General features: G+C 38.1%; 1 protein-coding gene across 7 annotated transcripts; it reads right to left on the bottom strand.

Annotated features, from left to right (window-relative positions):
* MPDZ (multiple PDZ domain crumbs cell polarity complex component) lies at window positions 65773–245761 on the bottom strand. Of its 7 annotated transcripts, none has more exons than XM_018051960.1 (48): window positions 245454–245761; window positions 217901–217979; window positions 215577–215743; window positions 189713–189925; window positions 189161–189300; window positions 188090–188303; window positions 187051–187179; window positions 184884–185093; window positions 180079–180193; window positions 179631–179719; window positions 169513–169693; window positions 168596–168685; window positions 165048–165145; window positions 162648–162794; window positions 161650–161814; window positions 160074–160259; window positions 158730–158939; window positions 156363–156479; window positions 154417–154584; window positions 147718–148002; window positions 147341–147464; window positions 136782–136980; window positions 129817–129921; window positions 125609–125701; window positions 118990–119167; window positions 116094–116204; window positions 110849–110947; window positions 110047–110118; window positions 104507–104669; window positions 102604–102800; window positions 101186–101277; window positions 100883–100973; window positions 98242–98322; window positions 95118–95210; window positions 94953–95027; window positions 86301–86475; window positions 83714–83859; window positions 82896–82979; window positions 82522–82715; window positions 80392–80539; window positions 77526–77612; window positions 76658–76748; window positions 75706–75749; window positions 74788–74910; window positions 73443–73547; window positions 72795–72907; window positions 71878–72001; window positions 65773–70024 (listed from the first exon to the last, which is right to left on the bottom strand). In XM_018051960.1, exons 2-48 carry the CDS (start codon window positions 217914–217916, stop codon window positions 69878–69880), a joined length of 6294 nt encoding a protein of 2097 aa, XP_017907449.1. In that variant the 5' UTR covers window positions 217917–217979; window positions 245454–245761; the 3' UTR covers window positions 65773–69877. The 7 variants fall into 7 exon arrangements, with proteins under 7 accessions (XP_017907449.1, XP_017907450.1, XP_017907451.1 ...); XM_018051961.1 differs by having other exon boundaries at window positions 69720–70024; window positions 168614–168685; XM_018051962.1 differs by lacking the exon at window positions 110047–110118 and having other exon boundaries at window positions 69720–70024.

The following is a 288358-nucleotide window of genomic DNA, read 5'->3' as shown; positions in this document are numbered from 1 at the left end:
TGCATTGATCGCTGAGAAAGGCTTTCTTATCACTTCTTGCTATTCTTTAGAACTCTGCATTCAGATGCTTATATCTTTCCTTTTCTCCTTTGCTTTTCACTTCTCTTCTTTTCACAGCTATTTGTAAGGCCTCCCCAGACAGCCATTTTGATTTTTTGCATTTCTTTTCCATGGGGATGGTCTTGATCAGTGTCTTCTGTACAATGTCATGAACCTCATTCCATAGTTCATCAGGCACTCTATCTATCAGATCTAGACCCTTAAATCTATTTCTCACTTCCACTGTATAATCATAAGGGATTTGATTTAGGTCATACCTGAATGGTCTAGCGGTTTTCCCTACTTTCTTCAATTTAAGTCTGAATTTGGCAATAAGGAGCTCATGATCTGAGCCACAGTCAGCTCCCAGTCTTGTTTTTATTGACTGTATAGAGCCTCTCCATCTTTGGCTGCAAAGAATATAATCAATCTGATTTCCATGTTGACCATCTGGTGATGTCCATGTGTAGAGTCTTCTCTTGTGTTGTTGGAAGAGGGTGTTTGCTATGACCAGTGCATTGTCTTGGCAAAACTCTATTAGTCTTTGCCCTGCTTCATTCCACATTCCAAGGCCAAATTTGCCTGTTACTCCAGGTGTTTCTTGACTTCCTACTTTTGCATTCCAGTCCCCTATAATGAAAAGGACATCTTTTGGGGGTGTTAGTTCTAGAAGATCTTGTAGGTCTTCATAAAACCGTTCAACTTCAGTTTCTTCAGCGTTACTGGTTGGGGCATAGACTTGGATAACTGTGATATTGAATGGTTTGCCTTGGAGACGAACAGAGATCATTCTGTCGTTTTTGAGATTGCATCCAAGTACTGCATTTCCGACTCTTTTGTTGACCATGATGGCTACTCCATTTCTTCTGAGGGATTCCTGCCCGCAGTAGTAGATGTAATGGTCATCTGAGTTAAATTCACGTATTCCAGTCCATTTTAGTTCGCTGATTCCTAGAATGTCGACATTCACCCTTGCCATCGCCTGTTTGACCACTTCCAATTTGCCTTGATTCGTGGACCTGACATTCCAGGTTCCTATGCAATATTGCTCTTTACAGCATCGGATCTTGCTTTTATCACCAGTCACATCCACAACTGGGTATTGTTTTTGCTTTGGCTCCATCCCTTCATTCTTTCTGGAGTTATTTCTCCACTCATCTCCAGTAGCATATTGGGCACCTAATGACTTGGGGAGTTCCTCTTTTGGTATCCTATCATATTGCCTTTTCCTACTGCTCATTGGGTTCTCATGGCAAGAATATTGAAGTGGCTTGCCATTCCCTTCTCCAGTGGACCACATTCTGTCAGGCCTCTCCACCATGTCCTGCCCATCTTGGGTTGCCCCACAGGCATGCCTTGGTTTCATTGAGTTAGACAAGGCTGTGGTCCTAGTGTGATTAGATTGACTAGTTTCCTGTGAGTATGGTTTCAGTGTGTCTGCCCTCTGATGCCCTCTTGCAACACTTACCATCTTACTTGGGTTTCTCTTACCTTGGCGTGGGGTATCTCTTCACGGCTGCTCCAGCAAATCACAGCTGCTGTTCTTTACCTTGGATGAGGGGTATCTCCTTACTGCCACCGTTCCTGACCTTCAACGTGGGATAGCTCCTCTAGGCACTCCTGTGCCCGCGCAGCCACCACTCCTCGGGTTGCTCCTCTGGCCGGCCGTCGGCCCTGGCCTTGGGCATGGGTGGCTCCTCCCAGCTGCCGCCCCTGGCCTCGGGCGCGAGGTGGCTTCTTCTGGCTGCCCCTGACCTCGGACGCGGGGTGTCTCCTCCGGGCCGCCACCCCTGATCAGACGCGAGGTAGCTCCTCCCAGTTGCCGCCACTGACCTCAGATGCAGGGTAGCTCCTCTCCGCTGTTCCTGCGCCATCGCAGCCTGGCACTCAAAGGAAAAAATGTTGGAATGAAATAAATTCAAGTTAAATAGAATATAGCACTATAACATCTCTGAAAAAAAAACTGTATGTATCTAGCATATGTGTATGTTTACTGATGCATTTAGCTAACACCAGATTTGAGGAAAAGAAATTATTTCAGGTCACATCTCTGACCTTTGCGAGGTTACTGAGTCCAGCAACAGGTTTCTCAACTGTGCAGGTGAGAGACATCCATAGTTAGCTCATTCCAAAAGGATAAGGCTTAAAGAAGAATACCAATGAGACTTCCAACCAAATGTATTCACTTAAAATGGGGAAAAAATCATAAGCAATCAGTTAATTGATCAGCTGTACACAGCACCCATCCCGCAATATAAGAGAGCTGAAAATAAGTGTAAGAAGTTCCTTGGAGGTTGTAGGACTTAAGAAAAAAGGAGTTTTGAATGGTCTATATAGTCTGTCACCTGCCCAGAAATGTATGGAGTGAGACACAATCTTCAATAGGATCTGAATAGGTTCTTTTGACTTAATTACCATGATGGAGTAAACTAACAATTTCCTTTATCTTCTCATCATTATTATGACTTGGCGTAGTTTCTATCTGTGAATACTTGGCATACTGATGAGCTCCTTTTTGCATTTTTAAAGGCCTCCAAGTCAAACGTAAGATTCAGATTCTTCTCAACCTAAATGAATTGCCTTGATAGTTTTGTAGTTTAGTTGGGGGGGGGGGGGGGCAGTGGTTCCTGCACATCAAGCACCATGTCAAGCAAAATTTCCCCCTAAAGAGCAGCTTTGTGGGGCTGATGGATAGAATATACAGGTGTGTATAAATTGCAAAACTAATTGACAGATGACAAATGCTTCACTGCTCTGCCCTGGAGTCAAAGAATAGCAGGTAATTTATCTTTGCTGTTTCGTTGTTCCCCTTCTCAATATTTTCTTTGCCAATAGTGAAATCTCATTATTCCCTATGCATTTATAGTTTGGTATTTTAAAATTTTCTCTTATTCATTTCCAAAACCTCTTAAAATTTGTCACTTTTATTTCAACCTGTTACAAATACTGGCTCATGGTTGCAGCTTTATATAAAATAGTAACTGGTTTTCAACACAGGTGAAGACAGTAAGTACATAAACATCAGTCCTAAGTAGAAATATTTCTTTACTGACAGCCAAGAGCATACATGCATTATCAGGCCAGACCATAATCAGGTGAAGAATGAAGGTTAAAACTTTTTCAGTATATCTTTCTAATTAATCAGCAGCAGCATTTACTATAGCAGGCGTTAATTTTAGCAATTCCAGAAGAGAAACACAATTCCTACTTTAAAGAAGGAAATGGCAACTCACTCCAGTAATCTTGCCTGCAAAATTCCACGGACGGAGGAGCCTGGTGGGCTACAGTCCATGGTGTTACAAAGAGTTGGACATGACTGAGGGACTAAACAACAACAAAACCTTCAAGATGGTCATTAATTCTTTGGAAAGACAAAATATTCACATATGAAAAAGTGAACAATGTGAAAGTTAGTCTGTTTAAAAACCAGAAGAATAGCTGCCTGCAGGTATTATGCATGAATATGATACATACAATAAATGTTATGGAATTCAGAAGAATTCAGGGAGGCAACTCAGAGAATGTTTCATTGCTCGTCAGACTTGAAAGATAGGTAGGACTCACAAAAAACAGAGGACAAGGGTGGATGCCTGGATGGGTGAAGATCAAGTAAATGGTGTGAACAGCTATGTTGGCAAAAAGCATGCTGTATTAGAAGAGTGACTTTATCAGTCTGAATAGATATGGCAGTCAAAGATAGAATGCTCTCTTTCATGTCTTACAGAACATTTGAACACTTCTTTTGTGTTCTTGGGGGCTGTTTTAACAGCTTTACAACAAAGCGTATTCTATTGCTCGAAGTTTGTTGTAGAGGTTTGCTCTTCAGCTCATCTGAGACCTCTGAGACAGAAGCTGCATTCTTTCTCTGCTACCATGAGCATCTAGTAAACACCTGGTACACGGAAGTCATTTACTAGAATTTAGGTACATGAAAGAAAGCACAATAAATACCGAGAAATGTTTCTTTTAGTAAAGATCATCGTGCGTGTGTGCATTCTCAGTTGTGTCTGACTCTTTGCAACCCTGTGGACCATAGCCTGCCAGGCTCCTCTGTCCATGGAATTTTCCAGTGAAGATCATTTTTCATTAATTACTGGAGTTTTAATTCTCAGTAAGAAAGGCATAAGATATTCTAAGGGTTTCTAGTTTCCAATGAAATTTTATCTAGCTTTCCACTAAAAATGGGATCAACTGAAAAACGTATTTGAAAATGTTGATTTAGACCCCACTAAACAGGTTTATTTTTATGTATTCATTCACAAATATTTATTGAGTACCTACTATTTACAGGTCACTGTTCTATGTGAAAAAAAAGGAGCTAAAAAAGAAATAGATTAAAAAACAAAAACCCTGCCTTTAAGGAGCTTATATTCTAGTAAAGAAAAACAAAAAATTTAAAGTTCCAACAGGTATAGTAGTTTACAAAAGGACCCTGAATTGCTCACCTCTTGCAATAGCCACGTTTTCTTGGTATGTATTTTTTAAATTTTATTTGTTTTATAATGGGTCCTTGCTGTTTATCTGTTTTAAATATAGCAGTGTGTATGTGTCAATTCCAAACTACCAATCTATCCCTCTCTCAACCCTGCCCTCACCAACCAAAAATTCATTCTCTAAGTCTGTGGGTCTATTTCTGTTTTGTAAATAAGTTCATTTGTATCATTTTTTTAGATTCCCCAGTGATATGATATGATATTTGTCTTTCTCTGTCTGACTTACTTCACTTAGTTTAAGGCTTTGCAGCACTGAGTTCCTGCCTGCTCTGAGCTTGTGTCTAGCCTGGTGACCTGCTTTGGCCAATAGGACATTAGCAAACTGATACAAGCTCATAGAAAGGCTTGCTGGGTCTTGCGTCTCTCTGTCCAGAGACTAGTCCTCTGCTAGTTGAGGAGTCAAGGCTGAGAGGCACCTGCAACAGAGGTAAGATGCTCCCCTCATCTCACTGAGGCCCCCTAGAATACCTAGCATCCTGGAGACCCACAGACAGTGACTGTGCCTAACCCAGTGACAGACCTGGTGACTGTGCCTAACCCATTTCAACAGAGTTGCCAGAGAGTGACAGAGAGACATGGGAGATGGAGATGGGAAAGTAAAGGGAGTAGGTCAGACCCAATTTTGCAGAGCTCTAAAGGCCATAGCTCGCAGAGAGTCAGCCATGACTGGACTGAGCACACACACAAGCACAGGGATTCTCGAAGCCTTAATATGCTAATAAGTCTTCTGCGTTTCCAAACAGGAGACTTAGAATTCTGCAATTCCTCAAATGGATCTGGTAACCCAACACATTTTCTCTTTTTCTCACAGAGCATCTCAAAGCTCTGCCAAATTTGTCAGTGGGTGGTTTTCATCTTTAGGTCCCAGGCTAGGCTGAGATGGAATGGTTGGAGACATGCTGAAACTAGCACCCTGACAACATTCCAGAAGATCCAAACACTTAGGCGGAGTCAGCTCCAAATCATGCCTCTCCCGGCTATGTAATTTGACATGCAGCAGATATACTGGCTTTTTTCATTAGAAAAGTTTCATATGTAGCATATTACATCATCGCATAAAGGTTCCAAATGAAATAAAGTTCTACCAAGAAAAAAATCAGATGGTATGTTAAAATACACAGAAGTTATAAATCACTAAGCCTTATAAGCTTTCCATTAATTAAAAAAAAGAAAAAAAGGTTAGGTTCTCCAGATGTTCCTAATTCACAACACTTGGATGAAAACCCAATACCTTAACCTGTCTCAGCAAAGAACATCTTATTTCTACATAAAAAAATGGAATTGCTGTGATAATGTTAAAGATGGATTAACATTCGAATGACTTACATATAAATGCACATGACTGTTGATTTGTTACAGGAAGTACTGTCTCAACCCAAGACCGTGATGCCGGGGAGGTTTTGCTCTCTCTGCTACATTTAAGGCCATGTATGTATACACTGGACAAGAATTTTCATTCATGCTGTATTATTTGATCCCAAACTCTGCTCTTTCCCTAACTTGTTCATTATACCTTTTCACTCCAACTCCTTCCAATTACAGCTACTTTTTATAAAGAATGTAAATATTAAAGGTGAGAATGTATAGCATCTCCACCCAAACAGTATCCCTTGCATATACTATATCTAAATTGAAAAGCTCTTGGGCATTACAAAACTATTTGATCAGTTATATTTTGCATATTTTCCCTCTGTCATATTGTATGTGAAAGGATGTATGCAAAATAATATACATTAAGCACTTTAAGGAAATGGATTCTCAAAACAACATATCACACACACTTTTTAAAAATTGTTGTTTAATGGCAAACTTCCTTTCTGTAAACTGAGAAGAGGCACCTTCTTTCTTTGCTCCCCTGAAAGGTCCATATTCCCTCTCTCTCTGACTGATCACACTCTGTCAGTTCCTGTTCTGTAGGCCGGAAGGGAGACTCCTCCCCGCCCCCACCGCCCCATTGCTTCTGTTCCATGTTGCTAATGGCAGGGGAGACATCAAACACATGGAATTGCCAGAAAACACATACAGGAGAACCCAAAGCAAGTTCCTAAGGGTCTCCTGCTGTAGAAACTCTGTTTCCTTCCCACCATAGGATATACTTCCTGCTAAGATGGAGTCCTTCCAGTGAATCCACATATGAGCATGGCACCACATCCTTCAAGGGGATAGAAAAGAAATATCTACTCAATCAAGAAACATGTATTCATTACTTACCCGAGAAGCCATGCATTGGGTATTTTGGAGACATCCACTGTATAACACCAATCCTGGCCACAAGGCAAATTCCCTATTGTTGGGGGAATAAGGTAGCATTTTCTCTGTAAAAAGAAATATTAACTGTTCAAAATGTATTGACTTATTCAGAGAATAACATTACAGAGTTCAGTAGAAGAGATACTGTTTGGGATGAGTTTGGTCATCAGGAAGGAGAAACTTTTATTTCAGTCATATAACATAAGCCTCAATTCAGTTAGGTAGGTAGAGAAATAAGGAGATGGACACAAGCAAGGCTTTTGGTGGGAACATATATTTCCTCCAGGGGGAAAAAAAAAAAAAAAACTTCATTAAGTGTACCAGGCAATATTCCAGGTGGAGAGATAGTAACACCAGGCAAGGCTGGTTCCCTTGGCCCTTACATGCTAGAGCAAAAGATAAATGAACAAGTGACCAGCGGTAAGCACCATCACATCAAATCATGACAAACACCGTGAAGGAAACAAAACCGGAGGATGGCACGGGGAGGGATCACAACTTCCACCAAGATGGTCAGGGAAGGCCGCTCTGAGGTGTCCTTGGACCTGGGCAATGAAAGGAGCAAAGGATGGGGGTTAGGGGGTAGGATTTCCTAAACTCTAGGTCAGAGAACTCTGGGAAATACCAAAGAATAACTGAGGAAAACAAAAACAATCCCTTTCCATAGAGATTCTTTTTGAAGTTTCATAATACACATGGGAACACTGAAGCCATCTGAAAGTCCTTGAGGAAAAAGAACCTATTGATATTTGCCCCAGCGCTTCCCCAGTACACTACAGAAAGCAGTGATCCTTTCTTTCTTGGTGGTGGTGTCTGCATTGCAGGGGGTGGGAGAGTGGAGGGTGGTTCTAATACAATAATATTTTTAGTATTGGCTCTCAGAACACTGCTTAATGCTAAACTAAGAAGTCTGCAGACTCCGGTAGAATAAAAACCCTGAATAGGGTTCCCTGGAGTTATGCCATATGGAGACCTGTTTGGAATTTGATTCATAATAAATAGGAAGGCCTTCTAACTTTTGAACAGAGAATTGATAAGCTAAAAGTGCGTGTTTTGATGCTGTCACCCCAATACTGATAATGCTGAGTGGGTTTAATAAAGGAGAATATAGAACAAGGTAGATTATCTAGGAAACATTTTTCTAGCCTAAGTGAGAATGCTTGACCCAAGATTTAAAGTGGATGAAGGGGAAGGGAGAGAGATGAAACATTAGGAGAGAAGAGGTGGCCAAACAAGTGGACATCTCTCTAGAACTTGGGAGAGACAAGACACCCAGTAGTGAGTTGGAGGCAGTGGGTTGGATGGTGGATCAAACACAACAAAATCAAATTGATTAACATTTCACAAGCAAACAAAGGATATGCAAAGACAGAAGATGAAAAGGCAATAAGGAAGGAAACAAGGATGAGGTTATGATATGAACAACCTACAGTGGAATGTTGAGGAGTTTACTATGCACTTTATCGGCAAACTACTAGGAATTTCTCAGCAAGAATGATTTGAAGTATGTTTTAGTTAAGTTCCACTGAGTACAGTGTGTAGGATTCCCTGGAGAAGAGAGAATGAAGATAGAGCCACTCAAGGTCAATTTCAAAAGTCCAGGTGAAAGATAAGCAGTTGCCTAGGAGAGCATGGAGCCTGCGGATGGGGACGAGGAAAGAGATGCTAAAGGCATCTCACAGGTAGAACATGGGAACTGGCGGAGACCACGTGTGAGTGAAGCATCACTGATGGGGATGGAAGAGATGATGGCATTTTCATCACAACTGAGAAGGTGAGTCAGCCAATTGAAGTCAAAGGTGGAGGCAGCAGGTACATGGGAGCAGATCCTCCATCCCATCTGGAATGTGCTGAATTTGATGATCCTGTGGGCCGACTGGGAAGAGATATTCTGCAACCCAATCTGAAGATGAAGGAGGAGTTCAGCCTACAGACAGGGATTGTAGGGAGGATCCATTCAGCAGGAAGAGCAGGTGACAAGACTCTGTCCTAACTCCACCACCTCCTCTCGTGATGACTCTGGATGTTACTCCTCCTATCTTTGACTCAATTTTCTCCTCCATAAAATGGGAATGATAATAATACCAACCTTACAACACTGTCATAAGGGTTAAATAAGTCAGTATATGTGAGTTGCCTAAAACGGTATCTAGCACACAGTGTGACCACAGTAGTGTTATTATTTTATTGCAGTTATTGTTATTTTATTGTGTTATTAATAACAGTTGAGGAACTTTTAAAGCAATAAACGGGAGCAATAATCTTTAAAATAACTTTCTGCTCTCAGTGTCCAGTTATACAAACTTTTTTCCTTCATGAGAATGAGTAAATAATGCTATTTCTATGCAGTTGATATTTTGATTTTCAAATTCAGGCTCAGAAAGATAGCCTCATGAAAGCATAATACACTATACCATTCACTGTCTTGTGTACAAAGCTATTACTTTCTTTGTACTCTTTGATTAATTAGACCCTTATAGTAACATAGAGACTAGACCTACATTTCAAAGGGATTTTGAAGACAATTCAAGACTCTGTAAGACTGGGATAGACTTGGAGGTTCAGGGGGATGAGTTGAGAAAGTGTGACTTTATTCCTGAAGATTCTATATCAACTGTTTACAGTATTGATGACCTTCATCAGACACCTCAGGTACCTTAGGGTTAGGCTGAGGGAAATTTTAAAGAAATAAGTTCTCTAAAAATGTATGACCATGAGAACACTAATCGTTTTCAATAGAAAAGTCTATTTATTTGCTGTTAGAATATCACTAGTTACTGTTACAATAAAACTGCAAAGACTATAAATATAGTTTGATGAAGCTGGCTATGAACCACCACTTTAACAATGCATGCCTGTTAATCTGTCTCTCCCAGCAGCCCTTCACAAAGGAAAGGATTATCTCATCAGTGCACTCTGTTGTGTTGTGCAGTGAGGACACTTCATTGGTTCAACCAAGATGGTTTTCAGGAAGCAGTTAATATCCTGCTGGGAGGCATGCTGGGATAAGAACAGCACAATTTCTCTTCACAATGGTAAAACAGTTCATTCATTTGTCTTAAATGCAAAAAGTGAGTAAAGTGAAGTCGCTCAGTCATGTCCGACTCTTTGAGACCCCATGGACTGTAGCCTACAAGGCTCCTCTGTCCATGGGATCTTCCAGGCGAGAGTACTGGAGTGGGTTGCCATTTCCTTCTCCAGAGGATCTTCCCGACCCAGGGATCGAACCCAAATCTCCCGCATTGTCTTAAACGCAAAGACCTCAAAGATAAAATTGCAAGGCATGCTTTCAGGTGACTTTTTAAGGTCTGAAAAATATTTAAAATATGCATTTAAAAATGAAGATTCAGTTATCTTATTGGACTTATTTAATAGTTACCAGTAAAGAATTTGCTTGCCATCACAGGAGACTCAAGAAATGCGGGTTTGATCCCTGGGTCAGGAAGATCTTCTGGAGGAGGGCATGGCAACCCACTACAGTATTCTTGCCTGAAAAATTCCACTGACAGAGAGCCTGGTGGGCTACAGTCCATAAGGACACAAACAGTCAGATTGAGTGAGCAACTGAGCACAGCACACAATAATGTTTAAAATTCTGATGAAACATCTAGGTTGCTTCCATGTCCTGGCTAGGGTTCAGGAGTGGGAACTTATGTACACCCGTGGCGGATTCATGTTGATGTATGGCAAAACCAATACAGTATTGTAAAGTAAAAAAATTAAATAAAATATTTAAAAAATTCTGATGAAACATAACTGTTCTTATGTATAAGCATATAGAGATCAGATTTATGTCCTTAAAGGTTAGAGTCAGAGATACACAGGAGAATTTTCTAATATTTCAGTTTAGTTATCAAAAGTAAGTAGACAGTACCTTTTTTAGCAACTGCAACCAATGTAAATATACAGAGATTTAGGCAAAGGATATTTTCCATTGTTGATCACAAGTTATTTTTTCAAAGATTTTCTTTTTTTCCTCTCAGATGGTAGTGTGAATCCAAAGATATTTTCCTTGAAATTCATAGAGTGTAAGGTTGGTTTGGTGTTTAATGTCGAAACCCCTGGAACTATAAGAAAGTTGCCAAAGCATGGAATTTTCAATTGTATTTTATATGAAATAACACATAGTTTATATTTAGCTTCAGATTTAAAAAAAAAATCCCTCTAGAAATTTAAATAGAAGATTCTTTCCAAAGAAGCCAAACAGGAAGCTGAAAAGACTTACAGGAAGGAGGTACTGCGTGAGTGCTAAGTCAAGTAAGTTGTGTCCATTCTGTGCAACCCCGTGGACTGTAGCCCGTTAGGCTTCTCTGTCTAAGGAATTCTCCAGGCAAGCATACTGGAGTGAGTTGCCATGTCCTCCTCCAAGGGATCTTCTCGACCTAGGAACCAAACTTGGGTCTCTTGTGTCTCCTGCATTGTAGGCGGGTTCTTTACCACTAGCGCCATCTGGGAAGCCCCAAGAAAGCTGTGGCCCTGGGCTGTTTAATTTGGTGGGAAGGGTAGTTCAGTTTGAAGAGGAAACCCTGGGCTTCCTGGCCCTTACCTCTAGTGAGTTCCGTATGATTATTTCAATCTTCTTTCATGTCATGTCACTAGAAGAGTTTCCCTTCCCTGCTCTGGCTCCCAAAGCTGGAGCAAATGGAAAGACAGCCTACTCTGTGTGTGACCAAGGGGCTGAAGCTGTGGTCCTCTCCCTGATAGCCGTGAGCACAGGGGCTGGGTGTGTACTCAGAATGCTGCCAGCTTCCTACAATTTGCTATTTGGATCATAAAATTCTGAGACTGTTCATGTTTATTACATGCGTGACCCTAAAGCAGCTGGGAGAAACTGAGAGTAAACCTGACAGATGAAGCATTTAATAGAACCAAGATAGAAGTCTTGCCCCAAATTCTGACTTCGCAGCTTAACTAATAAATTAAACCCTTCTGAGCAATAGGAAGTGAAATCAATTTCCCAGAACCCCTAAGAAGGAAGTCTTGATTTAACAGCTTAAATCAAAAATTTTAAAATCAAGCAGTTTGACTTAAAAATCTCAAACTAACTTGAAACAGTTTAGAATAATTGTTCACAAGCTAATATTGGGGAATGGATAACATGGGTGGGAAAGAGAAAATAAAAACAAAAAACTGGCTAAAAGTAAGAAAATAGCGTATATATTTATATATATATATGACATATAAATTTTTTAATAGTTCACTCCCCACACATAAGCTTAAAAAAAAAAAGAAATATTCCCTGTTTTTCCCCTTTGTATTTGCATCTCCCAGCACCTAACAACAGTGCCGGGTATATAGTAGAATCTCAAAAAATAATTATTGAATCAAACAATATATCAATCAATAATTATAGCTAGATTTTATAAGGCTTATGGGAAAATGACACAAGCAATAGGATCAGCACAGGCTTTTCAGGGAATAAGAGTATAACACCAAATATGGCGGGGGGTTGGGGGTATAACACATCACGTCTGGCAAATATTAAAGGCTTCCATTTGGCTCCTTTCAAAGGCACTGTCCCTCTCAGTCCTGCATTAGAGCATTTGTATGGTGGCTCTAATATTTTTATCACAGGTCTGTCTGCCCCATAAGACCTTGATGCCTGCTTTCCTCCTGCTTAGTACAGTGTCTGGCACAGAGTGTTTAATAAATGTTCCATGAATGAAGGAGCAAATAACAGATAACCAGATAGCAAACACGATTCCAGATGTGTTATTAAGTTAGATGCCAAGAATTCCTTCAGGTTTTAAATGGAAAAGAATTATAGGGTGATATTCCTCTCAAGGTTTTTCAGACTCTTGGGACGACTTGGATTTTTTATTCCACTCTTCAAAGGTATTGAGGAAAGAATGCTTTTCGTCCTCTGAAATTCCACTGATGACCACATGATGGCGCTGGCACTGCACCATAAATACAGAAGCAGCTGAGCAATGCGGATTCCCTCCAGGGGCCTCCCTGTCTTTCTCCTGCCCCCACGTTTCTGCTGCGTTTCCCCTCAGGTCCTCTTTCCATCCAGTCGCACTTGATACATATAATACTTGCCAAGAAGCTGTCAGACCGGAACTGGATACTGCCCACCTGAAGCTGGTATGTTCTTTGTTCTCAGACAGGCCAAATTCTGTCTGTTCCTCCCATCTGCAAATTGCCTTGGAACACTTTGAAGGTAATTTAAAGCTGTGCATTCTTACTTTGCAGTACAGGTCTTTTTATTTTGCATTTGACTGGCCCTTGAAAGTGACCTATTCCTTCCTAACAAAATAGCTAACATAGCAAATTATGTCCTGACAAATTATTGGAATCCTCTCAATTAAGGAGATTGAAATCTAAGGTTTTGCCAACATTCACAGAAGTGGACTCTGACAGATGTTTGTATATTCAAGGTATGCTGGATAACTTAGAAAAGAGAAAGTAAATTACTTGATAATACAGCTTTTAAAAACAGAACAGGGATAAACATTTTCATAAAATTAAATGATTTTCTCTTTTTAAATTGAGGGAAATATCATATGTGGTGAAATGCTCCAAGATTTATGTTTCTTTATAACATATTCGTTGAGATACGGAAGTGGTGGAATTTGCTCAGTTGTCTCTCTTTGCGACCCCATGGACTAATACAGTCCGTGGAATTCTCCAGGCCAGAATACTAGAGTGGGTTGCCTTTCCCTTCTTCAGGGGATCTTCCTAACCCAGGGATTGAACCCAGATCTCCCGCATTGCAGGCAGATTCTTTACCAGCTGAGTCACAAGGGAAGTTGAGATATAATTTACATTTAATAAAATGAATCTACTTAAGTACATAGCTCAGTGGGTTCTGATAAATGTTATATCAAATGTTATACACTAACATAACACCATGTGTCCACAATGGAGATACAGAACTTTCCCAATACCTAAGATAGTTCCTTCAGGCCCTCTCAGGTCAACCGCCTCCCATACTGGTCTGATTTTAATTGATTGAAAATAATTTTGCTTGACCTTGCCCTTCATATAAATGGACTTATATAAATACTCTTTTTATTTCTGGCTTCTTTTACTATCTTGTCTGGTTTGGTTTTTTGATGTTCAACCATGCTATAGACTTTATTCTTTTTTTTTTATTGCTGAATAGTGTTTATTTTACATATTTGACTTGTTTCCAGTTTTGGCTATAACAATTAAAGCCACTATCAATCATTTTAGTTCACTCAGTCGTGTCCGACTCTTTGTGACCCCATGAACCACTGCACGCCAGGCCTCCCTGTCCATCACCAACTCCCAGAGTCCACCCAAACCCGTTTCTGTTGATTGATGCCATCCAACCATCTCATCCTCTGTAGTCCCCTTCTCCTCCTGCCCTCAATCTTTCCCAGCATCAGGGTCTTTTCCAATGAGTCAGCTCTTCGTATCAGGTGGCCAAAGTACTGGAGTTTCAGCTTCAACATCAGTCCTTCCAATGAATATTCAGGACTGATCTCCTTTAGGATGGACTGGGTGGACCTCCTTGCAGTCCAAGGGACTCTCAAGAGTCTTCTCCAACACCACAGTCCAAAAGCATCAATTCTTCGGCGCTCAGCTTTCTTTATAGTCCAGCTCTCACATCCATACATGAGCACTATCAATATTCTCATACAAATATTTTTGCACACAAACACTTTCATGTCTTTGTGGTTAAACACTAAGAAATGGTCTTGCTGAGTCATAAGATAGGTCTCCCCAAGTGGTGAGAGCGGTAAAGAACCCGCCTGCCAATATAGGAGACATAAGAGATTCAGGTTTGATCCCTGGGTCGGGAAGATCCCCTGGAGAAGGGCATGGCAACCCACTCCAGCATTCTTGCCTGGAGAATCCCATGGACAGAGGAGCCTGGCCGGCTACAGTCCATGGGGTCGCAGAGTCAGACACAGCTGAGGGACTAACACTTCACTTCGAGGTAGATATATATGCGTGTAAGGTTATCGCTTGTTTCTAAGGTGGTTGTATTCATTTACTATGAGTGCCCTGACAAAGTACCACACACTGGGTAGATGAAAACAGCAGAAATGCATTGTCTCAGAGTTCAGGAATCCAGAACTCCTGAAATCAGGCAGTGTGATATCAGCGTGCTACCACAGACAGACTCCCTCCAAAGGCTCTGGGGCAGAATCTCTACTTGCTTCTTCTAGCTTCTGGCGGTTGCTGGCAATTCCTGGCACTCCTTGCCTGTGTCAGCGTGACTCGTCTCTACCTAGTCTGGACACGACCTTCTTCCCTGTGTGTCTCCTCTGTTTACTTCTTACAGAAACACCAGTTATTCAGTTTAGGATCCATCCAGTTCCACGATGGGCACTCCAGGTGCTCTGCATCCATGCCAGTCCTGGGTATGGCCAGGTCTTAGAGTTCAGGTCATTCGAGTGTGTGCATAGCAGCATCTAATTTTGGCTTTGTTTTGTAGTTCCTTGATGCCTCCTGATGCTGAGCATCATTTCACATACTTACTGGTCAGTTAGGAATCTTCCTTGGTAAAGTTCTTTAAGCTATTCCCCGATTTAAAAGTTAGGTCATCCTTTTCTTTTTTTTTTTTCTGATTTGTAGGAATTAGTTACATAATCTGAATATAAATCATTGGTCCGATATATATTATGCAAATATCTTCTCCCTGTCTGCAGCTTTGCTTTTTATTCTCTACAGTGGTTTTCAATGAATGGAAGTTTAATTCTGATATAGTGCCCCCTCTAAGAAACTCCCCGAACACAAGGTTCTGAAGATGTTATATATTTTCCAGGAGCTTTGTGACTTTAGCTTTTTTGTTTAGTTCTATGATTCATGCTGAATTAATTTCTACATACTGTGAAGTAAAAAAAAGTAAATGTTCATTTACCCCCATGTTTATTTAATAAGCCTGACTACATTATTGAGAAGACTCTTGTTATTCCATTATAAAGCTTTGCCTGAAAATTAACTATTTTATGTTGGTACATGGTTGGTTCCAAGGATCTCTGCCTATTCTTGCCACATTAATTTAACTATGATAGTTTTATTGTGAAGTCTTAAAATAAGGTAGTTCAAGTCTTTCAGCTTTGTTCTTTTTCAGGATAATTTTGGTTACTCTAGGTATATTTCTTTTTCATATAAATTTCAGGGTTGGTGTTTCAATTTCCATCAAAAAACCTGTTTTGATTTTATTGGTTTAAATTGAATATATAGTAACTAGGCTTTTAAATGGAGAAGGCAGTGGCAATCCACTCCAGTACTCTTGCCTGGAAAATCCCATGGATCGAGGAGCCTGGTAGGCTGCAGTCCATGGAGTCGCTAAGAGTTGGACACAACTGAGTGACTTCACTTTCACTTTTCACTTTCCTTTCTGCATTGGAGAAGGAAATGGCAACCCACTCCAGTGTTCTTGCCTGGAGAATCCCAGGGACTGGGGAGCCTGGTGGGCTGCCGTCTTTGGGGTCGCACTGGAGCAACTTAGCAGCAGCAGCAGCAGCAGCAGGCTTTTAAGCAGTTATTTTGTTAAGTCCATTTCTTGCTAAGAAAACCTCATTTTCTAAACTTTTTTATTTTTACCAAATTGCCCTGTCTTTGAAAAATATGCGTTAACAGTCTTAAGCTAGATCAGAACATATTTTTAAAAATCTTGGAAATTATCCAATCCATTTTAAGCTACTTTTCCTTGAAAATAAAATAAAAACTTCTCAATAATTCAAGTCTGGGAAAGAATTTTTCTGACATTAGAAAAAAATGTACCTATTTATGATAAGTAAAAACCATAACTCCCCAAATGTTTTAGAAGCGTTATTTAAACACACACACACACAAACACACACACACATTAATTTCCATTTCATTTAACTGTGGCATCTAAATACATCTCCAGACTAGATTTGATAGAAAAGTGTGTTGTCTAGTTATTTTAATTCAGTATATTCAAATCATGGGAAGTTAAACACAAAGTTACTTTTCTTCACATATCTCTCCTATTTCTCATTCCACTTTAATTATATATTTCACAATACAAGGGTATAGAACGTTTGAGAAATCCACCACACAGAAGAAAACACCTGGCATACTTTACTTTGCAAATGTTTTCAGCCTCAGGTTATTCTTGGTCTTGTTTGTGTTTCTTTGCACATGAAATATTTCAATGTTCAGAGAGTAAAAACTCAAAAACAAAGGCTTAATTATGACTGCCCCACCTTCCCAGGTGGCTCAGTGGTAAAGAATTCATCTGCCAATGCAGGAGAATGGGGTTTGATCCCTGACTCAGGGAAGATCCTCTGGAGACGGTCATGGCAGCCCACTCCAGTATTCTTGCCTGGAAAATCCCATGGACAGAGGAACCTAGCAGATTACAGTCCATGGGGTCAGAAAAGAGTCAGACACAAATTGGTGACTAAACAACAATAGCAAACATACCTGCTGCTGCTGCTAAGTTACTTCAGTTGTGCCCGACTCTGTGTGTGACCCCATAGACAACAGCCCGCCAGGCTCTTCCATCCCTGGGATTCTCCAGGCAAGAATACTGGAGTGGGCTGCCATGCCCATCTCCAGGGGATCTTCCCTGAGTGGATTGCCATTTCCTTCTCCAATGCACGCATGCATGCTAAGTTGCTTCAGTCGTGTCCAACTCTAGCAAACATACTTAATGAAGACTTAAAATTGTTTTTCATAAGCAAACTTTTAAGTTTTGACTTGAATTATTTTATTTTTCCTATAAACTCATAAATACTTTCCATAAAAGTGTAATCTCTGCCTGGGATCATTGTAAGGGCTTTACCTTCAGTTAATTTTTACAATGCTATGAATTTTGTAATTTTTAGCTTTTTTTGATGAGGAAACAGATGCTCAGAGTCATTAATTTTCCCACTGTCACGTGGGAAATAAAGTCAGAGATAGTATTGGAACTCAGGTCTGATTCATTCTGAACCAGGAAATACTAATGCCTTAGTTTGGGCTTAAATGATACATGTATTTCATTATCTTTATTTTCCCGTTAATATTAACATGCAGTATTAACAATAATTTTATTTTTCACTAGACATTTTCAAATATCTTTAATAACTATTAAGCATTCATTATATGATGCTTCATAATTCATTCAATTAGCTTCTTTATCAGTGATCCCCAGGGCATTCCCCGAACAGATCTAGTCTTACAAGCTTTGTTGTATTGGTTTAACTTCAATAAAGTCAGTTATGTTTTTCTCTAATTGAGGGATGTTCCTCCTTACTCTGGTTAAATTTTAACGGAGATTTTCCAGTGCATTTTAATTTTAGGAAATATTATACTGAGGGGATACTACATCTCATGATGGAAGAAAAACAGGAAGCACTCCTGTTTCAATCAGTGAGGGAAATGAGCAGCAGTTCTGTGCTTCCTGACCCGCCCAGCAGACGGCGCCTTCACCGTGGATATTTAAATTGCACCCTGGGGAGAGCTGCAGTTTTCATTGAATCATTGTTAATTCTGTAGACAGAAAAATTCCTTACTTTTGCAGCGCTTGTCACTTTTAATTTGGAAAGATAAAGGACAGCATGTTAGAATCCAGATATTTCATGCACTGAAAGTTGAAGTGAGGTTGGGATAAAGTGCTTAGAGATGTCTGGGAGAGGGTAGCAGTTGGATTCCTTTCTTCAAAATGCCTTCAAAAGGCATTGTAAAGAAGGTATGAAGGAGCATTATAATGTTAAACCCTATACTGTGGCAGTTAGGAAATGTAGAATGTATCAGTTTTAACAATATGTAACTGTTCATGAGTTCCTTATTGCAAAATTCAGGCTTAAATTGAAGAAAGTAGGGAAAAGCACTAGGCCATTCAGGTATGACCTAAATCAAATCCTTTATGATTATATAATGGAGATGACAAATAGATCCAAGGGATAGATCTGGTACACAGAGTTCCTAAGAAACATGGACCAAAGTTTGTAACCCTACAGGAGGTAGTGACCAAGACATCCCAAAGAAAAACAAATGCAAGACGGCAGAGTGATTGTTTGAGGAAGTTTTACAAATAGCTGAGGAAAGAAGAGAAGTGAAAGGCAAGGTAGAAAGGGGAAGATGTAATTAACTGAATGCAGAGCTCCAGAAAAGATTAAGGAGAGGTAAGAAGGGCTTCTTAAATAAACAAAGCAAAAAAAAAAAAAAAAAGAAGGAAGAAAAAGAATAGGAAAAACGAGAGATCTGTTGCAGAAAACTGGAGATATCAAGGGAACATTTCATGCAAGGGTGGACGTGATAAAGGACAGAAATGGTAAAGATCTAACAGAAGCAGAAGAGATTAAGAAGAGGTGGCAAGAATACAAAGAACTATACAAAAAAGGTCTTAATGACCCAGATAATGAATGCAGCCACTCATCTAGAGCTGGACATTCTGGAATGTGAAGTCAAGCGGGCCTTAAGAAACATGACTATAACAAAGCTAGTGGAGGTAATGGAATTCCATCTGAGCTATTTCAAATCCTGAAAGATGACGCTGTGAAAGTGCTGCACTCAATATGCCAGCAAATTTGGAAAATTCAGCAGTGGCCAAAGGATTGGAAAAGGTCAGTTTTCATTCCAGTCCCAAAGAAGGACAATGCCAAAGAATGTTCAAAGTACTGTGCAAGTGTGCTGCTGATGCTAAATCACGTCAGCCATGTCCAACTCTGTGTGACCCCATGGACTGCAGCCCACCAGGCTCCTCTGTCCATGGGATTTTTCAGGCAAGAGTACCGGAGTGGGTTGCCATTGCCTTCTCTGCATTTTACATGCTAGCAAGATTATACTCAAAATCTTTCAAGCTACGCTTCAGCAGTACATGAACCGATGTACCAGCTAGGTTTAGAAAAGGCAGAGGAACCAGAGATCAAATTCATTGAGTTTGAGGAACCAGAGCCAATATTCACTGGATCATGGAGAAAGCAAGGGAATTCAGAAAAACATCCAGTTGTACTTCACTGACTACACTAAAGCCTTTGACTGTGTGGATCACAATCAACTGTGGAAAATTCTTAAAGAAATGGGAGTACCAGAACACCTTACTTGTCTCCTGAGAAACCTGTATGCAGGTCAAGAAGCAACAGTTAGAACTGGACAGGGAACAACAGATAGGTTCCAAATTGGGAAAGGAGTACGTTGAGGCTGCATACTGTTGCCCTGTTTATTTAACTTTTATGCATAGTACATCATGCGAAATGCTGGACTGGATGAATCACAGACTGGAATTGAGGCTGCCATGAGAAATATCAACAATCTCAAATATGCAGATGACACCACTCTAAAGTAAAGAGGAACTAAAGAGCCTCTTAATGAGGATAAATGAGGAGAGTGAAAAAACTGTAAGGATGTGACGGTTGGACTATAAAGAAAGCTGAGCGCCGAAGAATTGATGCTTTTGAACTGTGGTGTTGGAGAAGACTCTTGAGAGTCCCTTGGACTCCAAAGAGATCCAACCAGTCCATCCTAAAGGAGATCAGTCCTGGGTGTTCATTGGAAAGACTGATATTGAAGCTGAAACTCTAATACTTTGGCCACCTGATGTAAAGAGCTGACTCTTTTGAAAAGACTGATGCTGGGAAAGATTGAGGGCAGGAAGAGAAGGGGACGACAGAGGATAAGATGGTTGCATGGCATCACAGACTCAATGGACATGAGTTTGGGTAAACTCTGGGTGTTGGTGATGGACAGGGAGGCCTGGCGTGCTCCGGTTCATGGGGTCACAAAGAGTCAGACGTGACTGAGTCATTCAACTGAACAAGGTTTGTTATAGCTATTTTCCAAGCAGCAAGCATCTTTTAATTTTGTGGCTGCAGTGATTTTTCCAGGAGTCCTGTACAGATGTGAGAGTTGGACCATAAAGAAGGCTGAGCATCGAAGAATTGAAGCTTTCAAACTGTAGTACTGGAGAAGACTCTTGAGAGTCCCTTGGACTGCAAGGAGATCAAACCAGTCAATCCTAAAGGAAACCAATCCTGAATATTCACTGGAAGGACTGGTACTGAAGCTGAGGCCTCAATACTTCAGTACCTGACATGAAGAGCCAACTCATTGGAAGGTTCCCTGATACTGGAAAAGACTGAAGGCAAAAGAAGAAGGCATCAGAGGATGAGATGGTGAGATATCACCGATTCAATGGACATGAATTTGAGCAAATTCTGGGAGATAGTAGGGGACAGAAGAGCCTGATGTGCTTCAGTCCATGGGGTCACAAAAAGCCTTACAGCACTTAGCTACTGAACAACTGTTCACATATATTGCAGTTGTACAACTTCTACTAATATAAAAGTCTATTAAACTTACATATGAGGAAGGAATATAATGATGTGATTTCAGATATTTAAAACTACTCTGATGAGGGAATTGCCTTCTTGCAATGAAGATTATATTTTAATATTTCTATCTTCTTGGTACCAGACATTAGTCTATGCAGCAGGTATGAATTTGCAACCTCATATTTAGGTAACAGAAACAGCACCCTTTATTTTCTTTAATTCACTTAAATTCAACTCTGAGCACCATCCCAACAACAGGCTGTCAAGAAATCCAGTCTCAATCAGTATGGGGATCTGCTCCAAAGTCAAATACTGCAGCAAAGCTTGAGAGTTTTGTTTGGCAAGGGGTACGGGGTGAGAGTAAATACTAGTCTTCTGGAAAAATAATGACAGCTGCTGAGATGCAGAATCCAGGCTCTCACGGTCATCACTGCCTCCATGTCATTCTCAGGGCATGTGAATTTGTGCCTTGCATGGGAACCTGAAGGCCGGGAAGACACGCTCCCCTTCAAGCCTCTCTCTCATATCTTGCTGTCACAACCCTTCAGGCTAGAAGGAGTTGGCCTTGGGCTTCCAACATCCTTTACATAATTTTTATCCCACTTGGGCATAAGATCAAATTTTATGTTTTAATCAGGGAATGATAGAAGAACAGAGATACTTTTTTCTATCCTTTGTCAATCCTGACTATCCATTGCCTGGATAAGATGTCCAAACTTTCTTACTGAAGGACAGAAACTTAATATTAACTCTTTTATATATTACTACAATGAAATTCTTAAATCTTTTCTAGTCCACTCATCCCAACACTCACACCTCCCTCGGGTCACTATGGAAATCACATATACAGAAAAGAGTCTACCTACCAATGCAGGGACATAGGTTAAATGCCTGGTCCAAGAAGATCCCACCTGTGGCAGAGCAATTAAGCTCATGTGCCCCAACCACTAGGCCTTACGAGCTACAACTACTAAGTTGGTGTCCCTAGAGCCTGTGCTCTGAAACAAGAGAAGCCACCACAATGAGAACTCTGCGCGCCACAGTGAAGAGCAGCCTCCACTTGACACAATTACAGTGTGTCCGAATGCGGCAATGAAGACCCAGCGCAGCCAATAAATGAATAAACACATCAATAAATGAAAAGCAAAGAGGAGCAGAACACTTATCTTCCTGACCACTGGCCCATCCGTTATGACCTTCCTCCTACTACCTCTGCTAGGACCAGTTACATAATTTGCAGGGTCAAGTGCAAAATGCTGGGTCCTTTTATTGAAAATCATTAAAAGTTTCAAGACAATGACAACAGAGCATGAAAGCTAGCCCCGGACCTTTCTAAGTGGGGGACCATTCTTATGTGACTGCACAGGTCACCTGACCTTGAAGCTTGTTCCAACCTCTGTTTATTTCAGCCCTTCACCATCTTCAACAACCTCCTAACTGATATTCTTCAGACTTACTCCCTTGAGAATCATCCTGTACACATTCTCCATATAAAATGCTAGACATCTGGTTCTGTCACATCCTGTTTAAATCCTTCAATAACCCCCTGAAAGGGGGGTGTCCATGCTATAAATGTGAACTGCAGCGCACTCCTCCATCTGGCCTCTGACTGACTGGTCGTCTCCTATCTCTTTCCGCTTTCTGCTTCACACGCAGTGTTCCAAATAGAAGTCAAAATTCAGATTCCATCCAAACCACCTGAGAAAGATGGTGAATCAACTTGGGATTATGCTATATACATGCCTTTGTTTCATGTTGATAGCAGTCTGTCCTTCTGGAAGAAACAGCTTCCAAAGATGTTGTTTTGTCAGCACAAGAAAGCTCAGGAACCATAAAATTAAATGCTATTTTAAACATAATTGAGATTTACAGACACTATCAATGTTATTATTTCTAATCCTGCTAGAGTACAAATTCTCAAAGAGATTTCACCATTCATGTATCTTTTTTTTTTTTTTTTGATCTTTTGAGCAAATATGTATTATACAATTGCTATGTCCCAGGCTCTTTGCTAGGTCCTGAGGCCAGATTGATGAATGAGAAGAAATAAGATATAATCCCTTTTTCCATGGAGGTCATTGTTTAGGCAAGATAAGGAAGACAGTTAACAAAGCAATTAGAATGTAATCTATTTTGGCTGTTATATGTTGAGCCCTTACTGAACTGAACTGAACTACAAGTATAGCATGGTGTATTTCATACATGCTATTGTTAATCCTCATAAAAATTAAGTAGTCTTATTCCTTTTTGACAAATGAGAAAACTAGGTTTCCAAGAGTATAAATAATATGCTATGTAGGTTATAAATGAGGACTTAAGTTCGATTCCAAAGCCCCCTTCTTTCTAGTATGTTACAATGCTGTATCTCATATTCATTAAGAATGGTACTCTAAAAGCCGGTCTGCAGAGACGTGACCAGCAAACCCAGCCCAGGTTTATCTATAATAACAAGCTAAAGAGAAAAGGATAAGAAGTGACTGGTCTGTGGACAAGAGTAAAGAATGGCATACAAAGGAAGTACACATTGCCCGGCACAAAAGAGTGTCATCTTCTAGCAACTGCAAGCAGTCTGGAAGGAAAGGATCATGTATGAAGTGAGGACACATGGACCCAAAAAGTCAGGCAAAGGGCCCTATCGTAAGTGCTCGGCAGGCCACCGAAAGAGCTCGGGCTTTGTTCATTAGGTGCGGGGGGTTCCTGGAGAAGACTTCAGTGGGAAATGATACATTAGATATGAATTTTAGAAAAACATACTGTTAGCAATTTGGGGAACATATCAAAGGAACAGGAGACCGCAGGCGGAAAGACTGTTCAGCAGGTCACTGAAGTCTAGACAAAAATGGAGACAGTCTGAACAAAGTCAGTGTGGAGAATAATAAGAGGAAGCCCATTTTATGACACAGATAACAAGAAGAGGGATTTGGTGATCAGTTAAATCAGGACTTTGTGATAAATATGAAAAAGAAACCTACATAAATTGAAGGGTTTTAATTTAAATACTGGAGTGAATGGTTCTTAACCCAATTGCTCACCCAGATCTACAACCCCAAGCAGCAGACGTGTGAAGTGTTATCTTCTGTCATAACTTTCCATTTAAGAAACCATTACAGCCTTTATCTTCTTCATAATTGAAGCACATTTCATTTCCACTTTCTTGAATCACACAACCTTGTTGTTGTGTCTCTTCTCAATAGAAGAGTCTGTGATTACTTAGGGATGTTGCCTTTCGTCTCAATTATTTTCTAAGAAGCTGTTAACTGTTCCAGGATAAAATGTTCCACAGCTTGTGTACTGGGAAATCTTTACCCTGTTATAGCTTTCTACACTATACACTGCATTTTCATGAAAAGTTTCTGTTTGAATTCCCTCTGAGATGGGAAGGAACTGAGTTTCCTATTTTCAAATATGGAAAAGGAAACTTCCAGAGAATCTGTGTCATTCCTGTTCAAACAGGGAACAGAACCCAGGTCAGGCTGGTTTTCTGAAAAGGCGGGCATTCATCGCCATGACTCCTGCCTCTAGCAGCCATGTCTGAACTTTACTGACCAGCAGCAAAGTCACTAGCATGTGCCCTGTAATTAAACATGAAATTTTATTTTTTCAAATGTATAAGGAACCAACAACTGTCAAGGGGAAGCTAAGGCTTCCAACAACTGTCAACTGATTTTGGGAAGCTAAGGCTCAAGCCAGTTGCTGTTAAGTAAGTATTCATCTGGTCCCTTGAATTTCCTCCCCACCCTCCTGAGACATTATGCGTGATTGGATCCAGGCAGTTTGCACAATGCAGTGCATCAGCTAATTGCTCCTCTGCTTACGATAAGTACAATTGGCTACACTGGTTGGAAACCCAACCCAGGGAATAGGCTATGAAATTGGTATTGAAGCTTTGGCAGTGGACTGGCTGATCAGGATACTGAATGAAAAGCTGAAACACAAAGCACAGCTTGTTTTGTTTGGTTCGGTTTTTTTAACAGTAATTTCTAGTGGCGGAGACAGATGTTTCTTGAAGTGGCAAGAGATTTGCTAAGCAGAACGTTATAGCACTTACTGTAATTGCTTTATTAATATTGTATGTGTTTATGGCTTCTATCTGTTGGCTTGTGGCACCTCTTATTTCAAATGACTTTAGGTTTCCTGATGACTGGCAGTTAATCTTTACTCCAGAGATCCTTTGAGTCCCATATTCAGCTTTGTTCCTGCATAGTGAATTATTTCATATGAAGTCACATTTTCGTTTGCTTTTATTATACTTAGAAGCCCTCAGGGGGCACTGGAACACCATCAGAGATGGCAGTCCAGTATCTGCCAAGGAACCTCTAGTCTGCAGAGATATAAACGCCCAGATGCAAGCCCGTCCTTGTGAAAGAAATGACCTAGGACATCCTTAGCCAAGTCTCAGAGCTTAACATCAGCTACCATATCAGGTGAAGGGCCTAAGAAACTTTAGTCCAGGGTATTGAAAATACTGGATTCATTTGGGAGGGTCAAGTTTGTAACAGGCATATTCTAAATAACCTCTTTTTTGGTGCATGGTTTACTCTGCTTGGAAAAGCAGGGACAGTATATTGATTCTCTTTTAGTGTGTGACCAAAAAAAAAAAAAAAAAAAAAAAGGGAAGAAGGAATTGATAAGGACCAACAAATGCAAGTTAAATTTGGAGGTGATGTTTTCAGAGAAGGTTGGTTGTTTTGCTCCATAGCTATTGTATTTCCTCTCTTCCCAGGCCCACCTGAGTGGCTCTGAGTGGGTCCTTCATCTTCTCTCAGCAGGCTTCTGCTGTTTTCTGTGCTTGCTCCCTAGGCTTTCCTGGGTGAGGAGGGGAAAGGGGAATCCTTTGGGGTGTTTTCCTCTGAGTTTCATGGCTGACATCATTATTGTTGCAATTTGATTTAGAATTGCCCCTAATGGATCTGGGGGTTCAGTGTGGGCCCCACTCAAACAAAGGCCATAAAGGGCGCAAGGAAAGAGCAGCAGAGTTACAGAAAGATTCAGATTATCAAGTCCTTTCCAAGGGCTGCTAGGACCTGCTTATAACACCAGCCTGCGTGGAGGACGGAGCGGGGCATGGTGTCCCCCGCGTAACACCAGCCTACGTGGAGGACGGAGCGGGGCATGGTGTCCCCCGCGTAACACCAGCCTACGTGGAGGACGGAGCGGGGCATGGTGTCCCCGGCGTAACACCAACCTGCGCGGAGGACGGAGCGGGACATGATGTCCCCCGCCTAACACCAACCTGCGTGGAGGACGGAGCGGGGCATGGTGTCCTCTGCGTAACACTAACCTGCGTGGAGGATGGAGCCGGGCATGGTGTCCTCCGCGTAACACCAGCCTGCGTGGAGGACGGAGCGGGCATGGTGTCCTCTGCGTAACACCAACCTGCGTGGAGGACGGAGCCGGGCATGGTGTCCTCCGCGTTCGGTGCCATGTTGTGACAGTCAGTCCTTTGTGAGTCCTTCTGCAAAGGCTCACAACAGGAAGCTTCCAGATTCACTGGTGAAAAAGAAGCATCTTTCTTTGATTCATGTCTCTAGGAAGAAGCCTGCTCAATATTTAATTTTAATCTAACATGTCACACTTTTTCCATGCCAAGAACTAACCCTCCAGTTATGCATAATTCAGCGTAGTGGACAAGACTGACAACAGTGCTCCTGCAGCGGATGCTGTTGAGAGGGGGTGTGTGGTAGCCAGCACTGTCACCTTCCCGCAGACTTTCAGGAGGCATTTTTAAAACCAATCAACATATACAGAAATTATTCGATGCAGAGAAGAAAACACGAAAATGGAGTAAAAACATGTAGTGTTTTTTTTAATACACTCTGCAGGAAGCATAAATAAGTGCAGCTTAGAGCTAACCACTGCTCAGAGCTAAGCCTTCCGTGCTTTAGTTTCTCCATCTGTCCCAATGGCCCTTCTTTAAATAATGTGTGTGAGACAGATTTTAGAATAACTCGAGACAAAGAAACAGGACAGCAGATATACTTCCATGATGCTCCATTATTGTTGCCTTTCAGTTGTAACTAGTAAGAAATTGAGTCAGCCTTCTCATGGTGAAAAAATATAAAATGATAAGAATTAACCGGAGCCAACATTCAACCCTCACAACTACAGTCACAGTTGTTTTTATCTTCAACAATCATCATTCCTCGCCTCCAAATCTAATTATTCTCCTTAAAAAAAGACATTAATGCTACTTCGTTAATACAAATAAAGAGTCAAATAAGGATACATATCTATACAAGTGACATTTCTGTATGTAAGCTAATACCATCTTGCAGGTAAACAAAGACGATTTATAAAGGCCAGGTTACCACATAATATTATTAAAATACTGCCATTCCCTCAAGCTGTTCCACAGCACAACCAATCTGACGCATTAACATACTGCATAGTGAAAAGGCTGCACTTGCAAAATCCCCAGATTTTGTTTCCTTTAAAATATTGTGTACAAAAAAAAAAGTCATATTCAAGACATTGCTTATCCACAACATCCCTGAAGTGCTTTGACAGCTATGAGACTCTTTTAAAGTAACGGAGCCATGTATACATGCATTTGTTCCTCCTTAATGCTTATTCTTTTTGTATCACTTACCAGCATTTAATTTCACTTTTCCTTATGGTTAGTTCTTAACATTGTACATTTTTTTTTCTGTGTGGTAACAAACTTTCCAAATGGATGCTTCTGAGAGGAAGCTACTTTATCTTATCTGTATATTACATCTGATGCCTTCCTGGTGCACAGTTCAGTTCAGTTCAGTCGCTCAGTCGTGTCCGACTCTTTGCGACCCCATGAATTGCAGCACGCCCAGGCCTCCCTGTCCATCACCAACTCCCGGAGTTCACTCAGACTCACATCCATCGAGTCAGTGATGCCATCCAGCCATCTCATCCTCTGTCGTCCCCTTTTCCTCCTGCCCCTAATCCCTCCCAGCATCAGAGTCTTTTCCAATGAGTCAACTCTTCGCATGAGGTGGCCAAAGTACTGACAGTGTCTTAAATTGCTTCCTTAAAAAAAAAAAAAAGAACAAGAAGCATCAGTTAGATGACCTAGAGGGGTGGGCTTGAGTAAACTCTAGGAGTTGGAGGCCTGGTGTGTTGCAGTCCACAGGGTGCCAAAGAGTTGGACACGACTAAGAGGGGTGGGATGTAGGATGCATGGGAGGGAGGCTCACGAGAGAGGGTATACATGTATACTTGCAGCTGATTCATGCTGTTGTGCAGCAGAAATTAACACAACATTGTAAAGCAATTATACTCCAATTAAAAAAAAAGAAAAAGAGAAAGAACGAGTGGAGGGTAGTAAAGAAAGGAAGGAAGGAAGGAGAGAGAGAAAGAACCTCATGGATATTTTCCCTCCAATTTCTCATTTTCTTCAAATCCAAGATGTGCAGTTCTCAAGAACATTATGTTCCCTGGGCTGATCAGTATTCTCTTTCAATAACACTACAGGACATAGCTGTTGGGCACAGAAACTAAATGTCATGAATTCAGTTCCTGCTACTTGGCAGGAAACTCTGGCTGCACGCTTTTTATGTAATGTTTTTTTCACCTTCACTCCTTCATTGTGCTTTTTTTCAACAAAAGTTAGACAGCAATAACGAGCACATTTACACACCGCAGTTAATGATTATAATAATATAAAGTAAGAGGATAAATACTTATTAACACAAAAAAATACAGTATAACCCTGCAATGAATAGAAAAAATTATTTCAGCAGTTAATGAAAACATGGATACATTTGACAGAATTACTTAGGGGAAGAAAATCGCTTACATGCCTCCTGGGGTCAAATTAACTGGGTGTGTATGTGTTTAATCCTTTCAGGACTATAAAATATAATTGTTGTAAACTGCCACCCTCCTTGCCTCCTATCCAAGTCTGAGTAGGCACCCCCTCCCCCGCCCCCCCCCCCCCCCGTTCTATTTTACCTTTCAGAAGCTAATCTGAGTTTCTCTTCCCAGGAAGCACCACAATGTCTGCAGGAAAGGAGGCTAATAATGCCTTCCTGGGAAATCCTATATTCTGTTCCCTGGGGTTAATTGTTGATCGAATAACAGACAATCAGAGCAGTAGCCACTTGGGTGAAGAAGGAGGAAGGAGGGGAGCCATAGATAGAACAGGGGAAAAAAAGGATACTTTCAGAAACATTCCCAAAATTATCAAAGTTAATTTTTCTTTATTAATTAGCATTTTTACATCTTTTGATACTGCACTCTGTTAACTTGATGGCCCAGACTAATAAAATTAAATACATATTAATTAATGGTCTTTCTACAATCACCTCATTCTTTGTTAATCTAGGCATTAGCAAATAGCTTTCCTCAGTATATATGGAATATATATCCCCAAGGAGAAGGCACTCATCACATATATAGAGCCAGTCTATGAAGCCTTAGATAAGTAAAATAATCTTAAAGACATTAGCAAGTAATTGAATAAAATTAGTAAAGGAGCAGTCTAGGGTTAGGATCAATCCTTTCTGATCAGAAATGTCATGAAAGTAAAGAAATTCTCTTGAGACAATTCACTTATGATGGAAACTTTTTCCATAATTTTTGCAAGTTGAGATGAATCACTTAATTACTCTGGCTCTCAACTAAATCATAGCATCTATAAAAGAGCACGGCTGGGCAAGGTGGCTACAACTCTAGAGTTACTTGATTTATATAATGTTAAAAATTTGTGGTTATAACTAAAAGATGTACATATATATATATATACACTTCAATGTTCTCTGTAGCACTATTTATAATAGCTAGGACATGGAAGCAACCTAGATATCAACAGATGAGTAGATAAGGAAGTTGTGGTACATATACACAATGGAATATTACTCAGCTATAAAAAAGAATGCATTTGAGTCAGTTCTATTGAGGAGGATGAACCTAGAGCCTATTATACAGTGTGAACTAAGTCAGAAAAAGACAGATATTATATATTAACACACGTGTATGGCATCTAGAAAGATAGTACTGGTTATCCTATGAGCAGGGCAGCAAAGGAGAAACAGAAATAGAGAATGAACTTTTGGACATGGTAAGGGAAGGAGAGTGTGGGATGATTTGAGAGAATAGCATTGAAACACATATATTACTGTATGTAAAACAGGTGGTCAGTGGGAGTTTGCTGTATGACACTGGAAACCCAAAGCCAGCACTCTGTGACAACCTGGGGAAAGAGGTGGGAGGGGGCTACAAGAGGAAGGGGGCATATGTATATACCTATGTCTGACTCATGTTAAAGTAAGGCAAAAACCATCACAATATTATAATTATCCTATAATTAAAATATAAATAATAAAAAAGAAAAAGAAAATATTTGTAGTTATTAGCCAAAAGGGAAGATTTCAGAATATGAGGACATGAATAGATCATCTTAGATTTCTTGATAACATAAACCTTAGCGATGTAGATTTCAGTAAGTTGTGTGCAGAAATATGTGGGATTTTACTGCCAGAGAATCTAAAAACATCCCTAAGAAAGGATGGGAGACACCAAATATTTCAAGCAATCACAGAGCAGAATAAAAGGGAAACAACTCAAGGAACTGTGTCTCTTGGAAGCAGACATGAAAAGGGAATTTGGGGACAAGATGTTTAACAAGGAAGAAGGGGGGATGATGTCCATCAGGGACTGGAAGGAGCAGGAAGCAGGTGTGGGTAAGGAAAGGCATCAGGTGATAGTGCTGACCTGACCCTTGCGGAAGGAAAGCGGGGAGGGGGCAGGATGGGGCAAAGTTGCTGGAGGCAAATTCTCCACCAGCCCAAACAGGAACTACAGACTGATTAACCATGTCCTGCCAAAATGGTCAGGTTCTAGTATCCCCCCGCCACCACATGCTCAGACACTGGCTGGGGACTTCCGGGAAAGTTTGAAGTCTTGATCCAAAGCAGAGGTGATGATGTCTCACTGTGGATTTGATTTGCATTTCCCTGATGATCAATGATGCTGAGCACCTTTTTATGTACCTGTTGGCCGTTTGTATGTCTGTTTTGGAGAAGGATGGCTATTATCAAAAAACTCAAAAGACAACAAGCATTAGTGAGGATGTGGAGAAAAGAAAACAGTTGCACTCTGTTGGTAGGAACAGAAAGTGGTGTAGCTACTATGGAAGACAGTGTGAGGATCCTCAAACAATTACAAACAGAATTACTTCTGGGTATATATTCAAGGGGATTGAAGTCAGGATCTAGAAGAGATATATTCCCATGTTTGTTATAAATTATTCACAATAGCCATGGAAACAACCTAACTATCCATCACTGCACAGTGCAAATTACTTTTCAATTTAATGCCATTTCAGTCTTTCATTTTTCTCTATTGTATCTTATTAAATATTGAATTATACTGTATTGAGGTATGAGTGCATCTTTTCAAGTATCAGATATAAGCACATGTCTTGTTATTGCCACTGAATTTAATTCAATTTTTTTCTACACACCAGTGCAATATTGTAACGTGTTATTTGACTATCTTAAGAAAACACCACAGATTATTATGATATCTACATAATTTTAATTGATAATTAAATTGAAATGAATGATTTTACAATATTATCAACTTATTTGCATGGGAAACATCATTTAAAATAAAGAGTTGAAATGGTAAAATTAGTATTGTAACTGAAGCAATAAAGAAAAAAGAAAAGAATATTTGCCACAAATACACTAAATGCAAAGTGAAATCTGTTGGGGCAAAAAGAAGAGCTGTTTGTTGTATAAAATTTTTACAAATAAGATACCTGACTCTATGCCTTTGCTAAAACCTATTCAGAGTGGATGTTTCTGTGAGGGTACTTTTCCATAAGATTAACATTTAAATCAGTTCACTTGCATAAAGCACACATTCTCCCATAATGTGGGTGGCCCTCATTCAATCAGTTAAAGGCCTGAATAAAATGAGACTGACCTCCCCTGAGCAAAAAGGAATTTTCCAGCAGATGGCCTTCAGACTTGAACTACAACATCTGCTCTACCCTGGGTCTCCAGCCTGCCAGGCCACCCTGTGGATCTCAGACTTGCCAGTCTCCATAACTACATGAGCCAATTCCTTAAACAAATCTTTTATATACACATCCTATTGGTTCTGTTTCTCTGGATAACCCTGACTAGGGTACACTGCAACTCATACCACCACTGAGTAGGCAAGCCCCATTGCCCAGCTCTATCATACTTTTAGTCCCATGTCTGACCAGAGCAGGAATCTAAGAACCTTAATTTCCTTCCCTTAGACTTCTTTCCTGATGGCTCTATTTCTGAGAATGACTAACTCTAATAACTGACATCCTCAGAGACTGTCAACCTGGGTCCCCACAGAAAGACAGGTCAAGGTTAACCCTTGGGAAGCACAGAGTTGAAGGGGCAGAAACGCACCTGTTAAGTGTTCCATCTCCCGGTCACTGATCCTCTTCCTGGCCTTGTGGTGATGCCGAAAGACCAAAAATGAAGGAGAGCTGGGAACTTCATGTCACTCCCCTCTATCTAGGCAAGATGAAGATATTCATCCATCACAAATAAATGCTTCTCTGGGTTGAATTCATTAGAAGCATTCATTACAATCCATTTCCCACTTCTGTCATTCATTTAATTTAAAGTGGATAAAATAGGACTTCCCTGGTGGCCCAGTGACTGAGATTCTATGCTCCCAGCAGAGGGGACCCAGGTTTGATCCCTGATCAGGGAGCTAGATCCCACATGCAGCAACTAAGACCTGGCACAGTCAAATAAATCAAGTGGGTGGAATAATTTTTCATTGTTTCTTCTCTGGAACACTCAAACAACAAAGGTTTCCTCAATTTGAGGCCTTCAGTTGACATGTCCTTGGCTGAAGAACGCACAGATCCTGAGAAACATCTGTGCCTTGTTCAGTGGGATTCTGTTCCCCACTGCCCTTCAGGTCAGCCCTCACACAGGAAGAAGATTATCCCAGAGACAGCTGAGGCAGAAGGCAGCTGATGAACTATGTAGAGAAATATCACCTTGGGTGTTCTGAAATACCTTAGAAAGACAAATTATCACCACTGATTAACGGTGTTTGGGATTTTCCCTGGAAATTCTACCACACCTGGGAAGATGGTCAGTGAATTTTGCATGGGAGTCTCCAGCTCCACTCTGATCTCTTTCCTGCCCAACGTTTCCCCCTAGGAGGATGGTGTCGAATTACTTTCTGAGAGTTTTCCTTCAAGTGTCTTCCGGCTCCTGGGAGCTGTTCCAAATTAAAGGAGACTAAAGAAACATTGTAAGTAAAGGATCCAAAATATGTCATCCTTAATTGTATTTTGAACTGGAGGGAAAACATGCTGCAAAGGTCATTGCTGGGTGGGTGAACTGATAATACTGAAATAAAGGTGGCAGATAAGACAGAACAAATAGGACAAATTATAAACAATAAGTCAGAGAAGACAATGGCACCCCAGTCCAATACTCTTGCCTGGAAAATCCCATGGATGGAGGAGCCTGGTAGGCTGCAGTCCATGGGGTCACAAAGAGTCAGGCATGACTGAGCAACTTCACTTTCGCTTTTCACTTTCATGCATTGGAGAAGGAAATGGCAACCCACTCCAGTGTTCTTGCCTGGAGAATCCCAGGGACAGTGGGCTCCTGTCTATGGGGTCGCACAGAGTGGGACACGACTGAAGTGACTTAGCAGCAGCAGCATAAACAATAAGTGGATCTGGGTCCTGTCTTTACTAGCCTTGTAAATTTCTATAAGTTTCAAACTGACTCCTAATGAATGGTGTTAAGAAATGATCTACTGATCATTCCTGCTGAGTTTTAACAATGTGTGTGTGAGACAGACACACTGATGCCCACAGCTGTCACTACCACATCCGACTCCTCAAAGTGAGAAATTCAAACTTTTTGAAAAAATTCTTTATTTATTTTTGGCGGTGCTGGGTATTCATTGCTGCGTGCGGGCTTTCTCTAGTTGCGACCAGTGAGGACTACCCTCTAGTGTGGTGCATGGGCTTCTCATTGCTGCGGCTTCTCTCGATGCAGAGCTTGGCCTCTATAGAGTTCAGGTTTCAGTGGTTGTGGTACCCTGGCTTAGATGCCCTGCAGCCTGTGGAATCTTCCCTAAAGAGGGGTGGAATCCATATCCTTGTACTGGCAGGCAGATTCTTAACCGCTGGACTACCAGGGAAGTCCAGAGATTGCAACTTTAAAGGAGTTTTATTAGATTCTGACTCAGACAAAAACACCAAGACATGATTACAACTATGGTTCTAACATTTTCAACAGGGATAAAAATTACTGGAAAATGCAAATAAAAGAAAAATACATACATGTAAACGTACAAAAAATAAAAGAATCATGTTAATATGATTTTAAACCTTTGCCCTGTAACATACCTGCAGTGTGGCCTGGGAAAAGTCATTTAACTGCTTTCTCACTCAGTTCCTTTATCTGGAAAATAGAGATAAAAATCCTTTGTCACAGAAATAGACTTATGATTAAGAATACTAACAGAACCAATAGAAGATTTTCTGGACCTAAAATGCCTCTATTCAGAAGATTCCAATTTTTCTAAATGCACCTGGCGCAGTTCCTAGTCCAATAGTACACAGGACACAGTCCTACAAGCCAATAGATTGATTCTCCTCAACAAGATAAAGTGCTCCGTTCTCATATTTTTGCATGTTGATATCACTACCTTGTAATGCTGGTCTACTGAGGACCAACTCCAGGCAAACGTCCCCCACTTTTATCCTCCTGAGAGTTCTTTCCCCTCAGCCTTTCTCTTCCACTAAAACCCACTATTGGGTTAGCAGATTTCACTTCATTTCTATATCTCTTCAAAGTGTTTCTACATTGGGATAAAGCTGCCACATGTTCACTTTACCATGCCTCCTGTGACTTATGGAACACCTCCCTTTTAATCTATAGTTGTCATTTTCTACCAACAGCAACATTTTGTTTCCAGCCTCTTACAGAAGAGAAATAAATATTCAGGTATAGGTATCCATGGCTGTGCCCTCTGTGCATCACTGTATGTATCTAAAAAGAAATCTACCTCTAGAAAAAAGTCTATAATTGCATGGAGAGTAGGAACTGTTATTTGAAAACTGCAGCCTGCCAAACCTGAGGATGAAGGGTGTGTTTCACTAAATTCTTGAAATTCCCAATTTGAAAGCTTAAACCAATGAAACAGAGGGCTTTATCATGTATTCCAATGCAAAATATTATTAAACAATTTTTATTAAAAAGGAAAGAATACAAAAGTTTTGGCACTTTTGCTTATATAGTTTCAAATGCATACTAAAATATTGACATTTTTAAGATAAGTTTCTTTTAAAGTAATTTTTTGCCTCGAACCCGATGTTTTTCCCAGGTGTTGCTTTGAAGAAATCCTATGGAGACAGCATTTCAGGGTTTCATATAATAAAATCACATTTGAGAAACAAGAAAAACTGCAAGTCATTCATGGCCTAACTGATGATAAAATGATAACCAATATTTCTGCTCTCTGCCTATGTTCCCCCAAAGAGAAAATAGTTACCTTTATTTCTAGGGAGTCAGACAAGGGACTTCTGGAATGAAACATATGGATTACAAAAATGTACATTAGACTTAGGAAAGGATCTATGGGGTGAATCAGATTAAGGATTTAATATAATACAGAACTGAGTCCTAAAGGGGGTTTGTCCATGGCTCCTCAGTTAGCAACGGCACCTCCACAGCTACTGTGGTCGCCGTGCTCCCTGCCTTGTCCTATTTCACGGCCCTGCACATCCTACCAGCCCTATAGTCCTATCTCCAACATCCCTCCCCTTTAACAAGGCCCCCTAAGGCCTCCCTAGACAGGATGCTTCAGAATAACATCTTTAAAAGTCCTTATTTCCACCCTAGTTGCTTCTCTTCTGTAATATTAAGCCTCTCTTCGATTCTAACAGAAATACCCCATTTTTTTGCTCACTGAAATGCAATTTGATAGCCTTCACATCACTTCCTTTTTTCTTTTACCTCCTTTTATCCAACATTATTCAACTACTGCTGAATGAGAGGAACCTTGACAGATGTGGAGGATGTAAAGTTAGACCAAGTTCCTGCCAGAAAGAACCCCCAGTGTTCTTTGAGTTATTTCTGCTGTCATTATTGAGGCTGTCTACCAATTTGCAATTCTCTTGTTTCTTCCTGATTTTTTTCTATTTGACATGAACACTGGGTGACATTTGTTTACATGAGTACTAATATTGCCTGCTCATCTATCCATCAGTTCATTCTTCTACCTGTCCATCCATCTATTTATCCCATCAGCTAAAGATACCGTTCTGTTGCCGAGGGCACCAACCTGCCTGATTTATTAGTTGGCCTAGCATAGGCATGTTGAATTATATCACCTACTTCTCATAATGAATGGGCTTTTGTCCATAGGGGAAATAGTTTGGAGTTATGTAAGATGAAAATCTGTAATACAGTGGTTTTTACTCTTGTCCCCTCAGGATGATCATTTTGTTAAGGTTCTTCCTCTGTCATTTTTTAAGCTATAAAATGACATTTAAAAATAGTACCATATAATCAAAACTTCTCAAAATATCAGAAAAGAATCAGTAAACCTCTGGAAACCTGAGTCTTCATGTTCTTAATGGTTAGTCTCTTAATTAACAGCTTAGAGATCCCACCTGCTGTCAAAATAATCGTGCCATCTTTTCAGTTAATTTTTATATGACCTCAAAAGCCTCCCATTTTTTTCCTTCTTGGAGATTAACTTTAGTTTTTCATACTACTTTTCTCATGAAGTGTTTCAATACACATTCTAACTCAAAGGAAAACTGGAGAAAAAAAAGAAAAAAGAGTGTTTTCTTTGTTAAAATACAAGAGCCTTCTTGACAGGGAGGGGCTCTGAAATAAAGAGGACAGCCTTGTTAAAACTTTGAGCTGTGCTTGAACACATCCTACAATGTTTAAATTGTCTGTTCCGGGAATAAATTATAAGCTTGGTAGTTTAAAGCCAACTCCCATTGACTAATAAAATGGAAAATACTGGAGTAGGCCAGATACTAGTTTTCAGTGAACAGCTTCTCCATGAATTGCAATGAGAAATGTTCCGTACAAGTGACAGTAAACAAAAGTTAGATTTAAAAAATGCCTGGAGGATATGTGATTCATGAGAATTACAGAATTTGTTTCTGCTTCCCAATAAAGACGATTAATAAATTATAAGCACATCAAATGTAGCTGCTGATACAATAATAAATATTGATATAAAACAAAACTCAGAATCTTCTTTTGCCGCCTGAATCTTGCAGTCCAGTCTGGCAGCTCTATGTTACTCAGACTTTACTGAGGGAAATCTTTCCTTTTTTTTTCTTCAGATTAAACAGCAATAATAGAAAGCATTGTGTCTATCTAACAAGGCACTGCAGTTCACATGAGAGTAATAGTAGTCTCCGGCAGATAAGATCTTATATAATGCTAAGTCCCCAAAGGTCAATTAATTGATACCTCTAAAAGAAGCAATCATATCACAATAGCAATAAAATAAGGTGAGCTCATATGCTCTCATTCTTGGTGTTTCATGTAAACCACAAAATTTAAGAACCTATTTCCACTTTTCTTCACAAAACAATAATATCTGATCTTTAATTTTCAACTGGTTATTCCTACTCTTTGCTTTCCTCCTCAAAGTTCTTCCATTCTGAAAACTCCATGAAAAATATTTTGTGTGTGTGCTTGGCTTTGAATGTCACTATACACTAAAATCTGGAAAGTGATATGTAAGAGGACCCCCAGTCTGGAAATTGGAAAATCTCCACTCTGGTTCAACACTTGCCTTGCATTAGCTGTGAGGCCAAGGGAAATTCACTTCTCATCTCTGTACTTCTGTTTCCACTTCCGACATGGGATAATTGGCCTGGAGGGCTGATACAATTCCTCCCAACTATAAATTGTGACTTAGGGAGCTCAGCTTCGCATATCCAAAAAAATGGACAAATCTGAATCCATCCTATCTTTGACTTTTTTAAAGCTTACATTAGTTTCAGAGTGACTTCCCAGAGAAAACTAAAAATGGAGTGAGACATGTTCTGGCTTTTTGGACTAGGTCTTCAGCCCATCTTCCTGACTGAGCCTGGTACAAAAGAGGATGTTTTTGAATCAGCTTTGCAAACCGCAGTTACTCTTTCTTCCATCCATCCTCAATTATGCCAGGCCATTTTCTTTAACACAGTTCTCTTTTATCATTCTTCTATATCCAGTCTTTGCATACTCCCTGGTTGCTATCACTTCAAATCTAAGTATTCTCATCCACCCGAGGGACCTTCACTGTCAACATCTACCACCCTCCTCACACACCTTTTATCACAGGTTCCCACTGCTCTCAGCAGCTAATCACTTCTCCCCACAGCCACTGATGCCACGCCTTCATTCATATTATTATGCACTTCTTCATTCATCCAGTTCACATTCCGATAGCATTTGTGGCAAAGATGGAAATGTTCTGTGCTGTCCAATTAGGTAACCACCAGGCGCAAATGATTATTGAGTACATGAAGTGTGGTGAGTCAACTGTGAACCTGACTTTTATTTCTTTTTAATTAATTTCTAATGGTCACGTGGCTAGTAGTGAACATATTGGCTAGCACAGCTCTAGATGATACTATGATGTGACATCTAGCTCCAATCCCACTTCTTGCAGGATAGGGCTCATTAAACTTACCTCTGAAACATGAAAAAGAATTCTCTAAACTCCATCCATTAGATTCTCTAATCTAATGGATCTTGGGTGTGATCTGGCCATGAATATTTTTGAAGGCTTCCAGACCATGCCAGGGGGGCATCAAGTTTGGCCACTGCTGCTCGGTGAAACTCACTCAGGCTTCCCTATTGCTGGATGTCTCTTAAACTCTGCACAATAGTCTGAATCATTCAAGTTAGCTTTTTACTGCCACTTTCAGTTTTCTTTAATTGGAAGCATCTTTCTCCTGTTTTGTCCACTGAATGTGCTGCCACTCATGACAGGTTCCGAATACATTTTTGATTATTGAACACTTTTTACCTAGTACACATAGCCTTGAAATGAGAAATATTTATAGTTATTGGGTTTAATAAACCCTAAATGAGGGTTTCTATCCTGCCTGAAAATCATTATCATGTACATGTACTGAGTCTATTAATGAGACTTGTGTGCTAGATGGTACGCTCCATGAGAGCAGAGGCCACAGCCCTTCAGCAGTGCACCTCTAACACCTAGTGCCTAGTCGGACACACAGGGGCACTGAATAAGGCATTGCTGAATGAGTCATTTAATGAAGTACTTGAATGAATGCTTTTAGCATCAGTATATTGTCTTATTCATGGAAAGTGAGCATAGTCATCTGTACGTTGAGGTGGTGTGTGTGTATGTGTGTGCACATGAGTGTATAAAGCATGTGTACACACATGCATGAATGTATGTACTTGCAGGCATGCGCTATATTATGTGGTGTGTGTGTGTGTGTGTTTTAGATGCACAATCACTGTGAGCATCCATAAGGGGATCGAAAGTTGCTGAGTATTCCAAAGGATCCCTTAGCACCTCTTGATTCTGCACAGCTGGTAGCTCTGCTCTCCATAGCTCCCGTCCTGGGAAATATGGTATTAATACTGAATGAACAGATGGTGCAGGGTGTGTTACTTAAGACAGTTTTGCCAGGAGGTAAATTTATGCTTTATAAATGTACTTCAAAACTATGCTATTTGATTTAATCACTTAATGCAAAGACAGCTGCATACTATATTTGCCTTAACTGCAGTTATATGGGTTATCTGCCAATCTGTTAATTATAGTATTTTGAAAGGCTTCAGAAAAAAAAAAAAAACCAGTAATTACACAGATTGAGAAAGGGGGAGGAACATTTTTGAAGCCTAAATTCAGACATTCATTCCCAGTGAACACAAACTTATTGAAGATTTAGAAAACCTGTTAAGAAAGTGGGAGTAGATGTGATGGCTTTCCTTCGAAAGGGGCTTCTGTGCCTGTTCTCACTCTGCATTAGCCACTGTGGGTAACTGCCTGGGAGATGGGAACTGTGTGATGTTCCAACTGGGCAAAGCCCCAGCCCATTTGCCAAGGTCTTGGAATCACTGCTCGATTCTCTGAAATTAAAAAGAGGAGGATGGTGATGAGGAGGAAGACCAGGATTAGGAGGAAAAGAGGGAGTAAGACGGGGAGGGGGAGAAGAGAGGGAAGAGGAAAAGGAGGAGGAGGACAAGGATGGGGAGGAGGCTCAACTTTAATTGTAAACATGATTCTGTCCTTGCTGTTCTCATACTTTTCCACAATCTGCTTGCTCCCTGATTTCTCTGTGCCTAAATCTTCTCTGCTAAACAGTTGCACAAATGATTAAGCAGATTTAATTAATACTGTATCAGTGAAGAGGAATATTTCAAGTTTTAGTCTGACAACTTTCTTTTCTTGCCAAGGACTAAATGGCACATACTTGAAGGAGAAGTCTGGCCCATTTCTCCTACCCTCTGGGGATTCATGTTCAATGAATTTCATTGTCATTTTAAGAACACGATTTCCTTTCTGTGGGCAATTGTACCAGGATGAAAGGACTGAATGGGATCCAGGCTGTAAATCAAAAAATTGGGGAAAGAGTATTACAGGTTATCTGGTCCACTTCTCTATTTTCACAGATGAGGAAACCAAAGGCCCTTTAAACTGATTCAGTTTCCAGATTAGTTAAGGAATAATGGGGCGTTGACCATGAACCCTCTTCTATCACTTTAAGCTCTTTTCATATACTCAGACTCTCTATAAATTATAAAGTAACAGGAAGTAAACAGAAAGAGCAGAGAATTAATTTTCCTGTATTAGTCCATAGGCTGAACTGGCTGGAACTGTCTTTGGGCAAAATTTAAAAGCGGCAATAATAACAGTCACCATAACTGCTTGCCTAGGACCTCCATGTTCCGCAGCTACCGGCACCATTCCCACCTGGAACACTGCCCCGTGGGCAATGCAGCCTGAGTGCAGCCTACTTTGTGCTAGGTATTTTCCAAACATCATCTCAATTAAAACTGCCCAAAACTGACAATGCAAATGTCTCCTGCACTTCACAGACAGTGCTCTCAGAGCCTGAGTAACTTGTTTAAGACACACAACTGATTTCTAGTAGAGTCTTATATTCAGACTTGGATTTACTGAATCAAAAAATACTATATTGACCATCCCAAGAAAATGTGCTTGTTTCTTGGCAACCTCCTTTCAAATATTCCCATTAGTTCTCTGAGGCCCTTTACTATATCTGTTCTCCCTAGCCTAGAGCCATTTTGTGGCTTGCTACTCCTAGGGGTACCCTCTGCACCACAGTTCAACAGACGGACATCTCACTTGCATACCCAGGCTATATGCAATATTCAACAAGCCTCAAGTGATGAACTGATACATGCTTAGACAAGGGCACCAAAGCACACATTGAGAACTCACCTCCTTTTTTTGTTGTAAGTATACATTTCCATACAATCTTATCAATGCTGATACCTAGGTGTCCATCTGACCTACTGGAGTAGAATTACTTAAACTTCTTGTGTTAGGCAGAAGGAGAGGATAATACCAGGACTGGCAGGTAAAGAGGAGTTAGAGGGGGCAGGCCTGGCTTTTTGTACTTCTCAAATAATATTTAAATGAATATTGTACCTAATCTATGAAGAAGCTAGAAGGTAGTTATTTCTTTAGTGGTCTCTATTATTTCCACTTCCTTGAGGTAAAAATTATGGACAATGCAATCTCTCTGAGCCTTTACATCTCTGCTTTGAACCCATACCATATATTAAAAATAAGTGTTTCACTGAAATTTTAAATGTATGCCTACAACCACAATCTTCATATTTTAGGGCAATATAATTATCAATATTCTCTGGCTGCTCTGTTTATTTTTGTAATATCTCAAATTTTTCAAAGAAATATTAATCATCTTTGAATGAAGCAACTTTATCATCTACCAGTTAAAAAAGTGGTTTGATTTCTGGTGTATTATAAATATTGATATTTTATCAACAGTTTTTTCTATAGCTTTTGAGATTATCATGTTTCCCTTTATTCCAAGGGTGAGCAAAATTTTCTAGAAAGGACCATACAGTATATATTTTTGGTTTTGTGAGCTATATTATCCTTGTTGCAACCAATCAATTCTGCTATTGTGGAATGGAAGCAATTACAGACCATGGGTAAATGAGTGGGCATAACTGTTTCCCAATAAAACTTTATTAACAAAAAAAGAAAGTTCATGGATGAGAGACTAGCATTCCAAAATACGAAAAATTCTTTCTGGTTGATATTGAAGTACTTTATGCAACAGAGTTGAGTGTGAGAGAGACAGTGTGTGTCTGTGTGCTTCTTTATAGTATAAAATTGCTTTCAGGAAAGTTGTGCAACAAGCCCAATTACCAATTTCTGTTCTTCCAAAGAAGGAATTACTCCTAGGAAGTATATTGACTCTGGGGAATTCCAGCTGGTTAGATTCACAGCCCCACATAGAAAACCTAGGTGCCTCCTGGCATCCTTGTTTAACCAGCACAACTTCTCCCAATCCTTCTTCTGGATACTGTGATTTAGAGTTTAAAAAAATCTCCACCAGTTAGCAAAGATAAAATCTGTGTCTGCCATTATCCTTATTGCTTTGGAGTGATTACTGAAACAAAGGATCAAAATTACCTTTATTCAATCATCTAACAAATGGAAGCCTTCTCTTTATAGATAATTTGTGTTTTTCTTAATTATATTTCATTTTATTATTTAAAATGTAGAAAAAAACACCAGGTCCACTCAAATACAGTCATTTGCTTTGTCACCAAAAAAGCAAATTAATAGAAAAAAGATAAGTCTTTTCAACAAACGATGCTGGAACAATTGGCCATTCATATTGAAAACTATGAATTTAGACACAGATTTTATACTCCTCACAAAAAATAACTCAAAACGGATCATATTCCTAAATGTAAGATGCAAAACTACAAACCTGCTAGAAGATAACACAGTAGTACCTCTAGGGGACCTTGGGTCTGACAATGGGTTTGTAGATACAACACCAAAAATATAAGAAAATATGGTAATTCATAAAAATTAAAAATTTTTGCTCTGTGAAAGAGAATGACCAAGTAAAAGCACTCTAGACCAACTCATGCATGCTAAGTCACTTCAGTTGTGTCCAGCTCTTTGTGATCCTATGGACTGAAGCCCGCCAGGCTCCCCTGTCCATGGGATTCTCCAGGCAAGAATACTGGAGTGCACTGCCATACCCTCCTTCAGGGGATCTTCCTGACCCAGTGATTGGACCCAAGTCTCTATGTCTCCTGCATTTGCAGGTTGGTCTTTACCACTAGCACCACCTGGGACTGCTTAAGCCCAGGATTGCTTAAGACCAAGACTGCTTAAAACCAGGACTCTAAAAGTTCAAGCTGATGTGCTAATTGATAAGTAACTATCTGTCAGAACCAAGCTCACCACTATCTTAAGAAAAACAACAAAATCAAACATTCAATTCCATATAAACATGATCCATGTGAAAACTACAATGTTGAGTGTCCAATATACAGTAAAATAATTACTAAAGATGCCAAAGAACAAAACAATATAGACTCATTAAGAGGACAGCAACCTTAAATATTCTAATAATATGACTTCAAAATACATGAAGCAAAAACTGATAAAACTATAAAGAGACAAAGCCATATTTCAGTAAGAAATTGCAATAGCCTTCTCTCAAAATTAAAAGAACATATAAATAGATCATCATCACTATAGTTACAGAGGATCTTACACACTGTCAACCAACTTGACCTATCAGCATTATAGACCACTCAACCCTATGAGAATGGAATGTGTATTAACATTGGTTCACAGCCCAGCCAATCCACAAAGAAAACTCCAGGCCCAGATCACTTCACTGATAATTTCAACCAAATACTTAAGGAAGAAATATTTTCATTAAACATAAACTCTTTCAAAAAACTGAAAAGGAAATATATTCCCCAATTTATTTTATGAGAACCACATTACTCTGATATCAAAATACAAAGACATTAATAAGAAAACTAGATGCTAATATCCCTCATGAATGCAGATGTAAAAATTCTAAACAAAATTTTAGCAAGTTGAGTCAAATAAAATATTAAAACTATAATATATTACAACCAAATTTGTTTTTTTCTAGAAAGTCAGGGTTGGTTGAACATTTGGAAATAAAAATAAATGTATTTTAACATATTAATAAACTCATCAAAAATACCAATTTAAGGGAAACAAAGAAGACACTGAACAAAATCTAACATACCTGGTATATATTCCTAGAAAACTAGAAAAAAAGGAATTTACTCAACTGGATAAAAGGCATAAACAAAATTGCACACTACATAGTGAAAACCTAAACACTTTGAAATAAGACAAAGATTTCTAGTCAATATTATACTGGAGGTTCTAGCTAATGAAATAAATCATGAAAAATAAACTGAAACCATTCAGATTGGAAAGGAAAAATAAAACTCTTTCATTCATAGATGACATGATTTTCTAGATGTAAAAGCTAACAGAATCTGCAAAGAATGCTGTCATCACTAATAAGTGGTTCAGTAAGTTTGCAGAACACAAGAACAATAAAACCAATATATAACAGAAGCAAAAAAACAGAATTTGAAATTTAAAAAAATACCGATTACAATAATAACAAGAATTTAAGAGCGATAAATCTAATAAAAGAGGCACAAGACTTGTACCCTGAAAACTGCAAAAGATTGGTTAGAGAAACTAAAGAAATCTAAATAAAGAAGAAATAGACTTTGCTCATGGTTCAAAAGACTCAGTGAGGTTAAGGGATCACTTCACCCCAAATTGATTTACATATTCAACATAATCCCATTCAAAATCTTCAAAGACTTGTTTTTCAGAAATTAAATATCTGATTCTAAAACTCTTATGGAAATGAAAAATTCCCAGAAGAGCCAAAAAGCATTTTGAAAATTAAAATCAGATTTGGAGGATTAACACTAAGTTTAAAGCTTAATATAAAGCTAGAACAATAAAGACAGTGTGATATAAATGTAAAGACAGCAAAATAGATCAACAGAACATAAATAAGGTCACATGTAAGTGAACAACTGATTTTCCAAAAAGTGCAAAGATAATTCAGTGGAGAAAGGCCAGTCTTTTTAACAAAGGTGCTGAATCAACTGAATATACACACACCAAAAAAAAAAAAAAAAGATAACTCATATTCATACCCCATCCAAAATATAAAAATTAACTGACAATAAATCACTGACCATAATATAAACATATATAATAAGCATTTAGCAAATTAGAAAAAAATCTTTGTGACTTTGAGTTAGGCAAAGATTTTTAGATCACAGAAAAATGGATGACCCATAAAAGAACAAATTAATAATTAGACTGCATCAAAATTAAAATTCTGCTTTTTGAAAGACATTGGGAAGAGAAGGAAAGGACAAATCTAAACTGGGAGGGAAATTACATATAAAATAAAGGATTTCTTAAAACTCATTAATTAGAAAAATAAACATGCCATTTAAAAATGTGCATAAGAGATATGGAGAGACACATCTAAGGAGACATACAAATAGAAATAAAATAGAAAATAAACACATGAAAAGTTGTCCAAATTGTTATTCATTAGGGAGATGTAAATTAAAACCACAATATAACATCACCACATGCCATTTAAATGATTACAATTAAAAAAGACTGATCATATCAAATTTTGGTGAGAATATCAACTAAAACTCAAACCCATGCTTTGATGGAGGGAATACAAATATTTCCCTTATGACCCAACAATTCTATATAGGCCTTACCAAAGAGAAATAAAAGTGTTATATGGACACAAAAACTTTTTTAAGACTCTTCTTAGTATCTTTATTATTATAATAGTTGAAAGGCTGAAACAAATGTCTATCCTAGTGGTATGAGTAAGCAAACTGGACATCTCAACAACGCACTACTACTCAGAAATGAACCACAAAAACATACAGCATATATCTCACCGATGGGCTGAGCAAAAGAAGTCAATACAAAGATAACACATACTTCATGTAATTTTACTCATGAAATTCTAATACAGAAAAATTAATTGGCTGCACAGAGAGCAAGTCAGTGGTCATCTGTGACCAGGAGTGGGAACTTGCAAATGTGGAATTTGGCTGAAAAGTGACACAACTGAGCTTTTGGGGATATTGGAAATGACTGGCATGAAGATTTATCAAACATATTAAAGTCTACAGCTAAATCTGGTACATTTCACTGAATATAAATTATACCTTACTAAAGGTGACTTCAGCTACAGTTCATCTTATCTCCACGAAACATCCTGACCAGAATACCCATTCGATAGTGAACGGTGAATCTACATAATTTTCTGTACTTAATGTAATTGAATTCATCTTTATTTCAAAAAAAGAATGGGCATCAAAGGAAAGTTTGAAAATAACCTTCTAGAGATGTACCAGCTTGTTTTCAAAACAATCATTTATATAACTGAGATTAAAATGTAACTGGCTGTTTCAGCTAAAGCAGATAAAAATCTGAGTTGCTGAAACTTGTTTAGCTGCTCTATAAAATAGCTGCAGTATCATTGGCACTTATTAGGCATGAATCGTGATGCAACCTTCCTGTTTAAAGACATTAGCAGAACAGCTGCATCCCGAGTTATATGATGTGTTTGAGGGCAGCGTAAAGTCTGTAAGTCCAAGAAGGCTATGGGGGTTCATGCAATGGTTCCCATTAATAGCAATGACTCTTAACTTGGCTTGTGCTTTCAAACCCTGATTTAGTCCAGTTCATACCATTTTTCCTCCTTGGCATGAAACTACAGCTACAGTTTTGGAGAAAGCAAAATGGAAGTTGACATCAAAAGATGTGGCTTTGATTCTCACTCTTGCCCTTTAAACTGTGTGACCTTAGATTGATAATTGATTTATCTGTTTTTTTTTTTTTTATTTTCTTCATCTGCAAAATGCAGATCACTGTTCCCATCACATGACTGTTTTAAACATTCAATTCTGTAATGTAATGAGGGAATTAGTAATCATAAGCTCTGAGTAAACAATGGTTGGATAGGAAATCAGAGTCTGGTGTAAAAAGCTAAAATGTGGGAGGCCACTCAGAAATGATGCTACAGATACCAGGGGATGAGCGAACTACGAGCCTAGAAGAGGATTAACTGAAGGTTGCTCTCCAGGGCAGGCTGGCTCTCAAGTCCAACAGAGGAAATATTAGCAAAGTGGTAGTCTAGGTTGCAGAAAGTGAAGAGGAACTAAAAAGCGTCTTGATGGAAGTGAAAGTGGAGAGGGAAAAAGTTGGCTTAAAGCTCAACATTCAGAAAATAAAGATCATGGCATCTGGTCCCATCACTTCATGGCAAATAGATGGGGAAACAGTGGAAACAGTGTCAGACTTTACTTTTTTGGGCTCCAAAATCACTGCAGATGGTGACTGCAGCCATGAAATTAAAAGACGCTTACTCCTTGGAAGGGAAGTTATGACCAACCTAGATAGCATATTGAAAAGCAGAGACGTTACTTTGCCAACAAAGGTCCATCTAGTCAAGGCTATGGTTTTTCCTGTGGTCATGTATGGATGTGAGAGTTGGACTGTGAAGAAGGCTGAGCTCCGAAGAATTGATGCTTTTGAACTGTGGTGTTGGAGAAGACTCTTGAGAGTTCCTTGGACTGCAAGGAGATCCAACCAGTCCATTCTGAAGATTGGCCCTGGGATTTCTTTGGAGGGAAGGATGCTGAAGCTGAAACTCCAGTACTTTGGCCACCTCATGCGAAGTGTTAACTCATTGGAAAAGACTCTGATGCTGGGAGGGATTTGGTGCAGGAGGAGCAGGGGACGACAGAGGATGAGATGGCTGGATGGCATCACCGACTCGATGGACGCGAGTCTGAGTGAACTCCGGGAGTTGGTGATGGACAGGGAGGCCTGGTGCTGCGATTCATGGGGTCGCAAAGAGTCGGACACGACTGAGCGACTGAACTGACTGAGTCTAGGTTGCAGTGTTAGCTGAACTGGATTAAATACTGGGTTAATTCAGGTTACCCTCCTTCCAGCTTAATCTGATCAAGTATCTAACTGTAATCCAATCCACAGAGAGGAAGAAAAGGACCTCTCCCCACCCTCATAAAAAACCTTCCTCAGGAATAATTGCCAAATAAGAATGTCTTATTTAAACTGGGCAATTTTATGAGATAGACAGCACCTCTGACAGGCTTCCACTTTCGGAAAAGTCACTTGACAAATGCAGGTCTTCATACCTGAAATACCAACGTTCTGCTTTAGGGTCTGAGGATTTCTATACCACTCTGAGGAGAACAAAGTCGCATATTTGAGGTTAACTTGGATTTTTTTTTTTTTTTTAAGAAGGAAGTGTTAGAATCCATGGTGGCTGCCTCCCAAGAAATCTCGATAAAAATAAGACTGGATTCTTTTGATAAGTGTGCACTGCTTCGTTAATATCATGTCCTCCTAGTTCCCTAAGAAAGGCCAATGTAAACTGACCACTGCATGAGTAATAGACTTACACACCAAAGAGAAACTTAACCTGAACCAGGATGATTTTTGTCTACAAAGCTCTTAGTGCAAAGCCTTTCCAGGAAGTTGCCTATCAAGCCCTAAGGCCACATCCAGAACTAAATCTTTTGCAAATTTACAAAGTGAATTTGTGCATGAGGGGCAAAGTACCAAAACTATGTATGGGAGTTACCAAAATAAAAAAAATAAAAAATAAAAAAAAAATCCTGCTGACAACACGCAGGGAATTTGGAGAGAATTTATCACTTAGGCCAGTAATTGACAACACTGTCTTTGAGACACTGCAGTTTGCTTGCAATAATAGTTTTAAAGTTTGTTTTACAATGCTCTGCCACAATAACCCAATTCACTTTCACTGGAAAAAAATACTTATCATAGAGCACTTTTATGAGGAGATTGGGAAACTTTAACAAAAATTAACAAATACCAGTTTTTAAATGTATCCTAGAGTTAGCAATATTGAACATTTATAACTCTAGAAACTATTAACTTCCATAAGGAAGGGCTAAGAGTTCCCAGCATGTTTGGAATTTAGATACAACCAACAGATGCTAATTTTTCTTGAACAAATTGAGTATCTGCTCTATGCCCAGTACTGTGTAGGGGAATAAATAGTTGTTCAAGAATATAGGCGAAGGTTTAACCATACTTAATCAAATTTTCTAAGGAAAGCTCATATTTCTCAAAAAATATTTCTCTATAGAATTCCACTCTTAACTACCAGTTCTGTAACTATGTTCATAGGAAAATTTAAATTTAAATTAAAAATTTAAGTATTTCTACTGCAAAGATCCTAGCTAAGTTTACTTTATTTTTTCCCCTGCAGAGGAAATTTTATGCACAAAATGTTGACAAATGCAGTGATGATCACTGATAGAAGTGGAAGCAGAAACCAGAGAAATGATTTTAACTTATCAGTGATGTATTAAAACATAATCTTTCTTTATTGGATAAAACACAAAGTACTCACACAATCAGTTTCAACTTAAGTCAAAGAACGATTTCGACCAAATCTTTTGTTTTGCCAAAGATAAAAGGTTTTGTTAGAAGAGAGAAAGATAAAGAAAATTGAAAAATAAATTTGAAAAAGCCTTCTTTCTCTTCCAAATTCTAGCAATTATATGCTATGATAACATCAATGAAAATCTAGGCTTCTAAGTTTCAAGTATTTTATGTGGCTATTATTTTATGTTCTTCATACAGAGTTTCATATTAAGAATACAAAGAGCTTGGCTTTATCACTTTTATATTTTCTCACTTTAAGTTAGCTTTTCAGGAATGGAAGATTTCTTAAGAACTGACTTAAGAATTAACTAATTTAGTATTTTACATTTAATTTTTTCAACAGCTACAGAAAAGCCTGTGGATATGCTCCCTCCTTTTTTTGCTCCAAGTATTTACTTAAAAATAGGGCTAATTTTAATAGAAACAAAAAGAATATAATCACACCCTTAAATCTGGAAAAAGATGTATCTCATATTCTACTTGTATCTCAGATGTTTCTAGAAAATGTTATGCTCCAGTATTTTAGAAAGAAGAAACAGCCCCCTTTCTGAAAATACATTTATCTATTCAGAAAGAGAAAGATGGGCTGAAGACAGAGTGAGGAAGGGGCTCTGGGGAAGGGGGCAGGTAGTGGGGATCAAAGTCAGAGTAGCATGGACTCTCCTGCCCTCTAGTGGCTGGATTCTGGGGAAAAAATTAAACTGTTCCATGGATTTCTTTTCTTCTCATGGGTTTTATTTTCTCTTTGAAAATTTAAACTAAATATAAGGTGTTTAGCAATTGGCAACATTTTTTGGAGTATTAGGAACAGTCTGGTTTTATTCCGTCAGGCATATTTATGGTCTGGTCTGTATATTTTCCGTCATTGAGGTAGCATTCCAAACACAAAGTCAGCACTTTGTAAAAGGCACCGGTGGAAAGTCGTCCCCAGTTGTCCCCCAAATTCAATAGCATGGTTTCATAATCATCTACACGTTTTACTCAGTTATCTCCATTTCTCCTAAACATCTACCTTTTTTTAATACCTTGAAGCTTAAGGAGTAAGATAAGTCTGGCCCAGTGGTGTCACCGTTGCACCGTTATGTACATACATGAACCAGCGATGGTTGTCAAAACCAAAATATCTGATGTTCACGTCGTGAGCCTCATATTTAGGTGCGGGTGTAAGGTTAGTTCATCTGTTACATTTATTGTTGTATCTCTAAAAGTTGTACGCTAATCCTCGATGTATTTATCCTTAAATTTTCCCTTTAAATGGGACTCTACTTTCAAAAACTTACACTGAGATATCTTAATAGTGTTCATTGCTAATCTCAACCTGTCAATTTGTAATGCATTTCCATATATAGAATGAGCTTTATAATCACATGTGATTCCAACTGACTATACATGCACAAATGCTTTAAAACTTCTCAAAATATTAATTTACCACAAAATGGGTTTGTTCTATAACTTAATATTAAATCACTATCAAAAAAACACAGACATTGAATCAAGCTTATGCAGGACTCCTGGCTCGGTAGTAAACGGAGTAATAATCAAAATATAATGTTGTTAGGACTTCCCTGGTGGTGCAGTGGCACGGGTCTTGAGTTTGATCTCTGGCAGGGAACTAGATCCCACGTGCCACAACTAAGGGTCTGCATGCTGCAACGAAGATCAAAGATCCTGTGTGTTGCAACTAAGACTCGGTGCAAATAAAATATGCATATGCATGCATGCACGCTAAGTCACTTCGGTTGTGTCCAACTCTGCAATTTCATGGACTGTAGCCCAACAGGCTCCTCTGTCCACGGGGATTCTACAGGTAAGAATACTAGAGTGGGTTACCATGCTCTCTTCCAGAGGATCTTTCTGACCCAGAGATTGAACCCTCGTCTCTTATGTCTCCTGCATTGGTAGGCGGATTCTTAACCAGCAGCACCACCTGGGAAGCCATATATTATACATATGTGTGTATATACATATATATGTAATATTGCTTATTTTTGTTTTCTCTGTCACAAAACTTAGTGGCTGGAATGATAGTATACTGATGGGAGGTTTGCCTTATATTTTCATGGAGAATGTAGATGAAAATAAATTAACACCAACTCACAGACACAATCTGCGAGACAATAAACTTCAACAGCAACTGAAAACGTTGTTCATCTGCAGCCTACTCCTGTCAAAGAAAGAGCCGCATCTGAACGGTCTTCAGAGAGCATTCTACTAGAAATTTCTACGTAGTGATGATGATGGACTCTCCTGGTTTAATATCTGAACTTTTGAAAGTGCAGCTCAATAAGTTAATGACAATAATCAGCTATTATCCATTCATCTTCTTGGCTCCAATTTCAAATGTACAAGATTAATACTTGGCTAATTCCCCTCAATGAAATTAATATGGGAAGATACTATTACTATAAATCATTTAAGTACTGAATTCTTTTAAAAAGAATTCAAATCACATTTAAATACTTGTGTTCAATGAAAAGAGTCACTCATTGTCAGGAAACCTGAGTTTTAGTCCCAGTTTAACCACAGATTGCTGGTAATTTTGAAGATGGTTCCTCTATAATATCAGTGGATTAGATTCTTCTATAATTTAAAATTTTTAATCTTATGGAAAGTCAAGGATTTTCAGGCCTCTTATTTAGTATTCACTTTAGAATGACCCCATGCCAGATCCATAATATGTGATCAAGGTTTTGGTCAAATTTAATAACCTAGAAAGATGTAGATATTGGAATACTAAAATATACCCATACATAAGAACTCACCAAGGAAGAGTAGCCAACTTGGAAACATATTTGACTGTAAAAGGACTGGCTTGTACTCTACAACCTAATCTTCTGATATCAGCTAAATTACTTTGTTGTAACTTTGTGGGCATGCCAAAAGCTGATCCAGTATTTCCCTGTCCAGCTCCATGCTCTCTGTGTGCAAGACAGGCACAGAGGGTTTCCTTTTTACCACTCACAACTCAATTAATTTCTTAAACATAATAAATACATGCTCTCTAACTTCCTTGTTTTTAACTCCTTTCCAGTTCCTTTAGGAAAAAAAAATCTTTCTCTCTCAAAAAGAAAATGTAATATGGCCTGCTATATGATACATGTACTATTTCATGGGGGAAAAAAATTTGATTCTGGCTGTACTGGTCCAGCCAGAAGCTTAAAATTTATTGGGAAAGAGAATATATAGCCAAATGACTTTATTAGATCAAAGTCTGGTGGAGTAGTGATGTGCTTCCTTAAAATGTATTCCTTGGAACTTCAGTCTCACCAGATATTTTTGGTCAGTTCGGTTTGGAAAATGGTATCCCACACTCAGTGAAGATTTACAATATATTGCTGTATTTGACATTCTGAGAAGCCTGACATAAAACAAATCTCTTTAACTGAGTTTAACCAATGATCCAACAGATTATTTTTAGACCATACACGATTTTTTTTTAGTAGCTAATATGTAACACTCAAAAAATTCTATGCCGGAGATAATTTTTAAGTTTTACCTGTTTATTGCTACCAACCCCTCTCCATGGAGAATTCCATGGACAGAAGAGTGTGGTGGGTTACAGTTCAAGGGGTCACAAAGAGTTGGACACAACTGAGCGACTAACACCTTCACCATCACCCTCTACCCCTCATCCCCTGCATGCATGTGGCTCAGTCATGTAATCCCATGGACTCCTGCCCGCCAGGCTCTTCTCTCCATGGACTTTCCCAGGCAAGAAAAATGGAGTGGGTTGCCATTTCCTTCTCCACAGAGATGAAATTTTATGAGCATAAGAAAAAAGATGAGTTCTGATTAACAATAATCAGTGTTCTAAGTACTTGCCATGGGAAGCACTTTAACACATGCTAGCTCATTAAAGAGATAACTTGATGAAGAATAAATGATTTGAGCTAGGTCTTGAAGAATGAATCCAGGGACAGGCTAAAGAAAAGGTCATTTCAGAAAAAGGTAAGTGTTAATAGAATCATGGAGGCCAGGATATACCAATCATGTTTTGAAAATTATAAACAGAGTGACAGGACTAGCACTTCTCTGAAACAGAACTGGAGAATCAGATTGGAAAACTCAGGGCCAAGTTGTAGACTAAGCAAAGTATGGACATGTTTCTACACAGCAGAACACCTGAGACACATCTGAGTAGAGTGGCAGGATTGTACAACTAGTCCAAATGAGTAGTGTCAGTGACACAAATGGGTCAAAAAACTTAAAAACACAGAAGCCTTACTCTTGGAAGCAAAATCAGGACTCACAAAGAACCAGCGCATTTCACTTCCAGAGTTCTTGAGCACATCCAGGGTTTTCTTTGATCTCCACAAAAGTGTTTGACTTAGCTTCCTCCTCTAACAAAGTCTGAAAGTGAAAGTTGCTCAGTCATGTCTGACTCTTTGAGACCCCATGGACTATACAGTCCATGGAATTCTCCAGGCCAAAATACTGGAGTGGGTAGCCTTTCCCTTCTCCAGGGATCTTCCCAACTCAGGGATAAAACCCAGGTCTCCCTCACTGCAGGATTCTTTACCAGCTGAGCCACAGGGGAAGCCCCTTCAAACATCGGTATTTAGCACATACCAAACACTAGTTTTTCTATGTCAATTGTTTAAAAATTTAACAGAATACGACATAAGTAGACAATCTAGGGGCTTTCCTGGTAGCTCAGATGGTAAAGAACCCGCCTGGCAATGTGGGAGATCTGGGTTTGATCTCTGGCTTGGGAAGATCCCCATGAGGAGAGGCATAGCAACCCACTCCAGCATTCTTGCCTGGAGAATCCCCATGGAGAGAGGAGCCCGGTGGGCTACAGTCCATGGGGTTGGAAAGAATTGGACATGGGTGAGCAACTCAGAACAGCACAGTCTAGACCAAGGACAAAGACAAGAACAATAAAAGGTCTTCCTAGGAGACAGGAAATGTGAAGTGGGGCTTGGAATCAAGGTCACGCTAGGAGCCAATATAACCATTTTGACTGCTGATTGCAGAATGAAAGGAAACTCTTCCCCTTCTGGTCTCTGCTCAGGACACACCCTGACAAACCAGGGATAGACACCCTCAGTGATCACAAAGCACTGCCCTGGGGGAGGACAGTGCTACTAGGTTATATTTGAAGTTCAAGTAAAGGAAGTTTCTCCCCTAACTAACCAGTCTGTGCCCAGGCTAACCATTAGCTAGAGCAGTGGTAAACCACGTTCCAAATGCTATTCTCAACCACCATCCTCTTCGTCTCCAGTTATTCTCCTTCCACAAAATTTTGAAACGCTAGCCACTCAGGAGTTAGAGATACCCTCTGTATGGGGACTTCAATGTCTGCTTGTGAGAAACAGAAGTGCCATGGTCCTTGCTCCTCTCTTACAGAACTTTGTAACTGATAATGATATGCACTCTCCCTAACCAGGGAGGAAGACTTTTCCCTCATGTCACCAAACCTACCCAAGTCCTTCAGTGCCTCTTCCTCCAGTTCCACGACCTGGAGTGTTTGTCAGCATCAGGGCACTGCTGCTGGATTCAAGCAAACTGTCAACGGGAGACATTCACTCAAGGACAAGAGGGTGCCATGTGCCTTCCCCGCAGCTTCTGGGTCCTTACATCAGGCGGTTCTTTCCCCTGCATCCCACTTTAAGGCCTTGAATTCCTTCTGTTCCTTCTTCCTCAGCAGCCATATTCTGATATTGTTTTGGGGAATTAAAACACTGTGTATTAAGAACTCAAACTTTTTCCTCTAATACTTTTGCCAGCAGCTACTTTGAGAGTTTGCTTATATTTTACTGTGGGCTGGGGAGGGGGGAAATTTTTTTTTTTTTTTTTAGGAGAGGGATAGAAAGACAGACAGGTGAGGGGCAGAAGGAGTGGAGTGAGAGCTATGCAGTGCATAGAAAAACAGGTATTCCACAGTTCCAGATACAATCTCACTACATATTTGTGCTATATTCACATAAGTCCACCTAACCTTCCCTATACATTCTTCCAAGACAGATTTCTTTTCTTTCTTCTTTTTATCTTTTTGCTTGGCATCATTTATGTATGTGTTGAAACCAGGTAATGAGATGATTTTGCCAAGTGATCAGAGTTAGAGATCCAATTCATTTCCTATGGGCCACTCTGCATTTCCCTCCATGACACTCGAGGAGTTTATGTAGAGTTTCTAGGTTAGCCAGGAGTCCTGGGTGAACCTGCCCTGCTTGCCAGACATGTGTGGCCATTCTAGACTGAAGATGGAGCAAAGAAACTGCGCAGCACGTAGTATGGGAAAAGGACCGAGAAAGGAGCAGGTGAGGGGATGGAATTTGCAATCCCTTCTTGAGAGTGAAGATTGGAGTAAGACAGAGATCAGTCAAAAGATTTTTAAGAAAGTTTAATGAGCATAAACCTAAAGCTCCGTAAATGAAATAAATACTTCAGTCTCCTTTCAGTTACATATTTTAGTTGCCAGTCTGTGCTTCTTTGAATACAGCCCATTTATCATTAATTACAGTTCATCCACTGGTCATGTTATGAAAATCAGCTTCAGACTTCAAGTCTACCATGTAATATGTACTGGGAATCTGAAGAGGGCTGACAGGAAAGCGAAAGTGATTGGGAAGTTGATAAATAAGCTACGGACAGAAAAGACTGAGTTATCAGGGATGGTGCATTTTGCTATCAGAGAGTAAAGACAATGAGACTTCACGACACTGTCTGATTCCTTAACTTCCACAAGCTTCATTTCCTTCATTTGTCAAAAAGGTATTGAGAGCACTTCTTCTAGATGAAGTCTGACAACAATTCTGAGAATGAGCTGTGGTTCTTCAGTCCTTGTAGTAAAACAATGGGTTGGAGCTGGGGTTCTCCCTGACAGTCACAGTCAGATGGCCTTTCCCTTCAGTTTACCTCAGCAATGTGCTCTCTTAGTCTCACTAACTAGAGTCCTTAAGGTTATGACACTTCTCGAGGAAATGTCTGCAGTCACTGCTCCTTCTTCTTCTTCTTATTTTTAATCCAAGGCAAAGATTAAAAGATTTGTAGGAATTAGCTCTTATCTATTTCTTTAAGAGAGGCATCAAATCATCTTTGACAGTTGTGAACAACACTGAAAAAAAATCACAAGGACAGAAACAGTGTTGGTATTGCAAGGCAACTGCTCCAATGAGCATAAATATTTTCACTAAAAGGAGGGCGTTGTTTGGTGGAGGGAGAAGGGAAGACTGGGGAAGATCCTACAGAGGCTGTCCTGACAGTCACTGAACCTTTAATCAATCATCTATTTCCAGGAAACATTCACTGTCTAAAGAGTTCATGCAGAACACAGGTGAAAAAAAAAAATATTGGGCCAAATAGTACTCTGGTTATCAACTCTTACCTCATTTATCAAACATTACAACTCTAGGTGTTGAGTATTTTGTTAATACTTTGATTATACTTCAAGCCCAATCTACACTCTATAAAACTAAAATATCTAGATTATGGCTTTACTTCACTTCTTCATCATGCCACCTCTAAGGATGCTTCTCAGAGGACTTCAGATGGTTCACAGACTAAAGTACAGAGGAAATATTCTCTGCAGGGTATCAACTAGTACCACTGGAATAGACTATTCTGATTATCATTAGTACTACCTAAGGTAGAAGTCAAAGAGATAAACAAGGCCTTAGTACTAATATTTATGAAGATTTACCGTTTGTCCAGTAGATGTTGTACTCAGGTTTATATATTGTGGAAAGTGGGCTTGATTAAATAAGATATATATACTATATTCTATTTTATAATAAAGACTATCTTGGGGAGTAACTTCAATTGAGCAAGAAGTAACTTTTCTTCAAGGACATTCTGGAAAGGTTAAAACCATTCTGCCAGCTTCTAGCTAGATACCAAGCATTCCTATGGACACTATCCACTGGCCCTAAGTTTCAGCAATGTCTGCAGGAACAAACAGCAGCAGCATTCTGCCCTTCAACCCCTTGAAACGTTGTGTAATTTTCCTACTTCCTCATAGAGTGAAAAATATCCATGATTTATCACCATTCTATTCAGTTCAGCTCAGTTCAGTCGCTCAGTCATGTCCAAGTCTTTGTGCCCCATGAATCGCAGCACGCCAGGGCTCCCCGTCCATCACTAACTCCCAGAGTTTACCCAAACTCATGTCCATCGATCCAGTGATGCCATCCAGCCTTCTCACCCTCTGTCGTCCCCTTCTCCTCCTTCCCCCAATCCCTCCCAGCATCAGGGTTTTTTCCAATGAGTCAATACTTTGTATGAGGTGGCCAAAGTATTGGAGTTTCAGCGTCAGCATTAGTCCTTCCAAGAAACACCAAGGACTGATCTCCTTTAGGAGAGACTGGTTGGATCTCCTTTCAGTCCAAGGGACTCTCAAGAGTCTTCTCCAACACCACAGTTCAAAAGCATCAATTCTTCAGCACTCAGTTTTCTTCACAGTCCAACTCTCGCATCCATACACGACCACTGGAAAAACCATAGCCTTCACTAGATGGACCTTTGTTGGCAAAGTCAAAGTTAAATAAAAAGTTTGAAAAGAAGGAAAAGAGAAAAAAGTTGCAGAAGATGCAAACTAGCATTGAGCCCACTGGCATTACTTTTGGTTTCATTTACCTTGATCTGGTCAAGTCTGTTCCAAAATTATTCTATCATTCATTTATTTGTAGTTACTAAGTACTTATAAAGGTCTTATTATTTATTTATATGTAATATGTGAGATTTTGTAAATCCTGCTTTTCCCAAAGTGTAATTGACCTTGTCCTTTTGTTTTCCATTGACTCTGAGGAAGAAAATATTTAACTTTCATATTCAATAGTAGAAATTTTATAATAATCTTGGGGCTAAAGATCTTCTCCTTTTCTCTAAATCAACTTTTTCTTTCTTCCTGCCTTCCTTCTTTCCCTCCCTCACCTCTCTCTACATTGCTGAGTAACACTCCTGAGCTAATATTATTTCCCTCACCTCTGCATGGGATAACACTTCTAAGAGGGGACTACAGAAAAGATATTGTATGACAATCCTAGAAAGCATTCATCATAGTCCTCCTTTCAGCAATGAGGACACTGAAGTTCAGAGAAGTCACCTTCTGGCACAAGGTCACATGGCAACTAAAGAGCCTCTTGATAAAGGTGAAAGAGGAGAGTGAAAAACTGACTTAGAACTCAACATTCAGAAAATGAAGATCATGGCATCTGGTTCCATCACTTCATGGCAAATAGATGGGGAAACAGTGGAAACAGTGACAGACTTTATTTTCTTGGGCTACAAAATCACTACAGATGGTTACTGAAGCCATGAAATTAAAAGACGCTCACTCCTTGGAACAAAAGCTGTGACAAACCTAGACAGCATATTAAAAAGCAGAGACGTTACAATACCAACAAAGGCTGGTCTAGTCAAAACTATGGTTTTTCCAGTAGTCATGTATTGACGTGAGAGTTGGACCATAAAGAAGGCTGAGCACTGAAGAACTGATGCTTTTGAACTATGGTGTTAGAGAAGACTCTTGAGAGTCCCTTGGACAACAAGGAGATCAAACCACTCAATCCTAAAGGAAATCAGTCCTGAATATTCACTGGAAGGACTGATGTTGAAGCTGAAGTTCCAATACTTTGGCCACCTGATGCGAAGAAGTGACTCACTGGAAAAGACCCTGATGCTGGGAAAGACTGAAGGCGGGAGAAGGGGACAACAAAGGATGAGATGGATGGATGACATCACCGACTCAATGGACATAAGTTTGAGCAAGCTCCAGGAATTGGGATGGACAGGGAGGCCTGGAGTGCTACAGTCCATGGGATCACAAAGAGTCAGACATGACTGAGCTACTTAACTGAACTGAGTAAAGCTCATAAGGTACAAAATTTAAAGCAACATGATGTAACTATCTGCTGTAAATGGTTATGTTCAAGACACATTAATAGTGGAAAAAACATGCTTGGGAGTGAGTATGGGTTTGTGCTTTAATGGATTTATCATTATTAACAAATTTTAAATACATACACCACCTAATACTTTTAGAAAAGAGTGGCATATATAAATGCTTCATTCATTAATAAAGCATTGTATGAGTAGGAACATTTCTAGAGCTATTTAACAGGAAAATGACAAAACATATTATTTTGACAGGACTGGTCAATTTGATAACTTTTAATCAAAAAAGTCATAAATGTGTGGCTTAGCTAATATATAATAACAATGATCTATGCTTTGATATATTTCAAATCCTAAAAGATGATGCTGTGAAAGTGCTGCACTCAATATGTCAGCAAATTTGGAAAACTCAGCAGTTGCCACAGGACTGGAAAATGCCAGTTTCATTCCAATCTCTAAGAAAAGAAATGCCAAAGATTGCTCAAACTACCAAACAATTGCACTCATCTCACACGCTAGTAAACTAATGCTCAAAATTCTCCAAGCTAGGCTTTAGCAATACGTGAACCGTGAACTTCCAGATGTTCAAGCTGGTTTTAGAAAAGGCAGAGGAACCAGAGATCAAATTGCCAACATCTGCTGGATCATCAAAAAAGCAAGAGTTCCAGAAAAACATCTATTTCTGCTTTATTGATTACACCAAAGCCTTTTGACTGTGTGGATCACAATAAACTGTGGAAAATTCTGAAAGAGATGGGAATACCAGACCACCTGACCTGCCTCTTGAGAAATCTGTATGCAGGTCAGGAAGCAACAGTTAGAACTGGACATGGAACAACAGACTGGTTCCAAATAGGAAAAGGAGTATGTCAAGGCTGTATGTTGTCACCCTGCTTATTTAACTTATATGCAGAGTACATCATGAGAAACGCTGGACTGGAAGAAACATAAGCTGGAATCAAGATTGCCAGGAGAAATATCAATAACCTCAGATATGCAGATGACACTACCCTTATGGCAGAAAGTGAAGAAGACCTAAAGAGCTTCTTGATGAATGTGAAAGAGGAGAGTGAAAAAGTTGGCTTGAAGCTCAACATTCAGAAAACGAAGATCATGGCATCCGGTCCCATCACTTCATGGCAAATAGATGGGGAAACAGTGAAAACAGTGGCTAACTTTATTTTCTGAGGCTCCAAAATCGCTGCAGATGGTGATTGCTGCCATGAAATTAAAAGATGCTTACTCCTTAGAAGGAAAGTTATGACCAACCTAGATAGCGTATTAAAAAGCAGAGATATTACTTTGCCAACAAAGGTCTGTCTAGTCAAGGCTATGGTTTTTCCAGTAGTCAAATACGGATGTGAGAGTTGGACTGTGAAGAAAGCTGAGCACCGAAGAATTGACACTTTTGAACTGTGGTGTTGGAGAAGACTCTGGAGAGTCCCTTGGACTGCAAGGAGATCCAACCAGTCCCTCCTAAAGGAGATCAGTCCTGGGTGTTCACTGGAAGGACTGATGTTGAAGCTGAAACTCCAGTACTTCGGCCACCTGATGTAAAGAGCTGACACATTTGAAAAGACCCTGATGCTGGGAAAGACTGAGGCCAAGGGGAGAAGGGGACGACAGAGGATGAGAGGGTTGGATGGCATCACCAACTCGATGGACAAGTTTGGGTAAACTCCAGCAGTTGGTGATGGACACGGAGGCCTGGCATGCTGCAGTTCACAGGGTTGCAAAAAGTTGGACATGACTGAGCGACTGAACTGATGCTTTGAGATTGAAAACTTTCACATCTATTACCTATTTCAACTTTAAAAACCTTAGTTGGAAGATATTATCCCCATTAAGAAATATATTTGGCAATACTAAGTATCTGGCCTTAATAAAGGAAAGACTTATGGCTCTAATTTTATTTTTTTCTCCTTCAAGTAGGGAACATTTTCCACAATCCCATTCAAATTCTTTAGCAGCTAAACTATCTTCTCTAGTATTTAGAATCCCTGTATGGAAAGTTAAAGCTACTTCAATAATTTTTTTCTTGTTTTCACTTGAAAAATAGTTAAGCTTTCTAAGTAATAACATCACCACAAGTGAAAGTTGCTCAGTTGTGTCTGACTCTGTGACACTATGGACTATACAGTCCATGGAATTCTGCAGGCCAGAATACTGAAGTGGGTAGCCTTTCCCTTCTCCAGGGGACCTTCCCAACCCAGGGATCAAAACCAGATCTCCCACATTGCAAGCAGGTTCTTTACCAGCTGAGCTACAGGGAAAGCCCAACATCATCACAAATTATCAAGGAATATGTGATCGATGGTCATCAGGGAAAACCTACCAACATTCTTCCACTTTAGGACTTCCATTTCCAACTTTCTCAGGAGCTCATCTACCTGCAAAGGATCACTTCTGCACAGCTGGTATAAACATATACATTCATTGGGATTTCAGTGCCTTAAAAAGGTTTAAGATGATTCTTGGCTCTTAACTGACTTCCAATATTTAGGTAATTGAAAAGCATGATTTCTTTTGTAAATACCCATAAACCATTTTATTAACAAGTGGGGACTGAGAATGCTTTATAGGCTTACCCCTCCCAATGTCCAAACCTAGAAATCAGGCTTACATGTATGAGTCATCTGCTCTCTAGTATGGAAAAACATCACCCTTCATCACACCTAAAGAAAAGCATGCTGCAGGATCCAAACAGAGGCCCTCACCTCAATCTTTAACATTATGAACCATCAAGAGGCAGATCATACACCTTGAAGCTGATTTTATAATCAACTGTGATTGTCACTTGGGAGTAGTCCTCTTTAAAACCTAATAATGTTTCCTTAAATCCTTCGGGTGGGGGGAGGGGAGGTGGAAGGGAAGGGACTGAAGCATTTAATCACTAGTAGTGCATACAATTGCCACCTTACATTTCCCCAACTTGTTCAGTATCAATCCCTTGATAAAATATCTGAGAAAGGAGGATGTGACAGTCTGACCTCACCAACTTCCTTCTAGATGACTGTTTAGTCTACCAAGCTCATTTCTTCATTCCCTCCCTTCTGAGAAGACTGTACCTAAAAAGGAAGATGAAAATAAAGTTTACTTTTCCTATTAATTGAACACAGAGGACTAGGAGAGATTATGGGGTGATGAATATTGAACAACTTCCCATCTACTTTCAAAATTAGAAACTCTGCTTATTATGCAAGAGATGGGGCTCAGATTGTTGATAAAGCCTCTCACTAGGCTTAAATAACTCCCATACCAAAATATCTTATTTAAAATGTTAAGGAGTGACACATTTGCTTCATCAACCAATGAGATTATATTGTTCTCAGCTCTTCTGGAGTCATTTCTGACTTTGCTTTCCATTCTAAGAGAAAGTATGAGGACATTTCTAGGATGAGAAACTAAGAGGACACTTGACAAGTTTATTTTAAAATTGGGATAAAATTTAAGACTAGTGACAGCACATTCTACTCCAGATGACCCCCCCAATTTCACTACAGGTATCATAGCAGTTCTGAAGTTACACTAACTGAAGAAATACTAAAAATATGTCTAACAATTTACTTAGTGCCACCATGAGCAGATACATCATCTCATTTGACACTAATGAAGCTGTGAGGAAGATGCTATCATTTCCCTTTTACAGTCAAGGAGGCAGAGACTCCAAGAGGTCAACTGCCCTTCAGTCTGGGACCAAGCCAGGAAATGAATCCAGGGCCTTGAGACCCAGAGGCCCACGATGGATTTCAGAGAAATCTAGAGCTCCTTCAGTGTAAGACATTCATCAGCTCTGACTTACATTCATTCAAGGCAGTCAAAGTAAGTGTTGAGACTTGATGACTTTGTTACATGAATACCTGTAACATACAGAAAGGAAAAGCTATAAAAAAAACTAACTACTGAATAGGACTAATAGGTACTTAACAATAAATGTAGATGACTGAGTTGAACCTAATTTCCATTTTTTTATCCAAATGCCAAGAAACATTACAAATGTATATTTTAAAATGTATAATTCCTTTATTCATTAGCCCTAAGATTAAAGAACGAAAGAAGAAATTATATGCTCCCTAGCCCTGAATTTTTTTTTTAATGAGCCAGCATCCTTTATCATAAAATGAACATCTGGCATTAGATCTATTTTGATAAAAACTGTGTCTGAAGAAGAATATTTTACTTGCCATTTTTAAAAATGTAGGTTATATAAATGGACTTTCCAGGCGGCACTAGTAGTAAACCTGCCTGCCAATACTGGAGTTGTAAGAGACAAGGGTTCAATCCCTAGGTCAAGAAGACAGCCTGCAGGAGGGCATGGCTACCACTCCAATATTCTTGCCTGGAGAAATTGACAGAGGAGCCTGGTGGGCTACAGTCTATAAGTTCGGAGAGTTGGACACAACTAAAGTGACTTAGCATGCACACAGGTTACAGACATACATCTAATTATAAGAAAAATAAGGGATGTATATAAGAAGTATCATAAAAGCATTTAAAAAATCATTCTGAAGCTAAAACTTGGGAAGTTGCACTTTTAAATGCATAGGTATCCAACTGCAACAAAACAAAGCCAGAATTCACATTCCTTGAAGGAAGGAAATACCTAGTAAGTTTTATAAAGTTCAGTGACGTCTCTGAAATACCGGTAGTAAAAAAAAAAAATTATCTAATTATTAGACATGTTTTCTAGAGTAGCTACTTCTTAAACAATTGAACAAATTTATACATATCTGCGTGATATCTGGCCAGTCTAATTTGTACCTAGGGTAAGAAATCAAATCAACTGATTTAGGATTCTATTGTAAGTTTATCTTTATAACTAATGCATAGGAAGTAAAAATGTAAAATTAAACTACTTCCTAGCTAGTTTGAGAAAATCTTTTCCTAATGGAACTGACGTATATTCTAATATACACAGAAAGGACAAAGACTATGACTCTAAGAATGATTTAAAAACCAAGCAAATATGTAATTATTTAACTTACAGAATTGCATGTTTTCCTCAAAAAATATATGTTAGGCTGTTTTTTATGTATTATGCTTGTTGTCTTACTCAAATGTGTCTGGAGCCATTGAATGAACATATTTTATACTCAGCTGAGAGATTTTTATCAGTACACTTAAAGGCAGCAGGGTGCATAATTAGGTATGCCTACCATCTGCATCGCCCTCCAGGTGCAGGAGACATTAGCTTTATTTAATATTATCACAACATTAATTTTACTCCATTAATTTATGTCATTTGTCCTTTATTTAAAACTCATATTGCCAATACTAAAGCATTGGAGGTGATGACCCAATTCTGGTTTCAGTTAAAGTCTTATAAACAAAATCTTAACCTCATTAATTAATACTCTTAAAATAGGAATTGAATGGCTTCCTTTTACATTTTAAAAAGGAATCTACAAACAAAACCATTCAGAGTTTTTTCCAAACAGTATATTGAGAGATCTTTTTTTTTGTAGGGCATAATGACAAGGCACTCGAAAACTTTTAATCACATTATGAACAAGCTATTTTTCTTTCAGTTCTTTTAAGTCCAGAAGCGTCTCCATTGAGTCATTAACACCATTCTAGTATTTGTAACTCTCCTTCACAGAATGTAGACTTCAAGCTTTCACCCTTGGTAGGCAATGGTATTTTGACAATAACATTGCTTTTGCTCATAGTTACCCTAAAATTTACGGCAAATAACATGGTTTTCCACTTAAAGTAGTGAGATACAACTCTGCTTTGAAGCACACTTAAGTTAAATGGGAGTCTATTTTAATGATAAACATTTAGTAATTAATAGCAAAGTTTTATGAGGATATGGTAAAGATTCTATGCAAAACAAGTCAATTTTTTTTGTTGTTTAGTCGCTAAGTTATGTCCGACTCTTTGCGACCCCATGGACTGAGTGAGCCAGGTTTTCCCTGTCCTTCACTATCATCTGGGGTTTGCTCAAACTCATGTCCATTGAATTGGTGATGTTATTCTGCATCCAACTTCAGGAGAAAAAAGACATAGTTACACAAAAATGAAAACATATCTATTTAAGGAAAGCTTCTGAATTTACATTACTCTATGTCTTTCAGGATATAACACTACAATAATCATCACATTCCTTGACAGCTTATCATATGCATGGTTTAAATAGTTATCTAATTTTCCAAAGCAAGTTTAAATCTGTTAAGTTTTCCTGAATGCATAAGGACCTTTAGGGAAATGAAATTTAGAGAGTGGAATTTTGAATGCCAAATACTTCAGGGTAGACTCACGTGAAAAATCACAACTTCTAATACATCAATAAGAAAATAGGAGAAAAAGTAGGTTTTCCAAGGATAATTGTTTATTTCAGAAAATACACATGCGAGGAGGGGAAGGATGTCAGAAGGAGGGATAAAGGATCACAAAGAGTCAGCAAATGACACAACTTTCTGGAAAATATCGTTTATTAAATGAACAAGTTAAAGCACCCTCTTAGAAGTTGCCTTTTTGATGATGGTTGTAATTTTTTTGAAACATCAAGAAACATTTTCCGTGAGAGAATTCTGAGGTCACTACCATTCGTCTGTCACTGTCTTGAAAGAATTCCTTTGTAGGGCCTATGACTGAACTTACCAGTACTTGAATGATAAATAAAATTCCTAGAAAAATGATATAATTTTTTTCTAATTTACATAAAATGGAGTAACTGTATTTTGAAGGCAAAAAGCTGCAAGGTCAATTATACAAAAATCATAGTAACCACATTTGCTTTCCTAGTCTCCACACTCTTCATTTAGAAATGTTCCTGCCACCAACATTTTTTCCTTCCTTGAGGTAACAGAGTCCAATCCTGCCATAAAAATAAAATAACTCCCTTTAGGAAGAGTCAAAGTTAAACATTACTTTTTGGTAGACAAAGTTGAGGAACATCTTTGCACAAATCAAATGCATTCCAGAATACTTGTCACTGACACGAAACAACACACCAGGGCTGCTGAAAGCAGGTGATGATAGTTCTGACATCGCCACACCTAGACCTCAAAAGCTTATTGATTCTTGTCTCCCTGCAGGCATCCTTTCAACTTCTCCACTCACCATGATGGAGATCTGAAGAAAGGCACTAAATCACTGTCTGGCATTCTCAGACAGTAAGCTAGATGACCAGATCTAAGGCAGCTTGGCACAGTAATCTCAGAGCAGGGAAGAGCTTCCTTTGCTTCTTTGAATCAATCAAAACCTGCTTTATCAAGAGCCTTAAAATAGAAAAAAAATTCTTTTTCTTGTCTTTCATGAATTTTAATCTTTCATGTTTCCAATTCCATCACTATTCTGATAAATGGGTTCTACTGACCTGCTACACCACACTGCAACATCAGCTGCTATGTATCAGCAGATGTTGAAATTAAACACATCATCATTTTCACTATCATCATCTTTCAGAAGATGTCACAAATAAACCAGAAATGTCTGGCATTCATCGATGTGATTTAATCACAAAAGCAAATATACTGGACCTATTACGGGCAAGCCACAATCATGAGTTGTACATGGTCTTGAGTTGCATTTGGCATTAATACTATAATGTTCAAGTCTTCAAACTCTTTGCTCAAATACTTTCTTCCTTCCGCACAGAGAAATCTTATGTTTCCAAGAAGGAATAATATAAGAAGCATAAGCCTCTGTCATTCTCTAATGCTGATGCATCTGTATTCCTTGCCTCTCAAATCTTCTTTTCCTTCCTTTCTTCCCTCCTTCTCTTCTCATCCACATGCTTCGACTTTGTTAATTAACAGTTCAGGAGGGACGCTTTCCCCTAGTGTTTCACACCCCTAAGTGGCATTCCCACTGCTTTGTTTTGAATTCAATATAAAGGCCATAGCTAGCTTAACTAAAACATGGTAATACCATGAAATTAACCACAACTTATAATTCAATCATCTGCATACTGAATAAAAATGTATACAGTCTCTCCTATTTGCCAGGCACAGCAATGGTAGCTAAGAATATAAAAACATCCAAGATATTCTATTAAGTGTGTCCTAGGGCTTCCATTGCAAAGTACTACACATGAGGTGGTTTACAAGAGCAGACATTTATTCTCAGTGTTCTGGAGGCCAGATGTCTGAAATTAAGGGACAAGGTGTCTCCGAAGACTCCAGGGAAAAATTCTTCCTAGTCTCGTCAAGCTTCTGGTGGCCGCAGATATTTTTTTGTTTGTTTTTTGTTCCCTATCTTTACATGGTCTTCTATGTCTTTCTGTCTCTGCCTGGCTTTCTCTTAAGGATTTTGGGCCTACTGAAATCCAGCATGATTTCATTTTAACTGAACTGACTACATCTACAAATACCCTGTTTCTAAACAAGGTCACATTCTGAGGTTCCTGGGAGACATAATTTTGGGGGCAATGCTACACAGAATAGTTCAGTTACCTATTGGGCTGATGTCACTGTAGTACTCTCACACACATACTCAAGCCAACATTCATTGGTTAACTTGCCTTCCTAGGGCATGCCATAGAGTGGCCTCCATAAGACCTTTGCTAGTTAAAAGATAAAAGTGGGTGGCTCAGCTTCCAGCAGCCAACCATGAGAGGATCCTGACATGCCTTCATGATGAAGGGCCATTCCTTGGAGACTAAGAAGTTGACTGTGTCACTGGGATCCTGAAATTCATTTTGCAGCATCAGGTATCTCAGCTTATAAGAGTTAGTTGGGAAGGACATCTCCTGAATTCTTGCAACGTGTAGCTCTATCCATTCATTTTGTATATCTAAGAATCACAGAATTTTTATATTTTAGAACTTGACAACAAGATTTGGGATAAAATAACCTATCACTTCACACAGGAGATAAATCAGAGGGAATGAATATGTTCATCAGCTAATTAGGGAAAGAACTGGCAGAACAAAGGTTCTCCAATTCCTTGCTCAGGGTTCAAATCATATTTCTCATCTTATTAAAAATAATTTTCATTATGACTTTTTCTATCTGAACATGCTTTAGCTCTTGACCCCTCTAAAGAACAACTCAAAACACTGCTTCACTCAGCATTTCAGAAAGCACATACAGGCACAACACCTCTCTTTCTTCAATACTGTTTTCTTCCTCCACTCTATGCAGAGTTTATGAATCTTTAGCATAAAAAACATTGAGCTTTTCATAATGCAGTTGTCCAAAGTTCCTCTAACTGTAACTATGGACACCATATGTTCAGTTAGACATGATAAAAACCAATTTTAAATTGCAAATTTTGAACAATAAAGCTCTTTCCCAGTGAAAAGAACAAAAAATAATATGCCTGCCTTTTTTTTTTTTTTTGGTGCACCATGAAACTTTTTATTCACTTCAATTCTGCATTTACACAAAAGTGCTGTAATAAAATATCTGTACACTACTTTTGTTACAAATATAGATAATATTCAAAATGACTTTATATATTCTAATGTAGGAGTTTCACGCTCTAAAATGGGAATGAACACATGATAATTCCTCACCAGTTGTCTCAATAAACAGCTCCATCTGTTTCCCTTAGTCTTAAACTATTGTATTATAAGATGTTAATATAAGGCAATGAAATGAAGTTATGTTAATCCCCTTAATTTTTCTATCAATTTACTAATGGCATACAACCAAAATAATTACCAACACACTGCTTTTTTCTCTGTCATTAAGATTAATACTAACTGAAAACCAATTGCACAGCACACAGACATATTTTCAGCAAAGCATCCCTTAATACCAGAACTAACAATTCAGAGAAACTTCCACGCTCCTTCATGGTTAGCATGGAGGCTTTCTAGAGAAACCATAGTCAATACAGGATAAAGCCATCATTTTACTTATAGAAAGGTGAAATATTTTATGTCAAAAATGAAAATGAACCTCAAGATGTGCAATAAATGGTTTCTTTACAAACTCAGGGACATTGATTCCTATTGCTGCTATTTTACTTGATCATGAAGCCCATTTTTGGAGAAAACTATATATGTATATATTAGAGCTAGGAGATGCAATGTTTAATAAGTAATATTTAAAATAATTAAATACTGAAAGAATTTTTAAAGACTTTCAGTATAACTTTCCTTAGAAGTGGGGAGAGAAGGTAGATTAACAAAATACATTTTTATAAAACTCGAGATTTTCTTCCTTATACTTTCATTTTTCACCTTAATTTCATGAAGCCACTTCTCCTTGGTTAGCTTTTGAGTGACTTTTTCTTTCTCTACTAAACACTGATCATACATTAAAATTTGCCCACCTGATTATAAAATGTCAGGTATCTTCAGGAAGAAAGACCAGCTTTATCTATGCAAACAAAGAGCCCTTCTCTTTGAGTTTACATCACAAAATATAAAGAGAATGGGAAAGTGATGCTAGAGTGTCAGTAAGAAAATCATTTCCATATGACAAAACAAACTTAAATGTTATTTTTTTTTTTCCTACAGGACTGAAGAGCCCAGTGAACACAGCCTGGGAAGAATATGCAGGATCACTCTCTTTATAGTGTGGGATGTGAGGGAGAAGTTGAAGTGGCTCAATTCTGGCAGCAAATTCAGGAGAGAACCATCAAAGTGATAGTGCCTTTTGTCCGCTTAAGGATGGCAACAGCTTCTTCGTGGGTTACCCCTTCCAGACTCTGCCCATTGACAGCAATGATCTGATCACCCCTCTTTAGACGGCCATCTTCGGAGGCTGCTCCCTGCAATTATAAAGTGGGCTTATTTACTTCTCAAAAAAAAAAAAAATGCTGCCTCACAGCTACACAACAGAAAAAGATCCAAACAAGAATGTAAATTGCTCTGCGTGTACACACACATTGCTCTCAGTGCTCCACGGGTGCTCCACAGCCATTAAGCAATGATGAACAGACACAAAGGAAGCCTTTCTCCTAAATGGCTTTAGCACTGAGATTCCAATTTGAGAGAGAATTTAGCAGTCAGTAGATTAGTTGGATGGTTTTTTGGCTGTTCGGCACAGCAGTTGGTGGGAACTCAAATTAATAAAGAATATTTGGGAATATGCCTAGTAGGAATGATTTCATAGAATCCAAGATTTTTTATCCTGTAAAGAAGACCTACAGAAAGAAAACAAAGGATTAGCAGTTTTGTAGGACAAAAGCGGTTTTATAGGACAAGGACATGAGGGCCACCGAACCCAAAGTTCTGCAGAAGCACAAAAGCCCACATGTATGTTGACAAGCACAGGATGAAGCCCAAGTCATGCAAACTCTAATCCTAATTCTTTCTGTAGCTTCGAAAAGGAAGCTTAAGCTGCTTGATTCTTTACTTCCCAAGCGTAGATGGAGTCTTCATATTCCTTATGGGCCCTAAATGATTAAGACTAAACACAGACACTGCTGTTTGTAGAAGAACCCTATCGTAAGACATACTTACAGTAAGCAATTATGCAATTAAATATAAGATAAAAAATATGGAAAAGTTAATGAGGAATCCATAATGATGAAATTCTTAAAATATGCTCTAACTAGCATGCCTTAAATAAACTGTTCTGAGGCTGAGAAAAAGGACTGCATGACTCTTTTATTTACTGGCAAGTGCTATTTGTGTTTTTAGACATACCAATGGCTTAAAAAAAACTCACAAAATAGGCTCATTGTTAGATTGCTATAGATATAGCACTTTATATTGGTTGAAAAATAATAATAGAATGAAACCTCCATAGGTAAGTACTCAAAAGAATGATAATACTAATTTAAAGCCCCCAAATGAAATCTTTTAGTAGGTTAAACATAATTGTTTCTTTGTGCTGCAAAATTTTGAGAATCTGAATTTTCTCCTGTAGGAAATTTCATCTAATTTTATAGTTCCTAAAAATTGTCTTCACAACAAATTACCAAATAATAATTATATGGGTTTAAATTAACAGGCTCACTAATGTTTTAATAACTTGTATCCTAAACATTCTTACCATCCAACAGGATGCTATATGATTACAACTATATATAATGGTTTTCTTTTCTTCACTGAATCCCTTAACTACACATAGCTCATTTGTGGTAGGTGACAGGGCTGCTGGATACACAAAAATTTTAGCAGTTATTTTTCTATTCCATTTAATGAAATGAAACTTGCAAAATAAACACATCTTAGCTATTCTGCATATGTATTATATGTACTCTTCCGTGCCTATTTTATATTTCACAACAAAAAATGCAAAGAAAAAGAAATGCCAGAGCTCTTTAACATACACATATTTAAAATGTCCTATTTTCAAAAGACATTCAACTATATGCATCTTGTTTGTAAAGGAAAACAACCAGGCCTGACTGTCTAACTCAAGTTCATGAATTTTATGTATATGGTTGAGAGCACCCATGGAACTTCAATTTGAGCCTATATTCCTTTAAACATAACTAAACCTCAAATTGGACAAAAATACTTAATGACCTGTTCCTGTAGGGAGTTGTGCAAGAAAATAATCAAATGTTGACCATTTGGCATTACCTGAGGCCATAAACTAATAAGCCAGCTGCTGACCACTATTAGTGAACATTTTGTGGGGGGAAAGGGTAGTTAAAATTTGAAAGCTTACCTTCGCAAACACTGTTTTAACGTAAATGGGTAAGTCTCCATGAGGACTGCCATATCCTCCTACTATACTGAAGCCTAAGCCATCTGGTCCTCGGTCTAGTGTAATTGACTTACACTGAGGAGGCCTACAGTAAAGGGAAGAAAACAAGAGCTATTAGATCTCATATGTATATCAATGGGTTATCCGACACCCACCTAAAGCTGTTATAATTCTCTGTGTCACCAACAGTGGAAAACCATGGGTATTCAGGGATGCTTCAATTGTCAGTGTCTGCTGTGCTACAAATGTTAAATTTACATAATCTAATAAAGCCCTACTTAACTCCCTAATTCTATTACCCATGTATACTACCCTTAACCTAACATATTCATGGTAACTTCTCATTGTACATTGTAGCAGCTCTTTCTTTTTCCAGTTCATTTAAAGTGAGAGGAAGAAGCACTGAAGACTAAGATGGAATAAATCATAAACATCAGTATTCCCAAGCTCAGAGACAAAAACAGATAAACAAAATAAAACCTGCATCAGATAATTTAAAAATTCTAACATGCTCCTCTCTTCTCCTCTCTCTATATTCTAATACTTTTGTACTCAAGTTTGGTAATTGTGAAGTTTTTTTACTCAAAAGTATGATCTATTAAATGATTAGGCAATGTAGAAAATTTTAAAAGGATAGACTGACCCCAAGACTAAAATGTTCCTTCAAACAACTCAAGAGATGAAAATGTAGGAAGAGCAGTAGCACACATACATGCCTGTCTGTCATCTTCCTACCTGCCTGCCTACCTGTCTTTGATAAATCCATGCCAAACTTAAAGAGCTTAGCCATACATGGTTTTCATATTTTATACTTCATCGCCCATCATTTCACCTCTATGAGCTCATAGGGACATACAAACGATAGTATGTGAGCTCACCCTAAGTCATCTTGAAATATACTACTTGACGTCAGCCCAGTGAGAGAAAGACTAGAACTGGCAGGCTCCTGTTGATGACCTGTGACCACACTCACGTCTCCGCCAGCAACCACCTGAACACAGAAGAAATATAAATAGAAAAACACGCTCATGTGGCTAGGAAGACATCAGTAATTCTTCAAAAAGAGCACTGGGATTAAAAATGTGTATTTCATCATTCACTTAATCATTTCTGTTAAAATAAATTTCATAAGGTCCAGAGGTATCTTTGACACTAAGGATATTCTACTAATTCAATTCTATCAAGTTCCTGATGCTTTCAAACATGGTATCACATGTAACTGTTTTCTAAAGATCTTTAGAATACAAGCCACTCAATCACACCACTGAAAATTTCAGCAATTAATCATATCCTGCCAAGACTGAGAATTTTCCCCCTTAGATATAAAAAGTATAAAATAACATACATTAAGAAAAAAATGTGACAGAATGTATTTCCTATGTACTTTCTTGGAACTCTCAATGTAATTATTTACGTTCAAGGGAAACAGGAAATAAAAGCAGGAAATTTCACTTTATAGTTTTAACATCAAAGCTCATGTGTCTTCAAGATACCCACAATCGGAAAAGTCGGGATAAAAATCTTACCTGCATTTCAATGGAGCCAGGGGCATTTTTCAGTAAGTTAACTGCCTGGGTGTGAGTCATCCCCTCAGTGGATGTGCCACAGATACTGACAATCCTATCCCCAACCTGCAATGGAGAGAAATAGCCATCTGCTACAACGCCATGGAGAGGGGGACCATTTGCTTCCCCACCCTCCACGCCACACATATACTGCTGATCAGCACCAGAAATATAACCAAGGAAACCTCCGACTCCTAGCAGCAGCAACCACAGAGAGAAGCTGCACATAGTGGCCATGTTCCATCATCTTTGGGAGCAGGGGCAGGGAACCACACTTCCCTTCTCTGCACTTCTCCCAAAGAACACTGCATCTGTTATCATCTGTGAACAAGAATTCCTCTGGATACTATTATTATATACATTATCTGTGACTATAAGTTAAGGGTTGGCAAACTACGGCTGATAGGCCAGGACTGGTCCATCGCTTATTTCGGTAAGTAAAATCTGGTTATAAGACAGACACAGTTATTCGGCTGCATTCACACAGTAGAGTTCATTAACTGCAATACAGACACATAAGCCCTGCAAAGTCTGAAATATTCATCTTCAGCAAAAAGTCCTTTAGAGAGAAGTTTTCTAACCCCTGTGTTATGTGTACAACTAGTTTTAAAGTGCTAGTCAGAAATTCACATATCAAAGGGAGATTGAACCATTACTGATTTACACAGCATTTCTAAACAGTGGTCATTGTTTGAGACAGTTTTAAGGCATGAGGCCATACAGATTTTACTGTGTAGAGACTGAGTTACTAATGGAATATTCACATGATTTCAGAACTGGGCAGTTAGCATAAATTCTGTCATAGTGCTCTACATATGCAAAATCCCTCAATTTTGAAGCAAGTTTTGTAGTTTCACGTTATAAATCACATTTACATCAAACTTCCACAAAACAGATAAATAAATGCAACACAGATGATAATTTTCCATTTAATAAAGTACCAAAAAGACATGTAAATAAAACATTTCACTTCAAAAAAATAATTTCACTTCATTCTGCCAATACTTTCTGAGAATACCTTCTGCTTTCTTTTAACTTCTTCCACAGGACTTCAAGCAAATAAAAATATTAAGAAACAACTGCAAATTATCCCATTTCATTTACTGACAAATTGCTTACAACAGGAAACTCTTCTTTTAAAATTTCTCCATTTTTTATTCAAAGAAACCCCTGTTGCAGCTATATTAGCTGATTTAAAAGCTGATAGAGACATTTCAAACTGCTTGCAACAGTTGGCCAGATGCAAAGGGTTTATAAAACCTACTGGCAGATTTGCTAAGGCTACCAGGGACTTTGTAGAACTTACTCTGAGTTTCTGCGTCTGAGCTGCAACTCCATTCGGGTGCATCATTGCAATAAATATAGGAACATCACCCAGTGGACTGCCCACTCCTCCAGCAATGCTGATACCCAATGAGTCAGTGGGCCCCTGCCACGGGACAGACAGAATACTTTGGTCAAACTGTTATCTTTCATTGGCTTTTGTTCTCTTTGGTGCAACATTCTATAGTTAATTCTGATCTTCTAGACTTGAGGGAGGAAAAGGATGCCCAAGAAAACTGCATTAATTTATCTGATACAAGTTCTTAATGTGACTTAGAAAACTAAGCATCTGTTCGGGAGGTAAAAGAAACCACAACAGGCTAAATAAAAATCATGTTACAGGGAATGAGGACAACAGGGACCTGCATTCAAAGCCAGAAACCCACACCAACAAATGCTGGGACCTGGAACAAGTCCACTGCTTTCAATGAATCTCTAGCTCTTCATGGACAAAATGGAAATAACCGGGCCTCTTACAAAGAGCCGCAGTGACTACTGAATGAAATGGCGATGGTATGAAGTGTCCACAAGTGTGCTCAGCACTTAAATTTGCTTTTCTTTTCTCTGTTGTACATAGCTGTCAGAAGAATCTGTTTCAGAAGAATGGGAAACTTCTTCTGAAAGTCTGAAGAAGGCAAAGGTTTACTGATCCATAAAAGAAGTCAGAGAGGCCTGCATATTTTGTGTGGGGCTGGGTTGATACCATTTTGGGCAAAAAAGCGTATACCAAAAATGATTTTTCAAACAAGGAAATTCAGCAGAGTCTACATTGTGCTATTTTCACTGCATGTAATACATATTTTATCAGATGGTACCATAAAGCAGTAAGGCAGCTAACAGGAAAATATGCAGACGACCTTGGAGCCATCAGCGGGTATACTATTTTCTCTCTCCCCATTACCTTTTTAATTTCAACAGTTCTTAATCCCTGTATTTCAGATGCCACTGTAAATGAAAAAAAAAAAGAGAAAAATATGATTATTAACACATTTTTAATGTTAGTAATAGTTTAAATTTTAGTTGATTCTAAAACTAAATGGGACTAAGTACCTAAGTGAGGTACCTCAATGTTTTTGGAAACAGGGTATTCAAAGTTACTAGCACACATGATTACATCTGTCTTACAGAGGGGCTCCCAACTGAAAAAATGGCACACCATCCCATATCTTCCTTCTTATTTCAAGCACTGCTTATAAAACTGCATAATCCACTCTGAATGAGGCAAGGACAGGATGTGTTTTGGGCAGAGAGACACATGTGCACAGCTGAGAGGAATAAAGTCATGGAAACATTAAAAAGAATCCATGGACTTAAGTGCCTAAATTTCTAGAATATTAGTCACATTGCACACAGAGACTGCCATATGGTTAGTTTCTTCAATTTGAACAACTTTCAACCAATGCTCCAAGCCAAAAAGCCCTCTGCATCATGATTTCATGTAATTAAAACACAGGAGGATCATATTAATTTTCTCAATCGACATTTTTGCAATCTTAAGAAAAATAGATGGCTTCAACTAATGGCATCTTCTGATTTATTACTATTATATTAAATAGAGAACAGGAATAAAAATCAAACACACCAATTTTCTTTGTAAGAAAAACATGACAGAATACTGATTCTAATGTTAGCAGATCTCCCAGGGAAAACATCAAATGGGAAATGCTGCCACAGGCATTGCTTCATGCTGTTCTCAGCTTTTGCAGGCACTCATTTTTGCACCTATATTAGAGTTTAGGATGATTTAGAGGGAAGAAAGCTTCAGAGGTAAAGTAAAACAGGGGAAAAAAATCAGTGTTGATGGCCAAAATTCAATCCAGTAAATCATGCTTAACGTTTCAATCCAATCTTACGTGCATTCTTCTTTGAACTACTTTCCAGTAACTCAGATGTACCGGATCCCGAAAGTGGAAAAGTGAATGAGGACAGGCTGGCTTCACTCATCTACAAAGACATAATAGTTGTCTTAGAGAGCTTGGGAAGTAATAATACCCCTTAAGTACGACTTATTTCATAATTACTTTAATGCACTTAGAAATACTTGTTAAGCAATAATGGCATTTGATAACTAGAAAGGTAATCAATATAAACAGTTTCCACTGAGTTTTGTTTTCTTTTTAAGGAAGAATGTGCCCAGTGACATAACTAATTAAAGGTAAAAGAATTTGATTCCAACATAATCTCACCCAAGCTAATCTTCTCTAAATTTAATCTAGTTGCACACAGATGCGAACTTAACTGCAGAAATAGGGCCAGGGACAGGAAATGAATGGTAATCATTTAGGGGTGACTGTAAGGTCTTTAAGGACAAACTATCACTGTGTTTTATATGTAGTGGTGAGCTTGTACAGTTCACCTACACAGGGTTCTTTTCAGTTGAATGCTGGCTGATAAATGTTTGCTATAAAAATAGTTTAAACATATGCTATGTTGGTAGGCTTTATAATGTATTAATTGGTTCGTTTTTGAGATTATGCAAAAAGAATCATGTCAGAAAAGAAGAATGGTTTGGATTAAGTTTCTCAGAATGACTCACAAACTACTTAAGAGCTTCACCTTGCCTGCCTGTCCATTCCCATCTCTCAAACTCTGTACCCTAGCTGCTCTGCCATGCTGCCAGGCCTGCATACAGGACCCTGGACAGACTGACAGGAAAGGCCATCTTTGAGCTCCTTTCAGCCTGTGAACTGCATCATCTTGATGAATTCCACAGCTACGCACCTGGCTGCTTTGAGAAGGTCTCCTCTCCGAATGGAATGGACCAGTTTTGACTCTTCCAACTTCCAAGGTTACTGTGCCTAGGGAACACTAGGGGGAGGTTGTTTGACAGAAACATTTAAATAGAATGCTATAGTCAGCTTTAGGATTACACTGTATTCTTTACGGCTGGGTTTTTGAAAGTCATGTTTCCTTTGGAATTTCTATAGGCAAGGATATCTCTCCCATCCTTTGCGGAAAGAGGTTTTTCTCAAACATTAAAAGCAGTAAAAACTGTAACAACAAATCAGTAGTAGCCACACCAAGTGTCTGTCTTACTAGCTCATAATTTACATGGAGAGGGTGTCTGTCCAGGCAAAGAGAAATGGAGAATCGACCAGTTCTCTCATGCAACACACCAATGTAGAGCCAAATGAGCCAAGGAATTTGGATTTTAAAAAACAAAACAAAAGCAATAAAAAACCACTATTGCAACAAGTTGCTTTGCTTTCAACAGCAGAGGTACTCAGATAATATAAGCTCTCTACTGCCACACTGCACCTGAATAGATCTATTATGCAATCTTTAAGCCATACTGCTATAAACATCAAATGAGAATTGAGGAAAATTTCCCTGTTGCCCTTTACAAATAAATCACAGGCATGCAAGAAATGCTGTACAGTCTAATGTGAAAGCAGCAAAACGAGGTGGGTGAGAACCGGCATTTTGGAGTCAGATACACTAGTTTAAATCCAGTCTGTGCGAACTTAACAGATGTCTACCTTGATAAGTCTTTTACTCTGCATTTAAAAAAACAGAGATCATTATAGGCTGCTGTGATAGAATAATCCATGTACAATGCTCATCAAAATGTCAAACACATGCAGTATTGTCAACTGTGTTGCTTCCAGGTTTTCCATTATAACAAACAGCACTGCAGTGAACTTCACCTATGTAAAATTTTTTGTGTACTGAGGATTACTGATGCAAGACTTTAAAATGAAGAATTACTAAGTCAAAACAACAAAATGCAGCAGCAGTTACAAATAGCAAAGCTACAGGGATATTTAAGGCTCTCATTATATACTGGCAAACTGGTTTTTAAATGAGGATTTAACTGGTTCTAAAATTATCTATGTTACATTATGGATGCCTCCTTCTCTATCTTTGAGAGGTTTTTGTCTCACAGAATTAACTATCATTTTAAATTTATCTCCTGAAGGAAGAGACTTCTCCTTAAAGAACTCTAATTACTTTATTTTCTGAAAATAACTGCAAGAAGAAATGATAGTTTAAGTGTGCATTAGTAACTAAATTTATATGTACATACCAGGTCCTCTGCAAACCAGAGGTTAACAACAAAAATGCCCACTTGAAATTGCTCTGTGAAGCTAAGCTTAACGACTGAAGAGGTTCTGACTAGAATCTGAGACCTCTGACATTATCCACTGCTGTTTAATAATGTCATGAAGTTATATGCTAGTGTTACCGAACATGTACCACATGACATGGACTCTGATGGCAACAGGTGCCTAGTCAACTTTGAACTATACTTCGGGTCATAAAAACACATGTTAGGTAAAGGAAAACAATGAGATAAGAATTGAGAGGAAATACATCTAAATTTCCAAGAACTGTATTTTTAGGTGACCATCCTATATTTTATAACTCATTTTTAAAATTAGACTGGTGCTGCCTTTCCAATCAGCAAATGATTCTTCATGGAATTTACTTTGGAGGAAAGAGATTTCACAGTGTAAAACGTATTTAAGCTTAGCAATGATACCTTGGGATGGAGGCCTTATAATTACTGAATTAACAACAGTGGTAACTGTTGAAGGAACTGTCAGGTAAATCGGCAAACACTCTTCCACATTCTTCATCTCTGGGGAAATACTGGGTTGGCAAAAAAGTTCATCTGGGTTTTTCTGTAAGATGGTGCAAAAAAACCTGAATGAACCTTTTGGCCAACTCAATATAAGGATGTCCAACGTAGTGTGCCCAGTAAAGGGTTAGGGCGGGGCAGGGCAGTCCAGAAAGCATGACTCTCAGAGGTACCCCGTTTGTCCCTCTGATCTCCTGCCTTTCTGTGGGAGCATCCCTGCCAGGATGAGATTCTCCCCTTATGCCAGAGGTCGTAAGAATACATCCAGATATAAATATGGAGGGGGGGTGAATTGACATGAAGACATTTTATTCTCTTTTGTGGCCTGAAGTGCTTTTCTTTCAAGAAAAGAGCCACATAACAATCACTTTATGATAAAACATCTGCTAAGATCACAGATATTCAGTTCATAATTCTTACTGTGTGTGCTCCCTCACTCAGTCATGTCTGACTCTTTGCAACCCCACAGACTGCAGCCCACCAGGCTCCACTGTCCATGAGATCTGCCAGGCAAGAATACTGGAGTGGTTTGCCATTTCCTTCTCCAGGGGATAATACTGCTACTGCTAAGCTGCTTTAGTCGTGTCCGACTCTGTGAGACCCCACAGATGGCAGCCCACCAGGCTCCCCCGTACCTGGGATTCTCCAGGCAAGAACACTGGAGTGGGTTCCCGTTTCCTTCTCCAATGCATGAGAGTGAAAAGTGAAAAGTGAAAGTGAGTTGCTCAGCAGTGTCCGACTCTTAGTGACTCCACGGACTGCAGCCCACCAGGCTCCTCCGTCCGTGTGATTTTCCAGGCAAGAGTACTGGAGTGCGGTGCCATTGCCTTCTCCAGAACTACATAACCATATAATAGAGCTGATCATAAGATTTACCACTGAAGTATGTTGTCTAACATATAAATATGTCTTATTTGAGAGAACATATTAAATAAATACTTGTTGCATATGTCTCCTCCTCCTCCTATGTGTTACACATAACCATTTATGGCACTGGACTTCTACCTTCAGCAGAGCCGCAACCGCTTCCTGCGTTGCATGGCGGACGTCTTCTCCATTCACCATCAGTATCTGGTCTCCCTGTAGCAGTCGCCCATCAGCATCTGCAATGCCTCCTTTGACAACATCGGACACAAACACTCCAGTATCATTTCTGCAAGTGTGATTTTAAATATCACCATTATTACTTTTTCCCAAATGGAATGCAATGCTTATTTAATGAAAGGCTAACATTTTAGAATCGAAAATTTTACTTCTATTTTTATCACTTTAAAAGTCTTATTGCTTTATCAACACTGGTGAAACTGAGAATTTTATATAATAATAGTATCTTATGTCTTTATAATATTTTATAGATTATACATCTTTCATAAGCATATTTATTCAACACTTATAAACTGTGAGTAGAAGTGGTTATTATACACATTTTATAGGTCACATAGCTACTAAATGGCAAAAATGGGACTTAAGAGTCAGTCACTGGGAGAAAAACCTATTGTTCTTTCTACACCATAATTAAGCCCTGAATGGATATTGACCTGTGCCTATATAAATATGTTGCTATTATCAACAATATCATTAACATTACTTAAAAGAAACAACGGATGTGTCTCAAACTAAAACCAGTTGTGTTACTCAAAATTACATACCTTTGCTGTGATGTCTCATTTAAATTATTACAGGTCTAACTTTCATACAAGATAGGTTTATGCAAAATGAACAAATATTAAGCTTATTCCAACCTTCTTTTCATAAAAGTAAAAATAACTCATAACTTCCTGTTGAAATATAAAGATAACCATGTAGAAACATTTAGTAAGGTTTAATTGCATCACTTCTTCTTGCCAAGGTCTTGACCTCAAACAAGTCATTTCATCATTTGATACAGTTTTACCATCTTTAGAATAACTGTGGTGGAATTTACTAGATTGAATATTTTTTAACATTACCTATATATACATATTTAAATAAATTAGGTATTCAATTTATGTAAATTCACCGACCTACTACCCCAGGCTTCTGAATTTACACCGTCTGTTTCCTTCAGGTGGCGTTCTTGTCATGCTCATCCTTCTCTCTAGAATATCCTCCTTCCCCTTTTGTTAGATCACCTCTCACATATTACACTTTAAGCTTCATCTCAGGCACTTTTATAAAGCAGTTTTCCAAACCTACTTTCCTTAAATAAGGTTACACGATCCCTTTCTCCTTTGCTTCCATGGATTCCTCACAATATGTTTCTCTCTCATTAATAGATTCCTTTGTTGCAATAATATATTTAATTCTTGTTTACCAAACTGAGTTTTCAGATGTTAGCATTCATGCCTCTTTTAACTTTATTTTCCAGAACCTAATAGATCTCTTGGCACCCAGCAGGTACTCAAAATTACCAAATGCCTTTTTGTCTTGTTGCTATTGTTCGGTTGCTAAGTCATGTCCTACTCATTGCAACTCCATGAATTGCAACATGCCAGACTCCTCTGTCTTCCACTATTTCTCAGAGTTTGCTCAAATTTATGTCCACTGAGTTGGTGATGCTATCTAAACATCTCATCCTCTGTTGCACCCGTTTCCATTTGCCTTCAATCTTTCCCAGCATCAGGGTCTTTTTCAGTGAGTTGGCTCTTCACATCAGGTGGCCAAAGTATGGGAGCTTTAGCTTCAGCAACAGTCCTTCCAGTGAATATTCTGGCTTGATTTTCTTTAGGATCGACTGATTTGATCTCTTTGCAATCCAAGGGACTCCCAAGAGTCTTCTCCAGCAACACAATTCATCAAATCTTTGGCAATTAGCCTTCTTTCAGTCTTCTTTATGGTCCAACTCTCACATCTATTCACGACTACAGGAAAAACCACAACTTTGACTATACAGACCTTTATCAGCAAAGTGATGCCTCTTTTTAATATACTGCCTAGGTTGGTCATAGCTTTCCTTCCGGGAAGCAAGCATCTTTTAATACTGACTAAAAAAGTCTAAATTAGTATCTTCTGATGTTCCACTGCTGCATGGGCTGACAATAGCTACCTACAGAATACAAGCAGTTGATAAAGATTCTAGTACTACTAGTATTCTTCAAAGAAATTTAAGTTCAATCATTTCCAAGAAATCACTGCCTTTGCCCTGATTAGTCATACCTTTTACCAACAATACTCAACCCCAGGCCTTTCCCTGGCTTCTTCTGCAGCTCTACGGTGAGGGTGTCATACACGTCCTCCTCTTTGTATGGGGCCTCATCTCTGTACAGCGTCAGGAGCACCCTTTGTGGTGTTTGTCTTAGGACATTTATTGCTTCATCATGTGTGGCCTTCCTCAAGTCAATTCCATTTACCTGTACATAAGAGGGACACAGATGGTGAGGAAGTAGATGAGCTGGGTAAAGAGAAGAAAGATGGAAAAAGGAAGTAGTGGGGAGAGAGAGGAAAGGGAGGGGCAGGGGAAGAAACAAACACTACCCTCCCCACAGTTGCCTTTTCTTTGAGGTGAAGGTCAAATGCACAGCATTCTGTACCTCTAAAATCTGATCTCCAGCCCAGAGTCTTCCATCTTTACATGCTGCTCCTTCTTCATAAACTTCATGGATAATAATGGCACCCTAAGGGCACAAACAAAACAAACCATGCTTTACCCCATCCTCCCTAGGAATGGTGAACAGAAACGCAGTCAAGGCACACTGTACTCTCATAGGCATTGATAAGGGTTATACATTGACTACATCCGTATGTGAGTCATGCATCAAAATTCAGAGAAAAGCATAACAAGACAAGTTGCTGTAAGTCTTAAAGACATTTGTATTTCTTTCAAATGACAGGGAATTTTAAAGGAGAAATTTATAAAATACATAAATCACCCACACACTCATTTATAATAGACACACATCACCTTTCCTATCCACAAATGAAATTAACAGATATGCCTCACCTTTCCTATCTACAAGTGGAATGAATGGCTTTTAAATGCATTTTTTGACAATTAGAAATTTTTGTCTATAAATTATCCAATTTATCTAATGTTTTCTCAGTATGGGTCTAACCCAATGATATCCAGTCAGTAAAAAGAAAATTAAAATATGGCAGGAACTGGTAAACTAACACAAATATTTTGAACCTAAAGGGCATACTCACAAGTATAAAGGAATATTACTAAGTCAGTGTTGACTTACTCAAAGTAAATGAGTATTTGCCCCACAAATTAAAATAACAAGAAATGATACACTTTTCTAAATCTTTGTATTTCATTTCATACAGCTGATGGACATTTCCCTGCAGTGACCTCTCAGGGATCACTGAAGAGGATGCATATTTGGAGCATCTCTGACTACATCCTCACCAGCAGTGTGTCGGACCCCCCAACAATGCTCAGGCCCAGTCCTGTCCGCCCTTTGGAAATCTCAATTGTTGTTTCACAGCCTGGGATGATGGGGCAGGTTGCAGGATCAGAAGCGAAGATTGCTGGTGTTGACGACCTGCTTGTACCTAAAAGTACGTTTAAAATGAAATACAAAAAAAAACTGATCAGAAGGAATATATATCAAACTCACCACACTGGTTGCCTTGGGGGATGGAGCAGAAACATGGGCCCAAGTTTGGGGACAAAGAAGACTTCAATTCCACCTTAATCTTTTAGCTGTGTTTAAAACCATCCAACAAAGGATTACATCGTCATTGTTACCTTAGTGTGGTGGGTACAAAATTACCTGTAAATTATTTTATGCACTATTCCATATTTTTCTTTAATTACTGGAGATAATAGGTAAAAGGAATGAGAACAGAGTTGAACTTAACTGCTAGTTTCACTCTGATATTCTATGTTTCATGGGAGCCAAACAAACGTCTTAAAAAACTATGATTCACAAAACTCAGAACTGAGATATGCAGTGGAAACCTAACTCACATTCAGTGAAGACAAAACATAAAGAACATTAGTAATTCTGGTCATGGTGCATGCCACTCATGGCTTTTTAGGTTTCTGATTTGGTTTTACTTTTCATCCTGCCCTAGAGCATCTCTCCTTATGTAATCAAATCTGTAATCAAATCATACATGCAACCGGATTTAATATCTGAGTTTATAACACATTAAGTGAGCCCCACCTGAAGTTTGTTTCTTAATGTCTCAATGGTTTATAAACTTGAATATTAAATACTGGTGCATGTATGCTCAAAATTAAATAAATAAGATTAGATTATGAGAAAATAAGGAGAATATAATCTCGTACTCTGTTGTATGAGAGTCTTCATATCATGTTTGGTAATATACCAAAAAGCATATAGCAAATAGCATATTCAGAGAAAGTTGGTATACTTGATAGATTAGCTTTAGAGAAATGTTCTTTTCAGGAATCAGAGTCAGACTAGTTTCTGCCTCTGGTAAGAGGTAAGAACGGTAAGAACAGGTGCAAGATATTTTCCTTTATGCTATGCTTCCATTTTGTATCTTATATGTTTATAGACAATGCTATTTAGGGATCAATTTGATATTGAAAAATTAGAAAATTACATTACATAAAAAATAAAATTATATTTTTTAACATTTTAGAGAATTATTCAGTCTTTCTAAATACAGGATTACTTCCATTAGATGTTTTTTACTTAAAGATTTTTAAGCAATAAGGTCCAACTGTATAGTACAGGTCCAACTGTATAGTACATCTATATTCAATGTACTGCTGCTGCTGCTAAGTCGCTTCAGTCGTGTCCAACTCTGTGTGACCCCATAGATGCCAGTCCCCCAGGCTCCCCCGTCCCTGGGATTCTCCAGGCAAGGACACTGGAGTGGGTTGCCATTTCCTTCTCCAATGCATGAAAGTGAAAAGTGAAAGTGGAGTCGCTCAGTCCTGTCCGACTCCTAGCAACCCCATGGACTGCAGCCTACCAGGCTCTTCCGTCCATGGGATTTGCCAGGCAAGAGTACTGGAGTGGGGTGCCACTGCCTTCTCCGATTCAATGTACTAGGATAAACTATAATGGAAAGAATGTTAAAAGAATGTGTGTGTATATATATACACACATATATACAACTGAGTCAGTAGAAAGTAACACAACATCATAAATCAACTATACTTCAGTTTAAAAACAGACTTTTAAACCAACTATATTACAAGTGCTTTAAACTGCTGTTTCGTTAAAAACCTCTCAAAAGAACTGAATGTTTCAGTTTGGAAACCAAAAGAGCTTTTTTCTCCAAATGCAGAAAAAGTAAATGACTTTTTTAAAATGCCACAAAGCTTGAAATGTATTCTTTTACTGAAAATCAGTGTGATTTTTCTGAAAAAGAACCTCAAAGGAATAATTTGCCTCAATGTAGGAGACTGGCATTTTAATGACATGTGAAATCGTCAGCCTAAGCTACACATCCAACTATTTCATCTACTTCGTCCTCTTCAATAGTATCTGCTGTTTACACCCAAAGGAAGAACTCAGACCCACTGTGTACATGTGGCAATGAGTAACATTTCAGGAGTCTGATATAGTGCCAGGCAAAGTTGATTCTACCAACGAAGTGGTATCATTGTATCCATATTAAAAATGAGAATACTGATGTTCCAAGAAGTTACATTACTTACTCAGCAGTATAAACAAGGAATGTACAAAATGAGATATCTCATGTATTAGTAAGATACCTGGAGTCACAGATACTCTTAGCAAAAGATCCTTGGAAAGCAAAGAGTATCACTCCTTTGTCTTAGAGTTGGGCGAGCAGAGGCTCGGAGTGGCTGGCTGGATTTCCCAAGGTTCTATGGCTGGTTAATGCACAGCACCAGATCCCTTCTCTGTATACCATCCTTTCACCAGAAGGCTGTAGGACCACAGCCTATCAAGCAGTGGACTACATACAGGCAGATGGCTCCCCAGCAGGGACTTGATACCAAGTCTGAACACGCCACGAGTGGGAACTAGCAGGAGACCAGCCCTTACTTCGCGTGGGCTCTGGTTCCGGAGAGCTAGGCAGTGGGACCACTGGAGACTGGGGGCTGCTCTTCCTTTCTCCATTGGCTGTATCAGTTCCTGAAGTAGTAGCCTGGGAGTCTGGATTCTCAGCGCGGATCGTCAATTTCACTTTTGTCTTTGCAGTTTTCAGAAGGTTAATAAACTGGCAGGGTGTTGGTGTGGAGGAGAAATAAAATTAAAGGCAAGTTAGTAGACTTACACACAAAAAAGCCGCTATGATAGCTGTAATTGGAAAAATCTATGATTGAGAGAAGAGTCGGAGGCAAACTTTCTCCAGGCCAGGACTCGAGAGGTCAAGAAAGAATGGCTGCAGTTTCTAGTTTTTTTAATTTCCTGATACTGATTAAGGCCCAAAAGTCTACTTCAGACTATATTCTTCATTATTTAAGAAAGGGCTTTCACTTGTAACATTTCTAATTAAATACTGTTCATTTCTCTGGCTCCTCACAACTCCAGAAGAATATGGGGTGCTTTACCCACTTCTGGTCATAGCAAACACCCTCTTTCAACGACACAAGAAAAGACACTACACATGGACATCACCAGATGGGCAATACTGAAATCAGATTGATTATATTCTTTGCAGCCAAAGATGCAGAAGCTCTATACAGTCAGCAAAAACACGAACAGATGTGGCTCCGATCATGAACTCCTTATTGCCAAATTCAGATTTAAATTGAAGAAAGTAGGGAAAATCACTAGAATATTCAGGTAAGACCTAAATCAAATCTCTTAAAATTATACAGTAGAAGTGACAGATAGATTTAAGGGATTAGATCTGATAGAAAGAGTGCCTGAAGAACAATGGACAGAGGTTCTTTCCTGACATTGTACTGGAGGCAGTGATCAAGACCATCCCCAAGAAAAGAAATGGAAAAATGGTTGTAAAGAGCAATATTGCATAGGAACCTGGAATGTCAGGTCCACGAATCAAGGCAAATTGGAAGTGGTCAAACAAGAGACGGCAAGGGTGAACGTCAACATTCTAGGAATCAGCGAACTAAAATGGACTGGAACGGGTGAATTTAACTCAGATGACCATGATATCTACTACTGCGGGCAGGAATGCCTCGGAAGAAATGGAGTAGACATCATGGCCAAAAAAAGAGTCTGAAATGTAGTACTTGGATGCAATCTCAAAAATGACAGAATGATCTCTGTTCATCTCCAAGGCAAACCATTCAATATCACAGTTATCCAAGTCTATGCCCCAACCAGTAACACTGAAGAAACTGAAGTTGAACGGTTTTATGAAGACCTATAAGATCTTTTAGAACTAACACCCAAAAAAGATGTCCTTTTCTTTCTTTTTTTAATTTTTAAATTTTAAAATCTTTAATTCTTACATGCGTTCCCAAACATGAACCCCCCTCCCACCTCCCTCCCCATAACATCTCTCTGGGTCATCCCCATGCACCAGCCCCAAGCATGCTGCATCCTGCGTCAGACATAGACTGGCGATTCAATTCTTGCATGATAGTATACATGTTAGAATGTCATTCTCCCAAATCATCCCACCCTCTCCCTCTCCCTTATTTCTCCATCTGTTAGTGTCCTCTTTGATTATAGGGGACTGAATGCAAAAGTAGGAAGTCAAGAAACACCTGGAGTAGCAGGTTATACACATCTGTGTCTCTTTCCCTGTCTTGCATACAGGGTCGTCATTGCCATCTTCCTAAATTCCATATATATGTGCTAGTATACTGTATTGGTGTTTTTCTTTCTGGCTTACTTCACTCTGTATAATCGGCTCCAGTTTCATCCATCTCATCAGAACTGATTCAAATGAATTCTTTTTTTACGGCTGAGTAATACTCCATTGTGTATATGTACCACAGCTTTCTTATCCATTCATCTGCTGATGGACATCTAGGTTGTTTCCATGTCCTGGCTATTATAAACAGTGCTGCAATGAACATTGGGGTACATGTGTCTCTTTCAATTCTGGTTTCCTCGGTGTGTATGCCCAGCAGTGGGATTGCTGGGTCATAAGGTAGTTCTATTTGCAATTTTTTAAGGAATCTCCACACTGTTCTCCATAGTGGCTGTACTAGTTTGCATTCCCACCAACAGTGTAGGAGGGTTCCCTTTTCTCCACACCCTCTCCAGCATTTATTGCTTGCAGATTTTTGGATCGCAGCCATTCTGACTGGTGTGAAGTGGTACCTCATTGTGGTTTTGATTTGCATTTCTCTAATAATGAGTGATGTTGAGCATCTTTTCATGTGTTTGTTAGCCATCCGTATGTCTTCTTTGGAGAAATGTCTATTTAGTTCTTTGGCCCATTTTTTGATTGGGTCGTTTATTTTTCTGGAATTGAGCTGCATAAGTTGCTTGTATATTTTTGAGATTAGTTGTTTGTCAGTTGCTTCATTTGCTATTATTTTCTCCCATTCAGAAGGCTGTCTTTTCACCTTGCTTATATTTTCCTTTGTTGTGCAGAAGCTTTTAATTTTAATTAGATCCCATTTGTTTATATTTGCTTTTATTTCCAGAATTCTGGGAGGTGGATCAAAGAGGATCCTGCTGTGATTTATGTCTGAGAGTGTTTTGCCTATGTTCTCCTCTAGGAGTTTTATAGTTTCTGATCTTACATTTAGATCTTTAATCCATTTTGAGTTTATTTTTGTGTGCGGTGTTAGAAAGTGATCTAGTTTCATTCTTTTACAAGTGGTTGACCAGTTTTCCCAGCACCACTTGTTAAAGAGATTGTCTTTACTCCACTGTATATTCTTGCCTCCTTTGTCAAAGATAAGGTGTCCATATGTGTGTGGATTTATCTCTGGGCTTTCTATTTTGTTCCATTGATCTATATGTCTGTCTTTGTGCCAGTACCATACTGTCTTGATGACTGTGGCTTTGTAGTAGAGCCTGAAGTCAGGCAAGTTGATTCCTCCAGTTCCATTCTTCTTTCTCAAGATTGCTTTGGCTATTCGAGGTTTTTTGTATTTCCATACAAATCTTGAAATTATTTGTTCTAGTTCTGTGAAAAATGTGGCTGGTAGCTTGATAGGGATTGCATTGAATTTGTAAATTGCTTTGGGTAGTATACTCATTTTCACTATATTGATTCTTCCGATCCATGAACATGGTATATTTCTCCATCTATTAGTGTCCTCTTTGATTATAGGGGACTGAATGCAAAAGTAGGAAGTCAAGAAACACCTGGAGTAGCAGGCAAATTTGGCCTTGGAATGTGGAATGAAGCAGGGCAAAGACTAAGAGAGTTTTGCCAAGAAAATGCACTGGTCATAGCAAACACCCTCTTCCAACAACACAAGAGAAGACTCAACACATGGACATCACCAGATGGTCAACATGGAAATCAGACTGATTATATTCTTTGCAGCCAAAGATGGAGAAGCTCTATACAGTCAATAAAAACAAGACCAGGAGGTGACTGTGGCTCAGATCAAGAACTCCTTATTACCAAATTCAGACTCAAATGGAAGAAAGTAGGGAAAACCGCTAGACTATTCAGGTATGACCTAAATCAAATCCCTTATGATTATACAGTGGAAGTGAGAAATAGATTTAAGGGACTAGATCTGATAGATAGAGTGCCTGATGAACTATGGAATGAGGTTCGTGACACTGTAGAGGAGACAGGGATCAAGACCATCACCATGGAAAAGAAATGCAAAAAAGCAAAATGGCTGTCTGGGGAGGCCTTACAAATGGCTGTGAAAAGAAGAGAGGTGAAAATGCAAAGGAGAAAAGCAAAGATATAAGCATCTGAATGCAGAGTTCCAAAGAACAGCAAGGAGAGATAGGAAAGCATTCCTCAGCGATCAATGCAAAGAAATGGAGGAAAACAACAGAATGGGAAAGACTAGAGATCTCTTCAAGAAAATTAGAGATACCAAGGGAACATTTCATGCAAAGATGGGCCCAATAACGGAAAGAAATGGTATGGACCTAACAGAAGCAGAAGACATTAAGAAGAGGTGGCAAGAATACACGGAAGAACTGTACAAAAAAGATCTTCATGACCCAGATAATCATGATGATGTGATCACTAATGTAGAGCCAGACATCTTGGAATGTGAAGTCAAGTGGGCCTTAGAAAGCATCACTACGAACAAAGCTAGTGGAGGTGATGGAATTCCAGTTGAGCTGTTTCAAATCCTGAAAGAGGATGCTATGAAAGTGCTGCACTCAATATGCCAGCTAATTTGGAAAACTCACCAATGGCCAAGGGCTGGAAAAGGTCAGTTTTCATTCCAATCCCAAAGAAAGGCAATGCCAGAGACTGTTTAAACTACCACACAACTGCACTCATCTCACATGCTAGCAAAGAAATGCTCAAAATTATCTAAGCCAGGCTTCAACAATATGTGAACCACGAACTTCAGATGTTCAAGCTGGACTTAGAAAAGGCAAAGAAACCAGAAATCAAATTGCCAACATCTGCTGGATCATCAAAAAAGTGAGAGTTTCAGAAAAATATCTACTTCTGCTTTACTGACTGTGCCAAATCCTTGGCTGTGTAGATCACAACAAACTGTGGAAAATTCTGAAAGAGATGGAAACACCAGACCACCTGACCTGCCTCCTGAGAAATCTGTATGCAGGTCAAAAAGCAACAGTTAGAACTGGACATGGAACAACAAACTGGTTCCAAATAGGAAAAGGAGTACATCAAGGCTGTATATTGTCACCCTGCTTATTTAACTTATATGCAGATATATTATGTGAAATGTCGGGCTGGATGAATCACAAGCTGGAATCAAGATTGCCGATGACCTCAGATATGCATATGACACCACCCTTATGGCAGAAAGCAAAGAAGAATTAAATAGGCTTTTAATGAAGGTAAAAGAGGAGAGTGAAAAAGTTGGCTTAAAGCTCAACATTCAGAAAACTAAGATCATGACATCTGGTCCCATCACTTCATGGAAAATCGATGGGGAAATAATGGGAACAGTGACAGACTTTATTCCTTTGGGCTCCAAAATCACTGCAGATGGTGACTGCAGCCATGGAATTAGAAGATTCTTTCTCCTTGGAAGAAAAGCTATGACCAACCTAGACAGCATATTAAAAAGCAGAGACATTACATTGCCAACAAATGTCTGTCTAGTCAAAGCTATGGTTTTTTCAATAGTCATGTATGGATATGAGAGCTGGACTATAAAGAAAGCTGAATGCTGAAGAATTGATGCTTTTGAACTGTAGTTTTGGAGAAGACTCCTGAGAGTCCCTTGGACTGCAAGGAGATCCAACCAGTCTATCCTAAAGGAAATCAGTCCTGAATATTCATTGGAAGGACTGATTCTGAAGCTGAAACTCCAATACTTTGGTCCCCTGGCATGAAGGACTGACTCACCTAAAAAGACCCCGATTTTTGGAAAGATTGAAGGCAGGAGGAGAAGGAGACGAGCATGAGATGGTTGGATGGCATCACCGACTGGATGGACTGAGTTTGAGCAAGCTCCAGGATTTGGTGATGTACAGGGAAGCCTGGTGTGCTGTAGTCCATGGGGTCACAAAGAGTTGGACATGACCAAGCGATTGAACTGAACTACTTCTGTTTCTATAGACAACCTGAAGCAGCTTACATAAACATTTTTAATAAAATGGGAACATTTATGCTGAAAGCAAGATAAAGAAAACTATGCAAGAGAAGAATCAAGCCAAATGGAATGTTAAAAACATACACATGTGGGTTAAAGAATAAAACCTATACAATTATTAAAAGTGGTGCTGGAAAGACTGGACAGCTACGTGTGAAAGAATGAGAACATTTTCTAACATCACGCACAAAAATAAACTCAAAATGCATTAGAGACTTAAATGTAAGGTCAGAAACTATAAAGCTCTTAAGAGGAAAATAGGCAGTGCACACTTTGACATAAATCACTGCAAGATCCTCTTTGACCCACCTCCTAGAGTACTGGAAACAGAGAGAAAAATAAACAAATGGGACCTAATTAAACTTAAAAGCTTTTGTACAGCAAATGAAACTATTAATGATATAAAAAGACAAACCTCAGAATGGGAGGAAAAATTGCAAGTGAAACAACTGACAAAGGATTAATGCCAAAATACACAAGCAGCTCATACAGTTCAATAATAGAAAAACAAAAATAGTCCAATCACACACTGGGCAGAAGACCTAAAGAAGACATCTTCTTTTCCAAAGAAGATATATAAGAAGATGACGAATAAATACATAAAAAGACGATCAACATAGCTCATTATTAGAGAAAAGAAAATCAAAACTACAGTGAGGTATCAACTCACACCAATCAGAATTGCCATTATTAAAAAACAAAAAACAAAAAACAAAAACAAAAGAAACCACAAGCAAAAATGCTGGAGAATATGTGGAGAAAAGGAACCCTCTTGCACTGTCGGTGGACATGTAAATTGGTACAGCCCCTATGGAGAACAGTATGGAGAGTCCTTACGAAACCAGGAATAAAACTACCAGATAAAAACCCAGCAATAAAACCCAACAATCACACTACTGGGTTTATACCCTGAGAAAACCACAATTCAAAAAGACACATGTACCCCAATGTTCAATGCAGCACTATTTACAACAGCTAGGACATGGAAGCAATCTAGATATCCACTGACAGATGAATGGATAAAGAAATTGCACTGTACCACACACACACACACACACACACACACACACACACACACACACACAGAGGAATATTACTTCGTCAGAAAAAGGAACAGATTTGAGTCAGTTGTAGTGAGGGGGATGAACCTGGAGTCTGTTATACACAGTGATATAAGTCAGGAAAACAAATAGCATATATTAACACATATATACGGGATCTAGAAAAGTAGTACTGATGAAGTTATTTAGAGGAAAGAAGTAAAGATGCAAACACAGAGAACAGACTTGTGGACAAGAAGGTAAGGAGAGGCTAGGAGAAACTGAGAAAGCAGCACTGCCATATTTACACTATTCTGTATAAAACAGATAGCTAACAGGAAGCTGCTCTATGACACAGGGAGCCCCAGCTGGCACTCTGTGATGACCTGGAGGGGTGGAATTGGTGGGGGGAGGCTCAAGATGGAGGAAACACATATATAGTTATGACTGACTCACACTGATGTATGGCAGAGACCACCACAACACTGTAAAGCAATTTTCTTCCAAAATAACGCAAACTGAATTTTTAAAGGATTTAAGCATCTTGCTGGCCAATGCATAAATGGACACAGTGGCACACCAAATCTCAAAGAAACAGACTTTGTTTTTTTTCTAGCACTTATGAAAGGCTCAAGTGAAACTCCCAGTAAGTACAGTATTAAAATCACTTTTGAGAAGAAAGAAACTCAGGCATAAACAACTATTTACCAACAATAAAAGTTATAAATGTAATGTCTGAGTCTTAAAATCTGTTTACAAAGCAATATACATAGTGGATATTTATAGGAGCAAATTCATAGACAGTATATTAAAAAGCAGAGACATCACTTTGCCAAAAAAGGTTCTTATAGTCAAAGCTATGGTTTTTCCAGTAGTCATGTACGGATGTGAGAATTGGACCATAAGGGAGGCTGAGTGTTAAAGAACTGATGCTTTCGAACTGCAGTGCTAGAGAAGACTCTTGAGAGTCCCTCAAACAAGCAGATCAAGCCAGTCAATCCTAAAGGAAATCAACCCTGAATATTCACTGGAAGGACTGATGCTGAAGCTGAAGTTCCAATACTTTGGCCATTAGATGTGAAGAGCCGACGCATCTGAATAGACCCTGACAATGGGAAAGACTGAGGGCAGGAGGTGAATGTTTTGCCCAGAGTCCGAGTCCCCAAAACTGAGAGAACAAGAAGCCCATGGCAATGCAAAAGCATGAAGGGGTTTTATTTCTAGCTCGAGCCAGGGCCCCCCGCCACATCCAACACAGTGGAGTGCAGCAAAAGCCCTGAGCCCAGATTTACAGCAGTATTTATAAGTTTAGAACAAAGACAGGGAGTTGGCAAGGGTTGATTGGCTGCAGGGGTTTCCTGGTATTTACTGATTGTCCAGTTATCATCCCTCTGATTGGCCAGAGTTATCGTCCCCGGAAGCCCCGGAAGCATGACTCAGGGATTATTTTTGGCCTAGTGCACCTCTCTGAGCCTGTCATGGCTCTGGTGAGGTTGTAACAGTGAAGAGGGCGACAGTGCATAAGATGATTGGATGGTATCACCGACTCAATGGACATGAGTTTGAGCAAATACAGGGAGATACTGAAGGATAGAGAATCCTGGCGTGCTGTAGTTCACGGAGTCACAAAGAGACAGACACGACTTAGTTCCTGAACAAAAACAACATAGGAGCAAATATTCATTAAACATATTCCTTTGGTTTTAATACTAAGTTGACATTTGTTTAGAAGTTTGAAGTTTTCCTACAGGAAAACTGAAATGATATTTATCAAAAATGCCCACTGAATACTGAATTTATCAGGTAACAGGAAAAATACTTAACATCATCTTAATTAGAAAACAGAAAATAGAAATTAAGTACTTTTCAAATCTCCTCTCTTCCTTGCAGATATCTAATACAGCTACACAGTTTTGATTCCCATGACTGACCCCCACCCCCACATACTTAGCCATTTACAAGGATGAGTTCACAGTACCATTTGCTTTCTTTTGGATAAGTACCTTTTCAACAGGATAGCCAACAACAACTTCATCATCGACAGCCAAGATCTGATCTCCAACTTTCAGCCGTCCATCCTAGATGGAAACATGGAAACTTTTGAGTGATTTTACAGACAGAATTCCCTTCCTCACCAGTTTCTGACTGTAAGAAGGGGGAGGCCTCACCTTGGCTGCTGCCCCATGCTCTGTTAGACTCTTTATGATGACCCCACTGAGTGTATCTTCTTCACTTATGGCAATGCCCAAACCCCCCTGATCCTACAGAAGCAAAAACAGAAATACTTAGGAAATGTGAAACATGAAATTTATCCAAACAGAGAGGTATGTGACCGAAACTTCTGAACATCATCTTACTCAAAGGCTAGAAAAGCAATTAAAGGTGTTCTAAAATCCACTCTTTGAAATCCCCTTTTCTTAAGCAAACTTTGAATTACTTTAGTGGGATTAAATTTCTCCTCCATCAAATATTCAAATGTTCTCATTCCTTCCCTATGTCTAGTATCTCTAGTACTCAGCTGTGTCCGACTCTTTGTGAACCCACGGACTGCAGCAAGCCAGCCTTCCTTGTCCATCACCAACTCCCGGACCTTGGTCAAACTCAGGTCCATCGAGTTGGTGATGCCATCCAACCATCTTATCCTCTGTCATCCCTTTCTCCTCCTGCCTTCAATCTTTCCCAAAGTCAGGGTCTTTCCTTTTCAGCACGTATACCAAGTAACATATCTCTAGTCACTTTATCAGCAGATTCAGAAAATAAAAACGTATTCAACAACTTAATGAATGTACGTTTGAGAATTCAGTTCTGTATAATTGATTAAGTGACTCAAAACCAAAGCACACTCCTGCCTCCTTTTTCTGGCTTAGACGTAACCACTAATACCGGTCCTTGCACGCCTGTTCCTACCCCTTATCCTGCAGCAGACAGGGTGCCCTGACACACGCTCTGTGCTTTCTGGGGCTGAAAAGCCAGACTGGTTACTTCAAAGACTCGGGTTTTGATTTGATACAGAACGAAAATGCTCTCAACTCATGAGTCCAAAGACTTACCCTGAAAACCTGCCAAGGCTAGAAGAGCTACACCTACTTTGGCTACATTTTCCATACTTTCTTTTATCAAAACCAGGTGTTCCATAATGCTGGCTTTTACCTCTTAACATTTATATGAATAAAATTTGCCATAGGGTAGTGAATATTTTCATTCTGGTTAGAGCAACTTCCCTCATTAGAGTTTCCATCCAGGGAGACAGAAAGCAAGAGACAAAGGAGCTTACATGAGAGCCTCCCTTGCCCCTGGACTTTCAGGATCCTGGCATTGAGGTAAAGCTTCATCATCACTTTAAAGATCACGAACACTGCTGCTTTGCTGACAGAGATGACTAATGCCTGATGACATTCCAGACTGTCACTGCTCATCCCCCCTACCACCACTCTTTTCGTGTGCAGAGACAATTACAGAGACAATTACACAGGTTTACAGTAAGCAGAACTCAGCTATAATATACTTGCCGGCTAGATTTGGAAATCTGGATATGTTACTTAACATCTCTAAATCTCTATTTTCTTATCTCCAAAAAGCCTGAATAATAGTTGCCAACTAAAAGCTTGCTGTGAGGATCAAGTGTAGTAAAGAAAAGGCTTCAAAGCCTGATACTCTATACAAAAGTGTTGTTATCATACGTAAGTTTCTTCTACCTGTAACTCTACAGGATATAATCAAATTAACTTCACATAAAGTGTCAAAAATTGCCAGAATTTTGAAACCCCAAACCTTGCTTTAGTGGTCAAAGAATCAAGCATGATGAACAGGAAGTTGAACGTGTTATCACACTGAAAAAATTCCAAGCTCAAAGCCAAGTAAATAACTGAGCTACCCTCTATTTCGGATATTGCACACAATATTCTTTCCTAGTACCATAAAGAAATATTTCACTTGTATTAATATAAGTAATACTCTGTAATCTACCATGACTATAGGTACTCAATTCTGATATTTCATTCTATTATAGTCTATTTACTGAACTGTGGACAGAAAAGTATTTTACTAAGTACAGAGGGCATTTGCTGGCTGTTTACCTATAGACATTCAAAGATTTGCATTAAAATATCCTGTCCCCTCTCCCCTGCTGTCTCAAAGGACTCTCTGTGACATGGCAACAGAATGAGGGATGCTGGAATGGACAAGCACGGACTTTTTGACAGAAGAAAGCTTTAATGACTTCTGTTCTTTTCCCTTTACCCACAACACAAACTGCCATGACAACTTTTCTTAAATGTATATGATAAGATCAGAGCAATCCATTTTTGTACAGGGTTATTTATTTAAAAAAAATAAACCAAGAAGAATCAGTATTTTTTTCCACTAAGTGCTTAGCAAACTCTGACCACATATCAGGCATTATGCCCACCAGTTTATAAACAACTCATTTAACCTTTATAATTACAATATCAAAGGTAAGGCTATCATCTCCAATTTACAGGTAAGAAAAATGGAGGTAAAGCAAGATCACAAAATGTGTTAAGTCTGTAACTGATGAAATAGGATTCAACCCAGTCAGACGGCCTTTGGTGCCCTGCCTTGGAGCTGGGGAATCTCGGAGGAAAGCACTCCTTTCTGCTGTAGCATTACACATAAAATTCCTCTGTCCCCCCATTCCACCTCCTCCCTTCCTCTCCTCTTCCCTGAGCATGTCACTGCTCTTTCTGTTTAGTCTGTTCATCCACTGTCCACCTGCATTCCAGCATGAACCTGCAGTACCTAAAAGCATTATAGGATTCTGTTCAACAAACCACCTCTTTCAAGTGGTCACTTGAATCCAAGGTTCAGATCTTTGCAAAAGCAAATACCTCAACGATGCCTATCAGTGAGACTTCTAGGCATTTGGGCTTTCGGTCTGACAAAGGACAAAGCCTATAACTTGTTTAATTTTTTATTTCGTCCATAGCAAGTCCTTGTAAATAAACCAAACATGAGATCACTAAATGTCATACCTTGGGATAATAATAAAGGCAGGAGAAGCTGGGCCCCTGCTCAAGTATCAACTAGCACAATGGTTATCAAACGTCAGTGCACACTGTCATCATGGAGAAGGCTTATTAAAACGTCAGCTGAGGCCACACCCCAGAGCTGCTCCTCCGGGAGATCAGGGTGGGCCAAGCGCCTGCAGTTCTAACAAGCTCTCAGGTGATGCTGATGCTGCCTGTCTGTGGAGACTAGTTTTGGGAACCAGTGAATCAGAACACCAGCGTGAAGGTCCTCACATCATTTCAGTCCAATTCTAAGCAGATTTACCTTAGGAAGTTCTAGATGTTGCACGTTTGTCAATGAACTGAGGTCAACAACTGCGTCAGAAGTAATACCACTCGGTTCAGCCTGGCAGAGGGAAAAAAGCGACAAAAGAGGCAAATGTTATGTAGTTTTGCTTGACTAAATAGTTGTTTATTGTTGTTGTCTAGTCACTAAGTTGCGACCCCATGGACTGTAGCCTGCTAGGCTCCTATGCATGGGATTTTGTAGGTAAGGATACTGGAGTGGGCTGCCATTTCCTAACCTGGGGGATCTTCTTGATCCAGGGACTGAACCCATGTCCCCTGCATTGGCAGGTAGATTATTTACTGCTGAACCACCAGGGAAGCCTCAAAGGGTACACTTAATTAACATTATTTCATATGCTATATTCCATCATTACAATTTTAATACTTAATGACATTTATGAACATTATATCTTAAAGATATGAATGAGGTGTGATTAGCCAGCAATTATTTTGGAGCACAGAAACATAACATGCTTCACAAGACTGCATGGATTTACTCTATAATGATGCCTAATAGTAACCCAGCTCCGAACAGTGCAAGCACTGACATACAGAATGCCAGCAGAGGCACTACTCACTATGTTTTGCTGTGCTAGACATCAAGTGGATGTAGGAGCTATTAAATGTTTTACCTGAAAGTTATTAAAATCCATTTTCTTGATGGACATTTTTGGTACAACTCATATGAAAATAAAATTTTCTCCTTTACAGTCTTGAAAAAGCACTTGATTCACTCAGTTCCCCATTATGATTAGTGAGTCAGTTCACCAGCATGAGACAATGATTTGTGCATCTTGTGTACAGAAAAGCCTAACGTTTAGATATTAATTTAGGGAAGAGTTGGCACCCCACAGCAGTGCTCTTGCCTGGGAAATCCCATGGACGGAGGAGCCTGGTGGGCTGCGGTCCATGGGGTCGCTAGGAGTTGACACAACTGAGCAACTTCACTTTCATTTTTCACTTTCATGCATTGGAGAAGAAAATGGTAACCCACTCCAGTGTTCTTGCCTGGAGAATCCCAGGGACAGGGGAGCCTGGTGGGCTGCCTTCTATGGGGTCACACAGAGTCAGACACGACTGAAGTGACTTAGTAGCAGCAGGGAAGAGTGTTTCCAATTCTACACCTTTTCCACCAATAGTATCATACTTCCTCTAATTTTAAGTTTTCATTCTCTATCTCCTTTTACTCACTCTAAACAAAGTAAACACAAAACTTTCACCAAAACTCTCTTAAATTTGTGTCATCCTCTGGCCATTTCCTTTTCTTTCCTAAATTTCTTATCCACCATTTGCTTTATCAAAATCACCAATAATCTTCTAGTTGGCAAATACAATGAACCCTCTTTATTCACCTTCTCACTTGAGTTCCCCGCAGCATTCAAAGCTGTGCTACATATACACCCTTCCTCAATGGGGCCCTCCTCAGCTGCTGTGCGACCCACCCACCTGGTTCTTTTTTTGGACCTGTCAATTCTCCTTACAACTGACATCACACAATTCTGACCTCGGCTCTCATCTTTTCTAAACGTCCTCCACAGACAGAGCCTGGGCCCCCCTGGCTCCCAAGCTGGCATCTATGGGGACTCATCTCTAAACTTCAGACCAGACATCCCCGTGAACACTTCTACCAGGCTTTCCCACAGACACCTCGTTCTTAAGCTGCCTCAGAGAGAAAGTTCTCTATTTTTAAATAAATACCTGCTTCTCTTTTTTTACTTTTTCTATTCTGATAAAAGTTAACCATCTATTAAATCACCAAATCAGACATCTGGAAGCCTGGTACATCTCGTCTGTTTCATTCTGTTTCCTATGCATTCTCAGCCCTCAAATCGTACCTGGTATAAGTGAATATATCTGTTGGATGAATACATTCTCAATCAGTCGTTTTTCCTCACTGAATATATTTAGTTAGGGAATGAAGTGATATCTATTTGGGTTCTAAAGACCTGACACAACCATTTCTTCTTTCTCTCTCTTTTATTTTTGGGCATCAGTTCAGGTCCTCCATATCTATCCCATGAATTATTTTAATTCTCTTACTCTCTTCAACTTAACTTCTCTGTCCTGAAACCTGCGATTTTTCTCTGTACCATTTCCAGAGTTCTTAAAAATAATCTTCATTCTCTGAGTCTGCAAAGATATAGCCTAAAAGACAAGGTCTGCATGGTGATCTTCATGATCCAACCCTACCTGTTCCCTGCCTCCCACTGTTCAGCAGGGCTCTGCAGTTATCAATTCTCTGCATTTTCCAGAGCCTCCAGCCCATCCCTCAATCCATGTCCTCTGCTTGCAATGTTTATGGCCCCCAAGACATCTACTTTCAATGTACACCTCATGTGCGACCTCCCCTATGTTCGCATTCTCTCCCCAGAGGTAACACTGTCAACTGCTGTTCTACCTCCATTATTCCCTTGACAGGCTCTACTACTAGGCTTCATGCAAGCAGTGCTTATTTACATGAGTGCTCCATAAACTAGGCTATAAACATATTGGGGATCAACAGGATCAAGAAATTTACTTCTCTCGTATATCCCTGAAAGGGCTCTATAACTGTCAGCTAAATTAATAAGTGAGGCATAAACTAAAGCTTCCCAGAGAAACAAATATAAGCTACAAACCTCCTTATTTTGAAGATTCTCCGATGTAGCCGGCGAGGGTTCCACTGTATGCCCAGGACATACAGCCATCTGACTCACTGCATCTTTATTTCTAAAGGAAAAAAGCACTAACCTGTAATACGACCATTCATACTATTTTCATTCTTTAGCTTGAAGACTCAGATTATTAGACAAAATTCTGTAGCCACAAAGACTTGGACCTATAACACTTACACTATCATATATGTTTCATTTTTATTCAAAAGAATCAGAATTGAATGGCTAAGGAAAAATATTTATAAACAAGGAAAAGAAAATGCTCACCTGATAAAAATTATTTTTACTTTAGAAGGGGCACATTTGATGATTGATGAAGCATTCTGATGACTTCTTCCATATAAAATTTGACCATTGATCTATGAGAAATAAATATCACTAATTGAGCCCAGAGTTTTAATTTCACAAATTTTTATCTTCTTTCTAATGAAAATGACTTCGCTGGTGGTGCAGTAGTAAAGAATATGCCTGCCAATGTTTGATCTTCTGGGTTGGGAAGATTCCCCCGAGAAGGAAATGGCAACCCATTCCAGTATTCTTGCCTGAACAATCTCATGGACAGAGGAGCCCGGTAGGCTACAGTCCAAGGGCTCACAAGAGTGAGATAGGACTTGGCAACTAAACAACAACAATCTAATGAAAAGCATATTTTTTTTTCTTCCTTTAAAATAGTACATACATTTTCTTTCCCAGAACATGAACCTGACTTCGATGCTGAGTTAAGAAAATGCTCATGTTGAAAACTAACATTAAAATTCCATGCACGTAGTCTGATCTCCATGGACTAACGAGGCATCACTTGGACTGACTACAGGAGAGTATCCTGGCAGGCAACAAGCTTCTAGAGTACTCTGTACAAGCAAGGGCTCTGCAGAGGCATCTGTGATCAGCACAGATCATCCTGGGAAGGCCTGACTATTCACAGTTACTATCAGAACTCAAGGCCTGGGGGTAGGCCACTGGGAGAAGCAGTGCTGGTATATTCAGGCTTCAGGCAGTGGAAGGTGCTTAGGCAGCACAATGCCTAGTGGAAACTGCCAGTCATCCTGTCAGTTAGCCCCTGCTGACTGAGCCTTCCCAGCGAAGAGGGAAACACAGGAGGCATGGGAAAGTGCGCTAAAGCAGTGTAAAGACACGTGGATCCCAGCCTATAGGAGGCAAGGACGAAAAATGAAGCAAACACAATTCTAAACACTATAAAAGTAGAGTCCGCAAGTTTATTTTGCTTGGTGGGCTGAATGACTGTTAATGTTTTTTAGCCTTAAATTCAACCCCACAACAATCCACCCCCATCAAGTCTACCATGAGGGATTCAACTTCTAGAAGGTCCAGGGATCAGTCTCATTACAGGGGCATGACTGGTCATTTGGTTTTTCAAAAGCTCCTAATAAAAATGCAGCACACACAAAACACTGTTTTTGAAGTGTGATCTTTATTACTGTCTTGGGGCAAAAATTTTTTCTGGTGCTACACGGTCACAACCTTTAATGGAAGTTAATGGGAGCATGGGTGGTACTTAGTAGAGATTTGGTCTCAAGCCAAATTTGCTGCAAAGCATCTTTGTTATTAGGTGAGTGATAGTTTTCTCAGTCGCCATATGAGACCCAGGTGGGTTTTCTGGAAACTGATGGCTCCGTCACACCAATTCAGCAGGAGTAAATGCAGCGTTTGCCATAAGAACTTACCTCTAGAAGCTCATCTGCAATCTGCAGTTGACCATCTTTCCCAGCTGCTCCGTTTGGATCAATCCCCACTATAAAAACACTCATCCTTGATCGGTCTTTGTTCCCAGCAAGACTCAGACCCAAACCACTACGACCTTTCTCTAGTTCGATCATGTGGAGCTCGCCTGTGAGGGTTCCGTAACGTTCTCTGATATTTTCTGCATACAACAAGAACAAAAAATCCACAGGGAGTAAGAGAGAATTCACAGCCAAATGCTTTACTCTGGACAGTTATTGAGAATGGCATTATAAGGCCATGACTGTACCAAAATATAATTCTTAGCGGTTAAGGAAAGCTAAACAGACTGGCCTCCTGGGTGTCAAGACTGGTTTCCTAGAGCACCCAAATTTTGAGTAGCTTTTCTCCCCCTACAATGCAGAGAATACGGTGCCTGACTAATCAGTTCACCTGAGGTGAGCAGATCCAAAGAAGTAATCCATGTGATCATGTGAATAAGCTCTCCAAAGACTGTGATTAAAACAGAAAGTTACTTTATCATTTGCAGAGAACAGAACATCCAGAGGATTTGTCTTCCCTGGTCAGGGGAAACTTTTCTCCCACAGCAACACAGACACTGCACATTGCATCATGCTGGGTGGTGCTTGGTACACAGATCCAGATTAGATGGAATGGGTTTTCTTATTGCACAGAGCCATCCAACCAAGACACATGGACATACTTGTTCTCATTAAATGAGACCTTTCATATTTCCCATCTCCCATGTTCAAAAGGTAGAGTTTATTCTGTAATCTGGTAGGTGTCCCAGGCCCAGATGAACAACCAGCCAGTGGCTAACACTTACCACCAGGCACGTGAGGGAGCTAATAACCTGCTTTCTTGAGCCATTAAGTTTTGGAGTGTTTGGGAATATGATAATAGGTAACTGACACATTCCATTTCATGTTTTCCTCAGAGTACATTCTGGCCAGTTTGATGGATTAGCAAAATATTCTAATTTCATTAGAAATAAGACTAAGAAAACTGCAAACTTCACAAATCATCCCTTAGAAAATCTTACTAAAGGGTTAATGTCATGCATTCTGTATTAATTCTTAATTGCATCAATTTCATAAACTGCCATTTCCTGATTCCTTCCAGAATCTAGCAGTACAAATTTTATACTTTGTACTTCCCCAAAGCACATACCACAGTGTTCTTAAGGAAAACAATTACACTTTTTTAAATGAAACTTTTTAAAGCACTGACACAGAACTTTGGTCTAATCTCTGTAAAATGGCTTATTTCGTTAGGAAACAGAGACACTCCCATGATTCTATCAATAATTGCCTTCAAATGATTCCTGTGTGTCAGGCATTGTGCTCAGACATTATCTAATTAACCCTTAGCAACCTGAGGCAGAAAGTGCATTTTAAAATGCGCTGCAACTTAGAGGTCATTAAACAACTTGCCAAATGCCCCAAGTTTTTCATCTCAACACTTACACTATGTTACCGTGTTAGTACAGAAATACTTAAATTCCAGGTTGTTTAAACAGCAACAACAAATACATTTTATAATGAGGAATCTGAGGCCTAAAAGGGGTGATGCTCTGTTGGAGACCATGAGAGGGCGGTCCAGGACAGCTGCTGAGAGTGCCTTGACCACCTCAACTTGCAGAAAAATGCAAAGCGGGCTTGAACGGGGTTGCAGATTTACAAAACAGAAGAATGTGATTTCATGCCTCAGGAATGTGTGTTATACTCAAGTACAACAAACATTAGTTTTTTTCCTACACAAAACTGCATTATGTGTAACTGAAGATGAAATGTATTTACCCATCTGGGGCATAAGCCTTGAGAGAACCAGAGCTATGAACAATTTGAAACCTCTTACAAGTCAATGCATTTAAAACAGACAACTTACTCCAGCTGTAACCAAACTCATCCTCTTCATCCACATCTTCTGAGGTTTCATTTGCAGATGACAGAGCGTGATCGCCACTCATTTCTGCCAACACTGGAGGCAGGGGTGGAGGCGAGTGGCACAGAGGAGGCTTTTCTGGCTCTGATTCTGACTGACTGGGCACCTGTGGGGACAAGAAGAATGCAGTGGGTATGTGCAGTCTAAGGAAGGAAAACTCAAGGGAAAGAAGACTGCAACATCAAAAACCAAACTACTAGCTTTAAAATATCTAACATATTAAATAACGGGAAAATACACATATATAAAAATGGCAGACAGGATTCAGGTAAAGCTTAAATATACTAAACAAATCAGTATGTTCAGAGCACGATCCATTAAACGATTACATGCTATTTTAAGGTGAAGAATTACTCAATTTGCAGGCTTAAATAACTGAAGATAGAAAAGTTGTACAAATTTCATGTTTTAGGTAAAAAAAATCTCATTCAAAATTCATCTAGACAAGATTGTGGAAGTCTAAAAAAGTCTTCCAAGAAATTGGAAACAAACTAACAATGTTAATCATGTAATCGAACAAAGCAGTTCAAAGCTTGTTAGAGAGATTATATATAAATATTTTTATTGCTACCTGAATCCTCTCTCCACATGACTCAACAAATTCATGAAATAAGCACTGCACATGCAGGATCCTCTACCAGGGTGACTGCTTGTTAGCAAAGAGCACACAGATTCAGATCTGAGGGGCTGGTTTTAAGGGACAAAACCACCATCCGCTTGCCAAGGTAGCCCTAAACATAAATGGAAAAACAGGGTTGAATACTTCATAAAAAGCCAAAGCTTGGTTGGTATGTTTGCTGTCATTTAAGTTTACGAGTCTTAATTTTTTTTTTTTTTTTAAAGGGATTTGATATCATCACGTTCTTTCCTTTTCTTAACTGAAACATAGTGGGTCAGGTTTCATATTATAGATTCTCAAGCAGATTAGGGCTAGAAACATCTTTATGTCACTGAGTCCATTTTATTCATTTACAGATTAAAGGCCAAGGCCATGAGAAGCAAAAGATTTTGTTCAGAATAACCTAGTGAAACTAGACTTCTCTTTGCTTAATTTCTAACCGAACTCAATGCACTTTCCACTGTATCATGTTTTCTCCTCCAGTTTCTACAGTAAGCCACAGAGTGCCTAAATCAAGGGTCACAGACACCCAGCTAAAGTTCTAACCCGTTGTCAGGCTGTCCCTAATGCCCTGAGCCTACATTTATCCTTCTTTGTCTATTTTACTGTTTTTTTTCCCTATACAAAAGTCCCTCTGATATGTCTCGTTTTATTCTACATGTGTATATCTGGAAAAAATGTGATTAAAAGTACTTCTTACAGAATACACTAAATGAAAGGAATGTACAAATATTTAGAAATTATTCAATGGTGTTAAGAGTCAAAATACATCTAAAAATAAAACCACAGGGTGCTGAATATGATCTTTCTTTGATGATGCAGACACTACTTCAGGACTCTAAGCTGCCCCAAAAATGGTCTGGGTAAACATGAATTACTATTTTTCTGGCAAAGCACAGGAGAACTGACTGACAGCCACTAATGGATGGGCAACAGATTTTCAAGTCACAGAATCTGCTGTATTTAAAATGCTTGGTCATAAGGTAGTTCTATTTGCAATTTTTTAAGGAATCTCCACACTGTTCTCCATAGTGGCTGTACTAGTTTGCATTCCCACCAACAGTGTAGGAGGGTTCCCTTTTCTCCACACCCTCTCCAGCATTTATTGCTTGCAGATTTTTGGATCGCAGCCATTCTGACTGGTGTGAAGTGGTACCTCATTGTGGTTTTGATTTGCATTTCTCTAATAATGAGTGATGTTGAGCATCTTTTCATGTGTTTGTTAGCCATCCGTATGTCTTCTTTGGAGAAATGTCTATTTAGTTCTTTGGCCCATTTTTTGATTGGGTCGTTTATTTTTCTGGAATTGAGCTGCAGAAGTTGCTTGTATATTTTTGAGATTAGTTGTTTGTCAGTTGTTTCATTTGCTATTATTTTCTCCCATTCAGAAGGCTGTCTTTTCACCTTGCTTATATTTTCCTTTGTTGTACAGAAGCTTTTAATTTTAATTAGATCCCATTTGTTTATTTTTGCTTTTATTTCCAGAATTCTGGGAGGTGGATCATAGAGGATCCTGCTGTGATTTATGTCTGAGAGTGTTTTGCCTATGTTCTCCTCTAGGAGTTTTATAGTTTCTGATCTTACATTTAGATCTTTAATCCATTTTGAGTTTATTTTTGTGTACGGTGTTAGAAAGTGATCTAGTTTCATTCTTTTACAAGTGGTTGACCAGTTTTCCCAGCACCACTTGTTAAAGAGATTGTCTTTACTCCATTGTATATTCTTGCCTCCTTTGTCAAAGATAAGGTGTCCATATGTGTGTGGATTTATCTCTGGGCTTTCTATTTTGTTCCATTGATCTATATGTCTGTCTTTGTGCCAGTACCATACTGTCTTGATGACTGTGGCTTTGTAGTAGAGCCTGAAGTCAGGCAAGTTGATTCCTCCAGTTCCATTCTTCTTTCTCAAGATTGCTTTGGCTATTCGAGGTTTTTTGTGTTTCCATACAAATCTTGAAATTATTTGTTCTAGTTCTGTGAAAAATGTGGCTGGTAGCTTGACAGGGATTGCATTAAATTTGTAAATTGCTTTGGGTAGTATACTCATTTTCACTATATTGATTCTTCCGATCCATGAACATGGTATATTTCTCCATCTATTAGTGTCCTCTTTGATTTCTTTCATCAGTGTTTTATAGTTTTCTATATATAGGTCTTTAGTTTCTTTAGGTAGATATATTCCTAAGTATTTTATTCTTTTCGTTGCAATGGTGAATGGAATTGTTTCCTTAATTTCTTTTTCTACTTTCTCATTATTCGTGTATAGGAATGCAAGGGATTTCTGTGTGTTGATTTTATATCCTGCAACTTTACTATATTCATTGATTAGGTCTAGTAATTTTCTGGTGGAGTCTTTAGGGTTTTCCATGTAGAGGATCATGTCATCTGCAAACAGTGAGAGTTTTACTTCTTCTTTTCCAATTTGGATTCCTTTTATTTCTTTTTCTGCTCTGATTGCTGTGGCCAAAACTTCCAGAACTATGTTGAATAGTAGCGGTGAAAGTGGACACCCTTGTCTTGTTCCTGACTTTAGGGGGAATGCTTTCAATTTTTCACCATTGAGGATAATGTTTGCTGTGGGTTTGTCATATATTGCTTTTATTATGTTGAGGTATGTTCCTTCTATTCCTGCTTTCTGGAGAGTTTTTATCATAAATGGATGTTGAATTTTGTCAAAGGCTTTCTCTGCATCTATTGAGATAATCATATGGTTTTTATTTTTCAATTTGTTAATGTGGTGAATTACATTGATTGATTTGCGGATATTGAAGAATCCTTGCATCCCTGGGATAAAGCCCACTTGGTCATGGTGTATGATCTTTTTAATGTGTTGTTGGATTCTGATTGCTAGAATTTTGTTGAGGATTTTTGCATCTATGTTCATCAGTGATATTGGCCTGTAGTTTTCCTTTTTTGTGACATCTTTGTCAGGTTTTGGTATTAGGGTGATGGTGGCCTCATAGAATGAGTTTGGAAGTTTACCTTCCTCTGCAATTTTCTGGAAGAGTTTGAGGAGGATAGGTGTTAGCTCTTCTCGAAATTTTTGGTAGAATTCAGCTGTGAAGCCGTCTGGACCTGGGCTTTTGTTTGCTGGAAGATTTCTGATTACCCAGCAATCCCACTTCTGGGCATACACACGGAGGAAACCAGAATTGAAAGAGACACATGTACCCCAATGTTCATCGCAGCACTGTTTATAATAGCCAGGACATGGAAACAACCTAGATGTCCATCAGCAGATGAATGGATAAGAAAGCTGTGGTACATATACACAATGGAGTATTACTCAGCCGTTAAAAAGAATTCATTTGAATCAGTTCTGATGAGATGGATGAAACTGGAGCCAATTATACAGAGTGAAGTAAGCCAGAAAGAAAAACACCAATACAGTATACTAACACATATATATGGAATTTAGGAAGATGGCAATGACGACCCTGTATGCAAGACAGGAAAAAAGACACAGATGTGTATAACGGACTTTTGGACTCAGAGGGAGAGGGAGAGGGTGGGACGATTTGGGAGAATGGGAATTCTAACATGTATACTGTCATGTAAGAATTGAATCGCCAGTCCATGTCTGACGTAGGGTGCAGCTTGCTTGGGGCAGGTGCATGGGGATGACCCAGAGAGATGTTGTGGGGAGGGAGGTGGGAGGGGGGTTCATGTTTGGGAACGCATGTAAGAATTTAAGATTTTAAAATTAAAAAAAAATAAATAAATAAAAAAAAAAAAAAAAAAAAAGAATACAATAATAGGGGCAAGGGTCAAAGTGTATTTTGCATTTAAGTATGATGCAAGGTCAAAAAGTCCAATTTTGAAAATGTCTTGCCCAACAAAATTTGTTCATTGTAGCAACAGTACAGTTAGATACTGCAATTCATGCCATATACACAGTTTCTAAAGTGCTAGGAAGAGAGAAAAGGAGAAAGAAAGAGGAAGGAAGGAGGGGAGAGAAGATAAAAGGAAGGAGAATGAGAACAAGAAAGGAGGAAATTAGGGAGGGAAAGAGGATAAAAGAAAAAGGAAGAGAAAAAAAAAAAAAAAAAAAAAAAAAAAAAAAAAAAAAATAAAATGCTTGGTTTACATATCATTGGTCAAACAGACAAAAATTATTAGTGCCAACAGAATCCTGTTATCTTCCCAAGTGTTGTGCCATAAAACTTTCAAAAAAGCATATACAAATACATAAGAACAAACAAATAAAAAACTTCAATTGATCCAGAAGGGTCAGTAATGATACTAAGGTAGGGAGAAACATGTAATTTAGAATTTTTCTCATTAAAATTCTTTTAAAAATTTACTAACAATGGAAAATTTGAGAAGCATGAATTAAGCCCATTTCATTTTCAAAAAGTAGAATCAAGTCTAACTTAAAATTGTCATAATTTTAATAAATTTACAGATGCAAATTTTATAGATCTTACTCTTTGCATGACTTTCCTGAGCTGTTATTTTCCTTAAAAACAAATGAACAAACAAAACTTCCTTGCCTTAAAACTATTCAGGATCTTACTTAGGCAGAATATTTTCATATTGTGAATAAACTCAAATGCTGCCCTAACATAGCTGGTTAATCATAAAGCCAATATTATCCTGCATTTACTAAAAAGGAAAAGTGTTCTGTTTTGTTATGCCTGATATTCTCATTCTTACTTAGACTGTGGAATTTAGCTTGCTGTTGACACTTCTAAAAATTTATCCACAAAAACACAATTCTTTAACGCAGACCATTTAGCCCTCGCTGGCAAAAATGCAGTGTACTTGAAATCACTCCATGCCACGTATGCACACAAGTATAATGTACACGCATAGCACACTGTAGCACACTCACTGACTCATGAGAATTTCACACTAAGACAAACCTTAAATGGTGTGGGAGCAAAAGGATTAGTTGGGGAACAACGGAAGAGAACTCTACTTGATTTCTGTAATGCCTACAGTAACAGAAAACATATTCCTTCAGATACAGCATCTTTGATTATCTGTATTACAATAACATGAAAATCCAATGAATATTCATAAAATGCTTCCTGAAAAAAACTGTTAACAGCTTTTCTCCTTTCACAATCAAATTATAGTATACAAATTCTCGTAAGTTTTTGTTTCATTTTTGGATTTATAATTTCATCAGAATATGACAAATCCAAGTATAGATTTACAAATGTTGAAACAGTTCCCTGCTTCCTGATCAGGCATTTACATGGACATCCTTTATGAATATTCAACAAATTCTTGTACATACACAATTATGTGTGGGCTGATTAACTAAGGAAGAGCTTTTAGGACCACCTTGTATAAGTCTAAGAAGGACTTAAATCAATACAAGGTTTCTAGAGAAATTATGTATAAAAGTAGCTTATATGCTTTGCAACTAACAAAAATTTATATATCTGAAAATTCAATTCACACCAAAATATAAGAAGGGTAGTAGACTCACGATTTTCCCTTACTCTTCAGAAGGGCCATCTAATTTCAGCTATAAAAATGAATAGGTTCTGGCAAGAAAATGTGCTTAAGAAAGGATTTGCATGCCCACTCCAAACACACAGTTGTTTTTTTTCCTTGCCCAAATTCAGTCAACACTGAACTGGGACAAAAGCACAGTAGCAACAAAGAACAAAACATTGGAAAAAGGCAATGGCAAGACAATGGTCATTATCCAACCTTGTCAGCGGTGAACTGTAGAGAATCAGCAAATGGGTTAGTGCTGCTGAACTTGTACTTAGGGTAAAGGTTGTGCGGCAAGGAAGGCAAAGGGGATTTCTAAAAGGAAACATAAGAGGCGCTGAGCGCAAGAGAAATGTATTTAAAACAACTCCATTATAAGGACAAAGTAATTACTGATTTAAATAACTACGTGACATCAGATCCTAGCAGATTTCATCATTAATAACAACATCTTATGAAACAGTCTAGAACTAAGTGTTTCCTAGAGCAACCTGAATCCATACTCAAATCCAAATCTGGCCACAAAACACATAAGGAAGCAAGTCTATCAAACTGGCCCCAAATTTCTTTCATTTTCACCGAATGTTGTCACTATCGCCGACAGATAAGCCTATATATTTCACCCACTTATATTAACACATGTTCCATGCATATCACTAAACATGCTTCAGTATTAAAAACCATAAATGGCTTTTTATTTATACTTAGAAGCAAATTATGCTGTTTTGGTTAAAGAAAAACAACAATAAGAGTCTATCAGTTACAGAATGCAAATTAAACATGTGTCTTCTAGTCCACTGGTAATCTTCAGTGTTGTGTTATTTTGTTTCTCGGTTAGGAGCCTTTTTATACCTTGATTAGGTTTTAAGGTTGCTTCAATCAATAGCATTATTTAAACAAAGAAATCAATAATTTTTAAAGAAATGAACCACTTCCTATAGTGTTGTTCTCTATCTGCCCACTTTCTGTGGTGCTAGGAACATCACAAAATATAGACAGATGGCTATTTTTAATTTCCTATAAAAGTCCCCATTTTATTGGGGAATTTATGAGGTTTGGGTAATATGTGAAGTCCTGCCTTAGAGTGTTCACATAGGTTTTGTGGCTTGCCTGATATGTCCTGAGCTTGAACTACTGGAGTTGAAATATACATATTACAGGCAGGATGACTGCCAAAGAGAATGTAGCATTTTCATAGTAAAAAAAAAAAAAGTAATTTCCTTAGCACAATAAATTTTTTTTCACACTACGTTTTCTTTTATTGACTATATCTTTCAGAGGAAATTGCAGATATTTAAAATTCAGTTTGGCTCTAATTAACTGTTTGTGTTACTTCTCTCTATAAAAAAGCCCTACTGGCAAGCATTGAGAGTAGGAAGAGGTTGTCACGTGACACCACCCTGCACTCCACAAGGAGTACCCTCACTCAGTACAGCTATACTAAAGCTTATGCCACATCACCCTTTCAATCTGCTCTTTGTACAAAGTTTTTTCCTACAGAAGGAAGATGGGCAAAAGAAGTGGGCACGCTGACATTTCTGCTCATCTCAACTTTCCCTCTGCTTTTCAATTTAAAATGTCAACTCCTGCTTTACAAAAGGGAAGATCACAAATGCAAAAAAAAAAAAAAAAAAAAAGACCATTTATTAAGGTGGAAGAAATGACCAGGCAGAGATTAAGAACACATCCTAGGCAAAATAACTCAATGTAATAGAAGGCAGATTATTTCTAATCCTCATACATGGAATTGTACAGTTTTACATTTCCTTTATAATTCTGTAGAACAAGATGAATCAAAATAATGATGACAAGAAATGAAATATTTGAAAAAAGCTCTGGTTTTTTTGTTTGGCCTTGCTTTTTGCTTTTTCAACTTGCGGCTCACATAGGATTAGAATTTGGCCCTGAAAGGAGAATATAAAAGTACAGGATGAGCACAGCACATGAAATAGCAGAACATTCTATTATTAGGGAAGGATTTATAGGGCGAGTGTATTTCTCATTATAAAATCAATGAAAAAACTTGTGTTTATAGTTCCAAGGGCTGATAAAAATAGAAATGTTATTAACTAAGAAGAACAGGAAAGAAAAATCATCCTCTGGCCCAAATTAGTGGGGCCCACCCCTTAATATGACAATGTGGTCAGACTGAATTGTGAACTGTCATACTGGTGGAATTATTGAGTTTAGTTCTGGGAAGTTCTAATTCTTGAACAGTTGGAGAGCTAAAAAGACTGACTAGTTTTTAGTCTATGTACAAGATTTTCTTGATGCTTTATTACATCCACAAATAAAACATTTACCATTGAGAGACTCTTGTTTGGTCACTAAGTTGTGTCCGACTCTGAGACCGACCCAATGGGCTGTAGCCTGCTAAGCTGCCTTAGGCAGGCCTAGGCTAAGCCTGCCTTTCTGTCCATGGGACTCTCCAGGCAAGAACACGGGAGTGGGTTGCTATCTCCTCCTCCAGGGGATCTTCCCAACCCAGGGATCAAACCCATGTCTCCTGCACGGGCAGGCAGATTCTTTACCACTGAGCCGCCACGGAAGCCCGAAGAGACTCTGAGGTATTTATGATACTTTTCCCTATAGATTCCTGGAGACATGACTATTTCCATAGATAAGTAAATTACTGAAAACTAAATATATCTCATTTTGTTGTACTGAGCTAAGGTGTGTATACTAAATTGTGTCCAACTCTTGTGACTCCATGAACTGTAACCTGCTAGGCTCTCTGTCCATGGGATTTTTCAGGCAAGAATACTGGAAGGGGTAGCCGTTTCCTTCTCCAGAGGATCTTCCCAACCCAGGGATCAAACCTGCATCTACCTGCATTGCAGACAAATTCTTTACCCACTAAGCTATTGGGGACGTCCTAGTCACTACAGTCATATCCAACTCTTTGCAACCCTAGGAACTGAAGCCTGCCAGGCTCCTCTGTCCATGGGATTCTCCAGGCAAGAATACTGGAGTGGTTGCCATGCCCTCCTCCAGGAGATCTTCTGGACCCAGGGATTGCACCTGCATCTCTCACGTCTTCTGCATTTGCAGGCGGGTTCTTTACTACTAGCACCACCTGGGAAGCCCAATATCTCATTTTAAAAACAATTTTTTTTTCTCATTTCCTAAAGCAAAATATTACTGTAGAGGAGGAAAGAGATCTTTCCTGTACCCATCTTAAGACTCTTGGTTGGATCTCTGTAACAACAAATTAATGAGAAAGAAACATGCATATTGATGTAACCTAAGCTCTGTGTGACACAGAGCCTCCACTGGGAAATGAAGACCAGAAGAAAAGGTTAAGTCCGAGTGCTTTTATAGGAGGTCTGATGAAGAGTAGAAAGTTGGGGAAAATGACAGGACAAAACAGCATGAGCTAAGCATATTTAACTGGGGAAAACTTAGCAAGGCCTGTTCATTCAGATTCCTCTCAGGGGTCCTCCTCATCTGCAGGTAAGGATGTGCCTCTCCTGAAGATCTCTCAGGAGAGTCTTATGACGTGCTTTGGGGGAGAAAGGAGAGGTCAGAGTCCTTCTAGCACCTGCCTTTTCTCAAATAACTTCCATTTAAATATTCAGTATGCCAAGGTGTTTTGTTTTAGGGTATCAGGTCCTAAGCCCTGTCACGTATCATTTGACTACACGTGTCATTCTAAGCAAGAGTTATTCTGGAATATTACTATAAATCAGGCATCATTATACCTCAGATAATAAAATAGGGATATTTTCCAGGTGCATGAGAAAATATCTTCCTTAGAAAATGCAACTTGGCATTGAAAGAAATATTTGCAATTTAGTATTTAAAAGTAATCTGAGAATCCGACTCAGCAGTTTGTAGCACTGTTTTAAATGATACAAAAGTTGGAAAGTTAAAAATAAAAGAAGAATAAAACCCACTCACACACACAGAAAACAGCTTCAACTTAACTTAAATAGCCGTTTAACAACATCATCATGCTGTGTCTATGTTTAACACAACAAATGGAAATAAATGTAGAAAGACCTGTAGTTATTTAAACAAACTGAACAGCATTTGAAAAGAATGCAGGATGATCTGGTCCCATCACTTGGCAGATTTTCTTATCTAAATGGATAATTATCTCCTAACAATAAATAACCGAATGATTAAAAACTGCAAATGTGAAGATAACTGCTTACATTAGGAACTACTAATTCATTTCTTAGCGTGAACTCAGACCAGAGCTACACCTGTCTTGACGACAAAAGGAAAAACCAACAAGATAAATCTGGTCACTTTGTTTCCTAGGGCACCGAATATTGAAAAGCTCCTTTTACTGATCTCTAAAAACCTTTTACTATGCTGCTTCCTCCATAACTTGACCATTACTATCCTAAATTTTAATTTTAAAAATTAAAATTAAATATACTGTATGAATAAAATTACACATTTTAAATTTCAGATGATCTTTTTCACTTTTCTTACATGTATTAACATTGTCTTTTTAAAGACAACAAATCCTAAAAGCTAATAAGCAGTTATTTCAAAAAGAATCAGTATGACAGAGATTCTTATATCCAGAAGTGGACCCTGTATGAGCCTCAGGACATCTAAGAAACTCCTGAAATGCTATGCTAACTTCTCAGTAAATCTCAAGAACTTTCTAAGGCCCAGTAGTTTAAGAACTACTGCACAGGAAAAAAAAATTTTTTTTTTCATTGAGGCATAAAGAAGATATAGAAAAAATAATTTTAAACTACTGGCATAATGTTCATCTTTGGCAACATATCAAATATACAAAGTTCTCTTAGTATCTCCATCAACAACATGCACTGGATGTGCTAAGATTTCTAAAATACTTTTAAAGCCATTTCACTTGTAATAACCAACAGTAAAATGGATTAATAGGCCTCTGTCCCCCAGGGGCTACACAGTGATCAGAGCTATTCAGTGATGGTGGCTGGGAAACAGCAGGTATGAAATTCTGAGTATATAAACATACAGCTTAAATAAAAACAACCAATCCATCATATGGAAAGTTAATGTCCACTAGGATAGACAGATGCATTAAAGACCATGCACAGGAAATCACAGATTGCATACTGGGAATTCTAAATTTATAAAGAAAATGAACCCTCTCTGGTTTCTCAGAGACCTGACTAGACATCACAGACTATCAACCTGAATAATTCCACCACATCCTTCTTAACAACTTACATATTTTATGACTACAGTGAAACTAATGACTATCCATCGAGATGCCTATGGGCCACCAGTGAATCCTACTTTTATGTGTTTTCAACAGACTTCAAGTGTCTGTTATACATGGTAGAAGGATTTTCAGGGTAACTCAATGGGGGAAAAAAGCAAAATAAACTTTCTAAAAGTCTCCTGAGATTTCAAGGCTTGATCTCGGGTCCTAGAAGCAACTTGGCCCTGGATGTGTCAGATTCCAAGTTGAACGCTGTTGGATGCGCCTACCTTGCCCTTTGTTTTCGCTTACCCTTGGTCTGTTTATAATGCTCTGTACCAGAAAGACTACAGGGTTGCCTGCTTTCCGAATGGCTTCCACAGCTTGTTCATGGCTTGCATCTCTGAGGTCCATGCCATCCACCTGCAATGGAAGGCCTCAGCTTAACATTTTAAGAAGCTATAGAACAACAGAACAATTTGCCAATTTGGAGTTTTGAGATTCCTGGGTGAAGCTCCTAAAAAATCTTTTTCAGATTCAAAAATATTTGAGACTACTTGTGAGGCTCCAGAATTTTTCATCTGTCCAGCAGACTTCTGGTCCCTGTTTTTGGACACAGATTTATGTCTCCAAAAATCAACTGAAACAATAATCAATTAGAATGAAGACTCTGCTTCTACTTCCCTTACACTGCCCAGTTGTTCGTTTAAATTGACAAATCAGCATCATCAAAGAAATAATACAAGGGAACTGTCTAGTAGCAATGTTTTCACCATAAAAGTCACTGTACAAATTTTCTTCCCAGTCATCACAGAGCGGTCTGTGAAGTGGCTATGCGATGCTTTGTGTATTTCTATTAGGGAAGCTTGAAGTTAAAAACAAAATTCTGATGTACAGAAAAATCAGCTTATGAAGGTTTGTTTGGCAAAAGAATCTTTGCAATAGGCATGACACGAGCTGGAAGCCAAGAAATTGTGCTTACTTGTGAGCAAATCTTGTATAAATAGCTTGAGAATAAAAGTTATTTTGGAACTTTTTATTGACCATGGCTTGCCTGGGTGATGATCAGCTCAGCTTATGCACTACATGAACAGGAAGGAAAACAGTCTGAAAGGCCAAATGCTAATCTTGCCAGAAAACTACAGGATATTGGTATACTTTTAACATTTCCAATTACCAGAGAATGAGCTATACAATAAAAATAGCAAAATAAGGGTAGACACAATTCTGAAAAATAAAATTATTAGATCTCTACAAAGAACCTTATCACCTTTAAAAGAATTATACACTGTATTTTATTGAAAACTTCCCTCAGGTTGATACTTAGATGAAATAGCAAAATCTCTTTCAGTGCATATTAAAAATGGCTTCTAACTTTTTGCAAAATGAAAGTATATATGTTTACTATATATTTCATTAGCGGGAAAATGTAACAGAAAATTAAATATCTTTGCTCAAGTCCAAAGAACTGTATACTTTTCACGGAATATTTCATAGGTCTCTAGTTTATACACATTGTCAGAGATTCTTAGCAGAGTTATGTTCTGGAATTCCAAGGATCACAGAGGCCTAAGGCTTTCTTATTTACTGAAAAAGGCCACTGCACATAACTGAATTCAAGAAACTGCCACTGAGCAATATTTTACCACATGGAAAAAAAACTTCACTCCAATTTCAAAGGCATGTTTAAGTCTACTGACACATTAAAACGACATTTTGGTGTAAAGTATGATTAATCCTTTCTCAAAATAATTATACACATTTCTTAATTTTTCTACTTAGGTCAAAAGTATTCAGTAGTGAAGTACTCATAAAATAAATTGCCTTGGATAAACTTAAACTAGAAATTTTATGTAGTACTCTAATGAAGAAAAATTTCTTTAACATAGGCCTAAGATATCATTTAATGAAGAGCAAAGATACAGGAAGAGAGAAAAAAACCCCATCATTCTTCCTTATAAATGGTCAGATTGAAAAAAAAAAAAAAAGAAACACCAGGCAGAGCCCTTGCTTTCTTGCAAATCTCAATCTTCTTTTGTCAGTCCTCAATGTACATATACTTTACACAATAGATCAACGCCCACAATGTTCAAGTTGTGGCTGATTCTTATCAACTTCTACACAATTAAGGCATCTTAGTGTGTAAGTTATATGGATTTAGAAAATGAGAGACAATCACTTGTACAAAGTAAAACTAATGGTTGCCATAATAACAAAGTGATAGTTGGTTTTTGTTTGGAAGTTGTCTCTCTTAATTGACTCTCTACCTCCTGACAACCCAGCAAATCTGGGTCAGGATTTGCTGACCTTCCTCTACACATTTACTAACACTATGCTTATGTTAATCAAATAATTCATCACACTATTCTGAAGTGACCTGATTACTTATCAGGTCTGTCCCACTTGACAGGCAGGCTGGATGTTTTATTTACCGTGGGATGCCCAGAGCCTGTTATAGCACCTGGAATGCAACAGCTGCTCTAGGAATACTTGTTGAGTAAATGATGAGCGACTTGTGAGAAGAGTAGATATGAAATATTAAACTTAGCTTTGAATGAAGGGATTAGATACAATCTGACCAAATGCTTCTCTCACATATAACAAAATGTGTACACACATGCACACACATACCAGTGCACACGTGCGTACTCATACACACAGCCCTCAGTGGTGAGTGGGGAATGGGCAGAGCAATGATATGAAGGAAAAGCCAAACTTGGGTTGGTGAGGGTGGTGCGGAGACCTTTCTGTAAAATGTAATGAGGATATTAGTATAAAAACTTTACCAAAAAGACTCATTTAAAAAAATCTTATCCAACAACATTTAGGTATTTCCTGAAATAACGTCTCATTTGAGGGTTCAACTGTGATGTGCACATTTTGTGTGTGTACACGTACGTTAAACAATTTAATTATTCCCCAAGAAATTTGCTTTGTTTTTTTTTTAACTGAACTTAGTAATTTATCTCAGCACCAACATTTTTTAGAACAGTTGGTTATACCTCCAAACACTTATCAATATATATATAATTTGTTATCATATACTGAAGATAAAAATTATAGATGAAAACAAAAAAATAAGAAAGAAATTCTTTAACAACAAACATATTTTACTCAAGTGTTGAGTCAGTGTAAAGATGATGATCCCCTTGGTAAAGAGGATGGCCCAGGTGAGTAATTTTAGCATAGAAAGCTAACTGGAAGGTACCTCTACTATTCTATCTCCAGGTTTCAGGGTTCCATTTTTGCCAGCTGGACTATCTTCAAGAACATGTTTGATGAAAATGCCCCTCATCACTTCACCATTGCTTAGACGACTCCCCATCCCTCGTCCACCAACAATGCTGATTCCCAAGGATTTGCTTGGTTCTCGCCAAAGTTCAACCCTATAAAAAATAAAGAAAATTTTAAAGTCTCATAAGAAAGTACAGGGAGAAAGCCTCGTAAAGTTGGGTGTAGCAATGATTTCTTGGCTATACCAAAGGCACAGGCAGAAAATTAAAAATGGACAAATTTGGCATCAGCAAAAATAAAAGCTTTTTTTCATCGAAAAGTACTATCAAGTGAGTAAAACAGCAACCCAAAGAAAGGGGAAATATTTGCAAACCACAAATCTGATAAGGAATGAACATCCAGAATATACATAGAACCCCTGAAACTCAATGATAACAACAAAAGAAAACAATCAAAATTGGGAAAAGAACTTGACTAGATATTTCTCTGGGGACGATAGACAAATGTCCTGTAAGCACATAAAAAGATGCTCGGCATCACTAACCATTGCATGAATCAGCATTGCTATGAGCCCACGTGCTGCCACTACTGACACCCAGGCACCTGGAGCCCATGCCCTGCAGCAAGAGAAGCCACTGCCAGGAGGAGGCCACACACCGCATCTGGCGAGCGGCCCCCACTCGCTGCAGCTGGAGAAAGCCCACGCGCAGCGATGCAGACCAGCGCAACAGCAAAAGCTACTGAGAAAGACCCCCTCACACTCAGTAAGATGGCTAATGCAAAAAAAAAGACAGAAAATAAGTCGGCAGGGAGAAATTGTACAAATTATGGAGAAATTATAAGCCTTGTGCACTGTTCGTACCAATGTGAAATGTTACAGCTGCTATGGAAAAAGAGTATAGAAATTCCTCAAAAAATTAAAAATAGAATTAACATATGATCTGGCAATTCCACTCCTGAGTATATACCCAAAAGAATTCAAAGCAAGGTCTTGAAGACATACACGTATAGTATGTTCACATAAATATTATTCACAATTCACAATAAGAAAATATTATTTACAAGCCAAAAGGTAGAAGCAACCCAAGTGCCCATGAATAGATGAATGAATCAACAAATGGCATATAAATACAAAGAATAATATTCAGCCTTAAAAAGGAAGGAAATTCTGACACATGCTAAGACAAAGATCATCTTTGAGAACACTATGCTAAATGAAATAAAGGACAAATCCTGTATGATTCCACTTATACAATGTACCTAGAATAGTCAAATTCACAGAGACTAATGGAGAAGAGCCATTGCTAGATGATGCAGGGAGGGGGAAATAAGAGGTTACTATTCAGTGGGTACAGAGTTTTAGTTTTGCAAGATTAAAAAAGTTCCAGAGATGGATGGCACTGATGGTTACAAAGCAACGTGAACACACTTTATGCCACTAACCTACAAGATTAAAAGTGGTTCAAATGGTTAAAAATAATAATAATAAATACATTTTTGAAAATTCAAAGGAATAAGATATTATTATACTAAGTTTTGTAAATATCATTTGCTCAATTTGTTAAGGTTTTATCCATAGTAAGACAAAATCACCATAAATAAATTACTTTTCCAATTAAGTGTTTTATAGGGTCTGATAAATACTATTAATGATATATTTCTGAGACTGATTTGTTACAAGTTAATATTAGGCTCATACTCCAGGCTGAGGCACAAATGAATATAAAAGGACCATTTTCCAGGGGCTCTAATACTGCAGACATTAAAAAATTCAGCTACTCTCAAACAGATGGTAGCTTCTAAGCTTAGCAACCCAGTTAAGAGAGAGAATGTTTCTGTATATACTGAATGAGAAGCTTACCTCTGCAATAGTCTGCCTCGTCAACACAGACCTAGAAACTAACAGTCGGGGCATGAAGAGCGGTTGCTAACAGAGTCCTCCGTGATCCGAGCCCGTCACCATTTCCTAAACACATCCTCCTCAGCTCTCCACTCCCCTCTTTCCACTCTGGCTATCCTCTTGGTGTTGCTGAGGTTCATCTCCCGCCCTGGGGCCCTGGCGCTTGCTACTGCCTCTGTCCTAAATGTACTTCCTCCACCCCCAAAATAAGTGCATGAATTCATATCTAATACCTGTAGATAGCGGTCAGAACCATGGATGAACTGGAAGTACATGTCTTATGAAAACGCCGGGATACAAGAAAAAGGTGATTAGCACCGAAGTGTTTGGCCAAGATGAAGGGGTTCAGATGACTGCAAGCGAACAGGGATACCAAGTAGAAAGTTCTAAGATGGGTAATGAGACTCTGCATTTTACTCTAATCTGCAGGAAGGGAGCTGATGCTGGACATCAGACAGGAGAAGAAAGCTTGGTCCAGCATACCCTCAACCTTGACATGTGACGTGCTCCCAGAGGAAACGAAAGGTTGTAGGTAGGACTCCTGGGTGCTGAGGGAGGTCCTGGTAAGAAAAGACTGGGGTAAAAAAGCACCACGGTGAAGTGAGAGGAGGGACAACTGGTCACAGGAAGCAGATGAGGAAATACTTCTTTTCTCTGGTCAGTACTTTTTTTCTTTATTAGAAATCTAAGACCTAGAGATCTGTGGTTTAGTGTAAAGGGATCTCACTATGATTCTTCATCTTAACAAATCTGTGAGAAAAGCTTAAACTAGTTAAAATTCTTTCCATCACTTTCTTTCATTCTAGGAATTCTGTGAAAGACAAGAACCAATTTCTTCCCATTTCCAAGGTAAAACGGCAAAGTAGTAAAGTCAGTAGAGTCAGCCACTGTCTTTAATATTTAAGAATCCAGAATACATAGGTGGGACTCATTCCCTCTTCTTTTAAAAATGAAAAAAATAAAAGAATGAAAGAAAATGTCTCATAGATCCTTAGCAGTTGATATATGTTAGAGAATGGTTCTCATGATTCTCTGGACACTAAAAATAGCAGGGGCAGCAAAAACTCATTAGGGGCTTATGTACTCAGCCTTATTCTCCAGGTGAATTCCACAGACTTTGATTTTATTTTCAAGTCACTCTTGTGAGGTGGATGCTCTTGTCACTCTGTTTTACAAAGGGAAGAGGCACAGAGGTTAAACAGCCTTTGGACACCAGTACCCTGTGCCTCCTGAGGATGTAGCACAGACAGCAAAGTGGTATTAGATCCAGTCCTAAGAGGAAACGCTGTAATTCCTCAAAACATCAGAGCAGATAACCAAAAACAGAGCTGCCAAAATGACCCCAGCACTAAGGAACCAATCCAGGATTCATGAAGCAGAACACAGTCAACATTCCATGTTAAGAAGAAAATAAGAGACCTATAAAAGAAAATCTGGGCAGAACATGTCCAGAGCTGGTTTTACAGAAAAATGTCAGCCTTTCTGGAAAACACAGATTTTCAAAAAGTGAAATTAATAAAACCAAGGTAAAATAGAGCTCTGAGGCAGGTTGCCTGAACTCTGAACCAAGAGTTCCTGGGCTCAGTTCCTGCCCTTCTGCTACTTAACAACTGGGTGACCCTGTTTTACTCCATTAGTCTTTTTTTTTCCTTTCCTCAGCTGGAAAATGGGTCAAACAAGAGCCCCAACATCAGAGAGTTGCTGTGAGGATTAAATTCATGAATGTATGTCATGTACAAAACAAAGTTTCACAACTTAGTAAAGCAATCAATAAATCTGATTACTTATTATGGTGATGATAATATTCAATTCATGTGACAAATGAACAAACCTGTACGCCAGCACCTCAATCTGTTATGCTTACACATTGTTTACTAAGAGTAACTGGGCTCAATGTACCATATTCTACCCATTGGGTTGATAAAAGCATTTTTAAAGATGATCATATGACGTGGTAACAAGGATACTGGGGGAAAAAAGCTCTCAAATATTGGAAATAAAAGTAAAAATTGGTACAGCCACCTTAAAAAGCAATTTGACAACTTCTAGTAAATCACAGAATTAAATCTACAAGTCAGCAATTTCCCTTTGGAATATCTATCTAGACAAATTCTCCAAATGTGTAAGAAAATATACTTACTGCACAGGATTATTGTAATAATTAACTGTTAACTACTCAAATATCAATCTGAAAATAAACTGAGCTATATTCATATACTGAAAGGCACTGCCACAAGTAAACTGAATGAATTAGATATTTTTGTATCCGCATGAGCGTGTACAGAAACATTTATTTAAGAGTAAGCAAGCTTGAAAATGATACATACAGTATGATATAATCCTGCACATGAAAATCACATGCAAAATAAAAGTGCAACACAGGTTATTTACAAATTTTTCTTGACTGCATGTAAGAATGTCCAGCAGGTTTCCAATCCTGTAAAGCATATTCATGACCCTTGTTCCTTATTTACTAAAAGCTCTAATTATTTTGGTAAGCTTCCTCATGAACTTCTATGAACTTCTCCCCTAAAAAAAATTGAGGGATTCCATAAGGTTAGTGAGGGCAGGTTATCTTCTTTAAGATTTACAGAATCTGTAGACATACTCTCTTGGTAAACTAGTCACCACCATTAGAGACATCACTTAGCGTGATGTGAAGGTTAAAACGGGAAATAAAGTATAAAAATCTTATGGTCCAGAAGTTGTACCCAATTTCTCGCCGTAGGAAAATTTCATAATGACTCCTGTGCTCAACAATTTTTACTTGCTCTGGCATGAATAATAATGAAGAAGAAGCTGATGGCTGCTAAGACCAACCACTGACTGAGTCCTCACTGTGCACCAAGCATTGTACTGAGGACTTTAAGTGAATTATGATATTAAATTCTCTTCCACATGTTAAAGGTTCTACTTTATTTTTAAATTAAAAGTGTAATTACTCTTTCAAAAACATTTTATTTAAGTATAGTGACACAGTACAGTGATTCAGTATTTTTACAGATTAACTCCATACAAGATTATGGCCATAATTTCCTGTGCTATACAGTATATCCTTGTTACTTATTATTTATACATAGTAGTTTATATCTCTCACCCCTAATTTTACCCTCCTGCCTTTTCTCTCCCCTTTGGTAATCACTAGTTCATTTTCTATATCTGTGAGTCTGTCTCCGTCTTGCATGTACATTGGTTTATTTTTTAAAAGAGCCCACATATATGTGACAAAATAAAGGATTTCTCTATCTGACTTATTTCACCCTGCAAAATAGCCTCTAGGTCTATCCATGCTGCTGCTAATGGAAGAATATCACTATTTTATGACTGAGTAATATGTGTGTCTATATATACATATATAGACACATATATTTCCATCTAGTATTGTAATTCCATCTAACTTACTTCTGCCTCTCTCTTCAAATAAACAAAAAACCTAACATCTTATAACTGGAGTAGGAAATTGCAACCTACTCCAGTATTCTTGCCTGGAAAATTCCATGGACAGAGGAGCCTGGCAGGTGACGGTCTGCCAAAGAGTTAGACAGAGAGTTAGATACGACCAAGCGACTGAGCACACAGCATCTCACAATATTTTTTCTGCTATGAATCTAGTGCTTCTATTCTCAGTGTGGGCAATAATGTAGCAAGACTTTGATTTTTTAAAGCGGTCTGAATAATTTTTTAAAAATTGAAATCAAAAAGTCATTTTATTTGGCTGGAGATGCTGTTTCTTATGAAAGCAATATAAAAGGTTTCCTATACTTTGAACATGATTCAACCTAGAAAATGTTTAAAGGTGATGCAGCCTAAAGTTCATTTATGAGCCAGGCAAATCATCAAACTGTATTACACATCAGAAGAATAGAAATTTTTCTATATTGAGAATTTTATTTATTCATTGTAGAATAAATAGTTAATAAATATGTAAAAAGGCACCTCTCTGATGGTCAACTTTAAATCTGTTCAGAGAAAGTGTCCACTGATTATATTTTACCCTTAATGCAAAATATCTTACATTTTTCTTTCATTATTTTGTGTCTCTCTACACCTTGTCTAACTCAATACACAGTAGCTTCCTTAAAGACAGAATTTATGTCTTACACTTCCCTGTTATTTACAAAACTATCTGCCTCTCATCTTGTCAATAATCAGGACTCAGTAAATTCCTACTAAACTGAATCTTCTTCTACTCAGAACAGGAAAATATACCTTAGTGATATTCAGAGGTATATATGAGTAGATTTAGGAAAGTCATCATTCCTATTATATATGAAATTCATTCTAGAAAGACCATGGGTTAGAATAACCACAGCCTATGATAAGATGCTCACACACACATTTTGAATGTTTATGTTTGAATATCTACTTTCTACAAATAATAGAAAAATTTCAAGTTAACATTTGGTGATTTGCCTAAAATAAACTCTACAGAAGATATTCCAACTACCTATGCATAATTTTCTCTAGTCAATTTTATTTAGTCCCTACTATGTGCCAAATCCTCAAGTACATATTAGTGTTAACCCTGTGTGATACATACTATCTTCTCCACTCTGTGGCCACAGAGAAGTGGACGGTGAGCAATATTAAACAGCTTGCTCAAAGTCACAGTAGCAAGTTGTAATCTAGTACTTGAAACCACCCCTCTCTATCTTTAAACCCTGAGTAGGCAGAAGACAGAAATAGTCCTTACCGCCGAGGCTGATTCCAGTTGCTGTAGGCTGCATTTTGAAGGTCACTTTCTTCCCCCTCTCCTTCTTCTCTCTCTGGTAGCTCTGGAATGTCTCTGGTAAAGAGTTAGACAGTGAGTATTCCACAATCCTAGTAAAACCACACAGGCTGTCTTCTAGGTACTTTATTATTGGTTTGGCTAAAAGTACAGAACTGCTTCATATTTTCACCACACTTGGCTACTAAGTATATAATATTTTACATTAAAGGGAAAATAAAGCCTGATTACATAAAATAAAAACCTCACACTGGAATCAGTCTACTATACCTGAACTTCCCAGGTGGCAGCTGAACAAACCCATGTGGGTTTGATCCCTGGGTTGGAAAGATCCCCTGGAGAAGGGAATGGCAACCCACTCCAGGATTCTTGCCTGGGAAATCCTGGGACAGAGGAGCCTGGCTGGCTACAGTCCATGGGGTCACAAAGAGTCAGACACGACTGAGTGATTGAGCACTCAGCACTGTAACTGAGTCTGGAGATACAACAGAACGCAAGGTGCCTTGTCTAGGCTTTTTCTTTCCTAATGAAACATGGACAAAGGAAGGAAGGGATCGAAAAGAATGGGGAAATGCTAGAATTTTTAAGAACAACTATTCAACAACTATTTCCTAAATTTTTCCCAGGTGTGAGAAGGTAGACACCCCATGTGTGTTATAAGCGTGTACAGTCCCACTGGATCCCTGGCCTGACAGAGCTGAACATCAAGTATGCCAGGAGTGCAGCATCTCTACCGCCTCAGGATGGACCAATGCTTTCCCTTTTCATCTTTTGAAGACAGATGGAAAATGCTTATGGTCTGCTTCTGCCCATCCAAAGCAGCCAGCCACAGTATTCTCATGGGAAGCAGTTTACAGGCACTTGAGTCCAAGGTCAGTTGTCAATTTTTACAGGAATTCAGATTTTGCCAAATGCCAAGCATGTAACAAAATATGTCCGATCTCTTAACTGACTGTAAATATAACTGTGAAATAATAATCTTGTCCAAAAATATTTGGTTTTTACCAAAGGCACACTTTGCATCAATAAATGGTATTGTCAGGACAACAAAGAATGGTTAAATCAATTATGGCATGGTCTTATGTTATTAGGAAAAATTGGATTTCTAAAGAAATATATTCTTCTTAAAATAGAGAAAGCTTTAAAAACTCTAATTCAATAAATACTTGCAGCTGATATTTACCGAAATTGAAAAAAATCTGAAGATAGCTTATGTTCAAATTATATCCATTCTCCCCCAACAGGAATACTGAACTCTGTCAAATTATATTATCTTCAGACCTTGAGATCAGAAGTCATCTAATCTAATAATCCATCTGTGCTTCAATGTGTTTCCCAACACAACCGTTCCCAAACAACTGTGTGGGCTCTCCCAGAATGCCTCACTCTTTCTTTGACCTGAAAGTTAGATCTTTGCTTTTCATCTGTCAGAGGGAAACCCACCTGCCTGTGGTTCCTACCTACCAGTCGTGTGACAGAATTCTCCTTCTGTAATTGAGGAAGGAGACTCTGAATGAGGTTGGGCTCACAGAGACTAATCCTGACTATGGGACAGGACTGTCAGGAATGGAGCCAAAATTTTCAAAATGATGTTAAGAAGCTGATTGAGAATGAAATAGTTGGAGTGAACCTCAATCTGAAAGATGCAAGGCAGTGGGGGGAAGCAGAGCCTAACCCTCTGGAAATACCACTGGGGAGAATATGACAGAAAAAGCGGGTACAGAATGCAGAGAGGAATGGGAAGTAAGAAACAATCCTTCTCTAAAACACCCAGTTATTACCCTAAAGCCCAGGCAGGGGGAGCTGCTCAGATGCAGTCACACAGATTGCATCATATGCTCCCGGCTTGTGAGCTGCAAGATGACAAATACAGATACATACAAAAAGGCCCATTCTCTTCAGATGACTGTCCAATCTTGGATTATTTCACTAACCCAGATACATCCCCATAAATGTGCTGATTATTCTTTATCCATCTTCAGGCGGGGTTTACAGGACTCAAGCGTGTGTGCCTCAGCAGAATGAACCTGCTCTGTGTCCCCACACTCAGTCAGCCAGGAATGAATTAGACTTCTCGGCACTCATGTCTGATTGTTGAATATCAAATAAGTTTCTGTCAACTGTAACAAGTAACACTCTATATGTGCATTAAGATGCCAGAAACTGGCACAAAGTCACACAGTAAAGGAACAGAGATGAGACCTGAATTGGGCCAGTTTACTACAAAATCTGAGCTCTTAAACTCCATGCTATGCTGCCCCATATTTTTATACAGGGCTAGTACAATTCTTTTTTTTGATCCAATGGTTAAGAACATGGAGCCCGACCATGTACATTTAACCTTGATTCTTCCACCTATTAGTTATGAAACTTGAGCAAGTAACTTAATCTCTCTGGTGCCAATTCCTCCTGTATGCTTAAAGAGAAATCTGTTACTCAGTTGTTAATATAACTGAAAAACATACAGGCCCACAGATGAAAATGTATTGTGCATTCTTTTCAGGATAGCAATTTGACATTATTTCTCTCCCTGTTCTGAACTCAGCAGCAGCATCAAAATCTAGTTTCTGCCTTTCCTAAGGGAGGAAAACAGGATGCAGACTGTTTTTGTTTTGAGCATCCTTATATTAACAGCAAATACACTCTTTTGCAGGAAAGCAGTTATTCACAGCATTGACAGCTCAGGCCCTTTTCCTTCGTGTGCTAGGAGAGAACCAACATGCTGAAAGTGGCTTTTTTGTTTTAATATTAACATTTTGAGTGCTTTTAAGGCCTCAAAATTTAATATCATGTTATCTTGTCATATTCTCTAATTAAGCCATGTGGAATGGTATTTCAGAGGGACACTGGAATTACTGCATCTAACTTTTTAATAGGAAGTACCAGGTAGTTGTAATCAATTCATGTCATTAGCCCTAAGATGGAAATTCTAGACAGAAGTATGGCTGAGCTTTGCAAAGGGTGGAATGAATACTCTTTTTCTCATAAAATTCAAGGGGCCCTTTGGGCCATGACATTCCTTCCCTTTATTAAACACATAACAAACCTTTCCTTCTTTAACACTGTCTGAATAGCTGTAGCCACATACAATTTGCAGAGGAAAGAGTGATGTGATGTTACAATGCCTGCAGAGTCACTGGACACCTGAGTGTTATGGGCTGTTAGAACTTTTGTGAGCAGACCTCAGAATGTTTGCAAAGCTATTTCTTCTTTATAGCATACTTAAGGAGAAATCTGTTACTCAGCTGCTAATGTAACTGGAAAAAAACAGGCCCACAGCTAAAAATGTATAGTGTATTCTTTCCAGAAAAGCAATTTGACATTATTTCTCTCCTTGTGCTAAACTCAGCAGCAACATCAAAATCTAGTTTCTCTCTTTCTTAAGGGAGGAAAAAACTACATTTCCTGTATTATTCAAAGGTTCTCAATACACTGTATATAAAGAGGCTTTAAAAAGTCAAACATTCTATACCTAACCCGTATATACAAAAAGACGTTCAGCTCAACATTCTCCAAAGGAGTAAAAACATAACCATTAAAAATGTTTATGAATTGTATGTATGTTAATGAGTAAATAAATAAAGTTTGAAAATGTTTATGACAGAGGAAAAGTGATACAATACCATAAAAATTGTAGGTTCCAGGGAGTGAATGAAACCATAGTCATATCTGAGGTAAATTCCCCAAAACTCAGTAAGCTGACAGTGGTATATGGACTGATACAACTAAAGAGTTTTAATTTCTTGCTTTGATTTTTCATATTCTCCCCAAATTTCCCACAATATGCAATCACTCCGTAAGTAATATGGGTTGCAGTTGTCTAGTTGCTAAGGCACATCCAGCTCTTTTGTGACCCCATGGACTGTTGCCCGCCAGGTTCCTCTGCCCATGGGATTTCCCAGGCAAGAACACTGGAGCAGGTTGTCATTTCCTTCTCCAGGGGATCTTTCCAACCCAGGGATCGAACTTGCATCTCCTGCTTGGTAGATGGATTCTTTACCACGGAGCCACTAGGGAAGCCCAGTAATATGGGAAAGGGGGGTGATTTTTTTTTTTAATCTTGAAAGAGAGAAAAAGAATTCAGTCTTTTTTTATTGCTAGGCCTCCCTGACAGTGGATTCAACAGTCTTCTTTATAACTTGCTGTATCGATCATTCACATAGCAGACTTACCTGCCAGTGTAGGAAGCAAAAATATCCAGTGCCATTATTCCTCCAGATTGCTGCCCCAAGCTTATTTTGAACTCTTCCAAATATTCTGCAGGTACATAAGTAATTCTGGAACAAGACACAATCCATGAAAGCAGAGCTCTGCCTGTTGGGAGAATCTTCCAAAATATGAAATAAACTTATTTTGTTCCCTCATCTCTACTTTTTCACACAACTCATTTAAATCAGCTTACTCAGTAGACTCTAAACTTCAAAAGAATCAAGTATTCTATAGGCAATAATAACAACAGAAATTAAAAATTTAAAGACTGCTGATAATTATCTGTTTGCCAATAATCATATGGGGGAAGAAAACAGCATAATATATATTTCCAAATGAGAAGACTATTAGCAATTTTTTTTTTTAATTAAAGAGATCTAGAAATCCTTAGAAAAGTAATTTTCAGTAATAACATTTATTTTCTCCAAAGATTTTTGGCTGCCTTAGCAGGAACAAACTGGGTAAACTCTACTAAAACACTGGACATTCAAAATTACATTCTCCCATAAAACACAATTAATTTTGGACATTAACAAGTACTATCAGTAATCCTATCCTAGCTTTATTAAAGTATTAACACTTAAGTCTGAGTTAAACCATTATCGGTGCATAGAAAGATTCTCTTACTAATATATAGCAATGTTTATGTTCATTTTGGTTTCTGAGAAGAAGCCTGACACTTGAATGGTCACACACTAATTCAACAAGTGCTGGCTGAACGCCTATAATGTGGAAGGCACTGAGCAAGTTGCCGACTTCAGTTATAATGCTTAGAAATGACATCTGAAAAGTCAAGTTTACTGCTGCCCCAAGAGGCTACACAATTGATATACCTGTTGAAGTAGTCTGTTCCAATCCTCAAATTAATATATGGCATGGCAAGTGAAAGAAAGGACTTCAAGGCATTTCAGGATATTTGTGCAAAGAAACAAAAGCATGTATCAAAAATGCACAACACGAAAATCATGAAGACTATTACGCTGGCTAACCATAGCTTACCTTCATGCGTAAGCTATGGTTAGCCGGCATAATAGTCTTCATGATAAGTATCAAAATCTTAGTACTGGAGGGCAAAGATAAAGGATTACCTTTCATGTTATAATAATATAATATAATAGAAGTAAACTAATGGCATAATTTACTGAGTGAGGAGGATATATAATACATACTGGTGATTCCATAAAAGGCATTCACTCTGTGAGGTCGCTTAGGTTTAGAATCAGAAGACAGAGTTCTGTTGCTTCTTTGGAGTGTTCTGGTAAGGTAAATCACCCACTAATGGATCTCCATATCCCCAATAACAGAAAGATGTCAATTTTGATGAGGCTATTGTAAGTCAAGAAGCGCAACACACACGTAAAACAGTGCTCTAAGAGAGCATCAGACAGCCTGGCCCCCACATCCGATCATTCTGGCAGAAGCCGGCACCCTTACGACACTTTGTGACACTTTCACCTCAAGGATCCAACTGAAGCAAAAAACACAATTCAATGATTTAGGACTAGTGTGGGTGAGAGAGCTGTATTCTAATTCTGGCCCTACTTTATTTATTCATCTACAAAAACACCATTTCTACAGTGTAACAAAAATATATTGAATAGCAAATCTGCATTTATCCCTTTAAAAATAATGAGTTAAAAATGAAGAATACATTATACTTGGAAAGAAGACTGTCTTTTTATACACAGAAAATATAAATAAATCATAAATTTGAAAAGTCTATTCAAGAAAATTATTTCTGAATTATATCTGAAAATTATTTCTGAAGGTTCAGTAAAGGTAAAACTCATATAAATAAAACCTTAAGAAAAAAAAGCTAGGTGAGGTAAAAGGCTAGAACACAGGAAAAATAAGAATAATCAGTTCAAAGTATTTAATTTTTAAATTAAATACTGGTTTGGTTTGAGAAGGAAACAATGTGTCTATCCGAGACACTGTTGAAAATGAATTCTTCTCTGTATTTGATCAAAGGTGTTAAGGTTTACCAAGGAAGAGTTTTAGAAATGTTTTTCTGATATTTTAGGGGGCAGTGAGAAAGAAAGCAGTTTTCATATAGTTAGCCTAATACAGACAGCAAGGGCACTGGAACAAGCATCCCACAGTGCATTAGCCCATGCAGAGCAATTATAATACACGCCGGTCACACGGCCATACAAAACCTCTAGACATCAACCAAGAACACCAAAACACATACTGAAATGCATAAACACACTAAAACAGCTTCTCTGAGAGGACTGTTAAAAATCCTTAAAGGCAAAGACTAACCTCAGGTTATACATGGAGTACAAGAAAACAACAGCATTAGTGATGCTGAAATGTGACAGTTATTAATCCAGAGGTGATTGCCCCCTAACAAAAGAGCCAAAAGCTTCAGCAGTAGGAAAACATGATTTTCAAATGAGTTCACAATCACCAGTGCAATGTGAAAATGTAACCATCTCATAGCTCTGTTGGAAATATGCACTTATATGAAGAAGAAAAAAAAAACAAAAAAGGAAAATGTATACACACTGAATCTCTCTCTGGATCTAGCCCCGCATAGAGATGTTACAAAAGCACGAAGTGGTTTTCACAGACAAGTTGTAACACACAGCCATAATGAGCTTTTGAATCACCGATACTCACACATAAAAGGGGGCTCAATCGTCAGCAGGTGCTGCGGAGAATCTAGAATGTGAAGCATACGCCGCGGCATCTTTTTACAATGGTGTTAACAAATGTCAGTGTCTTGAGCTGAATGTGAGATGCATACATATGGAGTTAAAAGTGGGTGCTCCTGGTTGTTTCTTCCCCTTTCCACAGCCCTCCTATCTACACCTCCCCCAGAAAAGCATCTGCTCTTTACTGGTGTCTATAGCAGTAATTATTAACAAGCACAGAAAAATGTAACTGCAATCAATCTTTTATTCCTTGATCAGGAATTCATCCCACACTTTAGGTTAAGGCAGGTGAATTCAGATTCAGCTTGGTAATTATCTGGCAGATGTTATAAGCAGCTGCCGTGAAGCACAGAACCCTGGCTATTATTACAGAAATATAAGCACCCCTGGCAGGGTGGAGTGTGAAGTGAGACAGAATGCATTCTGGTGAGGCTTCACATCTGGTTTTCCATAGAAAATAATGAAACCTGGAACTTCAACTGGCTGTTTCTGAACTCTTGAAACGCAAATTATCTACCCAGGCATGCACGAAGGCACACATGTTCAGTTTCTAGCCACCTCTCTTAAACGGCAATAAAGAAAGCCAGTTCATTGTCTCAATAAGCAATGCTTTACTAAAACCAATCAGTTATGTAATTGAAACAACTAAAGTACATTTTTATTAAGTACTTACAATACATTTCTCCACCACTACCCCAGATTAAGCCAGTTTCTGAGAAATCAAGAAGAGGCATGGATGGAGCCTAGATCAAGGCAATAACTACAACATTTGACTGGCACTTAAAGTCATGGTTTCATTCACAGCAATGGAAGGATTAGACTTTCTGTTTGGGAGAAATCACCTACATAGTTTTTAAAGTAATTTTAAACCTTTTGTTTGTGAAAAGCAAGTGAAAGGGAGAAGAAAGGGCCAAAACCACTTCATGCAAAACGTATGGAACATGCTGCTCGGCCCTGGTCAATCTAAATGGCTATTTATTTTATCATCTGACAAATTTACTTGCAAAAGGATTCTATTATTCTCATTTCCTTTTATCATTTACCCAATGAGTCAAGACTATAACCATGTAAATCACAGCTTTAATAGTATGTCCGAGAAGGAATCAAGGTGATTTGTGGGTATGTTTGTGAGTGTGTGTGTGTATGCACCCTTTTAAGAAAGAATGACTGATAGACTGATTTCCAGAGGAGAGAAGGTTGTAGGAGTTTTCTTATTTTCTCTTTCTAATGTAAGATACTACATTACATTTTGCTTCCTGGGATACTAAAGCAACTACTTATGAATCTCTAGATATTTATGGATTTCTAGATACCCTTTACAGTCATAATAAACCTGCTGAAGGCATAAATGGGTAAATTCTGGTGCTACACCAGAGGATGGAAAAAAAAAACAACAACAACAACAAAACAAATCAAAACAGGACAGGAGAGAAAGATTGTAGCCTGAAAATGTACTAGATAGCTTTTCAGCTCTTCTAGAGTTGACTAGGTACAAGATTTAAGCTAAATCATTGTCACAGTGGTCTTATTTTCTGGCCAGTCTTTAAGTTCTGCAGGACATTTACAACTCAGAGGTAAAGTTAAAACCAAGCACCAATTCTAGTGCTCAGAGTGCCAAAAAGTGGACAGGAGACTTGCATTAGGGTTCATGACATAAGACAAGCATTTAGTTCAGTTCAGTTGCTCAGTCGTGTCTGACTCTTTGTGACCCCATGAATTGCTGCACGCCAGGCCTCCCTGTCCATCACCAACTCCTGGAGTTCACTCAAACTCATGTCAGACAAGCATTATCACACAATAAATCAAATGATCAGTCATGAGGTCATCTGTTTAGATTACCTCTAAAATAAACAGCCTCTTGATGAAAGTGAAAGAGGAGAGTGAAAAAGTTGGCTTAAAGCTCAACATTCAGAAAACCAAGATCATGGCATCCAGTCCCATCACTTCATGGCAAATAGATGGGGAAACAGTGGAAATAGTGGCTGACTTTATTTTTCTGGGCTCCAAAATCACTGCACTGATCCCTAAAGTGTGGGATGAATTCCTGATCAAGGAATAAAAGATTGATTGCAGTTACATTTTTCTGTGCTTGTTAATAATTACTGCTATAGACACCAGTAAAGATGGTGACTGCAGCCATGAAATTAAAAGACATTTACTCCTTGGAAGGAAAGTTATGACCAACCTAAACAGCATATTAAAAAGCAGAGACATTACTCTGCCAACAAAAGTCCGTCTAGTCAAGGCTATGGTTTTTCCAGTGGCCATGTATGATGTGAGAGTTGGACTATAAAGGAAGTTGAGCACCAAAGAATTGATGCTTTTGAACTGTAGTGTTGGAGAAGACTCTTGAGAGTCCCTTGGACGGCAAGGAGATCCAACCAGTCCATCCTAAAGGAGATCAGTCCTCAGTGCTCATTGGAAGGACTGATGTTGAAGCTGAAAATAATACTTTGGCCACCTGATGTGAAGAACTGACTCATTTGAAAAGACCCTGATGCTGGGAAAGACTGAGGGCAGGGAGAGAAGGGGATGACAGAGGATGAGATGGTTGGATGGCATCATCGACTCCATGGACGTGGGTTTGGGTGGATTCCGGGAGTTGGTGATGGACAGGGAGGCCTGGCCTGCTGCAGTTCATGGGGTCGCAAAGAGTCAGACATGACTGAGAGACTGAACTGAACTGCAAATAAAGAGTCTGCATGTAGATCCTTATCATTCATCTTTGAAGGAAAAGGAATGGATACTAGCCTGCAAGTGGTGAGGAGAGCACTTAATATTTCTCTTCTTTCACTTACTGTAGAGGCACTGAAATTTTTAATGATCTTCACTCTTACTTGCATGATTAATAAAATAATCATGAGAGTGTCACATGACCTGATGATCTGTTTATTATAAAATAAAAGCCAAAAAGGCATTAAAAATACGAAAGCCCTTAGTGAAATTCCACCCTAAAAATAAAAATCTCCTTTATATAAGACAACAGAACCCACTCTAAACAGCATGTACTTTTTGCTTTTTATCAACAGAAAAATGAAAAACAGATTTTAAATACAATCTTTCTTACCTAAGCTCTACCAATATGTATTTTATAAAATAAAAATACAGAATGCAATCAGTAAGACCATATTAATACAAAAAAGTCTCTCATACTAGCATTCATCACATCAATTTAAAGTGAACAATCTTTCTTTGAATTCTTATTTTACTATTTTATCAATTATACATTCAATGCAAATATTCAATTATTAATGATAGAGATAAAAAGGCAAGCTATTACATTCTTAAGGTGTGACAATGAGGTTATGTTGTGATTTTTATGCTGGCTCAAGAAAAGTTTAGTGATTTAAAAAACAAACCACATATATGACATGCTTTTAATACATTATGGGATGATGAGATATTTAAATTCTTCTTCACAAACTAGCCTGTATGAGTACCATCAGACCATAACAGCATTTTTGTGAATTCTCTTGTATGGGTTGAAAAGCAGTTCAACAAAGGGAAAATTATGGGTCAGATTGCTTCTATATAATCTTGGCTGACCCCTAAAGAACTGGCTTACTAGGGAATATTCATACAGATCATTAGGTAGTGCAATTTGCTATACTGAGACCCATCCAAACTTCTATGTAAGTTCCTAAGTGTGGACCATCCTGCTCAATAAAAGAAATCTCATATCTCGTATGAAGATTTTTGCAGAAATCACTGGAAAATTAAAAATAATAATGGTAGGCAACACTGTTTTGAAATATTGCTGTCCCTAGGTATCTGCAGGGGATTGACTCCAGGTGCTTTGGAGACCAAAAGCCATGGATGCTCAAATCCCTTATATATGAAATGCCAGAGTACAGCTGACCCTCTGTATCCACAAGTCTTCCATCTACAGATTAAATCAATCTCAGATGGAAATTTGGATCCAAGGTTGGCTACACCTTAAGATATGAAACCCACAGAGACCCAACTATATAGTTACTGAAACAAATCTATGCATATTTGGACCTGAGAATTTCAAACCTGTGTTGTTCAAGGGTCAACTGCATTTCAGTACTGTTAGTATTAAGAAGTTACTGACTGCAGATATACTCTCCCAAAGTCTACAATCAATGCAATCAATAACTTTTCAGGAATAGTCAAATTCTTCAGTGATTATTAAATGTTATGATCATTTTTGTATATCAAACAGAAGTATGCACTGAGAAAATTCTGATTAATAGACTGAAATTCCTTTACTTCCCAAGCCAAACTATGGTCCAAATGACACTTACTTTATGTCAGGCCCAATGAGAGAATGTCTTCTCAACAGGGCTCGTGCCTGGGCATTGGTTAAACTGATAGTAGATTCTTCATTAATACACAAGAGGCAGTCCCCAACAGCAATCCGACCATCTCGGCTAATGGCACCTCCGTGAATAATGCTTCGAACAATCACCCCCAAGCCGTCTTTATTAGCACTTACTGTCATTCCTATGGAAAAGGAGGAACACATGTTAAATACATGACTTTCACAGTCTCCCACAGCAATAAAAATAAAAACAAAAACAAACAAATGAGACCTAATCAAACTTACAAGCTTTCTGCATACCAAAGGAAACCATAAACAAAAAGACAACCTATGGACTGGAAGAAAATATTTGCAAATGATGAGACCAACAAGAGCTTAATTTCCAAAATATACAAATAGCTCATACAACTATAACAACCAAAAAACCAACAACTCCATCAAAAAAAGAGCATGAGACCTAAATAGACGTTTCTCCAAAGACATACAGATGGACAACAGGCACATGAAAGGATCTCAACATTCATTGCTAAGCATTTAGAAATGCAAATGAAATGGGTACAATGAGGTACCACTTCATACTGGTCAGAACTGCCATCACTAAAAAGTCTACAAATAACAAATGCTGAAGGGGATGTGGAGAAAAGGGAACCCTCCACACGGATGATAGAAATGCAAACTGGTACAGCCCCTATGGAAAACACTATGGAGATTCCTCAAAAAACAAAAAAACAGAACTGTCATATGATCCAGTAATTCATTCCTGGGTATATATCTAGAAAAAACTGTAACTCAAAAAGATTTCTGCACACCATCTACAATACACAGCACACCACTTGCAATAACCAAGATACAGAAACAACTTAAATGTCCAAAGATAGATGAATGGATAAAGATGTGGATAAAGATATATACACACATACATACACAAATACATACACACAATGCAACAGTACTCAGCCATAAAAAGAAATGAAATAATGCCATTTGCAGCAGCAAGGGTAAACGGAAAGATCATCATACTAAATTAAGTCAGAAAGACAAAGACAAATACCATTTGATCCCACTTACATGTGGAATCTAAAATATGACAAAAATTATTTACAAAAGAAAACAGACTCACAGTAAGTACAGACTTGTGGTTGCCAAGGGGCGGGGATGTGGGGGGGCATGTGGATGAATTGGGAGTTTAGAATTAGTAAATGTAAACTATTATGTACATTTGTAACTGAACCACTTTGCTGTAAACCAAAAACTAACACAAAATTGTAAATCAACTATAACTTAATAAAATATATTTTTTAAAAGCATGACTTTCAAATTCAATTAATTTGAATTTATTAATCTCTACAGATTCATATATTTAAAAAAAAATAACTTTTTAAGCTTTGGACCATAAGAAAGGCTGAGCACTGAAGAACTGATGCCTTTAAAGTGTGGTGTTGGAGAAGATTCTTGAGAGTCCCTTGGACTGCAAGGAGATCAAGCCAATCAATTCTAAAGGTAATCAATCCTGAATATTCACTGGAGGGACTGTTGCTGAAGCAGAAGCTTCAACACTTTGGTCACCTAATTTGAAGAGCCAACTCATTAGAAAAGATCCTGATGCTGGAAAAGATTGAAGGCAGGAGGAAAAGTGGACGAAAGAGGATGAGACGGTTGGATGGCATCACTAACTCAACAGACATGAGCTTGAGCAAGATCTGGGAGATGGTGAAGGACAGGGAAGCTGAGCAGGCTGCAATCCATGGGGTTGCAAAGAATTGGACAAGACTGAGCAACTGAACAACAACAATACTTTTTAAGCAGTAAAAACAATCAAAAGGAAAGGAAAACATGAGTTTCAAATATTTTTAAAGTCAATTTAGAAATGTTTCTAAGACTTTATCTAAAGACACTCCACATTAAACATGTTAGAGATGAAACAGGGTCTACACTGTGGAGTGAATGTAGCTTAACCTATGTGATGTGTCTCCCTACACTGAAAGCTGAGGGAAAATACTTTGATAGTATCAAATCAATTTTATAATAATAGTTCATCTCTTACATATATGAAAGAATACAGAGCAGGCCTACAAGTAGAAAATCAGTTCTCTAAATTAAGAAACTCTGCCATTACCTTATTTCTAGATCATTTATTCATTTGGCATATGTTTACTATATGTTTTCTACACGCCTGTGACATAATATAAAGAAGCATACAAAGAGGACACAGACGGTGAGACATACCATGTACTTGGATTGGAAGAATCAGGATTGTTAAAATGACTATCCCTGGGTTAAGATGATCCCTGGGGGAATGGCATGGCAACTCACTCCAGTATTCATGCCGGGGGAATCCCATGGATAGAGGAGCCTGGTGGGTTATGGTCCGTAGGGTCTCACAGAGTCACACAGGACTGAAATGACTTAGCACATGCACACATGCTATCTAAAGTAATCCACATATTCAATGCAATCTCTACCAGAGTCAGTCTGGTTCAGTCACTCAGTTGTATCCGGCTCTCTGCAACCCGTGGGCTGCAGCATGCCAGATTTCCCTGTCCTTCAACAGCTCCCAGAGCTTGCTCAAAATCGTGTCCATCGAGCTGGTGATGCCATCCAACCATCTCATCCTCTGTCGTCCTCTTTCCCTCCTGCCTTCAGTTTTTCCTAGCATCAGGGTTTTTTCTAATGAGTCAGTTCTTTGCATCAGGTGGCCAAAGTATTGGGGCTTCAGCTTCAACATCAGTCCTTCCAATGAATATTCAGGACTGATTTCCTTTAGGATTGACTGGTTCGATCTCCTTGTTGTCCAAGGGACTCTCAAGAGTCTTCTTCAACTCCACAGTCCAAAAGCATCAATTCTTCGGCACTCAGCTTTCTTAATGGTTCAACTCTCACATCCATACATGATTACTGGAAAAACCACAGCACTGACGAGACAGACCTTTGTCAGCTAAGTAACGTCTCTGCTTTTTAATATGCTGTCTAGGTTGGTCATAGCTTTTCTTCCAAGGAGCCAGCGTCTTTTAATTTCATGGCTTCTGTCACCATCTGCAGGGATTCTGGAGCCCAAGAAAATAAAGTCTGTCACTGTTTCCATTGTTTCTCCATCTACTTGCCATGAAGTAATGGACTGGATGCCATGATCTTAGTTTTCTAGATGTTGAGTTGGCATGTGATTGGTAATTTGATAGGGATTACATATTCAAGCCAAACCCTATCAAATTACCAATGGCATTTTTCACAGAACTAGAACAAAAAATTTTACAATTTTTATGGAAACACAAAAGACCTCAAAGAGCCAAAACAATCTTAAGAAAGAAAAATGGGGCTGAAGGAGTCAACCTTCCTGACTTCAGACTATACTAAAAAGCTACAGTCATCAAGTAAGTATGGTACTGGCAAAAAACACAAATACAGACTAATGGAACAAGATAGAAAGCCGAGAGATAAACCCACACACCTATGGGAGGCAAGAATATACAGTGGAGAAAAGACAGCCTCTTCAATAAGTGGTGCTGGGAAAACTGGGTAGCTACATGTAAAAGAATGAAACTAGAATACTCCCTAACACCATACACAAAAATAAACTCAAAATGGATTAAAGACTTAAATGTAAGGCTAGACACTATAAAACTCTTTGACCCACCTCTTAAGACAATGAAAATAAAAACAAACAAAAAAAATAGGATTTAATGAAACTTAAAAGTTTTTGCACAGCAAAGGAAACTTAATAAGATGAAAAAACAGTTCTTAGAATGGGAGAAAATAATTGCAAATCAGAAAACTGACAATGGATTAATCTCCAAAATATATAGGTAGCTCATGCAGCTGAATAGCAGAAAAAAACAACCTAATCAAAAAATGGACAGAGACCTAAGAAAACATTCCTCCAAAGAAGGCATACAAATGGCCAATAAGCACAGGAAAAGATGCTCAATGTTGCTCATTATTAGAGAAATGCAAATCTAAGCTATCATGAGGTACCACCTCACATCAATCAAAATGGCCATCATCAAAAAACCTACAAACAATAAATGCTGGAGAGGATGTGGAGAAAGGGAAACCCTCTGGCACTGTTACGGGGAATGTAAACTGATACAGCCACGATAACAGTACAGAGATATCTTTTAAAACCACCATATAACGCAGCAATCCCACTAATCCTAAGAAATTCACAACTCAAAAAGACACATATACCCCAGTGTTCAATGCTGCACTATTTACAACAACAGCTAGGATATGGAAGCAACCTAGATGTTCATCCACAGATGAATGGATAAAGAAGTTGAAAGAAGCTGTGGTACATATATAAAATGTAGCTATCACTCAATCATAAAAAGGAAGAAATATGAGTCAGTAGTGAGGTAGATGAACCTAGAGCCTGTTATACAGAGTGAGGTAATTCAGAGAAAAACAAATATAGTATATTAAAGCATATATATGGAATCCAGGAAAATGGTACTGATGAACCCATCTGCAGGGAAGGAACAGAAACACAGACATAGAAAATGCACTTGTGGACACAGCACGTGGGACAAATTGAGAAAGTAGTATTGACGTATATATATACTGCTGTGTGTGAAACAGATAGCTTCTGGGAAGCTGATATATAACACCGGGAGCCCAGCCTGGCACTCTGTGATGACCTGGAGGGGTGGAATTGGGTGGGGGCTCAAGATGGAGGGGATACATACATAGTTTTGATTCATTACACACACACACACACACACACACACAGAGTTATGACTGATTCATGATGTTGTAAGGCAGAAACCAACACAACAATTATCCTCCAGGGGATATTGCCAACCCAAGGATCAAACATGGGTCTCCTGCATCACAGGCACATTCTTGACCATATGAGCCACCACAGAAGTCCAACAAAAATAAAAATAATTTTTTAAAAAAAGCATAACAGAATTACTAAGAAGCTTGTATTCAAGTCTTATCCACAGTGCCTATCACACTGCCTAAATGTACGATAGTCAGCTGAATTAAACTGATGTAAACATTAATCTATTACTGCATTATTTCCAAATCTGAACTTCAATAGCTCCAGATTTCAATATCTGTGCTCTTGGCATGGTCTCTGGATGATTCATAGGAAATACAGTAAGTATAAAATTGAATTCCCGAGTCTCTATTTACCCTTATTTCTCCATCTGTCCTCCTATTTTTGTTTATAGCACCACCATACTATTCTTCCTTTTTCACTACAGGAGAGTGAAAAAGCTGGCTTAAAACTCAACATTCAGAAAACTAAGATGATGGAATCTAGTCCCATCACTTCATGGCAAATAGATGGAGAAACACTGACAGACTTTATTTTCTTGGGCTCCAAAATCACTGCAGATGGTGACTGTAGCCGTGAAATTAAAAGACGCTTGCTCCTTGGAAGAAAAGCTATGACAAACCTAGACAGCATATTAAAAAGCAGAGATGTTACTTTGCCAACAAAGGTCCATCTAGTCAAAGCTACAGTTTTTCCAGTAGTCATGTTTGGATGTGAGAGTGGACCATAAAGAAGGTTGAGTGCCAAAGAATTGATGCTTTTGAACTGTGGAGCTGGAGAAGTCTTGAGAGTCCCCTGGACTGCAAGGAGATCCAACCAGTCAATCCTAAAGGAAATCAATTCTGAATATTCATCGGAAGGACCAGTGCTGGTGCTGAAGCTCCAATACTTTGGCCATCTGATGTGAAGAGCCGACTCATCAGAAAAGACCCTGATGCTAGGAAAGACTGAAGGCTGGAGAAGGGAACGACAGAGGATGACATGGCTGGACGGCATCACAACTCGATGGACATGAGTTTGAGCAAGCTCAGGGAGATGGTGAAGGACAGGGAAGCCTGGCGTGCTGCAGTCCATGGGGTCGCAGAGTCAGACATGACTGACTGAGACAATACTCCTCTCCATTATTCAAAGCAATAATGTTGGTGTGGTTCTGGCTTCTTACCCCTCCCTCACTCCCAAAATCTAATCCATCAGCAAGTTCCATCATTTCTATTCCCAAAACTTACCTTGAATTCATTCACTTTTCTCCATGTCCATACTAAACAGGACCAAGCCATCACTTCTCACCATCACGCCTCACCTTTTGAGCCACCATTGTAATTGTCCACCTGACTTCCAACGTTATTCCCGCCATTTCATTCTTCTCACAGCAGACAAATCATATCACATGATTCTCTATGCTAACAATATTTTTAATAGTTTCCTATTGTGCAAATATACAACATACCTACAATACATGGCTCTGTCTATATGGAACTCCTGGCATGGTCCTCCTGATGGGCAGCTGTCTTTTGGGCCATGTCCTCTTTGCCTCCCCACCACGTTCTAGTAACAATGCCTTTCAGAAATACACTACGTCTCCCTTTTCAGAGTCTTGCCTGACACCCCTTTTCTGCAGCTCTTGCACAGCTAACAACTTCTCATTCTTGAATATCACTTCTTCAGGAAAACATTCTCAACAAATCCATTTGAATTGTTCCTTCTCCCCCTACTCTCAACTACACCTTTAAAAATATCAAACCTATTGAAACTTCTGGCCGCCTGATGCGAAGAACTGACTCACTGGAAAAGACCCAGGTCTTTTCCACAAGATGATGGGGAAGATTGAAGGCAGGAGGAGAAGGGTACGGAGGATGAGATGGTTGGATGGCATCACCATCTTGATGGACATGAGTTTGAGCAAGCTCTGGAAGGTGGTGATGGACAGGGAAGGCTGGCGTGCTGCAGTCCATGGGGTAGCAGAGTTGGACACGACAGAGCGACTGAACTGAACTGATTGAAATTTTAAAATTTACATAAAGTAATATATAAATAATACAATTTCATTTAAAATCAAGTACTAAAAGTTCCTTTCAAAACAAGATTATATGATTAAACAATATAAGGAGAGATGTAAGTCAATAAGGATATTTACAAAGACTTTGAAAGAAGCCACTAACTCATTTTTAGGTTTTCGTAATTTTTAAAAGAAAGAAATCCTCTCTAACAGTCACGTCTGATTCTTCAGGACCCCATAGACTGTAGCCTGCCATGCTCTTCTGTCCATGGAATTCTTCAGGCAAGAATACTGGAGTGGGTTGCCATTCCCTTCTCCAGGGAACCCTCCCAATTCAGGGATCAAACCCAGGTCTCTTACAGATTCTTTAATATCTGAGCCACTCAGCTCAGCTCAGTTCAGTTCAGTTCAGTTCAGTCACTCAGTCATGTCTGACTCTTTTGAGCCACTAGGGAAGCCTAAATATTAACTGTAATTATACCACATTATACATGATATTTAAAATGTTTTTAAAGAAGTGATCCTGACTATAATATGTTCCCAGCCTGATATCTCATGCCTGGAAAGGAGCCACTCAGACTTCTAGTTACCATATGCAGATAGAAATGAGCTATTAATTGAATATACTTTAAAAGATTTTGTTAAGACTCATACAAATGAGTTTTAAGTATATTGTCATTAAGGAAACACCTCTGCTTATCATAAACCAACAAACAAGTTTAGACACTTCTTCAAACGAGGTGGGTTTCTTATGAGCAAAGAGGCTGGTTCTGAAATGTTTCAGTAAGCACTCTGGTTTGCCCTAATGCTGCCATGTTAACTACCAAGTCCCGTGAGACAACTATAGTTTAAAAAAAAAATGCAAGACTACAAAACACAATTTAACTCAGTGGCCCCTCCTGGGAATCTCACCCATCATCTAATTCTCACTGGCACCATGCATCCTACAATAAGGAAAGCCACAGGCATGTGACAAGTTTTCACAAGCTATGTCCAACACGACCTCTAAATTCTTTCTTAACAGCATATTTAACTCATGACTCTACCAGTTACGAAAGCTGTCAGGTCAGGTCAACCATATTAAAATAAGAAGTTGACATGAGTTAGCTAAGCTTATACTTTCCTTTCACCAAATGATCACTTTTAGGTTTCAGCAACTTCAAGGAAGTATCTACTGACTGTCGATATTACAACTTTGGTTGTAACTTGTCAGATCTCTCAATTTTGTCCAAGAAATGTACAAGACAATTGTCCAAACCATGTACTGCAGAAACAGAGAACTGGTTCCAAATCTGACTTGCAGCACTTCTCATCAGTGTGGCTTTGGGCAACGGACTTAACCTCACACTGGTCTGCAGTTTACTCATCTAAACAATGGGGATAATGTCCACGTTTGGGGTTATTTTTTGAGAAGAGCACATGCAATGTTCCTTTCAAAGTGCTCAATAAAGTACAAAAGAAAAACAGAAGAAAGTGCACAGAATATATTTTAAAAGGCATCTCTACTACAATCCACAAATATATCGCTTTCTAAAGGCTAAATGCAAATTGTAATTCACTTCAAAATTAGGCTTGTTATTACAACAGTGCTAACACAGCCTTGGGTGACTTAAGGACTCAGGTGCCTTGTGTGATGAGCAAAAATCAGAGACAGATTCTGGTGTGAGTTCTGGTTCCACCCTGTAAGGGCTGAGCTCTTCCAGAGAAATTCCTGAGTCTGTTTATGTTCTAGCACTTCATCGGTGAAGAAAAGGTAACACTTTCCTTCTTACTGTTTTACCTTTGCTTTTTACCTTTCAGATTCTAATACAATGTAATTAGCCAGTGTACAACAGATCTATCAAAAATCATCAATTAAATTTTTCAAAGGTCACTACACCCATGTGTACATATGTGTGCATATAATATCCCCCCTGCCAACGAAATGTAACAAATTTTGTCACTACTTCAGCTTCAACTCTCACCTTGCCTGCCATTGTGCCACATTTCATCCACACCAAACACACTCAGTGATGTTTCACAATTCTCTGCCTTGGCTCTAGCAGCTTCCAATGTTTCCAATGCCTCAACTAAGTGGTAAAATCTATTTCTTTTTCCAGGATGAAATCAAACATCTTCTCTGCTTTAACATCTGTCTAAACTCCAAACTCAGAGAGGAGGGCTTGGCTACTCCTTCATTTAAGCCTTCAGTGTCCCTTGTGTGAATGTCACTCATGGCAGGTATGATATGTTAATGCAATGAGGGTTCTACACGTCAGTCAGTCTACTCTCCCAAACTCATCCTCCTTGAAGAAGACAATTATATCATGGCATCTAGAATAGTGGCCAGAATACAGAAATAATGTTTAGAGTTGAGTAAATACATAAGCTAGAAGAGGGTTTCTCATACAGGCTCTGCAAAATTTCTGTCTTATGAGTTAATTTTAAAAATGGGTTCCGTGGCCAATGATGTGTGAGAAATGTGGCATCTTGGAACATGCACTTACAGATACCCAAGGCACAAGTGCAAAGCTACTGAGAGATGCTAACAGAAACACCTGTCTGCTTAAGTTTATCACATCCCAAACTTGGAACCCAAGTATAACTCCTGTTAACCTCCTACAGAACTAGTGCTCCAAGTAACATGCTCTCGCAAACACTGAATTAGCAGATGAAATAATTCTGACACAGTTAGCTGTCTAGAGCACACATCCCATAATTAATGATTAGAGAAAGTTCTGTAGCTTCAGTTTTGTATCATTCTATTAAAGGTAATACATAAGAGATATTATAAACAATGAGAAATTCTCTGCTACAATTCTCCTTTTAGCTACTGTTGGTAGGACCCAGCCACCACCAAATGGAACAAAATCTAGGAGACAGATTGGAATCCCAATCACCAGCTACAGTGGTGTTGCTGCTTGACTCCTCTGCCAACTCCCAAATATATCAAGGAAACCAAATCCCACCATAGATACCAACATAAAGGATACTGGCTGGTTACATCCTAAGAGAAAGAAGACCTCTGACACAGAGCTAACCACAGAGTCTTAGACTGCAATCAGGCTTCTGGGGGAAATTATGCTTGACCCTATTTTCAGTACTGAGCACTAAACACAGAGCTGAATCATGTCACTGCCGAAGTCAAAAGAAGTATAAGTGTGAGCTGCCTTGAAATCATTTTAGCTAGTGTAATTAGGATTTTATTTCAACAGGCAGTCTTCTTTGCCCAGATCAGAAAATTTGAGAATTTTAATCAGTCACTATCTTTTATGGGTGGGAAACCCTCACACCTGGGAAGGACTGTTGAAGAACTGCGTTAATGCTTCAGTAATGGCACACCTGACTGTCTTTTTAGTCTTTATTTCAGTGAATGAAAGAAATTAAATACAAACTAACACACACATAACTGGTACCATTCAAAGAAATTAATAATTTACTTTTCCAAAGAATGTAGAATTCCAAGTCACAGACTTCTCATTTTCTAAGAATTCCTTTCCTTTCCTGACTTTGTCTCATACACAATTTGCATATCTTTCACTTGAATGGAAATGAGGCTTGTGAATACTTTTAGATAATTAATGAGAGTGAGGGATTTAAGGTAGTCTAAAGTAAACTTGTTAACCATTTCAGATAACAATATTGAGTACAAAAAGGATTAACATTAAAATCATGGTAAATTTCATCACATCTATCTTCTTATCTACAGTTAAAAGTACTGACTCTATGTTCAACATTTCCTCTTGGCAAGGGGGTTAGGACAGAAGGTGTATGTGGAAAAGAAACTTACCTAAGCTAGAATTGCCTTTTGCTATCACAATAGTCCTCTCGAAAGATTCTCTGGGTGTATTTTGGAGCATGACACACTCAGCAGCAGAGGCCAGGGAACCTTGTGGAATTAAGAACTTGGAGCCCTGTCAGAAAATAAAAATAAGTCACGTGGAAAGGAAAACTAGACTTTGGAGTATGATTTCAACATCACCCATATTCTCCAGCTGGTTGTGCTTTACTCAGCAAGAACTTACACAACAAGTTCATAGGTTGTCTTTTGAAAATCTGAGCCTTAGGAGAGCACTGGCTCCAAACAGATAGAGAAGCCAGAGTAACTTAACCCTTCACTGCTCCCAACTTCACCATCATACACAGACTGTATCTTTAGAATGTCACCTTTCCAGTCGAATCAGTCAGCACAGGAGAATTCAGCTCTGCACTTGATGCAACTTCATTTGGTAGGTGAGATTCAGTCCACGCTCTTAAGCTGTCACATTCATAGTGCTGTTCAATAGCATTTGCAGGTGTATAGTCATTCATGGTAAAGCCAGAAGCCGGCCCCATGCTCAAGTTCACTGAAGGCACACTCTCATCCTGTCTTTGCAAGAGATTTTGGGCATATAGCTCCTCCAAGGACATCTGCAGATCAAGTACTGAATCTGAGGAATTTTCAGTAATATCCTGATGATTAAAGAACAAAATTAAAAATTATAGCCAGAACTGTATCAATGCATTTCCTAAGATCTTAATGAACAACTATTTAGTGAAAACCAAATGCAACATAATATTAAAAAGTATTAGCAGATGTACAAACTCACTGCTCAGCTTATATGCGGCATATGTTTATTTTTATAAATATGTATACTCTTCCTGCAAAACATACATCTATTACTGAGTCATACTACTACAATATACTAGTACTTAATAACCTTATTAAGATAGAATATTTTGTTATACTCAAAAATAAAATTATTCAGAGTTCCATATACATAGGCAAGTAAATAACTTATATTTCTAAATCTCATTTTAAAAGTAGTTCATTTCTAATCTATCTGAAATTCTTATTAGTTCTAAGATTTAGAATATAAAGAATATGATATTGATTGAGTAGTTTCTACTTACAAGAACCTCCAAGAAAAAATTATTTGGATAGGGATTTGTAGGTATTTATGTAGTCAAACAGAAAGTCACACAATCTATATTTTTATAGGGAATTTTTTCTTAAGCACTCTGAAAGTTGCAGCAGAAGGAACAGTACTAAGAAAAGTTGTCCTAAGATGTAGATTCCAATCCAGTATATTTATTAATAATAACATCACAGAACTTCTCTTTGTTGACAGTTGCTCATTCATGTCCGACTCTTTGCAACCCCGTGGACTGCAGTATGCCAGGCTTCCTTGTCTATCACCAATTCCCAGAGCTTGCTCAAACTCATGTCTATCAAGTTGGTGATGCCATCCAACCATCTCATCCTCTGTCGTCCCCTTCTTTTCCTGCCTTCAATCTTCCCCAGCATCAGAGTCTTTTCTAATAGGTGGGATCCTCGCATCAGGAGTGCCAAAGTATTGGAGCTTCAGCTTCAGCATCAGTCCTTCCAATGAATGTTCAGGATTGATTTCCTTTAGGATTGACTGGTTTGATCTTGGCTTTATGCAAAATAATTGCTAGAATTCCATGAAATTCTAAAATTCTACAGCTCTACATAAATATATATTATCTACTTACAACACATATATTGTATCACTTCTGTGCTTTGGACAAGTAGTATCCTAGGAACTGCTGTTGAATAAATGTATCAACTCTTCCTTCAATCCTTTTACTGATGTTTTTAAAATATAAGATCAGTGTATGAGTATATTATTATCAAAAATCATTCAGACCATACTGCACACAGATTACAGTATGAAAGTCTTCCTTCCCTGCACATTCTGCCAGTCCTTTCCTCAGTAGAAATAAAGGGCTGGCCTTAGTTGGGTGTTTATTCATCAGAGTTTTTTATGTATCTGTATAATATATAAGTACACATGCACAAATATGCACATATTCATATCCATTTTTTAAAATTAAACTAAATACTAAATAGTATATTCCTACTTTTTTGAAGTATCTTTATACCTCAACATAAGAGATTTCCAATGTCAGTAAATATGTCATCATTGACATATTCTGAGCCATTGTGATATATACTGCAAGTATTTCCAAGGTTGTCAATTGTCTTTTAAGTCTGAATATGTCATATACATAAATGTGCAGAAGTTAATGCCTTATGTAATCAAGAATTATGTAATTCTTTATTAAAACTATTTATGCAATCAGACTGGTCAATTTCTTTATGCTTCTGGTTTTATAAGCTGCTTAGAAAGTCCTCCTGCACAGAATAAATGAAATACTTTTTAGTATTTTTCTCCAACTTTACAAATGGTTTGCTTTCAGATACAGTTTTAACCCATCTAGATTTATTTTTCAGAATTTGATGTCAGATATGCATCCTTTTCATTTTTTTTTTCTAACTTGGCAATCAATCGCTTCAACACAATTTATTACACTTGTCTTGTTCAATCAAGTTTCTGTCTCTCTGGAATTATCAAACATTCCTGGTATAAAGAATTGAGGCAAGTGGGAAAATCATGCAAGCAACTAACATCTTTAAAATCCTCAGAAACAAAGGATAGAAAAGTATCATCCTCCACACTCCCAAAACCTAAGTAATAACCTGTTGGCTCATACAACCAACTTTTAGTCTTACGGAAAAACAAAAACAAAAACAAAAACAAAAACCCACAAAGTACTTAATAGAATAGTGGTTAGCTTCTGTATGTCTAAATTAACCATAATAATTAGCAGAGGTCATCCTTACCACTCCTCAAATAAAGGTGGCAATCAAAACTACTTTCTACCAGTAAAAGAGGTCAAGTTGCCCTTATTAGCTTGGGTTTACTAGAAACCATGTAACAGAAATCTCCATGCATTATTCATGAAGGAGTTAACACTGACACATATGAAAGAAAGAGCCCATCAACACAGCAGACAACACACGCCGACTTCAGAAACATTTCTGGTTGCTGAACAACAACTAGTTTATTTTTAAGTCTTATGGATCTAAAAGAAAAGCAGTTCTTCCCTCATAAGTGAAGTGAAGTCACTCAGTCGTGTCCGACTCTTTGCGACCCCCTGGACTATAGCCCACCAGGCTCTTCTGTCCATGGGATTCTCCAGGCAAGAATACTGGAGTGGGTTGCCATTTCCTTCTCCATCTTCCCTCATAAGATGTGCAAAAATAACCACAATTTCCCAGTACAACTTGGTATCTAAACTGGAATCTTTCAAAAATCCACCTTAATAGGTACCTCCACTTGACACATTTATGTTCTCAGGGTAAACGGGGGGAAGATTAAATGAAAATGACAATTATACTTGAAAATATAGTATAATGCATATTAATGTTATACTTAGGTACATTATTTACCCAGAAAATATATTTACACAGACAAGATAAAAACTTGAGCATTCGATGGACACAACCTGCTTTTTTTTCAATAACCAGTCAACCACAGAAATCTTTCTATACTTCAGAAAAATACACCATAAGGACAGCTGCTCCAACCTGCACTGCACTCCTACTCTTTCTGAGATAAGGTACGCGTCCTTTCCTATCTGTACTCTTACCCTACGGAGAGAGAAGGTAACATTTCTCGTACCTTTGCTAGCTCACAGTTTTTGTCACTAAGATTTCCACAATCACTCTCATCATCTTGATTATAGTGATGTAATCAGTTTTTGAGACCAACCCTTTCTCCACAAAATAATAAAAATTGGTATCAAGATTTAAAAAATAACTGTGAAGGTAGCAATATTTTATGCTACAGAACGACACTAGTGGAGGTTTAGTCCTACAAATACGTAGATTTTTGTTTTTCTTTTTTTTAAATCATGGAATCCATTGGTTTTGTTTAATTTATAAGGTATGAAGAGGGGTTTCTATGGTGACAAACATGAAGTTCAGCTTGCACTAGAATCAACCGCATTTCCAGGGGACCAGGATTCAGGAATGCAGGACATGCACCAAACTCGTAATCTTTTCATCACTGGAGCAAGAAGAGAGACTATGGATGCACTAGGGAGTGTGGGGCATGGGTGTGTGGATAAGAAGAAGAAAAGGAAATGCTTTACTGAATCTTTATTGATTGGACTATTAAGTCAAAATAGAGAAAATTATCTTCTCCCACAAAACCATGCTGAGCTTTAAAACACAAGTGTGCAAGTATTTAGTAGGTTTGTAAAACAATTATTTCTTCATTCTATTATGTCTTTGGAGGTGAGAAGGAAAAGAGGATAAAAATATTAATGAAAAAATTAAAACCTAGAAGAATGAGAAAACCACCCACTAGCTTCTTGCCTTTAATGTCCACCTTTCAATGACCTGACTCTATTAATCTAAATACCGCTGGAAATGGCCATATTTTTCAGATTCTTGAGTAATGTTTTTCCCTTAAATCCCTAAATGAAATTAAACAAACACAACTCCTTTATTACAAAAAAAAAAGGCAGAATGATCCCCCAAATAAGAGAATTCTGTGCAGAGGAGCTTCAATATATGCTTTCGGTGCTAAGCTAAGCAGTGGTCTAGGTCCAGGCTCTGCCCTTAGGAAGAAGGCCTCCCTCTATAATAAGACCCTGTTCTGGGTGATCAGCTCCTAGAGCATCCAGCAGCATGCCTGGCACAGTTCAAAGCCTTCTCATCAGGGTAAAGAAAACAGGTAAACTTACTTGTGCATTTCCAGTCACCATTTAAGGCTACGAGATTATTACATAATTAGCAAGGTCAAAAACCTGAGGAATCACTGAGATCCTCTCACTCTTTTATCCTTCTTTCAAATCTGTATGGAGGTTTCCCTTTTTCTTAAAGATCACATGTGGTATCATTTTATCAAATAAAGAATCCCCAAATGAGCTCACTTTTCTTTGAGAAAAATGGTCGGCTCTAAGTTCTATAACAAACTGCCGCTCTGTCTTTTAAAAATAAATTTAGTGCAAAGAAATAGGAAGATGAATGAATAATCTAACTTTTCAATTTTCCAGCAAAATATCTTAGTACTAAAAAAATGCCACGAAACAAATACAAACAAGACAAAAAAGTGGCAAAGACGCACCACGATACACAAACAGTCCTACTTTCTAAGAAAACTGGAATCACACAGGAGTTTCACAATGTGTTTTAAAACACCCTCATTAGTGTCTCCTTTGTTGTTTTGTAGTTTAAATATTTCAGTTGATAGGCCAGCTTGCCAAAATTTGCTTCAACAAAAGAGTAAACTGCCTTGGAAAAAAAAAAAGGGTCAAACAGGCTTCAGTAAGCCAATATGTTGTACTGTGCATAGCCAGCATTTGTCCTGTAAAATACATGCTTCTTAGTATGCACATTGCGTAATCCCTTTAAGTAACAATTACTAAGTTAAACAATACAATATGTCCCACTGGCAAGAAGGAGTGTGATATGCAGCAGATTAGAAGATTCCATTAGGAGATAACTCAGCTTTCAGCCCTGAGGCCACTAAAAGGAATATGTTCCAGACAGGACTCAGTCAGAGAGTCTCAGGTGTGGTGAGAGAGGAGCAGCTGCTCCATTCAAGATTATACCTTGCAAACCAATTCAAGGAGATTGCCCAGGATCGTTTCAAGGATAACAGGTGCATCTTGAACATAAAAGAAAATGCTTTGAAAATGTTCAGGCCAAAAAATTTCTTGTTAATCAGAAAAGGAGGAAAATTGTTCAAGGCCTATTGAAATTCTACTTTCCAACTGAGTCATAAATACAGATTCCCTTCCCATTGAATTTATGTGGAAAATATATATTTCATATATTTAAAAAAGAATTATTATCCAATCTTTTACCGTAATGATTATGTTTATTTACAGTATATTTCCAACATGGAAAAATAAGGAAAATATATCCATATATGAACCTTCTGCTGAGATTTAACATACAGTAATATTTTGGCATATTTTCTTCAATTTCTCTTTCTTCTTAAAAGGATATAATGTACTGATATTATAGATGCAACTAACTTCCCATGCTTTAATTTTTTCTCCTAGAATAACTTCGTTCCTGAAGTTAAAAGGAATCATTCCTACACATTTTCAGATTTTCAAAATATACACACTCATAAATAAATACACATTAAATTTCTCTGTTTATTAAATTTCTAGGAACTATAAATGAGTCCAAGAAATCAATAGAAAGACAAGCAACTCCATTATAAAATGACCAAAAGATATGAAGATGCAATTGCTGGATATGAAAACCAGATGGCCAATATATGAAAACCTGTTCCACTTCATAAGCAATCAGAAATCCAAATTCAAACAGTGATATATCATCTCACACACAAAAGACTGAATAAGCTTTATAAAATATTACTTATTAAAAATTACAGAAAAAATTAAATAAAGAAAGGAAAAAAATTATAGAGTATGTCACCAAGAAAATGAATATAGAGTTGGGTGAGGCACTTACACCAGTAATCTATTTTTAAAATGTCGATGGCAGAGACATATCATACAGTAGCTAAATTCTTCATTCACTTCCAGTGACTCAAACATTCTTTGCCATTCACTGTGGTTTTTACGTAAAGTATTCTTTGGCATTATTTTATATAAAAATATATGATGGCATTAAGTTCAACTTAGATAATAAATATTAAACTAATGCAAGGACTATTTTACTATCCAACTTTCCATGGAAATCAGTTTTAAAACCATTCAGAAAATAAAGTTACTCTTGTAATTTTTCCAAAGTAGACACTGCCAAAAACAGAATTTAAGAAATACATTTCATTAAAATTTTTGTCTAATATGCAAATCTTAAAGTTTTGAACTCTTGTATCTATCACACTGTATCACAGAACCCATATTTAAATAGTCCCTTGGAGTCTACAAGATACCCAGCTAACACTCCCTAAAGGAAACTGCACTTTAAGAGTGAAGTCATCACTGCATAAACATAAGGTCTTTAACATGCCACTCCCACAAAATCCCGTTAGCAATGATCTCTGGGCAATAAGTTCTCTCATAAATAAAATGGCATTTCCTTTGTACCTTGGGAGGAGAAGATGGAAGGGAGGGACCGTAATTCAGGTTATCACTACAAGCACTGCTGTGAAGAGATAAAATAGAGGCTTGAGTGGAGTAGATACTGCCATTATCAGGAGAGTACTGCGACTCAAAGGCAGATTCATCTGCTAAGTCAGCATCATTTGCGTTCACCTAGGAATAAAAACAATAATATCAGATGGGAATTCTGTTCTGTTACTAAGACTAAAGGGCATACTGGTATCATTCTCTGGTCTATTCTATTTTCTACAGGACCTCTTCACTCTCTTCAACACATCAGAAACTAACTACTGTAACAGAACAAAGACAAACTGGTGCTAGCATAGAGGGTTATCTTGTTTCATCAATGAAAGGGCAAAAGGTAATAACAAAGGGCTTGGAGCAAGTCTAAGTTTAAATATTTCTATAATTTAAAAAAATACTTTTTTCCAGTTACCTGGAATTATAATGTGAAATTATTGTAGTGATTACAATATACACCAAAACTCCAAATGGCTGATTTAGGAGCTGGCAATTGAAAAATAACTAACAAGAAGAACCATATCCTTCAACAATAGGATTATTAGAATCAAAGCAAGATGTGCACAATTAGTTATAAACACCTAATGGAGAATTTCACAGGTTTGAAACCTCTCACTAGTCCAACACCACTAAGACATGTATTTAAAATATTCCTTTCTAGTAACACTGAGGAATGCTTCCCAGCCCTCCAAAAAAATTTTAGGTCAGGAACCTGGCTTTAATGAAGGAAGCACTAGGAAGAGGATGTGTAATTTTTACACTTGTATAAATGTCATATGCATATTTATATCTGGTATTTAGTTTTATACTTTATTAACTATTAACATAGCACTGGATCCTCTACCAGACCATAAGGTTCTCAGGAACAAGAACCATATATTCACAAAACAAAGTTGGCCTCTAGTGGTCCCTAAGTATAGTTATTACAGTGAATGATTTTATATGAAAGTGAAGTCGCTCAGTCATGTCCGACTCTTTGCAACAACATGGACTGTAGCCTACCAGGCTCCTCTGTCCATGGGATTTTCCAGGCAATAGTATTGGAGTGGATTGCCATTTCCTTCTCCAGAGGATCTTCCCAACCCAGGGCTCAAACCCAGGTCTCCCACATTGTAGACAGACGCTTTACCGTCTGAGCCACCAGGGAAGTCCATGATTTTATATAGACCAAGTAAAAATAAAATTTTAATGTAAAAGCTTCTGGTAAATCAATAATGTTAACAAACACATATTCATAGAAAACATGAACATTCCCTCTTTTGGAAGCTTTTGTGCTCTTAATCCATAAGTGAAACAATGTATGTGACTTTCATATTATTAATATAGGTTAAAGCGTCTGCCTCCAGTGCGGGAGACCAGGGTTCGATCCCTGGGTCGGGAAGATCCCTTGGAGAAGGAAATGGCAATCTACTCCAGTATTCTTGCCTGGAGAAGACGGAGAAGCCTAGTAGGTTACAGTCCATGGGTTCGCAACGAGTCAGACACGACTGAGGGACTTCACCTTCCATGAAATAACATAACTGTTAAATCATTAAAAGGAAGCTAAAATAACTGATCTCTGACTGAATACTGAAAACAGTTAAAGTATGCTTAGAGATATTCAAGTACATATTCAGAGCAAACAAGTGCTTTAATAACTTTTGGTATGATGTAAAGATTAAATTTACATGTTGACATAATACACTGCTAAATGAATTTCTGCCACAAATCCAAGATTTTTCAGGTTTATAATAGTTTGCTTTTCTTCTCATTTTGAACTATGAGAACTACTGAAGTTGAAAATAAAATGTTAAGTTTTCCAAAACATAATGAACAAAGAATACAGTAAGACTTCAGAATGTTTTGAAAAGCAAAAATAAGACACATTTAAGATTTTGAAAGAAAGCTTGATAAGCCAGCACGCCACTAACCAGAGCCAAGTCAGCCCTGAAGAGGGCTTTATCAGCCAGCCCTTCCTCCTCGCAGGAATGTGGCGGGTAGAGAAAGGAATCCTCCTTAGCAGAAACATAACCCTCTTCTGGGGACAGCTGCAGGGAGAATGAAGCTCAGTGTTTGAGGATGAGTTCATGAAAAAGAAGGCAAACAGGAAAGAAGAAGGGAAGGGAAAACAGAGGAGAGGGGAGAAAAAAAGTAAGGGCGGGAGAAAAAATTGGCCAGTTTTCAAATAATGTTTTCAAGTTACAAAGTCATCATAAACAAACAACTTTAACATAAATGATGAGCAAGAAATATAATAAATATTCATGTTGAACAGTTTTATATTTTAAGACACAGTAAGAATGCTTATCCCAATACCAACATTATCTGTTAGATGAGAATCCCTTTCTACAAATTTCTTTACCCTTCTTACAAAAAGATTATCAAAATCAACAATTTTTTACATTATAATAATCTTCTGGTCACCTACCAAATACTCGAGTTAAACAATGACTTCTAAATACAGAAATAAGGCAACTTTTAGGTGTTAAGATGTAGAAGAATTTGCAGAAAAGGAAACATTAAACAGAAGGACCAATATCTCTCTGTCATTCCTTACTAGAATATTACTTTAAAGAATGTAATTTCTCTGACAGGGATAGTTAGTGACCTCTCAATGAAGTATCTTAATTTAGTATGGCTCAAAATACAACCATCACCACCAACACTAAATGTATACAATATATTTACACTGTACTCCTGATTATTTTAAAAAATGTTAATTTCTTTGACAAGGACCTTTAGTAAACTGTCAATGAAGTCTCTTAATTTAGCATGGCTTAAAATACATCACCAACTCTGTATGTATAGGATACACTTATACTGCACTCCTGAGAAGTCAAATTATAACCATGATCACAGTGATGGATAACCTAGCATTCTTCTTACAATATCAGGAAAACACAAGCTAAAACATTTAGATTGTCTTGCCTACATCACCCTGTATCACCAATATGTGCAACAGTATTTCAAGAGAAAAAAAAATGTTTACCTTCTTTGCCCATACATATGAGCCTAACTTTTAGTAAAACTGACTTCATATAAATGAGATTTATCACAACTGCAATGCATATTCAATTTGGAACACTAAATACTCTTACGAAAGAAACTTATTTTGGAACTAACTAGGGGAAAAAAAAGATTGCTTCAGAGTTAGGTGGCACAATTTTCCCTTAAGGGCAGTAAAACACATGTACTGATCATGTTTGCCATTTTCTTTGTGTAACAGAAACCAAATGCATGGTCAATATTAATAAATATGTAGAGTCCCATAATGCACTATCTTCATTCTTACACTCTTCATACTGAACCCTTGTTCTGATTCCTACAATCCTGGTTTAATTTGAGGTTTGCTTAATATTCTCTTTCTTCTTCCCTTCCTTTCTTTCTGTTTTCATAAATACATTTTCACAGGTTACCAAAATGTTATGGAATGAAAAGCAGAGCATAAAAAATCTACTCAACATTTTAAATACATCAACAAGCTTACAATCTAAATAAACTCTTTGACAAGGTAAACAGACTTTATTCGATGTTTATGCAAATATACCTATGTGTCTATGTTTAAGAGAAAATACTATTTGTCTTTTCTACTTAAAATATATTTATATACTGAAAAAAAACACAAATATTGAGACTGTCTCTAATATTTCATTGCAATTCAATGATAAGTACTATGTTGCAATCACTATACTAAATAATCATACTGACATTATGTAGCATGAATTTATTAGTTGTTTTTATATTGCAGTAATTAATAACATGAATGCTATTCCCTCCCAGGAGAAGAACTACAGGCTGATGAACCTAAATTAGAAAGTTCAATTTCTTGCTCTGCAGTAATTATACAACAAATATTTTGAAGTCAACAAAATACCGGGACTTAATCCACTCTGACAGAGATTCTATTTCTTCCACTATAACTGAAGATTCCATTGTTAGCTGTTGTTATTAATTTCTCTAATACATCAACTTATTGGTATAGATATTTTAAAGCCTATTCTTTGAAAACATTTGTTTGTATATGGATCATGACCTTATTTTTGAATTAAAAAAAAGCTAAATGTGAACCACAGAACATTAACTTTTAAATTTATTTCTGAACTTCCTGGCTGTTTCTTTCCTTTATCCTTTAAAAAAATATTAATCAAAATTAAATTTTTACACTCATGGAGCCAATAACCATGCTGATGGAAAAGTATCAAAAGTCATGATTCAATCATGAAAATACCTGAAGCAAAAAGGCTGAAAGTCACTTTTATTTGCAAATAAAAAGAAATCAGTAAAATCTGAGTTCTTACAGGCAAAGGCTTGGCAACTCCTATTCTCACAGTTCCTGATGGTGCACCCTTCAGGGCCTGGACAGCTTCTTCGAGACTGCTGTTTTCCAAGTTAACATCATTAACAAACATGAGTCGATCTCCAGGAAGAAGTCGTCCATCCTTTTCGGCAATTCCACCAGGCACCAAAGAACGAATGACGATCACAGTGCTTGCTGGATCAACTGGATCCTGAAAGGACAAGAAAGCAAAGAGCAGGCAACTCCTCTCTACACTTAAAAATGTTATTACAGGTTGCACTCTCTGCATTGTAATGGATGGGTAAAATTTTCAAAGTGTCTTTTAAAAATTCCATACAACACTTCCAGTGAATTATCTGGGTGAAAGCTATCTCCATTTTGAAGGGTTTAGGAAGAGTCCACCCTAAACAATGGCATCCCCACTTTCAATGGTTCCCAAGTAGATGTTTTAAATTTTATAGGTAAATTTAAAAGTGTGACTTCAGCTATTGATAAACAGTCCACTTTTATAACTATCATCTGAGATTCATGAATTATTAACAGCAGCATTTACTGACAGGCTGTTACTATTGTGGAACATCAGTAGATGTGAGTGTTCTGAGGAAAGGGCTTGTTTTTGGAATGGAGAGATACAGGAGGCCATATCGTAGTTGATAATGCAGTGTTTTCTGATACACAACAACCTTAATATTAGAACAAGACTCCAGAATCATGACTGAGAAAGAATACAACTCTCTGGAGTCATCTGAGACAGCCTGCCAGCTCAGTATTAATTAATAAGGCGCAGCAGCTGCACCTCATCAGCCCAGCAGTAGCATCCCCTCAGTAACTCGGCACCAAGCGCAGCACGAGGATGCAGGCTACACCTGACCTGACCTAATTTGATTATTCATCAAGTTTGGTCAAATAATAAGAATATGAGAATTTACAATATATCCAAAATAATATATCTATCATTCAGTTCAGACAAAAGAAGTAAGTATTTGATAGTTTCTGTCTTACCACTCAAATATGAACTATCCATTAAGAGCAAGGAAATAAAAACAATTTAGGTATATTCCCCAAAGAAACAGTAAAACTGTATTTCTATGATATTCCTAAAAAGTATTCTACATAGTCTTCAAATTTCCAAAAGCTGAAATATAAAAGAGCTAAAAAATCTCAATGTCAAAAAAATGCTTTATAATAATAATCTTATTATAAATTATTATTCTGAAAGACTAGAAACAAGAACACATATTTGATGACTCTAAAGTATTATCTACTTTTGCTCTGCCAGTAACAATACGCATTTAGCATGTTATCTTTAAAAAAAAAAAATTTGTTAAAAGTAGGATATATTTACCTGGTAATCTAAAATGCTAAAACCAAGTCCTTTGCTCCCTTTCTCCAGCTCTATGTTCTGAATGTCGGCTTCCCACATAGCCAAAGGTCCTTGAACTTCCTCTGCATTCTGATCCACATCAGTCATAGTCAGCACAGGATCCTCTGTCTCCGAGGACCCGATGAACTCACCTAGATCTACGTGAGGCTGGATAAACAGACCAGACAGCTCTTATTTCAGATGTACTAGATCCGCAGATGTACATACCAACACTATGAGGAAAAGGGAGATTCCCAGCATCTGCCCAGAATATAGCACTCGCATATGAGCAGCAACAGTTTATCAAGAAACCTTTATGAATTAAGGCAGCAACTTATAAATAACCTAACTTGTAACAGGCACTTAAAATGTATGGTTCAAAGAGCTTCCATAAAATATATAGTGATTCTATCTTAGTAGCATAATTCTATGTGATTTTCACCGTTTTTCATCAGTGTCTAAATCACATCTGTTGTTAGAAAAAGAAATCTAAAGCTATTTTTGATATTAAAGAAAAAGAATGCTTATGATAAATTAGAACAATTCAAGAGGAAATGGCTGTATGTATAAGTTCTACACACTGAGCAAACAAGGGTTCTAAAATCCTATGAGTTGTGCACGTGTTTCATTAATAAATTAACATGCACAGTGGCAAGATGATATCTGAAGACACACTGGCCTTGGCTTGAAGACTTCCTCTATTATTTTTATTTTATCTGTGTAGCCTTGAGCTGCATTCTTAACCTGGGCTTCACAGTACCCATCTCAAAGAATTTTTGCAGATTAAGTAAGGTAATATTTAAAAAGCACTTGGCACAAAAATAGGGGTTCAAACATTAGCGTCTTTTAGTCAAATATACTACAGTGAGTCTAGATTAATTCAGTTTTGTATAGCTCTTGAAGACATTAGATCGGAAAAACATGTTTTTGATGATGAAATATTACTTTAAATGCTATCTTTGCTTTTTTTACAATTATTGTACAGTAGGACCGCGGATGCAAATCTGTCCACCTGGTTTATTGTAATAATCCCATTTATATCACATAAAATATATTTGGACATGCATGGTGCTACACTGATTTCTACAGAATTTGGCATCATGTTTCTTATTTTCCCCTATTCTTATCACCCACATGACAAGCACTGAGCTGGGGAGGTTATACAAAAGTATCTTTGACTAGACATGTACTATATATTCACTACTTTCATGTTTCAGTTTTCCCTCCGTTAAGGGGGACAAGTGTCCATTTCACAGGAATACTGTGAATGAATTATAGAAGCACCTATTTTGCAATGATACCTAATGACTGACATTTTACCTCAAGAAAAGTGAGATTCAGAAAGATGAAGTGACCTGCCCGTGGTCACAGAGAGAGTAAGGGTCAAGCCTGATTCAAACCTATGTCTGTCTGACTCCAAGGGCTAGCCTATACGCCACAGGATTTGTGAGGAAATCAGTACCAAGTAAGAGAAAATAAAGGCTTAAAGACTTTTAAACGTCGTACTTCCTTCCCATTATACATTCAGATTAGTCTCCTGTGTCTGCGTGTCTGATACCTTTTCTGTTAGTTCAATGTCACATAAGTCCAGGCTCTCCAACTCTGACGGGGCAGTAGGTGGCACCGTTCGACGACAGCACACCATTGTCACCTCTATAGGTAGCTCTTTTAATATGGTCACCACCTCCTGGTGATTCTCCCCAAGTAGAGTTATGCCATTCACCTGTGCAAAAAGACAAGTTGACCAAGAAAGAACACTTCCTAACACTTCAAAGCAATTTTTTATTACATTAATATAAATTGTACTCAAGGGATGATCATAGCTGTACTATGCTCAGAACTATGGCTGGATCTGTAGTAGTGCTGCCTAAAATAATTTACATGCAACACTACAGTCTTATTGGAATTGGATGTTCTCAAGTACTCACAGAAAGATCACTAGCTTTCACCCATGTTTCATATGCCTGTGTAATAGTTTGGAAAGGGAGAATTAATAAAATTGTTCCCAAAGAATAAAGCTTGTTTTAAAATGATATATTATCATTAAATGAAAAAATTCAAGATAAAAAATGGCATGTATTTTATTATATACTAATACATTTAAAAAGTGGGATAAATTAACAAGTTCAAATTTTCATACATATTCATTAAAAATATCTGGAAGATTGCATAGAACCAATAAGAAGCAGTTACACCTAATGAAGGGTTGGGACAGAAAAAAAACTACTCACTGGAGTATATCTTTGTCTTATATGTGATTATAAAACATGAATATATTACCTATTCTAAAATTTGAATGTTTAAAACAATGTAAAGCCAGTTTTTATATTCTCTGGACCTAAAACAAACAAAAACCATGCATGGAATTAGGTCTGATGATCAATGCACGTACAGATTAGAAATTTCTGCTGTGGGTAAAGTTTTACTTATGTATCCCTCTCAGGTACCCTTTGGAGGAGGAACTTGAAATAAGAACTTAATTGTTTACTACATTACGTGTCCCACAGCCTTTTCAGAATTTTATTTACGAATGGGAAGATGGAATAGCTTGCTTACTTCCAACAGCTCATCTCCACTGAAAAGCTTCCCACTGTGTCCAACAGGACCTTCCGGGAGGACAGATCGAATAAAATGATGGCCTACTGTTGCTTCCAGACTTATTCCCAACCCACTGTTCTCGCTGAACTTGCTCACATGAGCCACCTGAAAGGAGAAATATCATCACAATTTTTAATATTCTTTCATTTTTCTTCTTTTTCTGTATATGTATTTTATGTTCACCCCCTAGAAGGTCAAATTTCTCACAAAAGCTTCAAAAACCTTATTTTAAAGCTGCAAACCTTTAGCATTTTGCCTTGGAAAGAGTATTGATGTCTATTAGTTCCCTGAACCAATACAAACCAAGAGGAAGCAGCCAGGTGCAAGCTTCCAAGACACTCTGTGGTATCGAAGACGCTGATACCAGATGGAGGGTAGTCAGAGGACCACTGATAAAACCAGAAGCCTGAGCTCAAACCACACACAGAAAGACACACCCTTATCACCTTCCATGTGCTAGGACCACACTAATCCCATTACGCAGACTATCTCACTTACTTTTCATAAATAGGTACTATGTCTATCCCTGCTTCCAAACTTACAAAAATGAGGTTCTGAGAGGTCAGTTTCAATAGTCACGCAGCTAATAAAAGCACTCTGAACCTCAGCAGTCTGAACCCATGGCTCAGGCTCTGGACCGTACACTGTATCAAGGGGACAACTTTGTCTTTAAAAGTGAATCAAAGCTTAAAACAGGAGAGTAAAGTTTTTATTTTCTACTGTTAATCTAAATAACGAAGAACATTAGGAAATCACTATTTTTACAGGCAGAACAATCACTATAATATTAAAATCAGAAAGTATACTAAAGAAAATCTGCTTTATCTCCTTTATAGTTAAGGGAACTGAGCGATAGAGAGACTGAGAAAAATACTGTTTAGTTATAAAAGATCTTTTTCAAATCTTAATGATAATAAGCACAGAGTTAATACTGGAAGCTGCATTATCTGAGTTTTAAACCTATTGTTGACAAAATCCATCAATTCCTTATTTAGGTATCACTTCCTCCATGCAGCCGTCCATGTACCCCCTTACAACATCCATCAATCCTTCTCTCTACTACCCCACTCCTCCTATTACTTCATTTGTGCTGTGTAACTACATAGGAAGCAACTGTAAATCCAAACATGTCATATTTACCTATGTTTGATAAGGGCCTATAAACAGCTTAGTCCTTTCAGACTTATAATAAATTTTCACACTTGATACATTACTGGAAGCGCCACCAAAATAACATGTAGACAAAGGGCAGTTAAAGGTCCACAGTCTCCGTTCTGACCTCTGTGAGGAGTGGCCAGTGAAAGCGTCCTCTTACTACTCAAGTATGACCCAAAGGAATGCAATCTCAGTTGGGCATGCCAGCCATGTTAATCCCACCCCACAAAGGAACCTCCCAACTATCGTTTCGTGCTAAACTAACCATAGTTAAGCTGGACTTTGTTGTATTCTTTCTTGACTCAATTTAAAATGGTAGTCACAGCTGTAGTTACTCAAATCTTACTTGACACAAATTGAGTGTTTAAAAAAAAACTTTGTAATGAGGATTAACAGAAACACTGAGAATACGGCTTGACACAAAGTACTCAGTAAATGTTATTTTTATTAATATTATATGTAATTATCTCTTGTGTTTTATCACCTTTAATCTAGAGCTACTTGAATATCATAAGCAATATGAAAATTTTTACCTAACCAAGTATTTTATTGTTCCTTTTGAAATTCCTGAAATTAGCTGGTATATACCTAAAGATTCATAATCAATGTTCACTTCATTAAAACACTTTTTAGAATAGCAGATCACAACTGCTACTCTAGGTATGCAAGTTATTAAACAAACATGAAATGATTCACTATGGCCTAAGAAAAATGAAAAAAGCATGTAGACTAAAAACCCTCAAGAAGAGTAAGAGCATAAGAATGATAAAGAGTAAATAGGAAAAAGTTCTTTTTACAATTCTGTACTAAGCCATGATGATTTTTATTTTCAAGTAAATTCTGTCATTCTATTCAGATTCTTTCCATAAATCCCAGGAATGAGAATCAGAAAAACTCTTCCTTTTATCTATATAATATACACTACGACAAGAAATAGTGATGAATTATAAGTTCTAAAACTTCTAGTCCTTGTACTTTAGCACCCTGGTTATTTACAATCCAACTTTCTCCAATTTGAATTTTTTAATATCTGAATCAGCACATTCAGGTCTTTGAAAAAAACCCTGGTGTTTGCAACTTCTCTAGGACTATTTATAATAGTCATCTTTGACTATTTATAATAGTCATCTTTATTACTGTCAGAAACTCCCGGCTCAAATACAGTTCACAAATTAGGAAGTTAGGGAGGGGAAGCTAGCATACCACAATTTCATAATTAATCCCCATAATCCTTTGCCACTTGGTCAGCAGGGCAGCTTCCTGTTGTTGAGCATCTTCTATTTCTTCTCGCTCAGCTGACACTAATGAAGAGTAGACACAATTAGTGGCATACTACAAAAATCTCCATGTTTCAATATTCTGTACCAGAGACACAGTGATGAGAACCTGTCTGTCATACTGTTAGGTAGGAAGTTAGGCATGAGCAAAGAGGGGTGGCCTGGCTGAAAAGGATGCAAGCTGATCTCTAAAACCCATCCTAGACACACCCAGGGGAGCTCACAAATATGCTACAAAATAACCACAGATTTTTCCAACTTGGGCACATGTGCCCAAGGCACACTAACCACAGGGGCTTCTCCAGGTAACCTTTAGGTAACTAGGAAGGAGCCCACTAAGGGTTCATAAATACTCTACACACACACACACACACACACACATCTGACAAAAGACTGAATTATGGGAAGGCATAAACAACATAGCCTGCTGTTATATAACTTGCAGTTGTCAATAGGCTCTGAGCGGGTGCCCATCTGCATTCACTTTCACTGACTGGTGGTGAGTACAAGCCCTATTTTGCATTTTGCACAGGGCATAACCAAAAGGAGGAGACAGAAAGTATAAAAAGGGGGAAGCCAAGAGGAATCAGGAGGAGGATGACAACTCCTTTGGGGTCGGCCTGCTCCCATGTCTTTGGAGTAAAAGATCTGTCTGCTTGAGCTGAACTGAGCTGTTAACTCTCTGTTGCTTTAAACCCTTCAGTCCGTCATACCAAATTTTTGTTGAAATGAGACAAGAACCGAGGAAGAACCGACATGACAATAGTAAGTTTGACTCTTCTCCTAATATATGATTTACTCTTATTTCTCTACAATTTTAACAATTCACTTTAGAACTGTATATTCCAACACTATTCTCTTTTAAGAGGTATCTTTTGGGTCTTAACTATATTTCAATTAAAGTATCCATATATTATCTAACTTTTATTTAAAAGAATGAGGACTCTAAGTAGCTCTAGGATTCACTTGATGGCCCTCTAGTGACTATTAAAAAACTATACTGCCTTCTATGTTAATCTCTTTCATTTTCATTTGGTTCTACAGAGTACAGAAGGGAACATGCTATATCTCAGAAAAAAACCAACAAAAGAAATTAACAAATAATATGTGCAACCCCATGCACTCCATGTACAATGAGAAAATATAAATAAAAAATAAGAAACAAATGGGAAATGTAGATTAAATTAAAACCCTATAATAGGAATCATATTAATTGGTAAGAAAAAAAAGGAAAGTGAAATCTATTTTGTGAGGAAATTCACAAAACAATTATGTAAATAATACTGAATTAAAACAAAATAAACTAGTTGAGGATAATTTTCAAGTCATATTCAAGGATTTCCATGCCATCATATTTCTTACTCATAAAGGCTGTCTTTAAAATTAAAAAATCTTTACAAGACACTACTCCCTAAATTAGATATTCAACATCACTTTTAGCATTCAATTCTCAAATTTAAAGAGTATTCTAAAATTCAGATGTCTCATTAACTGCCTGCTTGTTAGTGGAATGAACAGGCTTTCACTCCCGGCCTATTCCAGGTTTTTTATGCTTTAAATTAATAATATTCAGCTTTCTCCTTGAGAAGCTAGAAACAGTAAACTATACATTTTTTTAAAAATCTGGAGACCAGCCCCCCAAAATAAGTGTTTTCTCTTCAAAAGTGTATTCAGTGCTGAGAGGATACATGTGCAGGAGTGAACACAGATTATAGGAAACCTTTTAACCTGATGAGAGTTAAAAACAGGAGGGTCAGTTCAGTCCCACCTCCTCCCATAACCCACTTCTCTGTTATGCAAGTGAGCAGTGATTCAAGGAGGGTGAGATTCTGAATAAAGAAAGTAGGGAATCTGTAAGCTAATAATAAAAGATTTGTATTCATTCAATCAATCTACAGTCACAAAAACCCTCCATGTTCCCCCTTTCCCAAATGCCTCGAGATGAGATTCCAGGCACATTTAAAAAAACCCTAAAATCCAATCTTCTGATGTTACTGCAAAGTCAAGTGACTTGCCCAGACTCACACAATGAGTTGAATTTCTGTGGAAGAGGCAACGATATCATATCCCTTGTCTGAGGACCAGCACTTGAGTGGAGGCATTAGAATCGTTTAGATGTTTTTTTCCTTTATTTTAAAAAGATTGTGGGACTCCTGATCCCAAGTCTAGACCCTCTCACTCTCAATGCACATCACCAAAGTAAAACAGACAGTTGAGCCTTTAAGGCCATCCACTACACTCACTCCATCTACTATCTCGAGTTTCATGCTTCGAAACATTTTTTATCCTTTTCCAGAAACTGTGGTGCTGTAGAAGACTTGAGAGTACCTTTGACAGCAACCAGTCAATCCTAAAGGAAATTAACCCTGAATATTCATTGGAAGGACTGATGCTGAAGCTCCAATACTTTGACCACCTGATGCAAAGAGCCAACTCACTGGAAAAGACCCTGATGCTGGGAAACACTGGGGGCAGGATGATAAAGAGGCAACAGAAGATGAGATGGTTGGATGGCATCATTGACTCAATGGACATGAGTTTGAGCAAACTACAAGAGATAGTGAAGGACAGGGAAACCTGGCGTGCTATAGTCTATGTGATCAGAGTTGGATACGAAAGAGCGACTGAACAATAAAGTACTTGCGATATTCACTTTATCCTAAATAATTCCTACACTTACTAGTGTAAAAATTGCAGACTGTAATTAACACCTGAGAATCCTACATATCTCACTCTTGGGATATCACTGTGAACACAAATATTCATTAAACCAAAAAAGTTAAATCACAATTTTCAGCAAGAAAAATACTTAACAACGAAGGAGCAAATATTTTAACGAACTGCAGCACTTCGATATAACTATTTAGTGAAGGGCAGAATTCCCATAAGGAAATCTGTCTTGGGCTTCATTCAGTGGATTTAATTTGTCAAACACCTTAAGCAATACGACAAGTCAAGGAAGCATGGACCACCCAGCCTAGAAAGATGGCAGCAACATGTTGACATAATTATGTGTAACAATGCTGCCTTAAAATTTCTTTAAGCAGTATGAAAAAAATTTGGAGGAAAAAGCCTGCAAAATAGGCATACTTTCATTTAAGAGTTTATGCTTTAAAGATTCATTTTTTATGTTTATTTTTTAAATGCTTTAACCCTTTACTGTTGCTTGTTCAGTAAGAGACATATTGGTTCTATCTTAAGAAATAAAGGGAATGAAATAAAACCATGTATGCAACAGAATGATTTCTAAAGGTTTTAGTTTTAAAAAAATGAAGAAGACTGACTCAGCAAGAAAATCTGCCAGTTATAAATAAACAATTTTAATCAACTAGAGCAATAAATCACATCTCTAAACAAGGATTTAACACTCTTTTTTGAAAGCTATTTTTCTAATAATTTATAATATTTCCATAGAGGTTGAACCACATTTGTAAAAGTCATTTCTCTAAAAAAAGTAATAAATACAGTAATAACCTGGCTCCATGTGTTTACCTTCTTCTTCAATTGGTAATATGCTGGTGTTTCTCCTCAGAGATAAAGAATCTTCATCTTCTTGATAATTATCTTAAAGATAAGAAGATTTTAGTATTTTGGCCTGTAATATAATCAAGCAACTTGACTTTTTCAAACTCCACTTTATTTGAACACCTAGATGAGAGCTAACTTTTTGTATATAAAGTTTTCAACAATCACAGGTACTTACAGGAAAGTTCTTCTGCTAATGGAACAAAGAAGTGATAAAACTCCCCTGGGATCTGCCTCCCTGATTCCTGGTCTGCAATCAGTAGTGTGTGGAATAAATGGTCAACAGTTTGAGAAATGAAACACACTTTCAAACCAACAGCCTGACTTCTACGAATAAATGCTTACATCAGGGGGCTACGCGGGAATTTTGGTAATTTTTAGAGATGTTTATGTACAAACATTTATGAATGACATTTTCTAAGTGGGGAAATAAGGGTCTCATGGTCTACCGACCGAGCTAGTCAAGCCTAAACACTGACTTAAAGCGGATTCCTTCAAGAAAAGGCTGGGCAATTTGGAAACATTACAGGGCTCACATACATAATCTAGGCAGAACAAACTTCCCCCTAAAGAGAAAATGTATCAATGACGTCCCAAAGTAAGGCAACAACAGAAAGGGAAATGGCTGTACATGATTCTAAATGAGTAGTGGTGACTGAGAAAACAGGACAGAAATCTGCTTTATTCAGAAGTTGTTTCTATAGTTAACAGACAAATCCCTGAGTGCAGTTAATCCCCATTGTATTAAAATTCCTTTTTACTTGGTTCTTAATGAATAGCTACAACTAAGCTGTTCTTAAGTAATTTCAGAATTAGAACAGAATTGGTATGAGTCTAACCGAAAAATCAGACTCACGTGTTCTCACCTTTGCTAACATCTGCATTAACAGGAGACAAAACTGCATCTTTTGTGACGTCCTCCCGTGACGCCAGTTCAGCATCCTGCTTAGCTCTTCTCATTAGCGTCAGCTGCACAGTCTGCCCTGTGTGCCGCAACACCTCCACTGCTTGTTGATTGGTAAAGCCCTGAAGGTTTGTGCCATCTACCTATGGTTAGAACAAGACATGGGAAAAATAAAAGGATGCCAACCCATGAAACACACAGTTACTGCTGGTCAGTGAGAACAGAATTAGGAAAGAGTACTCCCCTCGTTAGGGAATGGGCTAACCTGTTTGGGGACCAGTACTAGCTCAGATGCACTGTGATCATGCAAGGGTGTTTCATTTGTTTTAATATAAGTAATGGAGTCTCACTTCTAGAAATTATAAGCCAGCGGGTCTCAGGGTGAGGCCCCGGATTCTCTCTTAAAATATTCTTCTATGTTTCTCAAGAGATCCGAATACACAGTCAAGCTTGGAAAACAATACTAGGTAGGACACAGAGGTATAGATGATCAGGAAGAAAGTGGTCACTGACAGTGCTGAAAAATCCAAAGAAAGATGACGAAACTACCTTCCTTTTTATATCTTTGCCTCTTCAAAAAATATTCCCTTTTTCCTGTTCACAAATGATAAAACACTTGAGGGTGCCCCAGTGATATTTGCAAACTACAGATATGATCTTATCACCCCACCCTACCTTACAGAGAACAATCCTTAAGCTGTGCTCCCCATTCTCAATGTGGCTTAGAACGGCCTGTGTCAACCCCACCTTGTGTCATCGACCTCATCCTGCAGCATCCTATCTATTTCTCTGCCCTCCAGCTCCAGAGGATCGTTTCCCTTTCTCTGACTTGAAGCACTCCTTTCAGTCATGAGGTCTTTGCAAATTCAGTTCCCTCAGTCTCGATTCTCTGGACAGCCCCCTCCAGCCCACACTGCTTCTAATTTATTCACTGAGAAAAAGCCCATAACTGCTTAGTTCAATAGTTATTTCCACAATTAAGCTATTGATGCCCATCACTATAGTTAAAGCCCCCTTTACCAATTCTCCTTCATGGCATTTATCAGAAACTTAATTTTATGTTTTCCAGCATTATTTGGTTTATGACTGCATCCTCCAAGAGGACAGGTTCTGTGTGTCAGCAAAACAAAATGCTGGGAATTCCCTGGTGGTCCAGTGGTTAGGACTCTGTGTTCTCACTGCTGATGGCCCAGGTTCCGGCATCTCTGAGCGGAGAACACAGCCCACAAACCATGAGCACACACACACACACACACACACACACACACACACACAACAAAACTAGTGCTGTTTTCACAGTAGATATTCACAAATGGGAAGCTGGCTCATATGGCAAAGATTTACTTGCGAAGCAAATTATATTTCCAAATAAATAAATGCAGGTTATAACAGCTTAATTTTTAAACTATATAAAATTTTAAAAGGAAAAATTTGGTAAGTTGAAAAAGTAGTACAATACAATTAATGCTGAAATTCAAAGTCACTGATATACCGTTTGAATTGTGAAATAGCTGTAAAATGGCTATGTAAGTGTCATGCTTTTCTGAGCACAGTGCTCCTAAATGAATGAGAACTACAATAAGACCTGTTATCAGTGGTCTCCAAGATGAAGTACCTTTACTGCAGAGGTTTCTGGAAGAATGTAATAAAATTCATAATTAAATATATTTTTAAATCTCATTGTTTTATATACACATATATAATTAATACATTAACTTTGTATATAATAAATATATAAAACAAGATGCATAATATATCATATAGCATATATAAATACATAGGAGAAAAAAGGAAGGAGAAAGGAATAGATTATAGATGGATTGATCGCTTGATAGATTGACATAGTTTGGTTTTCTTTAACCAATGAGGATAGTCAATAAAAAATCTAGAGACCTCTGATTGAAATGATCAGTCTGATACTCTGCAAGTTAAGTTTTGTATGATACTTTTGTACTAAATGGCAACTTTAACACAGGTGTCTAACTCTCTCCTCTTTCCTCCCACCTCTATCTTATTGATTAGCTTTTAGAAAGACTAATTAAAATATAACAACAGAGAAAACACTAAAACAAAACTGGAAACCATGGAAGAAGACAAGTCCTTATACCAGTAACTCGGAGGAACTTCTACGAGGAATGGTTTGAATACGACCAGATTGAAAGCAGGGCAGCTACATCTACATGTGAGGGAACATCTTGTTTGGTCTGTCAGATGAAACATCAGTAAAATACAACTGTCTTTCATTAAAAGGAGGCAGTCAGAAGGTACATATGGACTTCAACTGGTGATTCCAAAAACCAATCAAGTGCCAGGCATCACACCAAGCTGGGAGCATACACCACACAGAATCATATACATGCAATGAAGTCACACACGACCCCAACCAACTCCACAACACGCACAGAAAACCATCTGTCAGTACAGACATGCAATGTTCTTCATCCTGTTTTCCTGGTTTCCTCTATACTCCATTAATCTACAAGTGAAACTGACTTGTAAATTTAACTTTTTCCTTCCTTCTTGCTTTGCAATTCCTGAACTATTTGTATAAAAATCTATCTCATCTCTCTTTTGCACAAGCATAGTTCTCACAGATCTCTGAGGAAAAAAAGGTCACAGGAATAGAATACCACAGTCTGAAAAAAATGTGTGCCCTGAAGCGTGAGTACAAATATCTTCCAATGAGACTGTCACTGCAGGGAACAGAAAGATATTTTCTGAAGCTTCTCTTCAAAGAGATTCATTTTTCATTGTATTTATGGAAGTGGAGAGAATACATATAAAGAAGAAACAAGTATCTACCAAAAAAGAAAAAAGAAAACTATCACAATGAAGGCATCAACAGCATTTTACATACTGTACAAAGTCATGGAATGGAAGACAGGAATATGCAATTTTCCTATGTTTTCAGAGGATAAGAATAGGTAGATAAAAATGATCAGGGAAATAAGACTGAAGACATATTAAGGCTGATCTAGAAAATCAATATAATTACAAAAAATTACATGGGAGAAGGGAATAACTAAGGAAAAATAATCAAGGAAATTATGAGGAGATAAAGAAATCTGCCTGTATAAATCAGAGGTATATGAAAAACTAGAAACAAGACTAATACCCAGACAAATCTTGATTAAATTCTTAGATTTCAAAAATCAAAAGAACAAAGCCTATTAGCTTCTAGGAAACAGAGTGAGTAGATAACTTGTGAAAGAAATTATGAACCCCAAATTTTATACTCAGTGTAACATATATGAAAATGGAAATTATGGTTGTGATGCTACGATGTTATCCTATAGTATCATAAGATAGCATCTGATACCATCAATCATAGCATGAGATGTTATATCTTATACCAATGTGTGTCATGAGAAGACCACAAAGCAGAAATTTAAGCAGTCTGGAATTATAATCTGTACACATTTAGGACATTAAAGGGCTGGGCTGTTAGAGATTAACAAAGACTTAAGAGGAGGTTGCTTTACTTTTTTAGAGAGAAGAGTACTATAAATCCCCACGTAGATGTTCAACCTATGACCACAAGTCAAAAGAGCTGTGTCACGTGTTGTAAGGAAGGATGCAGTAAGTACCTTGTGTTTAGCTCTATCAGGAGGTTAAGGGGGAGGCTCTTTAACTGCTCTGACAGTGAAACAAGAGAAACCTGCTATTATGTTGAGAACTGTTTGACAGCCTGACTCTGTCTGGGCACAGATCAGAAGGGTTCCACACACAAACACACATGCACACACACACTCACACACATGAGACAGCCAGGCTGGAGCCACCTTGAAACCTACCCAAGAGTACCCCCAGGGAATGATGGTGCCCCAAAACGAGAATTTATGGAGCAGAATGTTGAGAAATTGCAGCCAAAGGGAAGAAGAGTCAGTCAGATGAAAAATCCACGATCTGTCATGGAATGCTCAGTCAAATATTTCTAGGAGGGTCTCCCAGAAACCCAAGAAGGAACCCTAAGTGACTGTCGCATTTAAGCATGAGCCAGGCTCACAGAGCAAAAAACCATGTTTCAGAAGTGCCAGTCAGGGATGAAGTGCTTGTTGTCTTTTACTGTCTTCCTTCACACTGGTAAGGGTCAGCAGGCATAACAAGAAGGGGAGGGAGGAAAAGTAAAGCTCGGTATAGAAGACAGACTAGGAGTGCACTCTCTTATCTCTACCAGTTCATAGTAGGCTTCTGCTACGCCAGGGTGGGGGCTAAAATTAGAATATCATTTAGGATGGGAAATCTTTAATTACTAAATTAGAGCTGTATTTGGTGATCCTGATCGGCCACAGGACATTTTACTTTCTGAGAATAGTAACTTAACCAAGATTTCCTCCAGGGGAAAAGGAAGACCTTTTTCTATAGAAGATAAAAGAGACATCTAAAGACAAATTTTAAAAGGCTGTTTAAGACTATCCCCCCAAATCTTCTTTATGCGAAGTCTATGTTATTGCCAGCCAAAATGTCCAAGTGTGCAAAAGGCAACATAAGACGTTCTCAGAGAGAAAAGCTTCTGAAAGTCTACCAACACATTCTCTTCCTATGAAATTTATTCAAAAAACACTCTAGCTGACTGAGCAATTAATCAGATTTAAAACTCAGAAAAATGTGGCATACAAGGTTTCAGTTTAGTTCAGTCGCTCAGTCGTGTCCGACTCTTTGCGACTCCATGAATCGCAGCACGCCAAGCCTCCCTGTCCATCACCAACTCCTGGAGTTCACTCAGACTCACGTCCATCGAATCAGTGATGCCATCCAGCCATCTCATCCTCGGTCTTCCCCTTCTCCTCCTGCCCCCAATCCCTCCCAGCATCAGAGTCTTTTCCAATGAGTCAACTCTTCGCATGAAGTGGCCAAAGTACTGGAGTTTCAGCTTTAGCATCATTCCTTCCAAAGAAATCCCAGGGTTGATCTCCTTCAGAATGGACTGGTTGGATCTCCTTGCAGTCCAAGGGACTCTCAAGAGTCTTCTCCAACACCACAGTTCAAAACCAGCAATTCTTCGGCACTCAGCCTTCTTCACAGTCCAACTCTCACATCCATACATGACCACGGGAAAAACCATAGCCTTGACTAGATGGACCTTAGTCGGCAAAGCAATGCCTCTGCTTTTGAATATACTATCTAGGTTGGTCATAACTTTTCTTCCAAGGAGTAAGTATCTTTTAATTTCATGGCTGCAATCACCATCTGCAGTGATTTTGGAGCCCCCCAAAATAAAGTCTGACACTGTTTCCACTGTTTCCCCATCTATTTCCCATGAAGTGATGGGACTGGATGCCATGATCTTCATTTTCTGAATGTTGAGCTTTAAGTCAACTTTTTCACTCTCCTCTTTCACTTTCCTCAAGAGGCTTTTTAGTTCCTCTTCACTTTCTGCCATAAGGGTTAGTGCTGAGTAATAAGTAAAATTCAAATCTAAATAATACTATTACAGCAAACTTGAAAGTTTTAAGTCTTGGTCCATAAAAGATATACAAAATGGTATGTAACACAGTTGTTTATAATAGCAAACCACTACAAACAATATACCTCTCCATGAATAAGAAGTGCTAAAGTATATTATGATAGATCCATATTTGCTGATACAACTATACGTACCAGGTATATTTCTAAACTAAATAAATGATAAAAAGGTATAAACAAATACAGTCCTAAGTACAGATACACGGAAATTTTCTGAAATGTTAAATCATAAAGTATTAAGAGTGGTTTCTATTAGAAGAAACGTTCTATTAGAAGAAAGCTCTTCTATTAGAAGAGCTTTTTAAGCCATGTTCAAATTTAGACCTCAAAGATAAAAATTACTCTGAAAGAAATAAACATGTTATTTATTCTCAGGGTAGGCATAGAGAAAAATCTCACAAAAATCTCAACTTTGAGGTGCCATAAAAATTCTTAAAATGCACATAACTTAGGCTGCAAGTTTTCATGTGCAATAGATTTTCACAGCTCAATTCTTTAAATATGCGGTTTAAGGAAAATCAAATGTATATGATTTTGTCTACTAAATAGCAATAAAGTTCATTATGTAAAGAAAAAACATGTTTCCTTTTTTTCCCCCAAAACCTGAAGACCTGAATTTAAAAGTATATTCCTTACTCAAATCTCACAGATGGTAGGTACTAGCAGAGAAGAAATTGCTATAATGGAATAATTACAGACTTTTAATCCTAGACTGGTTCAAAATTTCTCAGTATCTTCCATCTGTAATGTGAGAATAATGGTACCTACTTTTCCAAAATTACAGTGCATGGCACTTTGTACTGAAAAGTTACTCCAAAACTTTTATTAATATTTAATAGCAGATTTCAAGAGGTACTATTATTAATAAAATGAAGAAGTGATTAATAAACATAAAAACCCCAAGCCTTATGGAAGCACTTTCTGTTCAACATAATTACACACATCATACATATGGGACAAGGCACTGAAACTGAATGAGGGCTCAGGCCAGCTCTGGTCCCTCATTATCACAATAAGAGACCCAATTGTCGCGGAGACAGAAGTGCTGTGGAACGAGGTACAATGACGGTAAACCGTCTGGGTGCCATCTTGAGGAGATGGCAGTGCAGTGCAGATACTGCTATGAATAATGATAGGGGAGAAATCCCAGTCAGAACAAATGGAAAAGCCAGCTCCTCAGTACACTCAATCTAGCTGGCCAAGCCCTCCTCTAACACGGCCTATAATTTTACACATATACAAAGAGGGAAATTGAGACTAACAAAGTCACAGAATAGCAAAGGCAACATCTGATACCCTTCCATATTTTCTTTTCATGATACATTTCCTGCATAACATTTTTTAAATCAGATGCATAATTCTATACTGCTTTTACCAAAGATATCTGTATACCAATCTAAAAAAATGAATATATGACTTTATCTAATGACAAGTTTGCTTGACTTTACAAAATAGAGTCCCCTTATTAAATTAATTCTTATGTAGTAAAGAAAAAGTCTCATTGGCTCTATTCCCTGTCCCTGTAATACCGACACTGAAACCCTAGGGGTTAAGAGAGCATAATTCATAAAACAGGAATCTTATGATAAAAGACTTTATTTTTAAAAATTATACATCCTTAAATAATAAGAAATAATTTCTTAATCCTTTCAACACTTCAATAAATAAAAATAAAAACATTATAGTTCAAAACAGTTGCTGCCAAGACAAAATTGAAAAAACAATTAAAGACTGCAGTCGTGAAAAACAACTAGGGTTAAGAACTTTCCTACCCATCTCTCAAAAGACTACAAAATGATGGCATTTTGCACAAAATCAATGCATGATCAAAGCACTGCATGATATTTCTTAAAAATCAAGGTGCTTCTAACTTTGAAGAGAATGTTGCTAAAAATAAAAAATCGTAACACTGATGAAAGCAAAGACAGTGATTTTATTGAAAGCAAGAAAATACTTCAGAAAAAAGGTGCTTCCACTTTTGAGTCAACAATCTCCTTTAGCACTGATCTTGCTCAAGCCAAATTATATGAGATTCCTGTTATAAATCAATGCAAATAATTACAAATTTGAAGAGAAGCTTTTGTGAGACTTACATGCGTAATCATTTCAGACCCTCAATAAATATCTGCTTAATTAATTAAACCATACTTATGTACCAAGTATACTATGTATTTCAAATAAATAATTCATTTGGTTTTCTTAAAAATCATACCAGGGAAGTTTCTTTATCTCAATATTGTAGGTAAAGGAATCCTGCTTCTCACTAAATGGTTAAATACAGAGGTATATGATCCAGCAATTATACTCCCAAATATGCACTCAGGAGAAATGAAAACATATATCCACACAAAATCGATTACATGAATGTTTATATTGGCACTGTCCATAATAGCCAAAAAGTAGAAACAACTCAAATGTCCATCAACTGATGAATGGATAAATAAAATATGGTATGTTAATACAATAGAATATTATTCAACAAAAAAAATAAACTCAGAATTGATGATGCTACATGTGGATGGACCTTGTTCAAACCTACGTGAAAACATTATACTAAGCAAAAGAAGCAAATCACAAAGCACCACTTATTGAATGATTCTATTTACATGAAATGTCCAGAATAAGCTAAAAAGACAGAAAGTAGGTTGGTAGTTGTTCAGGGCAAGGAGGATCTAAGACTAGGGAGTAACTGCTAACGGGACAGGATTTCTTTCAAAGGTAATGAAACTGTTCAAAAATTGATTGTGATCATGAAGACACAACTATAAACACAACTATAAACTAAGAGTTTCTTAATCATATACTTTTAAATGAGTAAATTGTATGTCCTCCTGAGTTTTAGCTCAAGAATGCTGATTTTTAAGAAAGCATTCTATTGGATTAAAATATATAGCCTGGGGGGCCAATTAGCTATGTATTCAATTTTTAATTCTTTATCAGATATAGATTTAGATTATGTATATATTATATTCACTCTCTCCTCTTTTTCCTCCAAAATAAAAAAAAAAAGTAGCTAATTTTCACTGTATGTTAAAACAGAGATACAACAGGAAAGCTCTTTTACAGAGTATGGTCAGCTTATGTGACACGCACAACTTGATCTTTAGAGCAGATTTCAAGAGGTGAACAGGTGTAGTTAGCAGTTTTATAGAACTAAGATGAAGCAAAGTCAGGGAATTGCAATGTAGAAGCAAAGGGCACATACAAATAAAGGACATCACTATCTTTTAGTTTAGTTGTGAAAGGAAACACAAAAACATAAAATTTACCATCCTACCCATCTTTATGTGAATAGTTCAGTAGAGCTAAGTATATTCAGGTTGTCATACGTTTCTGGAACATTTTCATCTTGCAAACTGCAACTTTAAACCGATTGAACAACAGCTCCCCATCTCCTCCTCTACCCCACCCCTCACAATAACTGTTCTACTTTCTGTTTCCATAAGCATGACTTCCTTCTGATACTGCATTTAAGTGGAAGCACACAGTCTTTTGGGGCCTGGCTTATTTCACTCAGCATAATGCTCTTGAGGTTTATCCATGTTGTAGGATGTAACAGAAATTTCTTCTTTATAAGACTAAATAATATTCTACTGTATGTATATAGCACGTTTTTATCCATTTATCTGCAGATGGAACTCTGGGTCACTTACTCATCTTAGCTCTTGTGAATAATGCTGCAGTGAACACGACTCCTCTATCTTAACATTCTATTTTCTTACTATTATTAAGATCTCAAGGCGAAAATCAAGACTTCATTAAAGCATAAACAAATGCACATTAAGATAAATCAGCATTCCCCAAATCTACTACAGAGAATATTAATATATGTTTGGGGGAAGAAAGAACCCATGATTACAACAGTTTAGGAACCTCTGAAACAAAAGAGTTAAACAAGATTCTTTACTGGAAAACTTCTCAGTTGTTTTATTTTTCAATGTGTACTGTGAATTCCTAAGAAACTGTAACCCAGGAAGCTTTTCCTAAACTTATTAAACCAGAAAGCCCTTGATGCAGGGTTTCTTGGATTCATGTTCTGAAAAGTAGTTAGGGTAGGTCAGTTTACAACTAAACACAGAACTGAAAGTTGGATTCTTTTTACACTACCAAACATACTAATGTTACTAGGAAAACAATGCTGCCTTGATCTAACTAAGAGGGTCTGGCTCTATTTCTTTATACTGTTATAGCTAAAGAAGCCTTGGTCATGGGGCCAACAAATGTAGTGTCACTCTCTGATATTAAAAAATGCACACAACTCAAATTCAGATTCAAATACACTAAAAGTTATAATGTATGGTCTTTATCTTCAGAGTATCTGTAGCTAAAATACAAAAAAGATTATTAATGTACCAAACTCATTAAAAGCTGAAATCAGATCTATCAGAAGCTATTCAAGAAACAGTCCTACTTTCAGAAATGACATTAATAAACCTTTTATCCAATGCTCTGACTTCCTCCTAATAATATAATGAGTAATACTGACACCCAAAATCACAAAAGTAAGGTTAAATTAGTACGGAGCTACCTGTAGCTCTCAGAATGGTATAAACCAGGAGAATACATCTCTCAACCATGAAAATTAACAAAGCTGTCATTAAATGTGTTACTTACTGCTATAATTTGGTCTCCAATTTGGATTCTTCCATCATGTTCCACGGCACTGCTCTTTGTAATGCTCTTAACAAAGATCCCTGAAGGTTCTAAGATTAGAAACAAGTTTGTTTTCTTTTACTATTTACGAAGTACACTCAAAGAATACCCATCCTCCATTCTCCTAAAAATAAAGTCCTAATTCTGAGTAGATGTAAATCAACAAACCATACAAACAAAATCACTAGTACAAACCTTGGCCACAGAAAAAGACAATGGTTTTGTTTATGTGAAATAAAATATCACAGTAACCTGCACTACTCCAAAGAAAGACTTCCATCAGTTTATCATGAAAATATATCATCAGACACACGAAAATGTATTATATTGATTCAGTATTTCATAAGACAAAGACATCAGAGGCAACTGCCAACATAAAAGAAATAGAATATTAATGTTTAAAAACTACCTAATTTTTTATCTCCAATGTATCCAGCAATAGTAATTCCTAATCCTTGGACATTTTTAGTGAGTTCTACGTCAAATGTCTCACTTTCTTCACTTTTCTGAGTTGAAGCATCAACCTGAAATACAATTTGTAAAAACAAAAAAAAATACATATAAATAAACACACAGACAAACAAAACAAGCTTTTTCAAGCCACACTCTTCATTTAGAAAAGGTATGCTGTAATTAGTTCTAGAGAACTCTGCTAAAGAATTATACTTAGGGATTACTCCTTCAAACTTGACAACTTGGCCTCAGCATCACATTTTTACTCAAAAGCCATGTCAGGAGTAAAGCTAAACACCCTCTTCAGAGAAATACATTATTGGGTTTTTGTGAAAATCATAAAAAATTAGTTTCTTATTAACAGATTCTATTTTCAGGAGTGGCTCCCCTTCCTTTTGGAAGAAGGTCAGTTCAGTTCAGTTCAGTCGCTCAGTCGTGTCAGACTCTTTGCGACGCCATGAATCGCAGCATGTCAGGCCTCCCTGTCCATCACCATCTCCCGGAGTTCACTCAGACTCACGTCCATCGAGTCCGTGATGCCATCCAACCATCTCATCCTCTGTCGTCCCCTTCTCCTCCTGCCCCCAATCCCTCCCAGCATCAGAGTCTTTTCCAATGACTCAACTCTTCGCATGAAGTGGCCAAAGTACTGGAGTTTCAGCTTTAGCATCATTCCTTCCAAAGAAATCCCAGGGCTGATCTCCTTCAGAACGGACTGGTTGGATCTCCTTGCAGTCCAAGGGACTCTCAAGAGTCTTCTCCAACACCACAGCTCAAAAGCATCAATTCTTCGGTGCTCAGCCTTCTTCACAATCCAACTCTCACATCCATACATGACAACTGGAAAAACCATAGCCTTGACTAGACGGACCTTAGTCGGCAAAGTAACGTCTCTGCTTTTGAATATGCTATCTAGGTTGGTCATCACTTTTCTTCCAAGGAGTAAGCGTTCTTTAATTTCATGGCTGCAGTCACCATCTGCAGTGATTTTGGAGCCCCCAAAAATAAAGTCTGACACTGTTTCCACTGTTTCCCCATCTATTTCCCATGAAGTGATGGGACTGGATGCCATGATCTTCGTTTTCTGAATGTTGAGCTTTAAGTCAACTTTTTCACTCTCCTCTTTCACTTTCATCAAGAGGCTTTTTAGTTCCTCTTCACCTTCTGCCATAAGGGTGGTGTCATCTGCATATCTGAGGTTATTGATATTTCTCCCGGCAATCTTGATTCCAGCTTGTGTTTCTTCCAGTCCAGCGTTTCTCATGAGGTACTCTGCATAAAAGTTAAATAAGCAGGGTGACAAAATACAGCCTTGTCGTACTCCTTTTCCTATTTGGAACCAGTCTGTTGTTTCCTGTCCAGTTCTAATTGTTGCCTCCTGACCTGCACACAGATTTCTTAAAAGGCAGGTCAGGTAGTCTGGTATTCCCATCTCTTTCAGAATTCTCCACAGTTTATTCTGATCTACACTGTCAAAGGCTTTGGCATAGTCAATCAAGCAGAAATAGATGTTTTTCTGGAACTCTCTTGCTTTTTCCATGATCCAGCGGATGTTGGCAATTTGATCTCTGGTTCCTCTGCATTTTCTAAACCCAGCTTGAACATCAGGAAGTTCATGGTTCACGTATCACTAAAGCCTGGCTTGGAGACTTTTGAGCATTACTTTACTAGCATGTGAGATGAGTGCAATTGTGCGGTAGTTTGAGCATTCTTTGGCATTGCCTTTCTTTGGGACTGGAATGAAAATTGAGCTTTTCCAGTCCTGTGGCCACTGCTGAGTTTTCCAAATTTGCTGGCATATTGAGTGCAGCACTTTCACAGCATTCTCTTTCAGGATCTGAAACAGCTCAACTGGAATGCCATCACCTCCACTAGCTTTGTTCGTAGTGATGCTTTCTAGGGCCCACTTGACTTCACATTCCAGGATGTCTGGCTCTAGATGAGTGATCACACCATCGTGATTATCCAGGTCGTGAAGATCTTTTTTGTATAGTTCTTCTGTGTATTCTTGCCACCTCTTCTTAATATCTTCTGCTTCTGTTAGGTCCACACCATTTCTGTCCTTTATCAAGCCCATCTTTGCATGAAATGTTCCCTTGGTATCTCTAATTTTCTTGAAGAGATCTCTAGTCTTTCCCATTCTGTTGTTTTCCTCTATTTCTTTGCATTGATCACTGAAGAAGGCTTTCTTATCTCTTCTTCTTTGAAGAAGTTAGAGGATAAAATAGAGTTGAAATAAGTCAGGGTTTGAATCCATATTACAAGCTCAAATCTAGCTTTTCATTGACTTTTTCTAAGCATCACTTTGCTTAGCTGTCTATCAAGAATAAGAAAAAGTCCAGCTAACATTCACTGAGCTGCTGCTGCTGCTGCTAAGTCACTTCAGTCGTGTCTGACTCTGTGTGACCCCACAGACGGCAGCCTGCCAGGCTCCCCCATCCCTGAGATTCTCCAGGCAAGAATACTGGAGTGGGTTGCCATTTCCTTCTCCAATGCATGAAAGGTGAAAAGTGAAAGTGAAGTCGCTCAGTCGTGTCCGACTCTTAGCGACCCCATGCACTGCAGCCCACCAGGCTCCTCCATCCATGGGATTTTCCAGGCAAGAGTACTGGAGTGGGTTGCCATTGCCTTCTCCGATTAACTGAGCAGTTTCTATATAATAGACATTTGATATGTCTCAATTAATTTATTCCTTAGAAGAAGCCTATGAAGCAAGTACAATTACTGTCAGTTTTTATCTGGGGAAACTGAGAAACATAAACTTTTCCAAGGACTCACAGTGAACCATGTAATAGAGGAAGAATTCAAATGCAGAGGCACTGGTTGCAGAGCCCCTGCTCTTAAAAGATGCACAATATGCAAACCCTCCTAGAATGCAAGGGCCACGCTGCCTGCTCAAGACATGCCACTATTTCTGTCTTAACTTGGAAGCTGATTCTAACATCATGAAGGTGAACCTGTCCTCCAGAAAAAATATTAATAGACTGATGGTTATTTTGAAAGCCCGTGAAAGGTACCAAATATTAATTAAAACTGTCCTTGTATTTGCTTTATAAATTCAAACTTCAACATGAATAGCCCTTTAGAAGGAAAGCATGCCTTTCCATGCTGATTTCCTTCACCCAGAATGATATTTGAAAGCATTGTCTCTAACGTGTAGACTTGTTATTATATACTGGACTAAAGGGCAAGGCTCCCTGAATAAAGCATGAATGGACTAGTGCAGTAAGTCATCAACAAGTTGCTGGTATTATATACTAGTGTGGTGTCAGCAGATTCCAGAAAGTACCCTAGGAAGATCACAAAAGAAAGAAGGCTACGGTTTGAATAGACGGGCAAAATGGGGCTAGCTGGTAATGCTTTCTGATTTTCTTAAAGCATACTCTATACCTCACTGATAGTCACCTAAATGAGATATAATTTTATAGTAAAGTTTGATTTATTTTTTTGTTGCACATAATTATCTATGCAAACTTAGCAAAAGCTTAAAGTTTAGATAATTACAAGAAAATGACAGGATGAAATCTGCTTCAATTGTAACAAATGTGTTTTCTATTTTTAATAAGACTTATGCAAGTGCTATTTTAGAGGGTGGCAATTTGACTATCGAATGATTTTAAAAGGGGCACAAGCTTCAGAAATGATGATATGCACAGAATAGATATTTTTCTAAGCTTTCAATTACATCAAGTGGTTTTCGGTATTGCATTCATTTATATATTGCTGAATAAAATGTTTTGTTTACCACAAAAGAATGCCAGTTAAATACTTTCATAAACAGGCTTTCTTTACTTTTTTCTCCTTGCAAAAAATAGCAACCAAACACAATCCTAAAAACAACAGAATCATGGAAATTTCAAGTGTTCTAATAAAGTTGTAAAGGGCTTGTAGAGGAGGTTAGAATAATAAAAAAGGAATTTGTAGCAACTATTTAGAAAAAAACTGTAATAGAAAAAAAAACCTGCTTTTAGATCTACAAGACAGGAATGTAGAACTAGAATTTGCTAGAAAACATATAGAAAGTAAGTATAATTCTCTTCTTAAATATACAAGAAATTTCTCGATAAAATCATGTTGTTGATATTTAATCCATGATACTGCATGACTTTAACTATTTGAGATAACATTACATTACAATAATTTTGAAACATTCTAGCTTTTTGCAGATCAAGTTAAGAACAAAGATGGAATGCTCTGTCTATGAATAAGGCTTTTGTTACAATCCTGAAAGCATAACTTGTGTCTAGAAAACTTATATAACTAGGTCAAGAATAGCCACTTCTCATTACAAATCTTATAACAGTTATATGACATACCTTAAAACAACAATATTGAAAGGTTTTAGTAAGTTTTATTCATCCACCTTGCCCTCAAAAAGACACTAAGACGCAAGCTGTTGAAAGGGAATGATTAGAACTTATAACCCAACTTACAGAAGACCTTCTAAATATGAAAAATATAGAATAAAACATTTTAGGTATTAGTAGTATATAATTCATTTTAACTTATTCATTCTTCAAAACACTTATCCTCATAAAAGTGCTGCTTAGAGAAAAATGCAAAACATTAATCAATCTTTCATTTGTGAGATAGTATTCCTATTTAATAAACTATATTAGTGCTGAAACATTCTATATCTGAATTTTGTTTCATTCTTTAGCAATAATACACTAACATTAATAAATCTAGTTTCTAAATAAACATCACTGTCATCCAAGTGCTCTAGTCTATGATCCTCCCATTAACTTTTTATGTCCTTACCCTCATTTCTGGCGTAGAAGCTGGGGATGAGGAAAGGGTGATGCCCAAAGAGGTAGGTGCTGTTGGTTCTTCAATGGCACCTCTTGCAATCATCAACTTCACTCTATTTCCACACTGTCTGAGGACTTGGGCTACCTGCTCACTGCTCATTCCTGCTAGATCTGTATCACCAATCCTTAGAATGTGGTCTCCACTGCATAATCGCCCATGCTGAATAAAGAGGAACTGGTTAGTCAGCTTGTTATTATTACTAACTTCATCAGAGAAACTCAAAATGAGAGAATGGGAATAATAACAAAAAAGAGCCATACTGGGAATTCTTGGTACGTTAAACATGTGTTGTAGTGTTAACTCTCTTTCAAAGCATCCTAACATCATTCAATGTGATATAAGTAACCGAAATTCATATATATTTAAATCAATAATTGATATGAGCTTTTCAATTTGATTTCCATACACTCGATGCAAGAAAGCACTAGTCTTTCTGTGAGTTTTTAGAGGAAAATAAAAGAGAGAAAATGCCACTAGGTAAAGCTGAAACTCCAATACTTTGGCCACCTGATGTGAAGAACTGACTCATCTGAAAAGACCCTGATGCTGGCAAAGACTGAAGGTGGGAGAAGGGGACAACAGAGGATGAGATGGTTGGATGGCATCACCAACTCAATGGACATGAGTTTGAGTAAACTCCGGGAGTTGGTGATGGACAGGGAGGCCTGGCGTGCTGCAGTCCATGGGGCCGCAGAGTCAGACACGATTGAGCAACTGAACTGAACTGAAAGATGAGGTGTAACTCGCTACACAAATATATATTACTCAAAATACAGTGTGAACCACAAAAAAATCTCTGAGTTAATATCACAACTTTCTGCCCTGCCATTTCAAAGATAAATATCCCTAAAGGACTCACTTGCAGATGAAATCTTTGTAAGATGTAAATTCAGATAGACCAGAGAAGCGAACAGTGATCTGGTAAGCCCCCATACAAGCATTGTCCACAAGAACATTCTGCAGTGGTTAAAATGTTCTGCAATGTCCAATATGGCAGCTACAAGCAACATACTGCTCTGCAGTAGGGATCCCCAACTCCAGGCTGTGAACCGGTACCCCCTATCATATCAGCAGCAGATTAGGTTAGAAATAAACTGCACAATAAATGTAATGCCTTTGAATCATCCTGAAACCATCCCCATCACCCCAGTCTGTGGAAAAACTGTCCTCCACAAAATGGTCCCTGGTGTCAAAAAGGTTGGGGCCTATTGTTCTAGAGCACTTGAAATATAGCTCATCTTATGGAAGAGCTGAGGTGGTAATATTATTTAATTTTAATAAATTCAAATTTGAATTTAAAAGTGGTATGTGCAAGTACCTACAGTATTAGTGCAACTCTATACAGAAGAGAAAGCTTATTCATCACAAGTCTGTCAGTTAGAGAGATTTCACTGGAGAGTGCTTGATACTGGCTAATATTTAAAAGTGAGAAAACACACATGCTACTAAGTTACTCTCAATACCTCTACTGATAAGGCTGCCCATAAATTTGCCTTTTATTTACCAATATGAACAATATTTGATGACCCTGACTTCCTAAGTAAGTTCAAATTCACACGCAGAAGCAAATAGCTTCGTACACAAAACATTATTATCAAGGCAAAGAAGACACCAGAACTTGTCAAATTAAAATATAAATCACAATCAGTAACTTCATAATTTTCTCACATATATTCCAACAACTTTATATAGCATAAATGGCAATGGCTTAATGAACTACTGTAAGTAATAAAAAATAGGCTGTACTCTTGTTTTTCCCAGTAATGAAATATTCTTTTTTCCACAATACCTTGTGGCTATAAAATAGATAAACAGGCTTATAAAAATGACTTACAATCATAAAAAAAGAAAATCTACCTCTAAAATGATCAAAATCACAACCTGGGCTTTACTCTCTGATTTGAAAGTCTTAAGATCATTGAACTCTAAATGAAAATCAAGGTCTCTTCTGAAATGTATTCCACTCCAAGTCAAAGAAAATCATTTTACAAAGAAGCCCAGTAAAACAAAAGAATCTGACCTTATCTAAAGCCAAAGCCTCCTCTTTTTGACGGAAATATACAAGAAGAAGCTGTATTACTGTATAAAACATAAAATACCTGCTGGAATAGCTTACCTGATCAGCTACACCTCCAGGCAGAATGGTCTTCACAATCACACCAGTTGCTTTTCCTCCTACGATGCCAAAGCCCAGACCAGAACCGTCATTAACCAATTCAATAGTTTCCACATGCTGCCAGTGAACCTGCAAACAAAGCCCTCATGTGAATTTGAAAACTAAAATTTTATTGTAGTTGAGATTTCTGTGAATATTATTTTGCGATTAGTATTAAATGACTGCAACATAATAATGAGTTTTAACAGGGTCCCTTTTATTTAGTACACTTCTCTTTCAACAGGTTGTTACTACTGTTGATACAGCCATTCTTGAAATTATCAATACATCATTATAGTGGCTCTATTTAACCAGGTAAAGATACAGACTGGCAAGATCCTTTTAAGAGTTTAAAAGAAGATGATCAAAGAAAAAGAGAAAAAAAAAATGTTAGCTGTTAAAAATTTCTTCTACATAAATCTTGTTTCATGAGATTTCAAGTTAAGTGAGAAAGTGTTAATCACTCAGTCGTGTCCACCTCTTTGCGACCCTATGGATTGTAGCCCGGCAGGCTCCTCTGTCCATGGAATTTCCAAGACAGAAACACTGGAGTGGGCAGCCATTCCCTTCTCCAGTCTATCTTCCCGACCCAGGGATTGAACTAGGTCTCCTGCACTGCAGGGGGATTCTTCACTGTCTGAGCCACCTGGGATGCCCCCAAATTAAATGACCTGTTAAAGTCACTGATAGCTAACTCTAACAACTTAAAAAGTAAAATCAAGATTTTATTTGTTTACAGATCGTCAATCTTTAAGGGACTTTTTCCTTTTTTAGGAATGAATTCAAGTTTAAAAGCTACATAAAAAAATATAAAAGTTTTCTGGAAGCCAGAAACTTAATCATAATTGCATAAAATATATTCTATGCTCAGAAGAGAATAAAGAACAAAAAGGCAAAAACCCAAGAAATACAAAGAACCTATAGGAATTGCAAACCTGTGCAAAACCTTAAAGAATTAGAAAAATATGTTCTGTTCCCCTTGAAAAACTTATGTACTCACCGGGTTAGAATGAGCTGAAATTGTGCTCGCTGCAGATGGAGAACGGGAAACTATGGGGCTGATAAGCTGAGGCAATGAGCCTCTGGCTATAACCAGCTGGACAGTATCTTTGGCTTTCTGCAGGATGCTGATGGCCTGCTGATGTGTAATTGTCTGATCCAGTGCCTGTCCATTAATAGCAAGGATTTGGTCAGTTTCCTTCAATCTTCCATCTCTAACAATGAAAAGGGGGATAAAAGATAACCGATAGATCTCAAGAAAATGACTGCTTCTTTGGAATGCATTTTCAGGTTAAGTTTAATTCTATTTTCTAATGTCCACACTATGTAAGTTTTTTCTCCTGCAATTCTACTCCTAAAATATTTTTATCTCTATTTCTTTAATTTTGTTCTATGTGACATGCTGCTCACAAAACCTACCGTGATAATCACGCCATGATATAAGTCCAATCATGATGCTATACACCTTAAACTTACATACCGCTATATGTCAATTATATCTCAATAAAAATGGAAGGGAAAACCATATATGCTTTGGCACCAGCTGACCTAACCCTAGTCAACCACTCCCATTTAACAGCCATCTTCCTTTTAGCTACTCATTCAACCTATACGTTGTATTTTAGTACTGCTATTATCTTCTACAAATGAATGCAAAGAAGGATATGTTTACTTTTTTGCTTTGAGCATATTAATAAAATACAGCTCTTACTTGTTGTTTTGGGTATGTTAATAAAATACAGCTGATATTATCACAGACCACTTGAATGCTTTTCTATAATTTTTAAATCTAATCAAAAAGAGCCTGTTTAAAAACAATGGGAGTAATATCCTAGTCAAATGTTTATTTCCTTATTAAAAAGTGATTAAGTCATGACTATATTTAAAAGTTACTCTACCTTCAAAGGACTTTCTTGTTATTGTAGCAATGTTAATGATTTCTAAAAACTGATTAATAACATTTTATATTGTTTTTGTTTTTAGGCATTTTTGTTTCTTAAAATTCTTCTAGGGTGAGCAGCACCTTCTGAATGTAGTATCAGAAACAGAGAAGTCACAGTGACAGTCTCACCTGTGGGCCACACTGCCCTCCTGGATCTCCTGCACAAATATACCCAGCTCTCCCCGGTTTTCACTCCTCAGTCCCACCACACTGAACCCAAGGCCTCCACATGGAGGCTTGAGGAGCTCAAAAACCTCTACCTGGCGACCCTGTCCAGAAAAAGAAGCAAGGAATATAATTACATGCCAGCCACTGCATAGTGGCATTCATCTGTTTAAATTTTTTTTTTTTTATTTTTTTCTAAGATAACCTTCATTTAGAAAAATCCCTGAAGCACTTAAACTTACACAAAATCTACATCTTTTTCATTCTAATTTTTTCAATGTTAAAAATGTCTTCATAAATAAGTATATCATAGTATAATATACATTTAAGATATACTTTATATTGTTGTTCAGTAAAATGTAATAAGAATATAAAACAAAATATACTATTGCCATATTTTCTATTATAATAACATATTTAAAGTATACATTTAACATATGTAATATAAATATGCAAGTATTCTTCAAATTATCCAGGACACATTCTATCATAACTAACAGGAACAAACGCTCTTACCTGGGCCATATTTTTGATCAGTTGATCAAATTCATCACAAGCAGGTTTCCCATTGATGTGTGCAGTAGTACCCAATCCTGTAAGAACTTCCAGATTTCCATTATTTGGGGATGATAAAAATGATTCATTTTGTAGAGTAGGAATTACACCTGGGCTGAGATGCGGAATATGACCATACTCGACATTTGAAATTGTTGAAGTTGCAATGTTTACCTAAGAATAATATGGAGATTATTAACAATTTTGATATTCTAGAAGCTACCTCACAGAAATCATCCCAAGAGGGGTAATAACGAAGTACATATGAAATTTCACAATGTCCATACCATTTTATTCAGCAACTCTATTTCAAGAAGAAAAATTAGAAAAACACACTAAGATGTACATGCAAGGATGCATTATCTTTAGGTGGAAAAAGTTTTAAACACTAATTATGTGAAACAAATTAGCATTCAATTTCAAAGTACTCGTTTAAACACACAAAAATACATACATTTAAACATACATTCTTAAGTGAAAAAGCCTAGTTAATGAACAATAAGCAAAATATAGTTCAATGTACATTCAAAAAATTATAAAACACCTGGAACAATTTATACTAAATAACCAATACAGCAATAGCTGTCTCCAAGATATGGCAATCCAGGGAGACATAGTTGTCCCCAAGATATGGGAATCCAGGGAGACATTTACTTACTATATTACTTGAATTTTCATAACAACTTATGCAGTAAAGAATTTGGTCTTTCCCAAAGAGAGGACTGGCCTTTGTCTCCAGTTCACAGGAAGTAACTTCTAAATCCTCGGAATGTTTCCAGATGACGGAAGTGTCTCTGTTGTTCATGGTGGGCCCCAAGACCACGTGATATCCACTCAAAATCTGAAACTAAGTCATCTCATATGGCAATCAATCATACCTATGAAATGATGTCCCAATAAATACTGTGTACACCAAGCTCATGTGAGCTTCCTGGGCTGGCAATACTCCATGTGAACTGTCACACACCAATTTGGGAAGAGAATACTTCCTGAGGGAATCAGAAGCTTCACATCAGGAATGCTCCCAGACTCGGTGCTATGCATCTTGTTCTTATGCTAATCATTTACCTGTATCCTTTCCCTAGAGATAACAGACCATAATCATGAGTCTAACAGCTTTTAGTAAGTTCAACAGGTCCTTCTAATGAACTGTTGAACCTGAGGGTGTTTTGGGGAACCTCCTCAACATACATGAACTGGTATCAGAAGTGAGAGTGGTCCTGTGTGGACTCTTCCTACCAACTCTGTATTTGGAGCTTAACTCGTTGCTATTTATGTCACAAGTTTGGGCAGAGCTGCCATTCTGAAAGACATGGCTAGCTTCAGGTACAATAACATTAGTATACAACAATAAAAAAGATCATTCCATTTTGGAAAAATATTCTAGTTACTTGCATGTGCCTGTTTGTTACAGAGCTAAATAATCTAATAATAATTATATAGACACCATATTAAAAAGCAGAGACATTACTTTGACAACAAAGGTCCATCTGTCAAGGCTATGGTTTTTCCAGTGGTCATGTACGGATGTGAGAGTTGGAATATAAAGAAAGCTGAGCGCCAAAGAATTGATGCTTTTCAACTGTGGTGTTGGAGAAGACGCTTGAGAGTCCCTTGGACTGCAAGGAGATCCAACCAGTCCATCCTAAAGGAGATCAGTCCTGGGTGTTCACTGGAAGGACTGATGTTGAAGCTCCAACACTTTGGCCACCTGATGCGAAGAGCTGACTCATTTGAAAAGACTCTGATGCTGGGAAAGATTGAGGGCAGGAGGAGAAGGGGACAAGAGAGGATGAGATGGCTGGATGGCATCAGTGACTCGATGGACTTGGGTTTAGGTGGACTCCCGGAGTTGGTGATGGACAGGGAGGCCTGGCGTGCTGTGGTTCATGGGGTCACAAAGAGTCAGACATGACTGAGCGACTGAACTGAACTGATTATTTGATAATATATTCAGTTCAGTTCATTCACTCAGTCGTGTCCGACTCTTTGTGACCCCATGAATCGCAGCACACCAGGCGTCCCTGTCCATCACCAACTCCCGGAGTTCACTCAGACTCACATCCATCAAGTCCGTGATGCCATCCAGCCATCTCATCCTCGCTCGTCCCCTTCTCTTCCTGCCCCCAATCCCTCCCAGCATCAGAGTCTTTTCCAATGAGTCAGCTCTTCGCATGAGGTGGCCAAAGTACTGGAGCTTCAGCTTTAGCATCATTCCTTCCAAAGAAATCCCAGGGTTGATCTCCTTTAGGATGGACTGGTTGGATCTCCTTGCAGTCCAAGGGACTCTCAAGAGTCTTCTCCAACATCACAGTTCAAAAGCATCAATTCTTTGGTGCTCAGCCTTCTTCACAGTCCAACTCTCACATCCATACATGACCACAGGAAAAACCATAGCCTTGACTAGATGGACCTTAGTCAGCAAAGTAATGTCTCTGCTTTTGAATATAATTATACTAAATATTGATATATCTATCAAATTAAATGACAATGATATTAACATATTAATGCTAAATAATAATAAATATCAACAATATTTCATTACGGTAAATAATCATTCAACTAGTACAAAAAACAGATCTAATTTTATATATCTATAAAGTATATGGAATATAACTTTATAATTAATCAGAAGAAAGACTATATCAATGACATTTTTGGATCACTCTCTGAACTCATCAGCACTCTGTCCTTCACACACAGCTTCAGCTATAACTGATCACTATTCCTCAAACCACCAAGCTGCTCTCTCTAGCCGCCAAAGCTAGACATCCTTCCTCCAATATCTATATGCTTACATCTTTACTTCATCCAAGTGCACTCAACATCATCACCCCAGAGAAGGCTCCCTGACAGTGCACCCCAGAATTACACTCCACGAGCTAACTCTGTCCTATTTTTCTTCACGGTGCTTATTATCACCTACATGTTCTCTGTTGTTAAGTAGCTTCCATCCCAATCTGTAGAGACAGACTAGAACATAGAATACTCCAGTGGATCAATAAAATCTGATTATTTTATTCTCTACTGTATCCTCATCCTCTATGGTAGTGTCTTGCATGGAGCTGGCATTCAATATCCATTTGCAGAATAAATGTTTATTCAATTTTTAAGGATCTACTCTGATTTAATCTGCCCAACGAACCTCCAAAAATCACTATTTCTATTTTACACGAGATGATTACACAAAGTCACACACTTAATAAGTAGATTATGACCTATATCTTTTCCTGTCATCTGTGTATTATACACAGCAGAAACAATCATTTAGATATCAATTTCTAGAAAGGAGACATTAGTAAATGGCTTCCACTGACAGAAGCAATCAAAATATTTCACAATATGTCACCAATTGATGCCTAAGAGTTATCTGTCCTGAAAAATAAAACAGGAAACTCAGTAAATCACCATAGTTACCAACAATCCACAATTATTTGGTAGGCTATCTATAAAGGCAAATGAAAAAGAGATCAATGTGTTTGAGGAAGAAGCTTCAGGGAATTCTCTCAAATGCTTCTCTTAAAATCTACAGCAGACACAATCAATTATTGTTTTTTTAAAAGCAAGCTTCTTACTCCTAACCTGATTTTGTTTTAAACCTGAGCATGGCAATTTCAATAAAGTTTGCCAGGAGAAGATATACTGTACAGGTTGAAGCAGAGAGGATCATGAAATCTGTGACAGGCTGAGGATCTCACACACCAAGACCTAATACCTATGGGCTGTTTTCATAGGGAATAAATAACTGGAGCTTTGCTACAGTGAGCTAGAATGAACAAATCATGTTATAAGAACAAAGAGTCTATCTGTGTGAAGTTAACTGCTGAAGAAGCTCTGAAACTATGTTAGACAAGGTGTGAAGGTATTCTAAGAGTGAAGTTATATATACATATAAAGCTATATGATACTGGATATTGACTGTCTTCTCCAAATTTGTTAAAGGCTTAACAAACGACAATGACTCCTCCTATTTCCATCCAGCCACTGAGGTCTATATAAATGTAAAAGCAAAGAGATCACATATGTAAAAACTATAATTTAATTATACCATCATACAAAAGACATGTTTTTTAATTTGAAAATTTATTCCCATAGGGAAAAACACAAAGGCACAGCTACGACTCTGCTACAGTTTTATTAAAATGGTTTTCTTAAATAAAATCTCCTGGAAGGATAGGAATGAACCTTCTTTGACATGACTAGTCAGTTCACAGCACACACAGTACAAATGGTTAATAAAAAGACCTTGAATCCCATCTCGGTTTATACAATATAAAATAAGCAGAAGAAAACACAACTATCTGGTGATTTGTATATACAGATATACAATCTGTATTATTTGGGGAAGTTACTAGTGGATGAAAGAGTCATCAAATAATTATGTTTTCAGTTTAGCTTCTGGCTATTTCAGTCTAAAAAGGTCTTTCATGTTCTTACTAAATAAACATGTATTAATTAAGGGATGTTTCATTAGTGCCAACATCTAAGATAAGTTAAATGAAAATTACATAAGGTATTCAGTTAAAAAGTTGTCAAATTCTTTGTGAACAGTAATACAAAATACCCTCTCAGTATTTAGGACAGAAAGAGGCCACAGTCAGAACCAGCAAAAGGTTCACTTACTCTAAAAGGTCAGATAAGGCAAAAATCATAACAAAGGACAATTATACAACTTAAGCACACTGTTTTAATGCAAAACACATGCACTGCTGCTGTTAAGTCACTTCAGTCGTGTCTGACTCTGTGCGACCCCATAGACAGCAGCCCACTAGGCTCCCCTGTCCCTGGGATCCTCCAGGCAAGAATACTGGAGTGGGTTGCCATTTCCTTCTCCAATGCATGAAAGTGAAAAGTGAAAGGGAAGTTGCTCAGTCGTGCCTGACTCTTAGTGACCCAAGGACTGCAACCTACCAGGCTCCTACGTCCATGGGATTTTCCAGGCAAGAGTACTGGACAGCTATTTACAAATACCTTGATGTATCGGAGGTCCCCATATTCTTTCTTACATAAATCACACTCACACAATATGATTTTTTTTTTCAAATTTAGTCACTCTGTCTTTAAAAGGTGAAGAAAGTACATGGACACATGAGAAATAACTTTAATAAAGAACCTTTAATGAGATCTTTCTTCTTGACAGTTTTATATAACACAACCAAATCACCAACAATTGTTTTATTAAGTCATCTATGTAGTCTTTCGAAAGAATTTAAATAAGTTTTTAGAGAAAAATATTTCATCATATATTTTATACATGATAGAGCCCTACAAATATAAAAATAATGACTGGTATAAGTAACTCTAAAATGACTTTTATAAATCTATACTACAGAACCAAACAAACAAGAAAATACCTGAGTAAATAAGTGTTTAGTTCTCTGAGCATCAGTCAGTATATGTTACAGGAGAAAAAGACAGCATCTTTTGCATCTAGCAAACAACTTATTTGTAGGTGTAGTAAGAGAGCTGCATCTTAACAGTGTTCCAAGAAAACAAAAATTCTCTTTAGTTCTAAATACAATTAAACTCACCCTCTGGAAATAACTATATCAGAATAACCCTTCCTCTGAGATTAATCAGAAAATGTGCACAAAAGCTGTAACCAAAAAAAAAAGCTTTAAAAGATTAAAAGAAAGTGTCAGATCTGCTCTACTCTATTCATTGGAAGTAAATCAGCAAGCCCAGCCCACATTCAAGAAGGTTATCATACAAGAGCCAATTACCAGAAAGAAGAGATTATCTGGTGTCCATCTTCCAGGCTGTCTACACAGTACATCATAGTAAAGAAGCTGAAAGTCAAGACAGGGGGGAAGACCTTAAAAGCTACCGGAGCAAAAAGGGACATTATCTTCAAAGAAGAATAAAGCTGACATCTGACTTAAAAATTTTCAAGAACTGACAACCCAACATTTTCAGAACAACTCCCCCACACACATACTCACACACAAAGCACTGTCTCAGTCTGGGACAAAATAAATACCAAAATAAATTCTCTGGCAGAAAGAAAATGACCTCTGATGGAATTTCCCGAGTGGAGAAAACACTGAAAAGCACAGGAAGGGGTTTAAGATGTGAGTAAAACAACAGAAATTGGTTATGACACATAATCTAAAACTTGTGAAGTTTCAAATTCATGTAGAATTAAACTACATGAACAATTACACAAAATACAGGAGTGAGATAAATGGGGTGGCAATATACTAAATTCCTTTCATTTTCCAGGAAGCAGTGCAAGCACTCAAGTAAAATCAAGGAAGTTAAGGATACGTATATCTGACAAAGAAGTCAGACCTATAATACATAAAGAAAATCCCAAACTCAAAAGTTTAAGAAATTCAATTAAAAATGAGCAAAAGACACAGACACTGCACCAAAGAGGACACAGAACTGACAAGTAAGAACATAAACGTGTTCAGCATCTGATCCATTAAAGAAATGCAGATTAAAAGCACAGTGAGGTTATCACTCTATACCTGAAAGAATAACTAAAACACAAATAATGACAGTGGCACACACTGATTAGGATGTGGAGAAATGTAAAGAATATAAAACAGTAGAGTCCCTTTGGAAAACAGTTTGGCTGTTTCTGAAACAAATGGTATATTTACCATATGATCCAGTAATGGAACTCCTGGACACCTGCTATAGAGAAATGAAAAAAAAGAAAATCTATGTCCACAAAAAACATGTACAAAATTGCTCACAGTACCTTCACTGATAAGAGAAAAATATTGGAAACAAAGTATCCCTGAGTAAGTACATTCATAGCCAGAATAAACCTCAGCAACAAAAAGAAACAAAATATTAAAATGCACAGTAACTTGGAGGGATCATGTTGAGTGAAAAAAGACAATATCAAACAGTCACATACACGACGATTAAATTTTTAATATTCTTGATTAAACTATATACATAGAAATAAACTACATACATATACTATACACATATATAACATTCCAGGATCAGGACTGCTGTGGAATATACGGCTGGATATGAAAGGTAACATAAGGGAGATCTTTGTGGTGCTGGATAGGTCAATACTTAGATGGTGGGTAGTTACACAAATCTACACGAGTAGAAAAATAACACAAATTTGAAAAATTAACACACATTTTATCAATACCAGTTTTGTGATATAATACTTTACCAAGATTGGAACCACTGGAAGAAACTTGATGAAGCACACATACCATACTGAAAATTTTCTGTGAATATATAATTAACTCAAAATAACTTTTTAGGGTTAACTCAGATAAGTCAAGGATACTGACTATATCTTTAAGCTAATCAATGAAAGAATAATAAAATTAAGTATAAACAACATGCTAATACAGGAAGAAAATGATATTAGAAACTAGTTAATACAAAACAGGCATAAAAGAATATGAAAACAAAAATGTCAAATTTATCAATAAATATGAAGGAGTTAAATAGTCAAAAGACTAAAATTGTCAGATTGGATTACACAGTAAAAATCAAATGCATACTGATTACCAAATATATAAATTAATAATAAATAAGAGATACAGTAAAGATGAAGTAGGAAGAAGGAAAAAAAAATACATCACACTTTAATTAACCAACAGAAGTCTAGTATAACAAAACTAGTATCAGACAAGTAGACATCAAGCAACACTACTGGACATAAAATTGAACAATCCACAGAGATAAAGGGTCAATTCAACAGACAGGAAGAAACAATCTTAGCAATCTAAAATGATAATCTCAAAACAGGTAGGCCTAAGATCAGGCACAAGAAAAGGATGTCCCCACTCTCAACACTATTATTCAACACAGTTTTGGAAGTCCTAGCTACAGCAGTCAAGTGAAGAAACAGAAATAAAAGGAATCCAGATCAGAGAGGAAGTAAAGCTCTCACTGTTTGCAGATGACATGATACTATATCAAGAAAATGCTAAAGATACTATCAGAAAATTACTAGAGCTAACCAGTGAATTTAGCAAAGTGCAGTTCACTTGAGTCGCTCAGTTGTGTCTGACTCTTTGAGACTCCATGGACTGCAGCACGTCAGGCCTCCTTGCCCATCATCAATTCCTTGAGTTTACTCAAACTCATGTCCACTGAGTCGGTGATGCCATCCAAACATCTCATCCCCTGTCATCCCCTTCTCCTCCCGCCTTCAATCTTTCCCAGCATCAGCGTCTTTTCAAATGAGTCACTTCTTCATATCAGGTGGTGAAATTACTGGAGTTTTAGCTTCAGCATCAGTCCTTCCAATGACTATTTAGGACTGAATTCCTTTAGGATGGACTGGCTGGATCTCCTTGCAGTCCAAGTGACTCCCAAGAGTCTTTTCCAACACCACAGTTCAAAAGCATCAATTCTCCGAGTGCTCAGCTTTCTTTATAGCTCAAATTCATATGTGACTACTGGAAAAACTATAGCTTTAACTAGATGGACCTCTGTTGGCAAAGTAATGTCTCTGTTTTTGAATATGCTGCCTAGGTTGGTCATAACTTTTCTTCCAATGAGCAAGCATCTTTTAAATTCATGGCTGCAGTCACCATCTGCAGTGATTTTGGAGCCCAAAAAATAAAGTCTGTCACTGTTTCCATTGTTCTTCATCTATCTGACCTGAAGTGATGGAACCAGATGCCATGATCTTAGTTTTCTGAATATTGAGCTTTAAGCTAACTTTTTCACTCTCCTCTTTCACTTTCATCAAGAGGCTCTTTAGTTTTTCTTCACTTTCTGCCATAAGGATGGTATCATCTGCATATCTGAGGTTAATGACCGTTCTCCAGGCAATCTTGATTCCAGCTTGTGCTTCCTCCAGCCCAGTGTTTCTCATGATGTATCTGCATATAAATTAAATAAGCAGGGTGACAATATACAGCCTTGATGTACTCCTTTTCCTATTTGCATCCAGTCTTTTGTTCCATGACCAATTCTAACTGTTGCTTCCTGACCTGCATACAGATTTCTCAAGAGGCAGGTCAGGTGGTCTGGTATTCCCATCTCTTTCAGAAGTTTCCACAGTTTATTGTGATCCACATAGTCAAAGGCTTTGGCATAGTCAATAAAGCAGAAATAGATGTTTTTCTGGAACTCTCTTGCTTTTTCAATGATCCAGTGGATGTTGGCAATTTGAACATAGTTCCTCTGCCTTTTCTAAAACCAGTTTGAACATCTGGAAGTTCACAGTTCATGTGTTGCTGAAGCCTGGCTGGGAGAATTTTGAGCATTACTTTACTAGCGTGTGAGATGAGTGCAACTGTGTGGTAGTTTGAGCATTCTTTGGCATTGCCTTTCTTAGGGATTGGAATGAAAACTGACCTTTTCCAGTCCTGTGGCCACAGCTGAGTTTTCCAAATTTGCTGGCATACTGAATGCAGCACTTTCACAGCATCATCTTTCAGGGGTTGAAACAGCTCAACTGGAATTCCATCACCTCCACTAGCCTATTCGTAGTGATGCTTCCTAAGGCCCACTTGACTTCACATTCCAGGATGCTTGGCTCTTGGTAAGTGATCACACCATCGTGATTATCTGAGTCATGAAGATCTTTTTTTTTACAGTTCTTCTGTGTATTGTTACCACCTCTTCTTAATATCTACTGCTTCTGTTAGGTCCACACCATTTCAGTCCTTTATTGAGCCCGTCTTTGCATGAAATGTTCCCTTGGTATCTCTAATTTTCTTGAAGAGATCTCTAGTCTTTCCCATTCTGTTCTTTTCCTCTATTTCTTTGCATTGATTGCTGAGGAAGGCGTTCTTATCTCTCCTGCTATTCTTTGGAACTCTGCATACAGATGCTTATATCTTTCCTTTTCTCCTTTGCTTTTGACTTCTCTTCTTTTCACAGCTATTTGTAAGGCTTTCTCAGACAGCCATTTTGCCTTTTCGCATTTCTTTTTCTTGGGGATGATCTTGATCCCTGTCTCTTGTACAATGTCACAAACCTCCATCCATAGTTCATCAGATACTCTGTCTATCAGATCTGGCCCCTTAAATCTATTTCTCACTTCCACTGTATCATCACGGGATTTGATTTAGGTCATACTTCAATGGCTTAGTGATTATCTCCACTTCCTTCAATTTCAGTGTGAATCTGGCAATACGGAGTTCATGGTCTGAGCCATAGTCAGCTCCCAGTCTTGTTTTTGCTGACTGTATAGAACTCCATCTTTGGCTGAAAAGAATATAATCAATCTGATTTCAGTGTTGGCCATCTGGTGATGTCCATGTGTAGTCTTCTCTTGTGTTGTTGGAAGAGGGTATTTGCTATTACTAGTGTGTTCTCTTGGCAAAACTGTATTAGCCTTTTCCTTGTTTCATTCTGTACTCCAAGGCAAAATTTGCCTGTTACTCCAGACATTTCTTGACTTCCTACTTTTGCATTCTAGTCGCCTATAATGAAAAAGACATCTTTTTGGGGTGATTGTTCTAAAAGGTGTTCTAGGTCTTCACAGAACCATTCAATTTCTGCTTCTTCAGCGTTACTGGTCAGGGGCACAGACCTGGATTACCATGATATTGAATAGTTTGCCTTGGAGACGAACAGAGATCACTCTGTCGTTTTTGAGATTGCATCCAAATACTGCATTTCAGACTCTTTGTTGACCATGATGCCTATTCCATTTCTTCCAAGGGATTCCTGCCCACAGTAGTAGATATAATGGTCATCTGAGTTCAATTCACCCATTCCAGTCCATCTTAGTTCACTGATTCCTAGAATGTCGACGTTCACTCTTGCCATTTCCTGTGTGACCACTTCCAATTTGCCTTGATTCATGGACCTGACATTCCAGGTTCCTAAGCAATATTGCTCTTTACAGCATCGGACCTTGCTTCTATCACCAGTCACATCCACAACTAGGTATTGTTTTTGCTTTGGCTCCATCCCTTCATTCTTTCTGGAGTTATTTCTTTACTGATCTTCAGTAGCATATTGGGCACCTACCAACCTGGGGAGTTCATCTTTCAGTATTCCTATCTTTTTGCCTTTTCATACTGTCCCTGGGGTTCTCAAGGCAAGAATACTGAAGTGGTTTGCCATTCCCTTCTCCAGTGGACCACATTCTGTGAGACCTCTCCACCATGACCCGCCCGTCTTGGGTTGCCCCACACAGCATGGCTTAGTTTCACTGAGTTAGACAAGGCTGTGGTCCATGTGATCAGATTGGCTAGTTTTCTGTGATTGTGGTTTCAGTCTGTCTGTCTCAGGGAACTCAAACAGGGGCTCTGTATCAACCTAGAGGGATGGGATGGGGAGGGAGATGGGATGGAGGGTCAAGAAAGAGGGGATATATGTACACCTATGACTGAGTCATGGAGATGTTTGACAGAAAACAACAAAATTCCATTAAGCAATTATCCTTCAATTAAAAAATAAATTAATTTTTTAAAAAACAGGGCAAATGAGAAATAGACAAATCCACAATCATAATCAGAATTTATAACATGTCTCTCTCAGATGTGACAGAATGAAAAAAATTCAATAAGGAAACATTCTAAATAATGTTGACTTAATTAACATACATAGAACAGTGCTGCGTGCTCAACAATTGCTGAATGTTAAATTCTTTCCAATTGTAAAAGAAATGGTTATCTAAGTAGACTATAGGCAGTTCACAAAGCACGTGTCAATAAACCTCAAATAGAGACCTCTGAATACAGTAACGTAAGCTAGAAACCAACAACAGAAAGGTGACATGAAAACCAAAGCATGTCCATTAAGCAATACACTCTTAAGTAAACCATGGATAAAAGAAACTATACTGAAAATTAAACATTTTAATAAAATAAGATACAACAAATCAAAATTATGGGATGCAGTTAACACAATGCTTAGATTCAGACTTAACTGAATATATTTAGAAAAATCAAAGTGTAAAACATGATGAGCTAAGCATATTGCTAAATAAGCTAATAGAGAACATATGCAAAACCCAAAAAAGGAAGAAAATAACATAGGTTAGGCCAGAATCGAGGAAAATTTTTAAAAAATACAAATAAGAAAATTCAAGAAAGGCAAAAGTTGGGTCTTTTAAAAGAAATGAATTCATAAAATAGATAAACCTCCAGTAAAGTTTTAGAAATTGGACATTATATACGTTTTTTAAATTTCTGGTCATCAAAAGATACAATTATGGGAGTTAAAATGCAAAACACAAAGCAGGAAAAGACATGTGTGATACATATGTTCAACAAAAAAGTTGTATTCAGAATATATTAAAAAAACTTGTCAGTCAATACGAGAAGGACTGACCATGTCTATAGATGGGAAACAGTGGCAGACTTTATTTTTTGGGGCTCCAAAATCACTGCAGATGGTGACTGCAGCCATGAAGTTAAAAGACGCTTACTCCTGGGAAGGAAAGTTATGACCAACCTAGGTAGTATATTTAAAAGCAGAGACATTACTTCGCCAACAAAGGTCTGTCTAGTCAAGGCTATGGTTTTTCCAGTAGTCATGTATGGATGTGAGAGTTGGCCTATAAAGAAAGCTGAGCGCTAAAGAATTGATGCTTTTGAACTGTGGTGTTGGAGAAGACTCTTGAGAGTCCCTTGGACTGCAAGGAGATCCAACCAGTCCATCCTAAAGGAGATCAGTCCTGAATATTCATTGGAAGGACTGATGTTGAAGCTGAAACTCTAATACTTTGGCCACCTCATATGAAGAGCTGACTCATTGGAAAAGACTCTAATGCTGGAAAGGATTGGGGTCAGAAAGAGAAGGGGACGATGAGATGCCTGGATGTACATCACTGACTCGATGGACACAGGTTTGGGTAGACTCCGGGAGTTGGTGATGGACAGGGAGGCCTGGCATGCTGCGGTTCATGGGGTCGCAAAAAGTTGGACACGACTGAGCAACTGAACTGAACCAACAGAAAAGTGGGCAAAAGACTTATATGGAAATTCCACAAAAGAGGATTTCTAAATGACCAACAAACATGTGAAAAGGTACTCAACATTATTGAGAAATGCAAATTAAATCAATACTGTGATAGTAGAAGTACCCTAGAGTAGTTAATAGGGGGAGGGGGGAAGAAGACTAAAGCTGGCAGTAGCAAGTAAAGACAATGATATGGATGAGGATTTTCATACATTACAAGGAGAGACAGACAACTGATTTGGGAAACAGCTGGACAGAATATACAAATGTTGAATATATACCTTAAGACCCAGAAATTTCACTCTCGAGAAATGAGCACTTGCGAACATCAAAAGATACATGTTAGAACATTAGTGGCAGTTTTATTCATAATACAGTCAAAAACTGAGGGGGAAAGGCAAAATTATAGTCAACAGTCCCTGACAGCTCAGTTGGCAAAAGAATTCGCGTGCAATGCAGGAGACCCCAGTTCGATTCCTAGGTCGGAAAGATCCTCTGGAGAAGGGATAGGCTACCCACTCCAGTGTTCTTGGGCTTCCCTTTTGGCTCAGCTGGTAAAGAATCTGCCTAAAATGTGGGAGATCTGGATTCAATCCCTGGGTTGGGAAGATCCCCTGGAGAAGGGAAAGGCTACCCACTCCAGTATTCTGGCCTGGAGAATTCCATGGACTCTACAGTCCATAGGGTCGCAAAGAGTCAGACACGACTGAGCAACTTTCACTTTCACTTTCTTTCACAGTCAACAGAAGAAAGGAAAAATATATTCTAGTGTACTCATGCAATGAAAAATGAAAGACAGCTACAAAGAACAAAATAAATGAATCTCATAGACACTAAGCGAAGACAAGGAAGCCATGTAGAAAAGTATATATACTCAGACTGTAATATATAAAATTCAAATACTTATCTATGGGATGGAAGTCAAAACAGTGCATGATCTGACTTACATGTGGAATCTAAAAAAGCCAAGCTCATAGGAACAAAGAGTAGACCGGTGGTCGCTAGGGACCGCAGGGTATGGGAAATGGGGAAACGCCGGTCGAAGGGGACATCTCTTTCAGGTAAGAGATGAATAAGTTCCAGCAATGATGACTACAGTCAACAATACTGTACTATATACCTGAAAGCTTCTAAGATAGTAGATTTTTAAAGTTTTTACCACACACACATACAAATGGTTAACTATGTGAGGGAACAGATGTATTAACTGGCCTTACCATTGATAATCATTTTGCAATGTACACGTGTATCAAATATTTCAAATATCATGTTGTACATCTTAAACTTATACTATAATATATGTCAACTGTAATTCAAATAGTCTGGAAAAAATAAGTGAGTCCTTTGGGATTGTTAGGACTGCAGGAACAGAGAGTATTATAGAGTGCTGGTAACTTTCTACCCTGTGATTTATAGAAAGGGTTATACTTCTACATTCAATTTGTGAAAAATCCTTGAGCTATGTAATTTTCCTTTGATTGTACTGCATGTTTTCTTAATATTTTTTAAAGTTTACAAAGTAAGTGTTACAATAAGAGCAGAGAACCTGGGGTGCCCCAGTGAATGGTACAAACAGACTCTTCTCCTAAATGGAGGGGTTAGGAATGGCCTCTATGTATCGAGCTAAATCTTTTTTGACAGAAACTGAAAGTTCAGTTATCTAGCATTCACCATAAACAAAGGAAAATGAAGAAATGGATATCTGAAGATGAAGTTTAGTCCATTACTGTGATAGATTACCTTTCACAGGCTTGATATAGATTCAAGAGGCTAATTCCCATTCCCAAAATAAATTTTTACAAGTGCTCAAGTCAAGATGAATCCTCAGCAAACATGTCTTAACTGCTGAAGCACATTTAAATTTGTTCCTTAAAGATTATAAATCTTTAACACTCATATCATTTAATTGTACATCAAATTTGAAGAAAAAACAATCATTACACTATCATACTTTTATACTAAGGCATTTGACCCACCCTGGTACAAGGCTGATATACTTGTAAGATTTTTAAATTATAAACTGCTTTTTATTATATTTTCAAAAATAAATATATTATTCTTCAAAATAAACATTCCAAAAATAGTCAAAAAGATCAATAGAAAATTTTCAAATATATAGATTCATTTAACTAAAACAGCTTAAAAATGCTGAAATACTGACTTCTTACATTTTATCTATCCCTTTTAGGGTGTTAACTGAAAAGAAGTTAACATTACTAGCTCTATTTAATGGCAAACATCAATCTTTCCAGAAATACTTGTGTAATTGTCTACGAAAATGATTGCTTAGGATCAAACTGAATTTCCCAAAGCATTACTATATAAATTATCCAAACCTAATTTGTGGTCCTGTTATTTTGACTTAATCTGAATTCACAGTACAGCAATGAGAATAAAATCACCTAAACACTTATATACATTTGATGAATATTACATTCCTATCATTTACAAGCTAAAATATATTATTTAAATTAAGCAAGAAAAATGACCATTGCTTTTACAATCCCAGTTTTAGTTAGATTTTAAACAAATTTATAAATATATATTGCTAGTTCAATTTCCCAATTTTCTGTTTGTTACTCCTCCATATAGTGAAAAAGAAGCAAGGCACTCTCTGAGGATTTTGCCGTAACAGGTGCACCTCACAGAACTGCAGCCTTTTTTTTTTTTTAATTCCGCACTTTGTCTTTCCTTCATGCAGAGCAAGAAAAGTGCTTATTTTCTTATGAATTTACAAAAATGCTGTAAAACACTCTCTGGAACTGATCCCAAATATGAAATGCAAAGAGGGATAGAATCCTGAGAGTATTCAATGAAATACAGCACCTAAAATGGCAGATTAGGAAAAAATTTTATATATAATAAAGCTCTATTTCAAGTTTGGAACCAAGAGAGGGGAGGTCTCCTTTTCCATAAATCTTTCAGAGAAATACATAGTAGAGCACAACTCTGATACATTATTGAACAGGCAAACCCTAGCACTGTAATTGATGGTGGCACTCTGATTTAATGATCCTTATTTTTAAAGCTAATTAAAGAAATTGAATTGCATGTTCAAAGCAGATTTGCTTAATGTGACGAGACTATTTTGGACATAAAGTAGCTCACAATTCCTGAACTAAACAAGTTACAAAATGGAGCAGCGAGTTTTAAGGAAGGGAAGGGGCTTGGGGGGAGCGGGACTTTCAGACAAAACAGTGTATAATTTTACATTTTCTATGAGACCTTCCTATCTTTCATTGGAATACTTATTCAGCACCTGAAATGTTCAAGACATTCGGCTCTCAGGGACGGGACAGTAATAAAAGAGGTGTCTGTGGAAGGCTGTGAAAAAATGGCAACAAATCATTTTCAGCTCCTCTTCGCAAGAACAAGTCTATTCCCCTTCCACAGAATCACATACAAAAGTCCTTTTTGTGTGTGTGATTCAAAAGTAATCAGTAGTAAAGTAGTAATAGTAAAAACTATTAATTTTATTCAATATCAAATTAGTAAAAACTATTAATTTTATTCAACATTGATTCTTAAAAGTATGTCTTTTAAAATTCTGTGTTTCAAAGTGGTAAGTAAATATGAAGTACTTCTCATATATTAAAAATACAATCATCACAAGAAAAGCACTATTGTTTGAGTTGCAAGCTAAACTAGGCTTTTTTTTCATGGGCACTGTATTACTTGAAAAAAATGACTTAAATCCAAAAACTGATTATACAGACTTTGGTATATGGCAGACACTTTCTCAAAAATAAAGTATGCCTGACACTTCGAAGAAAACAACTGACAGTAATTGTTGCCAGTAGTGAAATTTGAGCTTTCAAGTAAAAATTAAGAATTTTGAAAAACTTGCATCTGCCAACCTGGGCTTGACACTTTTCCATAATTTAAAGACTCTATTGATAAGATCAGAAGCAATACCAGCAAGTATAATTTTCTGATACTATGTAATGAAAGGTAAAGTGTAATTTTTCTATTTTTCAAATTTTCCAAATGACCAATGTAATATAAAATTATGCGTGGGTAATGAAAGTAAAAATTCAAAGCATAGGGAAGTGTTCCCTACTTTGGTTTCAGATTCCACACTGCAACTAGCTTCTAAGAAACTAACAAGAGTTTTGGTGCCCTATCAAATAAGGATAACCACAATTATCTGAAGGCTATATACACCCCTCTCCTTTTCCATCTACATACTCGTGTGAAACCAGATTTTCTCATATTCATAAATGAAAACAACAAATCCAAACAGATCAAATCCAGAAGCAGATATGAGAATCCGACATCTTCTACAGAGCCATGTTAAAGAAAAATGCAAAAATGTAAAACAATGCCACTCTTTTCACCAATTTTTAAAGGTAATGGGCTTATTACTGTTATTTTCTATGTACTACTAAGTAAATATTTACAAAAGTTCTCAATTTTAATTTCTAACCTGATATAAATACTGATGGATAAAACCACAAAAACAAAAGCTCTTTGAGGTCCTCAGAAATGTTTAAGAATGTAATGGGGTCATGAGAGGAAACAGAGCCACTGCCTTAAAACATTAAATCTCCATATAAAGAGGAAGCAATAAACAGAGAACTGGTATTTACTGAGCTCTTGGTAAACACTGGGCTTAGGCCTTACATTTTTAAAATCCGTGCTATTTAGCTCCCATTTTACAACTAAAGGAGGAGCAAAACAGGGCTCAGTCAAGATTAATATATATATTTTTTCATTTTAAGAAATAAACTCATGCTTAAGATCATTGTTGGTCTCTGAATAACACAACACTGCCAGCATCTGAGAGCAGATAATCAAAACGAAGGCCTTGAGATAATCAGGAATTCCTTAAATGATGTTCATTATACTGTTTACAAGGACAGTGAAAAAAAAACGCAACACAGCTTTGTGATTAAGACCTGAACTCTGGAGTCAGCTTGCCTGCATTCAAATACTAACTCCCTCACCTAACCTCTCTGTGCTTCCATTACCCCTCTGCAAAATGAGGAAAATATTATCCTCTGCTTTATAGTATTGTCGTAATGATGAAACATGGAAGAGCTCCTGGCACATAATAAGAACTCCTTCCAAGTTAATTATGATGATGATGACTGATGAGTGATATATCTATTTAATATGGTTCCTAAGAGAAAAATGAGGGGTCTTCAAAGTAACTAGTTATTTGGCTTGTTTGTTGACATAAAAAACTAGTTCTCTAGCAAGGAAAGACAAATTATTAATGCACAACAGTTCTGAATATTCAAGAACATGTAATCATTAATTACAAAATTGTTTACTGAGTCTGAGTTAAGTGTCGTGTTAGGGACGAGGTATTCAAAGATGAATGTGTCATGGATTTTATCCCAAAAGTGGGAAATGGACTCCAAACAAACCTCCAAACAAATGAATTCTACAGCCCCTCTGCATGCTTGTTGAGAACAAATGGCGCAGTGGCGCGCAGCATATACACCACTAGTCTAGGCATGTGTGTTGATGTGTATTTACAGAATGTCTTCCCTTTATTTAAATCTCAACACTTCTGTGCTTTCTTAACAAAATTTCCAAAGAAAAAGAGGATAAAGAATGTAGCTTGACCAAAAATAATATTCTTATCAAAGTATGCTGGAATTTTCTACATTTAAGGGGCAAAGGTATAAAAATTAACTTTTATTTCAAATGTCACAAATTTTAGAAATTGAAAATTTAGACAAATGACATGTTAGAATGTTTGCAGTGTTTTTTCTACCAGTCCCACATTTCTAGAAGATAAAATTGATTCACTGTTCACAGTCTGCTTAGAGAAAAATAAAAATAAAACCCTCTAGACAAGCATAAATATATGGAAATGGGCACATGAAGACTGATGTTACTTTACCATGCTGCCTCTCCATTTTAGTATTACTCTACCCAGTCCATTTCCCTAATTATAAATAAAAGCAGAATGAAACTTCTGGTTTATATTTAAAAGGATTTCTGATTAAAATTTAGGAGGGATAATTCAAGGGAAACAGCAAATTTTACTACATTTGAATTTACAAAAGATTTAGTTTAAATTCATTTCTCGTTATGAATGCTATTAACTGTTTTCTTAAACTCATTTTTTCCTTTATGTTACAGAACTAAGGATTTAGAAAAAGTGCAAATTAGAAGAAAAAAAAAAAAAAAAAAAAGCATTGGCTTCAGGGTCACACAGACCTAGATTCCTCCCCTAAATCTACCAACGAATAACTGTATGGTCCAGATAAAGTTATATAATCTCTCTTAGCCCCAATTTCTTCACTGGACAAAGTGGGGAGAAACCCCACCTCAAAAAGCTTGATGGACTGAATAAATGAGACAGAGTCCATAGCACACAAGGGCTTCCTAAAAGGAATTGTTCCTACTGTTGCCATACTTCAAATGCAAATCGACCTCTATTGTTCTAAATTCGTGGGTTAAAAAACTTATTTAGATTATACTCAGGAAATTTCTTATTTTTTTTTTCCCTCTTCTCCAAAGACCATTTAACTTTGTCACAAAAACACCATACAATTAGCACCATTTGCTGTTTTAGACACACATGCATACTCAATGGCAAGATGGTGTTGCATTTTAATCCAGCACTGTATAAAAAGCTTGAACATTGCCTTCTTGCCCAGGATAAAACAAGAATTTTAGTCCCTTCAAAGGCTCTATATTTACAAACTTTTAGTTAAAGGAACAAACATTTAAAAGCTGTTATTGTACCAAAAATAAAGTATTTGAAATTCTGACAGTAAATAAACTTTATGGTAAATGCAAAAACATGAGACAACTCCTCTCGTAACTTCTCCTAGATAATGTACATTGAAGTCTTACAGACACTTTCTGTTAGGCTGCTGTAATGCTCAATCATAAAAGTAAAACCATTTTAAGGGTAGGAAAAATACTTTTTTCATTTTCATGGGCACCATCAGCTGGGAAGAATTCTATTTGACTTCTAGATAATTCTTGTTAATGGGTTGAGGCATATATTCTTTCTCTCCATTCCCCTCCCTTCATACCGTCATAATTTAACCTAAGCATTCTTGAGAGACAGTAGTCATTTCCCTTTTCCTGACAGCAAGCTTACAGATGAATCATCTTCATTTCAGTCTCAAATTAGAAACCATCAACACAGGGTTACGTTTTCATCTTTTATATAGGTAATAAATCAGGCTGAGGAAACACAGGCATTTCTGCTCTTTGAGACAAGAATTATACAAAATAGCGGGGATTTATTAATTACCTAAGTCAAAACAGAGCAATCAAGTGCTCAATTATCAAAATTTTCAACTTTTCATCAATCTAAAAATCATAAATGTAAGAAATTGTCAGAGGTGCTGATATTACTGCTTAAAAGCAGCATACCTCAACACTTTGGCTATAAACGTGATTTATCAGTCCTACAAATACAGAAGAGTGGCTCTTTGGGCAGGCCCCAGCATGGTGAAGTTCCATCTAATACCCTCTGCTAATGTCAGGTATTTGAAAGCGACCTTCTGAAGTTACTGTCAGTGCCTGGTGGTCCAGACAGTAAAGAATCTGCCTGCAGTGCAGGACCCAGGTTCAATCCCTAGATCAGGAAGATCCCCTGGAGAAGGGACTGGTTACCTACTCCAGTATTCTTACCTGGAGAATTCCATGGACAGAGGAGACTGGCAGGCTACAGTCCATGGGGTGGTAAAGAGTCGGATACGACTCAGCAACTAACACACACATAAAACTCTGAAGTACACACTGCCTGCCTGCTTCTCTAGGTTCTATAAAGTGTGCTTTTGTTTTAAGACAGAGGATCAGAAAAATATACATGGGGTACATTATCTCATGCATGCTTTAGCAGAAAAGTCATTACTAAATTACTCTGTATCCTTAGTGTATTTCAAACTTCAAAAGATGAAAGAAACAGCCCTTTGAAGAATGATTCATGTATTTTATAACTATATGTGAGGGTCTTATCCATCAAAATGTCATTAAGACCTTTACCTTCATTTTATGTGGTTATGTTTTTCACTACAATCTTTAAAATGTGCAGAAATAAACATAAATAATTGTTAAAATATTGTATTAAATAGTATAGTTAAGAGATAAAGTTGATACAACTTCAACTTGTTACAAAAAAATTGATATGGAAAGCTGAATACAAAAGAGCAATGATGATAAAAAACAGAAAGAAAAACAGAAAACCATACTAAAGCCTTCACTGTCTGGCTCCAAAGTTTCCTCTTCTGTCAACAGCCTCCCATACTCTATTGCTCTGATAACACAGGTATATCTGTGACTCTCTTGTCAAGATTTGTCAACCTCAGCACTGAAGACTCTCTAAACCCAGCAATTCCCTGTTTGACGGGCTGTCCTCTACATTGAGGATGTTGAGCAGCATCCCTGGACTCCATACATCACACGCCTCTAGCATTGTCCCCACCCCTCCAACCCACAAGCTGCGACCATCTAAAGTGTCTCCAGACATTGTTCAGTGTCTCCTGGAGAGAAAGTGTAAAATGACCCAAACTAAGAACAGCTGTACATTTGTAAACACTCTTCCCATTACCTGAAATAATTCCCTCTATCTCTACAGAAAACCTCTATTCATTTTTCAAAACCCATCTTGGATGTCACCTCCGATGCGAAGTTTTCCTCTAGTCAAAGTTAGTAATTTCTTCCTCTCTCTTCCTTTTATACCACTTAGCTTGTTTTCCTATTTAATGACATAAGACTATATATGTTCTTTCCCTCTAGATAGGTAAGAATCTCCATCTTATTCATTGCATTTTTACTTATTTTAAGTGTTCAACAAAGGTTTATTATTAAATGATTATGAGCTTTCTATTAAAAAAAAAAAAACAAAAACAAAAACCATGAGCTCCCATTACCTTCCCATTGCCAAGGGGAAATTTGGTATATTGAATGATGTCTCATATTGAGCAATATACAATCATCTGGTTCTTTTTTGCCTTTGTCCTGGGAAATGAGAATTAAATTATATACTCAATTTTAGCCACCCAAGGGACTTGGTATATCTAGTTCTCTAATATTTTTATTTGATCTTTATTTAGATTTATCTTTGAATCATCTATTAGGATGTTTTGCCCTTAGGAGTTGTCCCAAACTTTTTTTGGAATGTGAACAGATAAAACTTAGAAACACAGAAATATAAAACCATGACTTTTATACCGTGAAGACCATATTTTTCGAGAATAAAAATGAAAAAGGACTGAATTACTCTAATCAACACTGAACAGTAAATTCCAATACTGGTTTTAGTTTAAATCAATGTCTCTCCAATAATTCCAAAACATTTCCAAAGAAAAACCTATAATTGGTCTCTGTAACCATAATTTTAAAAAATCTTAGCAATGACAATTTTCAGTCCTTTCTAATGAAGGTAATAATTTTAATTCATAGTTTTCCTACAAATAACTCAAGATAAAAAGACATTTAACTTAGTACCCTTAGTCAATTCAGAAGGCAAGGCTATTAATTAATCAGGAAAGTAGCATCTACTTATATTGGGCTGGACAAACGTCACAGAATAAATATGCTAATCCAATATCCTCTCGTCTGACAAGTTTCTATTATTAACTTGCTAACGTGTTTATTTCCTCCACAATAGCTGGATTTTTGTCATGAATATGCATTAGGCCCTGCAGTTATTAGCCTGGATGACTCAGTGACAGTGAGGACACTACTTGAGAATTTGCATTTGACAGATCATTGACACAAAGTCACAGTTATCCACCCCGCCCCCCCGACACACACACACTTAAACAGGAATCATGCAATGGGAAATAAACTGGAGCTATTAGAGATTATTCAGGTCTAATAGCACACATCCTTTTAGCTGGTGGTTAGAACAATACACAATGTGGCAGAGTTAAACAGAGGCATCAATTATACTCTCAGACCTGTTAATATTTTTGACAATATTTAAATAGCACATCCCTTCAGGGCATGGCTTTTTTGCCCTCTCAGTTACACACCTGTCAAGTGTTTAATTTGCCAAAGGGAAACAGTTTGATTTGTAAGGGCTGTCTTAATACTGAAGAAGCAAACTGGAAAAATTAAACATTATTGAAAAGAAGTAATGAAAAGGATCTGAGGGGGCAAAAAATAGTAGGTTTAATTCAACAAGGCATGTTAGCATCTGTCATTAATACAACAATATGATCTTGTTCCCCATATGGTGAACACACCTTGGGCTTTTCAATTATTCACTCCCTTTGCTTTTAAAAGGCAGAATGATGGCAGAGAAAAATTAAAGGGGTCAAACTTTCCAGTAACACTAAAAGAGACAGAGACAGTAACTTGCTCCTATCATGCATATAAAATTAAATACTTGAAAATGTAATTTAGGTGAAAGATAATAAACAAAAGCTGGCCATTCATCAGATTTGTATAGCTACTGGATTAAAAGCACAAATTTCACTCCTTAGATGCACTACTTAAATATTAAATTACAAAGAGTAATAAATTAGCAGTTGGCAAATGATATAGAAAATTTAAATCTAACATGATAACACTTAGAATATATACGTTTAACTTTAAAACAGAAAATATTACAAATTTTTAAAAATTTTTCTCTAGTCAGGCAAGGGAAAAAAATTAACAAATTATTTTGAACCGGTACAGAATGGAGAGTAAAGTGAAGAGTCCAAAAACTGTGGGACGTTATCTATGGTTTCAACAGACACTAAACTCATGCCACCCAGGCACTGTTAACCTTGGTCTGGGGGAGCTGTGAGACAAGCTTCAGGGTCAAACAGGGGAAAGGACTGTGCCTTGGGAGCCAAGAAGTCCAAATTCCACCTCTGGCTCTACTCTCTAAACTAATCTGCCATAATCAGCAGGGGGATGAACAGATAGTTTCCACGGTCCCTTTCAGTATGTGAAGAGGTAACCAATGAGCCAAAAACAGGAAACTCGTATCAAACACACCTACATAATTCACGAACATCACAGCCTTGAAATACAGTGGACCCCTGCACAACACAGGGGTGAGGAGTGGGGAGAGACATCAACTATGATGCAGGCAAAATTCCAAGTATTATAGCTTTGACTCCTCCAAAAGTTAACTACTAATAGCCTACTGCTGACTAAAGTCTTATCTATAACATAGTCAATTAACACATATTTTGTATGTTATATATATTATATACCATATTCTTATAATAAAGCAAACTAGAGAAAAGAAAATGTTATTAAAAACATCATAAGGAGGAGAAAATACAAGTTTGTACAGTTCAAACCCAGGTTATTCAAGGGTCAACTGTATAACAGCAATTGTCATTAGTAAAATGAGATCACACTGTCCGTAGTCCTAGACTACGAGGCTCGATAATATTATACTCAATAATTTCCAAAGAAGTTTAAGTTGAATCACATGGGACCCAAATAGTTTTAGATACCATATCCTAGTTCCATTTGGAAAGAGTAAAACAAGCTCAACAAGCAGTCCTTTTTCTCCCGTCCTTTCAGCAGACCTGGTAAGTACAAAAGCTATTCCCCTCACATAAGAGTAGATAGCAGGGACATTTTGACAGCTGCTTCACTAGACTAACAGCATTTCCTAACATAATCACTAGTAATTTTTCTTTCAACTTTCCCTCTCATTCGAGTCATATTTCCACATAATTAATACAATAAGAGGAGAAGATATCTGTAAAACATCTTCACGTTGCTTAAAAACCAGGTAATTTTCTATATCATAATTACACTAATATCCATAATACTGGTTTCTCCAAAAGAATGCCAAACCATTCTGAAAATGAATACCTGAAACCAATTTTTTCAATAATTTACAAAGGAAAAAAAACACAATTATATATAATGAAACCACCTCGTTTTCTTAATTCATGATCATAACTTTTAAAATCATTAGGTACAAATTCACTTGAGAGAAATATTTTTAAAGATTCTTCTTGATCTATGTACTTAATTTGGGGGGGTCATTAAAATAGCTAGATTAAGAAGTTACATGACATTTAACAAATTCCTTCTCTATTGCTACTAATGCTCTTTTTCCACTTGGCAGATTTTGGAGTTTTTGTTGTTGTTAACTGAAGCTGTTCTTCAACTGAATTATGAAACTAGTCTTCAGATTTCATGTTAAACTTTTAAGGCAGAATATTGGCTAGCCAGTCATCCATAACCATTAGATTAATGCTAAAAACATCAGAATGAGAATTAACTTGGACTGAAGACATAATTAGATTAACTTCAAACCTTGTGAGGATAACAACCATTTAAAAACTATTTTTAAAAAACCTGAGAAATGGTGATTACATTAAGGAAGTTCAGTGACCATCTGATTCCAGTTTTCATTCTGTCATTGCATTATGTCTCAATTTTAATATAAATGCGAGGACTTTTTAATGCTCATAATTTTTACAGAAATAAACACTGTGTTACATTTAGAAGTCCTAATGTTTATCACCATCTGATGCTGTCATGGGAGCCATTGCTACTTACACTCTTTTTAGAAGTGAGAATTGCAATTCCTCTAGCTGATGACAATGTAATTACTCCTTCTACTGTCAACAGAGAGGTGATTTCCTTTCCTCACATACATGATTACACATGCAAATCCAGGCTCATCTGAAATATTCTGTGTGCTGAATGTCTGAATTTGAATAAGCACAATCACATGAACCATGAGTCACAGTGATGATGGAAACCAAGGTACAGCCATCCACCCTAAACATATTTGTATCATCTTCCTCTCCTGCAGGAACTCATTCTTCCATTCTCCCACAGCTTTCAACACAGTGTCATATCATTTACAATATACAGCCACAACCATTAAGAAAATAACTGAGGGCACAGCAGAGTGGGGAGCCACAGTGAATATGAAGTCTCACTTGGAGGTTTAAATGACTTCATTAACAATTAATTCACACATACAAAAATCAGCCTTTCAGAAAAAACAGGAGACTTTACAAGCTCTATACCATGCTATGCAGGCCTCCTGTGGGTATACACCATGTCTTACCTCGTCTTTCAGCTGCTGTATGGAAGTCTGAAGGTTCAGAATCTGGCTGAAGAGCGGGCTCTGCAGCACTGACTTGAGAAGGTTCAGTTTGTCTTCATTTGCTGCATCCCCACGTTCCCGCAGCTTGGCCTGCAAGCGCTCTGCTGCCTGCACAGCCCGATTTTTGTCTAAACCAAAGAGCAGCATTAGTCAGGTAACAGGATTCAAAAGACAGGCATCAAACAATGCTTATAGAAATTCTAAAACTATTTCTTGGGAGAGCTGAAAATTGACTTGGAAAAAAGAAGGGACTAAAACATGTCACTCTAAATATATTCTTCAAACCTTGAAGCCTCTAATAAGAAAGTCTGTTTAAAAGCAGCCAACTGGTTATAGTGTATAGTGTATGGTACGTGCAACTGTAAGTATGGAAACAAATTCAGATGATGCGTATCTGATATGCTTCTAATACCAGCTATTTCAACTCTTTTATAAAAACTAATTAAAACCAAACATTCTGTGATCTTATAAATGTTATTTCTTTTTTATTAAAATGTATATATAAGAAAAATTAGAACTATAACTAATAAGTAGAGGTAAATAATGTCACTGATGAATTTTAACAGTCAAATTTTCATGTATTAAGAGGCAATGCATTATATACTTTTGCATTCACTTGAAAATATATTACAATAACACATATTCCTTCAAAAACACAATTTTTTTAATGCTTGAAATGTCTTACCTCCAAATTAAATAGCATATGTACATAAGCATAAAAATGAATACAATTTATCTATTAATCACCTTGTATAAGGTACAAAGGTGCCAAAGTTAGTATTTTCCATAAGTGTACCCTTAATAATCCTAACATCTAACATGCAAGACTCTAGACAGTTAAATGCTACCACAAATAACAGTTAAAAAATATCTCAAAATCCCACTCTCACTCCCTCTCTCCCTTCCATGTAAGTGAAGCTACAATTTTTAAAAAATACTCAAGACTGCTAAGATATATGCCTTAACATATTCTCGATGATATCTATTAAAATATATTGCCATATCGTAGTAATAAAAAAGAGTGAGAACTATCACTAGAGACATTTTTTGATACCAAAAATATGATTACACAGGAATGGAGAAACTAAAATATTAACTAATGCTGACCATGAGTTCATGTACAAAGTTAAACACTCATATGCAGAATTCTAAAAGCAAACAGTAATAAAGATATGCCTAAGAACTGATTTTAGGTTATTTCCCATGGTATCTCAAAAAATAAATCTAGTATGAATTCTCACATCAATTCTTGAAAGGTGTACAACTCAGTAATAACTTACAAAATGAAGATTATCAGGTAACGTTTAAATAATTCTGTATTTCCCCTTTGCTGTCCACTTTCTTAAGAGGAACTTTCCTATGTAAACTATTAGTCTTTACTCTGTGTGACTTTCGTATAAAATAGGTGATATAGGAAATGCATTCTTATTCAGTCACAGTACCAGGAACAAAAGTCAACAGTAATGATCCGCATGATCACAAAATCAGCTCCTCCTTTCCTGCCACCCACTTCCCGCTACCCCTCAAAACCTGCAGGCGTCAAAGCATCAGCCATGATCATCAAGGCATCACAGATACCTTCCAATACCTTCCAAAAATCATGCCCAAAGAGTTCCCTGGAAAAGGTGAAGACTGCAGTGTCAGATAAAGGACCATGACAGACTGGATGTTCCATACCTGACATACCTGAAATCAGTTCTATAAACCAGCTTCTCTAAAACTAAAAAGCAGTACAGTGTGGGGGAAAAAGAAAAAAGATCAACACATGTCTAGAAAATTTGTTGGATATTTCAACCTAAATTATCTACTGCAGAAATTAAACTGCCATAAATTGTCACTCAAGTTTGTCAACCTGTTCGGTATTGTTATAATAGTTTTACCAACTTAAAAGCTCAGTACTATTTAACCTGCCAAGAGTACAGTAAATGTAAGACATAGGCAATGATCTTCAGTATTAAAAATATTGTTATACTTCTGGTGCTACCGAGAAACAAACTTTAACCAGAACTGAGTTCATAAATCAGAACTGGGTTTACATTAAGCTTTCTTAAAACCCATATTTGGTAGAACATCTCATATACTTTTGCTTATAAGTGATGTGTTTTGATAACACTTCATATGAAACCATCTAAATATCAAAACACATTGCCCTAGTACAATGACAGTGGATTAAAAAAAAATTAACCAAATTATTATAGACAGAATCTTAACAAGTAGAACATATTTCAAAGATCCCAACGGAAGAAGTTTAAATCATTATCAAAACAGGAAGAAACAGGTCTTACCTATAGTTTCTAACATTTTTTTTCCAAATTTCAATGTTCTTCTTTAGAATGATTATAAACCAACAACTACAATGGAACTCTAGGGAGAAAAGAAAATGAAATGGTTATGTTTTACAACTTTTAAGTTATATTCTAAAACTAAATATTTTAAAAAGCACTTGATACCACTATGATTCCTCTGACCATTAAGATACTGTGGAGATAAGACAGGTTTCTGTATAGGCAAAAATTTTTTTTAAATGTATTCATTTTAGGATTTATTCAAAATTATCTTATATTTGCAGGTAAAACTTTTATAATAAGGTAAAAGGCATAAAATCTATTTTAATTAACTTGGTGCTCAGTTGCTTAGTCATGTCTGACTCTTTGGGACCCAATGGACTGTAGCCCGCCAGGCTCTTCTGTCCATGGAATTCTCCAGGCAAGAATGGGGTGGGATGGGGAGGGTTGCCATTTTCTCCTCCAGGGAATATTCCCATACCAGGGATCAAAGTAACATCTTTTGCATTGGCAGGCAGATTCTTCACCACTGAGCCACCTGAGAGCCCCAAATAAGTTGGTCAGTCAGTTAGTTCAGTCGCTCTGTCATGTCCGACTCTTTGTGACCCCATGAATGGGAGCACGCCAGGCCTCCCTGTCCATCACCAACTCCTGGAGTTCACTCAGACTCATGTCCATCGAGTCCGTGATGCCATCCAGCCATCTCATCCTCTGTCGTCCCCTTCTCCTCCTGCCCCCAATCCCTCCCAGCATCAGAGTCTTTTCCAATGAGTCAACTCTTCGAGTGAGGTGGCCAAAGTACTGGAGCTTCAGCTTCAGAATCATTCCCTCCAAAGAAATCCCAGGGCTGATCTCCTTCAGAATGGACTGGTTGGATCTCCTTGCAGTCCAAGGGACTCTCAAGAGTCTTCTCCAATACCACAGTTCAAAAGCATCAATTTTTCGGTGCTCAGCTTTCTTCACAGTCCAACTCTCTGGTAGAAGTATACAAAATATTTCCTTTAAAGCGCCTCAACAGAGACCAGTATAACTCTGGATTCACTTACAGATCCTTACCCAAAGTGGAAGGAGCTTACTGGGCTCTGAATGAGAAATTCTGTAGGCAAAAAAATATTTTTAAGATAAAAAGTAGAAGATATGACCCTGCCGTTGACTGCTCCTAGTCTTAATTGGGAAGACAATTCAGACACACCAATTAAGAAATGAACTGTGATGCTCAATCAGCAAGTGAGTGCAAGATATATTAAACCATGGATGAAAAACTGAATAAAGGAGAGCACAACATTCAAAAGACACTTTGCCTTTTTAAAATACCCTCCTGTCAATAATCTTTTCCCTACCCAAAAGACTCCTTCAACCCACACAGGTCTCATCTTTCTCTGACTATACTCATCTAAACTCTTTCAAGTACCGGATGCAGGTGCCCACTGACAATACCCACATCACTAACCCATCTTGAATCTCTGCTGTCCAACAGTTTTGTACAACTGACTCCAAGTTACATTGATCCTTCCCCTTGAAGAAAACCCACAGTCATTAGAAGTCAGTGGGTAATTCTTTCAATGGTGAAGAGGAATTCAGAACCAGACATCCTCACTCTTCATCTAGAAGATGAGATAGGGGACTTCTCTGAGAAGGAACAAGCTGACCCCCTGTTTTAGAAAGAACGCCTTTGGGAGACAAGAAAGAATCTGGTATGCAGGAGCAGATGCACAGACCATCAGTGCCTGCAGTTAGCTCTGTGTAAACTCTGAGAATAATACCTACTGACCTTTCTTAAGCCAGGTCGGATATACAACTTAAAATGACTCCATTTCAAATAGTCAAACAGCTCAAGTACTGACACTTGTATTAGAAAGTCTCATAAAGTTTTGAAAAAGTAAAATTATATACATGAGTGCTTGGTATGCACAATAAAATTTAATTCTATGCTCTTTCCCCTATGAAAACTTAACTCAGAAAGATAAAAAGTCAAGAGAAAAGAGCACTGACTCTAACTTGGAATTAAGAGTGATACAGCCTTGAACAAGGGCCTATCATATGAACCTTAGTTTCCTAGAAAACACACTTACTCTTTGGGTATGTTCTGAGAAGCGAGATAAACACAAATTTCCAGCTCACTGCAAAACACCTACCTCTCTGTTTTTATGATTAATGTTGACCACATGTAGATAAGCAGTTCAAGGCCAAGCCATGCATGGTTTCACAGGGGAAAATATAGGAAGATCTTAAAGGACAATATAAGAATCCTTCATAAAAGTGTATTATTAGGTCCTCTCTCAAAAAAATTATTAACTTCTGACAAACAAACAAATGGAAAGATACTCCCATAGCAGGAAGTCCAGGACTACAAACATGTAGTTAATGCAACTGCTCCGGAGGAAGCGTGACAGTAATGAAAGGGCATCGACGAGAGTGTCTGATGACCTGAGTTAAAATTTCAGCCTGACCCTTTACTAGCTCTACACCCTTGTTATGTCACTCATCTGTCTTTTCTGAACTTGGAATCTATTAATTACAAGTGAATGGCATTCATAAAGTTTTGAAAGAGTAAAATTATTTACATGAGTGCTTGGTATGCATAATAAAATTTAGTTCTATGTTCTTTCCTCTATGAAAAATTAACTTTGGAAGATAAATAGTATTCATTGCTTGGTGGGGGATGGAGGTTGGCCTATGCATTCAGAGGCCCTATTGATTCATGAGGAGCCTTCAGAGAAAGCACAAAGTAGTTCTCAATTGTGAAACACCCTGGCATCCAAAAGCTCACCTACAAGTCAGTTATGTGGAAGTAGAATTGCTTATTCTTTCAGAGAAACCCTTATCACAAATGTTTATATATATATATAAGCCTAGACTATTCCTGCAAGCTTTCCAAAGACACTAGTGGTTGGACGTCAAGAGGTGGAGAACAATAGAAGGAAATTTTGAGCTGCATTTCTTCTGAATTTTAAAATTTTGTATCAGTATACAGTGGTTAGATTTAACAAATAATAATACAGGACACCCAGTTTAATCTGAAATTCAGATAAATGAATAAATTCTAGTACAGGTATATCCCACACAACATTTGGGATATAACTGCACTAAATACTAACTTGTTGATTATCTGAAATTCAAATTTAACCAGGGATCTATTATTGTATCTGGCAAGACTACTTATGTGTATATTAGCTTAGGAAAAATGCAAATTTTAAAAACCATTTTTAACCTAAGAAGTCTATGCTTCCTGAAGAACTTCAATGACAAATCCTTTAAAAATCCTCTTAATGATTTTAGCTGTGACCTTTTGATTCTCCAACAAGTGGTTGATAACACTGGTTCCAATCGAGGATAAAAATCAAACAGCTTCTTTCATTTCTTTTAGAAACAGAAACTGATTAATTAGGAATCATTTTACTTTTCAACAAGTTGTACTGGTAATGTGTAGGCACAGCTTTTGTGTAGTTGAGAATCATTACTTGAAACATAAATCATTCTTGCCCAACGCAGATTATACGGCAACTAGCAAGTGAATACGTCTTATGCTAAAAATAATTCTACTAACAGAAACTGCCCCAAATGCATACAATTTTCTAGATATCTTAACTATTTTGACTGTAAAAGGAGTACATCATTAGAAGAGCTTGCTGCAATGGTTTGCGGCTTGCCAAAGTTGCTCAGCATCTGTTAATGCATTTAAATTTAGCATTCATCTCATTCTTAGCTGCCTCAGCGCTACCTGAAGTTAGTAGACAAATGCAAGGCTGTAGTCATTTGTAGGCAATTTGTCATAAAGTCAATTGGCCATGACAGAAAAACTGACACTGGCAGTCACAATTCATATTCTAGGGTTACTGAACGACTGCTCCAAGAGCACAGAAACGTCCAACTCCCCACCAGCATCATGCAATCATCCAACAGAAAATAGTCAGCTCTTTTTAGCATCTGTTCTGTAGGACTTCTCCCTCATTTTTACAGGCTTGATCAGAAAAGCATTTGTGAACAAAATCTTTCTCTTGAAGTTGACATTTATGAATCTCTCCAAACTCCTTCAATAATAATAGAATTTATTCATTCTTTTTTGCTCTTTCAAATCAAAGAAAATCTAGTATTCAGGAACCTTGCCTATAATGTAAGTCAAATACTGATTGATGGTCTCATCCTTCCTTTATAAAATAGAAAGATAAACTACCTGTCCAAAATGAATATGCTGAGAGGGGTCACAAGCCTACAAAAGAACTCAAATTCTCTTATTTATTGATTCAGCAACTCACAGAGTGCCTACATAATGAGTATGTTTCTGGGTGGGAGAATTAGAGGAATGAGGACACAGTCTGAGAACTCATGGGCCAAGTGAATGGAAGAAGAAAAAAAAAAAAAGTAAACAGATATCGGAAATAATAAGAATACAAAGAGAGATGCCATCAAACCCAAACTGAAGAGAACAGGGAAAGCTTCCTGGAGGCAGCAACCCGTGCATGGAATTTTAAAAAACAGGTGGGAGATAGGACAGAAGGGGTGATGGAAGGGCTGCCCACACAGAGGCAAGAGCGCACAGCACCTTCTGAGCACTGCAAGCCCTTACTTAGGCCTGGGCTGGGCCTGAAGGACAAGGGAAGAAGAGGTGGCGAGGCTACAGATGTGGCTACAGGGTAAATCACTGAGGGTCCTGGGTGCCATTCACGAAGAGTTTATTTAAAATTGCAGCTTCTTTTGGTAGAGTGAGTGATACAGCCAATCTTTGGTTTAGAACGATCACTCTGGTGGAATATCTGTAAAAGAAATAAAAACTGGAAGCAAGACCAGTTAAGAAGCATTTTCAAAGAGACGAAAGTGAAAAGTAAATGAAAATGGGAGACAGATCTGAGGAACAAGAGCTGTAAGCAAAGGATCTGGTGATGTGAAGATAAGGCAGATGAGTCTACGAAGAACCTCAGCTTTCCTGCTTGAGTTACTGATTGGATGGCAATATTAACACCATCAAGATTGAGAATATTAAAAAAAAAAATAGTGATATGGTTGTCCTGATCAAGAGTTTAAAAGGCTGAGTGAGTGTTACAGTGCCTTATAACACCGCTAGGCCCCCCAAATTCATATGTTGAAGCTGTAATCCTCAATGAGATTATATTTGGAGATAGGGTTTTTAGGAAATAATCAAGTTTAAATGAGGTTATAACGGTGGGGTCCTAAACCAAGAGGACTGAAAACCTTATAAGAAGACAAAGAGATATCTATGTTTCTCTCCCTCCTTCCTTTCCCCCTCTCATCACATGCAAGCAACAAAGAAAAGCCATGCTTCTTCTTTGGAAGAACACAGTGAGAAAGTGGCCATCCACAACACCAGGAAGAGATCTCTCACCTGAAACCAAACCCTGCTAGACCTTGAGGGTGAACTTCCCAGCCTTTAGAGCAGTGGGGAAATAAATTTCTACTGTTTCAGCCACCCAGTCTATGGCATTATTTACAGCAGCCTGAACTAATTACTGCAGACTGCAACCTTCCCGCAGCCCCTGCTCCAAGGAATATGCAATTGCACACTATGCTATGCCCCTCTCCTCCAAGCATAACCAAGGAAGCAAAGGGTGGGCCCCTCACTCAACGGAAGACAATCTAAGTGCTGACCTAAGAGGTAAAACTGGGCTAGCGTCTCTCTCTTGAGAATTTGAAAGAATAAGCCAATTAGTAGTGGAGCTAGAGTTGAAAAGATAGAATAAGCATGAGCAAGAATGAAGAAGCTAAGGTGGGGTACACATAGGCTTGAGTCATGAGAGACAGAAAGGGATCAGTGGACAGAGACAGAAGAACACAGCTGACATTAGGAGACAGGCAAGGACTGCCTGGGAGGCCCAACACAGCTAATGGGCGGAAAACTAGGTAAAACTGGCCCCCAAGAAACAGCCACTGACATCTACTTTTACAGTGCACTCCACTCTGCCAGAGCTAATCTGTATGAGGCTCTCTGTTCCAATCAAACACACCTATTACACTCTGCTTCGGTACAGCATCATACTATCACATCCCAAAAAAACCACTATCTTTCTTAAGATGAACCCTTCCTCCTTTAACTAATTCATGTGGAGACTCTACTTCCAATAAAGATTTGAGGGAACTTACAAGCAAATACAACTTTAATATGAAAACTGAGACAATTAAGAATTTTATGAGAGAGAGTTACTTCAAAAAAACAAAGCATGGGGAACTTCTACTATGGCAGGTAAATAAAATACTTTAAAGGATTCAGTTTTGATCAGAGCCTGAGAAAAGTCATCAGGTTTAAATCAAACAAATCATAAATCTACGGCTGATACAGGAATGTGAGATCTGACTAACAAGGTTTCATTCTATAAATGAAACCATAGTAACTGTGGAAAACATTCACAAGTAATAAAAATATTTCTAGCTAAAATATTCTAGTCAAAGGAGAATAGAAATACTTTCACTTCAAACTCCACTAGAAAAATAAGCCAAACATCTATGTTAAAATTAAAACACTAAAAAATGATAATAATAATTTATAATTTATAAACCAGGAGGATAAAAGATGGAACAAACCATACTCAAGCAATCTAAAAGAGTTTGGGAATACAGAAAATAAAGAAAAAGGAAAAAGCATCATTAAAATAAGAGAAATGAAATAAATTCAGATATCCATATTCACAATAAATATAAATGGGTTAGACTCACTGAAGAACAGGCTCACAATCTGTAACTCAAAATTGAAAATGAGAGTTGTAAACAGTCTGAGGTCAACCTATAATTTTGAATATATAGAATAATAATATATGCTACACATAAAAAGGTATTTATGTGATTTCATCATTAGAACAATGAGTTATTGATAAAAGGACACATTCCAAAATCAATTACAGTTATAGTTACTTTTAGGAGTGGACAGATGGAAGTGGTAGCTTTTGATCAGAGAGAGGTCAAAAGGTGACTTTAGCTTTCTCTACTTTTTTAAGGAAACTATAATTTTAGAATGTTTTAAAGTTATATTTATAAAAATTAATTGAGTTGAAATATTTATGGATAAAGTACTCAAATGCATGGTATTTTCTTCCAAAAAATGGAAGAGGACAGAAGAAACATGACTGGACATGCTATTAAAAGTGAATAATGGATACGTGAGGATTCACTATAATATACACATCATAAAGTGTACATTATAAAGTTTTCATAACAAAAAAAAAACAGAAAAATAAACAACTGACAATAAACATGTGAAAATGTTAATACCTACCTGATTTTGGAGGATGAGACTAGAGCTGATTAGTTCCTTCTTTATTCACAATATTTTTCAAATTCTCCCTATCATCCTGTCCCAACAAAAAAAAGGTTTCACCTTGAACTACTAAATTACTTGGAAAAATATTTTACTATTGGCAAACGCTACCAGAAAGATAATTTCTTCAGGCTAGATCACTTAACCCCCACAAAATGACAGGAAATATTATAAAAAGATTTCTTCAAAATTAGTATTTCATAAGGAATCTGTTTGTACCATTAAAAACAAATTTATTCTGATTTTCTGATGGCTAGAAGTGCTGCTTCTAGCTTTACCGAGCCCTGTGAGATAAGAGCCTTAGAAGCGGATCCATGGCCCCGGATTAGCTAATTCCAGTGAGACTGAGCAGCAGGCAGTAAGTGGTAAATGACTATTACTGCCCTACTTCCGGACACACACACAGAGCAAACTAAAACCCCCACCACTGGAAACGGTGGGTCAACCCAAGACAGTACATAAATATAAATTTGTTTCAGTTGAAAGAAAACTTATCTTTCATGTATATGTAAATGATGATTCAATATTATGAACAGTCACACAATATATTTAAGCTAAAATTATAATATGGGCAAGTGGCGTATTAATCCACATTTGGAAATACATAAATTATAATCATTACTCTGATCAGGAATCTACATATGCAAAACAAATTTGGTGATAATAATCATCTCATTCCTTTTCCTAGGAATTTTCTAATAAGGAGAAAAGAACCTATGGAAAATACGTATCGATATTAGGCTATTTAGTAACTTACAGACACACTTACACAGAAATGTGTTTATACTAACAAACATTAACTTTATTTAATGTTCATTAGCTTTATTTTGGTTTTGAAAGCTACTTCCTTTTATTTTTAAGACTGTTGGCCTGAAGTGAAAGGTTCGTTGTCCTTTCAAGAGGTATAACATGTTCTGTCCTTTACTGCAGATTTCCTAAAAGCTCAAAGATACGAATTTTATACCGACATTTTACCAGATTCATATCCACTTCCAGTAACATGCACATAAATTATATTTTGTGACGCTTTTGAGTCAAGCTCCTTATTTATTGCTCACATTCAAAGATGAAATTAATTTTATGGTTGAAAACAGCCTTAAAAAACACATAGGGCACAGACAAATGCAAGTTTGCTAAGGTTTGGTGAACTACAATTTAAAAAATAACTATAACAATTTAAACAATAAGAAGCAGCAGTGTTTCTGGGATTACAACCTCAGGCTGCTTCATTACTCAACTGACTTTTTGAAAGGCTGGATTTTTTTTTTTAATATACTACAAACCAATTAAGTTTATATTCCATTGTACTATATTCATTTCCTTCCTCCTCCATCATCCATATATATATATATATATATATATATATATTTTTTTTTTTTTTAACAAAAGCCAAGGAGACACACACATACACACTGCTAGAGAACTACAGATTCCAATACCTTCTCTCTGGGCAACCATTTTTATGTATTTTCCATCCATTTTGTTCTCTCTTAAAACAATCATTCCTACAGAAAAGGGACCCTCTCCAAATCAACTCACACCAAATATGGTGACTCAGAAAAAAAATTTAAATGCTTCTGAGAATAAAGATTTAGCCTCTTCTGTTCTCTCATCCCCTAGCTAAACTCAGGAATTTAGGTTGGTGGGCAGTTTGCTCCTGTTTCCCATCACACTGTCAGTATTGAGAGCCAAGCAGCAACAGGCTGGGCACACTTTTTGGACAGAACCAGGGAGGGAAAATGCCTTAGAAAGCATCACTACGAACAAAGCTGGTGGAGGTGATGGAATTCCAGTTGAGCTGTTTCAAATCCTGAAAGACGATGCTGCAAAAGTGCTGCACTCAATATTCCAGCAAATTTGGAAAACTCAGCAGTGGCGACAGGACTGGAAAAGGTCAGTTTTCATTCCAATCCCAAAGAAAGGCAATGCCAAAGAATGCTCAAACTACTACACAATTGCACTCATCTCACACGCTAGTAAAGTAATGCTCAAAATTCTCCAACCCAGGCTTCAGCAATACATGAACCATGAACTTCCTGATGTTCAGGCTGGTTTTAGAAAAGGCAGAGGAACCAGAGATCAAATTGCCAACATCTGCTGGATCATCAAAAAAGCAAGAGAGTTCCAATAAAACATCCATTTCTGCTTTATTGACTGTACCAAAGCCTTTGACTGTGTGGATCACAATAAACTGTGGAAAATTCTGAAAGAGATGGAATACCAGACCACCTGACCTGCCTCTTGAGAAACCTGTATGCAGGTCAGGAAGCAACAGTTAGAACTGGACATGGAACAACAGACTGGTTCCAAATAGGAAAAGGAGTGCGTCAAGGCTGTATATTGTCACACTGCTTATTTAACTTATATGCAGAGTACATCATGAGAAACGCTGGACTGGAAGAAACACAAGCTGGCATCAAGATTGCCAGAAGAAATATCAATAACCTCAGATATGCAGATGACACCACCCTAAAAGCAGAAAGTGAAGAGGAACTAAAGAGCCTCTTGATGAAAGTGAAAGAGGAGAGCGAAAAAGTTGGCTTAAAGCTCAACATTCAGAAAACAAAGATCATGGCATCTCATCCCATCACTTCATGGGAAATAGATGGGGCAACAGTTGGAAACAGTGTCAGACTTTATTTTGGGGGATCCAAAATCACTGCAGATGGTGACTGCAGCCATGAAATTAAAAGACGCTTACTCCTTGGAAGAAAAGTTATGACCAACCTAGATAGCATATTTAAAAGCAGAAACATTACTTTGCCGACTAAGGTCCGTCTAGTCAAGGCTATGGTTTTTCCTGTGGTCATGTATGGATGTGAGAGTTGGACTGTGAAGAAAGCTGAGCACCGAAGAATTGATGCGCTTGAACTGTGGTGTTGGAGAAGACTCTTGAGAGTCCCTTGGACCGCAAGGAGATCCAACCAGTCCATTCTGAAGGAGATCAGCCCTGGGTGTTCTTTAGAAGGGATGATGCTAAAGCTGAAACTCCGGTACTTTGGCCACCTCATGCAAAGAGCTGACTCATTGGAAAAGACCCTGATGCTGGGAGGGATTGGCGGCAGGAGGAGAAGGGGATGACAGAGGATGAGATGGCTGGATGGCATCACCAACTCGAAGGACATGAGTCTGAGTGAACTCCGGGAGTTGGTGATGGACAGGAGGCCTGGCGTGCTGCGATTCATGGGGTCGCAAAGAGTCGGACGCCACCCAGCGACTGAACTGAACAGAACTGAACTGAGGCAGGGGAATCCCTCCAAGGGCTGCCCCTGAAGGCAAACAACACTGGGTCCATATCAGACTGCAGAGGCAGCCAGCTGCTCATACAGCACTCACTCCAGTCTCATAACTGAACTGAGGGAAACTGAACATGGAGAGGGCGATTAACTCTGCCACAGAATCCTCAGGTGTCATTCCACAGCTGGCAACCAATCCACCAGAGAAATTACTTCAGGCGCCTGCCTCCTGCCCTTTGCCTGCCTGGAACGGAGCAATTCTCCAGTGGGCAGGGCCAATGATGTCCCCGGCGCTTAGAAAAAGCACAAACACACAAAGCGTCCCTATAGGACCCTGTAACATGGCCCGGCAGCTACCAGTCAGTTCTGTGTTAAGACTGACCAACTGCAAGAGGAGGTGATAGACGAATCTCTGTGGTTCCAGGCTGCCCTCTCAGAGATGAGTTTGTGAGATCTCAGTTAACAATACTGGCATATAACAAAACAATTGATGGCTTTGTCAGTTGCGACTTAATGATTCCTTAGGGGGAAGCCCTAAAGAAAGACAAACTTTTCAACACAGATACACTGTGGAACTAGGAGATGGAAGGTCAGAACATTACAACCATACTGCTTCAACTTACCTCCCCATCTAACTAGTTCATGCTCTTCATCAAAGGTCATCCAAGGGCTTTGCCCCATAATTTAAAAAATAACTCTATATTCACCATTCCCAAACAGTTCTTCCTGTTCTGGATTCTTTTCTACAAAAATTATGAAGCATTGTCTATCATATCGCCACTTAGCTATCATTTAGCTTTAAGTACTAAACGTAATTAGATATTTTTATTTTTCCCCATCAATCAGTGCTTCCTAAATTCAGTCTGAGGATTTCATGATTTCCCTCTGCTGAATTTGGGTGGAAACAAAGACAATGTTTACAAACTTTAACCAGAAAAGGGCAGCCTCAAATTTCTAAAAGGAAACCCCCTGGGAAGAAAACAGCATACTGAAATGTGATTTAACTTATCTGTTTTTCTTTCCTGGACTATGCTTGTGGTAACTAGAGTTGACTCAGTTTCCATGTTGACTCAGTTTCAACCCTTTGCTGTGCTGAGAAGTACCAGGCATGTGCTGAGAAGGGCTCACAAAAGATCATGCTCTCTTGCTCTGAGTCCATTCTTTGCAATATTTGTCATGGAGCATTTAGAACCCTTAAGTTTAGCTGGCAGAAGAAATTAATGCACTTTTGCAATTATTAATGCTTAATAATTTCAAATATCATATGTAAAGACATCAGAAAAGTTTGTGACCTTTTACCAAAACAACTTGTTAAAACCTTAGTTTGCTGATAAGGAGTAAAAGGTCAAAGAGATTACTAACTTTCCCAAGATCACATAACTCAGACCTTTCATTAAGCAATCCTATTTCTATAGCCATTATTATGCAGGGGCACTGTAAAGTTTATATAATAAAACATCAATAACTATCTGAAAGTTTCAACAAAAGGTAGTCTTAATTCATCTACAAAAGGATATGGGGATAGAAAAAAAGGAAGAAATAATAAGCTTAAAAATCTTACTCTGTTAGATTGGGTGTCTATTAAATTCCTTAAACAATGAACTGTTTCATTTTCCATGTCATTTTGTGGATTTTTTTTTTAAAGCAACTTTATTGCTAAGGTACAAATTAACCACCAAATATTCCCTTAAAGAGCCAAAGGTTTCCTAATATATATTCACCACTGGAATATTTAAAATGTAGGTGTGTTGTAATCCACAACTAAGCCAATAATTTGTCATTTAAGACTGTTAAAACATGCTCTTCAATAACAACTGATAATAAAACTGTATATAAGAATTGGTTTCTGTTGCATCTACTATAATAACTCTTCCACAAGTGAGTTTTTTAGACAACGAACTGGCATTTATTTTTACTCTTTGAAATGAAACCATTTATGAAATAGCTGTCATATATCCCTATCTTCTTAAACACAGCATATGTGCTTCACAAACATGCATACGTTTAAACCTACCAATAGCTCAATATTAGATATACCCACTTTCAAGTAAGAAAACTGAGGCTCAAAGATCAAAGTATTTTCTCCTATACTCGTGAAGTATGTAAGCACCAGAGCTACTAACATTAAAAGCCAATCTGAGTTTGACTGACATCAAAGCCAAGTGCCTTCCACCAAATCATAGCTCTGTGTTCTAATAATAATACTACAGGAAAGAAAATAGCTACTTGTAAGTAGCCTCAGACAGCCATGCTTTCAGAGGTCCTAAACTGCTACTATAAGGCTCTCTTGAAAACACATTCTTACCATTTCACTAGTTGAGATCTTGGGCAAGTCACTTAACTTCTTGGAGCTGCTGTTGTAAAGTAAGCATTAACAATAACATATGCAAAATGCCTAGAAGAAACAGGCATACAAAAGCTATCACTGCTATCACTATTCCGTCTTCTAGTGTCTGCACCAACTCAATGGATATAGGCTTGGGTAAACTCCGGGAGTTGGCAATGGACAGGGAAGCCTGGCGTTCTGCAGCCCATGGGGTCGCAAAGAGTCAGGCAGGACTGAGCGACTGAACTGAACTGAGTGTCTGCTGTTTCCAATTTGAACGTAACTCTTTAACAGGAGTGAAAATTTGATCATTTCTGACCTTGGTCTTGTAAGTTACACCATGTCTTACCTATGTAGTAAATAAAGCATTTAGCTTTAGGACAGCTTTCCCATTGCTGAAAAATACACGTACTTTTTGTACTGTTGAAGATCCTCCAAATCACTCCCTCTAAAATACTTCAAAGAAGTAGAAATGAACCCAAAGAAAGTGTAATCCAAAATTCAGCTTAGTCAAAGAACTGACACTTTAAAAACTGTTAAGTTACCAACCAGAGGAGATAAGACGGAGAGGGAATAGATGTGGTGTCTGACAAGACAGAGATAAATGAACAGGAAGAAAGGAAGAAGAAATATTGAGGTGGGGAAGCTGAAAGGGGGAAGAAATAGAAAGCTGAAGGACAGCAAAGCAAGTTAAAAGCCCTGAAAAAAGTACTTAGCATTCGCCAGGCTAACAGGAGGTGGAGGGCATGCTGACTAAGGTCACAGATGCCCAGAAGAACTGAATCATCTCCCTGCCAATGTGAAATCTGATCTCAAAGGAAGAACTGCAAGGCAATCTTCCTGTACCCAAACACAGTAAAACTCACTACATTTGAGTCACTATCCTTTGAGTCAGTTATCAGAATCTCCTGAGATAAAGTATGTGAAAATGCTTAGAAAATGGGAGGTTATACAAGCATTAGGCATTATGATTACTATCAATGGTATTAGCATCAGAATGGCTAACTGATGCTGTTGTTTCCTATCCCTAACTTAAGAAAATCAATAACCATAAAAAATTATATATACACAGCACTATTTTAGCAAGTTTTAAATAAGCACTTACATTTCCCGAAGCATAAAGCACAGGCAGATTCAGCAGGAAGATACTTGCACCAGATACTTCTGTTCTCATACAAATAAATACACACTTTCACATCTAATTTTCATAATTGTTTTTTTGTTGTTTTTAAGAAAGCCATCCTAAATTCTATAAACTTTAAGCCCCCCCCTCCCCAAAAGAAACAAACTGTACTATCTGCCTCTATCACTAAACCATATGGCAAAGAAAAATAAAGACAGGTACCTTGCTTCCGAGCTCTCAATTTTGTAGAAAACAGTAAGTAATTACACTGCAACAAGATGTGCTAAATTTTGGGAGAATAAAAAGAATCCAATGCTATCAGAATGAGTCAGGAAAAAAAAAAAAAAAAACTGGGAACGTGACATGTGAATCGTCCTGAAAGCCCTGCAACTTGGGATATGAGGGACAGCCAGGAGAGGGAATGGCGTCTCTTACAAATGGAAAGACACCTGCTAAGACAACAAAACCACATTATTTAATGACAATGGTTCTGTAGCACAAGGCTGCCACACTAGACTGGAGAGGAAAGCCATGTTTTCGTGGCCTTCATGGGACTTTGCCCCACAGGGGGAGAGCAGTGAATTTTAGATACATGGGGCAGGGGTGGTAGGAAGAGGGGGGGTTGCTAAAATTTATTTTCTGGGGGAAAAAAACATTCTGGCAATATGCTACACAGTTCATCAAAAATAGAAAAGAACTAGGGATTCCCCTGGTGGTCCAGTGGTTAAGCCTCAGCGCTTCCAACATAAGGGGCCCAGGTTCCATCCTGCAAACCAAGGGTTCATGAGCCTCAACTGAAGATTCCTTACAACATAACTAAGAAAAAAATCCCACAATTCTCAACCAAATTGTGACCTGGCACAGCCAAAGAAATAATTAAATATTTTTTTAAAAATAGTAAAGAACTAATAATAGTACAAACAGATGTTAGGTTGTTAAAAACAGCCCAGTCCGGGGCGAGGCGGCGGGGGATACAGAAATGTGAGCAAGATTAATGCCAAGAAACAAGAGAGGTGATACAGACACACACATTAGAGAGTATTAAAAGGACCAGTGACCACTAGTTGTGTGTTTGGGACAGGTGTAATGAGTGAATGACAGCAACAGAGGTCAACTCTCAGCATTTCTAATCTGGGAAACTAAAAATACCAGAGCATCATTAGATTAAAGAGCAGAAAAAGAAATGTTACTTAGAGAAAGGGGGTAGAAATACATTCCTTTTGGACATATTGAGCTTGAAATGTCTAGAAAACAGGAAATAATAGAATTTAGGCTCCATGAGGGTAGGAACTTTTGTTTTTGTTTTTTTAAACATTGTTGATTTCTTTTTCTCACTGGACTATATCACCAGCCCCAGAAACAGTGGCTGGCCCAAAGTGGGCACTCAATAAATATTTATTGAAAGCATCAATCAATTACATAAGTGAATCTAAGTAGAAAAAAATTTGGAAGTATAAATCAAGGAATCACTGGCCTAAAGATGTTGCTGAAGATAAAGATTAATCAGTGAGAAAACAGAGATTAAGGAGAGAACAGAGACTGGAACTCTGGGAAACGCAGACATTTAAAAACAGAATATAAGAATTACTTTAGGGGTAAAAATCCATTAGAAGTAAGGACTCTTCACGCTTTATCACTCTCAACATGTACTAACAAAACTCCCACCAGCGCCAATACTCTAGGCCAGGTTACTGTTTATTTAGCTGACCCTAAATAAGGATCATCACTGACATCACATTTGACATCACTTTGGTTCCTATACTAATGTGATAACAAATGACTTATGGAAAGTGAAAGTCGCTCAGTTAAGTCCAACTCTTTGCGACCCCATGGACTGTGTAGTCCATGGAATTCTCCAGGCCAGAATACTGGAGTGAGTAGCCTTTCCCTTCTCCAGGGGATCTTCCCAACCCAGGGATCGAAGCCAGGTCTCTGGCATTGCAGGCAGATTCTCTACCAGCTGAGCCATAAGGGAAGTCCTTGACTTATGGAAGATAACCTTAATCAAGTCAAATTAAATATAGAAGATTAAAATATCTTAGACATCAAACAATTATTTGTAAGAAAAATTCAAAATCCTAGTGGAATCAAAATATTCCAGCCAGATCCAAGATGAAATAATATCTACATACATGGAAAATCTGGGCTTCCCAGGGAGCTCAGTGGTAAAGAATTTGCCTACCAACGCAAGAAACGCAAGAGACACAGGTTCAATCCCTGAGGGAAAATCCCCTGGAGCAGGAAATGGCAACCTACTCCAGTACTCTTGCCTGGGAAATCCTACAGACAGAAAAGCCTGGTGGGCTACAGTCTACAGGGTCACAAAGTGTTGGACACGACTGAGCACACACACACACACAAAACATGGGGGAAAAAAAATCTAAAAAATCAGTGATCGGGCTCTCTTATTTACCTCCATGCTGCTGCTGCTGCTAAGTCGTTTCAGTCGTGTCCAACTCTGTGCGACCCCATAGATGGCAGCCCACCAGGCTCCCCCGTCCCTGGGATTGTCCAGGCAGGAACACTGGAGTGGGTTGCCGTTGCCCTCTCTAGTGCAGGAAAGTGAAAAGTAAAAGTGAAGTCACTCAGTCGTGTCCGTCTCTTGGCGACCCCATGGACTGCAGCCCACCAGACTCTTCCTGAAGTACTGGAGTGGGTTGCCAGTGCCTTCTCCGACCTCCATACTAAACCAAAACAAATTCACCTCTAGATCTTCCATTACCTGAACAGGCAAACACTCAAAAATAAATTAAAGTTTGTCCACAGTAATTGAAACCAATGTTTTTCATAACCTGTACTAAAAACTCTCTAGAGAGAATGCTGTATCTCTCTGACAGCAAAGAGATGCCACTCTCTAAACCAGCTGATAAGCTCATCAGGCAGTGGTAATCTACACTGCTCAAGACACACTGAGGAAAATCAGCTGATAATTTCCATCATGCTGGCCAGATTCCAAGTTGCTCAGACAAGGGAAAATTATACAAAGAAGTCAAAAGTAATATGAATCTACTCAAACACAAACCTTAGCCATATAAGATAAGCAAGTGTGGGCCAATTCAATCCCCTAATTACTAATTCAGAAATAATTATAACAGGCTACACTATTTAGTTACCTTATGTAATTCCATAGGACTCACTAAGGCCATCCTAACAACCTAGTATTTTCTCTCTAAAAACAAATTAAAAGATCTTATTCTTTCAATAAACATGACTATTTGCTTCTTAATTAACCCATCTAATATTTAATCACAAACATTAACTGTATTTTACTATGGCACTCAAAGGGCTGTTAAAATTGAGATTGTAAGCCAACTTTCACTTTTGCAATAATCCAGAGAGTGTACCTGCTTTAAATGGTGTTGTTCCGGGGTTTGTAGTTTTTGTTCTTACACATAATTTCAATCAAGTGATGAGAAAGTAGCGACAAACATATAAATGTTAAAAATGGCCTGAGAAATCTGAATGACCCCAGTAAGAGTAACATGTTTTCATAAAATAATGACTATCCCTTCTCCAATTCCTGGTGTGTCCAATGATCATAGGTGTAACATACTTTGGGGGGGGGGGCAATTATTTGGATAATTCGGGCACCAAATTACTCCTTTGTTATCCAATTTATTATATGATTGTTACATAAAGTTGTCAAAAGTAGTAACCAATAAATCTTTCAAAAATTGTAAGAGCTACCAAAAATATGCACAAGGGTCAGGAGAACTAGACAAGCACTCTGGAATAAAGCTTGGGGCTCAATATTAAGAGTGACTTCACAACGTCATATACAAAATCTTGTGGAAAGCCTCAATACTCATGCAACTTTTTTTTATATTACCTGACATCTTCAAATATTAGAAAAATTTAAACCTCCTTATTTTACAATTTACTAGGCTTTTTTTTTAAAACAAAACATAACATATATTTTGAAACTTCAACTAACATTAAATTAGGGTATTCAAATTTTATGTTGATCTAAAGGGACAGGAATTTAAGAAGATAGAATAAAACTATCAAATACAAAAGTCTGACCCAACACAGTTGAAACCAAACAAGCACACTACAAGACAACAAAGTATAAGATAATCCTGAACTATTTAAAAAAAAAAAACTCTAAATGGTATATTCATATAATGAATTAATACTCAGCAATAAACAGTAAAAAACCACGAGTAAAGGCAACACGGATAAACTCAAAATAGAGTCAAAGCAGTCAGACACAAAGAAAGCACTGTATGACTCCATCTATTTAAAGCTCTAGAGAATGCAAACTAATCTATAGTGACAGAAAGCAGATCAGTGGTTACTTGGAGATGGGGAAGTAGGAGAGGCAGGAAAGGATTACCAAGGGGCATGAGAAAAAATCTGCCAGGGATGGACATGCTCAGTCTTGACTGCCAGGATGGTTTCACAAGGGCCAAAACTCAACAAACTATACAATTTCAATACATGAAGTTTATCATACGTGAACTTCAATTATATTAATACCTCAGTAAAATACTTAAACAAGCCCTCCCCACTCCTTGAGAAAAGGGGAGAGCCTAAACATCCTGAGTTTAGCAACCAACAGATTATTCACTGAATTTAACAGAGCAGCCTAGGGAGAAAAATCCAGGCCAGGGGGGACTGTTTAGACAGACAAAGATGTTGATAGATATATGGCTATGGCTATAGACAAATAGCTGAGAAAAGAAGAGAAGCTAAAGCAAAGGAGAAAAGGAAAGATACACCCATTTGAATACAGAGTTCCAAAGAATAGCAAGGAGAGATAAGAAAGCCTTCCTCAATGATCAGTGCAAAGAAATAGAGGAACACAATAGAAAGGGAAAGACTAGAGATCTCGCCAAGAAAATTAGAGATATCAAGGGAACATTTCATGCAAAGATGGCCACAATAAAGGACAGAAATGGTATAGAACAAACAGAAGTAGAAGATATTAAGAGGGGGTAGGCAAGAATACACAGAAGAACCATACAAAAAAGATGTTCATGGCCCAGACAATCACGATAGTGTGATCAGTCACCCAGAGTCACACATCCTGGAATGCGAAGTCAACTGGGCCTTAGGAAGTATCACTATGAACAAAGCTAGTGGAGGTGATGGAATTCCAGTTGAGCTATTTCACATCCTAAAAGATGACGCTGTGAAAGTGCAGCACTCCATATGCCCACAAATCTGGCAAACTCAGCAGTGGCTACAGGATTGGAAAAGGTCAGTTTTCATTCCAATCCCAAAGAAAGGCAATGCCAAAGACTGTTCAAACTACCACACAAATGCACTCATCTCACACACTAATAAAATAATACTCAAAATTCTCCAAGCCAGGCTTCAACAGTACGTGAACCATGAACTTCCAGATGTTCCAGCTGGTTTTAGAAAAGGCAGAGGAACCAGATATCAAATTGCCAACATCTGCTGGATCATCAAAAAAGCAAGAGAGTTCCAGAAAAACATCTACTTTTCCTTTATTGACTATGCCAAAGCCTTTGACTGTGTGGATCACAACAAACTGTGGAAAATTCTTAAAGTGATGGGAATACCAGACCACCTGACCTACCTCCTGAGAAACTATATGCAGGTCAAGAAGTAACAGTTAGAACTGGACATGGAACAACAGACTGATTCCAAATCAGGAAAGGAATACGCCAAGGCTGTGTATTGTCACCCTGCTTATTTAACTTGTACGCACAGTATACCATGCAAAATGCTGGGTTGGATGAAGCACAAGCTGGAATCGAGATTGCCGAGAGAAATATCACTAACCTCAGATACGCAGGTGACACCACCCTTATGGCAGAAAGCAAAGAACTAATGAGTTTCTTGATGAAAGTGAAAGAGAACAGTGAAAAAGTTGGCTTAAAGCTCAACATTCAGAAAACTAAGATCATGGCATCCAGTCCAATCACTTCATGGCAAATAGTTGGGGAAACAACAGAAACAGTGAGAGAGATTATTTTTATGGGCTCCAAAACCCATGAATGATGGTCACCCAGATGGTGACTACAGCCATGAAATTAAAAGACGCTAGTTCCTTGGAAGGAAAGCTGCTGCTGCTGCTGTTAAATTGCTTCAGTCACGTCCGAGTCTATGTGACCCCATAGATGGCAGCCCACCAGGCTCCCCTGTTCCTGGGATTCTCCAGGCAAGAACGCTGAAGTGGGCTACCATTTCCGCTATGACAAACCTAAACTGCATATTAAAAATCAAAGACATTACTCTGCCAACAAAGGTCTGTCTAGTCAAAGCTATGGTTTTTCCATTAGTCATGTATGGATGTGAGAGTTGGACTATAAAGAAAGCTGAGTGCTGAAGAATTGATGCTTTTGAACTGTGGTGTTGGAGAAGACTTTTGAGAGTCTCTTGGACTGCAAGGGGATCCAACCAGTCCATCCTAAAGGAAATCAGTCCTGAATATTCATTTGAAGGACTGATGCTGAAGCTGAAGCTCCAATACCTGGCCACCATTGTAAAAGACCCTGATGCTGGGAATGACTGAAGGCGGGAGGAGAAGGGGACAACAGAGGATGAGATGGTTGGATGGTATCACTGACACAATGGACAGGAGTTTGAGAAGGCTCCGGGAGTTGGTGATGGACAGGGAAGCCTGGCATGCTGCAGTCCATGAGGTCACAAAGAGAAGGACACAACTGAGCAACTGAACTGAATTGATAAGAGGGATAAATACACACACATATATATGTATATTCTGCAGATTTAATAAGTATAAAGAGGCATTCCAGCACTGTACTTTTTCTAAAAGAGAACAGCATGACTACATTCACCACTCCCAGATAAATCATGAATGAAGTAGCCAAGCAGGCGGTCAATGTCAGTCAAAAGCCCACTGACTCCTATAGATGAGGCCCTCCAGTGCTACAGTAGGAAATAAATGTTGCCCAGAGGCAGACTTCATGTTTGACTTACTAAAACAAATTACCTTCGAAAGCCTGGGGTGGATCGGGAGATACTTGACTTAAACCTTTTCAACATTCATCCAGTAAAGCCTTAGACAAACTGGACCTGTTGGTGAAAGGCAGAACTAGCAACATACAAGAGAAGCTAGCCATTCCTTGTATCGGAGGACCTTTTTAAGTGCAGAATAATCTTTAGTATTTATGGTTCTGTTGTCACAGTTTTGTCAGTTTAGTGATGTCCTATGAGCAGTGGATAACAGATTCCCATTATCATTTTCTTCAGCTAGGTCCCTGAAGCAAGGCATACTAATTACATATTGTAAAGTTAATCCAAAATTAACTATAGGTCTATAAGAACATTTAATTTTAAGCCCAGATTAAGATTTAAACATGCCTTCTCCACTGGCATCCTATGTACCACATGATGCTCAGCCATATTATACCTCCTTCAAGAGTCAAGAGACACTAGTTCTAACGGATGCTATTAAAGTCAATTCAAATGCATGGATGTTTAATAATCTCAAGTTATCCGCACTGAGAAGAATGACAATTAGGGAAAACTACTGATCAACAGTTGTACTTGTTCATTTGTATATCAATACAATCTGGGGGTCCTCATTTCACAAAATACTTATTTTCTTTAGGGAGGGATAGCACCTAGGTGGGAGAAGGCACTGGCGACCCACTCCAGTACTCTTGCCTGGCAAATCCCATGGATGGAGGAGCCTGGTAGGCTGTAGTCCATGGGGTTGCTAAGAGTCGGACACGACTGAGAAACTTCACTTTCACTTTTCACTTTCATGCATTGGAGAAGGAAATGGCAACCCACTCCAGTGTCCTTGCCTGGAGAATCCCAGGCATGGGGGAGCCTGGTGGGCTGCCATCTACTGGGTCACACAGAGTCAGACACAACTGAAGTGATTTAGCAGCAGCAGCTAGGTGAGAGAACTATAGCTAAGTTTTCAGCTTCTTTGCACCTGCCTATGTCATCCATATTTTTCAATGTGCTTTCTTGATCATCAAAATAAGTTACTAAAAGAAAAAACTATCTTATGTATTTTACTGTAACTAGTTTTAAAACATAATAGAGTAAATGAAAAGCATTCCTAAACGTATTCTTACTGTCAACATTAAATGATCAGCACAAACGAAATAGGTTTTTCCTTAAGTTTTTGTTTTGGTTTTTTGTTGTCTAGTAACTGATGTTTCTGTTTTTTCCTTTCTTACAAGTGTTTTACTTTTCACTTATAATGAATGCTGATTTTGCAGATGTAAATAAAACTGAAAGGAAGACAAAGATAACAATTCCCTAGACCAAACAAATTTAACTACCACAATCAAGAATAAAAAAAAGCAGGAATTTAAGTATTGTTTTACCTTTTTATAAAAAAAATCAGCTCCCCAAATTTGGAAGAACTGCTTTAACATTTCTCTAACAAATATAATTTCATCACTTCAAAAAAGTTTTTATTTTATGATATAAGATATAAATTACTTTTTAAATTATATTTTTTTCAAATGGAGACTAAATTTCTGGGGGAGAAAAAGACTTTGCCAAATATTTGCCCACAAAATGTGCACAGGATATGCACACAATTGTCAGGTCAATATAATCTAAATAACAAATAATACTGTTTTAATCACACTCCAAAACCATCACAAGATGCTGACAATGCTAATAGTTCATCTTTGCCCAATTTAATGTTTTACTCATTTTGTGAGAGAAGAAATATTTTAAGAAAATTGATGCTTTTATGAAACACTTAAAAAGAAAACTAATTCTGTCTACAAAAAGAAAAGGCCAATTTCCCAGTGAACATCAAAAGAGACAAAATGAGTGGCCTCAGACCAAAGATAAAATACCTTTTTCCTCACATAACAGTTTTCCCTTCTTTCCAAACATCAAATTACCACAGTAATGCTTAGTTACACCACCACAGTAGGCTCCTACAGGACTTCCCTCCCTGACTCCCGTAACAGTCCAATTCTTCAAGGTCTGATGAATTTACAACTTACAGTCTGAGAGAGCCTTACAGTGTCTGTAAGAATTTATCATTGTGCCTCCCCCAAATTTATATGCTGAAGTTCTAACCTCCAGTACTTCAGAATGTGACAGTAATCTTCTGGAACACTGTATTTATTTTGTGCTCTCTCCAGTGCCTAATTCAGTTCCTCATATCTCCTAATCTATTACTATCTACTCAATGAATGACTATCTTAGCCCTTCTTGGGAAGCGTCTCACAGGAAAGCAAGGATATCCGTTTTCTCTATCTAGAAACAGTTCATCTCCTTATTCTTATCCGCCCATGTGGAAAATGAAAGTGAAGTCGCTCAGTCGTGTTCCACTCTTTCTGACTCCATGAACTATAGCCCACCAGACTCCTCATCCATGGAATTTTCCAGGCAAGGAATCTACAATGGGTTGCCATTTCCTTCTCCAGGGGATCTTCCCAATCCAGGGATCGAACCCCAGTCTCCTGCACTACAGGCATTCTCTTTACTGTCTGAACCACGAGGCAAGCCCTCACCCATGTGGAATCCACTATAATTATTTAAGCACAGTATATCAACTTTACCATACTACATGTCATTTCCAATTGTATTTATACTGATGCTCTTTTATGCAAGAAACTAATTTACAAGAAAAATAACTGTCTTCTTGTTATAAATATGGGGTTGATAATGTTATGTAACAATGTACTAATAACAATATCAAATGAACTGCTTCTTTAGGCCAAATGTGTTTTAAGAGCACATGTGACTATTTAGAAAATAATATCATTCACATACACCATCAAGCCGTCCTGAATTGTACGGGAAGGTGTTTACTTCTTCACTCAATTACAGAATCTTCGGCTGATAGACATGTAGCTTGCTCTAATAACATATAGGAACATTTCCAATCCAATATGTTATCTCTGCCCAAAGATCTTTTGTGAAAAGCATAGAGGGCTTTGTTCAGTTCAGTTCAGTTGCTCAGTCGTGTCCAACTCTTTGCGACCCCATGAATCGCAGCACGCCAGGCCTCCCTGTCCATGGAGTCCATGATGCCATCCAGCCATCTCATCCTCGCTCGTCCCCTTCTCCTCCTGCCCCCAATCCCTCCCAGCATCAGAGTCTTTTCCAATGAGTCAACTCTTCACATGAGGTGGCCAAAGTACTGGAGTTTCAGCTTTAGCATCATTCTTTCCAAAGAAATCCCAGGGTTGATCTCCTTCAGAATGGACTGGGTGGATCTCTTTGCAATCCAAGGGACTCTCAAAGAGTCTTCTCCAACACCACACTTGAAAAGCATCAATTCTTCGGCGCTCCGCCTTCTTCACAGTCCAACTCTCACATCCATACATGACCACAGGAAAAACCATAGCCTTGATTAGACGGACCTTAGTCGGCAAAGTAATGTCTCTGCTTTTGAAAATACTATCTAGGTTGGTCATAACTTTTCTTCCAAGGAGTAAGCGTCTTTTAATTTCATGGCTGCAGTCACCATCTGCAGCGATTTTGGAGCCCCCAAAAATAAAGTCTGACACTGTTTCTACTGTTTCCCCATCTATTTCCCATGAAGTGAGAGGGCTTTGTGCATATTGTAAATATACAAAATGGAGCAACTCAACCTGAGTCCAGTCTATGATATCAGACTTCAGATGTAATCTGGAGAAAATCATCTGCTCTTAACGCAGGACAGTATCTTCCAGGCAATTAACTGCTAGTCTCCAGCTTCAAATCCCTTAATCTAAAACCTAGACAATGGGTGCATTTCTTTGGAAAGCAGAGAGCCTCCACCACAGCAGCTAAAGACCTGAATCAATGTGAAATTACATTTCAAGGCCTTCCATAAATATCTCAGAGCACCAAGCCTTGCAGACATGTAGTCAACTCTGGGGACAGCCTCTACTCTGACAACACATTTATGCGTTCAAAAGTTACCTGACATGCAAAGAGGACTGCAGGGACAAAACAGGGCACTGCCTACATGCCAGAAATTTGGAACACAACAAAACCTGACTTCCGCCTCTCCCTTCCCCAGCAACAACCACCACTGGGCTCAGGCACTACAATGAAGCAGTGTGTTAAAGGAAGAAAGGAAACCAGAAACAAGTGAAGGGAAAAGAAATACTGAAAAGAGCCAAGGAAATGGGAGGGAAGGTATTACATGTGAGCAATCTAGTAGTAAAACATTGAGATAAACATCGATTTTTTGTTTGTTTTACAAATAAGGTAGGCAAGACAAGCACTGATGAGTCAAGGAGCCCCCCAAACTACCTTTGTGTAGGTGACAACTTGCCTGTGGAAAGGAACTTATGACACCCCCTAACCTCTGCTTCTCTCTACATAAATAAACAAAAATACAGTTATCAAAACTGCTCAGGTAGCAGAGTAACTAGATGTCACCAGAACTCACTGCAGAGCACCTTGAGATATAGCTATCTATATTAAACATAAGATAACTAAATATATAGTTTCTGCTAATCAGAAACCCCACTTTAGGCTAGATTCTAAAAAAGAAAGATGCCAAAAAGTTAAGAAAACTTTTTGAGAGTGAAACGTGGAAATGAGAAAATCCAGCACATTAACTTGCCCAACTACTGGGGAACAGTCTGCCATTTCCTAGGATACCAGAAACAGGACTTAAAAGGCAATGAAATTAAACAATACACTCATCACAAGAGGGAGTATGTAAGCAATACTTCTGAAGCCTGATCTTGGTTGGCAACTTTTTCTGTAGAGTAAGACAGTAAACTTTTCAGACTCTGAAGGCTATCCATCTCTATCTCAACTATGCAACCAATCAACTATGTCACTGCTTCTGTGAAACCAGATACCAACAGTAAGAATGCACCACGGACAAAAGGAATGAGTGCGGCTGTGCTCCAATTAAACTTTATGGGCACTGAAATTTGATTTTCATGTAATTTTCACGTCATGAAGTGTTAGTCTTTTGATTGCGTTTTTCGACCATTTAAAAGTGTACAAACCATCCAAAGCTCTTAAACTTCAAGGGAAAAAAACAGGCTGTGGCAGAAAGATTTGGCCCATGGCCCTTAAGTTTACAAATCTCTGCTTTTAAGGATTTTCCTGTCAACTGTGAGGAGCAGAGTGTGCAGTACAGCCCAGTCTAGATAAATGTCGCCCATTTATAAACTAGCCCATTAGCAAGCAGGAAATCTGGGCATCCCAGACAAAATTATCTCCACCACCCTCCAAAGCTTCCAGCCCCTCCCTCAGGCAAGGGTGCAGGTGCAGTCATCTTGAGCTTTGCACTGCATTAGAACTCTAGCCAAGGAATTTCAAGTTTTGGGGGGGGGGCGTTTAATTCAACTGCCTAATTCTACCAAGGGCTAAAACAAGTATTAAGCAAATTTAGATGATGCAATTCTTGTATAAAGTTCACTTTAGTCACCTATACCCAAACGTACATGTAATCCTGAAATCCCACTGCATCACCTTGTTAAGTTTTTCACACTAGATGTTATTTATTCTTAAAAGGCAACCTAAATGAGAAATGTCCAGAGAAAAGGGGTGTTTACACCATGGCTATCCAACAAAGCTGGATGACAAGTTTGGCCACTTTTCAGATTATTCCCCTCTCGACATCAAAAGAACTTGGAGAGGTTTCCTTCTAGGAGAGGTTTCCTTCTAGGAAAGTAAGGTCCTCTCATCTGGTATCTCTGAAACACTAGCTGCCACCCGCTCCCATTTCGCCCAAGGCACATAGCGCCCATACCCAGGTTCTGCCCTAGCAGAGCGACCTCAGCACCCCCAGCCGCGGAGATGGAGGGAGACGTCCCGCCGCCCTCGACTCGCCCGCGGACACTGAGGAGCGGCGGCCGCCTCCGGCCTTCGCACGGCCCCTCCTCCTCTCCGCAGTCCCAGCTTGAATTTCCACGCGAGCTACAGGAAAGAATAGCCCAGCCTTTGTGCCTCTGTAAGAACGCAGGCAAGAATTTACACCATCACCACCGGTGAAACAAACACACACACATACACGCACAGCTTATTCAGAGCAGCGCTTCCCTAGAAACATCCGGCATCCCGAGGGCTGCGAAATTGCAGACAAAGGCGCCCCACTGGCGCGGGCTGGGGGGCGGGGGGGGAGGGCAGAGAGGGGGAGGCGAGAGAAAAACGCTCCCACCAACGCGGACACGAGATGTTAAGGGCACGGGCGCTAGGGGGAGGGGTGAGGAGTGGGGGCGGGTACCAGTGAGCCGCCCGTTCTGGGTGCCCCGCGGCAGCCGAGGCGAGGATCGCCAGTCTAGGGGCGCATCCCCATCCCCTGCCGACCCTCGCGGAGCGATCGAGTGGGCGGCCTGAGGCGCGGCCAACAGCAACAGGCGCCCGTGCCAGGCCCGGGGCTCCCCTCCCTGCCACCCTTACTATGCCCTTCCAGGCGAACGAAAAGATGAAACTTTTCAGCCTCTTAAGAGTCAACAAGAGCAGAAGAGGAGGGAAGTGGATTAAAGAACCAGGACGACCGCTCGGGAACCCGGCGAGTCGCAAAGGAAACTTCCAGACTCCCATTCTTTTCAAGAGCCAAAGAAGCAGCGACTTCTTGGTAGCGCGTGGTGGGGCAAGCTCACCCCTCCCGCCGCCCGCGCCGAGGGCCCAGCCCCCGGCACCCGCGCACCTTCCCAGCCGGGGCGCGCGCAGGCCGCGGGGGCGCGCTCCGGCCTCCCGGCCCGGGCCCCGGCGCCGCTTACCCGGCTCGCGACGGCCGCCCTCGGCGGGAACGCTAAAGGGGCAGGGGGTGGGGACGCGGGGAGCCTCGCCTCGCCCACGCTTGCTCTCTTCTGTCGCGAAGTAACGGCCCGGCGAGGAGCTTCGGAATGAACGCGCACAGACGCTCCCGCGCGACCGAGAAACTTAATCCCGCCCGAGCACCGGCGGCCCGAAGCCAGCTTCAGCCTCCGTCGCCCCCTCCCGCTGCGTGCGCCGCACTTGCGCCAACCGGGGCTGCCGCGGAGGCGGCGGCGTTGGCGGCGGCGAGGCTCGGGCCGCCCGGGCTGCGTGACGCCTGCGGCCGGCGGGGCGGCGGGCGCGCCTCGGCCAATCAGGGGGCGCGGCCCAGCCGGCCGGCCCGGGGTTTAAACCAGCTCGGCGGGCGCTCGGCTGGGGTGTGGGGAGTGGGCTACGCGAGGTTGTTGGGAAGCCCCGTTTAATTCCAATGTCAAATTTAAAAAAAAGAAGCGTTCATTTGGACAAGTCTGCCCCATGCAATATTTGGGATATTCTTCTACTCTAAATTCTTATACACTTCCCTGGTGGTTCAGATGGTAAAGCATCTGCCTACAATGCGAGAGACCTGGTTCAATCCCTAGGTCGGGAAGTTCTCCTGGAGAAAGAAATGGCAACTCACTCAAGTAGTCTTTCCTGGAAAATCCCATGGACGGAGGAACCTAGTAGGCTGCAGTCCAGGGGGTCGCAAAGAGTCGGACACGACTGAGCAACTTCACTTTCACTTTCTATACACTAAAAAACTGCTTATCTGAAATTCGGATTTAACTGAGCAGCCTTGATTTTATTTGCTGAATCTGGCAACCTTTGGGAACTAGTAGGCCTTATTTCTGAGAACCTCTTTTTTTTTTTTTTTTTTTTTTTCTTTTAATCCCAACGGAAAGGGCCACCCACTCCAGTATTCTTGCTTGGAGAATTCCATGGACTGACTACAGTCCATGGGGTCACAAAGAGGTGGACACGACTGAGCGACTAACACACACTCTCTCTCTCCCTCACACTCTGTCACTGTCTGTCTGTCTCTCTCTGCTTGTTAAAGTGATGAGAAGCACTTTAATGAGGATGCCTGGGCGCTAATCTCACTTTGTAAAAAAGTAACTTTTAGCGCATCAGTGTCCATTTTTGACAATAATCGAACTAAAAGACACAAAGGAAAAAATGTAAGAAGGCTTCAGAATTACAAGGTGCCAGAAAAAGCATGTTTATTTCTATCTTGTGCCGATTAAGATTATCTTTCTGAAATCCTCGATACATGAGTCCCAGGAATCTTGTCTGGGAAAGAAAATTGCTCCCTTTTCAATACATAAGTATAACATTAGGGCATACACCAAAGGATACGCAGAAGCCCAATTAAAATGTTTAAAGAATGTATTTAATATCCTGAATTAAAGATCTATTTTTCCTTGGCAGAATTGTAATTTCTGATTTGTCTTTAAAAAGCGATCTGTATATATTTCTACAATATTCACTAACTATTTGAGGGGAAATAGGTTATAAAATAGACAAGACTTCAAGGGGAAATTGGTTTGAGTTTTTAAATGGATATTTTCAGAAAGCTACAAAATAAAACATTTGCCTGCAAATGACTAGGAATTGAGTAAAGTGACCTCAGTGCTCTGGATGGAGTATCCTCAGCCCAAGCACACTTGTGCTTTTATAAACATGAATCCGCCTAGTTTTTTCCACCAGTGAAAGAAAAATACTGACTAGATTTCTTCATAGTATATGGATATTCATTTCCTCTGAGTCTTTTGAAAATAAAAGTTGAGATGTAGTAAGTGGAAACTCATCCCAGCTTAAGGTTTCCCCTTGTCTCTTCCGCACACCTCTGCATTGTGTAACCTTTCAATAAGCACTCTCAGGCTTCACCATTCTGAAGAAGAGACAGAAGAGGAGGAAAGAAGAGGAGAGAGAGAGGGAAGGTGGGAGAAAGGAAGGAAGGAAGGAGAAAGGAAAGGAAAGGATGGAGGGACAAAGGAAAAAAGAAAATAACCTTCCTGAGCATCTCCTTTCTCATCAGCTACCACACTTTCCCCTTTTCCTTCACAGTTAAGTTTGTTGAAACCAACTAACCGAATCTGGCTTCCTGGTCCATCAGGGCACTAAAGGGACTTTACTAGGGACACAGTGATCTTCCATCCAGTAAATCCAATGGACATGTGTCTCGCCTCCTATTCCTGTCTTCTCAGGTGCATCCATAGCTGTTGCACATTCTCTCCCTGAACTGTTCCCCTCACCTTGTCTTTCCATGCAATCACCTTCTCTTGGTTTTACGCCTTCCTCTTAGGGGCAGATGTGTGAGTCCTGAAGCTCATACAATTTGAGACTCTGCTTTAAGAAAAGAAAAACAAAGATATCCTTCTTGTGAAAATTTTTCAAAACTACGGTACCATGTAAACCTGTTGCTAGGACTTTTCCCAGACAAAAGAAAGACCCAGAATCATCACCTTTATTAGCTGCAAAGCTGCTCTGCCTTTGTCAGACCACTCTTCAATATTCTTTGCCAACTAATCGCTCCTTAATCTGTAAATGGAATTCCTCAAGACTCAATTATAGGCCCTGTTTTCTTTTTAACTCTATCTCTAAGTCAGTTCATTCTCACCTCTAGTTTATCGTTTATTGGTTAAGGATTCCTAAACTGTTATCTTCAATCCAGACTTCTTCATCTATCTGAGTGTTTATTTGACTTTCCTGTATATATCTGTCTCAAACCTAGATTACTCAAAATGGAGCCGTGATATTTCTGCTCAGGCCATCTTTCACAGTTCAATATTTCGGTGAATAGCACTGCCATGGACTTTACTCCATGTTTCCCATAATTAGGATAAACCCATTGAGATACATTCTCATCTGTACGCTTGTTCCATAGTATTCATCCTACTCTATACATTTAGTTTATGCATTTAGTTATATATGCAATCTTTCCATTCTCTCTTAGACCATAAACTACTTGAGAGAAGTGCCTGCATCACCATTTTATCCTCAGAGCACAGAAAAATATTTCATATCTAAGTAGTGTTCAGTTGACATAGGCTAAATACACGAATGCAAAAATGAATGATTTATCTACGTAACTTTTGTCTTGTCGTAGAGTCATCTCCAGGCATCCCATTTGGAAAGAATTCTCTTATTGCTTAAAAATTCCAGATGATTCCTCCTCTTTGAAGAGCAAAGCCCTTCCATTTGTCCTTTTCCAAATTTGGTTATTCTCAGATGTAAAGAAAGTGCATGAAATACTAGTTTGTAGAAGTACAGAAGGAAAATGATGCCATAACTAGCTACTAAAGGTATTCTGAGAGTCTTGAGAGGCAAAATGGCATTTCAAGCGTACACAAATTTAATATCTTGGTTTGTCGCAAATCTATACATGAGATTAAAATAATGGATTGGTTTAAAAGACACTGTTGTTCTGGTCTCATTTAGCAAAGCAAATTGTACATGCCCACCTTAAATGGTAATACATCAGAGGTCAAAAAAGCATTTTGTTTCCATTGCTTCTTCCATAAAGCTATCCAGCACTGGGATGATTCCATTCAGGATCATCTCCTTTCGAAGTAAACTCGTATTATTACTGCTGTTTTCTCTTACACTTGTTCTAACCCAGACACAAGCTTTGTGGTAGTAACAAGACAGTGTGGTTTATTGCACTGGTTTAAAAAATGTTTTTTTAATTAAAATAAAATCTTACAGAAAAAGCCCAAGTATAACGCAGATAAAGTAGAGCTGCTCTCCCCCGTGAGGTGGGTTTAAACTCACTCCCTGTGTATAGATTAATGATTCTTTCTATTCTTTCTATTTCATGTAAAGCACAGTCTTCGGATCTAATGATGAGGGAATTAGGCACATTGTCTGCATCCCAGTTGTTTTGCTAGGGAAGCATTCTGCACACTAATTTGTTTCTATCAAATCTGAATAATGTTCAGACCAATTTTGTAAGGGAAAAATTCTGTGGACTCCCAGTATTAGCTAGATTTTTTAAAAATAATTTAACAAGTATTGATACAAATATCAATTAAGTATATAAAACTTGGATACTGGCAAAAGGTCCAATTTGTCTACTCAAAACCCTTAGTGTCTGCCAGAAAGAAATCCTGGAAATTCCATGTACGATCCATCAAGATAGAAAGTTGCCTCCCAGGCAAAAGAGTCTTTGTTCTGCTTTCGACAGCGATCCAGTCCTTCCCTCACTTGGTAGATGTTACTACAGGGCCCCCAGGTCAGTATTGTGTATGAACCAGATCCTTTTCCCAGGACCAAATGACTTTGGAGGAATTCTAATTGTAGGCCAATGGTTTATTTCCATATCTTTAAACAGCTGTGTCTGTTATTAACTAATAATGCTCCATTTAAATGCAAACTAGATGATGTGTTTACATCTCTTCCTGCCTAAGGATTAGCTAATATATAACAAATATTCATTTTTTAGTTATTATAGTTTGCAGAAAGGTTTTTATATTCAGTGTTGGCTGGATAACTTTATGATTTTAAGTGGCCTCTAGCTGGAGAAGGAAATGGCAGCTCACTCTAGTATTCTTGCCTGGAGAATCCCAGGGACAGAGGAGTCTGTTGGGCTGCCGTCTATGGGGTTGCACAGAGTCGGATACGACTGACGTGATTTAGCAGCAGCAGCAGTTTCTCAACTAAAAGAAAGGAGTTTGGATACTCTTTTTTTTTTTTTTTTCTGTTTGTTCAATGTTAGAAAAAAAATAGGCTATTTTAAACAAGCTTTAACTTCTTTTGATAATTGAAAACAGACAAGATTGAAAAAAGAAGAATGTTAAGATAATAAATATATGTCTACAAGAAATCCATTAGGAGGAAAGAATGGCTGAGAGAGAATCCCAGGCATGTGAAAAATGTAAAAATTATATCTCTTTTGAGAACATGTAGAGTAATCTGTCTCTCTTCATATAACAAACTGTTTATAGAAGAATAGAGGCACTGCATACTGTGTGTGTGACTGGGTCTTATCAGAGGAAGAAAGAAAGGGCATTGGGAGGTCATGACCATCTGACCTTGACTCTGCTACTCATGGACCCACAGAATTATGGTGCAGTGAAGAAAAGCTAGGAGAAAGCTTTAGGATAAGCTTGTTTTTTGGGTGGAACACATCCAAGTAATCTGAGTCGAGTTTATACCAGCTAGAATGACATTTGGAATCTCTCTCCTGTAAAGTATTTCCTCTGCATCATGTATGCTATTAGAGTATAAATCAGTTGTCCAAAAAAAGGTCAAAATAAATAAGCAATAACCATAATGAGAACTTGCTTAAGTCATATCGTAATTTTTAGGTAATACACCTCCTTTGCGATGACAGAAAGAATAGGGAAAAGAAATTGTGTTTTTGAGAGTGCCACTGGGTAACTAGATCACACTTTACCTGAAGTCCATGCCCTCATTTCTATTTTCACTTACATGAGACAAAAAATATCCTTTAGTTCTTAAACTAGTGTGAATTGTGTCTTCTGTTATTGGCAACTAAAAGCTTTCAAACTGGTGAAACATACATATCAAGCCATTGACAATGATCTAAACAGTACTTTCAACTTCCTGGGAACACACTGGGTTCCATCATCTAGTGGGAGTTGTTAAAGAATAGCTAGGAATATGGCAAAGACAAGAGTTTCCACAGGTGAAACTCACCAAGAAATGTGATATATTTCTGATTATACTACAAACGTGCAGGGAAAACTATAAGCTTGTTTCAGAGGATGTAGCTCTACAGACCAGGTTTTCTTTGAGTCTCTGCATTTCTACCATAATTATGATTCACTGTAGTCCTTTCCCTATTTCTCTTGCTTTCCATCTTCCTCTGAAAATATTTGTTTAAGTCGGTTCCTTGAAAGTCTGGTGGTCCTTAATGTTCTGATCTATTTAATAAAGAGGCAATAAACAGTTCTAGTCTCTATCCTTGGAAGCCTTCTTGACCCATGTGCTTCACTTTTGAGGAAATAACATGTAGGAGGCCCTAATTTCCAGAAGGAGGAAGTCTCGGCTTATAGGCATTGAAATGTTTACAAAGGACGTCTCTGGGTGTTTATCTGAGAAATAGATGATAGATGCCTGGCTGTCAGTTCTGTATGGAAGCTTTGTGTGTGTGTGAGTGTGTGTGTGAGTGTGTGTGTGTGTGTGTGTGTGTGTGTATCTGTCTGTCCGTCTGTCTTTATGCATGTGTGTGGTGATAATGGTAATGTTGATTGTCCTAATCCCCATATTTTGGACCTGACATTTCATTTCTATTCTCCATCATACCTTGTTTCCAGCTTCTTTGCAGTTTTTTTAGCTTCTTCACAGTTTCCAGCTTCTTAGCAGTTATAGAAGATAATTCAGTTCTTTCCAGCTATAGCATTGTAGGCTCTCAGGTAGTGTTTCTCAAATTGTCTATGCAGAGTCCGATTTTGCATTTTAAACTCCCAGTGTATGTCTGCCCATTGTGCTTAAAATGGATTACTAAAAAAGTGATTACATGCATGGATGTTGCATGGATGTTAAATTAGTATAAAGATTTTCAAAGCAACTTGAAATGTCAGTGTGGACCAAGCTGTAGACCACATTTTGGGGAGCAACTCTGCAGGGCCTTGCAACTCCAAATATGGTCCATAAGCCAGAAATATTTGCATTGCTTGGAGCTTGTCAGAAATGCAGAATCTCAGTTATCACCCCAAAATTCTGAATTTGCGTCTTCAGTTTAACCAGACCTCCAAGTGCCCATTAAAGTCCTTAGGAAGTTTCCACTCTCACTCTTTAATCTCTTTCTTGTCTTCTGGGAATGTGCTGCTGTGTCTTTACCTGAAAAGATGTCTCTTCAGAGCTTCAGACAGCTCGCATCTCCTCCTCATTCAGGTCACAGGTCAAATGTCACCTCTGTGAAGAAGGCCTCTCTTCTGCTCCAACAGAAGCAGTAGTCTGTCTCATGCCACATTACCCTGTATTCAGTTCAGTTCAGTTCAGTCGCTCAGTCGTGTCCGACTCTTTGCGACCCCATGAATCGCAGCACGCCAGGCCTCCCTGTCCATCACCATCTCCCGGAGATCACTCAGACTCACGTCCATCAAGTCCGTGATATCATCCAGCCATCTCATCCTCGCTCGTCCCCTCCTCCTCCTGCCCCCAATCCCTCCCAGCATCAGAGTCTTTTCCAATAAGTCAGCTCTTCACATGAGGTGGCCAAAGTACCGGAGTTTCAGCTTTAGCATCATTCCTTCCAAAGAAATCCCAGGGCTGATCTCCTTCAGAATGGACTGGGTGGATCTCCTTGCAGTCCAAGGGACTCTCAAGAGTCTTCTCCAACACCACAGTTCAAAAGCATCAATTCTTCAGTGCTCAGCCTTCTTCACAGTCCAACTCTCACATCCATACATGACCACTGGAAAAACCATAGCCTTGACTAGACGGACCTTAGTCGGCAAAGTAATGTCTCTGCTTTTGAATATACTATCTAGGTTGGTCCTAACTTTTCTTCCAAGGAGTAAGCATCTTTTAATTTCATGGCTGCAGTCACCATCTGCAGTGATTTTGGAGCCCCCAAAAATAAAGTCTGACACTGTTTCCACTGTTTTCCCATCTATTTCCCATGAAGTGATGGGACTGGATGCCATGATCTTCATTTTCTGAATGTTGAGCTTCAAGCCAACTTTTTCACTCTCCACTTTCACTTTCATCAAGAGGCTTTTTAGTTTCTCTTCACTTTCTGCCATAAGGGTGGTGTCATCTGCATATCTGACGTTATTACTATTTCTCCCAGCAATCTTGATTCCAGCTTGTGCTTCTTCCAGTCCAGCGTTTCTCATGATGTACTCTGCGTATAAGTTAAATAAGCAGTGTGACAATATGCAGCATTGACGTACTCCTTTTCCTGTTTGGAACCAGTCTGTTGTTCCATGTCCAGTTCTAACTGTTGCTTCCTGACCTGCATACAGATTTCTCAAGAGGCAGGTCAGGTGGTCTGGTATTCCCATCTCTTTCAGAATTTTCCACAGTTTATTGTGATCCACCCTGTATTACTTCCTTTTAAATGTTTATCACTATCGAGAATGCTTGCTGTCCTCCCTCCTGTCTCCCAACCCCAGCTAGACTCTAAACCCCATGAGAGCAGAGATCTTGTCTGTCTTGTGTCTTGTCTTTCAACCTGTGCGAGCACAGTGCCTGGACAGTGGTAGGTCCTGTTGGCAATGCTAGGTGTGTTACTTCTGTTGACTCATGACTTAGCTTGCCCACCACTGGCTCCTCTTGCCTCCTGTTTCTGTATATTGTTTTCATTGTGTGTCTCTCTGAATTTGTAATAGAAAATCCAACATAAACTGACTTAAATAAAATGGATGCTGGTTCATGTCCAGAGGAAACCCAGTAATCAGGCATAGATCAGTTAGGACTCTGGCCCTTTTGCCTCTGACTCTTTTGACCCTACCCATCTCCATGTGTCAGCTTCATATTAAGGCTGGCAGCTAGGTAACCAGGGCAGTCCCAGATGTCACATACACACAAAATGCTGTTCACAGATCATCTAGTGTGCTCACTTGCTTTTAAAACCCAATTAAACTCTGTCCTCACACCTTCTGCAGCATTCCTTTAACACTCCTTAGACTGAATTAGATTACATGTCTATTCACAATTCAAAATACTTATACACAAACAGAGAGTTGTATTATCACAAGCAATAAAATGTACACATCTGAAGTGTGCATTTCAGTCCATTTTGATAATTATATAGACACCAACAAATCAAGATGTCAGATATATCACCCCACAAAGTTTGCCTTGGGCCCTTTGTAGTTAATCAGATGAGTACCAGCCTTGCTGGGTGAGCCATACTGAAGTTGGAGGAAAAAGGAATATCAGGAATACTGATCCTGTCCTTATTTAAAATGCTGATGTTTTATTCATTATTTACCTCAAATTTATTTTTTAACATTGCATTAAAATATGATTTATTTTGATCATTAGGTGTTTTTGGTACCCCTCCTTTAAATTTTGTGCCAAGGCAAATGCCATACTCTCTTCACTCACCTCTTCTGTTGCAACCCTGTGTTCAATGAACCTCTCTCTGTCTAGCTATCTCTGTCTCAATATGATTTCTCCACGTGACCTGTCTACATGATGACCTCAGGATGGCCAAACTTCTTCCATTGTAGCTGAAGGCTCACAGTGTAAGTGTCCAAGGTAAGCCAAAAGGCCAGGGGCATTCCCTATCTGATTTAGGCTCAGAAGTCACCCAGAGCTACTTCTGCCATGTTTCATTCATAATGACAGTCACAGAGACTCACCAGGTACAAGGAGAAGGGACAGATACTCTATCTCTTTATAGGAAGAATGTCAAAGAATTTGAAGACATATTTTAAAACTGTCATGGAGCCTGGTGGCTTTTATGGCCAATTTGAAGTATTAATAAATAGACCTTAATTTCAAGTACTAAAATTTCCCAACCAAATGAATTTTTAAAAATTTTACCTTACATTCAATTTAAAGTATCCTCTTTGCTCCAAGGTGTAGTTGGATGGTTTTGGTTTTATTCATTACTTCCTTTCCATTCACTCACTGCTATTTCTGGCTCTTCCAAGTTAAGGATAAGAGAAGCTGGGAATCAGACAAAAAAGAGCACAAACGTATTTTTTTTTACTTGGCCAGATGTTGAAAACTCTCTTCCATGGCAGGTAGCCAAAGGCAAACTCCATCTCTTAAGGGGTGATTTAGTGATCTGAAGACCTCTTCCACTCTGGCTCCCTGGACCTCTGCCCAGTTTAGAGATGATGTACATTCCTGCTGACCTCCTAAGACTCCCAGTCAGCTCCTGCTTTCCTGGCACACCCTTTACAGCCCCTTCCTCCGAGGGTCTGTACATCCAGGCATGAAGTTCTTTGGAGAAAGCCTTTCAAAATGGGGCCAGTCTAGAAGCATTACTTTCCAAGTTCTCTTTATGACAAACCCCCAATCTATTCAAATCTATAAATTGGTTTTGGACCAACCATCTCAGGCAATTCAAACTTCAAACTGCCACATTCAAACTTTTCTAGGGGAGAATCAGGCTCTCATCTCTATGATATACTTCTCATTCTCTGGAGAACCTCAATTAAGTTCCCTAAAAGATTTTAGCACCACACTCTGTTTTAATAGCACCACCAGATCAGACCTAGATTTTCACAGCTCAGAAACATCCAGTCTGTGTGAGGAAATGCCTCCCCTCCACAGACTTAATTTTCTTGGGCTCCAATATCACTGCAGATGGTGACTGCAATCATGAAAGTAAAAGACACTTGCTCCTTGGAAGAAAAGCTATTACAAGCCTACACAGCACATTAAAAAGCAGAGACATTACTTTGCTGACAAAGGTCCGTCTAGTCAAAGCTATGGTTTCTCTAGTAGTTATTTTGGATGTGGGAGTTGGACCATAAAGTAAGGTAAGCACTGAAGAAGTGATGCTTTTGAACTGCGGTGTTGGAGAAGACTCTTGAGAGTCCCTTGGATTGCAAGGAGATCCAACCAGTCAATCCAAAAGGAAATCAGTTCTGAATATTCATTGAAAGGGCTGATGCCGAAGCTAAAGCTCCAATACTTTGGCCACCGGATGCGAAGAACTGACTCCTTGCAAAAGACCGTGATGCTGGGAAAGATTGAAGGCAGGAGAAGAAAGGGACGACAGAGGATGGCGTGGTTGGATGGCATCACCAACTCGATGCACATGAGTTTGAGCAAGCTCTGGGAGTTAGCGAAGGACAGGGAAGCCTGGCGTGCTGCAGTCCATGGGGTGGCAAAGAGTCAGATATGACTGAGCAACTGAACTGATTTTTGTTCACACAAATCAGAATTGGTGTGTAATTCTCTTGAAGTTCCATTCACTTTGGTGGAAGATTTTGAAAAAGCATGACTTTGCCCAGTATGAGCAATAGAAGAGAAATGTGTAGTATTTTCTACCAAGGGTACAATTTTCTCCAAAGAAAGCCTCACTCTGAAAAACCCCTATGAATTCCTACTTGATGGCTTTGAAAATAGATGATAAGTGAAGCATATCAGGATTTGTGTTGATTTCTTAGTAAGTGACATGGGAGTGTGTCTAGCTCTTCTGTTTAGAATATGTGAATCAGATATCCCTAGGGTCCAGAGATTGGGATTTCATCAAAGTTTCAAGACAACAAAAATATCCCAGTTAACACTGATACAGATCCTCTTATCCCATATTAAGGGTCACATCTTACAGTATATGTTGCTTTATCATGTCCCATTTGTCTCATTTCTTGCATCAATATCAATGTGTTTTAACTGATATAGCTTTATATTGTATTTTAACAACTAGTACCCTCCACTACTATTTTTTTCCTCAAAACTCTCATAGATTTCCTCACCTGATAGAATTTTTAAAATATATACCTTAACTCATGGAAATCAAGAATATTAGAAAATCCAAATGGAATTTGTATTTTATTTTTTCTTTTAATAGAGTCTAAAGTTATTTGCATCTCTTTTAAAACTGACAACATAAGCAGATTTTATGAAATCTATATTTTAGAGGCAAACAGAAAAAGCAGTAGTGGCTTTGAGATGTAGTTCTCTACCCATCCTGCAATTTCCCTTTAAAAATGTAATGTCAGCCAGAGGTCAACTACCAAGTTAATTCACTATATAGATATTAAGTGAGTTATGAGCTCTGCTTTGTCATTTATAGTTTAAAAATACATGCTTACCTAGGGAAAGTTGGAAATTGAAGAACAGTGATGAAGAGGAGAATAGAAAAGCGAAACACTTTTAAACTACATGCTGTATCTATATTATCATCCATACCTTTTAAAGTCTTTGCTTCCCAGTATTAGTTCTTAATCTTCTCAGCGTGGTAATGATAACTGAAATTTAAAAAATATTTATCATGGATAAAGCAAAGGATTTAAATTATCTGTAGACTAAATAATTCACCTATGAAAGGTCTTATCTTTGTTTTCAGGAATGATGCAATTAATGAACACAGAGATTATACTTTCTAAAAAGGTTTATAAAATGAATGAACATGGAACATTCTTAGTAATCTTGGTTCAGTAATAAGATTGTAAAATTGAAAAGAGCAAGGTGAAAAATTTGACAAGAGCAAACTAACCCATCAGTAACATTATCTCAAAGGAATAGTTGAGATATTTCAAACTTTGCAGGGCTTTACCTCTTCATAATGTTCTCTGAATTTCGGCTCTTTATCTCTGTGATAAATGCCATAGTCTTTATGAAATAGGTCAATGATTGAAGAAAATTTGGTCTCAATAAGTACAGGTTTACTTATATTTGATATCAATTATAAGTTTGAGGGTTTTCTCTTTTATCTTATATTGCAATTACATATATGATTGACAACATGTGAAGACAAAGCTTACATGAACAATATTCAGTACATTTAGTATATTGTTTAACATTTTTAGAATAAGAAAATTTTAAAAGATTAATTGGCACATGTGTGGGAATGTGTATTATATGATGATTATATATGTGTAGCAGGCAAGTTCACTGAAATATTCTGAAGGGCTTTTGGCTTAGACATATCAGGTAAACTTGGAAGAGAAAGAAGAACTAGATTAAGAACTGTTCTGTATTCACTTGAAAGACAAGTTGGATATAGAGCTCAGAGAAATTTGGTACTAGGTCATTGGACAAAATGCCTCATTTTGTTTAAAGTAGACATATCTTTTGCTCTGTTGTTTTACTTTAATGAGGTAATGAATATCCTTGATCACAGTAGGGACTAGATGATAGGTGGATGACTGCCATTCATTATTTAGTAAATGATAACTAAGTACCTGGTAAGAGCCCCACTCCAAGTTCCTTACAGGAACAGAGACTATGTAGGTCCTGCTCCCAAGACACTCATATCGCAAAGGGGAAGGCAGGTAGGACGACAGCAATGTGCATATATTGTCCATGCAGACAAGGCCTCATTAGCATTTCTGTAATGGCATTAGTCAGAGCAGGCAATGGCACCCCACTCCAGTACTCTTGCCTGGAAAATCCCATGGACGGAGGAGCCTGGTGGGCTGCCGTCCATGGGGCTGCTAAAAGTCAGAAACGACTCAGTGACTTCACTTTCATTTTTCACTTTCATGCGTTGGAGAAGGAAATGGCAACCCACTCCAGTGTTCTTGCGTGGAGAATCCCAGGGACAGGGGAGCCTGATGGGCTGCCGTCTATGGGGTCGCACAGAGTTGGACACGACTGAAGCGACTTAGCAGCAGCAGCAGCAGCAGCAGCAAAAGCATTAGAGGGCTACCGAAGGGCTTTAAGATGGACGAGAACATTATCAACTTGATAAATCTCAGAGACCAAAAAAGTAGAGGGAAATTACCTTTTCAGGACAAGACCTTCTGTCTCTTCTTTTTGAGGTCAAGTGCAAAAGGCTTTTTTTGCACTTTGTTTTGAGGCTTTTTTTTTTCTTTTTGAAGTCTTTGGATAGACCCAGACTTAGGGTTCTGAGGCAAAGAGGGGAAGGAATGCACCTGCCAGAGAGAGCTGACTGCATTCATGATATGTACCTCATGTACATATAGGGTGATATGTACATCAAAAAAGCACAGGAATATTAGTCCCTTTCTATGGCCATGTCAGGGCTTCCCTGGTAGCTCACTTGGGAAAGAATCCACCTGCAATGCAGAAGACCCTGGTTCTATTCCTGGGTCAGGAAGTTCCCCTGGAGAAGGGATTGGCTACCCACTCCAGTATTCTTGGGTTTCCCTGGAGGCTCAGATAGTAAAGAATCTGCCCGCAACGCAGGAGACCTGGGTTTGATCCCTGGATTGGGACGATCCCCTGGAGGAGGGCATGGCAACCCACTCTAGTATTTTTGCCTGGAGAATCCCCATGGACAGAGGAGCCTGGCAGGTTACAGGTCATGTGGTCACAAAGAGTCAGACGTGACTGAGCGACTATGCACAAGTACATGGCTATGTTCATAACAGTTTTCAGCAAAAATCTGGCTTCCGCCTATCATGTGCTCAGTATCTATCTGTTGCTTATAAAACTTGTCCCAGTTCCTAACTGAAAGTCATCTCTACAACCAATGATCTATTATCTCAGATTTCTGGACTTCTCAGGGTCCCCACCAATGATGTCCCAATACCTACACACACTACACGTACTACTTACAGCAAGGACTGTACTGTGAACACTTTCCTATACCACCTCTGCTATTACCAATGCCACAACTACTACAATTTCCACAATCATCTCCACTACCCTGCGCCCTTATAATCAACACCAATGTCATCCTAACAACCAAAGTAAAATTTAAATGTATACATTTTGCTACCATTCAAATACCCTGGAAGGCATGAGTTTTATTGGGGAATGCCCTTGGGATCAACATCTGGATGAGGGGGTCTTGACAGAAGTAGGGCTGGGCAAAGGGAGGTGGTGAATGTTATAGAAAGTCAGGTAAACCCTCAGTAGATTATACAGGCTGCTCTGAAACTAAAATGGCCCTTTAGAGTGGTCCCACCTTGAAGAAAGGGGTCTGGTCTTTTATAAGTTTATGGAAATTGCCTAAGTTGTTAACAGTATTCCCAAAGATTGTTTCAACATCATCATCCTTGCCTGTATCTTTGTGGGCTTTGCTTTTGTTTGTTAATGTTTTTCAGATATTTTCCTAATTCTGTATTTGTTCTCCAGTAGGGTCTGCCCAATTGCCCTTCTCTCTGGACACAAAAGTATAGTGCAAAAAATGCAATGCTGAGTACAGCAAGATCAGAGTACAGTCAGCTCATTGAAGTATCCTCAAGTGGAAGGAGACAAATACCAATACCACGACTGATTCAAGCCCAAGAAAGCAAGTATAATGTGAAATCCAGAGGCAGAAGCAGGGTAACAAACAGGAAACAATTGGGTATCAGGAACAGGATAGAAACTGGAGCAGGGAAGAAATTGGAACAGAGCAAGAATAGGTCAGAAACAAAGCAGTTGCTACAAACAGCACCCAGTTACCACAGTGTGCTTTTAATGGTCAATTAGTCCTCATTATGTGGAGAAACGGAGTTGTTAGCATGGCTTAAAAAAGACACAGAAAGGAGTGATTTTAATATTTGGGTTTATTTCAGGAGAAATGGATGAGGGCTGAGTTATGAAGAAATAAAAAACCTAAACAGCCCTATTACTAGTGAGGAGATTAAATCAAGAATTAAATAAAAAACCTAGGGCCCAATGGCTTCACTGGTGAATTCTATCAAACATCAAAAGGAAAATGAAAAACAATCCTTTTCAAATTCTTCCAGAAAATACAAAATGAGGGAATACTTCCAAACAAGGCCAGCATTTCCTTGATACCAAAACCAGACAGGGACTCAACAAGAAATTTACAGGCCAATATTCCTGATGGATATAGATGCAGAAATTCTCAACAAAGTATTAGCAAATCAAATGTAACAGTACATTAAAAGGATCACACACCATGATCAAATGGGACTTATTCCAAGTATGTAAGGATGGTTGTACATCTGTAAATTAATCAATGTGATATACCATATCAACCCAAATGAAGGATAAAATGATATGATCCTCCCAATAAATGCATTTGATAAAATTCAACATCTGTTTTTGATAAAACCTTTCAACAAGTGAGTGTAGAAGAAATGTACCTGGGTGTAATAAAGGCCATATATGACAATCTCACAGCTAACATAATACTTACTCAACAGTGAAATATTGAAAGCTTTTCCTCTAAGATCAGAAATAAGACAAGGATGCCTACTCTCATCACTGCTATTAAACATAATATTGAAAGCCATAACAGAGTAATTAAACAAATAAAAGTTACCCAAATCATAAAAGGAGTAAAACTGTCACTATTTGCATATGACACAATATTATGTAAATAAAACTATAAAAACTCTACCAGAAAACTATTAGCATTAATAAATGAATTCAGTAAAGTTGTAGGATACAAAATAAATATACAAAATTCAATTGTATTACTATACAGTAATAGTGAACTATCAGAAAGAGAAATTCAGAAAACAGTCTCATTTATAATTGCATCAAGAAGAATAAAATACCTAGGAAAACATTTAACTAAAGAGGTAAAAGACTGTTACTGAAAACTCTAAGGCACTGCTGAAAGAAACTGAAGAATACACAAACAAATAGAAAGATACTTCATGCTAATAGATTGAAACAATATCATTAAAATGTCCAAACCACTCAAAACAATACATATTCAATGTAATCTCTATCAAAATTCCAATGGCATCTTTACATAAATAGAACACATAATCCTAAAGTTTATATGCAACTGTAAAAGATACATTTCTTACCCATCTCTCCAAACAATATTTTTTAGGTTCCTTGGTTAACTGGATACCAGCTCAATTCTAGAATGGAAGGAAAGAAAAAATGGGAGAAACCAGGTTTTTGCCCTCTTTCTCTTTGCTTTGGACAGCCTCGGGCAGTGCCTTTTTTCCTTGTAGATTCCTGATCCTTCTGGATGGATACAGAGGTTGCCATTCATCATGCTCTCGAGTTCTGGTAAACACTGCCTTATCCTTCTTTCTCTTCACCCTTAGGCACACTAGAGACGTACTATTTTAGGTTTGAGAGGTCTCACCATCCCCACCTTGGTTTGTCTGCTTTTCCAATATACTTGTAACTCATATCTCATGCAAAAGTCTTTTTATTAAACCAGCTGGCGTAAGTTCTGTTTCCTTTCCGGACCTTGATAGACCCTCTAATTTTTTCTGCTCCCTTGTGCAAAATGAGGATTGCATTGACTTCTAAGGTCATTTCAGCTTTTTTGCAGATTACTGCCAACCGACCCTTTCCCAGCAATCTAGTACACCTGCTCATGCATTCATTTAACAAACAGTGATCTTTTGACTACCAAATGTGAGGCCCTATTCTAGTTCCTGAGGAAGCAAACAACAGTGAAAACAAAGTCTTGCTCTCAAAGAGCATGCATCCTATTGTGGGGGAGGATAAACAAGTGTTACAGTTTCATTAGTACTGAGGTTTTATTTATTTTTCAACTTTAAGTACACAGTTTTTTGTACTGTATTTTATACAAATTGTTAAGTATATACTTATACATTTCATAAATTTCCCACTGATAAGACCCCATGTGAAATTTCCTAAAACATATGACTAATCTAATTCATACCCTTAATCATCATAATAAAATATGTTAATAAATGGTTGCCCATTACAGGTGTGTCTGAAAATTTCACACATGCGTTTTAATTATCACTTTTGCAAAGGACCAAATTCAAGACATTTTAAAAAATACTGAAATCTATACATTCTAATATCAAATAGGAAATCTGTTCTCAGAAAATAAACTAAGATATTGATGAAATATGAAGTCACATGATCAGTGCACCCTTATTACAAATAGGAAAAGAATTAGAACCTAACAAAACATCCAAAGGTAAGGAAGTGCTGAAGTAAATGTTTTGTCCATGCAAGAGAATATTCCACAGCCATCAAAATTTAAGGGCTTCCTCGTTGGCTCAGTGCTAAAAGAATCCACTGACAATGAAGGAGATGTGGGTTCAATCCCTGGGTTGGAAAGATCCCCTGGAGAAGGAAATGGCAACCTGTTTCAGTATTCTTGTCTGTAGAATCCCATGGACAGAGTAGCCTGGTGGGCTACAGTCCATAGGGTCTCAAAAGAATCAAACACGACGTTAAGCGACTAAACAACAATGGCTGATTTGCACTTTTGTATGGCAAAAACCAGTACAACATTGTAAAGCAATTATCTTCCAATTACAAATTAAATTTTTGAAACTGGAGCCTATTGTACAGAGTGAAGTAAGCCAGAAAGAAAAACACCAATACAGTATACTAACACATATATATGGAATTTAGAAAGATGGCAATGACGACCCTGTATGCAAGACAGCAAAAAAGACACAGATGTGTATAACGGACTTTTGGACTCAGAGGGAGAGGGAGAGTGTGGGATGATTTGGGAGAATGGCATTCTAACATGTATACTATCATGTAAGAATCGAATCGCCAGTCTATGTCTGACGCAGGATTCAGCATGCTTGGGGCTGGTGCATGGGGATGACCCAGAGAGATGTCATGGGGAGGGAGGTGGGAGGGGGGTTCATGTTTGGGAACGCATGTAAGAATTAAAGATTTTAAAATTTAAAAAAATAAATAAATAAATAAAAAATAAAAAATCCCTGCTGTCATGAACTCAGTGGTGGAATCATCTAATGTGTAAATACATATAGAGCCTCAGTTATCTAAAATCTAATGAGTACATTTCCTTTCAAATTTATTAAATGAACTGGTAGAAATAAGAAAGGGATGGGATGTGATAATAATGGGTAAATACGAGGAACATATCAATGACTTTCAGTTCAGCCTCCAATTATTTCCTTCATTAATTATTTATGCCATCATGTTTGTAACATTTTACAATATCTTATTGGTCATTAAAAATTGAAAATACTACCTTTATAGTGTCTACAAATAAGATCAAAGTTCAGAGACTATAATCACTTCTGCACATACCTTTGATAACCAAGACCCTGCTATAATAATTGCTCGACAAAATGCTTTAACTGTGGCTGCAATTCACCTACTCTGCACCTACACTCATGCTGGAGAACAGTCACACAGATAATTGATGACCATGAATGTCAGGTGAGCCACTCTTTCAGTACTGAGGTTTTTTTGTTTGTTTGTTTTGTTTTGTTTTTGATACAGAACTTTCAGTACTAAAACAGGGAAAATTCTAGGTAATTGGGGCAAGTTGGTCACCTTTATGTGGGGAGATAGTTAAGAAATATATTGTTGTTGTTCAGTCTCTAAGTTGTGTCCAACACTTTGAGACCCCATGGACTACAGCACGCCAGGCCTCCCTGTCCATCACCAACTCCCAGAGTTTACTCAAACTCATGTCCTTTGAGTCGGTGATGCCATGCAACCATCTCATCCTCTGTTGTCCACTTCTTCCGCCTTCAATCTTTCCCAGCATCAGGGTCTTTTCAAATGAATCAGTTCTTCGCATCAGGTGGCCAAAGTATTGGAGTTTCAGCTTCAGCATCAGTCCTTCCAATGAATATTCAGGACTGATTTCCTTTAGGATGGACTTGTTGGATCTCCTTGCTGTCCAAGGGACTCTCAAGAGTCTTCTCCAACACCACAGCATCAAGTTAGGCTAGGTGAAGCCTACCTTGGAGAATTTTGAGCATCACTTTGCTAGATGTGAAATGAGATGGTCAATACAAAAATCAGATTGATTATATTCATTGCAGCTGATGATGGAGAAGCTCTATAGCATCAGCAAAAATAAGACTGGGAGCTGACTGTGGCTCAGATCATGAACTCCTTATTGCAAAATTCAGACTTAAATTGAAGAAAGTAGGGAAAACCAGTAGGCCATTCAGATATGATCTAAGTCAAATCCCTTAAGATTATACAGTTGAAGTGACACACAGATTCAAGGGATTATATCTGATAGACAGAATGCCTAAAGAAATATGAATGGAGGTTCCTAACATTGTAATCCAAGTAATCCAAGTGATCCAGTAATGCCAAGGAAGCTGAAGTTGAATGGTTCTATAAGACCTACAAGACCTTCTAGAACTAACACCCAAAAAAGATGTCCTTTTCAACATAGGGGACTGGAATGCAAAAGTAGGAAGTCAAGAGATACCTGGAATAACAGGCAAGTTTGACCTTGGAGTACATAACGAAGCAAGGCAAAGGCTAATAGAGTTTTGCCAAGAGAACGCACTGGTCATATTAAACACCCTATTCCAACAACACAAGAGAAGACTCTACACATGGACACCAGCAGATGTTGTTTTTTAGTTACTCAGTCATGCCCAACTCTTTGTGACACCATGGACAGTGGCACACCAGGCTTTCCTGTCCTGTAATAATTACTTGGATTACTATGCCCTGGAATCGAACTGAGATCATTCTGTCATGTTTAATATTGCACCCAAATGCTGTCTTTTGGACTCTTATGTTGACTATGAGGGCTAATCCTTTTTTTTTAAAGGAAATCTTACCCGTAGTAGTAGATATAATGGTCATCTGAATTAAACTTGCCCATTCCCATCCCTTTAAGTTCACTGATTCCTAAAATGTCAATGTTCACTCTTTCCATCTTCTGTTTGACCACTTCCAATTTACCCTGATTCACGGACCTAAAATTCCAGGATCCTATGCAATATTGTTCTTTGCAGCATCAGACTTTACTTTCACCACCAGACACTTCCACAACTGGACATTGTTTTTGCTTTGGCTCAACTTCTTCATTCCTTCTGGAGCTATTTCTCCACTCTTCTCCAGTAACATATTGGGCACCTACTGACCTTGGGAGTTCATCTTTCAGTGTCATATCATTTTGCGTTTTCATATTGTTCATGGAGTTCCCAAGGAATCCCATCAAAAATAAGACAAAAAATATAGATCTTTAAAAAGTCAGGTGGTGATAAGTGGGATGACAAAAAATGAATGCAAATATAAGAGAGGAAGGGTAGAGTTTCAAGAGGTCTCTTTCAATAGTGTGGTCTAGGAGACATTTTGGATAAAATAACATTGAACAGAGATCTGAATAATGTAAGAAAACAAATACTACAGATATCCATGTTGAGAGGTCATCCAAAGGAAAGACCCTGGTATTGAAATATGTTTGACATATGTAGTATCAGTCATAGTTCCAGCAGGAAACAAATGGCATAAATAAATAAACAGTAGACAGGAAGTAGGAATACCTTGAAAGATAGAGACTCTAAACCAGTTAGTGAGGCTGGGTACATGAAGAGATGCCATCTCAGTTTCTCTATGATGTTTCTCAATATTTCTATTAAGTTTCTCAATATCTCTGCTCTGCTCACCTCAAAGGCATCATCAAAAACAATCCCTTCCCACAAAATAAGGGGAAAATATAGGCACAAAAACTTCTCACCTCAAATTTTATACCTCCAGGATCAAAAGGTTTTTAGGGAACTGATATCTTTCATATATTTATTCAAAGTATCTGGGTACCATTTAAAATCTAGCCATAATTCTAGATTATAATGAAATACTTTATTATAATATTTTAGAATATATTGGGTTATTTAAAGCTTTGTTCAAATAAATATTACCATATAAAATAGCTATCTCAGGAAACAGGTTGTACTATAGGCATTACTTATTTGTATCCAACTTTATTCCTCCCTTCTCCATTGGCGACAGAATTTTTTCAGGATGGTATTGTTTGTTGAGAGAGGCAGTCCACCATGAGCCTTGCACATTCTTGCTGGGTATGCCAAGAATGTAAGGTCCTGATAGCTCTTGACCTAGACCATTTTTCAGTGCTGCTTTTGCAGCAAATAGGGTCAAGAGCAGGCTGGCTTACTGCTTGCCATAAAATGTTGCATTTTTTCAAACCTCATGCTCTTCTCCTGTAATAATGCAACCCATGGCTCAGTCATCCAAGCCCATGGCACAATTCCCATGGGACTTAAGGACTAATATTCCGGTATTCTACAGGGAAATGCTGTGCAGTGATTAATAAAACCCAAGAGTTTCTTGTCTTCTTTTAGCCACCATGAAACAGTAACAGGATAACGTAATAGGTTGTAGGTTATTAAGTTATAAAAATCAAACTTACAGACCTGACTTGTGAAAAAGTAGATCGCAGCTAGTGTGACCAGGTGTCTACATTCAGGGCAAGGACCTGTAAGTAAAAATTACTGGGAGGAATTTGTGCAAAGAGTGCTTAAAGGCAGATAGATATCTAGGGTATACTTGCTTTTTGTAATTTATCTCCTTTTTATTTCTATTGTGAGAAAAAAGGTAAGCTGGGGGGAGACCTAGCAGCCATCTTGGACCACACATGACCTGGAGGATGGTAGCCTACACCAGTGATGGCAAAGGAGAAAGAAGAGCCTCGGGTCTTCATACCTATTTTAGTCTACTTCCCTGTCTCTAGATGGCTATTTTTGGTAAGAGAATAAAGGAGTATGTCTCTGTTAGTCCTTAGGGCTCTTCTACTTTCTAGAATTATTAAATATTTTTAAAATTATAAACATCTAATAAATGAGAGAGCAGTGGATTTAAGTGTCTCAAGGGCATTAACAATTTCTTAGAAATACCTCATGGACCCCTCTGAAAAAACAACTAATAAAATTTTTGGAGTCACAGTGTTTTTTTGGGTAGTCCTCTATTTTATATCAGCTGATCTTCTTGCTAAACTTTTATTTGAAGTAAGGGTCCACCTCTATAAGAAAGTTTGAAAACTACTGTGTTAGAGAAATAGTTTATGGAATACTATTCATGTTATTATGTGAACTTTAAATTAGGAAAATTTATCTTAAGTTTGCTATTTGGACTTTATTTGATATTTTTATAATTGTGTCTGCAAGAATAGAAATTAGTTTTAGTTGTGATGAAATGTGTTTTGGCAATTCTAGTGCATGGATTTCCATTTGTAAGCAATTTTAAAAGGTTGTATTCTTCCCTGAGTACACATTTTCAAGTACTATTCTACTTTATTCATTAATATCTTGGGAAGAATATGGCCCTTAATGTAGGACCAGGGATTATAATGCTATCATTTTTGAGATTTTTAACAACTAAGAGGACTCTGCAATTACAACACATTAAAATAGTTTTACTATTGCACAAAAATAATCTTATAATAACTGCTTCAGCATTTATCATAGTAAACTCAGCAAAACTTCTGATAAAATACATAGCAGGTTAAATAAGCACAAAAGGTTTTTTAAGGTGCTAACTTCTGGAGTAGAATATGATTTTATTCTTTTTTATTTTTAAGTAGTCATGTATTTATTTCTTTTGAATTCAGATCTAATATGCTATAATGAGAAGGGGGAAGCAGCTACATAATAAACTAGCTAGTCTCAAGAATGTGCCATGAGGTCTTCTGGATAGTAAGAATTTTTCAAAAAATTACAGTGGTGTTTCTAACAGTTGGCCTAGTAAAATAGTAATAAGACCATTTGTCATCTAGATGGCCATCAGAAAAGATGCTATCATGAAACATTCAAAATGGCTCCATTTCCTTCCACCAAAGGAAGATTATGTAGCAGAATGATCCAGAATCAGCAACTGATTGAGGATGAACAGTAGATTGAGAAGGGGCCTATTCTAACTGTTTAATAATTGGTATGACCTGAACACTAGGGAGACAGTGAAAAGAGACTGCACCTCTTTATGGGAAGGGTCATGTATTCATTCATGTATAATGTTACACGATATGAGAGGGACTATTGTAATTTCCTCAGCTTTTGTTGCTCTGATTGGTTTGTATCTGCAAATAAAAAGGCTATCACAGATGGGCTAGGAGAAGAATCATATTATTCTCTTGTGGAAATAAGAGATAGTCTTAAGATTCCACATGAGCTATGGTAAAATGCCTGAAAAGATCCGAGAAAACACAAGCCATAGTCCCCCCAGCAAGTAAGAACCAAGAAACCACAGTGGAATTCTGAGACTGAATTCTACTATCTTTGACTTAGCATTATAAAGTGTGGTAGACAGGAAAACTTATAATGTGATCCCTATGACTTGTCTACCATTTCTCAGGTGTCATCTATGTTGTCTTTAAAATGAGAGTTTCTCCTGCCTCTTAGGTGAAAATATTCCTGTTGCTGAACAAAGCTTCATAAATAGCATGATCAAATACAAAATTAATTTCCCAAACTCAATCTCTTAGTAAATACTATGAAAGATACTGCTTATAAAATCAATCAAAATTATTAAAAAACTAGGAGTAAGGTTTTATAAACATAACACTATATATTTAACACTATATTACTTGACTGATATACATTAAAAGACGAATAAATGGAGAGTTATGCTTTCTTGTTAAATAAGAAGACTCAACATCATGTCTGTGCCTACATTAATTTAGAATTTAAATGGAATTCCAATAAAGATTTCCATATTTCTAAGAGCAAAGTTGATAATGCTAATGCATATACGAAAGGATAAATATATGGAACTTCTAATTTAAGACAAGTGATAAGAACATGCATATTTCACTCCATTTCTGAAACACACAAAAATGAGAGTAAACAGATATGACCACATTAAAATAAGTCATAAATACTTCTTTAATATAATGGAAGTAAATATATTGTGGGTAATTAGGAGATGAGACAACAATAACAAAATTCTGTAAGTTGAAAAGAGATGGTAAGCTATAAAAAAGCTTGATTTTTCTTGCAGACTTGGGCACCTGGGAATTGTGGAGAGGAAAACAGCATAAAAATAGTAGGAAAGTATCTTGTAGCAGAAGCAAGCTCCCATCATCTGCCCCACTCCACAAAGCTGGGATTGTTGCCTCTTTCCCATCATGGCAGAAGACAGGCAGTTTATTCTTTGTGGAGAGTAGAACCAAAGGGCTCTGGCCTGGGCAAGGGGGGGCAGAGCTGAGAGACAGGACACTGTACTGAAAATAGGGATATTAAAGTGAAGGCTTAGAAAGTAACTGTTAATACACAACAGTCTTCTCAATTCAGCTTCCAGATTACTAATAGCCTGACCTATTAGAGTACTAATATTAAAATTCTTTATTGAGAACTCCAATCAATCCAAAGTAAATTCCTAAAGATATTGATATTGTGTACTCTCTAAATTTTTAATAACAAAAATTAAGACAAACTATTGTAGATGCTCAACATCACCAACTGCTAGAGAAATTCAAATCAAAACTCCAGTGAGGTATCACCTCACGCGAGTCAGAATGATTATCATCAAAAAGTCCATAAATAACAAACGCTGGAGAAGGTATGGAGAAGGAAATGCAAATTAGTACAGCCCTGTAGAGAAGAGTATGGAATTTCTTTAAAAAACTATAAATAGAGTTACCATATGTTCTAGTAATCTCACTCTTAGGCATATATCTGGAAAAGAGGAGAAGTCTAATTAAAAAAAGATACATGCAATCCAATGTTCACAGCAGCATTGTTTACAATAACCAAGACATTGAAGCAACCTGAGTTCCACCAAGTGGATAAAGATGTTTTATATACATATATAATATATATATAAGATGTTTTATATATATATAGGATGTTTTATATATATATGATGGCCTAAGGCCACCTTAAATATATATATATATGATGCTATATATATATATATATATGATGCTATATATATGCTTTTGAACTGTGGTGTTGGAGAAGACTCTTGAGAGTCCCTTGGACTGCAAGGAGATCCAACCAGTCCATCCTAAAGGAGATCAGTCCTTAATGTTCATTGGAAGGACTGATGCTGAAGCTGAAACTCCAGTACTTTGGCCACCTCATGCAAAGACTTGACTCACTGGAAAAGACTCTGATGCTGGGAGGGATTGAGGGCAAGAGGAGAAGGGGACGGGCTGGATGGCATCACTGACTCGATGGATGTGAGTCTGAGTGAACTCCAGGAGTTGGTGATGGACAGGGAGGCCTAGCGTGCTGTAATTCATGGAGCCACAAATAGTCGGACACAACTGAGTGACTGAACTGATAGATAAGATAAAATTCTAAAACACCAAAGCCTACCTCTCATACTTATTACTTATTATATATAAGATGTATTTATATATATACACACACACACACACACACACACACACATGCATACCTACAATGAACTATTGCTCAGCCACAGAAAAAAATAAAATAATGACATTTACAGTAACATGGATGGACCTAGAGATTATCATACTAAGTGAAGTGAGACAGAGAAAGAAAAATATCATTTGATATCATGTATAGGTGAAACTGAAAAAACGTAACACTAATGAACTTAATTACAAACCAGAAATAGACCTACAAATACAGAAAACAAACTTATGGTTACCAAAATGGAAGGGAGAGGAAGGATAAATTAGAATTCTGAGATTAACAGATACACACTGTTATATATAACATAGATGAACAACAAAGACCTCCAATATAGCAGAGAACTGTATTCAATACCCGGTAATAATGTGTAATGGAAAGAATCTGAAAATGAATATATATGTGTATATATATAGACACATAGCTATATTCCTGAAACTAACACAATATTGTAAATTACTCTACGTCAATAACATTATGTGTATATATATCTCACATCTTCTTTATCCATGTTGATGGACCTCAGGTTGCTTCGATGTCTTAAGGCCTGCATCCGAAACTGCCATCACATCTGCTGCATGACGTGGGTCAGTCTTTTTTGAGGGAGGAGATGTAGACAGCAATGAGAGGAACTGCTGGCAGCTGCCACTGCAGGCCATTTATTCTACTTACTCTTAACAGGTGGGAAGACAGAATTACTTGGTGGCTGATCATAATATTTTTCACTAGAGAGATACAGAAATCAAGTGTCTGAGGAAACCTCAAACATGAGACAGAAACCTAAACACACTGAACGAGAAAAACAGCTTGGAAGAAACCACATAGAAATAGGAAATTGTGAAAACAAAAACAGAAAAACCCACTTAAAGTTCAAAGGAAAAAAGAAAGATTTCATCCATAAAAAGATAACATGATTTTTAAAAAGAGAAGGCAAAAAGGGTTTTGGAATTTTAAAACAATGGTAGAAATGAAAAACTGCATTAGACATTTTGATTATTAAGATATCTGCCAGGAGATAAGGCACATATAAAAAGTGGAAAATAATTGGAAAAAGATAAGAAAACAAGAGCACCAGTCTGGGAAGTCCAAATTTAGAGTAATCAGAGATGCAAAGATAGCGAACAAAAGAAATAGAGGGAGGAAAATCACTAAATAAATAATCCAAGAAAATTTCCCAGAACTAAAGTTCATGAGTTTTCAAACTCTAAAGTCCCCTGACAGTAAAATGGATCAAAACAGACTTAAACTAAGACACACATTATGTAATTTCAGAAATTTAGAAGATAAGAGTCTACAAGTTCTAAAGAGGAAAAGATGTTTCATATAAAAGATCAAGGATCACAATGGCACGGAACTTATGCATTAGTGATTCTGTGTGGGAGAAGACAAAGGCAATTAGCCTTCAAATTCTAAGAGAAAGAGATTTCCAGTCTATAATTCTAAACTCAATTAGCTATCTAACTGATCCAAGGAATGATTAGAAGGGTATTTAACAATAGTTTTCATGTGTGCAGTGTCTCAAAATATTATCCTCCATTGATCTTATATTTAAGGGAATGAATCAGAAAAGAGAAAGAAATGGGAGCCAGAAAGTAGAAGACTGATTCAGAGGCAAAAAGAGATCCAAGATAAGGTCTGACTTAAAAAGACAAACAATTCAGAAGAAAAAAAAAGACGACTCATTGAAGACAATATATTTGAACAGAGAAGATAAAGGCTTCTAAGAGAGAGTTTGTGTGTGAATTAAAAACGAGTACTTACATTGCTCATGTCTGAATGGCAGTTACATAGCTTGCAGAAACCTTGAATATTAAACTGTACTGCAAAGTACGAGAGAGGAAGCATGAGAGAGGAGCACAAGGAGGGCTGGAAGGGAAAGAAATTGGTGATAAACTAAGTCCTCATCTTCCACAGTGGAAAGTCAATAGATAAGTCCTACAGCCAAGACATGAGAACTGAAACTACTCATGTTATTTAGAAGTAGGAAGCGTAACCCAGTCAGTTCAGTTCAGTCACTGAGTTGTGTCTGACTCTTGCGACCCCATGGACTGCAGCATGTCAGGCCTCCCTGACCATCGCCCACTACCGGAGTTTACTCAAACTCATGTCCATTGAGTCAGTGATGCCATCCAGCCATCTCATCCTCTGTCATCCCCTTCTCCTCCCACCTTCAATCTTTCCCAGCATCAGGGTTTTTCAAATGAGTCAGCTCTTCATATCAGGTGGCCAAAGTTATGGAGTTTCAGCTTCAGCATCAGTCCTTCCAATGAACATTAAGGAATGATCTCCTTTAGGATAGACTGGTTGGATCTCCTTGCAGTCCAAGGGACTCTCAAGAGTCTTCTCCAGCACCACAGTTCAAAAATATCAATTCTTCAGCACTCAGCTTTCTTTATAGTCCAACTCTGACATCCATACACGACTACTGGAAAAACCATAGCCTTGACTAAATGGACATTTGTTGGCAAAGTACTGTCTCTGCTTTTTAATATGCTGTCTAGCTTGGTCATAACTCTTCTTCCAAGGAGCAAGTGTCTTTTAATTTCATGGCTCCAATTACCATCTGCAGTGATTTTGGAGCCCAAAAAATAAAGTCTGACACTGTTTCCACTGTTTCCCCATCTGTTTCTCATGAAGTGATGGGACCGGATGCCATGGTCTTTGTTTTCTGAATGTTGAGCTGTAAGTCAGTTTTTTCACTCTCCTCTTTCGGTTTCATCTATAGGCCCTTTAGTTCTTCTTCACTTTCCGCCAAAAGGGTGGTGTCATGAGGTTATTGATATTTCTCCCAGCAATCTTGATTCTAGCTTGTGCTTCATCCAGCCCAGCATTTCTCATGATGTACTCTGCATATAAGTCAAATAAGTGGGGTGACAATATACAGCCTTGATGTGTTCCTTTTTGTATTTGGAACCAGTCTGTTGTTCCATGTCCAGTTCCAACTGGCTTCCTGACCTGCATACAGGTTTCTTAAGAGGCAGGTCAGGTGGTCTGGTATTCCCATCTCTTTAAGAATTTTCCACAGTTTATTGTGATCCACACAGTCAAAGGCTTTGGCATAGTCAATAAAGCAGAAATAGATGTTTTTCTGGAACTCTCTTGCTTTTTCAATGATTCAGCAGATGTTGGCAATTTAATCTCTAGCTCCTCTGCCTTTTCTAAAAACCAGCTTGAACATCTGGAAGTTCACTGTTCACATATTGTTGAAGGCTGGCTTGGAGAATTTTGAGTATTACTTTACTAGTGTGTGAGATGAGTGCAATTGTGCGGTAGTTTGAACATTCTTTGGCATTGCCTTTCTTTGGGATTGGAATGAAAACTGATCTTTTCCAGTCCTGTGGCCACTGCTGAGCTTTCCAAATTTGCTGGCATATTGAGTGTAGCACTTTCACAGCATCATCTTTTAGAATTTGAAATAGCTCAATTGGAATTCCATCACCTCCACTAGCTTTGTTCGTAGTGATTCTTCTTAAGGCCCATTTGACTTCACATTCCAGGATGTCTGGCTCTAGGTGAGTGATCACACCATTGTGATTATCTGGGTTGTAGAGATCTTTTTGATAGTTCTTCTGTGTATTCTTGCTACCTCTTCTTAATATCTTCTGCTTCTGTTAGGTCCATACCATTTCTGTCCTTTATTGTGCCCATCTTTACATGAAATATTCCCTTGGTATCTCTAATTTTCTTGAAGAGATCTCAAGTCTTTCCCATTATTGTTTTCCTCTTTTTCTTTGCATTGATCAGTAAGGAAGGCTTTCTTATCTCTCCTTGCTATTCTTTGGAACTCTGCATTCAAATGGGTATATCTTTACTTTTCTCTTTGCTTTTAGAAAACCACTAGACCATTCAGGTATGACCTGAGTCAAATCCCTAACGATTATACAGTGGAAGTGAGAAATAGATTTAAGGGTCTAGATCTGATAGGCAGAATGCCTGATGAACTATGGACAGAGGTTCGTGACATTGTACAGGAGACAGGGAGCAAGACCATCCCCAAGGAAAAGAAATGCAAAACAGCAAAATGACTGTCTGAGGAGGCCTTACAAATATCTGTGAAAATAAGAGAAGCCAAAAGCAAAGGAGGAAAGGAAAGATATACTCATCTGAATGCATAGCCCAGTAGAAACATCTAAAAGAGTAGACTATTTAGTTATGTAAATTAATAAATCTCCCTCCTTTTTTTTCTTGTCAGTTTGAGTTGCAGTTTCTATTTTCTTTTTATATTTTGTTTAAACTTTTTGCTTTTTGTTTCTGTTTTATTTTTTACACTGAAAGAGTCCTGTTCAATACCTATATGTATATTCTCAGATTCCTCATCAGAATTTTTGGAAAAAGGTATTTTGAAAAACTTTCTGGGCAATTCTGATGCACAGCCTGGTTGGGCATCAGCCCTCTGAAGAACAATATTCTTAGCAATGATCTGTATTATTAAATAAGGATTCTAGTGAGCTCATCTTTCAAATTCAGATGGAAATGATAGCTCATGTTCCAGTACAGCTCTTGACATTTCTTCTTATCTTCAATTCAGAGGTAAGATTTTATCTTATGTATTCAAGTATGAAATAGTGATGATGGCGGTAGCAAGAAACACATTGCTTTCTTAGGGGAAAACACAAAAAAACAAAGAACTTGAAGAAATTAGGAATTTTGTTATCTGATAAACTTATAAACTGCCTAATAGTCTTTGAACTTTTCTGTTTTCCTAATACTCTTTCACCTCCCCTGCCTTCACCCTGGAGATATGTCTTTGTGTTTTGTTCTGTTGTTCTGTATAAATAAATAAAATCCACCCTTTATTTATGAACTTTATTATGAACTTTCACCCTTCATTCTATGAAGAATCTATTTCTTCTGTCAGGAGATATTTTTTCAGTTGAAGTGACTCTAAATTCACTTAATAAAATGGCAAGCTGGACTTTCTTTAATTCTACTTCACCTGATGAACCAGTGTTTCTGCACCCCAATTTGCTCTGTTGAAGGTAGAATTTTCATGAGATCTACCATATTAGAGTTGCTGACATTAAAACGGTCATGAAGTGCTTAAAGACTAAAACTATCAAACTTCTTCAGTGAGAGAGGAAAGTTCTAGTTATCAGTTGCTGTATAACAAACTATCTCCAAACTTAGTGGCTTAACCAACAACCATTTCTTACTATCTCATGATTTTGCAGGTTAGGAATTCCAGCTGGCTTGGATGGCTATTCTGTTCCACATTCTTGAGTACTGAGTACTCGTAGTCCTCAATGAGTAGGATGGTCTGCAGGGTTTAAGGTGGCTTCACTTGCATGTCTGACACCTTGGCAGAGATGACTGGAAGGCAGAGCTCCCCCAGCAATGCTGCCTGAACATCGACACATGGAATCTCCAGAATGGTGGTCTCAGGATAGTCAAGGATTTTACCTGACTAGCTAGGGGTCCCAAGGGGGATTGTGCCAAGAGACTTACTTGCATTTTGCTAATATCTGAGAGACAATTATTCCAATGATGTTGACAGAATATGTGTTGAAGTACATAGGAAAAGTGCATACAGCTCTTTTTCTTATGAAATATAAAATGATGTTGGTGTTGACCCTGAACGTTCTGGGGTGTAAGAATATCTGACATGTTAAGAGATTGAGTCTCTGAGACTGGCAGGTGTCCCATGAAGGAACTGTATTTCAGGAATAAAAAGGGGAAATGTCACAGTTTTTAATACAGTAAATGGAAAAGGAGAGAGCAAGTTGTCAAATATGATTATAAATCAGGACAAATTGATTTTTTAAAAAAAAGAGACTTTCCTGGGTAGTGATGGATAACTTTACATAACTTAGAATTGGGAAACAATGGTCATACTTTAGCTTTCTGAGAACTATTATAAATTTGCTCTGTATTGCTAATAATACTAGCGGTATAGTATGGTGGGGGATGATACATACTGGAGGCAGGCCAGGAATAACCAAATGAATGGTTTTTATTTATATAGAATTACAATTATGCAAATTAACACTTAGATATAGTTACTCTTGCCTTGTTGTTTAATGGACTATAAGCACAGATCTTAGGGAAGACTGGAATTATGTTTTTAATGATGTATATAGCACCTGTATGGGAGAAGGCAATGGCAACCCACTCCAGTACTCTTGCCTGGAAAGTCCCATGGATGGAGGAGACTGGTAGGCTGCAGTCCATGGGGTTGCTAAGAGTCAGCATGACCGAGGAGCTTTACTTTCATATATTGGAGAAGGAAATGGCAACCCACTCGAGTGTTCTTGCCTAGAGAATCCCGGGGATGGGGGAGCCTGGTGAGCTGCCCTCTATGGGGTTGCACGGAATCGGACACGACTGAAGCGACTTAGCAGCAGGAGCAGCAGCATAGCACCTGTATACCAGGAAAGGGCTTGAAGTAAAAATGTAGAAATAAGCGTGGCTTTGGTTGTCAGATAGCTCAGTTGGTAAAGAATCTGCCTGCAATGCAGTAGACCCGTTTGATTCCTGGGTTGGGAAGATCTCCTGGAGAAGGGAAAGGCTACACACTCCAGTATTCTGGCCTAGAGAATTCCCTGGATTGAATAGTCCATGGGGTCACAAAGAGCTAGATACGACTGAGCGATTTTCACTTACACTTTGGTTATCAGAGTAGGTTCAGACTCTGCACTTTTTTGTATTAGTAGCATGACTTCTTGCTGCTGCTGCTGCTAAGTCACTTCAGTAGTGTACGACTCTGTGTGACCCCATAGACGGCAGCCCACCAGGCTCCCCCGTCCCTGGGATTCTCCAAGTAAGAATACTGGAGTGGGTTGCCATTTCCTTCTCCAATGCATGAAAGTGAAAATTGAAAGTGAACTCACTCACTCTTTCCGACTCTTAGCAACCCCATGGTCTGCAGCCTACCAGGCTCCTCCATCCATGGGACTTTCCAGGCAAGAGTACTGGAGTGGGGTGCCATTGCCTTCTCCGAGCATGACTTCTTAGAAAGACTGAAATATCTTTTACCCAGGGAGGATCGCTCAGAATTTTGTTCTTAACCTAAATATGTCTATGCTTTTGATTCTAAAATTAGTATTTTCATACTGAAAGAAATTTGGAAATTTTCCAAGAGTAAAATGAGACACGCAATATTTACCACCTCAGGATAGCTGTCATTTACAAGTATCTGCTTTTCCTTTCAATGTCTCTTTTTATATATCTGTGTGAATACTCTCAATATTTCAGAAGTTAGAATAGCACAGTGGTTACAAGTACAAGAAGTTAGTATAGCATAGTGGAGCCAAAGTACTTGGATTAAATTCTAGTCTCAGCTTTTTATCTACTTGATCTTATATGATGCCTCAGTTGTCTCATTTGTATGAAAAGAGAGATAATAATTATTACCTAGAGTTTTTGTATAGGCATTAAATGACATAATCCTCATTAGAGCTCTCAAGAAAAAGTTCATACCCTTCTCTCAGCCCACCCTTATTAAAGAGGGCCAGGTTGTGGCTCACTGAATGGAAGAGAATGCTCTGTAGTGACACACTGAAGTATCGGCAGAAATTGCCAGGAATCTGCCCTCTAGGGTCCACTGTGATCATGTAAGATTTTCATAGGAAAATGTCTCACAGGAAGCTTGGCTACAAAACTGACTGGGGAAAGGGCAGGTATCAAGGGATGCCACTGGTCAAAGGTATTGCAGGACCCAGGTGCTAGAGAAACCTATGAAACAGGAAGTAAAACCCTTTTCTCCAGCAACCTCTCTCTAGCAACCTCTCTCTAGCACCCTCTACTGCCAAAGCTTAACACTGTGACAGATGGTAAAGGAAAAAATGTTTAAGGGCCTAGTCCCTTTTTCACAGAGCAGACAAAAAGGGTAAATTTGGAGCTGAGAGGCAGTATATTGATAACTGACAGACTGTGAAACAGAACAATGACTAGAATATTGTAAATGCTCAGGAACTATTAGTTTTCCTTTTTTCAGTCACATATGCATACATGTGTGAAAATATGGGATCACCTCTGATGGACACATATTTTGAATCCTGAATTTTCATTTAGCATCTTCTATAGCTATTTTCATGAACATTTCTTGGAATCTCAATTTCATGTCTAATTATCCATCATGTTGAGATATCATAATATATTGTTATTTTATTATTGTGCATAGTGTGGACATTCTAATTTTCAGGCTGATAAGTAAAGCTAGGTGAATGGTCATGTTTTAATGTATATTCAATAATTCCTATGGTTAATTCCCCAAGATAGAAATCAAAGAATGGATGTTCTTAAAACTTTATGTACGTTGCCACCTTTCTTTGCAGAAATGCAATTCGTTTTTATACTTTCTCTTGAAATTAGTTTCTGCCAACATACATGTTACATTCTATATTTTTTAACTTTTGCTCTTTGATAAGAGAGAAAGTATCTTATGTGTGTTTAAGTTTCTAGTCTATTAATGAATTTTTACATTTGTCATTTTATACCATATATGTGTCCATATTTTATTGGATTATTAGAGTTCTTACAATTTTGAAGAATTCTTTACACATAAAGGATAATAGTCCATTATCTATTAGATTTGTAATAAATGGATTTCTTTTTTTAACTTTACACTTGAGATTTCTATGTTCTTTTAAAAAGACAAACTTAAATTTTGTAATTCCTATATATTTTCCTTGATGATTTTTCTAATTTTTTCATGACAAGAAAGAAACTACTTCCATGTCCTAAAGATTTTTGTACATATTTACAGTTTCTCTTGGTTTTTGATTTTATCTATTTGATATTTAAAGCACCTGAAATCAAGTTTGGTGATCATATAACACTGTGTTTTTTCAAAGTAAGTTATCCATCATTATTTGCTTAATAATCTAACATTTTCTGATTGGCTTGCAATATCCCCTTATACACGTACATTTTCTTTCATCGTTACATTTATAAAATTTATGCTAGTCACAGATATTTTTAAATGTATGCTTTGTGAAAATAGCTTTTTATAATTTATGCCAGTGACCTTGCACCAGGAGAGTGTTATTGCTTATTAAATAGCTCCCTTATTAATCAGTTCCCATTTTCCTATGAAAAAGAGTTGAAGGAACTTGTGTTCCTATATTTGTGAAATTTTGTTAGGTAAAATAACTCTGTCTTGCTGTTATCTAGGGGATAGTTAACAGAATTGACCTTATTTAAAACTACTGAAATTTTGTTATCTGCATAATTTTTCTCCCTCTAATTTAAATTCTTTCTTCACTTCAGGATCTACTTTATCCTTACTTTTATAAAAATATATGCATTGGACATCAGCAGTGTATAGTAACACTATACTTTAGCCTGAATGAGTTTTAATTTTAGCAGTTTAACATTAAAAATTAAATATTTTCTAAATCATACACACACACACACACACACACACACACCTCCTTCTGATTACATAATAATTTGTGAAGACAGAAAATCTAAGCAACACAAAGACAAAAATGAAGAAAATATACCGTTATTCAAAACTAACCACCAGGGAAAACTGGATGTTAATATTTTGGTACATCTCTCTGCCTTTGCCCCACAATTTTTCTGTGACTGCTTAGTTAAAAGAGACAATTTTTTGAAACAAATTTGTTCTATCCAATATTTTTCAATAAATGCCTTTAGAGTTTATGTAGCATTTTAGTACATAATAGTTCCATAACTTACTGAATTCCATATTATTTAATATTTATTTTGTTTACTTTACAAAGCTATTAATGCTATGAATATTTGTCTATAGATCCCTATGTGGTCTAATTACCTTCTGAGGATAAAATGCTATAAACTGAATTACTGGGTCAAAGGGTATGGACATATTTAAGGTTCTATTCCATATTACTAGATTACACCTCACAAAGTTTACACAAATTTATGCTTTCAGCAGCTATAAAAATGATCTTTTCTTTACAGCTGACTTTGCACCAGATGTTTAAAACAGAGAGAGGTGGAAACCCTGTTAATTTAATTAGTAAAATGTGTATTTCATAGTTAGAAAATGATTTTATTTTATCAAATTTCCCAATTGAGTGGGTGAGTACATTCTTCAATAATCTTTAGAAAAACCTTAGGTCTTTTTTTTTTTTTGCCAGTTTTCTTTCAAAACAATTTAAAAATAAATTTTAATTTAAAAAATTTTATGAACTTAATTGGGATTAGGTCAAGTCTAAAACTGATTTGGGTCAAAATGATATCTTCACAATATTCCAATTGAGGAATATGCTATCCTTTCCCTTTTATTCAAGGAATGGTTTTTATTTATTCTATATATCTTAAATTTCATGTACTTTGGTATTTTATGATTTTTGCTGCCACTGAAATTGGAATCCTTTTTTCGCCTTGGATCATCTAAAGGGCCTTTTTGAGATTAGGGAGAAGCAGTAAATGTGGTCACTGAAAGCTCGTGTTCTGTATCTAGATTTCTCATCTGTGTCTATACACACATCTTAGAATATAACTTGGCAAGCTGGTATGCTGAATGTGTCTCTTAAATCTCTTCCCCACCCTCAGAGACCTCTCCCAGCTCTGCACCCTGCTCCATGTCGAGGGAGAGGGGAAGCCTGCTCTGACTAGGGCTCCCTTGCTTCCTGGCTTCCAGGTAGATTCAGCCAGTGAGGGCACTGGCAGGAAACGAGAGTGGCAGGAAAGAGAGGAAAAGGTGCGTATTTCCACACTCCCTTTCTGCTTAGTTGTTGTCTGACTCATGTCTTGCCAAAGGCAGCAGGTCCTGCCAGGAGTCCTCTCCACACTGTTACCCTATCCCAGTCTGAAAAAGCTTCCCTCCACTAGCCTCTTCAGCCTTGTCAGGGGCCTCAGGCTCACTGCTGCTGCTCATTTAGGATGCTGCAGAATCCTTTGGCGTTTCTCTAGACCTGTTATCCAGCCTGAGTGTGTCATCTGTCTCCTGGTAGGAGCTTGACCAAGAGGAAAAAGAGGCACATACTCTGGCCCTTTTTTCTCATATTATTGAGAATGCCTCTTGGTTTTCATCATAAGGATAGTTTTGGCAATTGCTGTAAGATAGGTGTTCTACATTATGTTCAGAAAATGCCCCCTTCTCCTTGATTTTTTTGTCAGTTATATTTTATATTCTGCATATATGTGATATATATTGAGTTTCTTTTGGATGTATTGAGGTATTCTTTTATATTGTGGAGCTTTTATTAGTCAATTAAATCCTTTTATTCCTGGAATAATAAAATTTAAATTCACTTTACTAATATTTTATCTTAAATTTAAAACAACATCTTTCACCTGGCTACCACAGGCACCTTCATGGATCACAGACTTGTTGTGGAGAAGGGGCTTGCATAACTCAGTGAAGCTATGAGCCATGTCATGCAGGGCCACCCAAGATGGACAGGTCACAGTGGAGAGTTTTGACAAAACATAGTCCACTGGAGGAAGAAATGACAACCCACTCCAGTATTCTTGCCTGGAGGACCCCAAGGACAGGATGAGAAAGCAAAAAGATATGACACCTGAAGATGGGCCACCCAGGTCAGAAGGTGTCCAATATGCTACTGGAGAGAGGGGAGGGCAATTACTAATAGCTCCAGAAAGTGTGGAGCTCCAGTGAGAAGAGAGTGAAGTGGCTTGGCCAAAGCAGAAATGACGGTCATTTGCGGATCTGTCTGGTGGTGAGAGTGAAGTCTGATGGTTTAAAGAACAATATTGCATAGGAATCTGGAATGTTAGGTCTATGAATCAAGGTAAATTGGATATGGTCAAGCAAGAGATGGCAAGATTGAACGACACCTTACAAATCAATGAATCAATGGATGGCAATGGGCAAATTTCATTCATATGACTATCATATCTACTGCTGTGGGCAAGAATCCCCTAGAAGAAATGGAGTCGTCCAACTCTTTGTGACCCCATGGACTGCAGCATGCCAGGCCTCCCTGTCCATCACCAACTCCCAGAGTTTACCCAAACGGATGTCCATCAAGTTAGTGATGGCATCCAATCATCTTACCCTCTGTCATCCACTTCTCCTTCTGCCTTCAATCATTCCCAGCATCAGGGTCTTTTCTAGTGACTCAGTTTTCTCAACAGGTGGCCAAAGTATTGGAGCTTCAGCTTCAGCATCAGTTCTTCCAATGAATATTCAGGACTGATTTCATTTAGGATGGACTGGATGGATCTCTTTGCAGTCCAAGGGACTCTCAAGAGCATCAGTTATTCAGTCCTCAGCTTTCTTTATAGTTCAATGCTCACATCCATACATGACTACTGGAAAAACCATAGTCTTGACTAGACAGACCTTTGTTGGTAAAGTAATCTCTATGATTTTTAATATGCTGTCTAAGTTGATCATAGCTTTTCTTCCAAGGAGCAAGCATCTTTTATTTTCGTGGCTATAGTCACCATCTGCAGTGATTTTGGAGCTCATAAAAATAAAGTCTCTCACTGGTTCCATTGTTTCCCCATCTATCCACAATGAAGTGATTGGAGTGGATGCCATGATCTTAGTTTCCTGAATGTTGAGTTTTAAGCCAACTTTTTGACTATTCTCTTTCATTTTCATCAAGAGAATCTTTAGTTCTTTGTTTTCTGCCATAAGGGTGGTGTCATCTGGATATCTGAGGTTATTGATATTTTTCTTGGCAATCTTGATTCCAGCTTGTGCTTCATCCAGCCCAGCATTTCTCATGATGTACTCTGCATATAAGTTAAATAAGCAGGGTGACAATATACAGCCTTGACGTACTCCTTTCCTGATTTGAAACCAGTCTCTTGTTTCATGTCCAGTTCTAACTATTATTTATTGACCTGCATATGGATTTTTCAGGAGGCAGATAAGGTGGTCTGGTATTCCCATCTCTTTAAGAATTTTCCACAGTTTGTTGTGATCCACAGAGTCAAAGGCTTTGGCACAGTCAATAAGCAAAAGTAGACGTTTTTCTGGAACTCTCTTGCTTTTTTGATGATCCAGTGAATGTTGGCAATTTGATCTCTGGTTTCTCTGCCTTTTCTAAATCCAGCTTGAACATCTGGAAGTTCATGGTTCATGTACTATTGAAGGCTGGCTTGGAGAATGTTGAGCATTACTTCACTAGCATATGAGATGAGTGCAATTGTGCGGTAGTTTGAACATTCTTTGGCATTGCCTTTCTTTGGGATTGGAATGAAAACTGACCTTTTCCAATCCTGTGGCCACTGCTGAGTTTTCAAAATTTTCTGGCATATTGAGTGCAGCACTTTCACATCATCATCTTTCAGGAGCCCTCACAATCAACAAAAGGGTCTGAAATACTTGCGTGCAAACTCAAAAATGACAGAATGATCTTGGTTTGTTTTCAAGACAAATCATTCAATATCAGATTAATCCAAAACTATGCCACTAACTCCTGATGCTGAAGAATCTGAAGTTGATCAGATCTATGAAGATCTACAACACCTTCTAGAACTTACCCCCCCCCCCCAAATATCCTTTTCATCATAGGGGATTGGTATTGAAAAGTAGGAATTCAAGAGATACCAGGCATAACAGGCAAGTTTGGCCTTACAGAGTTTTGTCAGGAGAACATGCTGATCATAGCAAATACCCTTTTACAACAACCCAAGAGACCACTCTACTCATGGACATCACCAGATAATACCAAAATCAGATTGATTATGTTCTTTGCAGTCAAAGTTGGAGAAGCTCTCTACAGTCAGCAGAAACAAGACCTGCACCTGACTATGGCTCAGATCATGTGCTTCTTATTGCAAAATTCAGGCTTAAATTGAAGACAATGGGGGAAACCACAAGGCCATTCAGGTATGACCTATATCTAATCCCATATGATTATACAGTGGCAGTGATGAATAGATTCCAGAAATTAGATTTGGTAGACAGAGTACCTGAAGAACCATGGATGGGGATTTGTAACATTTTACAGGAGGCAGTGACCTAAACCATTCCCAAGAAAAATAAATGCCAGGAGGCGAAGTGGTTTTCTGAGGCGGCCTTACAAATAGCTGAGAAAAGAAGAGAGGTGAAAGGCAAGGGAGAATGGGATACACTCCACTGAATGCAGAGTTCCAAAGAATAGCAAGAAGATAGAAGACCTTTAAATGAATAATGCAAAGAAATAGAGAAAAACAAAGTCTGACACTGTTTCCACTGTTTCCCCATCTATTTCCCATGAAGTGATGGGACTGGATGCCATGATCTTCGTTTTCTGAATGTTGAGCTTTAAGCCAACTTTTTCACTCTCCACTTCCACTTTCATCAAGAGGCTTTTTAGTTCCTCTTCACTTTCTGCCATAAGGATGGTGTCATCTGCATATCTGAGGTTATTGATATTTCTCCTGGCCTAGAGCCAAATGTTCTGGAATGTAAAGTCAAGTGGACCTTAGGAAGCAGTATGAAGAACAAAGCTAGTAGAGTTGATGAAATTGCAACTAAGCTACTGAAAAATCTAAAAGATGATGCTTGTAATGTTCTGCATTCAATATGTCAGTAGCAGCCACAGGACTGGAAAAGGTCCATTTTCATTCCAATCCCAAAGAAGGGCACTGCCAAAGAATGTTCAAACTACCATACAATTGTGCTCATTTCTTATATTATCAATGTTACGCTCAAAATCCTTCAAGCTAGGCTTCAGTAGTATGTGAACTGAGAAATTCCAGATGTACAAGTTGGATTCAGAAAAGGCAGAGGAACCAGAGATCAAATTGCCAACATTTGTTGGATCATGGAGAAAGAAAGGGAGTTCCAGAAAAGCATATACTGCTTCATTGACTATGCTAAACCCTTTGGCTATGCAGATCACAACAAACTGTGGGAAATGCATCAGGAGATGAGAGTGCCAGACCACCTTACCTGTCCCTTGAGAAACCTGTATGCAAGTCAAGAAGCAATGGTTAGAACCAAACACAGAAAAACTGACTAGTTTCAAATTAGGATAGAAGTACAACAAGGTTGTATATTGTTACCCTGCTTATTTAACTTATATGCAGAGTACATCATGCAAAAATCTGACCTGGATGAGTCACAAGTTGGAATCAAGATTGATGGGAGAAATATCCACAGCCTTAGATATGCCGATGATATAATTCTAATGGCAGAAAGTGAAGATTAACTAAAGAGCCTCTTAAGGAAAGTGAAAGAAGAAAGCGAAAAAACTGGCTTAAAACTCAACATTCAACAAACTTAGATCATGGTATCTGGTCTCATCACTTCATGGCAAATAGAAGGGGCAAAAGTGGGCGCAGTGATAGATTTTTATATTCTTGGGCTCCAAGATCACTGCAGACAATGACTGCAGCCATGAAATAAAAAGATTCTTGCCCCTTGGAGGAAAGGCTATGACTATCTTAGATAGCATATTAAAAATCAAACACATCACTTTGACAGCATGGTTAAGTGTTGGTTTACCATGGTTTTTCCGGCTATGGAAAAAGCTATGGCTTTTCCAGCAGTAATGTATGGATGTGAGAGTTGGACCATAAAGAAGGCTGAGTGATGAAGAACTGATGCTTTCAAAATGTCATGCTGAAAAAAACTCTTGAGAGTCTCTTGGATTTCAAGGAGATCAAACCAGTCAATCCTAAAGGAAATCAGCTGTGTATATTCTTTGAAAGGACTGAAGCTGAAGTTGAAGCTCTAATACTTTAACCATCTGATGTGAAGAGCTGACTCATTGGAAAAGACCCTGATGCTGGGATTGAGGGCCAAAAGGGAAGGGGACAGCAGAGTATGATATTGTTAGATAGCATTTCCAACTCAGTGGACATGTGAGCAAACTCTGGGAGGTAGTGGAGGACAGAGGAGCTTTGGATGCTGCAGTCCATAGGGTCGCAGAGTGGGACATGACTTAGCAACTAAACAGCAACTACTGCAGGTCATTCAAGTAGTAGATGAAAAAGTAACACACTTCAATATACATTTTGCTTAAGCACAAACTGCTTTGAATGACTGAAAGTATTAGAAGCCCTTTATCTTCCAAAGTCCTTTAGTGTGTTTTTCAGTTTGGAGTTCAGAATCAAGTTGTTTATCCAAGTTTTCAAGGTACAGTGTTTTGGTGGGATACAGTAGGAGTGGTGGAAAGAAAGATGAAAAAAGAAAAATGAAAAAAGGAAAGAATAAAGCAGACCACAACATATCTAAAAATTAAGTCTGAAGCAGAGAGAAGAGGATATGAAATGATTAGAATGTCTTCTCCCCTTCCTTCATTTTTTTCCTCTAGAAAAAATTACTGTATTCTTTCAACTGTGTTTCTATCAATCTTGGATTCAGAATGTGGCAATAGCTTGAAAGCCTATGTAATAAAAACCTTTCCTAGGTAATTACTGTAATGTATATTAGATCATAAAATCTAGAACATCAACTTATAGCAATTGATAATTCCAATATTTTATACCTGTTATACCATGCTGTACCATACCATTTCAAGCATGAATTTTAATTTTGATTCCCATAAATCAGTTCCATCACAGCAGAATTCTGAGCACAAAAATCTCATAGGGATACAAATATTTTATTTAAGTGTTTAATAGTGCTTATAAATTTTTTGCCTAGCCCTTGAAACATTAGAATCAAAACTGATATAATGCTGAGTCACTGATATAAGGAAATATGGGCTGTTTAGTTCTACTTGAAGAGTTTGACATTGAAAACAGAAGTTAGCTTATGCTAAGTTAAATAAACCAGTGTAAGATAAATACTGTAGAATATTACTTATTTGTGGAATCTGAAAAAGACAACAAGCTAGAGAATGTAATGTAAAAGAAGTGACTCATAGCTAGAGAACAAACTAGTAGCTAGTGGGGAAAATGGGAGCTACAAAATATTGGTTGTAAGATCAGCTCAAGGAAGTATTGTACAACATGGGAAATATAGGTAGTATTTTGTAGTAACTGTAAATGGAAAGTAACCTTGAAAATTGAGCAAAAAAATTTTAAAAAGGAAACAGAAGTGAGACTACAAAGATTCTACCTGAACTTCTAGATGACTATCTGACTTGGTCTAACTTAAGAATAGAATCTGTAATTACTAAACTATACATATTCATTTCAAATTTTATCAGGCAACTCCCTAGTAAAGACAAAATGTCATTATTTATAATCAAAGATAGTTGTAGTTGTCAAAGAAATTTTAGTATTTGTTTGAGAAGGGGCAAGTTGCTAAATTCCAAGTGGAGAGTTTACTTTTAGAAGTGTTTTCTTGGGAAACTTTCTTGAGAAGTGTCTCTCCTCAGTTCCCACTCCCCACTTATGGGGCTGTTCCCTCACTCTGAACACATTGGGATTTGAGCATTCCATTCCCACAATCTACTTGATTCACAGACTTTCCTTTCCAGGACTCTGTTGTGGTTTAGAGCTGAAAAACCAAGCATGAGAACATACAATATCCAGTAAATGCCAGGATT

The sequence above is a fragment of the Capra hircus genome, chromosome 8 (assembly GCF_001704415.2).
Source record: "Capra hircus breed San Clemente chromosome 8, ASM170441v1, whole genome shotgun sequence".
NCBI classification, from domain to species: Eukaryota; Metazoa; Chordata; class Mammalia; order Artiodactyla; family Bovidae; genus Capra; species Capra hircus.
The sequence above is the reverse complement of the archived record's forward strand: the minus strand, read 5'-3'. Positions and strand labels throughout refer to the sequence as shown.

Coding starts and splice junctions, on each gene's coding strand:
- MPDZ (XM_018051960.1), bottom strand. Junction 187,180..188,089: donor TTTCAGCTCATTCTAACCCG/GTGAGTACATAA, acceptor CTTTGTTTGCAG/GTTCACTGGCAGCATGTGGA. Junction 180,194..184,883: donor CTTCTACGCCAGAAATGAGG/GTAAGGACATAA, acceptor ATTGTATTTCAG/GTTGATGCTTCAACTCAGAA.